General features: G+C 36.9%; 1 protein-coding gene and 2 pseudogenes across 1 annotated transcript; 1 reads left to right on the top strand and 2 right to left on the bottom strand.

The window, feature by feature from the left end:
• Positions 1–4396: 4396 nt before the first annotated feature.
• Positions 4397–229014, bottom strand: ASXL3 (ASXL transcriptional regulator 3). Its single transcript, XM_020992582.2, is given in 15 exon segments — positions 4397–9754; positions 9756–9806; positions 9808–12821; positions 18074–20018; positions 29602–29707; positions 30904–31000; positions 81672–81835; positions 91222–91341; positions 92296–92413; positions 119026–119147; positions 150119–150230; positions 151443–151551; positions 226815–226897; positions 228219–228339; positions 228912–229014. Coding segments are annotated over 13 exon segments (6657 nt in total). The 5' UTR covers positions 226871–226897; positions 228219–228339; positions 228912–229014; the 3' UTR covers positions 4397–9111.
• Positions 39385–39749, bottom strand: LOC110212574 (large ribosomal subunit protein eL43 pseudogene; annotated as a pseudogene).
• A 23120-nt stretch (positions 229015–252134) lies between the features above and the next one.
• Positions 252135–252770, top strand: LOC110212573 (large ribosomal subunit protein uL22 pseudogene; annotated as a pseudogene).
• Positions 252771–288358: the final 35588 nt, after the last annotated feature.

Consider the following 288358-nt stretch of genomic DNA (forward strand, 5'->3'; position numbering starts at 1 on the left):
TCCTACATAATTCTTCTACAGGAATCGTATTCTAAGATCTGAATATGGCAGAGAAGTGATGTAGGTTCTCAAAGCCTATGCCAACAGAGAAAAATGTCCAAAAGATTTTACCCTATATTTGAGAAGGGTTCTAGTAACACATCAGGTCTGCTTTCTGTGGCTCAGCCTAGCAAAGTAAAAGGGGCTCACCAGTAGGGTGACCAGGAAGGCTGGCCAACTTCTCTGGCCATGGCAACCCATGAAACAAATATAAAATGGTCCTCAGTCCTGCAGAGCCCCCATTCTGCTTCTTCAGTGAAGGTGACAAGCTGGTAAAAAAAATAAAAAAGAATAGAGGGTGCTAAAAATAAGTTTGTAGATTGTTTATAAACACTAATTTATCTGCTGTTGCTATTCTAAATGGGATCCACTCACTGGATATATTACTGAAAAAAACTGAATTACATCAATATTGATAATCTTGCCATAAATAAAACCAAAAGGAAGTTGTTAGATGGAAAGATGTTCGGGACCCCTGGTGAGGAAAATATAATTGTTTGGAATTGAAATCACTGTGCACTCAAAGGCACATCATGGCATAGCTACTCATCATGTATTGCCATGCTCATGATGCTCATTTGCAAAAATATCGCCACTAAGATAATTGCAGCTTGTGTGCCAACATCTTACTGAAATTTTACAAAGAACTTTATATGTGACCTTTCAAATTAAAAATGTTTAATACTCAGTGACTTTAATGCAAAGGTAGCAAAGGGAAGGATGGTACGACACATGTTAAAACACACACACACAAAACATGACTTTGAAATAAAAAAGAAAGGTTGAAAGTCTGTACCTGCTCTTTATGTAAATTCAGACTATTGATATATTAGAATAAAAATAAAAATCAACAGCAAATTAGAATACAATGAAAAGATATGATGTGCAATTGAGGCAACCTGAATCTATCATATTTAATTAAGTTGTTGATACTGAAAAATGGGAAATGGATTAGAGAACAGGTACTGACATAAACTTTTGCCACTTCTTAAAATTTAGCTAACTTAAATCAATTATCACCAAGAGACCAAGAATCTAGAAATTGCCTTAGTCAGCAAAGACTTCATTTTCTTATCAAGAGATATGGCAGCCAAAATCAACACTGGATTAGAATATAAACTTATCATAAAATTTACAGAACAGATTTGTGGACGACTCTATGCTATGTAGCAATAGGTGAAAAAACAAATTTACAGAAAGTTCAGGGACAAAATTAAGTCAGTTTTAAGGCATTTTAGGATGGAAATGAAAGGAGAATACATGTATATATACATACATAAGGACAATATACATATATAATATAGATAAGAACTATACATATGGACTACGTAATATACATACACAGGCATAATACATATAATGGAAATGATCTATGAAGATTTCTATCACAAATTCTTCTCCATCAATGACAGTGGAGTCACACTACATGCTAACATTCCTGATGTCTTCAATCAAGAAATAAAAATAACACTGAAGAAAACATAGAAAATATCAAAAGCTACTCACCCCTAATGACCTCTACACAATTTTTATAAAAATAATCTACAGAAACAGATGGCATGTTTGATGAAGGCATGAAAAATATAGGTAAGCTTTTGTAGATAATATTCTACAGCATATTTCATTTTTACAATATCCCAGCTGATGAAATGTATAAAGAATGTAAGATGCTGTTTTGGGTTTTGTTTGTAAACCATAAAAGAACATTTAATTAGTAGAACAAAATGTTACTTCCAAAAGGCATTTCCCAAGCCTATGAAATTATGACTCCCTACAATGTAACAAGATGATTTTGCTTGATAACATCTGAATTTTAATACAAAATAAGCCATAAAACAAGAGAACTAAGGCTATTACTACTATCATGGAAGATGTCCAGAGTACAATTCAAATAGAATATTTTTCTAAAGATAAAACATCTTCCATATATTCCTATTTTCACATACCATTGTGGTGATTGCATCAAGCCTTGGAACAATGCACAACATTCTAAATAAGGCCTATAATAACACAAAAGCATTTGTCCTAATTAACCACACAGGAAAAACCAAGTGGATGAAGAATGTTTATCATTTAGACTATACTATGTTGTTGGATGAACAACCTGCAAAGGAGATCCATCAGTACCTATATTTTGAACAGATAAACTAGATGTATCATGAATGATTCCCAAAACTATACTCAGAATTGGAGAATGAAAATGGGCTGAAGTGCCTTTGGGAAACCATACAATGCTTTTTAAGGATCTCAAGCTTCTTCGTGAAATAAGTGCCCATTTTTTTTTAAAACACTAATATTCTTTTAGTGGTTCTTATAGCTACAAATCAGGAAATACTACAAAATTTGAAAAAATTAAAGTTGATGATTACCCACAAAGCAATGGGGAACAGCATGGTAGGTGTAAGTAGGTTAAAATATTTTACCAATGAAGAATTGCTTAGGAAAAGTGGTGTATCATCAGAGTGATATGATGTGGGGATGTGGGATGATCATGCAGGGAAAGCCAGAGGTAACCAATGGATAATCTATAATCTATTGGTGTTCATGTAATGTCAAGAGATCTGGTAAAAGGCCACCAACCTATTACACAGAGGCCCTATGGAAAATTTACAGGTGGATATTGTCATAATTATTAGCTATTATAATTACTTTAGCAACATTCATTTGCACAAAAACATGTGCTAAGTTCAAATCTTTTTAAAACAGACTTGATTCCTTTCTAGACAAGTTAGACTTTTAAAAACATGCAGGGATGCAAAATCAAATATTATTTCCTTTAAAGAAAAAGCAATAACAATTCATACTAGTCTTTCCCCAAATAAGGAATCTGGCAGCTAGTCTCGGCCCTCTTCCTCACCAACAATTTATACTGAAGTTGCTGTTAGTGTCATGCTTAACTACAATCTAAATTAAATTAAAAGATTACCTATGGGTTTTAATTGTTCATATTAGTCCTATTCCTCTCTCAGTATCAAAACTAAGGGCTCTCTGAACTTTGAGGTATTAAAGGCACCTTGTCTACTACAGACACTAAATTTTACAGTATTAGGACACTGAATACATTCAAAGAGAATTCTTTGGGGTGGGACACAAAACTTCAGGAAGCATTATAATCAAAGAGAAGCGGAAGACTTGAATTCTAGTTTTGACAATCTCACTGTAGTTTCAAGTAAAGGAATTCTCTTACAACATAAATTTAATGTTGAAGGGGAACTTAAAGATCATCTACTCCAAATGTCTCCCTTTTATAACTGAGGAAAACTGAGGCCCAGAGAGATGACAGTGCTTACTATAGGCCAGGCACTGTACTAAGTTCTTTATAATTATTAACTCATTGGATTCTCACAACCACCCTGGGAGGTAGGTGTTACTCATCCCTATTTAAAGATGAAAAAAAAAACAGGGATGGAGTTTAAGTAACAGTACAATCATTTTATACAATGGCTGCGTTTTTCTCTCATTTAATTAATCTTAGGCTGGATGCTTATTCTTTGTTGAGGGTACAAATAAAAATAACAATTGAAATCTATACAAAACACACTATAAAAGCTCTGATGACTCACCACCTTATTTGAATATGACTTGGGGTAGAGAGGGGGAAGTACATGAAAATAGTACCCAGATTTTACTGGAAACATAAACACGTTTAGTCATTACCTGGTAGCCTTAGAAAACTACATTTCCAAATTATAAAAGGAAGTATAGTTAAATTTAGATTCATTTTAATAGAAAAAGTGTTTTAATTGCTTTGACTACTACCTACCCAACATATTATTCAAAGGCATGAAGACAATCTTTTGTAAACATCAGTAACAAATCTTCATATAAACAAGGTGGCCCTAAAACCAAACTAAGACTTTTGGGTTACTCTGCATATAAATGTCTTAGTTTTATTTTTCAAAATGTCAGAAAGTTTTAAAATGGAGTAACTTTGGGGAAATTTTTTCTATCATGGGAGTTTTACACATACAGAAAAAATGTTTTTAATAGGAAAAGATTTCTAATTTGAATGCTAAGCATTCAGAATAAAGGACAAGATATTTATAAAAGCTGTTTCCAGACAGATAAAAAACCGATGAGTAGTGTAGATGGCCTATTCAAAAGTGTCTGGTTTTGTTTGCATATTTGTAAATCAGCCCTAAGCTATAGACTACTGACTACTCCACCCCCACCAACCCTACAATTCAGGGTCAGCCACTTTCAAAAGTATAAGTGTTCTCCCAACTTTCTTCACTGATTCAAATTGTCCAGTGTAGTGATGGCACACGATGTAGTACATATCAACAAACTACACACTGAAATAAAATTAAAAAAGCTATTGACAAGTATTTATATTTAACTTCTTTATTTTCTTCAGAATATTTTAATATCGAAGCCCAAATTGTACTTTAGGCAGAGGGAAACAGAGAAACATGAAAAAGACAAACATTTCATTTAACTTATGGTATTGTGAGCAGTCACTTTTGTAGGCAACACTTTTTTTTGTAGGAAAAAAAAACAAAAAACAAACAGCACCATTAAAGAACGCATGATCCCTGAATTTTAAACAAAATACTGTCTAAAAAAAGTGTTAAAATGCTTCTTGCAGGCAGTCACATTTAGTCAGGTATCAAAGCAAGCATAACACAGTATTAAATTGTAGCAGTCCCACTGAAATCAACTGCTCCCCCTTCTGAGGATTTTGCAAACCATTTCTGAGTTTTGTTTTTATTTTTTTTCCTGTGGGAATGGTATTTTCTTTGGTAGAGGACTGAAGGAGGGTTTTACTTTTCTGTATGCTGATATAAAATGTCTATGTATGGTGCAGGGGCATTCACCCCAAGTCTGTGTTTATCATGCATGTTATGTTTGGGTTGATTTCACATTTTGCTGTTATACTGTAGGAGTAATACTGCCTTTCAAAAAAGGCATTAAATGGCTAATGTCAAACAGATGTAAACATTCAGAATACTAACAACAACAACAACAAAAAAGCACATGCGTGCACGCACACACACATACACACACAAAAAACCCTGTACTGAAAATGTGAATCAGATTAAGTTTCTGTGAAGTAAGGAATGGTGGGAGTTGTGAGTGTGGAAGAATATTTTACAGCAGTACAAGAGAATTATGGCAACCAAGTAAAGCACTTTCTTTGTAACATTCATTTACAGTACAAATACAACAAAGTTATTCTACAGACTAAATTATTCTGTAACTATCAAATATAGTACAAAGAGAAATAGTATGTGCTATAAAAAAAAGCAGCTCCTTTAAATTAGACTAAAAAAATGTTTTCTGTTGGCTTGACAGTGACAACACATGAGGGCTGAAGACAGAATTTTAAATTCAGGAAACATTTTAGCTACGTAGGCCCATGACAGCCAAGTACTGTCTCTAGGACTGTCCACATCATTCTCTGAAAACACATGGGTGACGACAAGACAACTTTTGCTACTGTCACAGAATGTCTACATATGTCCTGCAGTTTCACTAGGGCTGTTCACACCTGGGAAATGAGATGGTCATGGGCCTGAATCTTGTGGAGATGGAGCTTCTGAGCTTGGCCAGCATTCAAGTGTTTATCTTGGTACTTTACCATACTTTGTAGGAACTGTTGAACCAGAGGCTACAAGAACTTTGAAATTGTGCATGTGTTTGTCAAAGGAAATGAGGCTGCAGCATAGAGTACTTTTACCCCTGATGGCATTGGAAAGCACCATATGCACCAGTTTATTCTGCTTTTATGTTAAACTGAGCAAGAAACTCTAGGGTCCAGAATCAACTAGACGTTCTATAGCTCACCCCTACAACACAGGCTACCACAGGGAGTCTGCTGAGTAAAGAGGTCCAACCTCAGTAGTCTATTTTCTTCAAGTTAACCTACATTTTCCATGGACTACATCTCAGCAAGTAAACAGTATATAAATAGGGTGCTCAGTTCACCAACCTTTCTATTTTTCTCACTCTGGGGAAGAAAAGAATCTTCATATTGGAAATTAATTTTGTAGTATGACACACTTCTTAGTATGCTCCTTGGTACCTTACTGTCATTATACACCTCAGGTATATGCATATCATGAAGGAGGTGAGGGAGGGGAAGCAACTTTTCTTCCTTCCCCTGCTCCAAAAGTGCTACTTAGGAATTTTTTTTTTTAAGAAGGAAATAAAAAAAAACAAAAGGCAAGTGTGCAAATATTTTTCTTCCTGATGGGGATACATCAAGGTACAATAGTCCACAGGTATGACAGGGTACATACCAAAGCCTTCATATTAACATAAACCAAGGAGGAAATGGGCCAACTACCCCATATGTACTCAAAGGTGGCAGCTGGTGCAAATCAGCAAAGAGAAAGCCTACTGGCCTAATTTGCATACGTTGGCTTTTCTATATGCACTCAATAGATACCTGCAGAATATCTGACCCTTCATGTTGCTTATTACTTTTTAAATCTCACTATTTTTTAGTGTGTGAACACAGCTGCTCAGTGACACCAAACTGCATAAGCACTAGGTTAGGAAACTAAATTGGAGCAAAACCAGAATGGGCAAGAACAGGCAAAAAATCAGCAAAAGCTAGCATTGAACTTGATTGCGCTCCGATTTAGGCTACAGAATGACTAAATACAAAACCATCAATAGATTCTTAAAACCTAGTCAATGAAAAATCAAAGATACAGAAGGACACTTTTCTTTATCCCCCAAAAGCCGCTTGCAAGCAATATACAAAAATGACTGAGCTGATAAGAATGAGTTTAGTATCACATCAGTTGCATTCATATCTCACATAAAAAGTGCAAATGTTCTGTTGGTTGGAATTTCTCTCAACACTGCATATCAGTCACTGCTACAATATTTTTCAATCTGCTGGTGTAAACAGAGCCTCATACCCACATAGTAGCCAAAGAGTTTGGAACTAGGAGACATGCACTCCTGTTTCCTAGGGATTGTTCACATTAAGATACACTAGCATATTCTTGTCATTCTGCTCACCTGGGGAATGAAGTTCTTTGCTCTGACCTTTGTAAAAATTAAATACAATATGATGTGATACAAAACAAAAGACACCACTAAACTGACACTTGGCACACAAGAGGAGCTTAAGTATCTTCTGAAGTCTATCCTGATTCCTTTGGAATGGATTAAGTGCACTCCTAACTTCTTCAATTATCAGTTTTATGGGAAAGATAGTAGCAAAAGTACTGAAAAGCTGAATTACTTCACAAAAGGAGGCATTTGTAGAGAGAAAGTATCTTTCCGTATTATCAATTTTTGTTGATCAAAACTGACTTGTAATCACATAACAAAAGGAATTTGGCAATACCATAACAATAAATATGAGGGGAAAACATGTTAGAATCTTAAGTTGCTCATTTTAGTCTACTCTTAAGACAAACTCTAAGGGAATGGCATAGCATTTTCATTATTAAGATAATCCCACACGTAAACAGCCAGGTGGCTCTACCTAGATATAAATTACCATTTCTCCTATGTTTTTGTGTTTATTTTAGTGGTCACAACCACATCAGTGGATGAGTTCACTGCATTCCAAATTTTTTTGCTAATTTGGAGTAAAAAGGGTACGTTACATTTTTTCTTCCTACAATCTGCATGTGCTTTTGTGACTACAGCCCCCAAATTACAACTGTTTTCAGATGTGATGGTAGCGAAAGCTTTTGGAAAGTAGCTACAGAGTCCTCAACATGCATATTGTACTAGTTAAATACTGATGGTCGTGTTTCAAAGATACAGTATCCCTTTTTCAAAAAAGCACTCCCACTCCCCCAACACTAACAATGTCTGGAATTAAATTAAGGAAAAAAAAATTTAAGCATGCATTATCTAGAAGTAATTTTTAAAATAAGGATTACAAATTCAGAGTCAAATATATCTATATAGATAGTAAAACATGAAAAACATTTTAAAAAGTGTTTTCTACTAAATTAGCCCTCTAATCCGACATTCACTTTCATCATCAATGTCACCTTCAAAGATAGTGCCTGGCCTAAGTAGAGAAGCCAGAATTCAGAAGTGTCATCGATGAAGGGCCACTATCACTTTTCCCTTCAAACTCTAATAGCTAATGAATGTATTATACTGAATAAAATGGAAAGTATTTGCCGTATTTATCTGTTTATTCACCTATATGTGAAATATTTTAATTGGAGAAATTTTTTTTTTCATTTTGCTTCAAGGACCATGCATGAAGCTATGAAGAATAGAATATAGTATTTATTGGGGTCAAGAGTTGGTTACTCTGGACTTAAAATAAATTGGTGGGGCCAAGGTCACATTACTGGCTCTATGAGACACACTTAAGGATTGAAGATAGATACTATTTTCCCCAGATGTATAAACCTGTGCAAATCTCTTAACAGGCCAAGCCATTCTACTCTGTTAACAGTGTTTGGGAGGACCAAATGGGGAAATCAATAAGAATGGTTGTTTTCATTAAACTCTTACCTCTATTAATATCTTGTGCGAGGCTCAGCAAGCAAATAACTCCCTAGGCACACCTTTTAAGTCTGATTCCTTCCCCAGTTAATATGACTGGGCATAATCCACGTTAAAGGTAGGTTCAGGTAGGACAGCTAACTATTGCAATTGTTAATGCAGGGTAAAATTCTAAACTATTTAAAATAACTATCTCCCTCTCCTGACTTTATTTTCTGTTGAAAGAAACCAAATTAACATGTCCTAATTATTTATCTCAGGACATTTCAGATCAACTACCTAGGAAAACAAATTCGGTACAATGTGCCCATGTTGGCATATTATTTCCAAAGCTGGGAATGACACTTCTTAATACCCTCTTTTATCATGACAACCAAGCTTACTGAAAACAAAACTAAACTAAAAACCACATACAACATGCCACTGAGACATTTCTGATGTTATGCATCCTTTTTAAGAGATATAATAAGGCAAAGGGGGTGGGGAAAGGAGAAAAGGAATCTAACTGTGAAGAATATAATACCCCCTAAAACAAAATAAATTAGAATGATAGAAAGCACTGCAATTACATTATTTCTGTTTCTGTTGTTTGGCTTCTCCACAAGGAAATGGGATACTGCACCTTGGACTTGGCTCCTATCGGACAACCAGGCAAGCCACACAGAGTTTGGAAGGGCCTATGCAGTCGTCATGGCAGAAGGCCCCACAGCCCTTGCACACAATCATGGCTTTCAGCCTGCATGAACATTTCAACTCCAGCTCATCTGCATTGCTGTTGTCAGCAAAGTTTTGAACTGGAATCTGAGCATTCTGGGTAGAGAGACCTGTGGCAGTGCTAGAAACACTTCCCAAAATTCCAATGGACTTTTCAATTGCAGAGGCTGCCCTTTTGAAGTTTGTGCTACCAAAGTGTATAGCTGGGTAATTTCCACAGAGCTGCTGTGGTGGCTGTGGCTGCTGTGGCTGCACCTGTATTTTCTGAGCAGCTACTTGGGTAAAAGGCTTTTGTGGCTCAGAAAGTATATAGGAAGAGAAATCTGCACTTTTTAGCCCAAAGGCTTTTAACTGTTCTTTCACTTCATTCTGGTCATAAGACACTTGCTTCATACTCAGTTCACAGCTGCTCAGACCTTCCTCAAAGGAAAGAGGTTCAGATTTTATATTGCTACATATGCCGGCTGGCTGTGGCCAACTAAGTCTTTTAGTGGTTTCCATAGTAACTGGTGGTTGTTTTTGATCAGGTGGGACTTCTGCGTTAGGAAGGGAAGGTGGTATGGGGAGGTGGGGGTGGTGGAGGGGGCGGAGGAAGGGGTGGTGGTGGTGGAGGGGGGATGCACCAAGGATTTATTCTGGATGGCATGTACAGTGCTGCCCATGTCATCACCTTCCTTAATGGGAATACTGGGTGATAACACACTGGCCAACCTTAACTGGTGAGAGGTTGTTGGAATTCCAACCTCTCCCAAGCCCTTCTGTTCCAGGTGCCTGTTGAAGGCAAATGCATGGCAGCCAGCTGTGGCCTTGGAAGAGACCTGCAACAGAGCAGTTGAAGGAATGGGGCCCCGTGCAGCCATAGGCATTTGGTAAAACTGCTGTCGGTGTGAGGTACTGGCATCTGGGTGAAAGCTGCCATTCTTGTCAACATGGAACAAGTTCTGCTGGAAGCTACAAGAGGGAAGCAGCCTCTTCTGCTGCTTCATCTCAGGGCTGTGAGCAATTCTGTTCTGGGCTGTGTGTTTGCTCATCCACTCTTGCTTAAAAGGCTGGCTGTGCCCCAGTTGATTCATGTTGGAGTTGATGACACATGGCGCCACTTTAACATCTGTGTCCAACAGCAGCTTTCCCGGCTCACATTTCACTTGTGCATGTTCCCCCACAGTCCTGGCCATTCTCTTTTTTGGGTGGTTTTCTCGCTTTCTAATCTGCAGGGGCACTAGAGTCCCTGCCAAGTAGCCTTTACCATCTGGATTTGGAGAGCTAGCAGGAGTTTCGATGATATTCCTCTCGGATGCTGTTTTGCACACTGAGGGGGTCTGCAGAGGCAGGGGAAGCCGGTGAATTTCTAGTTTGGCTCCTAATCGGGGCTGTGGCAGGGCTTTTTCTAAAGGCAGATTGCCTTGTAGTAACTGTGTCACGAGGGGATTGTTGGCCTCTACAGATGACAGACGACAGCTTGAGCTCCCTCCACCTGGGACTCTCTTTATTGATTCTGTGGCCAATGACAGAGTCTCTTCCACGGAACTGGAGACAGATGCCTTAGAGTTTGGGGTTTGCTGTGTATTTGGGGTGGCTACCTCAGCCTGGGTAGTCATTTCTGATACAGAGAAATCTTCAGTGTCCATTCTAAAGCACTTGTCCATTTCAGGGGCTTCTGACTTCACAGGAAGAGCAATTTTTGTCATAAGATTCCTAGGGTGTAACTCTGAGACATAGCTGGAATGTTCTGTTTTGATCGTCTTTGGGCAATTCTGCTCCAGGTACTCCTTATGTTTATTTGTAGCAGCTGAATGGCTGGCTGCAGGAGGTTCTGTACTCATCACATCTTCACTGTTCCAGCAAATCAGGTTACCCGTATTATACTGATTGCTACAGGTAGTGTCTGCTTCACTTTTGAAAGAAGTGGGTCCTTGTAACTGTTCAGCAAATCCATGACTAGGTGTAGTCACCTCACCTGCTTTATCAGGAGAAGCAAGAGGTAATTCTCGGAGATGAGTGCAGGTGGAATTCAATGGTTTGCCATCCTGCTTTGCTGTAGGAGTAGCAATGAAGCCTAAACCATGTTCCATGTTCTCACCTGTCACTGGTTCAGGCCTGTTGATAACAGACACTTGAGGGCACGCCACATTCTGTAAGGCCGTTTCTGTCCTAGATGGCCTGCTCTGCACATCTAGGCCAGCTTCTGCACTTTCAATGGAAATGGTAAGTGATAAGCTGGAGCTCAGTGTGGCACTGTGATCAACAATGACTTTACAGGGAATCGATCTGTTCACTGTTGCCGGTGTATAGCCTCCAGGTGGGTGCTGAGGTTTGCAAGAGTGATCTGTCCTACTTCTGACACCTGTACTTTTTTCCAAGCTTTCAGTACCTAACTTGGTAGGGCTGTCGTAAGAGCTTATCGTTAACATGTTTCCAGTAAACATAGCGATAGATGGGCATTTAGCTGAGGAGTCTGTGACCGCAACCCGATCACTGCAGCTCAGGGCTGCTTTCACAGTGGTGCTCGTAGACATGCCAGCCTGCTCATCGCACCCAGGCATGGCTATCGGATCAGAAGGAAATCTGCCACTGGCTCCCACTGGGGGAACCAGGACAGAGCTGGGAGGGGTATGATTTGGCAAATTATTTCCAATGGAGGGAGATGGCACAGTGGTATATTGACCGGAGACTAAATTATGATTAGCACTGTTGCTTGCTACTGGCAACCTTTTGTCATCAACAGAGTTTGGTAAGACGGACCCCTCTGTAGAAGTCGGAATGGGAGCACTATCAATACATTTTGGTCCAATGGCTACACAGGTAGGGTCAGCTCCCTGGATGGTTTTTAGCATACTTAAATTACAAGCAGAGCCTGTAGTATCTGCACTGTCAACAGACATTAAAAGAGAGGATTTGTCAACAGAACTTGCAAAGGGAAGTTCTTTAATTGTTCCTGACATGGCAGTGCTGCAAACAGACACAGGGACAGAATTTTTATTAAAAAGAAGGGGCATACCACTATTTTCAGAAGAGGTAGATGAAATAACTTTCTCAGACAAATGTGACATAGGTATACTTTCATCAGAACTGTGCAGAGATATGTCAGTAGCAGTTTCTGGTAGCTTAGCAGGATTAAGTGACTGCTGCAATAAAGTGGCAGTCTCCCGGAGGGGAGCAGACTTGTTGCTGGGAGACCTGCAGTTTGGATTAACAATAATGACACCAGTTGAACCTTCCATCTTTGCTTCTGGAGTAGCTGAAACTTCCAGAGGAGGTGAGCCATCCTTTGAGCTGAGCTGTGGCAACCTGGCCTCTTTATTTGTCTGTAGTAAGTGTGCTCGGGCTTGGTGCTTTGCAAAGAGCTTGGCTTTTGTTTGTTCTTTGATGTGTGCTAGGGTCCTGGTCTTCCCACCTTCACCTGGACTCCCCATAGCTCCTGAGACTATGCTTGCGGCGGCCGCCACAGCAGCTGCAGCAGCAGCCTCTCTCTGAGCCCGAGCCTGTTGGGCTCTTGCCTTGATATCTGCGAGGGTCCTGGCACCTGTGTTCCTCCCTCCACTAATTGAGGTGCTAGGGGACGCTCTAGACTCTGGCTTGGAGACTGGCTGGCTCTTGATAATAAAAGGAGGCCCAATTTTTGATAACTGGATCTGAAGAAAAAAGAAAAAAGGGGAGGGGAGGAACAGAAATATTATTTTTCTACCACAATGAATATACTTACTTAGCTATTGCATAGTGAAGGACATGATGCACTTGCATCATTTTTCTTTTTAAGAGGAGTAAGATATAACTAAATCCTTGTGATGGTTAGGGCTTTAGGGCATAAAGCCAGGCTGATTCAGCTCAGTACAAATATGAAAATGATACAGTCACCTGCCACCATTCATCAAGCATTCTCTATTTGCTTTTAATCTGCTTAAAAACCAAACAACTGCACTCACTTGGGAAAAAAAAAGGAAGTACTCTTATTAACACAAGAAAACAACTAGAAAAACAAACCATTTTAAAAAAATGTGTTTGTGGTTGGCTTAAACTCCTCAGGGGTATTTAGTTTATAAGTGACCTTGCTTTCTAGGTATTAAGAACTAACTCTCTAGCTAATTGAGGTTTGCCTATTCTTACTGTGGTTTACTTAAAACAAATAAACAAACAAAAAAAAATACACTGACTAAGAGTCAGGAGACAAGCTTTTAGCCCTAGTCTGTCACCAATGATATGTATCATGGGATGAGCCTTTTAACCTTCTCATAACTCAGTATGCCCTTAACTGTACAATGGGGATTGTATGGTACCTTATTTACCTCACAAGGCTTCTGTGAGGATTAAGAAAAGGAAAGTGCACGTAAAGTGTTATCATATTCAGGGTACAGGAACAAGAGAGAGTGTCATTCTTGGAGTTAGGAAGACGTAAGTTCAAATCCAGCCTGTGGGCAAGATATGCACTCTTTCTTATTGGAAAAAGGGTCATCAAGTGGTTTCTACCTCATAGATTGGCCATAAGGCTCAGTTGAGAAAACAGATGGAAAGACCTTAAGGCACTATATGTCTTGTTAGTGTTATTAACATCAACAACAATAATTATAAATCTCTTTAATCATAGTGGAGAGAGAGCCAAATTCTGGAGTCAGGAAGAGCTGAGTTCAAGTCCTTCCACTGATACATAATTGCTGTTTAATGGCAGGCAAGTCACTTCAATACTCAGTGCCCCCAAGAACTACCTAAAACCATTAAGAACAGAACATCTGCTGATCTTTACAGTGGTAAGATTTCTTCACTGAGTATTCCCTATACCACTGAAATCACAGGTATGAAGAAAAAAAAAGGTATAAACTGAAATTTCAGGTATCATGCTTTATACCTAATAAAGAATGTAGGCCATCTAGCTTTCTCTGAATGTAACAGTTAGGCACACTCTTACTAAAAAAAAAAAAAAAAAGGAAAATGCCCACACACTGTTGTTCATCTTCTCTACATTACTCTAAGACTTAAATCATCTTAATTTCATTCTTTGACCAAGATTTGACATAAGAGTTAAATCTATTATCTAAAATATTTTCCCACAGAAATTCATAGCATATTCTAGTGACAATAAAAAAAACACTGATAACTTTCTTCCGGATAATATTTAAAATTTCCTATTTTAATCTGAACTCTATTATAATCTGAAATTTTCTATTATAATCATTTGTTACAATATTCTGTAGATGCTTAGCAAATTTTGATGCAATGGTTTTGCTATTCAAAAGGGTAAACAACAGAATCAAAGGATTATAGTTTTAGAGCTGGAAGGGACCTCAGAGACCACTCTAGTTCAAACTCCACATTGTACAGATGAGAAAATGGAGATTCAGAGAGGTTAAATTACCAAGGTAGTAAAGAAATTGTAACTTAGGTCCTCTGACTCCAAATCCAGTGTGTTCTCTCCACTATACTATTAACTGAACCTTATGAATTTATGGAATTGCAGTTGTGGGAAATGCCTTATGCTTCCCCAATATAATGGGAGCATGGCTATGAGATTTTATCATGGGGAAGCAAGAAAGTCATTATTTAGGACAACACATCCTCCACTAATTTTCCTTGTTCATCTTGCTATAGATAACATCCTAACTTAATGGGGAAAACTATCATTCACATCAATCTGCTTTCTTCCCCTTATTCAAGAGGCACCCCTTTCATACCTAGAAGTTCCGTGACTAGAAAGAGCAGGATAATACATCTCAGACCCTTTGAAACTCTTCCCTTAACTTATCCAACTAGAAAAAAAATTGGAAAATAAAACTCGATAAACATAAAAAAGCTGGAAGTCAAACCTATAATAATTGCCCCTGTTCCCTCTCCTTCTGAATGGATGATTCCTCCTACAACTTCCATGTAAGTGAGCACTGAGGCCAGATACATCTCTCATTCCTGTGCTCCAGATTTCCATTAACATGCCCTGTACCAAGTACCTTTGCCTCTTCCCTGCTACCTTTTTCCAGGTACCTTCTGTGTTTTCTTCCCTATTAGAATGTAAACTCCTTGAGGGCAGGGACTGCCTGTTTTCTACTTATATTTGTATTCTTAGTGCTTAGCACAGTGCCAGAGCACATAGTAAGTGCATAATAAATATTTGCTGACAGGCAAAAAAAGAAAAAAAAAGCTCAACACAGGTTGTTTTATTTGCAGGTCTTGCATATATGTGGATTAGTTGCCACATTTTAGAGCACATAGTCACGAAGGAAAAAAAAACTAAAGTGAAAAGTCATCTTATTTTTGTATATTTAATAAACCTTATAATAAGGCTTATTACTACATGCAATGCATCCATTACATTTTTATGTTTAAAGCTTCAGAAATCAAAAGTGCAAGTTTTTAAATGTTCCCCATGTGACTGGAATAGAGCACAATTGATAAGGAGCTGTTTTACCAAATAGAGGGACTAACTAGTTGAGACCTGAAAAATCAACTAGAAATTGATTTCATGTGCTTTCTATAGAATGCATGAATGTAGCCACAGGAATATGAACAGATCATCACAATGAACAGTGTTCATTTCATGTATTATCAACATGTGATTTGTACTTATACATTTGGTCAGATTTCATCATACTACATAGACAACAGAATTAAAATTTTTGCAACAGAGAATAAAGTGTCTAAAAACCAAAACATGCAAACAAGTTCTATTCCTGACATAACCAGTCTCCTACTGACTTTGGGGAAAACATTTGTTCATTCAAACATTCAGTGAAATTTCTCGTTTAGTAGACTTCGTAGATGGTCTTAGATGAAAAAGCACCGAATAAATAAGAGCAAAATATAGCATATAGAATTTTGATTAAATTAAAAGCATTTTCTCCAAGATTCACCCTTTATATTAATGTATGTTTATAGAACCAAAGAACTGAAAGGGATCTTAGAGGCCACCTAATCCAACCTTTATTCAACATGAGATCCCTCTTGATAACATCTTGGCAAATGGTCTATCACTCTGGCAGAATGTACTGTATGAAGTAGAAAGTTAATAAATATTTATTGAGTGAGTGATCATCCAGTCTCTGGCTTATGCACTTCCAATGATGGGGAGCTCACTAATGAACAAGGCAGCCTAGCTGGGAGACTGAGTGATAACTTTGGTGAGAGAAATTATTAAAATTGTTTTAAAATAGATTTTTGGAGACAGAATCTACCTTTTGGGCCTGCCTACTCATTTACTCTAGCTCTGTTCTCTAAGGAAACAATGAATAAGCTAGTTCTTCAATCTATATACTTTATATAAATGAAGTCTATTATCAATGTTAGATCCCTACTTTCCCAAACCCACACTCATTTTCCCGTCTCTCAATGATTTCTAGTGACATGGTTTTAAGTCCTCTTACCATACAGGTTGCCTTCTGGATTGTCAGTCCATTCAGGCAATGCTCTCCTGGTTTGCTTATGCAGGACTCATTTTCATTAAAACTTTACTATTTGAGTGCTGCAACCTACAAGAATATATGATGCCATAAACTTGGTTTATGGCAGAAAAAATAAAACCTGGGGGTAGTTTTTTATGTATCTACACTAACTCTCATCACTCAGGCTTGTCAAAGTTCTTTGCAACATTATCCACGCATTAAAAGTTGACAGTACTACTATAACATCTAATAGTACTATTGCTAGCATTTTTATAGTGCTTACATAGGTTTGCAAAAGTTCTTTACAAATTTTATCTCATTTTATCTTCACAACAATTTTTGAGAGCTAGGTGCTATTTCCCTCATTTTGCAGATGAGGAAAGCGAGGTAAACAGAAGTGATTTGCCCAGGGTCACACAACTATTAAGTGATTAAAGCCAGATTTGAATCCAGGACTTCCTGACTCAAGGTCCACTGCTCTACTTTGCTTACAGAAGAAAAAAGCAGGACACTGAAGCCCTGCCCCAATCACACAACTAGGCAGTTGTAAATTAGCAATAATAAAACTTGCCTCTCATGCCTCTTTGAACGAAATCTGACAATCAACAACATTCACTGGGGGGGGGAACCATGAAACAAAGGTTTCTGTACAGTAAGGAACCATCCACTTACCAAGTTTATAAAGAAGAGAGGAGGTACATACAATAAAAGGAAATAATTTTTGTTTGTGAAATGTAGTCAATGGCTACCATCTACTCAGTATGGTGGTTAATTAATAACTGAGGAAACAATCCGAGCTATACGATTTTTTTTAATAAAACAGGCATAATAAATGGGTTGATAAACTCTCCAGTCAGTCCAAAGACCTTGAATACAGTGAGACAGATTTTTATGTATTAAAAACAATCAAATAAAATCAATTAATTATAAGGAAACAACTATGCAGGGTATAAAATTAGGTAATCTGATTTCTAATTGGAGGAAAAGTTAGGGGCTTTCTAAGTTGAGAGGAGGATGAATAGGTTTTGGTGTCTTTTTTCCCCTAAAATTGAGAGATGCCAATTAATTTCATCCACCTGCATTTATGAAACAATAAGTGGCTTATACCATCTAGTTTCCCATGGATGATTTGCAGAAAAACGACAAGAAGGAAAAGAATACATGTGGCAGCAAAAGATGGAGTCAGTGTTCATGAAATATACTCTAATTGGTTTTCTTGATTTCCACACCAAACTAAGTCCATTTTGTAGCTGGCCTTGACTCCATCTCATCAACACCCAGTACAGACATTCAGACAAAGAAAGGCAGTGTGTGTGTCTCTCCCTCCCCACCCCATCTTGGTCTCTCCCTCTATCTTTCCCCACCATGGCCCATATTACTTCCTGTTTCATCCTTACTGAAAACAGCCTCAGACCTGATTACATGATGGTGCTAAGCCATTCTTAAGTCACCGAGATCATCTATAAAGTGGATAAATTCACTTTCTGTCCCTTTAAATGACTCTAAATGTTCCAATACCATACCTTGAGAGGTGGTACCCTGGGCTCCTCTCGTGGAGGCTGCTCTTTTTCAATCGGGCTGGTGGCTGAAGTACTACGGGCTGTCTGATCATCTTCTATTCTAGCTCTCTTCTCCTTACAGATTCCAAAACTGTGCTGTTCTACAGTTTTCCTCTTTGAGATCTCTGGTTCCCTATTTTCATTTCTTATCCCTTCAGGTGACTTGGCAGGTTCTGAGGACTTAGAGGAATGGGAACTTTCCAATCGAGTTTGTGTGCTCCCCTGCTTGTGTGTTTTACTTCGAGATCCTTCAGAAAATGAAGCCTTATCTAATGAGGTATACTGTTTGTCATGTGACTTAGCTGGAGGAAGCTCACTGTTCTTACCCACGGTGCCTTCAGATGAAACAGATCCCTCAGACGGTGAGGCTGTGCCTTTCTTTTCAGTTCTTTGCTGGACATTATGATTTTTAACTTTCATCGCTTCTGGAGGAGAGAGTTCTGGAACAGATGCAACACCAGACTGCTCTGTTTCTGTAGGAGACTGACACAGCTGCTGAGTCAGGTTTTTACGGTGAGCATCTTCAGCTGTCGAAGATTCAGGGGCAACAGGTGGTGCATCCAGTTTGATGGTTTCAGGGCTACGTGGACACATCGTCTGGTGAGTCATAAGGCTCTCTCCTGGAGGTTGAGAAAGGACAGAATTTTCATCTTTAAGAGGGGAGAGTGGCTCTTCACACGGGGAAGATGACTTTCTTGGCTGATGAATAAGCCTCTCACTCATGGAAGAACTGGACATTGGAGATGTTTCTGAAGGGACAGGTAAACTGGTTACAATGGACGTCTCTGTCAGAAGTACTGAAGACACTGAAGAGGTTTCTGATGTCAAAGGCAAATCAGACATCGGTGATGTTTCTGATGTTAAAGGCAAGTTAGATATCGGGGAGGCTTCTGATGTCAAAGGTAAATTGGACATGAGGGATGTTTCTGATGTTCCAGGAGAAGTGGACATTGGAGATATTTCTGACATCAAAGATGCATGAAGATTTTCATCAGCAGGCTTTCTATTACTATCTGTGTCAGTGTTTTCAGTGCTGGACACCTCAGAACAAAAGGTTGTTTCAAGGGATGCTGGAGTACAGGGCTCTTCTGAAATGGACTGCGTTTCCCCACCTGGGGATGTCAGACCAGTGGATGCTCCCTCTGGGCTCTCTGAAGAGAAGGATGTTTCAGAGACACAAGCATTTTCAGAAAGCTGTTCATCAGGCTCACTCTGTAGCTCCATATCTACAGCAATGCCTTCAGCTGAAAACAGTCCTTCTGCAGCAGGAGGAATACTCTGTGTTTCTGGGATACTGGACTCTTTTGTGGACTCTGGCTCCTTATCTGCTGTATCATTGACAGAATTCACAGAGGAAGCAGAAGGGGCTGGGGATTCACAGTCATCTAGCTGATCAATTACAACAGCCATTTCTTCCTGAGGGGATTCCAATTTCTCTTCCACCTTAATTTCAACATGAGGCAGTATATCTAAGACATCATTCATCATGACACAGGCTTCTACATTTTCTTCAGCAGGCACTATCACTGCCTCTTCACTTGGATCTGGGGGGCTCCCAGATTCTTGAGAAAACTCTGGTTCTGTCTTATGATTTTCATCCTGGCATTCACAGATAGTGGTTTCTACCTCTTCTGCAACTTCTTCCTGAATCACAGATTCTTCAGGGATCAAGATATCCTCTGATTCAGATTCTGCCATGATATTCTTAATTGGGACCTGTTCCATGGAAGCACAGAAATCAGTTTCTGGAGAAGGTGGGATTTTTGTGCTTTTTGGCAATTGCTCGTCAAAGGATGATGGTGTAGACGGACCAGGCAAACATGAAGACCCACACAAAGGAGTATTGTCATCACCATCACTGTTTTCAACTGAAGTGAGCTTCATTGACTCTTCTCTTGACATACCTAGCCTGAGTAGAAATTATAGACATTAAGTTACTATTCAATTATAGAGAATTAATGACATCACTTGGCTTTTTCTCAGATGTCCTATTTGACAGATTTGAATCTATATATGTTAAGTAAATACTTAATTTGTTTGGCCTAGTTTATAATACCTCAATTTTCCCACTGGTTTTAAAACTGTGACTAAAACCAAACCACTTTCCTGGTTTAAGAATATAGATACCCAAAGACTGCAAGCTTCCTGAAGGCAAGGATTCTGATTTATTCATTACTATATCCCTCCATGGTTCTTTTAACAGAGTAGGCACACCCCCAAATAAATCTCTCTCTCCCTCACCCCTTTTCCCCCCGACCCGACCTATGAATTCACTTGTAGAAGGAAAGAACTTCTGATAGAGAAATACTCTCTATCAATTCATATCCACATCTGCTATGCAACTTTGTCTTCAGGAACTGCCTGAGGCATCGAAGGTAACTGTCTTGCCCAGGGTCATACAGCCAGTATGTGCCAGAGGCAAGCCCTGAACCTAAGTCTTCCATTCTGAGTCCTGTTTTCTATTCACTGTCAGGAAGTGATCTCAATACCTCCAGCAAACATTTATTAATGTAAATTAAAACTAGCCATGTCCTTTTTTGTAATCATTACTAGATGAAGTTTTCTATTTTTTTCACAATGGATGACAAAATTAAGGTGAGTAAAATCAGTACTTTACACTAACTGGACTAATATTTTTATAAGCATATGTCTCAATGTGCCAGAAAAAGTGAATACATGCGAGAATGGGTGCATAACTAACAGAAAATCACAAGCCACCAAAAAGAAAGAGAAAAAGCCAACAGAAACATAACCTACTACTTTGGCTGTATTCTAAGATACAAAGGGAATCTGACAATAAATTCAACAATGTCCCAGTAGATGTTAAGATTTAAAACCTGATCTTGTATTATAATTTAGAAGAAAAAGAGATTGAGCTGTGAAAGTGTGAAGGCAAACTGACTAAATAAGTCCCCTATGTTTTTTTTTTTAAGGTAACCTACTAGGCTCTGACTTAGCTTTGTTATGTTTATAATGCCAAAAGTCTGGTACAATAAACAGCAGTCAGTCTGTGCTTAGAATAGGGACTATCTTTATTTTAAGTACTGTCATAACTGAAAATATTTCTGTCGAGGAATGCAAATTATACAACACACTTTTTAGATGAATATTGGCATAACTCTAGTTGTACTAGATGTTGAAAAAATATTTGCTGCTAATTGAAATTAAATTATTGTGCAACAAATAAGAACAAGCAAAGAAACCAAGCAGAGGACACCCCAAAGAAAGGCCACAGAGAGGGCGCAAATCTAGCTGTAGTAACATCCAGGAATGAAAAAAATTGGACGAACAAACAATTTCATCTTTTACCTAAAAAGTATTCATGAAATCAAACAGATCAGACCTCTGATCATTCATCTATCCACTTAAATTATCAAGGCTGGGGCTATTAAGGGCAAAATCCAAGATAAGAGCTTGAAAATCAGTCTTTGCTTCCTCACTTCTACTAAAGATGGATTTAAATAATATTATAAATTGGCTTATACGTTTACTAGCAGTTTAACTGACTAGAGCAGGCCTGCACAACCTGTGGCCCTCAGGCGGCCCGCCAAAGGATTCTAGGTGGCCTGCACAAAATGTAGAGGGAAAACATCCTCTATACTTTTTGATGGCCGCCGGAAATCTTTTGGCATGCGCATGAGCCATAAGTGGTCCAGGTTGTGCAGGCCTGAATTAGAGGATAAATTTAGAACAGAATAATTATATGGGAAGAGAATCCAGGAACAATCTTTATCAACATCACCATTCCTTGGGATTAAGAAAGGAGGGATAGGTGAAAAGAATTCAGGGAACTACACACACACAATCTGAGTCAACAGTGAGACAGGACTGCCATAATAACGAAATCTCAGATTGAAGACAGTATACGAAAGGAGGCAATTGTCCCACTATATTCTGCATTAGTTAGAGCACATCTGAAGTAGTCTGTTAAGTTCAGGGTACTGCATCTTAAAAGGGATATTGACAAACTGGAGGGAGATTAGGCTGGTAAGAAGACTTAAAACCATTAAGCTCACAGAGGAAAAAAGAATAGCATTTGAGATGCCCAAAAGGTCTCAGGAGACCAGACCCAAAGAAGGAATTAAGCAATAAAATCCAAGGCTTCAAATTTCTACATATCAATTATGTCTAACAAGTGAAGGAAACTGGAAGTGATAATGTAGGGAAGGGGGTCTTATGCCTAGAATATAGCTCTGAAAGGGAGGGAAGAGAAGTAATAGGACAGGTCAACAGCACTAAATATTAAGACATGCTCAAAGCAGGTGGACATGGTTGGAAACAGCTGTATGAAGACTAATAGTGCCAGAAAAAGAAGTAGAGTATCACTGAGGAGCCACAAATCACCCAAATAGAAATAGGACATAGATAAGAAGTTCAAAAGCAAGAAGTAGAAAGGGGAGGGGGGGTTCAATCAGAAACGCTTTTGCTGATGATCTCCCTCTTCCTCACCCCCAACCCTCTGTCAATAAGCTAAGATGCTAAGACAATGAAAACACAGATTTTTTTTTAAAGGCTACACTGATGAAAAAAGAACAATAAAATAAAGGATAGGATGACCCTCACAGGTGGATGAAACGATGATAATGGACAAAGTAGAGGTGTTTCTGCTGAGCTCTTTGGGAGCAGGGTCAATTTTTGGTCTTTCTTTGTATTCCCAGTACTTAGCACAGTGCCTGGAACATAGCAGATTCTTAATAAAAGCTTATTGACTGACTGCCTAATTATTTGGCTACTCTTTTCTTTGTCAAAGAGGATAATATTTGGATTGTAAAGAATAGAATGAAAATGTTTGTTAGAGAGCTGAGACTCAAGATGAATAAGGAGATAGTAAAAGCACCTATTTAACCTTCATGAATTAAAATTAAATAGGTCATATAGTCCAAAGAGACTAAAGAAAGAATAAGAAGACCCACATATACAAAAATATTTGCAGCAGGTCTTTTTTGTAGTGACAAAGGACTGGAAACCAAGGGAACTGCCTGAGAAGTGAGCAATGTCTAAACAAATTACAGTATCTGAACAAAATAGACTATTATTGTACTGTAAGAAATGAATGATTTCAGAGAAACCTAGGAAAACTTGTATGAACTAATATAGTCAAGTAAGAAGAACCAGGAGAGCCATTTAAACAACAGCAATATTGTAAAAACACACAACTCTGAAAACTGAAGAATGCCAGGATGAACCACAATTTCAGAAGACCAATAAGGAATTATGCTATCTACCTCCTAAACAAGAAGTGATGGACTTAAGATGCAGAATAACACATAGAGTTCTGGACAAGGCCAATGTGGGAATTTGTTTTGCTTGACTATGAATATTTGTTATGAGGGTTTTGTTTTTCTTTTCTTCAGCTGGTGGGGAGGAGTAGGCAAAAAGGGATAGGGTTAAGAACAGGGTGGTAAAAAAAAAAAGAAACGAAAAAGGAAAGAGAGTCATTGAAGCATTTTAAACAATGAACAGAAGGAAATCCATAAGGAATCACAGATAAGCAGGACAGCTTTGAAAATTCCATGTTGGATTTGTTAGGTACTTAAAGGGAAGAGCAAGCTGCACATGGTAGAGATTTGGAGTTTCAAGTGCATTCTCTTTTTTCTCCTCTGCCATTTTGTTTGCTTTTAGTTCAGAATAAAGGAAAATAATTTTTTAAAAAGAAAAATCAAATAACCAGGCCAGGATGATTTACATCCCAGGTTAAAGAATATGACTACTAAGGGACCTCTGCAAGATCAGGAGGAAAGGCAGTCAGTCAACAAGCATTCATTAGTGCCTATTTCATGCCAGGCAGTGTGCTAAGTATTAGAGATACTTAAAAAAGGCAATAAAGGCAGTAAAGAAAGAGATAATAAAGAAAGGCAACAAAACAAACAAAAAACCCAGTCTCTGATTTCAAGCCACTCTTGATAGGGGATATCACAAGAAAACAACTATGTATAAATAAGACATATACAGGATAAATTGGATTTAATCAACAGAGGGAAGGCACTAGAATTAAGGGGGATCATAAAAAGCTTTTTGTAGAAGGTGAGATTTCAGCTGAGACTTGAAGGAAGCCAAGTAGGGTAGGACATGGAGATAAGGAGAAAGAGAATTTGGGAAATGGGGGACAGCCTGTGAAAATGCTAGGAATTGGGAGATAAAGTTTCTTGTTTGAGGAACATGATGGAGTGTCTTATTCGAGGAACAGCAAAAAGGCCAGTGTTTATGAATCACAGAGTACATGGCAGTAAATAAGCTATAAGAAGATTGGAAAGGTAGAAAGCAGCTAAGTGATGAAGGATTTTATATTTGATCCTAAAGGTGACAGGGAACCATTGGAGTTTATTGAATGGGGGGTGAAGTGTGACATGGTTAGATCTGTGCTTTAGGAAGATCAATTTGATAGCTGAGTGGAAGATGGACTGTAGTAAGAAGAGACAGACTAGAGGCAGTGAAACCAAGCAGCAGGCTATTGCAATAGGAACAGGAAGGAGACCAGTGCGTCACTGGATCATAGAGAATATAGGGATAAAATATAAGATAAAGGAAAGATAGGAAGGGGCCAGGGTATGATGGGCTTTAAAAGCCAAAGGACTTTCTTTATATTTGATCCTGGACATTAAAGGGAGCCATATTCTATGTTACACAAGGTGATGATTTGGTCAGATTTGCATTTAAGGAAGACAGGTGGGGAGAGACTTGAGGCAGAGAAAGGTTACTGAGTTAGTACAAGAGTAAAGTGATAAAAACCTGCACCAGGAGGGTAATGGCAGTGTCAGAGGAAAGAAGGGGGCAAACAGCTGACATGAAGCTAAAAAGATGCTGAATAGGAAGACAGAGAAATGTTATGAAGGTAGAAAACAGGACTTGGCAACAGATTTTATATAGGGGTACGGGGGAGAGAGAGTTAGATTGTCAGCCTGTGTGATTGGTAATATGATGATACCTTCAACAGTAATAGTGATATTGGTGTAATGGAAGTGGGCAAATATAATTGTCCTGATTAAAAAAAAAAGGAAGAGAATATAGTCTGCAAACTACATTCTAGTGAACTTGATTTTTAATTCCTGTAAATTTGAGTAAATTCCTGTAAAATTCGAGAATGTGTTCTTAAAGAGATGATTACTAAACATCTGAAAAATAAAGTAGGAATCACAAAGAACCATTTTGGTTTCATCAAGTATAGGTCATGTTAGACTAAACTAATTTTTTGATTTAATTACTAGACTAAAAGAAGAGATTAATGCTATAGGAATATTTTATCTAGATTTTAGCTAAGCATTTGACAAAGACTTTCACACTATATGTGCAGGTAAGATGGGGAACAATTTGCTAGATAACAACAGTATTCTCTTTTCATTTTTCATTAGGAATATATAGTATTATAGTAATGATATCAATAATGGGCTTTTATGGATTAACTTAGGGACCTAAAAATGATCTGTGACAAGATTACTACCAAAAAAAAAATGTACTCCAAATGGCAAAAGAGGAATGGGAAGACAGTAGGTTTTCACTCAAGGGAAGTCTTCAAGTAAAGCTAGATTACCTTTTGGATAGATTTGGAAGAAAAAAATCTTGTTCAGTTATGTGTTGAATTAAATGGCCTCTAAGGTCCCTTCCATCTTCGGGATTCTCTGATTCTGTACAGTAAAGTGGATGGCCAGACCCTAACTGTAGTTCACTGTCAATGTGGAAGTTGGTCTTTAGTGGAATGCCTCAAGGTCTTATGACTGATAATGTGCTGGTTAACAATTTTATCCATTATCTGAAAAAAGGCTTAGATGGCATTCCTAGCAAAACTTAAAAAAAAAATGACACAAAGCTAGGAAGGATGTTGACATACTCTACAAAAGAATTCAGATTCAAAGAGATCGCAAGAGGTTAGAATAGTGGGCCACATCTAAACATGAGACAGATTTACCTTAACCAAGTTTTATTCTTATGTTCAAAAGATCAACTTTACATGTACAAGATGGGGGTGACTTATAGTTAATCTGATAAAAATTATGAAGTTTTAGTGATTTGTAAGGACAACATTTCAAGAGTGTGGTGTAGCATTTTAAGAGAAATGTAGGAACCAGAATTATTAGGAAAGTGTCAATATCAATATACTTTAGTTCACTTCAGACCACATACAGATTACTGAGATAATTCTGGGCTCTAATTTTTTGGAAGAACACTGAAATTCTGGGATTCTGTGACAAGCAAAAGCGATATGGGAAGAAGTCAGTCAAAATGAAAGAGATCTTAAAGATCATGCCACAGAACGATCATTTGAAGGAATTAGAGATGTTTCACCTAAAGGAGAGAAGACTTTGGGGATATACATCCCAGAGTATACAAAAGGATTTTATGTGGAGGAGGGAATAAACTTGTTCTGCTTGCTTTACAAGTCAGACCTCAGAGCCAGGGGCAGAAGTTGTAGACAGAGTTTCAGATTTGCTATAAGCAAAGATTTCCTAACAAAGTCCCTCAAAAATGGAATGAGTTGACTGAGAAGGTAGTACAGTTGGGTTCTCTGTTACCTGAAGTCTTCAAATGAAGACCACTGGTCAGGTCTGTTTGTAAAAGGGATTCTTGTTTAGGTAAGAGTTGGACAAAATGAGCTTTGAGATTTCTTTCTGCTCTGAGATTATGTGATTTTACTTCTGTAATTCCTTTTCACACAAGGAATGTCTAAAGGAAACTCTGGGGGTGTCTAGCCTAGAGAAGCAATGAATCATCAGGGGACACAATGTGCAGAAAAACGTCAAATATTCCTGTGGGTCCATAAAGCACAACTAGAACCAAAAGGTAGATTTTTCAGAGGAGCAAGTTTTATTTCAATTGAAAGGAAAGAATTTCTTCTAACTGCATTTGCAAAACTGTAATAAGTTTGCATGTGGGGCAGTGAGTTTTCTCTTACTGAAAGTATTCAAATTATCATGGATGTCATAGAGGAAATTCCTATGTTAGGTAAGAAGCGGAACTACGTAACTTCTAGGTGCATTCCAACTCCAAGCTTTACCTAAAGCTAGTAAATTAGTTGGGCTGGCCTGGAATGTAGTAACCATCTCACGGCAATTAAGGTAGTCAATGATATTAATGGTTAACCTGCTGAGGGCTGTACTGAATGCTTCAGTGTCACACACAGATTTACAATATACATTCTCATGTAGAAATGTGACAGAATGGTAAGGAAAGAGAAATCAAATCCAGCTTATACAAATAGATTTTATGGACAGAAGGCAGGCAAGCAGCCACAAGGCAGGTAAGAGGGAAGAAGGAAGGATTTATTAAGCACCTACTATGCACCAGATACTGTGTTAAAAACTTAATAAATATTATCTCATTTAGTTCTTACAATTTATCCCCAACTTATTCTCCTTATCCCTTACATATGAGGAAACTCAGACACAAATCGGTTAGGAGATTTGCCAGGGTCACATGGCTAGTAGCTTCTAAAGTCACGTTTGAACTCAGGGCTTCCTCACTGCAGGCCTACCATCCTATTCACTGCATCACCTAATTGCCTCAGGAACAATACATTCAACAGTTCCAAGATAAAAGACCTGAGTGTCTTACTTTCAGGTCACTAGTATGACAATGAAAAGTTGGCCTGCTTATAGGTCAAATAAGCCCGTGAGGGACCACAGCAAAAATGCCAAACTCAAGGCAGAGAACTGAACATGGCAGACCTTTAATGGATGCCAGTCTGCGAAAATAATCAAGAAATACTCAAAGGGGTAATAAAGACTTTTCAACTTGATGGCAAAATATAAACACATATATACATAAATGATACATATGCATGCATCATACTTGCACACATGTGCCAGTAAGGGAAGATACAGAGAGGGAAGAAATTTAAAGCATATGGATAAATAAACCTTAGTGGTGTATTGGTCAAGAGATTTGTCAAAAATTGCTCAAGGACACAAAATATTTGCAAAGTTAGAAGATAGCCAGGAAATGACAAAGTAGATCACTAAAGAAGAAATATCCTCTTCTAATTTATCCTCTCCCTATGCACTTCACCAAAAAAAAGGTAGAAAGTTACAAAGCAAAAACTGTTGTTCACTGCCACATACTGAGAGGAATTCTAACTGAAGAACTCAAGCCTGCTGACTTAAATTCTTTTGGGACAACATGACTGCCAGACTCTAGATGGTTAACTCAGTCATTAAGATGCTACTACCAGTAAGAATGCACTAAACAAAAATTAAGCGTGAATTACTGTGGTATCCAACATTTTCCCTAGGGCTTGAACCATAGTCCTCAACGATGTTTTAGAGTAGGCACCTGGTATAACCCTGAACTTGATATTTTTTCAATTCCCCCACCATCCCCCCCACCAAAAAAATAAAAAAGGAAATGAAAAAAAAATTAAAATTACTTATGATTAGTTATGATTTAGCATCCAAATGCCTTTGACAATCCTCCTTTGGTTGCTCTCAAGAGTAGGCCTTCCTATTCATCAGTCTTGCTACCTGGTGCATGTCACTAATGGCCACCACCCTCCTTAAACAGGCAGTTTACTAAATCAACTCATTGAGCCCAGGATTCCTCCATTCACAGGAGAATCATGAGCTACAAGGGAAAACAGCCAAGCCTGGTACCTTAAAAGGATTTAGCCATTTTTTTTTAAACATAAAATAAGCAACTGAATTCAGGTTTAAGTCTAGTAATTAAAAGTCAGTGCACATACTCTTACATGGAAGGAAACCTAAATCCAGTCAAAACTCAGTGGCTAAATCCACCTTTCATATGGACTGAACTATTCACAAGACTCTGTTGGCAGCAAGTTTGTAAAATGTTTGATTTACAGCACTTTGACCCAACATTTTAATTTATTTCATAATGATCAGCATATATAAGTGTTGCATGGAAATAGCTTTATTAAGTCTAAACACAACCACCCTCTACCCTAAAATAAAAACCTCTAAAACCTAAAACTATAAGAGGTGAACACAAGAAACATATTTTAAAAAAAAGAAATATATGTAAGCAAGTAAGAATTAACACAGTCAAAAACAGTAATATCACCTTTGCAACACATTTCCATAAACATACATTAACTTAGTTCTTACTTAAATAAGCACTAAAAGCATATGTTTACATTCAGCACTTCTGAAAAAATAAGAATGTAACTGATTTATGATAATACAAACATGCCTCAACCATCTATTTCTAATATATTTATTAATAGAAACACTTCAAAAATGAAGAAATAGATTTCTTTAAAAAATTAACTAAGAAAAATCAAATTTGACTTCTACAGTAAAATCCCATGTGCCATTTTCATTCCAGAATGAATTTTTATGGACAAGCTGTACACTCTTGAAAATGAGTTTTTTAATGGGAGTGCTGACATGCCACTATAATTTTACCCACAATTCCTTATACAAGGGAGTGCCTGCCTTTTATCAAAGGTTTATTGAGTGCTACAGCATGAGTGTTCTATTTAAAGCAAAGAATTATATTTATATTTCGCTTTAAAAGAAATGAAAAAAAAATTCTTTAATACTTACTTTTCTCCATAAAATCTTTCAAAGAATTTCTCTTTCCAAGGTTCTGTTTTCTTTTCCTTCTCAATTTCTTGTCTTATCCGTAACTGCATTTCTGGGGTAAACTCTCCTAGAAGACAAATGCTAATACCTTGAATAAAGGTGATCCTACCTCTTATACCTTATCAGAGGACATACAGGACATATACATGGTAAGCAGCAGACCGAAGATTCAAATTCACTGTTCTTTTCAATACAACAAAGGACTAAGAGGAAGCTGCCACAGTCTAGGCCCCCAGAGGTTATGATGCCTACCTTGAGGCAGTGGATAAAGGGATGGAGGCAGACAGAAACTTCAGCAACCCAGATCTTTCTGTCTTTGGCACTAGGCAAGGGTCGAGGATTAGATTATGGCCCACTTCACACAATCTTCAATAGAAATACCCCCCCCCCCCAAAACAGGCTGACAGGATCACAGATCTAGAGCTGGAAGCAAGCAGTTCAACTTCTTAATTTTGTAAATGGAGAAAATGAGGTCCTTGGAGGTTAAACAATTTGCCCAAGGTAAACAAATCTGAGGTAGAGTCGAACCTAGGTCCTCTAAAACTTCAGAGCCAATGATCTTCCTTATACTGAAAGCATTAGGAAAGCCCCTTAGAATTTGTTGAAACAGGATTTGACTTGTACTAAATTAAAGTATTATTCAGAAGAATTTTGACAAATTGAGAAATCTGAGAAAGAATAGAGAACCCAGAACATCTTGGAGATTCTGTTGTGTCAGATACTTCAATGCTTCGAAGAACTATAACACTGTTGGTATGGATACTCTCTTCACTGAATAGGTTGCAACCCCTTAAAAAACTGGCTTTGGATGATAACGATCACAGATTAAGAGATGGAAGGGAATTTATATATCATCTAGCTCAAACCCCTCATTTTACAGATGAAGAAACAGAGATCCAAAGAATGAGACTGGTCAAAGATCATATAGGTAGTAAGTGACAGAGACGGCATTTGTGTCTTTGTGAACTCTTAGCAGACCACCTTTGTGAGCTGCTTCCTAACTTTTCTTCCCTTCCAAATTAATTACTTTGTGGCCAACCTGGCAATTAGTGATTAAGAATTTAAGTAGGTTGGTGGTCTTCAGTGATGGGCACAAAATCCAGTATCATTGTTTTTCCATTTAAGTAAGACATGCCAAAGCTTCTCTTCCTAGTTGTTCTAGAAAACTAGGCAAGTAGTGAGTGATCTTCCTGCCATGATGAGTCAGTAGAGTAGGACTTTAAGACTTCATATGTCACAGAATAAGAAAAAATGGAAATTTACCTTCTGCTAATCGCTGTTTCCATCCTTGTGCTGCATATGCAAAGAATTCATTATTTAGGGCAGAACTACTGAGGCGTAAAACTCCATCACTTCCCATCTAGAAAATAACCCAATAAAAATAAGACGCAATAATCAGAAAGATGTTCAACTAAGATTACATAGAAATAAACTGAAAATTCCAATTAAGAAAAATGTGAGGCTTAGAGTACAAAAGAAGGAAGATAAAGGAAAAAAGGAAAGTAACAAAATAAGTTGATTTCTAGTATGAAAATGGTAGGATTAAGCCATGTCATTTTTACCTTCTTAAGACATGTATGTACATATGTATGTATCTATGTATGTATGTACGTAAAATCTCCTACTCTCCTTTATAACTACCCTGCTAGGGAACATCTAGACCACCATCCAGCCTGTTCATTGGTCTGCCTGCCTTAGGTCTGTCTCCCTACTCTCTGAAATGCTTCTCCGTAGGCAACACATTAACAATCTTATTAAACCTTTTCTTTTCCCACTCCTTCCACTTTCTTTCACTCACTGTAACTTGGCTCTCTCCTAATGACACAGCTTCCCTGTCTACACTTTCCAGCACTAACTGCACTTTCACTTGTAACCCTTGACTCAATGGTTAATGTGGGGGAGTTGTTCCTTGCTCCCCATTACCACTTCTAAATTCTCCCATTTTATCACCATCACTCAGTAACCTTTTAGGTTCATACAAACCATCGTTATCACCCAATTAAGATTCTGGCGGCTATTGTTTACTGACATGCAGGACATTCTCTTTTCTTTCTCAAAGGGTACCTAGTTTCCAGTCTTTTTCTCTTCACCAATTCCTGGTCTCATACCAGGGGACTTCCTCGTATTGATACTCTTCCTAGACTCCCTCAAAAAATTTAATCTCCCAGTCTCTCAGTTTACTCAATTCACTTGAACTATTCCTCCACTCTACTCCCCTACATAGAGATGATCATATTCTTCTTCTTTGATCTTGCAATCAGCCAGAAAGGGCCATCCCCATGTTCATGAACTGTGAAAATCCTTTCTCTAGTCACAATTTGCTGTCATTCCATCTCCTCCTCTGCCCCACAATCCCAAATCTTGTTCTTTGTCCTCACTGTGATTGCTAATCCTTACACTTCTCAGTTCTTTCCCAGGCCATCACTATTGCACAGGCTATTCGACTCCTTTTGTCATCTTGACCCCTGGTGAACCAATTCAGCTATACACTTTCCTCAGCTCTTCAGTCTCTTGCTTCTTATCTTATTGAAGACCTTGCCTTGCCAAGCTTTGGTCCTGCATTATTCTCACCATCCACTGCCATCTTTTCTACACAGGCACTACTGAACAAGACTGGAGAGAAATCACTAAAACATGCTAATTTAAGACAAATACAAATTTGTTTTACATGATCTCATCTGGGCCCTCAATGCAGCAAGGCAATATTTTTATATCTCTCCCTGACTTACAATCTTACTCACCATATGGGTTTTTCAAAATCTTTTCATCTCTCCTCAAACTTCTAATGGATCCACTGATTGAAAACCTTGCCTCTACTTCACTGAAAAAAAAGGGCCCATTCAGTGAGAGGTCCTTCTGCCTTTCTCCTATCACTGAGATACCCTCCTCCACTATACCCCCCTTCACTCCTATTTCATGTGAAGAGGTAATCCTTCTCCTTGCCGAGACAAACCTTTCTCTACGTGCACAAACTCAATTCTGTCTTCTCCAGCACATCGCCTTCTATATTATCCCCACTCATTCACTTCAGTGTCTCTCTCTCTCTCGACTGCTTCCCTGTCATTCAGTCTCTCTTCCTTTATGTCCGACTGTGACCCTATTTGGGGTTTTCTTGGCAAAGGTACTTGGACTACAGTGGTTTGCCATTTCCTTCTCCAACTCATTTTACAAATGAGGAAACTGAGGCAAACAGGGTGAAGTGACTTGTCTAGCATCACACAACTAGTTTCTCAGGTCAGCTTTGAAAGGAAGATGACTCTTCTTGACTCCATGCCTGACATTCTATTCACTGTGCCACCTAGCTGCTCAACTGCTTGCCTACTGCCTACAAACATGTCCATGAGTCCCCCATCTTCAAATAATCCTCATTTGATCAATTCATCTCCATTAGCTGTTGTCCCATATCTTTCCTCACTTTTGTGGCTAAACTCCGGAAAAAGTGATTTAAAATTGTTACTTCCATTTCCTTTCCTCTCACTTCCTTTTTCATATCTCTGCAGACCTCATAATTCAACTGAAACCATTCTCTCCAAAGTTACCAATGATCTCTTAATTGCAAAATCTAATGACCTTTTCTAAATTCTTACGCTTTTTGATCTCTCTGAGGTCTTTAATACTGTCAATCCCTCTCTTCTCTGGTTTTAGTGATAGTCTACCCTGATTCTCCAATTATGTTTCTGACTATTCTTTCTCATTTTCCTTCTTCATCCACGTCATACCTACGAAGATTCTCTTCTCTTTTCCATTTATACTATTATATTAGTGTTCTCATCAGCTCTAGTGGATTCAACTATCATCTCTATGCAGGTGATTTTAGATTATTTGTCCACTTCTATCCTTTCTTTCTCTCCTCCAGTCTCTTATCTCCAACTATCTATAAGGCATTTCAAACTATATATTTCATTGACATCTTAAACTCAAGAGGCTGAAAAATGAACTCATTTTCCCACAAACTCTCCCCTTTTCCTACCTTCTTTATTATGTGAAGGTTATCAACATCTTCCTATTCACCAGGGCTCACAAACTAGGCATCATCCTTGACTCCCCACTCTCTCTCATCCTCATATTCAATCAGTTGCCAAGTCTTGTAATTTCCTTATATATGCCCCCATCTGTCCTCCATCATTGCTACCATCCTGGTGCAAGCCCTCAACATCTCACACTTCGGCCTATTACAATAGCCTACTGGTTGGTCACTCTGCCTCAGGTTTTCACTCAAATATCAAACTGATCTTTCTAAAGCACAGACTTGAGTGAATCAACACCCCACCCACATTCATACCTCTGGGATCAAATATAAAACCCCGCTTGGCTTTTGAAGCCCTTTATAACATGGCCCTACCCTTCTACCTTTCTGGTTTTTTTATACCTTACTCACCCCCACATATTCCGCAGCCCAATGACATTGGCCTCCTTTCTGTTCCTCAGATAGGACACTCCATAGCCCATCTGTGAGTGTTTTCACTGGCTGTCCCCCACACCTATTATTCTTTCTCTACTTATCTCCACCTCCTGGTGGCTCCCTTCAAGTCTCACCTAAAGTGTGCAAGAAGCCCTTTCATTTTCTCTTTAATCTCAGTGACTTCCCTCTAAGAAAACTCCAAATTTATCCTGCATATATTTTGTCTCCTCCATTAGTAAGCTCCTTCATGTGCAGGACAAATGAAAGTTTCCATGTGAGATGTAAGCTATGCTCCAAAAATGTAGTAAGGCTTCAGCATGAGCTGGGCCTATGTTTCACTTTTGTTATTGGGGAATGGGGACTGTGCACCAGCTGTCCACCCCCTCCCTTTTTTTGTAACACCCCCCCCTTTGTTCTGTGCCTTAATTTTACCAAATAAGGTAATCTTCTAGCTCTCAAGCAAGTTTTGAGTAAAATGTATCTCTTGGGTTCTAAATATAGACTGTGATGTCTCTTGCCTCAGCCAATGAGGATAAAGAGATTAAGACACACAGGTAGGGGGAGCTTTTTGGAGTGCTTTGTCTGAGACTATATATAATGCTTGCTGTTGTTTGTGTTGGGCCTCACTACTCCAGTCTGCCCTGGGTAGGAGATGCCCAACTTTCTTTCGCATGAGACTTGCTAGAATAAAACCTTCTATTTTCTACCTGGAGATACCTCTGAGTTTTTATTTGGGTAAGTGATCTTAATTCCACTCAACTGGGTGATCATCTGGTATTTTCTTTGATTGGGGGGGGGCTTCCCTTGCCGAGGTCAAGACCAAGTGCGCATCTGAGATTTCTCGGAGGTCTTGAACCCTGGAGGGAAGTTACCACCTAGTCACTGAAATATACCCGAAGAGAGGGACTTGGAGAAACAGAAGGTTTCTCAGGGCTCCGATGATTACGGACAAAACTGAGAAATTCTGGCCGGCTAGTGGCTGAGAGCAGTCATTTAAGTTGTACATGCGCAACCCAGAGGTAAGCACTCAGGGTCTGGAGGTAATTGGCACAGGGTGAGGGCCCTTTAGGATAGACTCTACTTTGGGCGGAGTCTGGGCCTGGTCAAATTGTGGAATAGATACCTCATTGGAAGGATGCCGCTGAGAAAGCCTCATGGGTGAATGGTGAGAAGTGGGCAACCCTCCTCGGTAATTTGGCTGACTCTGTCTTTAGACTCGAGGAGTTCGGTGGCTCCCGTAATTCCCTAGGTGAGGGCCTAGGGGTTCCCTAAGAATGGGAAAGGGACAATCTAAATCTGCTCAGTTGGAGCGCAAATGTGATGTACCTATAGACAGTCCTTTAGGCAATTGATTGCAGAATTGGAACGGACTACCAAAATACAGAGGAAAGGATAGGAAGGAAATGATTAAATATTGTTGTTTTATCTGGGGCAGAATGGATATTGGGGGCAGCACTAAATTTGGATCCTCCAAAGACTGGATATGCAAAAGCTAAATTTGTATGTGAATGCTAAGGAACCTTTCAATTCCCAGAGTTCCTATGGGGCACTTTGGATGCCTGAGGAGCAGCAGATGTTGGTGAAGGACAGGGAGGGAAAGAGGGAAGAGATTCGGCCCCACCCTTGGGACCCTCTCCTTTCCCTTCCCCCTCCCTATGTTACTCCTCCTCTGAAGGCTGCTGCTGGGGCTGCTCCCCCTGATCCTATACCAAACCTCACTCCCCCTGAGGAGGAACCAAAGGGCGATCTTATCGATTTGCAGGAGTATCCCTGAGGGCCCTTAAAAAGGGAGTTGAAGCAGCTCCTGAAGGACCAGGAGAACCTAGCCCTTGAGCCAAAGAAATTAAGCCTGTTCCCTTTAAGGGAAGTTCCTCTGGCCTAAGGGGGTTTCGTGTTTGTGAATGCTCCTTTGAGTACCACTGAGGTCAGGAGCTTTAAGAGAGAAATGAAAATCCTGATGGAAGACCCAAGTGGCCTTTCAGAACAATTAGATCAGTTTCTGGGCCCAAATATGTATACCTGGAGTGAACTAATGTCCATTGTGAATGTCCTATTCTCAGGAGGAGAGAGGGATGATTAGAAGGGCCGCTATGGTAGAATGGGAACGGAGGTACCTGCCTGCGGCCGGGTGATACCGGCAGAACAAAAATATCCAAAATGACCCTAGGTGGGATCATAATAATGCGGCTCACAGAACACATTTGCAGGATTTGAGGGAATTAATTATTATTGGAATCAAGAATGCCATCCCAAAACACCAAAATACAAAGAAGGCTTTTGAAGTGCTTCAGAAAAAGGATGAGTCACCAATAGAGTTTTTGGAAAGATTGAAAGAGAGCATGGGAAAATATTCAGGCTTAGACATGGATGATCCCTTCACAGAAGCAATGTTGAAGTTACATTTTGTAACTAATGCCTGGCCTGATAACAGTAAAAAAATTCAAAAGATAGATAGGTGGAATCATCGAACCTTAGACAGTATACTTGAGGAGGCTTAAGGTTTATGTGAGGAGGGATGGGGAGAAACAGAAACAAAAGACCAAGCTCATGGTCCAGACAGTCCGCAATGTTACTCAGTCAGTAGAACAGTGGAAAACCCCCCAAAACCAGAAAGAGAGTGGAGGAAAGGGAGGGAGAGCACAAAGGCAACGGGAGAAGAAAAGGAGAGACCCCCTTACTTGCTGGATGTGTAAGAAGGAGGGACACATGATGAGGGACTGCCCACGACAGCAGACTGAACAAAAAGTCTGCTCTCTGATGGAGTTAGAGGATTAGGGGTGTCAGGGGTTCATAGAAGCCCACCCAGAGCCCTTGATACATTTAAGGGTGGGACCAGAAGGGGAAGAGATGGTGTTTTTAGTGGACACTGGGGCGACCTGGTTGTCCGAGACTCAACTGCCCCGGGGAGCTAAATTATCAAAAGAAACCCTCACTATTTCTGGAGTAAAAGGTGAAAATTTTGCTGTCTCCCTCTCTGAGGTTCTGGAGATTAAATACCAAACAACTGTCTCCAGTCGGTTGCTTCTGGTGCCAAAGTCAGGAATAAATTTATTGGGAAGGGACTTGATCACGAAATTAGCTATTCAGTTGGAAACTAGAGGAACTCGGATAGTCCCGGTGAATGTATTAGTCTTAAGAGAGGAGGAAGAACAACAAATTCATCCCAGTGTGTGGGCTGGACCAACCAACAGGGGGAGGGTTAACATAACCCCTCTTAAAATCAAATTGAGGGAACCCACTACAGTGGTGAGAGTAAAACAATATCCTATATCTCTAGAGGGAAGGCAAGGACTCAGACCGGTGATTCAGGGGCTATCGGAAGGGGGACTTCTCAAACCCTGTATTTCCCTCTTCAACACCCCCATCTTGCGGTCCGGAAAGGGTATGGAACATATAGACTAGTTCAAGATTTAAGGGAAGTTAACAAGGTTATATTACCATTCCACCCAGTGGTCCCTAACCCCTACACGATTTTGGGAAGAATAAATGAAGACAGTAGATGGTTCAGTGAAATTGATTTAAAAGATGCCTTCTGGGGCTGTCCCTTAGACCCTAGTAGTGGGCATATCCTTTCCTTTGAGTGGGAGGATCCTGAGACTGGGAGGAAGCAGCAGTATAGGTGGTGCGTCCTGCCTCAGAAGTATACTGAATCACCAAATTTGTTTGGACAAGTTCTTAAGAGAATCCTGGAAGGGTTTAGAACTCCCCTTGGGACACAGGTATTACAATATGTAGATGATTTGCTGGTGACAGGTAAAAAGAGAATAGAAACCAGTGAGGCTTCGATCAAATTGATAAACTATTTGGGATCAGAAAGTTTGAGGATTTCCAAACATAAATTACAATTCGTGGAACGAGAGATGAAATATCTGGGGCATTTAATAAGTGAGGGCAGAAGAAGCGGACCCAGTGGTGGCAGGAATCCTTCAAACTCCCCTCCCAAAAACAAAGAGGGAACTCAGAAAGTTCCTGGGACTAGTAGGATACTGTAGAAATTGGATTTATTCATATGTGTCCCTCACGAAGCCCTTGTACCAATAATTATTGGAAGAAGAACCAGAACAAATTAGATGGGGCCCTGAAGGGGAGGGGAGATTTAAGAAGTTAAAAGAGGTCCTCACTTCCCCTCCTGTTTTGACACTCCCCTCACTGGAGAAACCCTTTCACTTATTTGTGAATGTGGACAAAAGGGTAGCACTGGGGGTCTTGACCCAAATAAGGGGGGGGGCCGGAGGGACCTGTGACTTTCTTATCAAAAATCCTGGATTCTGTGGCTAGAGGGTGGCCCACCTGTATTCAAGCAATGGTGGCTACTGCTATACTAGTAGAAGAGAGTAGAAAGCTGACCTTTGGGGGAAGCTTGATAGTAAGTATTCCTCATCAGGTACGAGCCATCCTGAATTAAAGGGCAGGGAGATGGATTACAGATTCCAGAATTCTCAAATATGAAGCCATATTATTGGAAAAAGATGATTTAATACTATCACAAGATAACAACTTAAGTCCTGCCTCTTTTCTGATCTCAGGGGGCAGAGATGCATCTGAATTAGAGCATTATTGTATTGACTTTATTGACCTTCAAACTCAGGTTCCGGAAGATTTGCAAGAATCCCTGATTCCTGGAGGAATCAATTTGTTTATTGATGGTTCCCCTAAGGTGGTGGAAGAGAAAAGAAGGAACGGTTATGCTGTCATTAATGGGGATCAAGGATTCCTGGTTGAGGGGGGAAGTTTACCGAAAAATTGGTCTGCCCAAATATGTGAACTATATGCCTTAAATCAGGCATTAAAACTTTTAAAAAGGAAAGAGGGCAACGTTTACACTGATTCAAAGTATGCCTGGGGAGTAGTACATATTTTTGGGAAAATCTGGGAGGAAAGGGGAATGGTTAACAGCAAAGGGAAGGAATGGGCACATACTACATTAATTAGTCAAATCTTAGAGAATCTAATGTTGCCTGAGGCCACAGCGGTAATACATGTGGATGGTCATCAATCTGGGCAGTCCTTTGACGCCAGGGGCAATGGCCTTGCAGATGAGGAAGCAAAAAGGGCGGGTATGGCAGAACCTGAGCTGCTTAGTCCCATGTTAGTTCTAATCCCCTCTTTTCCTCTGAGTCTCCCTTCTCCCTCCTATACTGAGGAAGAAAAACAGAAGGCGCTGGCATTGGAGGCACAGGAAAAAGATGGGTGATGGCTCCTCCCAGATGGAAGAGAGGTACTGACCAGAGCAGGTATGAGGCGAGTCCTTCAACATTTACACGAGGGTAGTCATTGGGATGTTCAGAACCTATGTGATGCCATCCTGACACTATATGTGTCTCCTGGTCTTTTTTTTTAAAATTTCATAAATTAACCCATTTATTGTTGGACTATGGGCTACAGATATTTGATAAGAAGATTTTACTGGTCTTTCAATTCCTTCAGTCTTCTGATGGCAGATTTCACTGTGACTGCAGAGGTAGTATGGTAGGTCCATGCACCACCAGCTACTGTCTTCACACAGGATCCACAATGCCAGATACCCACAGCCCGTCTCTTCATTTTGGTCTTGCCACAGAAGGAGCAGGTATACTTGGCATGCTGGCTAATTTCAATTTTCTTCACCATTTTTCTGAGGGATGCACCATAATGTGTTCCATATTTACCAATAATTCCGACCTTCTTGGTACGTTTAGCCATGTTGCCAGTTGCGGGGCCAGGGCTCGGAGAGCTCTCCTGGTCTTTATACCTTGGCTTGGCAGTTAGTAAATGGGTGCCTTGTATGTCAAAGGACAAACAAGTCTGCATTGTGGCAGACGCTGGTAGGAGGAAGACCTCCAGGTCTGAGACCTTTTCAGAACATTCAGGTAGATTTCACCGAACTATCCCCTGTAGGACTCCTCAAATACCTACTGGTCATAGCGGACCACTTCACCTCCTGGGTTGAAGCTTTTCCTTTGCCCCAAGCCACCACCCCTGTGGTTGGAAAATTTTATTAGAACAAATAATTCCAAGGTATAGAGTGGTAGAATGGATTGATTCGGACCAGGGGACCCATTTCACAGCTAAGGTTCTGTAGGCTCTAACCCAAGTCTTGGATATTACCTGGGAGTTTCACACCCCCTGGCATCCTCCCTCTTCTGGTAAGGTTGAAAGGATGAATCAAGAGATTAAGAAGCAATTTACTAGATGGGCCTTAGAAACTCAATTACCCTGGATTAGATGCCTGCCTCTGGCCCCCCCTTACAATCAGAACCAAACCCTGCAGGGATATAGAGCTCTCCCCCTTATGAACTTCTGTATGGACACCCTTACCCTGGGGGAGAGAAAGGGAATTTGGACCCTCTGTTTGAACAGAGGGATAAATTCTTAATAAAATATGTATCTTCCCTGGCAAAACATTTGAATACTCTTAAGATTAGAGGACTAATTGCTCCAACCCCACCATTGGGATTCACAGTCCACAGGTACCAGCCCGGAGATTGGGTCCTGATCAGAGTCTGAAGGAGGAGAAGCTTACTCCCACCTGGGAAGGTCCCTTTGAAGTCTTGCTGACCTCAGATATGGCCATTCGGACTAAGGAAAAAGGTTGGACTCATTACACGAGGGCAAAAGGACCGGTGGATGCCCCTTCGGTGTGGAGCTGAGATGCATCTCCAGCGAAGGCCTCCTAGAGGGCTGGACACATGAACAATAAGGGTTGGAAGTGCTTGGGTGGTGTGATCATCAGAGCCTTCGTTCTGTTGCTCCTTTTTATATTAGGCATTTTTATCTGTTTGGGGACCACCCTTTTTGCCAAAGAATATTTCCCCTCTTCCCTCCGGTGGTGTAATCAGAGTGTAACACCATGGGGTTTACCCTTGATTGTGTTTTTATTAAGCTTGGCTCCCCCCTTCCTATCCAGTCCCGATCCCTTGGCGCCCTCAAGGTAATAGCTTTCACAACTTAATTCAGACTGTTGCCCACACCTTTAACCTGACCAATTGTTGGATTTGCGCGAGGCCACAACAATTTGAGAGGTGGCTGTGGGTCCCTGTTCCCCTCTGCCCAGCTTGGTTCTCGAGCAATTGGTCAGAGATTTGGAATGGTACTGGGTACTGGGAAAAATGGGAAGAGCATTCCTGGCTCCTCACTGAGAAAAGGAAAGGGAAATATTGCTTGAATCAGACAGAAGGAGGGGAAGGCATCTTGGAGATAGCAGCTGTCCCTGGACCTTCTGGGTAAAAAGGGGGAAGGTCAATTATAACTGCACTCTCTGTAAGAAAAGATGGAATGAGACACATGTTCAGTTCAGTAATGGAACTTGGATCCCCTGCACCCAGAGTCCCCCCCCCCCACAACTGATTCCTGCTCTCTGGTCCTTTCAAAGGAAGATAGCAGTCACTGGGATCTGATGGCTTTATCTGAATGTAGAGTAAAATCTGACTGATGGGATCATTTCAGCCTCCTATAACTTGTGGGAATGGGACAATGGTACTCATTTTGGGTACTTCAATAGGTTCTGGAGTAAAATTAATGAAACGGGTGACAGTTGAATAAAGGACTATAAATGGAAGAAAGAGACCCAGCTATGGAAATGTCAATACAAGGAAGAGCTCATGTTTGACAGTGGCAATATCACTACTTCCAATTATGTAGGACATGAGAACTGCTTGCCAGATGTATGGGGAGGCCCACTGGGATCTGAAAATCAGTGGTATTACCCTATAGCTAATAATAACACCCAGATTTTCTTCAACTTTTCTAACCCAGCATTGAGAGGACATTACTGGATTTGTGGCTTACTCACATACACCCACCTTCCAGCGGGTTGGACAGGAATATGTTATATAGGATTAATGAGACCAAAGTTCTTCTTCCTCTCAGGACAGGAAGGCAAGCATTTGGGTGTACCAGTTCATGATGATTTAGAGAGAGAAAAGCGGGCCATTGATGCCTCCATTGCCAGCACAGGAGAAGCAAATGGGTGGGGTGATACTTGGCCTCCTAAAAGAATTATAGAGGAATAGGGATCTGCTACCTAGGCACAAGATGGGAGCTGGGGATATAGAACCCCGATATACATGCTTAATAGGATAATTAGTCTCCAAGCGGTGGTAGAAATCATTACCAATCAAACTACTGAAGCTATTGACATCCTATCCACCTTCGTGGACCAAAGCTGAGAACCTATCCTGCAGCACAGGTTAGTCTTGGACTACCTTTTAGCTGAGGAAAGGGGTATCTGTGGAAAATTAAACCTGTCCACCCGCTGCATGAAAATAGATGATGTGGGACAAACCATTAGGGATATTACTAAAGAAATTAGGAAGACTGCGCATGTTCCAGTGCAGACCTGGTCCTCTCCATTTAATACTCCCAGGGGGTCCTGGTTTGGGGGATCTTGGTGGAAGCAGGTATTATGGTTTGTGTTAACAGCAATAAGTGGTGTCATACCACTCCCACTGTGTGTCCCTTGCATGGTGCAATTAATTACTACTACTGTACAAAAGACCCTCTCTAGAATGATTACATCAAAAGAACCTGTCAGTGAGTCTATTAGACTAATGATATTAAAGAATCAAGGGTGGATGACAGCCAATCAGGAGGAAGGAGAGCCTGATTTTGATGAAATAGCAAATAGGGAAACTGAAGAAACTTACCAGTTTTGGTGTGAGAAACTTTCAACTATGAAATAAGAAAGGGGGGAATTGTGTGGGACAAATGAAAGTTTCTCATGTGAGAAGTAAGCTATGCTCCAAAAATGTAGTAAGGCTTCAGCATGAGCTGAGCCTAAGTTTCACTTTTGTTATTGGGGAATGGGGACTGTGTACCAGCTGCCCACCCCCTCCCTTGTTTTGTAACCCCCCCCTTTTGTTCTGTGCCTTAACTTTACCAAATAAGGTAATCTTCTAGCTCTCAAGCAAGTTTTGAGAAAAATGTATCTCTTGGGTTCTAAACATAGACTGTGAGGTCTCTTGCCTCAGCCAATGAGGATAAAGAGATTAAGACAAACAGGTGGGGAAGGGGGCTTTTTGGAGTGGTTTGTCTAAGACTATATATACTGTTTGCTGTTGTTTGTGTTGGGCCTCACTACTCCAGTCTGCCCTGGGTAGGAGACACCCAACTTTCGCATGAGACTTGCTAGAATAAAACCTTCTGTTTTCTACCTGGAGATACCTCTAAGTTTTTATTTGGGTAAGTGATCTTAATTCTACTCATTCAGAGTAGGAATTTTTTCCCTTCCTTTCTTTGTATCTCCAGAGCTTAGCACAGTGCCTGCAACATAGTAGGTGCTTAATAAATACTTGATGAGTAATAAAATTTGGAGTTGGAAAGGAATTTAATTTTACAGATGAAGAAATGAAGGATAAAATGGCTTGCCCAAGTTCATAGAGGTATTAAGTGCAAGAACCAGAATTCAAACCCAGTTCTGGTGACTCCAAATTTATAGTATGTTTTCCACTACAACATATGGTGAGGCAGCTGATAGAAAGAGTACTGGATTTAGAAGTAGGTTTGAATCCAACTCTGTTAATAAGTTTGCACGACTCAATTTAAGCTTGGCTGAGGATGTTTTCTTGGGTGTAAAATGGAATAATAACACTTGCACTGCCTCTATGAAGGGGTTCTTGGGACAATCAAAAAGATTATGTGAAAACTTTTCAAAAAGTATAACTATAAAATTTAAGCTTTTTTTTTTAATAAAATAGGATTTTCACTAGAGTGATAATAGCTAACAAAAGAGTACCTTTAAAAATCATCAGTACGAATGCTAGTAATTAAATATAATTAACACCTGAATCAGACATTAAGGTTGGCTATTCCTCCCCACATGGTAAATTTAAAAATCAAAATCATAATACTAAGTTTGTCATAACCATTTAAGGTATTTTATTGTTTTCTAAAGTTTAGACAATAAGTTTCTGCAACAAAACTAAAAAAAATACATGTATACATAACCAACATCTTTTGCAGTTCCTCTCAACATACACCCAAAGAGAGGTTGGTATGCTGCTAAAAGTGTTAACAAATCTGAATATGACAGAAAAATATATACTATTCCTTTCCAAAATACACACATGCATTAAATTGGGGGAAAAAGCAACCAAAAAGCTACGATGTTCTGAAATTAATGAAATTGAATTCGACCAATAAGTATTTATTGTTTTTTGAATTCAGTAAATAAGTAATCACTGTTTCATATGAGCACAGCCCCTCGCACCCTGCAAATAAATATTAATAAATGTTGGTTGTGCTAATAAATGTATGTTAAATCAAACAGGTTCTCTTCAGGACATAAAATACACATCATAAAGAGTCCTTTGCTATTCAGAAGCTTATTAGTCTAGTTAGTGGTACACATGAAAGCTTTAACATCAATTATCATATGATACTTTGTGATGGAAACATAATTTCCCTGGTGTTGATACCCTTTTCATAGACAGAGATACCAATTCTCCCATTCCTTTTTCATCCTATGTGACTCTAGCTCATGTCCTTCCCTAATCCTCTAAAGAAAATCTAATGTTAGTTACATTTGATTTATACAATTCCTAAGTTGACGAAATCACACTTCATTTTGTAACAGATGCTTGCATTTGTTTTCTTAAGGTTTGCTATATTTATGCAGATTAAGGTTATCTCGTTTTCTGCAGGCACCGGAAAGAAAAAGAATCCCATTTTTGTATTTTACTAGGGCATTTTTTGCCTTCATATACCAATTTGATGGATACCTTTACTCAGTACCAGTTTCTCATTAATTTATTTTTGTTTGAATTTGAGCCATGTCACAAATTTATAGTGGTGTTTTTGTTTTAAAGACAATTTTCAGTAGATGAAAGATATACTTTTTCTTAAAAAAATCCAGCACGGGTTGTTTTTGCTACTTGTATTTAGCTAATTGGAGCCCTTTTCTGTTTATGAAGTAATAATGATGTCATACAGAAAATGAAACCTCCAAAAACTAAACTGTCATCTTTGGGTATAGCTGCTGTCTAGTTAAATATCAATACTTATTCATGATTTGGGGGATGAAATTTTTCACTGGTAAATTACACAAAATGTAAAAATAATTTTACATCATTCATGTATTATAACATAATAAGCATAACTGTGTTGAAGTTATTTAGCATTTATAAATATTACATGTTATATTATTAATTACATCATATAATGTTATATATAATCTAATTATATTTTATAAAATGTATTACATATGCTTAATATATTTATAAAACTAACCTAATATTGAATAGATCTGTAAAAGGGACATCCACACCAGTAAAATCACGTATCTATCAATGTATCATAAAATAACTGGTGTTAAAGTTTTCAAGTGTCCCACCAACTAGATTCATAAGCTCCTCAATGTCAAAGGGCTCTCTATGGAATGTATTTTATGTTTGTTTATTGTTCCTTAATATTCCAAGGGCAATAGTATATATGATAAGCCCATTCCCTTTTTTTCATAGTATATCTTACTGGAAGGGAGTCAAGATAGCAAAGTGAGAAGAAGCATTTTTGCTCACCTTGCCCAGGCTACTTTCTCTACAACGACTTAGAAAATGTACCAGTTCAGCTTCTGATCAGGAAAGCCACGAAAAAGACACAATGAGTCATTTTTCCAACCCAGCGCAGCCTAGGCGGACAGAACTGTAGTCCATGGGGACAGGGCGTCAGGAGCACATACTATGGCAATGATAAGGAACATTTCAGTAGGCAAAAACAGAAAGAAGATCAAGACAGGGCACCAGGGCAGAAAGTGATCCCAGGAGATCCCTAAACTACCACTGGGTGCAGGAATGCACGCCATCTGGCACCTGTCACCAATTACCCAGTTCTGCTTCACAGATCCATGGCAGAGAGATCACTCCAGAGCATGGGCCTTAGCTTTGTACTAGCAAGGGACAAGTTCCAGAAATATAGCTGTGTGACTCTGATCCCAGGAACAGGGCAGCAGGGATGTGGTTCTAGCTTTTAGCATAGCTTGTAAGCTTGCAATGGAATAACCGGAAAGGAGTTCCAGATCAAAGAGGAGACAGCAATTTAGTCACTTTGCACCTGAAAAACTTCCCATTTGGCTAAGAGACTTGAGTTCATCAGCAGTCAACTGATATTCTCAACCACACACATGCCAACAGCCCCAGACCTGGGTGAGAGCAGAGCTCAGATCAGAAGGGCAATGAATAGACTTCTTGAATCAGACTACTTTAAGACAAGTAAAAGCTTGCAGCCCTTCAGATTGAGTTGTAAAAGCAGTCAGTAATAATGACACAAAGGGCCTGATATCCCCCCTCTACCAACAGTATGCAGAACACAGCAATAACACAATGTCCAAATTTAGGAAGTAGGCTAGAAGAATGAGAAGAAGAAAAAAATGTTGTCATAAAGAACTACTATGGTGACAGGAAAGCTCAAGACAATCAGAATAAGAAGATGACGAAAAACATCTACAATTTGGAAAGCCTCAAAGAAAAATGCAGCTTAGAAACAAGCCCAACAAGAATTCCTAGAAGAGTTTAAAAAACACTAAAAAAAAAACCCAACAAAAAACCCCAAAAACAAAAACACAAAAGCCATGGAAGAAAGATATGAACAGAATTAACAGCTTGCAAAAAGAAGCACAAAAATCTTACTGAAGAAAATAACTCCTTGAATATTAAAAGTGGCCAAATGGAAGCTGATGATTCCATGAAATATCAAGAAATAATAAAGTCAAAAGTCTGGAAAATAGAAGAAAATGTTAACTATCTCATAGGAAAAGTAACTGCCTTGGAAAATAAAGTGAGGAGAGATAATTTAAGAAACATCAGAATACTTAAAAGTGATGAACAGAAAAGGGTTTGAATAGCATAAAAAAAAATTTGACCAGATACTTTAAGTTGAAGTCCAAATTGAAAGAATCGACTGATAAGTTCCTCAAACGCATAGTATATATTGTCAATAATGTCTTTTATGCTAATTGTGGCATCTAAGTCATTAATGAGACATGAGACAGTGTAGTTATTCCTGTCACACAACTTCTGTTAGTCCTTTGGATTATTTATAATTTTGATTCTGCTGAGAATCCATATAACATCACATGCAGAACACTGAAGTCGAAGACAAGGGCTCTGTGGCGGTGAGGGTTTGGGGATCATTAAAAGCACTCCAAAATTTCCCTGCTGAGATTTTAGTCTGGTCTCCTCTTTCTCAATCTGTCCATCACCTATGATGTCCCTCTAAAATATTTATGTTGAACTAACTGGAAAGAATGAGCTTATTGCCCAAACTACGAAGTGGTTGGAAGCTGTGTTTTTCATCTTTGTTTTTCCATCATGGATTGTTATAAATGATTTCTTTGCATGTTAGTACATTTCACTCAAGAAGGTTTATAATATTCTGGGACTCAATGCAATGGGTATAATGCCAAATTTTAAAAAATGATAAAGAACATGTGGAAGATCTTACTATCAGATTCCTCTACTGACAGGAAATTAAATGTTCTTTTAACTGTCAGCACTTCAGATAAGCAGTCTCACCCTGTATTATCTATAGCCACACATTTATAATCTTTAGTTAATCTCATTTGAATAAATATTAGAGGCCATTTAATCCAACCCATACCTGAACAAGAATCCTCCTTAAACCATTCCCATAAATGGTCTTCTACCTTTGCTCTTGGCAATTTTCTCACCCACTGCCCACTACTTTTCCACATGACAGCAGTCAATAAGCATTTGAAAGACTCATAGTTTCCCTAAATCTACTCTTCTCTAGGTTACATATTGCTGGTACCTTCAATTGATCTTCACATATATGTGGTTTAGAAACTCAAATAATTAAAAGTAGAAATATGAACAGAAATTAGAGCTTTCACGGTAATTCAGAGCCAAAGAGATTGATTTTTTTCAGAATAGTGAAGAATCTCTTTTAAAACTGAATGCTGGAAGACTGAGAACTCAAAAGAGCAGAGATGGAAGAAATAATATCAGAATTAAATCAAGAGAAAGTAAAATTAGAAGAGCTCATGAGATCTCTGTATTTTAAAGCAACTGTCTTTGAATGCAGAAGACAAGACAATTTGAAAATGACTCTTCTTTCATAAAAAAACAGAAATTCTATATTTAAAGAAATCACAAAAAAATTCTCCAAAATACTGGCAACAGAGAATAAAGTAGAGATCAACAGAACAAAAAGAACTGCAGGAAAGACACTCCAAGTTCTCCATCCAGAATTATAGTCACCAACCTCCAAGGATTCTACCTCAAAATATTCAAATGGATCCACACTCCCATGAATGTCAATACTTCAATTAATTATGCAGCTCACAGCCTATCCATTTTAGCCATCACTTGTCTATGTACTGCCACAAGTCCATCAGAACAGAGCCATCCCATATCTTAAGTGCCTTTCTTGCTTTCTTTGAACTTCAAGATCTATATATCTGTAACCCTTTAAGTCTATCTACTGAACCCTATTCTCACACCATCTATTTCCTAATGGACATTTTTGAACTGTACATCAAATTAATTATGTCAAAGCCAGAACTCTGTATATTCTCTCAAAATTTATAAAAAATTTTTTTTACCACAAATTTAATCATCCATAAACATGAACATTTCAAAGTGAACTTCTTTATAACAAAACATTAATTCTGATAACATATATTTTTCCTAACATAATAACCATGAAATAACCCATAAAAGGCAGTACACAAAATAACACTGGCAACATGCAAAACATTTTTTCTCGCTAGCAATTCCCTAGAATTCTGTGATCTTCTGTGCTAAACTCTCAATTAAAAACATTATTTCAGAGAACATTCATTTTTCATAACACATGAAATCTACAACACCATAAATACTGTACAGCAAATAAAATTCTTAAAACTAAAACATTTTTTAACCTGCATCTTACCTTCTACTGTGTCAGATGGCAATGTTAGGGTATTGTACTGTACACTATACTGCTGTAAACCTTTCTATCTTGGTCATTCTCTGAAAATTAAGGGAGAGGTTGCTGAGACTTTAATAAAATGTAGTCAGTGTGGTTCACTCAATTCTTACTACCAACTGGTATCCTAATCCCCTCAATTACCTCACTGGTGTGGTGTCAATATCACCTCTGATACTTTGTCTATGCCACTACCCTGACTCAGGCCCTCACCCCCTCTGTCCTAAACTACTGCAATCACCTTTCAAATAATTTTGTCTGCTTCCACTATCTCATTTCTGTAATTCATCTTCTAGTTAGCTGCCAAAATAATTCCCAAAGCACAGGTCTAACATGTCACTCCCCTGTTCAAGAAGCTTCAATGACTTTACATTGCTTCCAGGATAAAATACAAATTCCACTATTTAAAGTCCTTCACAAGCTGGCTATATCCTCAATCTAAGATGGGTTCAAAATCTCTCTCTCTCTCTCTCATACATTCTGTATTCCAGTCAGCCTGGCTTAACTGTTGTTCCCATCTGCATCTTTGCAGAGTCTCTCCTCCTTGCTTGGAATGCTCTCCTCATTGACAATTCGGCTTGGAAGTTTTACTTCCTTCAAGGCTCAGCTTAGTCTCCTCCACCTCACAATGGTTAGCTTTTCCCCAAATCTCAAAACTACTTATTTTGTGTGAATATTTATTTACATATCTCTGGTACATGTTATTTTCCCAACTCCAAGCAAAAGGTTGTAACTTGAGGACAGTAACAGCTTCATTTTTGTCTTTGTGACTGCATCTGATTTTTATCCAAATAATCATTGTATACCAAGGATCCATAACAGAACAGAAAAACTGAATCATAAATAAGCCAAAGACACATCTTTCATTCAACCCTGGTTGAAAAGTTGTGTAGGGGAGTAAAGGACTCCTTCTAAGAATCTTATAATCTTGAATCCACCTCCCCTCATCCCATTTCTTAATTTATAGTTTAGAATCATGGAATGAAGGAATGATAGCTTCTCAGTCCAAAACTAGAAACATAACACATATTGGGACAGGGGTCTGCTTCCAGGCAGGAACTTCTTTATCAACCCCTATCACCCTCAATACATATCATTCTATATTTGATGATCAAAGACCTTGGTCCTTCTGGGGCCATCACCAATCATTCCGACTCATGTCTCATCACTGGATTCAGATGACTCTGGAGGAGAGAGTGAGACTTATGATTCTGCACAGCCCTGCCTCACTTAAATCCAATTCACTTGCAAGTCAAGACATCACCTTCCTGATGTCATTGGTCCTCTTTGAGAACAAAGGATAAACAACAACAACAACAAGAAGGATGATCAAAGAAATCATAGATCTAGAACATGAAGGAACCTCAGAAGGCAATCTAGTTCAGGATAAAAAGAGGCCCAGAGAGGATACCACATAGGATGTTTTACGGAAACTTTTCCACAAAGGACCAGGGGTTCAAATTCAAAACTACCCCATCTAATCCAAGACATCAGTTCACTTTACCATCAAGATATGAAGTATTTAATAATAAATCTTGCACAATGGGACACATGACACACGCATATACACTTGCAATACCCATGGCTAAAAAAAGTGAGCTAATACTTCCTTCATGTCAGTATAGCATAGTAAAACAAAGAGAAGCAAGAATCTAAAAGCTCAACGTTCAACTTTCCCATCTTCTCCATTTTACCCTCTTCTCCAAACACATTTGACAGAGAGATCTATAGAATTTGGATATCGCTATTAATCTGGAGGAATGATTACTTAGACCAACAGTATGCTTCAACGTAATTTTTAATCCCCCAAAAATGCCAACTGGGAATTACATTTCACTGTCAAGTGAATCAGGATACATTCTGAGGACTGTATGAGAATTTTGGGTACTTAGATACTAGAGGTTAAATATGTGGTTTTCAGTTAATGCATGGAAAAAGCACCACAGGGAAAAAAAATCCTTTAAAATAAAACTAAAAAAAATTAGCCTTCATAATTCCTGTCCACAGAGACAGCACAATTAAACACTAGGGCTAAATTAGACTTTAGAGAAACATGCCAATAAAGCAGTTTTTAAATACACTATTAATTTTTATGGCCTTTAAGAAATACTGTCCAATGGATACAATGTGTTAATGAGCTGGAACAACAAACATTTCTAGAAAGGTTTATTTTTTATTCTGTGGGGTTTTAAATTTCTGTCTCTCTGATTAGGCACGACTATAATGCTCACTTGAAATACAAAGAGCTCTTTTAAGAAGAAGTCACATGAGAATCTTTGAGATGTAATTTTTCCTTTTTAATTAAGAGAAAAGCATTGGTTATACTCCATTGATTGTTTACTTAACAGGACACAGAGATGTCAAACACTGGCATGTAGAAACTTGAGCAACTATGAACTTCAAAATACTCAACTTCGACAAAGCTAAATGTATCACACCAGTCACCTTTGTTGTGAACTATTACTTACTGAAATGTCACCATGCTAACAATTTAAATGGTTAATGTGATTCTTTCCAAACATAAACTGAATAATTTTACTAATCTGGGGCTCTATTCTTTTAAAACTACAGTGAGAGCCCATGAATATTCCTTAAAGATTATAACTGACATTTCATTAGCAATTACCAAGTTTCCACAATTTTATATTCCTTTAATATGTCTTAATTCACCTTACTCAGGTTCATAAAGGAAGCAGCAGGGCACTGGGAAAAAGAGGACTGGATTTAGAGTATGAGGACCAGGTTTTAATTGTAGCTACGCTTCTTCCCAACCTCTGTAACTTGAGGAAAGTCATGTGACCTATTTGGATCTCAAGTGTCCTCATTTATAAAATTATTGGGTTGGACAAGGTGATCTTTAAGGTTTCTTCCAAGTTTAAAACCTAAGATATCCTCTCATAAAAGAAGAAAACATTGTGGTAAAGAAGAAAGAACACTGAACTTGAAGTCAGAAGACCTGGGCTAGTATCCCAGTTCTACCACATTTTAGGTGTTGTACCTTGATCATCACTTTACCTCAGTTTCCTAATCTGTAAAATGACAGAAGATGTGGAACTGAAAATCATTCTAGTCTCTATAACAGTCTGAAGGTATCACAAATTAGTGCTTTTGTATTTTTAGCACTAAAAAATTAGTTATTTCACTTTTGGTAGAGGAATAGATAACTTTATAATACAGTGATTCTACTAAAGTTTCCTAGAAGTTAAGCAAGAAAAAAAGTGACTGGGGGGAAAAGGCATTCTAATATCCATGTTTTTATCTATTACTACATGGTTTTAGGGGGTATGAAAACCAAGGTATATAAACACAATACAACAGTAATATAAAATAATATTTCACACATTCAGTTGTTCATAAGCATATAAATATGTACAAAGTAAACATATACAAGTATATACTTATACACATATAAGTATATAAAAAGTAAATACAGAATTACTTGGTGGGGCACTAACAACTGGTAGAAACGGAGAAAAGTTTTACTAATGAAGTGACAATTAGACAAAAGATCTAAAGGAAGTGAGGGATTCTGAGAAGCAGAAGTGAGCAGAGAATACATTTCAGATATATATGGTAGACAGCCTGTCCAAAGGAGATGGAATATCATGGAGAAGGAATAGCAAGAGGCTAGTTTGGCTAGAATGCACACATTTGCAGGAAGACATATTTTAAAAGCCTCAAAAGGGAGGCTGGAGCAAGACTGGGAAGCCAGATGGTGAAGATTTTAAACACCAAACAGAGGAATTTGTACTTTATCCTAGAGGCAATAGAGAGTCACTGGAGCTTTCTGAGCAGAAGAGCAACAAGGTCAGACCTGTGCATCAGATCTGTGCTTTAAGAAGATTCATCTGGAAGCTCTGGGAGTGATGGGGGGTAGTGATGTGGCGGGGGGGGGGGGGGGGGGGGGGGGGGGGGGGGGGGGGGGGGGGGGGGGGGAAGACTGATTGGAAAGAGGAGAGACAATTAGGAAATTACAGCAATTGTCCATGCAAGAGATGATGAGGATCTGAACTAGGGGGGTGGCTGTGTGAATGAAGAGAAGAGAATGAATGCAAGAGATTTTAGAAATAAGGAATGGATATGGAGTGTTTACAGCTGGGGATTGTTAATACTATAATGACATTACAAGACTTAAACATATGGTAAATTATTACATTATGGTAAAAGTAAAAAATAAGAAACTAAGATAAATTTGTATATGCTACAGAAATATTTGCCAGCTTCTCCTAACTTACCTGTTATGACAAGAGAAAACATGACATGTAGTTTTGTAAAACTTCAATGCCCTTAGGCTTCTTAGGAAGATTGCCACCCCCACACCCTCCTCTCTATTCTAACTTTCTACCAGTTCCCCAGGTATACAGTAACCCCCTCTTATGAAAATCAGCTCTAAACCCCCTTTTTTCAAAATCAGCTCTCAAGAAAGTATCAGTCACATGTTTGTATGTGAATTTAAGTCAATGTATTACCCTCTCTCTTATATCTGGGCCCTTGCAATTTAAAATTTATCTTTGCAACTAAGGAATCAAAAGGGTTTTCCCCCCTCAAAAGGAAATTTGGACAACAATGAATAAATACATGAGGAAGATATAATCTTGGCAACAGTGGGGTCTTCTCGGACCCATGAAATTATAATAAGGAGATAACTACAGAAACCATCTGTTCTTAATGTTGTCTAGAAACAGAAATTTCAGAAACTGCAAACAAAGAAGGGTAGCTTGTCACAGGAAAAAATTCTGGTCAACTCCAGTCAGCAAAACTGGAAAAATACCTATGTTTTGACAGGTGCCACTTTTCTCTAATATAAATTAAGGTGAAAATTAAAGCGGAAGTAGTGCAAATACAGTTAATATTTGTCCAACTACAAATAAGATGGCTTTAAGCAAAAATGAAAACATCCTTACCCAACCAGGAACCACAAGTCAGTAAATTCTGATGTGCTAGAAGACCAACAATGATAGCAGAGTAAGGGGAAGTGATAAAGCCCTCCCTCCACAACTTCTCTAACAAAGTTCTAAAGTAGTGATTGAGAATATAAAGAAACCACAGGGTCTCGTATTTTTTTTTCCCAGTGCAATGTTAAAAATTTAGCCCTCAAGCAAATGATCAAGATAAAAACCATGTAAACAAGGGTGGTCTGGCACTGTGATTGCTCTCACCCCAAAGCAGGATACTCATGGCTCAGACCAAAACTCAGAACAGCAGTGCTCAGTAAACTAACCTACCCCAGGACTCAGAACTGAAGAACCAGTCTAGATCACATAAGCCTTAGCAGCTATCGGTGTGTGTGTGTGGGGGAAGAGCAGAAAGAATATAATTTAACATTCCAAAAGGTAAAGGATATAAGTGTACAACCAATAACAACTTAGAAAAACTTGAGTATAATCCTAAAGAACAAACAATGGACCCTTAAAAAAAACAAAGGACTTCTAAGCGTTCTTTAATAGAATAGCACAGTTGAGGAGAAACTTGCTATTTTTACATAGAGAGGATATACCAATAGAAAATTGATACAAATGAAAAAAGGGAGGAGGGGAAAAGCAGGAGTCACCTGAACTGGCCAAAGGAGAGTAAAAGACATGCACAGAAAGAGTTGGAGATAGAAATGCATTCAATTCAATGTAGAAACAGGAGGTGACAGGGAGTGTGAGGAATTAGAGGAAGGGTAGATTCAAGGAAGGATTACTCACAAGCAAAACAAACTAAGCTCATAGGTTACATTGTACAAATGGATTGAAAAGGGGAGGAAGGGTAAGAAGTTTTTACTGGGGTCTGTTTATAAGGAAGACAAAGGAGACAAGGGAGCAGACTTCACTGCATCAAGTATAAAGCATTGGTACTGAACACAATCCTCTCCTACCAATCTCCAGGGATTCAACTAAGAGTATAAAAGAAGAGGATGAAAGAAAATACACATTTAATAATCATAACTGTGAATGTGAATGAGATGAATTCAACTCCAAAACAGAAGAGGACAATATTAGAACAGATTAGAAAGAATCCAACCATATGTTGTTTATTAGAAACACACATAAAACAAAGACACAAGAAGAGTTAAAATAAGGGGGCTTGAGCAAAATCTGTTATGCATCAGCTGAACTCAAAAAAGCAGAAGCAGCAATGATGATTAAAGAGATGATTATGCTGAATGTAACCACAGATAATGAATTTATCAATACTTAAACAATTAGCAACTAAATACTTAAAGGAAAATCTAAAGAGAAATAGATTATAAAATTATATCAGTGGGAAGCCTCATCGTACCCCCTGCCCTCAAGGAACTCACAATCTAATGAAATTCACACTTATCAGATTGACTATGTTGACAAAAAAAGGAAAATGGCAACTGCTGGGGAAGCTATGGAAAAGAGTCGTATCAATTCATCCTGTTGAAGCTGTGAATGGGACTATTTTTTTTTTTGGTAAGGCAATCAGGGTTAAGTGACTTGCCCAGGGTCACACAGCTAGTGTCAAGTGTTTGGTCTAAGACTGGATTTGAACTCAGGTCCTCCTGATTTCAGGGCCAGTGCTCTATCCACTGCACCACCTGCCTACCCCAGGGACCAGCCATTCTTTAAAGCAATTTGGAACTATACCCCCAAAAGTATTAAACCATGTAGACCCTTTGACCCAATGATTTCACTACTAGACCTATATTCCAAAGAGATCAAATACAGAGGAAAGGGACACCCATATGAACAAAAATATTTATAGCAGCTCTTTTTTTTTTTTGGCAGCAAAGAACAGAAACTAAAGGTATGCTCATCAATTAGAGAATGGTAAAACAAAGTATGTTATCAGTTATTGAGTGAATAAAGATTTATTAAACTTATGTGAGAGGAAGACACTGTGCAAAGCACTGAGGTTACAAAGAAAGGCAAAAACAGTCCCTTGTCTTCTGGGAGATCACACTGTAAACATACATCTAAACATCCAAACAGCTATTAACATATGAGATATATACATAGAAAACTGGCAGTAACCTTCGAGGGCATGCATTAGTGGGATTTTGGGGGGCGGGAATGAAGGGAGAAAGTAGGGGATCTAGGAAACCCTTTGTGTGAGGGTTCGGCAAGAAGAGTGGTATTTCTAGATAGTAGAGGAAATAAAGGGGATTAAAGTATACAGCAGGGAGTAAAGTGAAAAGAAGACTGGAAATATTGAAAGGATGCTATGTTGTAGAAGGTTTTATAAGCTAAACACAAGACTTTATATTTGATCCTGGAAGTAACAGGGAGCCACTGGAGTTTGCTGAGTAGGGGAAGGAGATGGTCAGAACTGCATTTCAGAAAAAGTGACAGCTTGGCAGCTGTGCAAAGGATGAAATGAAATGGGGAAAGACTTGAGTCAGGGAGACTAATTAGGAGGCTAATACTAAGTCAGGCAAGGGGTAATAAGTGTCTGAAATAGAGTTGTAACTTTATGAGTGGAGAAAAGAGAGACTATAGGAGAGATGTTGAAAAGATAAAAACATTAGAACTTGGTAACAAATTTGAATATGAGTGAGGAGCTGAGGATGACATCTAGGTCTTAAGAGCATGGGTGACCGCAAACATGATGCTTCCACAGCAATAAGGAAATTAAGGGAAGTGTTTTGGGGAAAAGATAATTAGTTCTGTTTTGGGCATGTTGAATTTAAGATGTATATGTCTCATAGGAAATGATGAAATGTACAATTTCAAAGAAATCAATTGAAGTGAGCAGAACCAGTAGAACAATTGAAACTCATTTAAAAATGATCTATGTTAGAGATGCCAAGTATTTCCTAATGTCAATTTTACATATATTCTCCCCGAAAGTTCACAATTTTACATGAGACAAAGCTTTAGGAAGTCTTTTTCACCATCCAAATACTTTAATTTAGACAGTGGCTTTTGAAGCGGGTGAACACAAGCCAGGATGGTTCTTTTTTTTTTAATTTTAAAAAAATTTTATTAATTTATTTGGATTTATCAACAATCACTTCCATATGCTTTTGAGTTAAAAAATTTTCTCCCCCTTCCTCCCCCCCACCCTCCCCAAGACGGCGCACAATCTGATATAGGCTTTACATTTACATACTGATTAAACTTAATTTCACATTAGTGAAGTTGCAAGTAAAAATTAAAACCAATAGGAGGAACCATCAGAAAGATGAAACAAAACTCAACAGAAGGTAAAAATAAGTGATAGCGATTCGACTTCCATAGTTCTTTCTTTGGATGTGGACAGCATTTTCTATCCCAAGGCCTCTGGAGATGTCTTAGATCCTTGTAATGCTAAGAAGGGTTCAGCTTGACAATATTATTCATTGCATAATATGCCTGTTATTGTGTACAAAGTCCTCTTGGTTCTGCTCACTTCACTCAGCATCAGACCATATAAGTCTTTCCAGGCTTTTTCTGAAGTCAGCCGGTTCATCATTTCTTATAGCACAATAGTATTCCATTACATTCATATACCACACTTGCTCAGCCATTCACCAACTGATGGGCAGGATGGTTCTTTTTTCTTTTTTCTTTTTTTTTAATATTAATTTATTTATTTTTAGTTTTCAATATTCATTTCCACAAGTTTTTGAGTTCCACATTTCTCACCCCTCCCCCCACCCCAAGATGGCATGCATTCTGAATATCCCTTCCCCTAGTCTGCCTTCTCTTCTATCTCTCCCCCTCCCTTCTCTTATCCCCTTCCCCTTCTATTTTCCTGTAGAGCAGGATAGACTTCTGTACCCCATTTCCTGTATTTCTTATTGCCCAGTTGCATGTGAAAACATTTTTTTAAAAACATGTGTTTTTAAAACTTTGAGTTCCAAATTTTCTCCCTTCCTCCCTCCCCACCCACCCTCATTGAAAAGGCAAGCAACTCAATATAGGTTGTACATGTGCAGTTATGCAAAACACTTCCATAGTAGACATGTTGTGAAAAACTAACTCTATTTCCCTTAATCCTATCCTGCCCTCCCATTTATTCTATTCTTTCTTTTGACCCTGTCCCTCCTCAGAAGTATTTGCTTCTGATTACCCTTTCCCAATCTGCCCTCCTCTCTATCACCCCCTGCTCTCTTGTCCCCTTCTCCCCCTATTTTCCTGTAGGGTAAGACAGATTTCCATACCCAATTGAATGTGTATGTTATTCTCTCCTTAAGCCAAATCCTATGAGAATAAGATTCCTCATTCCCTCTCACCTTCCCCTGTTTCCCCTCCACTGAAGAGACTTTTCTGTTTTTTTTTGTGAGATAATTTACCCCATTCTACCTCTCCCTTTCTTCTCTGAGTATCATCCTCTCTCATCCCTTAATTTTATTCTCCAGATATGACCCCTTAATCTTCAACTCACCCTGTGCCCTCTATCTATCTATCTATATATCATACATACAATTTTTTTCCTTCAACTACCCTAATACTGACAAAGTTCTCATGAGTTAAATATCATCTTTCCATGCAGGAATGTAAACAGTTCAATCTTAATAAGTCTCTTATGATTTCTCTTTCCTGTTTACCTCTTCATGTTCCACTGAGTCCTGTATTTGAAAGTCAAATTTTCTATTAGCTCTGGTCTTTTCATCAAGAATGCTTGAAAGTCCTCTATTTCACTGAATGACCATTTTTTCCCCTGAAGGATTATACTCAGTTTTGCTGGGTAGGTGATTCTTGGTTGTAATCCTATCTCCTTTGCCCTCAGGAATATTATATTCCATGCCCTGCAGTCCTTTAATGTAGAAGCTGCTAAATCTTGTGTTATCCTGATTGTGTTTCCACAGTACTTGAATTGTTTCCTTCTGGCAGCTTGTAATATTTTCTCCTTGACCTGGGAACTCTGGAATTTGGCTACAATATTCCTAGGAGTTTTCCTTTGGGGATCTCTTTCAGGAGGAGATCTGTGGATTCTTTCAATTTCTATTTTGCCCTCTGGTTCTAATATATCAGGGCAGTTTTCCTTGATAATTTCTTGAAAGATGATGTCTAGGCTCTTTTTTTGCTCGTGGCTTCCAGATAGTCCAATAATTTTTAAATTCTCTCTCCTGGATCTATGTTCCAGGTCACTTGTTTTTCCAATAAGATATTTCACATTGTTTTCTAATTTTTCATTCTTTTGGATTTGTTTTACAGTGTCTTGATTTCTCATAAAGTCACTATCTTCCAATTGCTCTATTCTAATTTTTAAGGAAGTATTTTCTTCAGTAATCTTTTGGACTTCCTTTTCCATTTGGCCAATTTTTCTTTTTAGGGCATTTTTCTCCTCATTGGCTTTTTGGACCTCTTTTGCCATTTGGGTTAGGCTTTTTTTAAGGTGTTATTTTCTTCAGTATTTTTTTGGGTCTCCTTTAGCAAGCTGTTGACTTGTTTTTCATGATTTTCTTGCATCACTCTCATTTCTCTTCCCAGTTTTTCCTCTACTTCCCTTACTTGCTTCTCAAAATCCCTTTTGAGCTCTTCCAAGGCCTGGGACTGATTCATATTTTTCTTGGAGGCTTTGGATGTAGGAGCTTTGATTTTGTTGTCTTCTTCTGGTTGTATATTTTGATCTTCTTTTCACCAAAGTAAGATAATATAGTCTGACTCTTTTTGCGCTGCTTGCTCATGATTCCGGCCAATTACTTGAGTTTTAAACTCTTTGTTAAGGTAAGAGTCTGCTTCCAATGTGGAGAGTGTACTGTCCCAAGCTTCAGGGGTTTGTGTAGCTGTTTTCAGAGATACTTGTAGGGACCTGTAAATTTTCAGTTCTTCCAAGGTGGTATGATAAGGGGCGAGGTGTTTACTCCTTTCCTGGCCTGTGACCACAAGTATTCCTTTCTGTCCCGTAATTGTGAGGAGGGGTTCCTCTCCACAGCCACTACAAGCTCCACCACGCCAGCACTCCTCCTCACCCCAGCACCACGGCCCACAGCTGTGGCCCAGATCCACACACAGGTAAAGCAAGAGATTCCTGCCTCAGCACTGGCAAAGAGATCCCTGCAATCCCTCTCTGATCAGCCACTGGATTCCCCCTCAGTCTGTGGGCTGGAAGCTCGGGAAGCAGCTGCCCCACCCAGGGCCAGGCTCTCGGGGAATGGAGCTGAGACCCCTCCTTCCTCTCTGATCACTGACAGAAACAGACTTTTCCCACTGACCTTCTAAGTTGTCTTTGGCATTGGTGGATTGAGGAGTTTGGAAACCTCCACAGCTGCCAGAGATTCAGTCCTCTGAGGCCTGCTCCAGGTTTGCTGCGGCCTGCGCTCCCAGCCCAGCAGGATACACCTTTCTGATCAATCATCCAGGTTGTCTTGGGCTGGAAATTTGCTTCACTCTGTGTTTTTGTGGGTTCTGCTGCTTCAGAATTTGTTTAGAGCCATTTTTTATGAGTATTTGGAGAGGTCTGGAGGAGAGCTCAAGGAAGTCACTGCTTTCACTCTGCCATCTTGGCTCCGCCCCCCGGGATGGTTCTTAAAGTGAACAAAGGTAAAGGAAGCTGGAAGCAGGAAAATCCAAGGGCAAAATAAACAAGTGCAGGCAGGTATGATGCTTTGCACACAAGAGGATTGATAAAACATTTGTTGAATTGAACTGTAACAGTTTCAACATGCTTCGCCAAAATGAGAGAACTGTTTCGATGACTATAGTTTAGTCAATTAAACTACAACTTTGGAGAATAACTTCCAACCAGAAGTTGCCACAATGGATCTGATATAGCTACATGAGAAATGGCATTTCAAATCCGATTTCAAGGAAGATGACTGGAATTAAAAGAATTTTAAGTGAAGGTGACAATGTGTGTCTTAATATAGCGAACACCTGCTCTACCTTTTTGACTGTAAGATCCAGAAAGGGATATCAACAATCAGTACTTGCTGAATCTATTTTTATTAAATATTGAATCTTTTTAAATTAAATTATCCTTCTAAAAAGGAGGGAAAAATCTTCAGTTACACATTTTCCAAAGAGAACAGCAATATTTGTTATTTAGAAAAGGCTCAAGGATTTGGTTAGCATTCTTGCACAGAAACCATAGGCCAACATTATGCCACAGAATCACTGTTGCTACTTTTAATAAATATAACACCTCATAGGATTACATATATTTAACTGATTTTCAATTAAAATTTAATAATATTTTAAGCTTTGCTTAGACCTGTGATTTCAAACAACTTTAAATGCATCCCTTTACCAATTATCCCTTAAATAGTTCTGAGAGAAATGATAATTACTAACCAATTGTTAATATGAGCGATGCTGGAGGATCCAGGGGTTTTTCCCTTTCTATTTCTTCATTCAAAGTCCAGTCCTTCTGAAGGACAGGGCTGACAATGAGATATTCTCTTCAATCTCGGGCAGGACCCCATACCCAAGTGGGAGAGTCTATTTCTGATTAAAAGGTAAAGAGAATCTAATCGAGGTGAATTCTGTCCATTGTTCTACTCAGGCAGGACTGGGTGGAGAATAGATCCTTTGTGTACACTGCACAGGCAAGAGTGGTCTAACCAGATGAGGGCAGACATAATCAAAGACAAGTATCCCACCTCTCATAAGAACAGGTCCACCTCTCATTATAATAGTCATTCTTTCATTAATTGTTAACCAATCAGAACTTATTTCCACACATCTGGGACAACACCTTTTCCAAAGCTATTTAACCATTTGATGGTCCCCAAGGTTTTTCTTTGGTTATAAGAGAAACCACCGACATCAATTTATTAATTATTTGCTAGCCATAATTAATTGACTATTAATTATTCAGAAACTATGGCTCTCGGACTTTTCAATTGTCTCAGTTCCTTAGAGTTTAGAAAGAGCTGCTATATCCACTGCCTGACTGAATGATTACAATCACTCTGTGAGTTAGACAAGACAATTATTATGTATTCACAATTTGTAACAGGGAAGACATTTAAATGACTTACCCAGAGTCATCTAGCTAGTCGAGAGGTGAACTATGCCTGGAATGAAAGTATTTTTACTTAGGTTCTATACATTTTCTCCCCCACAAAACAACCTCTCAATAAGATTAATCTAATGCTAAAGCCACATTTTGTAAATATAAATGTGAATAAATGTCATCAAGTATTATTAAGTATTCTCATAGAACAGATACAAAATATGCTTGCCAATACCCAATAAATGGCTGAGTCGAGTTTATAAATCAACAATGACAACACTATTGAAATTAATTTATGGATTTAATTATATAACCATGAGCTATTCCATAGAGGTAAATGAAGTAATAAAATTTATGTGAAAAGAGAAATGAACTGCTCCTTTCCCCCTATGAAAGCAAAGAAATGAAAGCAAAGAAAGAAAATTATGAAAAGACAATTAACAGTTTGGTAAAAGAGGCACACAAAAATACTGGAAATACCTTAAAAAACAGAAAATTGGTCAAATGGAAAAAGAAGTACAAAAATTCACTGGTGAAAATAATTTCTTAAAAAGCAGAACTGGATAAATGGAAAAAGAGACATAAAAAACCTCACTGAAGAAAATTCTTTAAAAGTCAGAATTAAGTAAGCAGAACTAATGACTCCACAGACATCAAGAAACAATGAAACAAAGTCAAAAGAATAGAAAATGTGAAATATCAGAAAAAACAACTGACCTAGAAAATAGATTGAGGACAGATAATTTAAGAATTACTAGATTACCTAAAAGTCATGATAAAAGAAAGAGCCTACACATCATAGAAATTATTAAGGAAAACTACCTGATATCCTTGAACCAGGGGGTAAAAAAGAAACTGAAAGAATCCACTGATAACGTAAAAGTTTCCAAAATGAAAATTCCCAAGAATATTATAGCCAAATTCCAGAATTCCTAGGTCAAAGAGAAAATACTTCAAGAAGCAAGAAAGAAACTATTCAAATACTGTAGAGCCAAAATCAGGATCACACAAGATTTTGCAGCTATGATATTAAAGGAGCAGAGGGCTTGGAATATAATATTCTGGTAGGCAAAAGAGCTGTGATTACAACCAAGAATAACCTACCTAGAAAAACTGACTATGTAAGTTCAAAGGGGAAAAAAATGCAATTTAATGAAATCAGAAGACTTTCTAGCATTCCTGATGTAAAGACCAGAGCTGAATAGAAAATCTGACTTTCAAATATAAAACCCAAGAGAAGCATAAAAAGATAAACATGAAAGAGAAAATATAAGAATCTCAACAAAGTGAAAATGTGTACCTTTCCCCATGGGAAGATGATACATGCATCTCCTAAGTATTAGGGTAATCAGAAAGATTCTAAATAGAAGGAAAGTGTGGGAGCAAGTTAATTATGTTGGGATGATGTAACAAAAAAAAATGGACAGGTGAAAAAGAGGGAAGACCAAAGAGAAGGGAGACGAAGATGGGGAAAATTATTTCACATATAAAAGGTGCACAAGGGAGAGCTTTTACAATGGAGGGGAGAACGGGGGGAGGAGGGAGACAGTCAACACTTGAACCTCATTCAAATCTAAAGTGATTCTAAAAAGGAACACACACACAACTCACACTCTCTCATACACACACACACTCTCATATATACACACATACACTCAATTATGAGAGAAATGATTATTTTCCTCTTGTATTAATAGCTACTTACTGAATCAAGACCAAGGTTTTTTCCCCTTTTCTAGTTTCTCATTCAGAAATCAACCATTATGGGAAATCTTTCATAAAGACTTACCCAAACCAAGATCTAGTAAGACAGTAAAAGAAATTCTAAGTTTAGGTTAACGGGAGTATTCCTGCTTCATTGTGTTTACTTAGACAGGTCTGGGAAAATGTTGATTTTTGTCAGACAGGTGATATGGAAATTGCTAAGTCTCTCTGACCAAGACTTAGGTGATCCAAGTCACCTACTTCAAGACCCTCATTAAAATGAGCCCACATCTCATTATAATATTCATTTTCTCACTAATTGTTAACCAATCAGTGCTGACTGTCACCCTCAAAAACACCTACCCTTCAAAGAGCACATAAACTGTGAGCTCACCACCATGAAAGGTCTTTGCATTCAAGAGTACCACTGACCTATTTTATTAATAAACATGCTAGCCTAATTAACAAAATGATTAAATTACCTAGAAACTATATCTTTTGAACTTTTTAAATGCCACAGTTGGTAACAGAAATCTATCTTACCCAACATGGAAGTAGGAAAAATGGGGATAAGGGAAAATGGAAGTAAGAAAAGGGAAGGTAGATAAAAGAAGGCAATGGTCAGAAGCAAAACAGACTTTAGAGGAGGGACAGGAAAAAAAAGAGAGAAGTATAAATAGAAGAAAGTAGCATGAAGAGAAATGCACACTTGGTAATTACAACTGTGAATGTGAATGGAATAAACTTGCAGTCACAAAACAGAAGCAGAGGCAAAACATTACGCAATTGGGGTTAAGTGACTTGCCCAGGGTCACACAGCTAGTAAGTGTCAAGTGTTTGGTCTGAGGCCACATTTGAACTCGGGTCCTCCTTGACTTCACGGCCTGTGCTCCATCCACTGCGCCACCTAGCTGCCCCCCAAAATATTACATATTAAATAATATGTTGCTTACAGGAAGCACACTTGAAACAGACAGACACACACACATGCACAAAGTAAAATAAGGGACTGGAGCAGAATCTATTATCCTTCAGCTGAGGTAAAAAAGGCAGGAGAAGCATCATGATCTCAGACAAAGCAAAAGCAAAAATAGACCTAATTAAAAGGGATAAGCAGGAAAACTATATCTTGCTAAAAGGAACCAAAGACAATGAAGTAACACAGTAAAAATAAACATATATGCATCAAATGGCATAGCATCTAAATTTTTAAACAAAAGGTAAATAAATTACAGGAGGAAATAGATAGTGAAACTGTATTAGTAGGGATCTTAAACTTTCCTCTCTCAGAGCTAGATAAATCTAACCATAAAATAAATAAGAAAGATGAACAGAATCTTAGAAAAGTTAGATACGATAGACTTCTGGAGAAAACTGAACGGAAATAGAAAGGAGCATAACTTTTCCTCAGCTTTACATAGCACCTTAACAAAACCTCACAGCCAAATGCAGAAACTCAGAAATGTTAAATAAACCCTTTTCAGACCACAATGCAATTAAAAATTACATTTAATAAAGGGTGATGGAAGCATACATGTAAAGCTAATTGGAAGCTTAATACTATAATCTTAAAGAATGAATGGGTCAAAGAAAAAAAAGAGAAACAATCAGTAATTTCATTTAAAAAAATGACAATGAGTATCATTCCAATATTTATGGGATACAGCCAAAGCAATACTTAGGGGAAAAATTATATCTCTGAATGCATAAAAGAGAGAAAGAGCATATCAATGAATTGGGCAGGCAACTAAAAAAAAAAAACCTTAGAAAAAGAACAAATTAAAAATCCACAATTAAACACCAAAATGGAAATCCTGAAAATCAATGGAGAAATTAATAAAACTGAAAGAAAATCATTGAATTTATAAATAAAACTAGGCACTGGTTTCATTAAAAACAAACAAACAAACAATAAACCATTGGTTAATCTGACTTAAAAAGAAGAATGAAGATGAAATTAAAGCAATTATTAGGAGTCATTTTGCCCAATTATATACCAGGAAAACTTACAATCTAAGGCAATTGGGGTTAAGTGACTTGCCCAGGGTCACACAGCTAGTAAGTGTTAAGTGTTTGGTCTGAGGCTGGATTAGAACTGACTTCAGGGCTGGTGCTTTATGGACTGGTTCACCTAGCTGTCCCACCCCTCCTTGTCTTTTGGTTTTGTCAATGGAACTTTTCTTAAAATGATAAGTAGTATCTATTTAAAACCAAAAATAAGCAATGTCTGTAACAGGAATATACTGGAAGCCTTTCCAATAATATCAAGATGGAAGCAAGTATGTCCATTATTCAATAATGTACCAGAAATGCTAGCTATAACATTAAGAAAGAAAAAGAATCTGAAGGAATAAAATAGGCAATGAGAAATCAAAATTATCACTCTTTGCAGATGATATGATGATATACTTAGAGAACCCTAGAGAATCACCTAAAAAACTAGCTGAAACAATTAACAATTTCAGTAAAGTCAGAATATAAAATGCTGCTTAGTCATTTTAGTTGTATCCAACTCTTTGTGACCCCATTTAGGATTTTCTGGGCAAAGATACTGGAATGGTTTGCCATTTCTTTCTGTATCTCCTTTTACAGATGAGGCAACTGAGGCAAACAAGGTTAAGTGACTTGTCCAGGATGATACAACTAGTAAGTGTCTGAGGCCAGATTAGAAGTTAAATTTTCTGACATTAGGCCCGACACTGAATCAAGTATGCCACTTAGATGCTCCTAAGGATATAAAATAAACCCACATAAATCATCAGCATTTCTATATGCTACCAAAAACCCCAGCAGGAAGAGACAGAGAAATTCCACTTAAGATAACTGCAGATCACAGAAGATACTTGGGAGTAAACCTGTCAAGGCAAGTTAATTTACTTACTCAGTGCCATACCAATCAAACTGTCAAAGAATTATTTTATAGAGTTAGAAAAAATAGTAACAAAATTCATCTGGTAGAACAAAAGGTCAACAATATCAAAGGAATCAATGAAAAAAAAATGTTAAGGAGGCAGCTTAGTAGTTCCAGATTTCAAACTGTAAGGGGGAATAATCAAAACAATCTGGTACCGGCAAAGAAGAAGAGTGGTGGATAGATTAAGTACATAACATACAGCAGTAAATGACCAAAGTAACCATGTTTGATAACCTCAAAGATACAAACTTTCAGGGTGAGAACTCAGTATCTGACAAAAACTGCTAGTGAAACTGGAAAGCAGTTTGGCAGAAACAAGGCATAGACCAACATGTCATACCATATACCAAAATAAGGTCGAAGTGGATAAATGATTTAGAAATAAAGGGTGATACCATGAGTAAATTAGGGGAGCATGGAAAATGTACCTGTCAGATTGAGGGATAAAGTTATGAACAAACAAGAAATAGAGGAGATTATGGCAAATAAAACAGATAATTTTGATTACATGAAATTTAAAAAGCTTTAATGAGACCAAAACAAAACTAATGCTACTAAAAATAGAAGGAACACAGGGAAATGGGGGGGAGGGGGATTTGTAATAAATTTCTCTGATAAAGACCTTATTCCTCAAATGTATAGAAAACTCCGCCAAATTTATAAAAATAAGAGCCAGTCCCTAGTTGATAAGTGGTCAAAGGATATGAACAGGCAGTTTTCAGACGAAGTAATCAAAGCTCACATGAAATCAACAGTCACATGAAGAAATGCTCTAAATCACTACTGATTAGAGAAATGCAAATTAAAACAACTCTGAGATACTACCTCACACCTATCAGATTGGCTAATGACAGAAAAGGAAAATGACAAATGCTGTATGAGATGCGGAAGAATTGTGACACTGATACACTGTTGGTGGACTTGTGAACTAATCCAACTATTCTGGAGAGCAATTAGGAAAGATGCCCAAAGATTAAAACAAACAAAAATTGTGCCCACCCTTTGACCCAGAAATACTCTGTCTGTCAATCCCACAGAGATTAAAGAAAAGGGAAAAGGACCTATTTGTACAAAAATATTTATAGCAGCTCTGGTTAAAAAAAATCATCATCATCATCATCATCGTTGTCTCCCTCTCATATAAGATCTTTCAAAGACACAGTCACTGAAGGGTACTGAGGAGTTTCCTTCTCCATTTTACACTCTATTCAAAAATCCCTGAGCAACTCTGTAAGATGATAAAGAAGTCAGTGAACAGAATGAACAGTGAACAGAGATTCTTATAACCAGAAAGGTTTATTCTGAGTAATTAATGGAAAATTTTCCACTCTATATGCAGTATACAATGCATCTTCTAAGATAATTTACAGTACAAATAGAGGAAGAGGCCTTGGAAGATAAGGAAATATCCACAATATAACTGACTAACTTGTAGTCTTACTACGTATTTGATAAAACTATAGTTTTGTCTAGAAGAAAAATATATACAAGTTACAGGGCTAGCAGGAACAAGGGTGGTCAATGAGAGATGATCTTTTTAATTATCAATCCAACCCCTGACACCTTCTAGCAATTACTGGGCAACATGGATCCAATGCCTACAGCAAAAACAAAAGCATCCCTCTTTGCACATCTCCATGGACTAAAAGTAACAGAAGGCTGGAGAAGATATAATAAAATATAAATGAAGATTGGTTGAAAAAATAGTGATGTTCAGACTGAAGAATAGGAAACTTTTAAAGAGGACTGGAGATGGGCATAGTATTTGAAAGCATATTTTAAGTATTTGAAAGGTTGCCATATGGAGGAAAGAATAGACTCGTGATGCTTGATTCCAGAGGACAAAAACAATGAACAATGACTCAAAGATTCAGAGAAATGAATTTAGGCTTGAGGTAAGGAAAAATTTCTTAATAATTAGAAGAATCAAAAAATGGAATGGACTGTCTTGGAAACTAATGCACTCCCTGTCATGGGAGGTCTTCAAACACTAGTTGGAAGGCCATTTGTTGGTACATCATAGTATACTGTTCCAATACAGGTTGGACCAGACAGCCTGTGAGGTCCCTTGCAAAACTGAGAATCCATGGAATGTAGAATTTGGAGTGCTAATGATGCCAAGAAAAAGGTAATACTTGTATAGGGCATGAGGATTAAAAGGATTTTTACTGTCCCTATATCTCTCTATCTCAAAGAGGTAGTATGTCAGAGTGAAGGAACTGTAATCAGAAAGACCTGGGTTCAAAATCCATCTTTGATACTTATTAGCTATGTGATGGCAGGCCAGCCAACCTCTCAGATTCGGTGATCTCTGAAGACTGAGAGTACAGATAAATTACACTCTATATTGGGGGAGAAACTTCTTTCCCACCCCCAACGACAATAACTGCAACAACAACAAAACAATTATAAGTCCTTGGTTTAATAACATAATTGATATCTGAGAAAGCAGTAGTTCACTCAGTGAACTATCAAAACTGGGATATGGAACTATGAACAAACTGGGTGCTTTGTGAGGAAACTAGTGAATTCATAAGTAGAAAGAAGAGTGAAAATCTTAAAAAGCATAGAATCACAGACTAGCAGAGATACAAAGGACCTTAAAGACCAAGTCCAACCCCTTCATTATACTGACGACAAAAGTGAAGCCCAGAGTAGTTAAGTGTCTTGCTCTAAATCACACAGCCATTCACAGACAAAGCAGAAACTAGATTCCAGCTTTCATTTTCAATTACATCTCAACCAAGCAATCTTTCTATTATACCACAACAAACTCTAAATAGGCAGCTTTGTGGAAATTGAACAGGATACTATAAACTCAAAAGAATATTTAGTTAAAGGAATTTCTAAAGACATTATCCAACAGATGGAAAGGATCGCCAAGCCAGTATTTTACAGATGAGGAAACTTCAACCTAGAGGAGTTAATTAATGGTCATTACTATTATTAATAGTTTGATATTTATACAGAGCTTTCAAGTTTACAAAGCACTAAAACATCTCATGTCAGCTTTTCAATAATCCCAAAAGATAGGTGCTATAGGTCTTAATAACTCCATTTTACAAGAAACTGAGATTCAGAGAGGTTAAATGACTTGCCCAGGATCACTCAGGGTTAGGAAATGAACCCAGGTTTCTTGATATCAATAACATGTTAGACTCTACAGTGTAGTGCTTTCAAGCAACTTGCTCATGGCCATCCAGCTATTAAGCCCTGGAGTCTGGTCTGAAACCAAGGTCTCAGAGAGAAAAGACCTGTTTTTGTGGGGCAACAAAAGTGCTGCCAGATTACATCACTGTTCTCCAAGAATGACCTAGTGAGAAGATAACTTACAGAAAGCTTTCAAGAACAAGAGCCAAAGAAGAAACAACCAAACAGAAGAAGAAACAGGAAGTACGTGGAACAGTCTGATCAATGCAATGAATCTATGTTAAGTGTAACAGAGTAATGAACAAAATAATGAGAAAGCATATACTAACTGTATATTATGTTCAAAGCACTATACATGTGGGAGACAACACACACAGAAGGTTTCAGCAGCAAATCAGATGGAAAGGTCCCACTACACTTAAGTAATATGAGACTGTAGCTGTAAGGTATCTAATCTTTATATGCTTGTCACCCCAGGCTCTCTCACACACTAGTTAAGGGAATAGAAAGTATAGTGTGGTTCAACAGTCTGAAGGGTCAGCAAAAGGATACCTACCACAGGAGAAGTGAAAACAGGAAAAGCCATTTATTTCTAAGGTAAAGCTTTTAAGATCTGTGTAGTGATAGAAGTGGAAATTTACCTAAGAGAAGTGATAATGGGTCATATGAGCAAAAGATTTCCAGCTAGGGGAAGAAAACAACTCAAGGTGGCCAAGGAGTCTACTATTTTTCATTGCCCTTCTTGTCTGATTGCTTTATGCTTTATAGATGAAAGTAAATTATAAAGTCAAAACAAATAGCTCTTCCACTCAAAAAGACCTAGCAATTATGAATGGCCATAGAAAGTAGAAATAGAAGAACATGAATAAAATAATTGTAGTTCCGGTGAATTCAAAAATAGGTTTATGTGGATGAATTTGCAGTTAGAAGACCAGGGTTGAATTCTAGATCTACCACTTGGTGACTGTATGACCTCAGACATGTCATAACTTCTCATGACCTCAGTTTCCTCACTTGTTAAAATAAGGTAGCTGGCCTAGAAGAATGAATGAAATAGCATTTATTGAATGCTTACCATGTGTCTAACAATGCTCTAAGGTCTAAGGATACAAAACAAAAGATAGTCTCTGCTTTCAATGAGTTTATATTCTAATGAATGAGATAAAACATACAGGGGAATGGTAACCAGGAAGGAGTTCTGTTTTGGAAAATTACAGGGACGATGAGGGGGATACCCAGGGTAGACTAGCACACCCTTTCTGCTACTAATGGTACACTGATTTGATTATGGTTCCAGAACTAGGAACAGGGGTATAAGAACATGAGTCAGATGAAAGCTAATGATTTGTAATGTCCATTGCAGCTTTGATATTAATGATTCTATGATTTTGAATGTAGTAAAATATAGAAGGGAAAGGAGTTCTAGATATCAAACAGTAAATTTCCTAATCATTAAGGTTTATCAAAAGAATACTCTCTTCCAATCTCCAATTTCCTCTTTCTCTTTAAATTTCGCTTCAAGCATATCACGAAAGTATTCCAAAAAGCAACAGCAGTGGCAGAGGGCTATCTGTTGATGGTAAGCTAAAAGTTAAGAGAGGTAGAACTACATCACTAAATTCAAATAAGATATTAAGATATTCCACGGCGACCCTACCTTGATGCCTCAACACAGTTGATCCTACCAAGCTTTAGGAATGAGTTCAGTACATGCTAACATCCCAAGATGAGCCAAAGTGTGGAGTGGAGACATTTATCTTCAGGTTAGCTACCAGTTAAAGAACTTTTTTGGCCTCAACGCACAAAGCCATCTACCTGTTTGAAAAGGAGGCTGGCTTGTGTTAACAGTAGAGGAAATGACCTCACCAATGAAACTGTAGGTAGTCTAAAGGAGTGGAGAAATCCTTCACCATATGATCTTGCAACTGCAGAAATGCCTATAAATGAGACTTTCTGACAGAAAGAGACTAGGTATTGTTGAAGAATCTATAAGTGACTAAAGAAAGAAATGTGAGAAAATGTCAGCTATCAGAAGAGTTTTTTAGAGATACAACAGCTGTAATGATGCAGAACTGTGTCTCTAAGAGATTTCCACAGTTACTTTCCCACATATACACACAGGGATTTAAGTATACCATATGTTCTCACCCATAGGACACACATGATCTACATACAAACAACCAAGACAGCCATCTTATGTTTTAATTTTATTCCAATGGTAGAGAAAAAAACTGTGCTTTAGAATTCTCAGATGACTTAAAGATAATTTACCAGTGACAAATTTCATCCTCATAATCACAGGCAGGTGTTGCCAATTGACTAGAATACAGCTATACCCAAAGAAAACAATTTGTTTACCAAAGGCTTCACTTCATGACATGGCTATCACTTCATAAAAGGAGAAAGGTTCCATTTAGTTAAATGCCACAAATACCAAAAATAGCTCACTTCAGATTTTAGAAGGAAAAGCAACACATCTTTCAGGTACTGTGAATCTTCTTTAAAACAACAACAATTTGAGATACATGGGCCAAATTCAAATAAAAAACAAAAACTAACTAGAAACTGGAAGATATCCATCAAGCTGATGTAAAAAGGCAAAAACGAAAAATAACCTGGGAAAATGTAAAGATGGGATTTCTCTTTTTCATGCTACCACCAGAAAACAAAGATGTCCTTACCCCTGCAAGAATACAGAAAACCTAAAAGAACAAATACAAACATCTGTTTACAAAATGAAATGTGATTTAGTTAATTTAGGAATTGTCTACAACAAGAAAAGCCACAACAACACTGACAATCATTCTAACATGCTTTGTCAAAAATGGCAAAAGAGTTCAGTCAGGCAGAGCTAAATGCACAAAACTAAATGAAAAATGTAAATGAAATAATAAATCTGACAAAATGAGAAGAGCATGCAGGTTGAAAAGGAGTTCAGGAAAAAAATAAGAAGATCTGAATATGCACGACAGCATTTTAATTGCTTTCCTGTCGGGCAATATGCAATCACATTTTATAGCCTCACAGAATAACTTCCATTAAGCACTTTGTAAAAATATAGATTTTCAATCTCAAATAGCAAACATAACAGACTTAACTACAGCAGAAGTGCTTGAGAAGTATATGTAAGAGCTAAAAATATGGTAAAAAGAAGCAAAAATCTATCAGTCTGACAACTGGTTACAACTGGTTATGTCCAAATTATTTTTACCCCCTCTTCCAACTAAATGAAGGTAAAGGTAAGTAGAAGAACATTGTTTGTGGTCAAAATGTAAGACTTTGTTAACATTTTGTTAAATTTTTATGCCCAGACCCATACTTCACAGATGAAATGTGTAAAAAAATTTAATAATCAAATCAAGACAAAAAATTTAATTGGCATGTTAAATGTGTTATACATCCTATGTTGAAAAGTACCATTGTGGACATCTGTTCCTCATTCAGAATGCAAAAAGGAAATACTGCCTTTCTCTTGTGTTAAGAGTTCAGAAAGGAGCTGACCAAAGAATACTAGCTGGACTACCAAGGTACTAAAATATTACTGAGACAGATTTTTTACTAATGCAACTACTATTGCCTATGGCTGGGCAGCTTGCTACATTACAGGAAGTTTCCAATATAACAAGGTTCAACACATATATGTGCCAGTTAGCTGTGCTCTCATTCCATGATAAAGAGTGAACACTTAATTCAACCCCAAGTGTCAATGAGAACAAAAGAAGGTAGAAAGAAAACATGGATTTTCTCCCTCCTAGCAACTTGGGAAGCTAGAACTATGTTCCCTCCAGCACCCTTTAGCAACCAACAGGTATTTCATAAATGTTTGTTTAGTTGAATGACTCAGTGAAAATCTATCAATTCTCCTGAAAGTATAAGCCAAGTATATAGCCTATCTGTATATGATTACAGATGTGCTCTCAGAAGCCACCTAGGGAAAGAATATTTTAATGAAAGACAAAAGATTCATCTTCCCTCCACTACCCCAGAGTTGAAAGAGGCATCTGTAGGTATGTATAGGTAAAAAACTTCCACAACCAAGTATCTCATTTATTTAATAAAAGGTAAATGGACTATCTTATTAAGCCATTTCTCTACCTGAAGACTTATCAAAGAGACAAATGTTCTTAAAGAGATGGTGTAACTCGCTTGTTATTTACTACATAGAAAACAAAAACATTCTGACGTACACACAAAGCTTCCCAATGAATGAAATGGGATCCAAATATGAATACCTGGGTAACCAAAAGCAAACAAAATTTCAAAAAATATATCTATGAAAAGCAGTTCTGTGGGGCAATAAGAATAATTTATAGAAAAACTAAGAGCAATTAGATCCATAAACTAAACCCTTGTGTAACAATAAAATTTTATTTGGCAAAGAAAAATTAATCCACAAATGATTTAAGTCAACCATTCAACTGGAATGCATTCAAATGCCCCAAATGTAAGGAGTCAGGATGTGACTCAGTCAGTCAGCAAGGCTTAAACACAGACGGAATGATGTTTCTGTCCCTTTTCTTATTTTTTTTTTGGTTCAATTGTTATGAAGTGATGAAAGAACTACGGATAAAGACAGACATTTATTTTCTTGGTCTAAATATCTAATGAGTAGCATTAGAGGCTACTAAGGAAAGCATAGTATTAGCAAACCAAAACCAAAGGAGTAGAGATTTCCTGAAGTTACTTAAAATTGCTCTATCTAAAGAAGGTTATGGTTCAAACTAAGTTTTGTTTTCACTGAGTACAGTCACCTCATACAATGAGGACTTGCTAGAAATGGCCTTTGTCCAAAAACAATAAGATTCTGAACTAGCCTGAACATGCTGCAATAAAAACTGTCTTAGACACAAATTTGCTAGATAAAGGAAAATATTTAGAGCCCTAAGGAAAAACTACATGAAAAACTTCTAATATTTGGGAATGACAGGGATGGATAGTATTGAAAAAGCTTTTTAAAAAATACAATATTGCCTACATGTTAAGACATTGGATGCAGAATAATGAATATTTTCAATGCTCCCATTCTATCCATTAATTTCAGTGAAGTCTGGGAATGGTTCTCTGTTAAAATAAAAAATGCTGCTATAAGCGTTTTGGCACATATGGTACCTTTCCTTTTATCAAACACCTCCTTTGGGTATATGCCTACCAGTGGAACTATGGGGTCAAAAGGTGTGGATATTCTGTCACTCTCTTTTCACAATTCCTGATTGTTTTCCAGAAGGACTGGACTAATCTGTCATCATAGCATACGCCTCTTTCTATATCCCCTCTGTCATGGATTATTCCTCTTTTGCTCTCTTCTGTCAATTTGTTGGGTGTGAACTGAAACCTCAGAGTTGTTTTTATATGCATTTCTCTTATTAGTGATTTGAAACATTCTTTCATATGGTTGTTATTAATTTGCAAATATTCTTTGGAGAGCTGTTAGTTTATATTCCTTGACCACCAATCTATTGGAGAATGGCTTTTAGTCATATGTTTTTGTTACCTGTTTATGTAGTTTGGAAATCAGAACCTTATCAGAAGTATTTGAGACAAAGATTTTTTCCTAGCTGACCACTTCCTCTCTTAGCTTAGTGCCATTAATTTTGTTCGTGCAAAAACTTTTCAACTTCATATAACCAAAATTATCTCTTGTAATCAGCCCTATTCCTTGTTTGATTAAGAATTTACTCCTTAGCTACACCTATGAAAAGTCTGTAACTTCCTTCTCTTCTAATTTTAACACTAGTTATAATCTTTGATATTCAGGTCATATATCCATTTCAAATTTATTATGGCACATGCTATATAAGAGGTGATCTAAATCTAATTCTTATTACTTTCCAGTTTCCCCAGCAATTCTTGTCAAAGAGGAACCGCTTTGCTAGGCAATTTCTGTTTGGGGATTATTGAATTCACTGTGTTACTGAGTCCAACTTTCTTCTGACTCTTCCTTGTCTAATCTAGTCTATTTGTTGACTTTCTATGTTTCAACCAGTATCTAATCATTCTGATGATAACTATTTTGTAACTTGAAGTGTGAAAGAGCTATTCCTCCCCTTCATTTCTACATTTTTTTTTATTATTCCCTTGATAGTCTAGATCTTTTGTTTCCCCCAAATGAACTTTGTTATTATTTTACTTAGCTCTGTTAAGTAGCTCTTAGGTAGTCTGATTGGTATAGCACTAATTCTATACATTCATTGGGGCAGTATCTTAATTTTTATAACATTATTCTACTGTATTATATTGGCAGTTTGGGGAATTCTACTCAATGCACATATGTATCTAATTTAGCACCAACTCTCTGCTAAGTTCCTGGTACATAAAGACAAAACTAAAGCTTACATTCTAAGCTTAGCCCAGACATGAACACTGAATATATCTTCAGTTATTTAAGTTGCTTTTCTTTATGTAGAATTTTATAATTGTGTCTATACAGGCATTGTGCACATATAGCTGCATGTTTATAATCAAACTGGAAACAAAGTGGGTAACTTAGGAATGCATAAACAAATTGTGGTTATGGAATATTATTACATCATGTTAATGGAATAAAACTATACTGTAAAAATGACAAAGATGAGAAATTCAGAGAAACATGGGAAGATTTGGAGCAGTCTGGTGGCACAGTAGATAATATGCCAGGCCTGGAGTCAGGGAGACTTGAGTTCAAATCCAACCTTAGGTACTTAGTAATTGTGTGACCCTGGGCAAGTCATTTAACTTTTTTTGCCTCAGTTTCTTCATTTGTAAAATGGGAATAATAATAGCACCTATCTCCCAGGATTGTCAGGAGGATCAAATGAGATAACTGTAAAGTGCTTAGCACTGTACCTAGCATATAATAAGCACTATGTGAAAGCTAGTTATAGTAATAGTAGTAGTAGTAGTAGTAGTAGTAGTAGTAGTAGTAGTAGTAGTAATAGTTGCAGCAGCAGCAGCAACAGCAGCAACAGCAGCAGCAGCACCAATTGATGCAGAGTAAAATAAACAGAAGAATAATATATAGAACAATAACAATATAAATAAAATAAAACAAGTATGAACAATTATGTAAATATAGTGATTGTTTTTGGTCCAGGATTAGCAATAAAGAAATGTACTTCCTTCTGTTGGTAACATGGGAGAGTATGGTTTGGAACAACACATGCTTCTGGACATGGTCACTGTATTGGTCTTTACTGCTTTACTTTTTCCCTTTTTACAAGAGAACTACAAAGGCAGTCAGCAGCAAATTAAAGTGAAGTGTCTAACAGTGATATAAAATCAAAAGGCATCAATAAAAATTTTTATGCCTAATAAGTTGGACAGACATATACATATAAGTTTAGATGTCCAAAGTAAAGAAATACAGAAAAAGCAAGCAGAACAATCAGAGGGAACAAGAAACAGATTGAAATAATAAAGTCTTATAGGATGAGAAATCAACTGATAAAAAGCAATCAAACTTGATACAAAATTACTTACAGCAATGAAAGTAAATAAAAAAATTTTTTTGAATGGCAAAATATTTTCATGCTGTGACCACCAAAAACTGCTTTAAAGTAGCAGCCCAGCACAACCCTATCCAAACACAAAAACAAAGTCCTTCCAGGTGATTGGTTATAAAATTACTTCCCTTAAAGAAGAAAGAATAATAAGCATTCAAAAACAGTAACTACAACTGAAATAGGCATTCAGACAGGGAATTCTCTGGTCCAGGCTAGCTCACTTTTGTTATTCCAAGACATAGCTGTGTAAATGTGAGCTGTTGTGACAGGCCCCTTTTTTAATTACTAAGTAGCTCCCCAAAGAAGTAAATCATCATTCTCTACAAAGAAAGAGGAATTTTATGCTATCAGTTGGGAAAGGGGAAAAGAATGGAGCAGTTTTTTTCAAGGAAAGACGGCACTTGCAGTATTTTAGATGATTTCCTGTGTGTTAACTGTTTTGTTTTTTACTTCTGTTATTATTGTCATTGTTTTTAATTAAATCCTAGTTTTGCAGCTAGGAATCCTAGCTGTCAGCCTTAGAAAGGAAAAATAAGAAATCAGTAAAATTAGTTGGCCTTGAGCTTTACCTTCTCCTAAAAGAATGTCTTCACTATTTTTCAGTGGGAAGAATGTAGTATGCAGTAACTGTGCAACCTATGAAACAAGTGTTTAAGGAGAAAAGCCAATGTTTATGCCATCAAAATGCCTAAAATGTTTCCACCAATGTCATGACACATTGTTTTATTTGTAGAGCCTAACTAGGAGTGGCAGTGATAGATGTGAAACAGTTTGGGGAATTCCACTCAATGAACATATGTATTTAATTTAGCACCAACTCTCTTCTAGGACTTTGGTACATAAAAACAAAACAAAACAAAACAAAACAAAACAAACCCACTCCCTACCTCAAGCTTATATTCTGAGTAAGGGATGATTAGGTATTTACAAGATTGACACTGAAAATTATCTTTGGTTTGCCTAGCATTAGAACTGTCTTTATTAAGAGGTCTTGTTCTATAAACAAACAAACGAATAAATGAACTATCTTATAAGATCATAGATTAGAGTTGTAAGTTTGGACACTTAAAAGTCCATATAGTCCAAATTCCTTAGTACTACAGATGAGGAAACTAAAATTCGTGTATGTTGAGTGACTTGTCCAAGTTAACACAGGAGGTAGTAAGCATCAGAGGTGGACCCTGAACCCAAGTCCTCTTGCTCTAGAGCCTGTGCTCTTTTCACTGGTTCCCTATTCTGTTCTTTTGCCAGGTTAGGGTTCTTAAGTCTTTGTTCTTTAAGAGGCCTTGGAACTAATATATTGTTTGTGTTTACCTTTATTATTACAGAAATACAAAAATTTTAATTGTGCAAACAGTATAATATTCAATAATCCATTATTTATTTGATAAGGGTAGTCCACCAATAGACTGATCAATCAAAAACATTTACTAGCCTCTTACTATGTTCCAGGCACTGTGCTAGGAGCTAGGGATACAAAGACAAAAATGAAATATCCCCTGCCTTCAAGGAGCTTACACTCTATAGGTGGTATAATTTAAGAATATTGAAAACATGTATGCACAAAAAATAAACAAAGTAACTGTGCTTTAACAAACTGTCTTCATGAGTTATATGGTGCCCAAATCCCAAATCATTATCTGATGATCAATCCTTTGATGATAAGCCTCTTAGCTCTTAGTTAGGGAGGTCCTCAGATAAGACATACTTTTCAACACCAGCCCTATTAAAAAAATAAACAAAAACTTTCTGGCTTGTTAGGACCTGCCAGAACTTACATGCTACCCCACATAAGCTTCTGGAACCCAGAGTGACCTCCACATTCTGGTAAGGCATCCAGTTAAAACTTTGGGCACACATTAAATAATACTCTAAAATGCTTATTGATTTCAATATTACTCCATATCCAATTGAGTTGATGGTAGTAAATTAGCTATGTGGAAAGACACCTTTTTAATGCCATGAGGAACCAAGTATGGTAAGTAATTGTAATGAAATGAGTGTCCACTGTCTAAGAGTTTTCATCCTTCTCCCTAACTACTAGGGCCTAAGGGAGGAAGCAGGGAGGATAGTGACCATTATTCATCAGTTAATCAGTGTCCAGTGAAAACATGACACGGTACTAAGTGCTGTATGTTATTAGACAACAAGTATCCAGTCTACTAAGTATTCGACAAAACATAAAGATTAATTCACTATCTTCAATAATTTTAAAGCACAAGTGAAGGAAGAAAATACACAGGGATATCTGGATGGGCTTTCTAGTGTGAAGAAAAAGCTGAAATGTCAGGTTTATTAAAATAATTGCAACACAAGTAAACTTACTTTTGGCTAAAGGTTTAAGATAACTTATTTTTTCTTACCTTTAATCTTATGAAATTACTATGATCTGTTAGGTAAGTGGATATTTCATTACACATACTAACTGTGGAATAAAAATAATAGCATAATTTTTAAAATCAATATATGCAGCACATAAAACAATCTCCATGCAAAGTCTGAGTTATTGCAAATGTATGAGCTACTTCTACTCTGGAGGAAAAATTGAATGTCCTCTTCTATTTGCATTTATAAAGGCTATGTGACTTCTTTAAATACACACAGTGATGCCAACAGAGCCATCAAAAATCAATAAATCATGTACTCATGTGCTATAAAATGCTTGACAAATGCATTAATTTTTCTAATCCAAAACTCTCTGCAAAGGGAACTGTGTAAATGTTCCATTTCATTTTAATGGTATTCTCCACAGTCAGAATTATGTGCATTATGACTGAGCACAAATCTTCAACAAGCACAAAGCTTGATAGGATTTTAAAGAGGCTATGGGGCACTCAGTGGGCATCTAACTTACTTAAATGTTCAAAATATGAATTTAGAGTAAAATAGTGATTAATTAGAATGGTTTAGAATGCGGCAAATTTTTTTTTGGACAGAAGAGAATGGGGCAAATTGAGACGTTTTTGGTGAGATCTATGTCCCGGAGGTGGGGATAACATGTGAGGAACTTCTCTCTTACACTAGCCCAGAAAGCAAAGATGTATATTCCTGAAAAATGATGTATATGACAGAACTGACCACACACTATTCATCATTGAGGTGCCATTTGGAAAAGTAATAAAAACCTAAATAAGACTCCACTTAAGTTGACATTTGTCCCACCAAGTGCCATCCATTAAAAAGTTCATGAAAGACCTCTACACAGGTACAATTTATTAAAGTGCAAATTCTAGAAGCTAAACGAGGGGAAAAAAACTGCCAAGCATATTGTAGGAACGTCTGAAAAAGCCACAAAGCATATCCTAGAAAGCGTTGCACAGAAGTATCCCAGCTTAAACACCAGCAACAAATACTATAGGCAGTTAGATTTATTTATTGTCTAAATGAATGAAACACGATCTCAATCTAATACCAATCTATCAGTGAGAAATCCCCTGCTCCTCTGTCTGACCCCTGACTTTGATTCTTTTTCTTTGTTTTCATAATCCTATCTTAAATTCATGCTGGTAGCTATTGCTGTTGCTTTTTATGGATGTGACCTGGATCTTCTGCAGCCTGGGACACCTTTGGACATATCACCTAGTTTCCTTCTTGGTTAACAAAATATTTGGTCAAAACTAAGCCAAACGGATCTGCCCTTTTCTCTAGAAGTTCCTAACGCGCTGAAGTATTTATAAAGATAAAACAATATTTTCAAAGTAAACAAGGTAGTTCCAACAAAAGAAATGAGAGGATGTTAGCTAAAGTTTGGGAGTAAATACTAGAGTAAGTCATCACAGTTATCAAGTACAAACTAAGGAAAAAAACTCAAAGGACTAAAAGAATGTTTACTTTCATTTATGGATCTATATTTGCATGATGATCAGTGTATTATATCTTATGTCAAGGTTTAAGGGGGGGAAGATCATAATGTCTATGAACAACTGCTTATTAATTAAATTTAAGGGCAGACAATAAAAAAATTTCCTTGTTAAAAGTTATGGTAATCTAAAAAAATCCTATTCCATAATCATGATCTTAAATTTTTTAAAGAAAATGTTCTTAAAGAGATTAACTCTAAGAGGTCACATTATCTTACTAACTTATTTTAGAATGTTTTCAATAATGTAAATTATATTTAGAACTCAAATGTTTATCTTTAGTGAGCCAAAAACAAACCAACCAACCACAAAAAAAAAAACACCTAAATTGTTGCTAATGGTAAATCCTAATCTACTCTGGTATGCTCAGGGTATGGAACTATAAATTTTAAATGCTTTTTAAAAAGAGTCTGAGAATATAAACATTTACATATTTTCTTAGAAGCACAGGTTTTTTATGGCTGCACTCAATATTCCCTCAGGGCAAAGAAGTAGCTACTTCAAAGATTTATTTGATAATGGAATGGAATGCTTGATTCCCCTCCCCCCCCATATAGTCAGTATAAACTTTGCCTTTACTGATTTTTATTATACAATGTACTATATTTTAAGATGTAATTGGTTTATTACTGAAATTTAAAATAATTATTATTTTATAGATTAAACTAAGAAATTAAAATTGAGTAAAGTGGCCCTAATTATTTCAAAGGGAATTATCCTAAATAATAGCTCTAGATCTTCTTTTTAACATAACTAGCATTTGAAAACCAAAGTCTAAAACTTCTACTTACCTGCCTATCTACTTCCGGTAGCAAAAGCAGGAGGTATTGTTGAAAATGTTGAGGTAAGGAAGCAAAAGTATGTTTGTTTATTAACGCCCTCAGGTTAGTGTTCACAAGAATAGATCCTGGTGTTTCTATGTCAATATCCTCAGCTTTGGTCCATTTCAAGTGTCCTGTGGTAAACAAGCAAGAAGTACAACTTTACTGTAGATTAATATGTGCGAGCTAAATGATATATTATTTTGGCAAGACAGTTACATTTCAACTACTATTTAAAATGCTGATATTTGAAGAGGGGAATTTTAATAGTTTTTTCCTTTATTGTCTGTCTTCTTTTGACTTTTTTATTTACATCATCTTTCAGTAAGAATCACTTATACACTTTAAACTCAAATTGGCATCTTGGTCCAGATGAACAAATAAGTTTTCCACATTCCAATAACTAATCAAATTGCTGTACTGCCAGAGCAGTTAGGTGGTGCAGAGGATAGAGCACCAGCCCTGGAATCAGGAGGATATGAGTTCAAATGCGGCCTCACACATTTTTCTAGCTATCTAACCCTGGGCAAGTTGCTTAAACTGGATTGTCTACCCCCCCACACCCCCAATTTTATTTTTTTTATATACTGCAACTGCTAACCACCCAAGTAGCTTTGGAATACTTTGGGGCCATGAAAGCAGGAGTCTAAGCATGATAGGTTAAACGGAAACTCCTTTATAAAATATTACTTGAGAACCTGGGCTCTAAACATTTGCCATAGATCAGTTGGTGGAAAAGCCTATTAAAAAACCTTCCATTGCACAACATCTAATGTTACTTGTTAGTAAAAGGACATGGTACCAAAAATCCTTTTATAAAAAGAGAATCATTTCCACTGACAAAGTTGAATTGGTATGGGTTTTGACACTCTTCTGAATATCTCTGGAGCTTCTCTGTTTACCTCTATGACATATAACATCTTAGAGGATGAGCTTTATCGCCCAATGTTGTTTGTTCCTTCTCTACATTTTTAACTGTTTTATATTATTCCATCTTATTTCATAACAAAATAAGTATATGCTGAAAAATCTGCAGCTCTCTGATGATCAGATTACTATAACGACATTAGAAAACAAAGATCATTACTCAGTCCAGAAACAAGTTAATTTACCAAACAGTTCAAAGATATCTAGAGTTCACAGACTTCAGATAATTTTTTTTAAGGCAATTGGGGTTAAGTGACTTGCCCAGGGTCATACAGCTAGTGTCAAGTGTTTGTCGGTGCTCTATCCACTGCGCCACCTAGCTGCCCCTAGATAATTTTCAAGAATTAAATATTAACCTGTAAATAATGAACAAAGTTTTACCAAATATGAAAAGACAAAAAGATCTGAGTTAGACTCTAGAGAGACTACGGAAAAGGCAAAAATTAAGAGATGACATTCTTCCCAGGGTTCATTCATTCATTCAATGAGCACATATTAAGTGTCTACTAAATGCTTGTGAGGTTATGTGGATTAAAATGGATAGAAATATTGCCTTGGAAGCTGAGAAGACCTGGATTTTAAGTACCACCTTTGACATAGTTTGGCTACATGACTGTACAAGTCACTGAGCTTCTTAGTGCCCTAGGCAAATTTCAAACACCATAAGTTTCAAGAGAAAGTTCCACACACTGGAGTTCCATATATCAATAAAATCACAGGTCTAATCCTGATGTTATATCCCTAGTAAGTGTTAGGCTGGATGCTAAAGTTACAAAGGTAAAAATATAATGGGACCTGCCCTCAAAGAGCATACAATCCATCAGAATTAGCTCTATGGAAATGCCTCCTTTTCAGGATAGCCGTACCTTAATAATCATAAGACCAAAATTAGTAGCATTTTTTCAACAGTAAAGTTTTTCAATATATGGAAATATTAAAGAGTAGATAACTCTAAAGGGGACAAATTAGAGGTTTTATATTCATATATAAAATTTAAGGTGTCTGATAGTTCACTATCTATTGAACCTGCAGGGCTATCTCAACTTATAAGCCATGAGTTCAACACATGGGATATTTTGTTAAGGCCAAAGAAAAATTTTTTCTTAAATTTTCCAATCTAAGTTTAAAAAAAAATCATGTTCCTGTAACATATATTAAGGTATGAACTTCTTGTTGAAAGGTAAATGCTACGAAAGCTTATATATTGGATCTTCTACTGTAGAACCTTACTAATTATCATTAAGCATGTAATTTCAACCAGTTAGCTCATTAAGTTATAGATGGCACTTCTTCCTTTCTATACTTGAGAAGAATCTGCCTGTATATTCTCCCTCTCTCAGTGGTCTCCTGGGGGAAACTAAAATAGCCCTTGAAAACAGAAACAGATGCATTTATTAAAACCATTTCAGAATCACCCATTAGAGACAGAGGATTCTCCTTTTAGGGTGGGGCATACCAATTCATTTGACAAAATACATAAGCATTTACTTTTTACCTAGAACTATGTTAAATTTAATGGTCGAAGCAAATATAAAATAACAACATACCTTTAGGATGTTAACAACTTAGTTGGAAAAAGAAGACTAATTAGGTAAAAAATGAAAAACCAATGGTACATCACAATTAAGCAAATAATGGAAGATTAAGGCAACTGGTAATGTGAAGAAATGTCGACACATCTTTTACTGTTTGGTCTGCGGCAAACCCCAATTCTATACAAGCAGTTAGTCCATTTCACAATGAAAGTAATTATCCTATTATTTACCAATGTAATACTCTTGTCAATTTGCTTAATCTTTCAGTTAGGCAACTATAAGACTATAAGTCGTAGAGAATGTGCCAATCTGCACTAGTAGAAGGAGTTTCCTCATCTGAGAGCTTCCTATACCAATGAAACGAGAGGTTTAGATCTCATCTCTTAATAGTACAGTTGTTCAGTCATTTCAGTCGTGTCTGAATCTTAGAATTCATTTGGGGTTTTCTTGGCAAAGACAATAGAGCAGTTTGCCATTTCCTTCTCCAGCTCATTTTACAGATGAGGAAGGTGAGGCAAAAAGAATTAAGTGACTTGCTCAGGGTCACCCAGTGAGTGTCTGAGGCCAGATTTAAACTCAGGTCTTCCTGACTCTAGGCCTCGCATTCTATCCACTGTGCTACCTAGCTGCTATACTAGTACAGTACTAAGGAAAATGCACTGACTGGAAACACAAGACCTAGGTTCAAATTTTACTTTTGACTCTGATTAAAAATTCTCCCTCTGACACTCTGTGACCATGGGCAGGTCACTTATCCCCTCTAGACCCAGATTTCTCATCTGTAAAATGAGAAGTTGGATAAGATGACTCATGAGATTCCTTGGAGCTCTACATCTATATTCTTAGGATCCTAAATGTGAAAGATGGGAATCCTCTAGAAAAGAATTTTCCAACAATCTTTCCATGACCTCTAAAGATTACCAAATCTCATCAAGTGTCAATCCTTGCTACCAAGCATAGCGGAGGACAGAAAAGGGCTGGAAAGGTTTATGGCATCCTCAGGTTCATGACACTTAACTCCAGGTCTGCTTCTCCTTTTGGCAATAGTCATGAGATTCCTAGTACCCACCTGACACATGCAATTGGAATAAAGTGAATTTTTGGAACATAAATGCAGCCTTTAGATAACAATATAATAGCAAATTTGTCATTATTCATCAGTGAGATATATTATCTTGGAAGTCCTATAACGAGATAAATGGACCAGAAAGAATAAAGACTCAACTCAACACTGTAGAGGGTAATGGAGATTGGATTTAATTCTAAGGCTGTTGTTTCAGACCAAAATGGACACACCAAATACATATTCCCATCTGGAATCATTTTAAGAAATCTGACACTGTCCTGAGCTATAGAGACAGAGACTGGACAAATAATTTCACCAATTTAGGGAAGTCATCTAAGGAACTCCCCAAATTGTTTAACAGGAATCTCTTTATACCTTTTCTGCAACTTAAGAGTTTTACAGTGTTTCCTAGAGCAAACCTTCTTAAACTTTTTCTATTTGCAACCCCTTCAGCACTTTTTTTTAACTTTTTTTTTTCATTTTAGGGAATTGAGGTTAAGTGACTTGCCCAGGGTCACACAGCTAGTAAGTGTCAAATGTTTGGCATAAGGCCAGATTGGAATTCAGGTCCTCCTGACTTCAGGGCCAGTGCTCTATCCACCTTGCCACCTAGCTTCCCTCCCTTCAGCACTTCTTAAACTGTGGGTCAGGACCCCATTTGGGGTTTATCCACAGTTTAAGAGGCGCCTAAGAGAACTGAAAGGACAAATGACTTGTTCAGAACTGCAAAAACAGAATGTGTCAGAGATGGAACTTGAACCCAGGTCTTCCTAGCTTCATGGCCTTTCTATTCAGTACTTTTCACTGTCTTTAGTTGAAACAAAGCAGAAAAAACTTCATTATTAAAATTCCTAAAATGAGTATTAAAAACTAGATGAGTGTAGAGAAGTAAAGAACAATTCATTATTCATCTCACTATGTTTGATATATTAGACCCCATTCATTCAATAAATATTCATTAGGCCCCTGCAATATATAGGATTCTATGGGGGTTGGGGGAAGTGTACAATACTATTTCATTTCTCAAGACACTTCTAATAATTAGAAAGAATACCAGGACATGCATGGTCGGTATATCAAGTCTCCAAAAGAATGTACTTTGATCACTCTGACACCAGGTCAGAAAATGCTACACTTTGAAACTAAAGCAAATAAGAATCAACTCGAAAGGAATGAGAGCAATCTGTAAGGTAACCTGCCCTAAGAGAGCATTTGAAAAGGTACTCCTGCTATTGTCACGTTTCCTGAATCCCAGCAAGGGGCTTAGGAGCCTCCCTCAAAAAGGAGAATTTTTTTTTTAATTTGGGGGGGAGACTTAAGATTTTCATTTTATATAGCTTGCATTTCATTTTAAGTATATAATTAGTTCAACTGGTAGCTTTCAAAGCTGTCCAGATTATTTATGTATCATTCTTTTAGGTTTTCCTTCTGTTTTCAATTTAAATTTAACCAGTATAAGTAGTCATCTTAAACAGTTCACTTGTCTTCATAAGGTTCTAGTGACACAAGCTGGTGACTGATATTTTCAAAGGAATGTTACTAAGAATCTATTTCATGTGAATGTAGCACTTGTTCAAGGGAAAGACAGCACAATGCAAGGGAAAAGAGGGATGGGAACCAAGAAGGATCAAGGGTCAAACCAGTTTTGTCACTTACTATCTGTGTGATGTTGGGTAAACCACCTCACTCAATTTCCTCATGTGGAGGATGAACAGGGTTGTATGAGAGGACCCCTAAGGTCCCTTCCAACTTTAAACTTATGAAATCATACTATTTCTAATGAATATGAATATATGGTCACTATGAAGGTGAACTCCATAATGTGGAATAATTATACCTCCCATGATACTGAGATAGAGGTACTGCAGATGGCAGATATGGATATCTAGTCTCTTTAAAAATATATATACATATTATAAATTAATAAACTGACATTCTGGTTTATGTCAGGGTCTAATGAGTTTGGTCACGGTGAATAAATTCCTCAGGGATTGATCACCTAATAGTGGACTGATAAAATCAGAATAAAGTCAGTAGAACCATGGAAACCACTTATTCTGTAACACCACTGTAAAAACAAACACTTTGAAAGAACTTTGATCCAAACGATGACAAAACATGGTTCCAGGGGACTAAAGATAAATGTTACTAACTTCCTGACAGAGTGGTGATGAACTAAATATACAGGATGAGACACATTTTTGGACACGGTAAATGTGATTTTTTTTTTTTTGCACGACCACGCATATTTGTTACAAGGCGGAGTTTTGGGATTGTTGTTGGGGGTTTTTTGGCCTTTTTTTTTTAAGGTCAGGATGAGGGAAAGAAAATAAATGCTTGTTAAATTTAAAAAATATAAAAACTTGAATTTAAAAAATAAACAAAAAAACCAAATAACTGAGCCCTGGAAGTCAAGGAATAAATGAAATGCAAATGGGGGGCAGGGACCTTGCCAGGCTACTCCTCATATGAGATATCCAGGATGGGCAGCCTATTGATTCCTCTTTTAGCCATAATGTGTACAAATAAAGACAACAAACCACATCTGGCACTGAACGTCATCCCATTTCATAAATATTTCACAGTCTTCTAAAGCTATTATTTTTTCAGTATTCTAAGGTCCCAACAGGTCCAAAGTCTCTCTAAAACAGTACTGTAATAAATGACAGATACAGCTTACTGAGCCTGCCTTTGCATAAGGTTATGACTTTTCACCCTCAGTAATTTTCTTAGGATAGTAGTGGCACACAGTAAATGCTTAATAAATACTATCTGATTTTGCTTGCTCCAAATAAACCATCCCATCTCTGACTGCTGAATGTTTGTTGTTCTGTCTACTATTGTTTATTTCCTACGTTTCTCAATTATCACCTAGACTCTTTACAGTATAAATCCCATTACTGACCTATTTTCAATCACCCCTTGCTTTTCCTTCTTCAGTTTACACAGCAGCTGCGTAGATATTATGCTGTTATAAATTTTCTCTACTTTGGCCCAGTAGATATGCGTTCTCAGACACTGCTGGTGTCTTATTCTGACATCTAATATTATATATAATATCCAGGGGACAGTGTTGCACCTCTACCAGATGCTACTGCATGACACCTGTGTCAGGGTCCAAACTCCTAGCTAAAGGGAAACTTAACTCTGCCACCAGCCTAGCTTCTCTCAGAATATGATAGTCTTTCAGATTTTTTATAATGACAAGTAATTTGATAGAATGTTTTGGGGTAACAGACTTTCTGATAAATTTAAACTCTCTCAGATTAAGATGAGTTACAGAATCACAGAAATTTAGAGTATGAAGGGACACCAATAACCATCAAGTCTAATATATAACCCCAAATAATCCCCTGCTAACACACTTGGGAAATGGCCATTTAACTTTTGCTTGAAGACCTCAAAGGAGGGGAACTACAACCTCCCAAAGTAGCCCATTCTTCTTTGGGATAGCTCTAATTGTTAAGAAGTTTTTCAAGACAACAAGTCTAAAATTGTTCTCTACAAATCCCAATCACTGTTTTTGGTTCTTCCTTTTGTAGCTAAACAGAACAAGTCTTCTTCTTTCACAAGGTTAATACTTCAAATACTTAAAGATAGTTATCACATCTATCTTGACTCAACCATGTCTCATCCAGAATATAAAGGCCCTTCTCCAGGTTGGCTTCCATCCTCTGAACGCTCACTCTCCAGTTTATAAATGTCCTTGCTAAACTGTAATACCAAAAAACAAACTTAATATTCCATATGTATTCCAAAGAACAGAGCAGGATTATCTATCTCATTACTCTTGAAAGCTATGCCTCCCTTAATGCAGCCCAAGATCACATTAGCTGTATTAGTCTTGCAGCCCACTAAAATCTCTAGATTTTTTTTTCTCAAATAAATTGCTGTCTTCAGTGGAAGTATAAGTTTCCTTAGTGAAGGATGGTAAAATATCCTAGCTGTCTTCAGGTTGATTGTTACTAAACATCACCAAGAATTCTCCAGTATATGACTTTCCAAAGTACAGAGTTTAAAAATCTGTGATTATTGATTGCCCACTTCAAGTATTTTTGATGTTAGCCCCGATACACTGAGACATCTAATCCTGTAGTTTCATTTTATAAAATAAACATGTGGATCCCAATCTGAAATAAGACTCTCCTTTGTCCCTTGAATTCCTTTCTAATATCACTATAAGACATTTAGCCTTCTCTGGAATATGTGTAATTGTTGCTCTCTAGAACTGACAACAAAGCATTCTTGGGTAAAGCCTTTTATACCTATAACTCCTTTATATTGACTGAACTTGGAGAAATTACTTAACTTCTCTGGATCTCAGTTTCTTCATCTGTAAGATTGGGGTGTTGGATGACATGACTTCTGAGGTCCATTTCCAGCTCTAATTCTATGATCTTATGAACTTGGTAGTTTTTTCCATTAGGAATATTTATATATATAACATCATACTTCAATTTGTTTTCTGCTTTGGAGCCTGGTGATAAGAAAGTACTTACGCATCCCTAAGCACGCATATTTGACTATGAAGCTAAATCTAATTATCTTATGTTTAAAGTGTTTCAAAACAAAACCAACCTTTACTTTGACAGTCTTGTTCATTTGTGGATATCAAAGATCTTTCAAAGGTTCTCTCTAGTTAAAGAGAATCACTTCTATTTTTATATGTGGCTAAACTTTAACACCAAAAATAGTTTTAAATAATCCAGAAAATAAGTGGTAAAGTCGGAAATGATTCAGGCCACTAAATATGTAGTTTTAAATAATATATACTTTGTTCATTAATTCAACAGGACACTATAGTGACCCAAGTAAGTATTAACACACCTTTTTTTTTCTTAGAGATGAAAACACTAAGAAATAAATTGGCCACTTGATTTGGTTCATCCAGCAAGACAAGAAAAGGACTAGGATGGATTACAATGTACAGTTCAGAAAGCATTTTGTTCCTGTCTTATTAAAATAAATAGCTGGCCACGGTGATATGTGCCTGTAATCTCTACTATCAAAGAGGTTAAGGCCAATGGACCTCTTGAGCATGTAAGTTCCAAGCTGCAGTGGGCTAAGATGACTGGGTGTTTGCACTAAGCTCAGAATTAATACAGGGGAAAGGAGGCCACCAGATTGCCTAAGGAGGTGCAAACCAACCCAGGTTGGAAACACAGCAGGTCGTAACTCCTGTGTCAACAAAAGTGAGATCAAGGCTTGTGAATAGCCCTTGCTCTTCAAGCCTGGGAGAAAAAGGAAGACTCAGGGTTTTTTTACAAAAATAAATTAACAATATAATATGACATGACATGACATAACATGACATGACACGTCATGGCATGATATGATGCAACATAGCATAACATAATATAATTTCATTGAATCTTTTTTTCTTTTCTTCCAAATACCACACCTTGGGTTCCAGCTGAAAAACTGTGATGAAGGAAGAATTAATAAGATAACAATGCTAATCTGTAAGATCCCACAGACCCTACAATTCATGGATTTCTCAGAAATCTGAAACTATTTGTCAAACAACCAATGCAGAATAGCTTGAGAAAGACACTGTAGCTAGGCACCAATTTTAACTTAGAAGCCTATATCACAAAGTGCAGCTCCACGATTAATTCCTGAAAGTTCACTTCCAAGTAACACTGCATTTCAAACAAATGAAAACCCAAATACAACAAAATCTTCCTCACTAATGAAATCAGTACTTGGAAGAAGAGATCACTTTAATGAATGCCATTATGAAACTGTCTTCCATTAACTTTAGATTCAAAGAGAACTATCATTCACAAGTACAGAAAACAATAATAGATCACTTAAATAAGTTTTTTCCCCTCTCCAGTGTAACTTACAGATTTTGTTTTACATATCCTATAAGAATTTTGCTCCGCTTGGTTGAATTAAGTATTTTAAGAATTATTTATGGATAGTCTACAAAATCATTCAATAAGATAAGAAATGTAAGGGACCATAAATAGACCCTTGGTATACTCACCTAAACCAGACTTTTTCAATCGTTTTAAGTGCTGACTCGTTTGTTTTCCAGTGGGAGATTTTTGCCCATGTTTCATTTCTTTATCTGAACTGTCAGCTTCACCATTTTTAGACTCAGATCCTAAAAAAAGAAAACAGTTATACAACTGTTGTCCTCTTTCTTGTTTTCCTTTTTAAAGGAAAGATTAGATTTTTAAAAAAAAATAACCCAAGTATATTATCTCCTTTGTCATTGCTAAGAGGTACTATCTTCTTTGGTCATAATCTGATTCTTCTAACCCTGCAGGTAATAAATATAAAAGCAAAGTAAATCAATTAAGGAGAAAAAAAGGTGGCCTAATAAGTTCAGCCAAATGGTAAATCCACTAATCTTACAGCTTAAGGATGAGTCCCAAAAAAGCATTTTTTAAAATAAAATATAAATAAGCTTTAAACATTATGATATATTATTTTCAAGTACTGCTGAGGAGAGGAGAGGAGAGGAGAGGAGAGGAGAGGAGAGATCTTTCTAAATAACTTTTGCAATAAAGTATTTCTGAAAAATATAAATGTCAGCATATAATAAACACAATTAAAACTCTAAAGATTTTTTTAAATAAATCAACTATAAAGCAAAAGCAAAGAGTTGCATAGTGTTAAAAAGAAACAGTGTCAGAAAAAAACTAATAAAAAGATCTCTGGTTTTGCAACAGAAGACTTACACACAAATTCACACCCACAAAAAAGCTGCTTTTGATAACATTACAGATCAGTACATGGTCCACTGTTAAAGTTCAACATCGAAATGATCAGGAAAAAAAAATTTAGAAAGAAACTACCAGCATCATTTCACATTCCGTTGAACCTGCTGCCACTTGCAAAAGTCATTTATTATGTACTATCTGCACCCAATTTTTAAAAGAAGGGGTTAGCACAACTAGTTTGAGTTGCTTGATCAACAGAAGGGATTAAAAAAAATTAAGCCAAACCTCCAAGTAGAAATAGATTTCCAGCACTTCCAGATTTCATATGCCATTTATCACTAAGGAATATTCTATGAGAACTGGTCTAGCATACAATCATTTAGCTATTTTACCTGAAGGTGAATCCGACTGCTCATCAGACACCTTTAATGGTGTCAAAACAACACGAGGAACAGTCTTGTTTACCATCATTGAGACTCCATTTCTTCTTTTCTGCTGCTGTCTCAAAGCCTATAAAACATGATAATAAAACACAACATAAAAATATAACCAAAATTATTTCTTTTAAGTGAATTAAATGAGGCATCTGAGTATCATTAAATGAAAATCTCTTAAGAGATCCAAATTTTACACAGTCACTAATTTGTCAAGCTTGCTAATAGTCACCTTCGTGTCATTTTCTTCAAAAGCATAAAATCAGGCTCTGGGAAAAGGGGACGAGCCTTAGATCATTTTCAAAGCAATTCTGACAAAAAAGCAACACTTAAAGGTTTGCTCTACCTTTGCAGCACAACATGAGGACCCCTGGAATTTGAAACTATGACTTCCAAGTAAAATAAATGTAAAATAAATGTTTCGAAACCAGGATAAAAATATATGTGCCTGCACTTGTCTTGCAGGTGCGTCCTCTCTAGTATACTGCTCAGTCAATCAAGTTAACACAGAGTGTCATCAGTATGTACAGCATGTAAGGACTACAGTACTGAGGCACTCACTCAGCCGTGTGGAGTGCTGCACGAAATCACTGAACATGGCAGGAATCATTTATTTCTGTGAAGGGAATCAGTCCTAATCTTGGAAACCTTGCAGCACTTGGCTTCTGTCTGACTGACTTTAGGCATTAACCTTCAGAACACGAACATGATGGTGTTCTGGCAAATCCAGAGGAAAAAAAAAATGATACGAGAATAAATCTCCACAAATGGGAGTGCTTTAAGTTTCACAAATGAATCAGCCACAGTGATAACACAATAAAAGGTATCAAAAAGTTTTAAGATATAGAGTCCTGACTGATCATTTTACGAAGAAAATTATCTCTGATAGAAAAAACCTTAAAGCAGGAGCACTAAGCTCAGAGCTATGGGGCTACTAAAAGTCCTCAAAAGGGTAGAAAGCTTGTTACAGACTGCTTGAGCCTTTGACTTTGCTTTTTCTGTGTCTGTGTAATTCCTATTAATTCTATAACATTTCTGTGACCTATTTAATGTTCTTCTACCATGTGTGCACAAGACTTCACTTCAAACACATCACTGAGTTGCCTATTTCTTTGCAGTCAAAGACAATGCAATCTTATTTGGAAAAGGTATTCCAATTAGCTGTACCTAAAAGGCTCTTAGAAGATCATAAGATTTAGTTACTCAAGTAATTAAGGAACTGAAAAATGGGATGAGCTTTGAAAGAATTTGAGAAAATGGAAGCTGTAGAAAGGGCATTCCAAAGAAGGTGGTGATAACAAGAACAAAGGGAACCATCATTCAAGCATCATTCCTCACCCAAGACTGTTTTATAGTGAGGATCAAATGAAAAAGTATTTGTAAAGCACTTAACACATAGCGTAGAATGTAGCAGGCACTTAATAAAGGCTTGTTTCCTTCCTTTCTTTATGTAATAAAAGAGTAAAAGAAGTAACAACAACAACAAATTTTGTAGATCTACTTAAGTTTTGCAAAATACAGCATATCTCATTCTCATTTGGTACTCACAATAACTTTGTGAAGTGAGCAACTATTATTATTCCCATTTTATAGATGAGGGTATTGAGACTCTTAACTTAGTGAACTGCGTAGGGTCATATAGCCCGTGAATATTCAAGACAGTATTTGAATTTAGTTCTTCCCTTCCTAGCTGATGCTAATATGAGAGGTCTCTGCTCTCAAGGGACTTTATAACAAATTTATCACTTTAGTAGCAATCTCTGAAGAGTTCAAAGGGCTTTACAGCCATTAATTCATCAATTGTTAACACAAAGTATCAAAAACTTTAAGGGGTAATTATTTAGTACATCTTCCTGTAACTCAGTAGCCCATGTAGATAATATATATTATATATAATATATACTATATAAAATAATAGTCTCTTTCTACACACACACACACACACACACACACACACACACACACACACACACACACACACAGAAGTCACAGCCAAGGATAGGGCAGACAAGTAGGCTTGAAATTTTATTGCCATAGAAAAATCTCAAGTGAGGAAACCCTCTAAAAATCTTGGCTGGCACCTTCTCTGCAACTCCAGAGTTTAAGAGGATTTCCTTTAAGCCAAACTGAGAGGGGTCGGGGGGAGTGGGGATCTACACTCATTACATCTACTTCTTTACTTGCTATTTCTTTTTTAAAAAGTAGATTGATTTTTCTGTTTTTACATCAAAGTAATTTTCAAATATACCCCCCCTGACACCTCACAACATTAAACAATACCAAAACAAGCAAACAAAAAAACATTTTAGGGACTAACAGCAACTGTTTCTGACACTCTCTCCCTCTCCACCCCCCCACCGTACCGTGTGTGTGTGTGTGTGTGTATACACACATATATATTTAACAACATTCTGTCCCTAGAACTAACCAGCACTCTCAGGGGAGAGAGTGTAGTGTGAGGTAATGATTTATCACTTACATTGCTGTAGTTATGATGTGTATGTTGTTCTCCTGGTTCTACTTCATTCTGCATAAATTTATAGGTCTTTGCAATTTTTTCTTTAAATTCCTCATATTTGTTAGTTATTACGGCACAATAATATTCCATTATATCAATGTACCCCAGTTTATTCAGTCATTCCGCTATCTAGGGGCACCTCCTTTGATTTTAGTTTTTGCTGTTATGAAAAAGTGGTAAGAGTGGAACAACTAGGTTAAAGTGTATGAACAGTTTAGCGACTTTTCTCATATCATTCCAAATTGTTATCCAGAAGTTAGACTGATTTCTAAGCTTCCTATAACCTCTCTAATACTCTTTCCATTTTTTGGTTCTCTCTGCACTTTATCAATTTTTTGGAACATTTTTAGATTATAAGATTGTAAGGCCCTTGTGGGAATGGATAGTCTTTTTCTCACTGGTCTCCCACAATTTACCACCATGCTTAGTAAATAGCAGGCACTTAATAAATGTATATTGACTATTAAGTATACACCATGTTCAGGCATTGTGCTAAGTGTTACGGATTAAAAAAAAAAGGCAAAAACCTCAATCTCAAGAAGCTCACAGTCTAATGAAGAGACAATATGCAAACAGGTATGTACAAACAAGATAACAGGATAAATGGGAGGAAATCCAGAGAAGGTACTAATCCAATTTTAATGAGGAACAGGATTTTTCTTTCAGAACTGATTCAATATATACAAAATAGAACTCACTACTGTTCCCTCTAAATTCTCTCCTGTCCTAACTTCCCTATTATTAGAGAGGGCAACACTATCTACCCAGTCTCTCAGGTTCTCTGTCTAGGTGCTATCTCACTGTCTCTCATCTTCTATATATAATCAACTGCCAAGGTCTGTCAATTTCATCTTCATAACCTCTCTCTAATATGACACCTTCTCTACTCTGATACAGCTACCACTCTGGTGCAGGTCCTCATCACCTCACACTGGGGCTATTACAATATCCTGCTGGTGGGTCTGCCTGCTTCATATTCTTCTCCACTACAACCCATCTTTCACCCTCCAAAGTGATTTTCCTGCAGTGGAGGTACAACCATGCCACCTCTTATTCAATAAAGTCCACTGGCTCCCTATCTCCTCCAGGAGCAAACGCAAAATCCTCCATTTAACATTCAAAGCTCTCTCCATATCCCACCTCCCATCCCTAACTATCTTTCTGGTCTTACACTTCACTTCTGCCTTGTACTCCTCCATCTACTCACACTGGCCTCTTGGCTGCGCCACAAACAAGACACCCTCTCTCTCATCTCTGGTCATTTTTCTCTGGCTGTTCTCCATGCCAGGGATGCACTCTTTCCTCTCTATTAACTTCCCTGCCCACATTTAAGTCCCAACTAAAATTCTGTCTTCTCCATATAAAGCCTTTCCCAATCTCTCTTAATTCTTTCTAGTGCCTTCCCCCTGTTAATCATTTCTTATTTATCCTATGTCTAGCTTGTTTGTACATAGCATGTTTATTTTTTGTCTCTCATTAAAATCTAACTTCTTGAGGGCAGGGACCATCTTTTGACTCTTTTTATATCTCCAGGTTTTGCACAGTGCTTTGCACATAACAGGCATTTATTAAATTTTTACTGACTGATTGCTTGACTTTATGTAAACTGTTTTTGTGACAGAAAGAGGACCGCAAGATGTGAGGTACTACCTAAGAAACTATATGTGATTACACCTTGCTCCTGTTAAAATGGAAATAATTATCTGCTTAACTTCACCTCTTAAGAGTTTTTGCCTTCCAGTAAGGCTCAGCTTAGTTGCCATTTTCAATGAGAAGATGGTATTAGTTCACCTAGTTTTCATGTTCTTTCCTTCCTCAAATGATCTTGTATTTACTTGTTTCTATGTTATCTTGCTCTCCCACAACTCCCTGAGAGTAGAGATTATTTATCAGTTCTGTTTTTATATACCCAATGTCTACCATGGTACCTAATACATAATAGATACTTAACCAATGTTCCTTGAATTGAACTGACTAAAAGAGGCTTTGAAATTCAGTAGAGCAGATTGCTGCTTTAAAGAATCTCCTGAAGGGCGGAGCCAAGATGGAAGAGTAAAAGCAGTGACTCACTTCAGTTCTCTCCCAAAACCCTCCAAATACCCGTAAAAAATGGCTCTAAGCAAATTCTAGAGTAGCAGAACCCAGAAAAAGACAGAGAGAAACAAATTTCCAGCCCAAGACAACCTGGATGGTTGATGGGAAAGGTCTATTGCACCAGGCTTGAAGAGGAGTGCAGCTCAGCACGAGCCAAGCAGGCAAAGACCAGGCCTCAGGGGACTGAATCTTGGACAGCTGTGGAGGATTCTCAACCCACAAACTCCAAAGACAACTTAGAAGGTCAGTAGGAAAAGTCTGTTGGGTGAGAGAGAAGATTGGTTCCAGGCCCAGTCCTGGGGTAGCTCCAGGGCAGCGGCTGCTTCTGGAGCTCTTGGCCCACAGATGGAGGGGCAACTGAGTAGCTGATCAGAGGGGGATGGCAGGGATCTCATTGCTGGTGTTGAGGCAGGATTCTCTTGCTTTGCCTGTGCTTGGATCTAGGTCACAGTTCTGGGTGGCAGTCCTGGGGTGAAGAGGAGTGCTGGTGGAGCTCCTAGTGGTGGACAGAGGGAATCCTCCTCACAGTTCCAAGTCAGGAAAGAGTGCTTGTGGTCACTCACAGACCAGAGCACTGGCTAGAGAAGGAGTAAACACCTCGCTCTTGATTGTACCACCTCGGAAGAACTAAAAATTTATAGGTCCCTAGAAGTATCTCTGAAAACACCTGCACAAAACCCCTGAAGCTTGAGACAGTATATATTCTCCAAACTGGAAGCTGACCCCTACCTTAACAAAGAGTTTAAAACTCAAGTAATTGGGTGAGAACATGAGTAAACTGCACAAAAAAGTCAGACCAAAGAATCTTTCTTTGGTAACAAAGAAGATCAAAACATACAACCAGGAGAAGACAACAAAGTCAAAGCTCCTACAACCAAAGCCTCCAAGAAAAATAAATATGAATTGGTCCCAGGCCATGGAAGAGTTCAAAAAAGAGTTTGAGAAGCAAGTTAAGAGAAGCAGAAGAAAAACTGGGAAGAGAAATGAGAGTGATACAAGAAAATCATGAAAAACAAGTCAACAGCTTGCTAAAGGAGACCCAAAAAAATACTGAAGAAAATAACACCTTAAAAAATAGTCTAACCCAAATGGCAAAAGTGGTCCAAATCAGGATCCAATGAGGAGAAGAATGCCTTCAAAAACAGAATTGGCCAAATGGAAAAGGAAGCCCAAAAGCTCACTGAAGAAAATACTTCCTTAAAAATTAGAATGGAGCAAATGGAAGCTAGTGACTTTATGAGAAATCAAGACATTGTAAAACAAAACCAAAAGAATGTAAAAAATAGAAGACAATGTGAAATATCTCATTGGAAAAACAACCGACCTGGAAAATAGACCTGGAAAAGAGAAATCATTTAAAAATTATTGGACTATCTGAAAGCTTATGATCAAAAAAAGAGCCTAGACATCATCTTTCAAGAAATTATCAAGGAAAACTGCCCTGATATTGTAGAACCAGAGGGTAAAATAAAAATTGAAAGAATCTATCAATCACCTCCTGAAAGAGATCCCCCAAAGGAAAACTCCTAGGAAAATTGTAGCCAAATTCCAGACTTCCCAGGTCAAGGAGAAAATAATGCAAGCAGCCAGGAAGAAATAATTCAAGTATTGTGGAAACACAATCAGGGTAACACAAAATTTAGCAACTTCTACATTAAAGGACCAAAGGGCTTGGAATGATATTCCAGAGGTCAAAGGTGATAAGATTACAACTAAGAATCACCTACCCAGCAAAAGTGAATATAATCCTTCAGGGGAAAAAATGGACATTCAATGAAAGAGTCTCCTCTAACAGCATATCTCCCATGTACATATCCAAATTATACAAAATTTCTCAAAAGATGTTAACAATAGAAAGGACTTAGTTTAATAATCCTCTGATTAATAGCTGATAAGACATGCTCATCCAAAGCGTTTACCGTTGTCTTGGAATCTGTCTAACACTGAGTACAAACGAAATAAGGTTTCCCCACAGACTGTGAGGTTCTCTATATGCTCCTGTTTACAGATGGCATTATCATTATGCTATTCGGAAAGAGCCCTGGAACAGTACAGACTCTTAAATGAAACTTATAATAATTTGAAAAAGTCCAGCCCATCTATGCACACAAGAAAAACTAAATGGATGAAGAATACTTAGTGTACAGACTCTGACACACAGTTGATTGGACAGCCTCTAGAGCTGATCTATCAGTTCATCTATGTTGGACATACTTTGTCTACAGATGGATAATGAACTATGACAAGAGCTGAAGGAAGAGGGCATTATATTGCATTTAGAAAACTGTGTAATACTTTTAATAACCCCAATACTGTTTCTAAGAAACAGAGGCAGCATGACACAGTGAAGAGGGCAATGGGCTCCAAGCAAGGAAGACCTGAGTTCAAATCCCGTCTCAGATAACTCACTAGCTCTAGGACCTTGGGCAAGTCATTTAATTTCTCTATGACTCAGTTCCTTCATCTCTAAAATGATGTCCTCTAAGATCCCTTCTACTTCTAGATCTATGATCCAACGACCCTACAATCAGCAATTATTTCTGGTGCTGCCAGATACTATAGCTGTGAATCATGGAATACAGTAGTCTACAAAGAATTAAAGTTGCAAACTGACCACAGAGCAATTCAAAGACACCTGTACATTACTAGGAGAGAATTAAATACCAGGAGGGGCAAAAAACATATGAGAGACATCTGGAATGTTGAAAAGGGAGTGTGCTGATCATGTAGCAAGAATGAAGGACAAGAGGTAGACACACATTATGCTCCTGTGCTACAGAAAAGGAACAACAAAGTTAGAAAGAATACAAAGACGTAAACTGTGTCTGTTTTAACTTCTGCCAAGTTTAAAGTAATTACTTTCCAGGAAAGGTAAACATGAAATCAGGGCTACAGGTCATGTTTATTTTGGAAAGATGTCAGGTCATGGGATTGGGGTCAACACTGACTGGTTATTATGACAAAGAAAAAGTGTACTATTATGTTTTCCCTATATCTCAAATCCTGGATCACTAGGAATAAGTCTTTTCCCTAAAGAATATACACATTCACATGCAGATAGGCACATAAACACACACATAAATACAGACACAATGACACTGACATGTGTGCACAGGCACACACACCTATAAAAAATGTATTCACTACAAGTCAGGACTAAAATTCCTCACTTGGGAAGCACTAAAACGTTCAAGAATTGTTCACTAGATAACAACGTATCTTGAAGCTATTACCTGACAACAATTTAGGTAATAGGAGAGGTAGACTGAAGGTGTTAAATCCTATTAAAATTCACAAGGTAAGCTGGGTGGGCCACAAAAGCTTAATTTATATGACAAATTGCAATTTGTCATTGTGATTCTGAGTGGACAGTAAAATTGCCAACCAGGCTAATCCTGTTTAGTCACAGGAATACTTACAAACAAAAAATTTAAAGGTCCTGAATTCTCTTTAAGGAAGTATAGTGCATTATCATGATAACAAAAATTATTATATTTGTTATGTCGTGTTACATGTCCAGAAATATAACAAAAATATGTCATAAAAGTATAAGTCAAATTGTACTGTATGAAGTTCATATTTAATTCTGGTGAGAGATATATAAAACCTCTTTGGTTTTCTTTGGGCTTTACACAAAAATATATCCTGATGAAAAACACCATGAAAGAATTTCAAGACAGTTTAAAACCTGAAAGAAATGAAATCCCAAGCTTAAATAAATTGAGAACAAGTGTAAATTGATTCTACTATAAGATCATAATCTCACAGCTTTTCTAATGTAAAATAGTCCATTATTCAAATTACATACATATTTTAACAATTCTATGATAAGTATCAAATTTACAAGATGTGGACAATTAGGATTTCAAAATTTTAATAAATACTTCCAAAGTCTCTCCAGTAAGAGAAAATCCTGGACTTGACACATCTAGCAGAAATAAACTTTGAAATAATACAATAAAATGACAAAAATATACCTAAAGACTAAGTGCAAAACATTCTGAATGACAACTAAAGATTGCATTGAAGAATCATAGATCATAGATCTGACCATAATTTGAAAATAAGATTTAAGAAAAAGTAGTCAGGAGAGTTACTTTCATAGACATGCTACCACATTCTCTTCACAAGACAGGGCAGTTTTATCTAGATCAGTAAATCATATCTCAAAAGTTTTAATTCAAGAAGCTTCTTGGAAAATTCAAAAGCTAGGCAATGATCTTTGTTTCTATTCTATAGTAGAAAAACAGAACATGCAAGCTGGAGGATCCTGAAATCTATATCATAAAGAGATAATGCCCATTTTATTTTGCTAGGGAACTTGATAGAAAAACAATATGACAGCACATGGATAATGCATTAATACAATAAATAGTTCATTGGAGATTTTAAAATATCACATTCTGTGAATGTTAAAATTTAAATAATTAAAACATACACATACTAAACATCTGGCTGCATTAGACATCAGTACCTCACATTCTCATTGGTTGTCTAAATGTCAATGCCCATGTTCAGAAACTATTATGCAACATAACCTTTGAAATTTCACAGTATTGGTCAGAAATAACAAGTTACAGCAAAATAGCAAGAATGAATCTGCTCTGCCATACAAAAGAAAGGAAACTGTGACTTTATAAGTTCTATTACCCTAAATAAATAATGAAGGTTTTCGGATAAACTGACACAGAGAAAAGGAAAGGTTATATTTTAATACCATTCCATTTTCCATCATAATAAAATTCAGTCTTGCTCAGTCCTTTTTCATTTTTTGCTCTAATATTCAAAAGTATTAAGAGCTAAAATTTTAAGGCAATAACAGTAAGGGGGGGGAAAGCATTAATCAAATATCACACCATTCCTGAGATACTGGCAGATTTGCTTCATATGTGCTTTAAAAAAAACACCTCCCAGTAAATTATCAATTATTCACACATATATATTTAAAGTTTTTATTGATTTTTTTGGTCACCATAGTTTCCCCTGCTCCTCCCAAAGTGTCATCACATTAAAAAATAGCTAAAAAAGAGGGGAAAAAATCAGCCTAACTGATCAATACAATGAATAAATCTGAAAATATGTGCAACGTGCAACACTTGTGAGACTTTCAACCCTGGAATGGGGGCGGATAAGAGTATCTTCTTTCAAAACATGCTTGCTCTTTATAACTTTGCAACACTCACTCTGGGTTTTTCTGTGGTTACTTTTTTTCCATTTACAATATTATAGTTCTTGTGTATATGATATTCTTGGCTCAGCTTGTTTCACTGCATTGGTTCATGCAGATTTTTCCATGCTTCTCTGTATTCATAATACTCCTCAGTTCTTATAGTACGGTAATATTCCATTACATGTGACATAATTTATTTAAGAATTACCCAGTCTTTGGGCATCTATTTTATCTCCATTTTTTTTTCCTATCAAAAAATATTGCTACAAATATTACTAAGTTATAAAGTGATTGTATACTTATCAATGTTCTCTTTGGGGAATAAGGCTAGTAATGGAATGTCTGGGTCAAAGGATATAGACATTTTGGTCACCTTATTTACATAATTCCAAATTGCTTTCCAAAATGGTTGCAATGATTCACAACTCTACCAAAAATGCACATGTGCCTATCTTCTCAGAACCTCTCCAACACTGGCTATTTCCAGCTTCTGTCAGCTTCTGACATTTTCCAGGGAGGGAAATAAAACCTTAGTTGTTTTGGATTTGGATTTTCATCATTTCTACATTTATTTAAATGTTTATATTTTTGAAAGTATTCCTCTAATCCTTTTGTGGTCCTAGCTTTATTAGCACATAACTGCATAATAGTTTATGATTATTATTTATCTTTCTTATGATTTTAAGATTTTACCTTGCTCATTTGCTATTTTGTTGATTTAATCTTCTATTCTATTTTAATAAAACTGATTAAAGATCTGTTAATTCTATTGGTCCTTTCAAAGAACCACCTTTTCATTATTTCAGAAGTTTTCTACTTTATGATTTATATACTTCTTTCTAATTTTGATAATGCCTCTTTTGTGATACTTCTAGTTAATTTGTTGATTTTCTGTTTTCTAAATATGTATTTAGCTGATTAATTATATAATTTTCTACTATTAATGAACATTTGCAGGAATATGACTTTTCCCCTTGAGGATACTTTTAGTTGAATCCCTGAGGTTTTGGAGTATTCTTTCATATTATCATTTTCTTTCACAATAATTACTCATTTTTTCTATGATTTGCTTCTGGGCCAATTCACTACTTAGGATTTCATTGTTAAGTTTCCATTTAAGTCTGTCTTTTGTATTTATTCTCTGAACTGGTTACTTTGTTAATTGTATTATGGTCTGTAAATGCATTTTTATTATTTCTGCCTTTTTAGATTTGCTTGCAATATCTCTGTACCCTGATAAAAGAGCATTTTTTTCTGTGTGTGAAATCAATGTGTTGCTGAGATACACACACACACGCGCACACACACACACACACACATATATATGTATGTGGATATGTGCGCGTACATACGCATATACACACATAAAGAAAAATAAATTAGTCCCATTTAGATGTCGAAAGTCTTTTAAATTAATCTGTTGAGAAATCTGTTCATTTCTATATTTAACATTTTGTTTATCTTTCTGTTAGGCTTACATAAAACTGAGAGGGACATTGAAATCTCCTACAACAATGTGTTACTATCTATACTTTCTTTTAGTTCAGTAAAAGTTTCTTTTATGAATCTATATGACAAAACATTTAAATTTATAAGCATATAAGTTTAATTTTGATATTGGTTTATCTATTGTTCTTTTGAGCCTAATGTAGTGTGATTATCCATTTTTATGTTCTGAACATTTGTTTTTGCAATATCTGATAGTAAGACTGCAATGTCTACTATTTTGGATTCACTAATTATATAGTATTGCATATTCTAGCTCCTCAACTTTATTCTGTGTCGGTCTTTGTCTTTTAAATTTATTTCTTGGAAGCAACAGATTGAGAGGCTTTGTATACTTATTCAAGGTGTCACTCTTTTTCCTTTTTTGGATTATTTAATCCATTCCTATTTAAAATAATCAGAATTATATTTTCCTCCATTTGTCTCAGATGATGTTATTGTTTTCTTCTTCTGACAAATTAGGATTTCTCCTCAACTTCTTCTGAAAATGCAGCACTACACCTCTTTAATTATTTTAGCTTAATTTATTTTAAGGCAACTCTTCCCACCAACTCTCTTCTCCTCCCTGTAAGTACTCTGCTTCACAGTTTGTTTAGAAACCTATCCCTAATTTTGGAGTTTTCATTATTAGTTCCTTTTTCTTTTTTGCTTTTATGTATAAGTTTCATTCTTTCCCCTTTTTCCCTTTTAGATAAGTAAATAAAATTCCCATTTGTCTCTATCCCCTTAACTTGTTACTGTACCTTTCTTTTCCAAAACGAATTTCTTTCCTTCATTGTCTTCATTATTTATTTTCTATTTCTATTTTAGATTTTCAGTCTTTGAATAATGGCTCACTCTTATTTCATCCTTTACTTTCTAATTAGAGGTTCTAAGGTATCAATCTGGGTTCCCTCTTCTAGTTTCTATTTTAATGTCTTGCACTGTCCTTGTTTTCCTATTGTGCCTTAATCTTAGAAATACAATTCCCAGGTGAAGCAAAGATGTTGGAGTAAAGGCAGGGATGGTCTCTCCAACATTAAAATAACATCTCAAAATGAATTTTGAAGTGGCAGAACCAACAAAAGAATAGAGTGGATCAAATTTCTAGTCCAAGACAATTTAGAACGTCAGCAGAAAAGGTCTCACTGGGATAAGAATGAAGTGCAGTACAGCACAAGCCATGCCTAGGCAACCCAGAAGCAGGACTTTCAGGGGGAGGGGTAACAGGGGGAAGGGGAGAGGCTGGGTTGTTGACTGAATGAGCTATAGAGGCTTCCAGAGCTCTCAGCCTACAGATGGTAAGGGGTCCAACAACTGGTCAGAAGGAAATTATATGGGACTTTTGGCTGGCACCAGGAACAGAACTCTACTGCATTGTCTATAAGCATTTTAGCATTGCAGTCCCAGGGTGGGGAGGAACACTAGTAGGAACGTGGACACTGGTCAGAATTCTAGGGTGGAAAAGAATACTTGTGGTTGCTCAAAGACCAAAGCACAAGTGAGAAGAGTAGATCCTTTCTGTAGATCATAATACCTTAGAAGAATTAAAAATTTACAGACCCCAAGAACTAGCTCTTAAAGCAGCAGCATGAAAAACCTGAAGCTCAGGACAGTACCCCCTCAACCCCAGGAGCAGAGATCAATTTTAGCATTAAGTTTAAAGTCAAGAATCAGCTTGAAAAAAATGAGGAAAAAAAAGAACCTGACTAGAAAGTTACTATGATGATAGGGAAGGTACAAAAGCTCAGAAAAAGACAACAATGTCAAAATAGCTACACATAAAGCTTTTTTTTAAAAAAATATAAACTGGTCTCAGGCACAAAAAGAATTCCTGAAAAAACTCAAAAAAGATTTGGAAAATCAAAGAACAGAGGTAGAGGAAAAATTAGGAAAAGAAATGAAAGTGATGCAAGAAAATCATGAAAACAATCAACACCTTGGTAAAGGAGATATTAAAAAAATACTGAAGAAAAGAACATCTTAAAAAACAGAATAGGCCAAATAATTTAAGCACAAAAATCCAGCAAAGAGAAGAATTCCTTAAAAAGCAAAATTTGCGGCGCAGTGGATAGAGCACCGGCCCTGAAGTCAGGAGGACCTGAGTTCAAATCTGGCCTCAGACCAAACACTTGACACTTACGAGCTTGTGACCTGGGCAAGTCATTTAACCCCAATTGCCTAAAAACAAAAACAGCAATAAAAAATATATATATAAAATTTGCAAAATGGAAAAGATTAAAAAATTAGCTGAAGAAAAGAACTGCTCAAAAAGCAGAATTTGCCAAATGAAAAGGGAGGTACAAAAGCTCACTGAAGAAAATAATTTCTTAAAAATTAGAATTTGGCAAGTGCAAGCTAATGATTCCAAGAGACATCAAGAAACAATAAAACAAAATTTTAAAATGGAAAAATAGAAGAATATGTGAAATGAATCAATGTAAAACTGACCTGAAATCATAACAAAGAGAAAGAATTTTAAAATTATTGGACTACCTGAAAACCATGTTAAAAAAAAAAGAGCCTAGTCAACATCATATTTAAAGAAATAGTTTTTTTAAAAAAGCTGCTCTGATATCCTAGAACCAGGGGGAAAATAGACATTGAAAGAATCCATTATCACTGCCTAAAAGAGATTGCAAAATCGACATTCCCAAGAATATTACAGCCAAATTCCAGATGTCCCAGGTCAAGGAGAAAATGTTACAAGCAGCCAAGAAAGAAATAATTGAAATATCATGAAGCCAAAGTCAGAATAACAATTAAGATTTAGCAGCTTCTACATTAAAAGACTGGAGGGCCTGAAATATGATATTCCAAAGGGCAAAGAAGCTAGGATTACAAACAAGAATCACCTACCCAGAAAAACTGAGCTAATCTTTCAGATGGAAAATAGCCATTTAATGAAATAGAAGACTTTTAAGCATTCCTGATGAAGAAACCAAAGCTGAATAGAAAAATCTGACTTTCAAACACAAGACTCAAGAGAAACATAAAAAGGTAAATAGGAATGAGAAATAATAAGGGATTCAATAAGGTTAAGCATGGGAAGATGATACTTGTAACTCCTAAGAACTGTATCATTATTATGGCAGGTAGAAGTATACATAGACAAAGCACAGGTGTGAGTTGAGTATGATAGGATATAAAAAAAAATTAAGGCATAAGGAAGATGATTACACTGGTAAAAGGAAGAAGGTAGAGATATAATGGGGGAAATTATCTCACATAAAACAGGTACAAAGGAGCTTTCACAAGGAGGAGAAGATGGGGGAGGAAGGGTGGGAGACAATCCTCGAACCTTACTGTCATCAGATTGGGTTGAAAGAGGGAATAACACACACAGCAAGTATGGTATAAATATATCCTACTATACAGGGAATAGGAAAGAAAAGGATAAGAGAAGGTGAAGGGGTAGGGCTGATTAGGGAGGTGGTTGTCTGAAGTAAAACACTTTTGAGGAGGGACAGATTGATAGAGGGAGAGAATGGGAGGTAGTGAGAGAGACAGAGACAGACAGACAAGGGAAAAACAGGATGAAGGGAAATAAACAGAAACCATAAATGTGAGTGTGAATGAGACAAACTCACCCATAAAACTGAAGCAGGTGGCAGAGTGGATTAAAAACCAGAATCCTACAATATGTTGTACACATGAAACACACATGGAGCAGAGAGACACACAAAGAGTAAAGATAAGAGACTGGAGCAGAATCTATTATGTTTCAGCTGAAGTAAAAAAGACAGGGACAGCAATCATGATCTCAAACAAACAAAAAGCAAAAATAAATTTAATAAAAAGAGGTAAGCAGGGAAACTACATTTTGCTAAAAGGTACCATAAAAATGAAGTAACAGAATACCAAACATATATACACTAAATGATATAGCATCCAAATTTTTAAAAGAAAGGTTAACTGAGTTACAGAAGGAAATAGATAGTAAAACCATACTAGCAAGGGGACCTCAACTTGCCCCTTTCAGAACTAGATGAATGTTAAAAGTAAAGAAAAGATATAAGGGAGGGAAATGAATAAAATTTTAGAAAAGTTAGATATACCTCTGGAGAAAATCATATGGGAACAGAAAGGAATATACCTTTTTCTCAGTAGTACATAGCAGCTATACAAACACTGACCATGTATTAGGACATAAAAACCTCATAACAAAAAGCTTCAGAAATATCAAATGCAACCTTTTCAGATCATAATGTAATAAAAATTACATTCAATAAAGGGATGTGGAAATACAGATTGAAAATAAACTGGAAACTAAATAATCTAATCCTAAACAATGAGTAGGGTCAAAGAACAAATCATAGAAATAATCAATAATTTCATTAACGAGCATAACAACAATGAGACAATGTACCAAAATTTATGGGTGTAGCCAAAGCAGTACTTAGGGGAAAATTCATCTCTCTAAACACTTAGGTCAATAAAATAGAGAAAGCACAGATCAATAGATTGGGCATGCAAATAAAAAAAAAACCTAGAAAAAGAACAAATTAAAAATTCCCAATTATATACCAAATTGGGAATCATGAAAATCAAAGGAGAGATTAGTAAAACTGAAACTAAGAAAACCACTGAATTAATAAAACTAGGATGAAAAAAAAATCAAGAGATAAAACAATGGTTAATCAGAGAAAAAAAAAGAAAGAAAACCAAATTACCAGTACCAAAAATGAAAGGGGTAAATGAACCACCAATGAAGATGAAATTAAAGCATTTATTAGGAGCAATTTTGCTCAATTACATGCCAAAAAATCTGGCAATTTAAGGAAATGGATGAAAATTTATGCTATAACTAAGTGAGATATATACCAAGAATGCAGGGCTGGTTCACCATTAGGAAATCTAACAGCCTAACTGAGCATATAAATAACAAAACCAATAAAAAACTACATGATTATCTTAATAGATGCAGAAAAAGCTTTTGACCAAATGCAACATTCATTCCTAATAAAAACACTAAAAAGCAATAGGAATCAATGGAAGTTTCTTTTAAACGATTAGTAGTATCAATCTAAAACCATCAGCAAGCATTATCTGGAAGGGGGATAAACTAGAAGTTTTCCTAATAAGATCTGGGGTTAAACAAAATGTCCATTATTATTCACTATCACACTAAAAATGGTAGCTATAATAATAATAAGAAAAATAAATTGAAGGAATTAGGATAATGAGGAAACAAAATTATCACTTTTTGCAGATGATTTGGTGGTATACTTGCAGAATCCTAGAAAATCAACTAAAAATTAGTTGACATAATTAACAACCTTAGCAAATTTTAAAAATGTAAAATAAACCCACAGAAATCTCAACATTTCTATATATTATCAAAAAAGTCCAACAGCAAGAGGTAGAAAGAGAAATTCCACTTAAGATAACTGTAGATAATATGAAATATTTGAGAGTCTACCTGCCAAGACAAACTCAGGAACCACATGAACACAATTACACAACACTTTTCACACAAAGTCAGATTTAAACAACTGGGGAAATATTAATTTCTCATGGTAGGCTGAACCAATATAATAAAAATGACAAGTGTATCTAAACTAATTTTCTTATTCAGTGCCCTACCAATCAAACTATCAAAACATTATTTTATAGAACTAGAAAAAAAATAAAATTCATCTAGAAGAACAAGAGGTCAAGAATATCAACAGAATCACCAAAAAAAATTGTGAAGGAATATAACAGGTACTAAATCTCAAACTGTATTATAAAGCAGTAATCATCAAAACAATCTGGTACTGACTAAGAAATCAGCTTCTGGAATAAGAACTATCTGACAAAAACTGCTTAGAAAACTATAAAGCACTTTTGCAAAAACTATGTGTATACCAACATCTCACAACGTATACCGAGAGATAGATCAATAGTTACATATAGATATGTATATGTATTTGTGTGTATATACGTCTATCAATCTGTCTATACACGCACACACACACACACACACATACACAAGATCAAAATGGACACATGCTTTAGATATACAGAGTGATACCATAAATAAATTAGGAGAGCAAGGAATAGTTTACCTGCCAGATCTATGGAGAAGGGAAGAATGTATGTCCAAATAAGAGACAGTGAGCATTACTAGATGTCAAATGAATAATTTTGATTATATTAAGTTAAAAAGTTTTTGCACAAACAAAACCAATACAACCAAGATTAGAAGGAAAGCAGAAAATTGGAAAACAATCTTTACAGAAAGTCTGCCTGATAAAGGACTCATATCTCAAATATATAGAGAACTGAGTCAAATTTATAAGAGTACAAACCATTCCCTAATTGATAAATGGTCAAAGGATATGAGCAGGCAGTTTTCAGATGAAAAAATCAAAGCTATCTCAGAAGAAATGTTCTAAATTCCTACTGAATAGAGAAATACTAATCAAAACAATTCTGAGGTACCACTCACACCTATCAGATTTGCTAACATGACCAAAAAAAAAATGAAAATGTTGGAGGTGACGTGGGAAAACTGGGGCATGAATGCACCGTCAGTGCAGTTGTAATCTGATCCAATCATTTTGGCAAGCAATTTCGGAACTATGCCCAAAGGGCTATAAGACTGTGCATACCCTTTTATCCAGCAATACCACTATTATATCCCACAATAATACTATTATATCCCAACAAAATAAAAAGGGGGAAAGGACCTATTTGTACAGAAATGTTTATAGCAGCTCTTTTTGTGGTGACAAAGAATTGGAAATTGAGGGGATGCCCATCAATTGTGGAATGGCTGAACAAGTTGTGGTATATGATTATGACGGAATACTACTGTGCTATAAGAAATGATGAGCTCAAAAGAAGCAAATATTTTCTTTCTAGGAATGTTTCAAATGACTCTTGTTTACTGAGCAACCATCTTTTTTCACTAATGGCTAGGCTCAGAGTTTCATGGCAGGTCACCTTAGGTTTTACTTTGCTCTTGGGAACACATTATTCGATTCCCTTCTGCAGTTTCTGGAGGGTGTAGAATAGTCTAATGCCATTTGAACCTCCTTTTATTTATATTAGAAGGTCTTTATTCTGGTGGCTTCAAAAATTTATTGTTTATCAGTAGAACTGTTAAATTTAACCACTATATGTCTTACGCTTTGATAAATAAGTTGTTGGGTTTTTTTTCCCCTCGTGCTGATCTGTAGATTCTTTCCATTGGTACTTTATTTTTAGTGTTTAGAAGTTTTGGCCAAATTACTGGCATTATTAATTGCATTAAAGTGTTTGGAGTTTCTGACCAATATTCTTTTGGGAAACCTATAATCTTTATGTTGTCTCTACACATCCTATTTTTCAGATTAATATATTTTGATTGTATGACAATTGTGTTTTCTTTTGATGCTATTGCTTGTTTCTCTTCTTCCAGACTGTCATTCTTATTACATATATTATACTGTGGTATAGTGGAAACAGCACTGGATTTGATGTCATAAGGCCTATTTTGAAATCCTGCCTCTGTCACTCACTATCTGTGTAACGGCAGGCAAGTTAGTTTACTGCAGAAGATAGACTGAAGGCACTAGAATGAAGATCAGGAAAGACTTTCTGCAGAAATTAGGACTTTAGCTGAACATTAATGAAACCAGAGAAACCTACAGATGGAAATGAGGAAGAAGATCATTCCAGGTATGAGGGACAACCAGTGAAAACACTTATTCAGGAGATGCAATCAAGGATGTCAATGTCACTGGACTGTAGAGTACTATAACTTGTAGGTAAGGAAACCTGGATCAAATCCCCAACTCTTAACTCTTACTAGCTATGTGACCTCATTCAAGAAACTTAATCTCTCTGAGATTCAGATTTTTCATCTCTAAAATGAGGAGGTTAGACTCATTGACTTCTTAAGTACTTTCAGGTTTAAATTTATGGTCTGATAATTCCTTTGGACCTCAGTTTCCTAAACTGTAAAATGAAGAGTTAGATTAATTGTCCAAGAAGGATCATTTCCTGACTTAAATCTATTACCCTAAGGTCCTAGAACCTCAATATATCATTATTCATTATAGAAAATAATTTAGTATAAATTGTCTGTCTTGGATCATATCTAAGGGCTGTTAATAAGGTGACTTGGTATAACTTTGAGAAGAGTCTTACACATAGACCACTATATTTGGCCAGTGTTTAACATAACCATACAGCTATTTAAAAATTTTTAAAGGTGGCATATTTGCTGAGGCTGCTGCAATTTCAAATTCAACACAGAGCAAGCGCTTAAGAAATTAGGCAATTACCAAGAATCTAAGCAAAATTCTGCTAGTCTAGCTTTTCTTTAAAATGAATTTTCAATAAGTATCTGATTATTAATCAAATAAATGCATTTGTATATTTGGGGCCAGATTCTCCCAGTAACTAAGCTGTTCCTTTGTTATAAAATAAATAACGAATAGAAAAGGGAATTTATACCTCTTGCAGGGCCAGCAGTCAGTAAGCTTTCAGTAAATAATTGGTATGTAGCTAACAATCAAAGAATAACTTAGAAATGGAACAAATCTTGCTTATTATATACATAAACATGTATAAGTTCTTATAATAATAGTAATAATAACAACATTAGAATTTATATAGCCCTTTAATGTCTGTGAAGCATTTTATATGTTAACTCCTTTAGTCCTCAAAACAACCCTGAAAAGTGCTATTATTATCTCCACTTCAGAGATGTATTTATATATACATATATGTTCCATGCTAAAATCGGAATAACTCTTTAAAACTCTTAAATATCTGAATGATGAGAATACAGAATTAAAATATTAAGTCAAATCAATGTGTATACAGAAAATAAGGAACAAGGATACATAGGGCTGGATCCTATGATTATTAAATTTATCTTTTAAGACTACAAAAGGCGCTCCTTTGCTAAATCTATTTATCTATTAAATCTACAATTCTACCATCTATGCTAAACACAAGTAGAATTCTCTTTACTCACATTTGCATTTCTTAATATTTACGTAGGCACAGTCCCTAATTTACAAAAGTATTGTGTTATAATTGTTCTTGTTAAGTTAGTTTGGAGCACAGAACACATTTTCCAATTTACTCAATGTAATAAATGCTGTATGAGCTCCTAGGTTAACCCAAGTAACCTGTACTATAGCTGAAGTTTGTAGAGAACAATACAGTTACAATACTAGTGATAAAAAGTGAAACAAATGAATGAGACTTTAGGTTTGTTCTTCCCTTTAAATGATGGTACCTGAGAAAAAGCAGCTTCAATTAAGAGCAGAATTAAAAGGTAGATAAAAATAGTTTGGACATGCAGATAGGAACTTCTTGGCACTTTCCCGGGCTTCACGGGGTGCTAATACTAGCTCTAATTATATCTAATTTCACTTAAAAACCTATAACTTTCCTTTTTCTTGATTGAAGCATGTCATTAGCATTTTTATACCTATCAGTCTATGAGACTATAAACTCCTCAAAGGCAGGTGCTCTTTCACTTGTCATTGTATCCCTAGCAGTTAAAACAATGTGTGGTATATAACAGGAGCTTAACGTTTTCTGATTGATCATTTTTGTAAAGTGCTTTTCACATCTTAAAGATAGCTACACAAATGCGCACACACACATATATTTTATATATATATATATAAATATATATATACACACATATATATGTATATGTATATATGTGTGTATATATATATATATATACACACACACTGATATATCTCATAGTTATTATTATTATTATATTTTGTAGGATTGCTTCACTGAATTGAGTCAAGAGACTTGAGTTACAGTTCTCCCATTCACTAGCTGTGTGATCTTGGGCAAGCCTCTTAACCTTCTATTATATGAGACACTTTTAAAGTCAAATGTTCCTAAAGTGAGAAACGTTTTATTTATGATAGTATTTGGCCAAAACTAATAAATTTCAAATAATCTGACAGTCATATTAATATTATAATTACATGTAAGTAATGAATAAATTTATAAGAAAAACCAAACAATATCTCTTACAGTCCTATAGGGATACTATATCACCTTTCAAATTAAACACAACCTTAGGGTCATGACCTTCAAGGCCCTCTAGCCACCATAATACCTACTTCAGTTCCCTCTATCTGCCCTTGATAAAGTGTATTCTATAATTATTCAAGTAAAATTACCATGTTGCCTTGCCCTTCTCTCCTCCTACCTCTGAGTTTTTACCCAAACAGACCCTGATAAATGTAAGAAAAATAATCCTTTCATTCTTCAGATCTTCACATTACAGACCTTTTCTTTCATGAAGGCCAACCTCTCTAAAAGTTCAGGTAAACTGTCATCTAGTGTCAGGCACTAGGATTTTTATGTTCCCTGACTACTGGCACAACCTACATCCTATCAAGCTGCCTCAGTTTCAATACATGAACAAACTTCCTACATCATCTTATTACTTACAGGTTACTGTCCAATCCAGAATCTGATGTGACAAATAATGTGACAAAACTAACTTGCAAAAGGGTCGTATGCCCTGTGAGTGCTCAAATACTGACTAACATTTTAAACCATCTTTAAAATGTAAAATTCTCTTTGTTTAACTAACAGGAGTAAGGATGGAATATTCTGGATCTCAGCATATCTGGTTAATGTTAATAAGAAATAGTCACTTGAATTTCTTGCCTTCTCTTGGAAGTGTAATCAAATGCATCCTGCAAAAGTTTGCTTATTGTCAGGCATATAAGATTACATACATAAGCAGTAGAACATCATTCTGACACCTCATCTCAACCCCCACCCTGGCAAGTAAGACATTTTTGTGGTTGTTGAGTTGTTCTGAGTTGTGTCCAACTCTTTGTGACTCCATTTTGGGGTTTTCTTGGCAAAGACACTGGAGTGGTTTGTCATTTCCTTTTCCAGCCCATTTTAAAGATAAGGAACTAAGGCAAACAGAGCTAAGTGACTTGCCCAGGGTCACACAGCTAGTTAAGTGTCTAAGGCCAAATTTCAACTCAGGATGATGAGTCTTCCTGACCTCAGGCCAGATACTCTACCCACTGCACCACCTAGCTGCCCCATAACACACGTAGGTTCCATCTATTTTCAATGAGCTCAATACCAAAATTGAAATTACAAGGACCATTTCACAATCTACTATGGGCCACACTTCTTTCCGTGACAAATAACTCTTCAGCGAGGCAAGGTCCATTTCTAGATTTTACGGGACCATTCCACAGAAACAATTACCAAGCCCGATTTAAAATGGACTAAAGGAGAGATTCCTCTGCAAGGCTGACACTAGCCTGAATCCCAAGCAGCAATGGAAAGCTGAATTACTACCAGATTATTAACAAAGGTTTGGATTAATTTAGTATATCCAAAATATCCTGTTTAGTCCCAGACCACAAAATGTCTTCCTTAACTCAAGCTAATTTAAACTTCAAAGAATCTCTGAAGTAAACCTGTTTTTCTGGAACCAACTTGGGACTAGACTATATACTCCTTTCTCAAAAATCTTCAATGATTTCCTATTGAACAATAAGACAAAAATACAAATGCCTCAACCTGGTATTTAAAGCATGCCATAATGTAAGTTCAACCTACATTTCCAGACGTACTTCATATTATTCCATTTTACACATTCTACTTTTCCAGTCAAACTTGTCTAATTGCTAGTGGTTCCTTGTACTCTTGCACTAGATATCTAAATCTCTCATCCCCTGTTTTTGCTCTGATTATCCCGTGTGTGTGGTTTGTCATTCGTTCCTGAGAAGGAAGGGAGAGGATGACATAACTTGCAATTGACTTTGATTTGAGTGAAGGAGGACTGTGCAACGTCACTAGCCTCACTTTCTACTATAGAGCCACCTGGGTCCAGTGGCCAGATATGGATCAGGACAACTGAAGATGGCCCGAGATGCAGTGGGAGACTTTGGCCCTTTTAAGCGAGGTCTTTCCAGGTTCTCACTTTGAGCAAGGCAACCAATTATCCCCTAAGGTGGGAATGTATTCCTTCTTTACCTCTTGCTCTTAGGATCCCTAGCTTACTTCAAGGCTCACCTCTGGTGCCAGTTCTAATACAAAGCTTCTGCTTCTGTACCCGGTTAAAGTCCCTCCTTCCTCAAATTACCTTTTATTTATTTAACTATGCAAATGTTGTATCCAGTTTTTGATGTCTGCACCCTGAATAGTGCCTTGCACACAGAAGGGACTTAATAAATATCTCCTCAGTTGAATTGCCTTACTTTTCAGCAAATATAAGCATAAAGAATTGAGTGACAAAAATGTACCCAAACAAAAAACTCTGAAAGAGTAAATATAACGAGGTCTGGGCTGTGAAAAATACAAAAATGACTAATACATAATCTTTGTTCTGGAGTTGTGAAGGACTTTACAATTTAGAAAAATGGGATATAATCACTTAGGCAAGGCAATTTTTTAAAAGGCATAACTTTTATGTAAACAAATAAGCTTGGTATATCTTACATAATGAAATAACATTACAGACATTAGTACAACAGAAAAAGCATATCAGAACTATTGCTTTTTGCCTCTTTGTCACTTTAACTTCCAAAGCATAATGTAAATAATAATGTCCATTACTTTAACAAAAGTTGTTACCTCATATTTTTTATAATTGTAAATTAAACATCTGAATAAAAATACTCACCTAAAGGGGGGAAAAAAACAAATAGCACATTGACTCCTTCAGATCACAGACCATTTTTTTTACAACATACATTATCATACATTTATGAAACTCATATGGCAATTATCATAAATCATTAAAGTGTATTATACACCAACATTAACAAAATATATTCTACGATGTTACATCCTTGATTCACAATATTTTTCTCAATAAATTATAGCTATTCTATTATTAACCTCCCAATCAATAGCCAAGATGAGTCAACACTTTATTAAAACATTACTAAGTCAAATATCACTTACTAAGCACCTACTATGTGTCAACTCTTCAGCTCATTCCACTCGACATCTGCTGCTCTGCCTGGTTTCACTCCATGAAACAAGATGCCCTTCTCAGGTTAAGCTCATTACTTCTAAAGTCTATCACTCTGCTAACTCAAATCTTGATTGATACCACATGTCTCCTCTCCCCTCTAATTGAAAGGCTGGAGGGTGAAGTACTAACCTCCTCCCAAAGCTTTCCTTTCTAGAAAGCAGAAGCTGGACTTTTTCTAATCAATTCACTCTTCCTCTGCTGCTCCAAAGAACAAGATCCTCCCACATCTGGTGCCCTCTAGTGTTCCCCACTACCTTTCCTGCCTTTTTTTGTGTGTTGTCCACCCTCCACCCCCTATTAAGACTGTAAACTCCTTAAGGGCAGGGACTGTCTTTTTCTTATTAATGATATCCCCAGTGCTTAGCACAATGCCTGGCACACAGTAGGCCCTTAATAAATGTTAATTGGATTGGGCTGGATTAAGTGTGAGGGATACAAAAAAGGCAAAGGCATGCACTATCAAGAATACAAATAGGATGAATTGGATGGGAGGAGTGCAGTCTCAGAGGAAAGACACTAAGCTTAAGAAGAATGGGGAAAGGTTGTTTCCTGTAGAAGGTGGGACTTTTATCTGAGACTTAAAGAAAGCTACGAGGTGCAAATGAAGACAAAAAGCATTCCAGGCATGAAGGATGGTCAGTAAAAATGCTTGAAATGGGAAGATGGAATGTCTTATGTGAGGAACAGCCAGGAAGCCAGTGTCACTGGATCACAGAGCACATGCAAAGGAGTAAGGTGTGAGAAGACTGGAAAGGTAAGAAGGGGCCAGGTTATGAAAGGCAAAACAAAAGCAGAGCAAAAACAAAATGGAAGATTTTGCATTTGAATCTGAAGATAAAAGAGAGTCACTGGAGTTTATTTAATAGGGCATAACACGGTCACATCTGTCCTTTAGGAAGACCAATTTGATAGCTGAGTGGAAGACAGATTTGAGTGAAGAAAAACATGAGGCAGGAAGACCGACCAACAAGTTATTGCAACAGTGTGAGGTGATAAAGGATTGTGCTAGAGTGGTTGCAGGGGGGTACATAAGAGAGATGTCATGAAGATAAACTAGAAGGATTTGACAACCAATTGAAAATGGGGGAGGGAGAAAAGAAAGGGTGAAGAATCAAGGATGACATTTAAGTTATGAACCTTAGTGACTTGGAAGATGTAATACCCTTGACAATAAAAGGGAAGTTAAGAAGAGGAAAGGGTTTGGGGGAAAACTGAATGAGTTCAGTTTTGGACAAGTTGAGTTAAGATGTCTATAAGACATCCAATTCAAGATGAGCAGTTATCATCAATTAGAGATACAAGACCCAAGGTCAAGAGAGAAATAGAGCTGGACAAGTAGATCTGGGAATTATCTGCATAGAGATGATAACTGAAACCATGGGAGCTGTTATCCCCAAATCACCTCTCTCAGGCATACAGGAAGAAAAGAAGAGAGCCTATGATGGAGCCTTGAGGGACACAGTTAGCTGGCATAACATGGATGAAGATCCAGCAAAGGAGACATAGAAGCCCAACAGCCAGGAGGAGAAACAGGTAAAGCACTATGTATCAGAGAGAAAAAACTGACTGATAATGCAAAAGGCTCAAATAATGTAAAGAGGTCAAAAAATATGAAGACTAAGAAAAATCCATTAGATTTGGCAATTAAGAGATCATTAGCAATTTTGGAGAGTGAAGTTTTGGTTGAATGATGAGGTCAGAAGCCCAAATGCAGAAAGTTAATCAAAAGTTTTGTTGCCTATTGGGCTGGAATTTCAGAAAGCAAAATGGAAAGGTTAGGTAGCTTTAGGCAGGGTTGAGTGGTGTTTGAAGGGGTGGAAATCAGGATAGTGGTGGATAAAGAATGGGGTTGAACAATGGTAGCTGGTGCTTCATAGTTATGGGTGGGTATGATGGGGTGGAAGTATGTTTATCATTGAGGAATGAGTCCAGGTAGGTTATTGACCACTGGGGTTTGTCCTTGGGTAGAGTGGTCACAGGGCTTCAAGCAGCTGTGTATGGCTGCAAAGTACAGGGGGTGAAGGGATTGGAGGGTGCCAGGGTCTGGGCAGGTTCAGTCCTGTGAAGCTGCAGGTGACTAGAAAGAGTGCGTAGAAAAGATTTTAAGCGTACAGGCAATGTTAAGTTCTGGGGAGTCATAGGTGGCTAAAGAGAATGCCTGCTTGGAGCACAGTTCCATATGTTATCTACATATTTTGGCATGTGGCACAGTGAAAAAGGTGCCAGATTTGGAGATAAAAGGCTGAGTTCAAATTCCAGCCAACCTATTTAGTACCTGTGTGGCCTTGGTTAAATAAGTCACTTAAGCTCTCAGAGTCTCAATTCATCTGTAAAAGAAGCTTGAAATAGATGGCCTGTAAGGTCCCTCACTTCCAGTTCTAATGTATGATCGTCCAAAAACTATGTTGAAGGATAAATATTACAATGCCGCTGATGTAACCTTACCTGTTTAAGAGCCTTTTTGGTGTGCTGCTGGAAGGAAGACGCTAATTTGTTTTGCACTGCTGTATTTGTAAGGCTCGAGTCTCGGTTGGAAGATGCTTCTTCAGATATTTGTCTTGTACAAACTAGAAAAAGAGAAAAGAAATGAGATTATAAATGTCTGGATTCATTTGAAATCCCACTTAGAATCACCAACTGTAGGGGCTTTCCAGCAGAAAACAGTTTCTTCATTTGTGGACAACACATATTGTCCCACCTGAAATAAACCTCATGAAATTCAACTGTTTTGAATCTCTCTCCCTCCACAGGCTATCTGTGAAAAACAAAACAGAACAAAAAAATCGAAAACCAAAAAACCACACCAAACTCATTCCTTCATTTATGTGGTGCTATATATATACACACACACATATATACATATATGTATATATATATATGTATATGTGCGCTAGGGCTTTTATTTGTACAGTAGATTATGGGCTGAACAATATATCCCCAGTTTAAGCAAAAAGAATGAAAATCAGAATGTTGCCTTTTAAAATGTAAAGAAACGGGCCCCTTTCTCAGACTATCATTTAATTTTCCCATCCTCCAGGGTGATGTTTTCCCCTTTCCGTGAACTAGGGAGATTTTTACTTTTTTCCCCTCTAACACTGCTTATAGCACAGGCAGGATAAAGAAGCTTTATTTGAATAAAGTGCAAAATTATCAACATAAAGCTTTATGGCTACCTCTCTATACTGTTCATATGACTGCATGTCTTTTCTACTTCCTTGCATCATACATGGTTGAGGGGTGGGGGGGTGAAAGGAGTACACTAAGGTTTGTGGTCCAAATTCGGCATTCAGGTCTATCAGCAATGATAATAACAACGATGATAATAATAACATTTATATAGTGCCTTAAGGTTATCTCATTTGATCCTCTGAATAAACCTATGAGAGAACTGCTATCATTATCTCCATTTTACAGTGAGTCAGTCAATAAACATTTATTAAGTGATTACTTTGAGCCAAGAACTGTGCTGAGCACTAAAGATACAATAAAGACAAACAGCAGTCCCAGATTTTACAGCGTAATGGGGAGACAACATGCAAACAACTATATACAAAAAAATATATGAGATGGGATAAATTAGAAATAATTAAAAGAGAGAAGGCACTAGAATTAAGGGTGATCAAGAAAGACTTCCTTAGAGAAGGGAGGTTTTCAGTTGGGACTTGAAGGAAGCCAGGGAAGCCAAAAGGTAGAGATAAGGAGGGTAAGTATTCCAGGCATGGGGGACAGCCAACAAAAATGCCTAGAATTGGGAGATAGACTGTCTTGTTTGAAAGACAGCAAAGAGTCCAATGTCATTGGAATGAAGAGCTGGGGGAGGGAGAGTTAGTGTAAGAAGACTGGATGAGGAAACTGAGGTTGATTTGAGCAGGGAATTCTTCCAGATTCCAAATCCAGCACTCTTATCTACCACAACATTTAGTTAGATTATATAAATGTTGACAAACCTATTCTCTCAAATACATACATCTTGGCTTCCTGCCTGTGTAATTTATGCACTGTCTTGGAATGACATGAATCCTCACTCTTTAGAATTATTTTTACATCCACTGCTTTTAAGGCAATGATGTTTACAATCTTCTATCTTCCTCTTTTATCATGTTTTACAAACAAATTCGTATTCTAAACTGGTGTTGACTTGACATCTATCCCTCTTGACAGGAAGAGGAACTATTTGATGGCAAAATCAGTTTCTGGGTGCTTACACCCTTCCCATTATGACAACTGTTGAGTATCAGTTAAAACTTTTACATGAAAGAATGATTTTTCCTTTTTCTATTTCCCACTTTTTGGTATTGATGGCTTATTTGAAAAGTGGAAGTTGAAGCTGTTGTGACTGTTCAATCTCCTCAAATTCAGCCTCTTTTCTAATCTAATTTTTACCTTTCCTCCAAAGAATCGATATTCTGACAGACAATTTTTATATGAATCCCACTTAAGTAACCACTTGTCTCCTGTTAAGAAAACTTTATTTTTTGATGATTTTGTTTGGTGTTCTCCATGTCTATGTCCTTATTTTTTTTTAATACTATTTAATTTTTTTTCCAATTACATGTAAAGACAATTTTTAACATTCATTTAAAAAATATTTTGAGTTCCAAATTATCTCCTCCTCCCTAAGACAGTAAGCCATTTGATATAGGATATGTATGTGCAATCATGTAAAACATGATTGCATGAAAGAAGATGAAATGAAAGAAGAAACAGGCCAAAAGAAAAGAAACACAAAAAGAAAAATTTTAAGTGAAAATAGTATGCTTCAACCTGAATTCAGACTCCATCAGTTCTTTCTCTGAAGATGGATAGCATTTTCCATTTTGAGTCCTTTAGAGTTGTTTTGGATCACTGTATTGCTGTGAAAAGCTGTTGTTCATAGTTGATCATTGTACAACACTGCTGATACCGCGTACAATGTTCTCCTGGTTCTGCTCACTTCACTTTGCATTAGTTCATGTAAGCCTTTCCAGGTTTTTCTGAAATCTGCCGGTTCATCATTTCTTATTGCACAATAGTATTCCATTATATTTATATACCACAACTTTTTCAACCATTCTCATAATTGATGGGCATCCCCTCAATTTCTAATTCTTTACCATCACAAAAAGAGGTACTATATTTTTGTACAAGTAGGTCCTTTTTCCTTTTTTATGACCTCTTTGGGATATAGATCTAGTAGTGGTATTTCTGGATCAAACGGTGTGCATCGTTTGATTGCCCTTTGGACATAGTTCCAAATTGCTCTCCAGAATGGCTGGATCAGTTCACAACTCCACCAACAGTGCATTAGTGTCCCAATCTTCCTGTATCCTCTCCAACATTTTATCATTTTCCTGTTCTGTCACATTAGCCAATCTGATATGTGTGAGGTGCTACCTCAGAGTTGTTTTAATTTCAATTTCTCTAATCAATAGGAATTTAGAGCATTTCTTCATATGACTATGGATAGATTTGATTTCTTCTGAAAATTGCCTATTCATATCCTTTGACCATTTTAACAACTAGGGAATGGCTTATACTCTTATAAATTTGACTCAGTTCTTTATATATTTGAGAAATGAGGCCTTTATCTGACAAGCCTGCTATACTGTTTCCAATTTTCTGCTTTCCTCTTAATCTTGGTTTCACTAGTTTTGTTTGTGCAAAATCATTTTAATGTAATCAAAATTATCCATTTTACATCTATTAATGCTCTCTATCTCCTGTTTGGGCATACGTTCTTCTGTTCTCCATAGATATGACAGGTAAACTATTCCTTCTCTTATTTTGTTTATGGTATCACCTTTTATGTCTAAATCATATACCCCATTTTAACTTATCTTGATATATGGTGTAAGATATTGGTCTATGCCCAGTTTCTGTCATACTGTTTTCCAGTTTTCCCAGCAATTTTTATGAAATAGTGACTTCTTATTCCAGAAGTTGGAATCTTTGGGTTATTAGGTTACTATAGTCATTTACTACTGTGTCTTGTGTACCTAATCTATTCTACTGATCCACCAGTCTACTTCTTAGCCAGTACCAGACAGTTTTGATGGTTACCACTTTATAATATAGTTTGAGATCTGGTACAGTTAAGCTACCTTCCTTCGTATTTTTTTTTCATTAATTCCCTTCTATTCTTGACCTTTTGTTTTTCCAGATGAATTTTATTATTTTTTCCTATAAAATATAGCTCTATAAAATAATTTTCTGGTAGTCTGATTAGTATGACACTGAATAAGTAAATTAATTTAGGCAGAATTATCATTTTTATTATATGAGCAATTGATATTTTTCCAATTGTTTAGATCTGACTTTATTTGTATGAAAAGTGTTTTGTAATTGTGTTCATACAGTTCTTGAGTTTGTATTGGCAATATAGACTCCCAAGTATTTTATACTGTCTGTTGTTGTTGCTCATCAGGAGGTTGATGTCTTGACTTGCAAGTGAACTGGATTTAAGTGAGGCAGGGCTGTGCAAAGTCATGCCTCCTCCTCACCAGCGTTTTGCTTCTGACCACTATCTCCCAAATCTGTCCTCCTTTCTTGTCAGCCCCTCTGTTTACTTAACCCTCTCCCCTCCTATTTCCCTGTAGGATAAGAGAGATTTCTATACCCAACTGATCATGTATGTTGTTCCTTCTTTGAGCCAATTCTAATGAGAGTAAGGTTCAAGTGATACCCACTGCCCACCCTGCCATCTTTCCCTCCATTGTAATAGGTCTTTTGTGCCTCTTCATGTGAGATACTTACCCTATTCTTCTTGTCCCTTCCCTCTGCTCCCAGTAGAATCCTCTTTCTCACCTGTTAATTTTTTTTTATATCATTCCCTCAAAGTCACCTTATATCCACACCCTTTATGTATACTTCTTCTAACTGCACTAACAGTGACACAATTCTTAAGAATTTACAAGTATCATCTTCCCATGTAGGGATATAAAGAGTTTAGCCTTATTGAATCCCTCATGTTTTCTCTTTTCACTCCCCTTCCTAACCTCTGCAGGTCAGCCAGACTGACTTTCTTGAGTGTGCCACAAAGAACATTTGATCTCTTGACTCCATGTCTTTGGCAAGTCATCCATGACTATAGTTCTCTCCCTTCCTCACCTCCAACTCTTAGAATCCCTCTTTTTCTTTCAAAACTCAATTTCAATATGAAGCTTCCCTAATGCCCCACGTGCTATTTCTCTCCTCTCCAAAATTACTTAAATCCATTTTGTTAATATTTTGTAGATATTTATATATGTACCATGTTTATTCTTCCATCCTTCTTGACCTCTCTGCAGCTGACACTATTAATTTCTCTTTTCTCCTGGATATTCTCTTTTTTCCAAGATTTTCATGACATTGCTCTCTCCTGAATCTCCTTCTGTGTCTGACTGCTCCTCAGATCCTTGCTAGTTTTCATCTGCTAACTATGTGTCCTCACTAAGGTCTGTATAGGATCTCTTCTCTTTTCTCTCTACAGTATCTCATTTGGTTATATTATGAGCTCCCATGGGGTTCAACCATCATCTTTATGCAGATCCTTCCCATAGCTACATATGCAGCTCTAACCTCTCTTCTGTGCTCCAATTTTGCATTACCAACTGCCCCCTGGACACCTCAAATTGGAAGTCTTGTAGAAATTTCAAAGTCAACATATCCAAAATAGAATTAATTTCCTCCTAAATTTTCCCACTTCCCAATTTCCTATCACTACATCTTGGTGTCTTTCTCAACTTCTCCCTTGTATTCACCTCAGATGTTCAATCTGTTGCTAGATCTTGTCATTTCTACCTTTATTATTTTTAAGTAATAATCTTTGTTATGTTATTAAACATCTTTCATATACATCCCCTTCACTCCACTCACACAGCCATTACCCTAGTACAGGACCTTAATACTTCTCACATGGACTAATGCAACAGCATTCTAACTGATCTCCCTGCTTCATCTCTCCCCATTCCAATTTCTTTTCAACTAAGCTGTCAACTGTAAGCAGGCAACAAGCATTTATTAAGCACTTACTATATACCAGGCACTATGCTAAGCTCTAGAGGCACAAATACAAGCAAAAAAAAATAGTCCTTGCCTTCAAAAAGCTTGCATTCTAATAGAGGAAGACAGCCCATAAAAGGGAGCTAAAAAGAAGGGGATGGGGTGGGAGAGAAGTTGACCTTCAGAAGCACAGGGAATATTAACAGACAGTTTTCCAATGAAAAAATCAAAACAATTTACAGTTATATGAAAAAATTCTCTAAATCGTTATTGACTAGAGAAATGCAAATTAAAACTATCTTGAGACATCATTTTACATCTACCAGATTGGCTAAAATGATAGAAGGGTAAAGTGACAAATGTTTGAGGGGATATGGAAAAACTGGCACACCAATTCATTGTTGGTAAAATTGTGAAATGATATAACCATTTTTGAAAGCAATCTGGAATTATGCCCAAAGAGTTATGAAACCACCTATGTATACCCTTTGACCCGGCAATACCACTAGTTGGTCTATTTCCAAAGATGATTAGGGAAAAAGGAAAAGAACCTATATGTTCTAAAATGTTTATAGCAGCTCTCTTTATGATGACAAAGAACTAGAAATTGAAGGGCTGTCCATCAATTGGGAAAAACCAGAACAAGTTATGATATATGATTGTGATGGAATATTACTATGCTATAAGAAATGATGAGCTCAATGATTTTAGAAAAACATGTAAAATTGCATAAAGTAATGAAGAGTGAAATGAGCAGAGCCAAGAGAACACTGCATACAGTAACAGCAATATTGTTTTAAGAATAACTTTGAGCATGGGTAGGCTGAGCTGATATAATTAAAATGACAATACTACCTAAATTAATTTACTTATTCAGTGCCATACCAATCAAATTACCAAAACATTACTTTACAGAGCTAGAAAAAATAATAACAAGATTCATCTGGAAAAACAAAAGGTCCAGACTATCAAGGGAAATAATGAAAAGAAATGTCAGAGAAGGTGGCCTAACCATACCAGATTTTAAATTGTATCATAAAGCAGCAATCATCAAAACTACTTGGTATTGGCTAAGAAATAGAGTGGTAGATCAGTGGAATAGGTTAGGTATGCAAGACACAATAGTCAATGACTATAGTAATCTACTGTTTGATAAATTCAAAGACCCCAGCTTCTGGGATAATAACTCACTATTTGACAAAAACTGCTGGGAAAACTGGAAAAGAGTATGGCAAAAACTAGGCATAGGCCAAAATCTTATACCCTATACCAAAACAAAGTCAAAATGGGTACACAATTTAGATATAAAGGCTGATACTATAAGCAAACTGGGAGAGCAAGGAATAGTTTACCTGTCAGAGGATTTTGATTACATTAAATTGAAAAGTTTTTTGCACAAACAAAGCCAATGCAACCAAGATTAGGAGGGAAGCAGAAAACTGCAAAAGAATTTTTGCAACCAATATCTCTGATAAGGGCCTCATTTCTAAAATATATAAAGAACTAAGTCAAATTTGTAAAAATAAAAGTCATTCCCCAATTGAGAAATGGTCAAAGGATGTGAACAGGCAGTTTTCAGATTAAGAAGTTAAAGCTACCTATAGTCATGTGAAAAAATGCTCTAAATCAGTATTGATTAGAGAAATGCAAATCAAAACAACTTTGAGGTACCACAGCATACCTATCAGGTTGGCTAACACAACAAAACAGGAAAACGATAAATGTTGGAGAAGATGTCGGAAAATTGAAACATTAATCCATTGTTGGAGGAGTTATGAATTAATCCAACCATTCTGGAGAGCAATCTGGAACTATGCCCAAAGGGCTATAAAAATGTGCATATCCTTTGACCCAGCAATAGCACTTCCAGGGCTATATTCCAAAGACATCATAAAAATGGGAAAAGGACCCACATGTACAAAAATATTTATAGCAGCTCTATGTGTGGTGGCAAAGAATTGGAAATTGAGGGGATGCCCATCAACTGGGGAATGGCTGAACAAGTTGTGGTATATGAATGTAATGGAACACTACTGCAGTATAAGAAATGATGAGCAGGCGGACTTCAGAAAAATCTGGAAAGACGTGTATGGACTGATGCTGAGTAAAGTGAGCAGAACCAGGAGAACATTGTACACAGACACAGCCACAATGTGCAATGACTAACTTTGATAGACTTAGCTCTTACCAGCAATGTAAGGATCTAAGACATCTCCAAAAATCTGATGATGGAAAATATCATCCACATCCAGAGAAAGAACTATGGAGTCTGAATACAGATCGAAGCATACTATTTGCTCTTTTTTTTTTTCCTCTTCTGTTTTATTTTGTTTCTTCTTTCTTGTGGTTCCTCCTATTGGTTCTAATTCTTCTTTACAACATGATTAAATGTGAAAATATGCTTAATAGGAATGTATATGTAGAGCCTATTTCAGATTGCATGGTGTCTTGGGGAGGGAGGTAGGGAGGAAGGGGGAGAAAATTTAAAACTCAAAAGCTTATGGAAGTTAATGTTGAAAACTAAATATAAATCAATAAAAATAAAATAAAAAATAACTTTGAGCAAATAAGTTAAAGTCACCCCTCCTCTATAATCAATAAATTCCAATAATTCCCTATTGCCTCCAGGATCAATTACATGCATAAATTGCTCTGTTTGGCATGACAAGCCCTTCAGAAACTTGCTTCTATCTTTTCAGTCTTTTTAAAATTTATCTACTCATGCCTCCTTGACAACCCTAGCACATGACACTCCATTTCCTGTCTTCGTCAATGAACTTCCCCAGTGCCTGTAATGCTCTCTCTCCTTATCTCCATATACTGGTTTGCCAGGCTCCCTTTAAAAGGTCTTTCCCTGTTCTTCCTCCTCCCACCCCCACTCCCTGTTAATGTCTTTCCTCAAAGATTACTTTCCATATCTTGTATATAGTATGTAAGTACATGGTTTGTTTGTATATCTCCTACATTAGAATGTGAATTCCTTGACAGCAGGGGGCAAGTTTCTGCCTTTCTTTGTATCCCTAGTTCTTAATACTGTGTCTGTTGTATAATAAACATTTAATAAATGCTTGTTGAATGAGTTTAATAAAATATTGACTCCTTGAGTGTAGTGATAATCTTAGTTTTTGTTTCCCAATTGCCCAGCCCTGAGCAAGTCTCAACCTTTCTGGGTTTCAGTTTTCATCAAAAAATAATTAGATGCCTGCTATGTGGCAAATACTATGTTGGGTACTAGGAATATAAAGAAAAAAAACTTCTTAAAGTTTTTGCCTTGCTATTTAGATGATTTTGAAAGTCCCTTACAATTCTCAATCCAATTATGCATTATCACTAACATTTATCTCAAATCTGAAAGCAGGAGCTTATGAATCTTTGATCTTGAACACAAATAAAATGCATACATAAATGTGTGTCTACAGTAAACTACATACAGACAATTGTGAAAGGCAAACACATAAACTGGATCCTTAGATGCAGACAAGCCACAATAATTTTTAATGTATCTGTAAATATTAAATCCCATTATATATCCCAAGAGTCCCTATATGAAGTTTTTGGATAGCTTATTCTGAAAAGCACTTGTGCGCTGAGTTAATGGGCTTATTTTTTCAAAGAAAGATTCTGGAGTTCTGACAGAACATATTCTTTCCATTTTTTCTCATTCTTGAAGCTGTTTTAATAATATATGTCACAATGAATAAGTAATGTTGGGCTCATTTTAATAACTGCTCTTAGATAAATAAACAAATATTCTGGGAGACTAAAATTTGTTCTCAGAAATGTCAGCCAAATGAAAATAATGCTTTAAAAGGGAGAGAAAGGTAGTGGTAGGCAAAGTATAAAGGGAGAGCCCTTCTATTTCAGAACAACTGAAAACCCAGACAAGCAACAGGAAGGACATGTATATTCACATTATCTATCAAATGCTGCCACATAGCTTAGAAAATACTAGCTACTTGACATCCACAATAAACTGGTGTTCCTAAATGAGCACAAAGCACAATGAGATAACAGCAAGTTCCGAGTCTTCACACACATACCATCCCTCCAACCCTCTCTCCTCAGGGGCATTTTTCTTTCACAGATTACACAGTTAAAAGGGAAAAGGCACAAGTCCTGCCTCTGGAACACTCACAGCCACTTTGCAGGAAAGAAAAGCTATGAAAATTTAGGAGATAACTTGATGGTCCTAAAGGGCAGCCCAGAAACCATCATATCAAACTGCTGATTTTAAGTTCACAATGTGATTTAAAACAATTGGTCTGGGAAAATGTTCAAAATCAAACCAAATAATGTACTTAACTTAAAAACAGTCTTTTAAAACTGACATCACAGTTTAGGACTTGCTATTAGAGAAGAAGAGTTTTCATACTCTGGTTGTTATTTATTATTAACATCCAATGACTAAGCTAATGTTTATAGATGGTATAAAAACTTTATGGTTCTTTATTTTTTAAATTAAAATTTTATTTTTTTAAGAGTGGCTCAAGGGGCAAGTAGGTGGCACAGTGGATAGAGCACCGGTCCTTGAATCAAGAGGACCTGAGTTCAAATCCGGCCTCAGACCAAACACTTGACACTTACTAGCTGTGTGACCCTGGGCAAGTCACTTAACCCCAATTGCTTAAAAACAAAACAAAAAAACAAAAAAAATTTAATTAACTAAAATTTAAATTTAAAAAAAAAAAGAGTGGCTCTCCTTATCTTTTCCAGAATGGAAGTACAGGGGCCAGTAGAGGACCCTTTTCCCTCTCTGTTCAGGACAGCAGCTTTGACCAACTTTATTTCTGACTTAGGTCATTTGGCCTTTCCTTAAATGACACAGTGGTCCTCTGCTGCCTGAGGCCTAACCATATTAATGCTGAACTTAGTGCTACAGCTTGGAACTCCGCAGCCCAAAAGATCCACTGGCCTTAGCCTCTATAGTAAAGACTGTAGACAAGCACAACTTTCCCTGCCTCTTTGCCTGAATTTCCACCACTCTATCAATACACACTCCCAACATACACAGCCATGAATTAAATATATATGATCCACACATGTGTAATCTCAAGAGTACATATGTAAAGTTTCTGGATAGTTATTCTGAAAAGCACTTGTGCACAAGGTATATGTATTTATAGATATAGATTTAATTCATGAGTTGTCATAGCTAAATAATTCATTTTCATGTGTCCAGCCTATTGCTGGTAAGCTTCTCTAACTAATCTCACCTGATTCTTAGAAAACAGTGCTGAATAAGATAGGTAGGCATTACTGAGTTGCCATTTGTATTGTTGGAGACAATATCCACGTGATGAGATTCTAGAGACTCTACCTAAATACTGTTAACGTACATTCTTTGCCATAAGCTGGGGCTTAAGAGGTCTTTCTGAGGCTAGAAATGGGAACATGGTAGGAAATCCAACAAGAGGCATTATTATTAATAGTAAAAATGACAACAATAACTCATTTATGCAGTGCTTTACTATTTGCAAAGCACTTTCACACCATATCTTAACTGATTTTTATATCTCTATGAAGGTGTTCTTATTATCCCCATTTTACAGATGAAGAAACTGAGGCTCTGTAGAATTAAGTGACTTGCCCAGGGCAACTCAACTAACAAGTATTAGAGACAGGAACAAAGAAAGGTCTTTCGGATTCCAAGTCTAGTACCTCTGTCTACTACATCATATGGTATTCCAACAACAGTTGTAATTGAGGGAGTAGCAATAATCATACTTCAAAAGTATAGGCAGCTAGAGGTGGCAAGATGACTAGGCAGATAGATCACTGGATCAGCAATCAGGAAAATCTAAATTCAAATACTTATGAGCGTTGTGGACAAGTCACCTTTTGTCTGTTTCCTCATCTATAAAATGGAAATAATATTAGTGCCTACTTCTTGGGGTTGTTGTCAGGATAATGAGAGAATATTTATAAAGTGCTTTGTAAACCATAAAGCACTACACACACACACACACACACACACACACACATGCTAGTTGTTATTATTATTTAAAAGCAAAGGATTCCTGATGTCATTGTATAGGTACTCTCTTCACTAACACCGACCAAAATTCGTCAAAACTTAATAGCTGAGTCTTAAAGAGTTGCTATACCTGGGGGGGGAAATCATCATCACCTTGTGGCCACCTTGGTGACTGAGGGTGCACTTAACTAGACTAAACTCAGATAACAAAATTATAATAGATGTCACTGGGCCCATATATACTGCACTCCTTGATGAACTATCAGAGAAGAGGAATAATAACAATAACAACAACAATAATGTCATCTTGGACCAGATAAAAATAAAATTATTAATGTATGGCAAGGAAAGATAAGAGACTGAAGGCTTCAAATTTAAAACAAAAGGTCACACCATATCAATGGATGATGTACCTAGTTCTCCTCAAGGTAAGACAGACTGAGACTAAAGATATCAAGAAGGGTGTGACTGCATATGCTAAGAAATTTACTGACTTCCTGAAATTAAACATGGATAGGACACGTGTTACCAAGGTATTCTTTTTCTTTCTTAAGTAGTAAGAGTAGGGGGTGAGAAGGTAAGAAGATTTACTTATTAATTTTTTTAAAAAAGCTGAATGGAAAGAACACAGTCATGTTAGAGCAACTGACACCTGTACACACACACACACACACACACACACACACACACACACACACACAAAACCCAAAAACAATCTTAGCATGTGCTTTCAGAATTTTAAAATGAACCATAAAGGATCTGGAAAGTACCCTAACAAAATCCCATATGTAATATTAACAAAGCACTAAAGGAGCTATTGAGAGATTCAAATTTTCCTTACAGAAAGGAAGAATAGGATTGTTAGATGTTCTTAAGGCACATAACAGTCAAAAACCTACAGAAATACTTTTGGAATAGGCAGGCATCACCTTTACCAAGCAATTTTTAAAACTGGCCAACAATGACACACCATTGGATTTGCAAAAAGTGACTGAAAGTGGTTTCTCTGGGTGGAGTCTATGAAATAATTAAGATGAGTGACATTCATATAAAATCAGCCACCAATACGTCAACAAAGAACCATCTAACAAATGGCTGAGTCCTGCAGATTTGTTAGTAGATATAGAGATATTTACAACAGTAATTTAGGATTTGGTCTTGGCCACCAGAAACTATAGAAAGGTCTTCTTCATGGAACCAGAGGGCTGGGACCTAGAGATCAACACAGATTATTCAAGGAAACAACAGAGAGAATACACATTACTTCAGGCTATAAGAAGTTTGCACCTACAGAATACCTAGCACAAGGCCCCAGGATTGTTTCTATCAGAACCTCATCTAAAATGATTGGAATGAGATGATCAAGATAACGATAATAATAATAAATAGCTCACATGTAAATAGAACTTTAGACTTTGAAAAGTGCTTTCATTACAATAACCCTATAAGATAGGTAAGAAAATTGATAGATATATGTGTACACACACACACACACACACACACACATACACACACACACACACACACACATATATATACATGTATATACATGTGTGTGTATATAAAAGCCATACACACACACACACACACACACACAACCTTACCTACAGAGATAGAGAGCCAGTTTTATAGCTAGCAGAAAGTCTGGCGAAATAGATGAACAATCACAGATCTAGAGCTGGAAGACACAGTTAGAGGCCACAGTCCAATCTCTTCCTTTCACAAATGAGAAAAAGGAAGTCCAGGAAAACTCAGTCATAAAGTTAAGTGGCAGAGGCAGGATCTGAATAGAAGTACTTGGACTTTGGAGTGTTGTTTCCTCAAAGAGCCAACCCTGGAGTTAAAAATACTTGGTTTTCAAATCACACCTCTGATACCTCCTGCATGAGCATGAACAATCAATTATTGCTCCCTTAGTGTCCCAGGTTGCTAGGAATATAAATTACAGATCTCTATCAGTAGAGAGAGTTTCCCCAGGAAAAGGCCAGCCTCTTCTCCACCCCTACCCCCTAAATGCAGGCATTCAAGTGAAGCGACTCAGGTCTGACTATAAGCCTGGAAAGCATCTGCACATACAAGAACTCACATTCAGATCTCCTGATTTCAAAATCTGATATTCTTTCTACTATTCCAAAAAAAGGCTATCCATCTAACATGTATCTTCCTATTTTTTTCCAAGATTGTTATTAAAATGCCATAATACAACCTAAAATATTCTGATTTGTTCTATAACAGGGTTCTTTATCTGGCATATATGGAATTTTTAAATATACATATTTTAATAATGATATTTCAATAATAACTTAGCAAAAATATAACTAAAATAATATTTCAATAATAAAAATGGCTAGTATTTATATAGCACTTTAAGATTCAAAAGTACTGTTTATAAACATTATCTCAGTTTATCTTCACAGCAACCTTATAAAGTAGGTGCTATTATTATCCTCATTTTATAGATGAAGAAGCTAAGGCAGAAAAAAGGTTAAGTGACTTGTTCAGGGTCATACAGCTAGAAGTATTTGAGGCCAGATTTGAACTTAAGTAAGTGTTCCTGATTCTAGACCCAGAACACTATCCACTGAACCACTTAGCCCCCAACATAATGATTTCCTTTGTAATCTTATGTATTTTAATATTTTAATTTATTCACTTAAAAACACTATTCTGAGAAAGGGCTCATATGCTTCCCAATTCCAAAAAGGTCCATAACACAAAAAAGGATTGAGCCCTTCTTTGCCTATAATGTTGTTGTTGTTCATAAAATGATAGCAATGAGATGATCAAAATGATGATGATAATAATAGCTCACATGTAAATAAAACTTTAGACCTCACAAAGTCCTTTCATTGTAATAACCCTATGATATAGGGTTACTGTAACCCTATTTGTGACCCCCATGGAGCATGCTATCCAAGGGGTTTTCTTGGCAAAGACACCGAAGTAATTTGCTATTTCCTTTCTCCAGTGGATTAAGATAAACAGAGGTTAAGTGACTTGTCCAGGGGCACACAGCTAATAAGTGTCTTGAGACCACATTTGAACTCAGGTCTTCCTGACTTCAGGCCCACCACTCTATCCACTGGGCCACCCGCTTGTCTCCTAGGCAAAGGTTAAGTGACTTGCCCAGGGTCATACAGCCAGTAAGTATCTGAGGCCAGATTTGATTCTAGGCCCAGTGCTCTATCTACTGAGCTATCTAGCTCTTAGCCTGTAAACTCATACTTGAAATTTTGCCCAACAACAAAATTTTATTTGGCAGGGAAAGTCTTAGTGTTGTGCTTTCTTCTTTATTTTGATGTTTTCTTTCTTAACAATTGAGAGAAAAGGCATTACTGTTGATTGAAGAAGAATAATGATATACAATGTATATTAAAGTTTCTCCAATTTTTAAACAGGTCTTGACATTATTAAGAGATTTTAATATATACTTCTTATAAGAACAAAGTCCATATTTTAAAAGTTTTAAATTTTCAAATATATTCTTCCCCATCTAACCCTCAAACTCACATTTTGACAGATTAGCTTGATATTTGACATCTTTTAAGTATGACTTTAAAATTTAAAAGAAAAACTCTTCTTTTTAAAAATTAAAATTAAATTGCCATGTTATTTATTTTAAATTATTTTAGTTAGAAGAAAGAGAGACAGAAAATAAGGAAATTCCTCAAAGGAAAGTACAGGTTGTGGCAAAGAACCATGACACAAAATAATTTTATTTTAGTCATATTTTTCCTAAGTCAAAAAAGCCTCACATCCCAAGATTAATCCTGTGCATCACAAAGGGAAAGAGAACAACTATTAATAAGCCACTAACTAGGAATATCAATCCCTAATTCAATTATTTGAAGAGGAAAAGTCCAGTTTCAGTGGTTTTGCTTCACTGAAATAAAGGGTTTTTTTTAAATCTCAACTTAAACATAATAATGCTTGATATAATAAGTGGATTGTGTGTGGGCCAAGGGGAATAAGAACAGCACAGAACAAGAACCTTTATTACTTACTGAAATCCCTACACATTATCACCCAAAATCATCTATGGAGGCAAAAACAGTAAAAGAGACCCCCTCATAGAAACTCACATTACTGCCCACAGATACAAGCAATGATTATCAGTACTAGAAGAAGTGATTTGGGTTCCAAGTTTTTGGTAAAGATAAGGAGGTAGGGCACTCTACCATTCTATCCTATAGACCTGTGCAAATTGTCTATGATATTAAAAAATTTCAAGACAAGTTTATAGAAAGTTATTAGAGATCAGAATGGAGTAAAAAAGAAGTGATGAATCAAAAAATCTACATTTATATTATATTTTAATGCTTGCAAAGAACTTAATATACATTATTTCATTTGGAAAGATCAAACCACGTGAGATCAAATGACCTACTGTGTACAAAGCATTTTGCAAGCACTGCAGTGCAATTATTACTTTGATTCCCATTTTACATATGAGGAAACTGAGAAATCCAAAGTACCGTGTCCATGGTCACACAGATAGAAAGTGTCAGAGGCAGGACTGGTAACCCAAGTCTCTCCTGATTTAATCCAGGTCTCTGCCTACTCCAACATACTCCCTATCATCAAAAGCTGCTTCAGATAGCACAATGATTCTCTCTCTTTGATCTGTTTTCCAGGTCAGTTGTTTTTCCAATGAGATAGTTCACATTTTCTTCTATTTTTCTTCTATTGCTTCTAGATGTCTCTTAGAATCATTAGCTTCCACTTGCCAAATTCTAATTTTTAAGGAATTATTTTCTTCAGTGAACTTTTGTACCTCCTTTTCCAATTGGTAAATCCTATTTTCTTAGGGAGTTCTTCTCCTTGGTGAATTTTTATACCTCTTTTTCCATTTGGCAAATTCTGCTTTTTAAGGAATTCTTCTCTTCAGTGGATTTTTGTACCTCTTTTACCATTTGGCCTATTTTGCTTTTTAAGGTGTTCTTTCTTCAGTATTTTTTGTGCCTCCTTTACCAACCTGTTAACTCTTTCTTGCACCGCTTTCGTTTCCTTTCCCCATTTTTTTCTCAACCTTTCTTATTTGATTTTTTAAATCCTTTTTGGGTTCTTCCAGGGCCTGAGACCAATTCACATTACTCTTTGCGGCTTTGCATTTAGCTTCTTGGATCTCATTGTCTTCTTCTGAATTTGTGTTTTGATCTTCCTTGTCACCATAGTAACTATGGTCAGGTTCTTTTTTTTTTTTTTTGGAGGGGCAGGGGGATGTTTACTCATTTTCCCAGCCTTTTACCTGATTTTTTAGTTTATGTTAAAGTTGGTCTCTGCTCCTGGCATGAAGGGGACACTATCCCAAGCTTCAGGTTTTGTGTGCTGCTATGTTCAGAGCTTGCTCTGGGAATCGGTAAGTTTCAGTTGTTCCAAGGTGTTATGATCTAAGGAGAGGTATGGTCAATGCTCTCCTGACCTGTGCTATGGTCTGTGAGGGACCACAAGCATTCTTTTCTGCCCTGGAACTGTGACCAGGGTCTCTTTTCCTGCTGGTCCTCTTCCTCACCCTGAAACCCAGAACCTCATGTGGGCAATGCAACAGAGTCCTGAACCCAATACCAACAAAGTGTTTCCAGTAATTGCCTTCTGACCAGTTTTCCAACCCCCTTACAGTCTGTAAGCTAAGAGCCTCAGAAACCAGAGCAACCACCAATTCAGTCACCACCCCCCCAACCAAGCCCTGCTGCTGGACTGCTGAGGTGCAACCTACACTGGACTGCATTCCACTCTCACCCCAGTGAGACTGAACTTTCTTGCCAACCTTCTAAGTTGTCCTGGGCTGGAAAACTGGCTCACCCCATTTTTTGTTCGTTCTGCTGCTCCAGAATTAGTTTTAAGGACTTATTTTAATGTTGTTTGGAGGAGAAATTGGGAGAACTCAGGTGAGTCCCTGCCTTTACTCTACCATCTTGGTTTTGTGCCACCCCGCCCTCCAGCTTTGAACTTTAAACTACTATTCTCCCAACAGCCCTTTCTGTTTCTTTTCTTTTGGGTGCTTTTCTTTGTATCAACAATGCTAAAAGCACAGAACCTGGCAAAAAATGGGAGGTTAATGTTTTGTTTTGTTTTTTGCTTTTTTGTTGAGGTAACTGGCGTTAAGTGACTTGCCCAGGGTCACACAGCTCGTAAGTGTCAAACTGTCTGAGGACACATTTGAACTCAGGTCCTCCTCACTCTAAGGCTGGAGCTCTATTCACTATCTAGCTACCCCAATAAATGTTTGTTTACTCATTGACTTTTAATTCTGAGTGATAATTCTGAGAGAAACATTGGGTCACAGATTTATAGCTGTAAAGAATCTTAAAGAGTATTTAACTCTCTCTTTTTACAAATGAAGAAACTGAGATCAAAGGGGTAAAGTAACTTGCCCGAGAGTCACAATCAATCAACAAATATTTATTAAGCACTTATTACGCACCAGGCTCTGCACTAAACACTGGGGATACAAAGAGAGGCAAAAGACAATCCTAGAGATAATAAATATCAGAGGTAAAATTTGAACTCATGTCCAAATACCGCACTCTTTTCCATTACATTAGATTGCTAACTGAAGCAGCTCAGTACATAAGTCATGATATCAGAGCCTTTACCGAGATGTGATTCTGACATTAATGGACTAGTCATAGTCACTATTGTCATCATAATAACTTCTTAAAAAAATCTTAAACGCAGATATCAGAACAGATGATTATACTATGAAACAGCATTTTAACAAGGAATCACCAGAAAATACAATTAGGTCCCAATTAACTTCACTAATGAAGATTAGCAGAAAGGCAGATGACTCCAAATGGCAGATAACCCACAAATCATTAGATCTAGAACATTTTTATGTACAGTACTCACACTTCAACATGAATATGTCAGATGTTCTGAAATGTAGGTAGTGTAGCGGATAGAGCAGTAGGCTGAAAGTCAAGAATACTTAAGTTTAAATCTCATCTCAGACAAGGATTAGCTATATGACCTCGGGCACATTACTTAATCTCTGTTTGCCTCAGTTCACTCAACTGCAAAATAGATAGCACCTCTCTCTCAGGGTTGTTTAAGAATCAAAGGAGTTATTAGTAAAACTCCTGGCACAGTGTTTGGGAAATAGTAGATGCTACATAAATGCTAGTGACGATGATGATATTTGTTTTGTTCCAGATCTGTAATTTTGTCTGTGTAGAAAACTACCAATGTGAAAACTCCCTCCGCTAACAAAAATTAACAACTCATCCATAATGTAGTTTTAGAGAGCCATCTGGGACACTGAGAAAATAGTAACTTCCCCATTGTCATATACTTGTATGTGTCAGAGGCAGGATTTGAACCAAAGCTGTTCTGCCTTTCTGTTAAAAATTAGGATGAAATGATGGAAAATTGCTCAGAGTAGAAGAGACATGTGACTTACAAAAGGCTAGCCAATGATGTGAGTAAAGTTGGTATTCTGGGCCAAGAAAAGTACAAATAATAATAATGGTAATCATTCAAAATTATATAATATCTTTCCAGTGTTCCCAAGAATTTTTTTACCAAACAGTAAATTCTTATCCCACAAGCTTATATCTTTACATTTGTCAAACATAAGGTTACCATAATCATCTAGTACTGCGTACTGTATATCTTCTCTGTTCCACTGATCCACCTTTCTATTTCTTAGCCAGTACCAGACAGTTTTGATAATTACTGCTTTATAATACAGTTTAAGACATGGTACTGCCAAATCTCCTTCCTTTGCTTTTTTTTTTAATTAATTCCTTTATTCTTCCATACCAATTGTGTTACCATTTTTTCAGGCTCAATAAAATTGTAATTTAATTGGGATGGTACTGAATAAGTAAATTAATTTAGGTAAAATTGCCATTTTTATTATATTTCCTCTGCCCACTCATGAGCAATTGATATTTTTCCAGTTGTTTGGATCTGACTTTAATTGCGTGAAAGGTGTTTTTATACTTGTAAAATTGTATTCATGTAATTCCTGGGTTTTTCTTGGCAGAGAGACTATTAGGTGTTTTAGGCTGTCTACAATTATTTTAAATGAGGTATCTCTACATTTTCTTGCAGGGTTTTGTTGGTGATATATAGACATGCTGAGTATTTATGTGGGTCAATTTTATATTGTGATACTGATTAATTTACTGTTTCAACTAGCTTTTTAACTGATTCTCTAGGAATTTCCAAGTATAACATCACATCATCTGCAAAAAGAGATACTTTTAATACCTCTTTGCCCATTCTGATTCCTTCAACTTCTTTTTCTTCTCTTAGTACTACTGCTAGCATTGCTAATATAATATTGAATAATAATGGTGATAATGGGCATACTTATTTCACTCCTGATCTTACTGGGAAGATTTCTAGCTTATCCCCATTACAAATAATGCTTCCTGATGGTTTTAGGTAGATACTTCTTATCACTTTAAGGAAAAATCCATTTATACCTATGCTTTCAAGTATTTTAATAGGAATGAGTGTTGTATTTTGTGAAAAGCTTTTTCTGAACACAAGGATCTAATCATATGATTTTTGTACTTTTATTATTGATATAATCAATTATATTAATACTTTTCCTTATGTTAAACCATCTCTGCATTTCTGGTATAAATCCTACATAGTCATAATGTATCATCTTTGTGACAAATTGTTGTAGTCTGCTAGTTGGTGCTTTATTTAGGATTTTTGCATCCATATTCATTAATGAAATTGGTTTATAATTTTCTTTTTGTTTTTGCTCTTCCTGGTTTAGGTACCAGCACCATTTGTTTTTATAAAAGGAGTCAGGTATGACTCCTTTTATCTGTTATTCCAAATAATTTATTTAATATTGGAATTAGGTGATCTTTAAATGTTTGGGTGGAATTTACTTGTAAATACATCTGCTTCTGATGCTTTTTTCTTAACAGCTAATTTATGGCCTGCTCAATTTCTTTTTCTAAAATAGATTTATTAGATATTTTATTTCCTCTTCTGTTTATATTTTTGTTAAGTACTCTTCTATTTCACTTAAATTATTAAATTTAATGGCATAAAATTGGGCAAAATAACTCCTAATAATTGCTTGGATTTCATCATCATTAGTGGTATGTTCACCCTTCTCATTTTTAATACTAGTGATTTGGTGTTCTTTTTTTTAAAGTTGTATTAACCAATGGTTTATCTTTTTTATTGTTTTTTTCATAAAACCAACTCCTAGTTTCATTTTTTAGTTCAATGATTTTCTTACACTCAGTTTTATTATTATTATCTAGGATTCTATTCATCTCTTTGACTTCTTTCTTATTCATTTTTTGGTTAGACTTATCTAGTTGTGAGAGAGGAAAGCTGAAGTTCCCCATTTTTACAGTTTTATTGTCTATTTCCACCCATAATTCATTTAGTTTTTCCTTTAAAAAATCTGGATACTATATGATTTGGGGCACATTGGTTTAGTATTGGTATTACTTCATTATCTATGGTACCTTTTATCATAATCTTTGTCTGAGATCATGATTGCTAGCCCTTCTTTTTTTTTGTATTAGATGAAGTATAATAAGTTCTACTCTAGCCCTTTATTTTTGTTTTATGTGTAGCTCTCATTTTTAAATATGTTTCTTGTAAATAATATGTTGTTGGATTAGTCTGCTATCTGTTTCTGTTTTATGGGTGAGTTCTTTCCATTCACATTCAAAATTACAATTATACTAGTAGTACATTTCCCTCCATCCTATTTTTCCTCACTGTTTAATCCTTCTCGCTTTCTCTTTTAACCCTATCCCTTCTCAGATATCTAATTTACTTCACCTTCAAGTTTTTTAAGGGCTTTTCCCTGGAAGGTAAATTAGATTTGTTCTTCTTGGCCCCAAAACCAAAACTAAGACAAATGGGTGGGAATTATAATGAGCCAGAGATTTAAGCTTTAAGTAGGTGGAAAGTCTTAACACTCAGAATTATCTGAAACCTAAAGGATTACTTCAAAAGGAAGTAGATTCTCCCTCATAAGCTGTCTTCTAGCAGAAGCAAGATGATCATTTATACCATGTGAAATAGTAGGGAGATTTTTTTTCTGCTGTGGATTGGACTACATGGCTTCTATTGCATGGACAGAAGGTCTCTTTTCAACTTTAAAATTCTGTTCAACTTTGTAAGGGATAACTAGAACTAATCAAGGAAAGGTCATCCTCAAACATAGCTCCTTCAACAAGAAGAAGAGTGCTACAACTGGCCCTTTTAAGATACACCAACTAATGTGCAGTGAGAATACTATCACCTCAAAAAAGATTTCTACTCTCTATAAACTCTTAAATTTGATGCTTTTGCTTTATTAACAAAGGTCTCTTTGGAAAAATCCCAATCTTTCCTTACCTGATAAAAAGACAAGGGCCAAGTGTCACTTTTGGGGAATATGTGTTGAAATCTGAGTGATTCCAGAGGTTAGAACAGTGCCAATGATGAGTATTGGTATGGCCAAGACAGAATGGATTTAATTACCTATTATTACTCCTCATACATTCTCCATGCTAGACAAACTGGTTTGCAAATCTATACCCACATTCTATACCCTTTACAAAGGTGGTCCCTAATATCTGGAACATATTCCTTCTGTACCTCTACCATATATATTACCAGACTTCCTTCAAAGTGATTTTTTTTTTAAGGATAAAGATCTACTTGGGAATGTTTGAAGAAAGCAGATAAGGAAAAATGGATAAAGAGGGGTTGAAAATTCAAAATAAAACGAGAATGATTCAGGATGCAAACTTCTAGAAAAATTGGAAGGGATGGGATTAAGTATACATGTAAAAGGATTGGCCTTGGCAAGGATATAGTACAAATCTTTGTCAAAGACTAAGAAAAAGGTAGAAAGATTAAGAGATGATATTAAGGGGCCTGAAATGAAAACAGAAAAGAGGAACCTCACATTGAATGGCTTTGATGTTCTCAGTAAAGGAGCCAGATCCTTTTCTAGGAGTGGGAGTGGGAGTGGGAGTGGGGAGTGAAAGGAAGACATTCAACCTTTTACATTGACTCACTATGAACTGAAAATATTTGGGATCATCTCCCACATGGATCTGATCTTTTAGACCTGGGACTCAAATCCTTCCTGGGACTCTTCCAGATTCAGTAACTCCTTAAAGGAACTGTTTCCTTGATTGTTTTGCTTTTGTTATATTTCTGTTTTAGTTTTTCTCTTCTTTTAGTGCTGCCAATATCAGGCTTCATGAACAGTGTGGTAGTTTGGGGTTGGTTGATCATTAACTGCCCTAAAGTTATTTAAGTGGTGGAAGATCCCATTGAAGCCTCACAGACCTCACCATAAAGGAGTGAAAAGTGGTAGAAACAATATCCTAACCCCTCTCCCATGCAAATTAGGCTAGATTTTCCTTAAAAAGTATTGAGACATGCTTCTGGTTTGGCTCAAGGGACTAAGAGCTCAGACTGTTGTCATCACATCACTTCCTCACTGCCAGAGAACAAAGCACTCCCAGGGAGCTAGAGGGACCTCCACATAGTTGGATAATGGATAGTGATGGTAGCTTTGCTCAGCAGAATTAATTCAAGAGTCTCTCAAAGCCCATCTTTGTTGAATCGTCTACTGCTATGGCTAAGTAAATCTCCTTTTGTTAATTGTAGAATGACCAACTCATTTTGTTCTGACATTGAACTTAACTTACCAAGGGACAGGCCTGTATCAAGCTCAGCCCAGAAGCCCCTAGGATTCAAATAAAGTTTGAATGGAACCAAATGATGTTTAATCCTCCTAGACCTGCCAGAGCAAGATGGAATGAGTTGACCCAGGTTAGAGAGTGAACAGATGCCCACCCTTTATAAAAGAGAATACACAGTGAGAAAACACATACATACATTTAGTATTTTACGGAATTTTCAGGTTTCAATAGAAGGGGAAGATGAGAACAGAAATATGTAGAAAGATATCTTTCATTTCTTGATAAAGACCCCTTCTGTTGGAAAAGAGTGTTAACCTTCCTGTGTTTTCTTCCATCTGTAAGTACAATAGCATAATTTCCAGAGTTGAGGAATTCTTCTAATACTCCAGCACAAAGCAGATACTAATACTGGGTTAATACTATTGAAAAGAAAGTACAAACTCTTTGTAACATAGAAAAATTGTTCTACTCCAGAAAAGAATATGAGTAAACACTGATAACAATGTGTTGGGTGACAACCACTGCTCTTTGACCTACAAATTTCTTGGAACAGTGCTTTCCATATTCTTCCTATCTTAAAACCCCATACCCTGCAATACTTCTCCGTCCTCACTCAATTCAATAAGCATGTATTAAGTACCAACTATATGCCAGGCACTATGCTAAGAACTGGGGATACAAAAAGAGGTAGAATATAGTCCCTGCCCTCAGTGGGTTTACAATCTAATGGGAGAGACAATATGCAAATAAATATATACAATAGAAAATAAATGAGAAGTAATTAAAAGAAGGAAAGCACTGTAATTAAAAGGGATTAAAGAAGGCTTCCCTACAAAGGAAGGATTTTAGTTGACCCATAAAGGAAGTCAGGGAGGTCAATCGTCAGAGGAGAGGAGGGAGAATATTGGGGAACAGCCAGAGAAAATTCCTAGAGCCAAGAAATAAAGAGTCTTGTTTGTGGAACAGCCAGGAGGCTAATGTCACTGAATCAAAGAATGTGTGTTGGGAAGGAAAGTGTCAGAAGACAGGAAAGGTCGGAGGGGGCTGAGTTAGGAAAGACTTTGATTGTCAGAGAATTTTTTATTTGCTCCTGGAGGCAATTATTGAGTGCTGTTTGAGAGGAAGCGTGACATGATGGGACCTGCACTTTAGGAAAATCATTTTAGTGGCTGAGTGGAGGATGAATTGAAATAGAAACAGAGGCTTGAGGCAGGCAGACCCACCATCAGGCTATTGACATGTGTGTACACACATGCACATGCACTTACACACACACACCAGTGTCTGTCTGTCTGTCTGTCTGAGGTTTAGTGTGTGGAGCTGTTTGAGCCCAGCCTGGGCTGTCAGCTCCTGCTGCAGCTGCTGTGAGAGAAGTTCTCACAGATTCATACACATTCTTTCCTCTCTCTCTCTCTCTCTCTCAGAACATTGTCTAAAGTTTATAAAAACTCTCATTAAAGAGCAGGGAAAATGTTCCTGGAAAATCACAGAAAATCTAGCAAGAAAAAGTCTATTTCATAGCATAAGGAAATATAATCCAGAGGGATCACAGCAAGATAGATCTATAACAATAGTTTAAAGAAGTTCTCACTTTCGTTTGCACCCATGAAGGCTTTCACCTTTCCTTCTTCTACTAGTCTTTGAATTGTTGCTGATGAAATGCCAATCTGACTACTGCCAGATGGCCCCAGAACCAAAAAGCTACCTTCAGTTTTCTCTAGGCAATTATGCACCCTGAGAAGCTGCTTAACCATATGTAATTGATATCTCAACAAAGATCTTTATCCATATACTTCAGGCCATCTGACAGCATTTTTCCATTTCTGAGAAGGAAAAGATCAGCCTCTGGGCCAAGGAAAACAAATAACCAAATGAATAAAGTTTCATTAAGTTAACAACAAATTTTCCAGAAAGTATAAAATCAGGGGCCTATTATAAAAGTTGGTCACAAAGGGTAATTTTTAAACTCTTAAATTTTGGGGGTGATTAAATCATTATTTTTACTAAGAATCCTACAGACTGAAGGATAGAATATATGTTCTCCATCAGTTTTTTTTCTTTCGTTTTAATAAAGAATGCTTTAGAATACTCAAGCCTACAATGCTGCTTCATCCCTGAAAGTTATTAGGCTTAATAACAAGCAGACCACTGTTTGATCTATGCTGGATGAAAACTGTACTTTCTCCAGTTTCTCCATAATTGCTTCGAGAATCCCTATTTTAAAAATAAAGGGCACAGTTGATGTTGATTTTTAATGTGAAGCATAATGAGATCCAAAAAAAACAAGAACTTCTTTGTTTCCCTGTCAATAGAAAATCTGGTAAATAGCATTAAAAAAGTGCTACTCACACATGGTCACATATCAAATAAAATTGGCCTAAGTACATTATGCAAGTACCTTAACAGTAGGTAGTCTACTTAAAACAGCAAATGTGTGAGCAAATTCCTGAGATGTGCTTATACTCAGTAAATAATAACTCTTATATACACATGAATCTCTGACCAAAATAGCTCATAAAATTCAAAACATTTTCTTTGGGTGACATAGATCTATACTTATATTGACATAAATGGTCATGGGTTGTCAACATAGATATATCAAGTGATTCACCTAAATCACTCTTTGATCTCTAGAGCTTAACTTGTAAAATTTGAACAGTTTACTTTCTTTAGTTGGTGAATCTGATTCTTATTAACATGAGTAGTTGGGAAGCCAAAGAGCTGAATAAAGAATCATTAAGCAAAATATATACAGTATAACTTACAAAGAGGATTAAAAATGGACACTATTCTGTGCTTGTAAACATTAGGACTGTATTCCCTCAAACAGGAGATGAATTACTTTTTTCAACAGATCTCTGAGAAAATGTCTCCCTAAAATACTGCCCAATATAAAAAACAAAAACTCAGTTGCCCTAAAAACTGAACCAAAATAGAATAAATATAGAATTAAAGTAGCTTTATTATAATTTTGCTCCAGGCAAGTCCATTGTGACCAAACAACTAAGAGTAAAAGCTCACTCCTGGTCTTGCCACTGCTTGCAGACTTGAGAACTACTTCCTTTCTCCTTGTTCCCTTGATGGTGCAGTAAACATCAACAAATCTTGTGACCACCTGAGTATATATCCTATATCAATGGACAGACAGATGGATACATTGATAGAAAGACAGATGAGTATCTCTGTATACAGATTTCCTATCAGCTCTCCCCACTCTTTCATCACATAATATTAGTTCACATTTATGTGGTACTTTTAAGATTTGCAAAGAAATTCGTATAACTTTTCATTTGATCCTCACAACAATCCTGTGAAATAGGTGCTACTATTATCCTCTTTCTTTAGATGAAGATGAAATTCAGTAATATACCCAAGGTCACCTAGCTAATAAGCATTAGAACCAAGGTTTGAGCCCAGTTCTCCCTGCCTCCAAATCAAACACTATCTACTCTGCCATGATGTCTCTCCATAACTACTCTTCCATGATGTCTCTCCATAACCACTCTGCCATGATGTCTCTTCAAAAGAGGAATGGGAGGGAGAGTAAAAGTATGATGACAGATGGTGATTTGCTGATCTATATACTGCTCCCTTATTCTTTCCTAAGTATAACTCTGTATGTTTACTTTGGAACAATAATTTCCCCATTCCTTTAGTTAGTTATATGTAGCTGAAATTATTACTTAGTTCAGCCTATGAAAACACATCAGGAAATAATTATTAAGCACCAACTGTATTTAGAGCAAGCTAAGATGCTGTTCAGTCATTTTAGTCATGACCAACTCTTTCTGACCCCATTTTGGGGTTTTCTTAGAAAAGATATTGGAGCGGCTTGCCATTTCCTTCTCCAACTCATTTTACAGATGAGTAACTGAGGCAAACAGGGTTCAGTGATTTGCCCAGGGTCACCCAGCTAATAAGTGTCTGAGACCAAATCTGAACTCAGAAAATGAGTCTTCCTGATTCAAAACCCAGTGCTCTATCCACTGTGCAACCTAGCTTCTCAAAATGCTAGATAATGAGATACAAAAGTTAAGTAAGACACAGCCCTTACCCTTATGGCACTCACTCTTAAAAAGCAGATGTTTTAAAATTTGTAGAGATTTATGCATATTATTTCTTTTATATATATTATTTGCCATTATTACTGAGTCAATTAACATTTATTAAGTACCTACTATATACCAAGCACTGTGCTAAATACTAGAGATACAAATAAGAAGAAAGACAGTCCTAGCACTCTATGTGCTTAAGATCTAATGAGGAAAAATAATACACAAAAGGAAGATGAAAGAGGGAAAGGTAGAGAAGGGAAGGGCATGATGAATAAATACAAATAATGCAGCCAGTTAGAAATGAAGAATTGACTGGCCTGGACATCCCCCTTACTGGATGCTTTGGGGGGAGTTCTTCCCTACACCCTACTCACAGAGGCAGAGGGTACTAAGGGTACTGGTGTGATGAATGATGAGGTTCCTGGGGACAAGATGGAGAAGTCTTAATTTAAGGACTGCAGCTGGCTGAGTAGGTTATATTATTAGAATGTAAGCTCCTTTATGGCAATGACTGTCTTTCTTTTTTTGTATACTGTATCCCTAAGAACTTAGCAAAATATCTGGCACATAGCACTTACTACAGACTTTTTCATTCATCTTTTCATTCATTCATTCACCTCATTTAAACCCCAGAAAAATCTTAGAAGCTGCATCCCAGCATTTAGACATTACTACAAGTATTATTATTCCCATTTTCCAGATGAGAAAACTGAAGCTCAAAGACTTTAAGTGACTTTGTGCCCATTTATGCAGCTAGTACATGTCATAGGCAGGATTCAAACTCACATCTTTTTGATTCTAATTCCATGCATTCTATCTGAGCCAAACACATAGAACTAAAATTTAGCAATTTTCTGCTGAAAAAATGCACCGTTACAGAAGGCTCACCAGGTCAGGTTCATTAGTGCCACTTTTTAAAAAAAACATTGATCTTTGATTTGGAAAAGGGAATGGCTCTCCATTCTGCTGTAATATCTCTAGTATTTAGCACAATGCTTGGTATATAGTAGGTACTTAATAAATGTTAATTGACTCAGTAATAATGGCAAATAATATATATAAAAGAAATAATATGCATAAATCTCTACAAATTTTAAAACATCTGCTTTTTAAGAGTGAGTGCCATAAGGGTAAGGGCTGTGTCTTACTTAACTTTTGTATCTCATTATCTAGCATTTTGAGAAGCTAGGTTGCACAGTGGATAGAGCACTGGGTTTTGAATCAGGAAGACTCATTTTCTGAGTTCAGATTTGGTCTCAGACACTTATTAGCTGGGTGACCCTGGGCAAATCACTGAACCCTGTTTGCCTCAGTTACTCATCTGTAAAATGAGTTGGAGAAGGAAATGGCAAGCCGCTCCAATATCTTTTCTAAGAAAACCCCAAAATGGGGTCAGAAAGAGTTGGTCATGACTAAAATGACTGAACAGCATCTTAGCTTGCTCTAAATACAGTTGGTGCTTAATAATTATTTCCTGATGTGTTTTCATAGGCTGAACTAAGTAATAATTTCAGCTACATATAACTAACTAAAGGAATGGGGAAATTATTGTTCCAAAGTAAACATACAGAGTTATACTTAGGAAAGAATAAGGGAGCAGTATATAGATCAGCAAATCACCATCTGTCATCATACTTTTACTCTCCCTCCCATTCCTCTTTTGAAGAGACATCATGGCAGAGTGGTTATGGAGAGACATCATGGAAGAGTAGTTTAGTTATGGAGAGACATCATGGCAGAGTAGATAGTGTTTGATTTGGAGGCAGGGAGAACTGGGCTCAAACCTTGGTTCTAATGCTTATTAGCTAGGTGACCTTGGGTATATTACTGAATTTCATCTTCATCTAAAGAAAGAGGATAATAGTAGCACCTATTTCACAGGATTGTTGTGAGGATCAAATGAAAAGTTATACGAATTTCTTTGCAAATCTTAAAAGTACCACATAAATGTGAACTAATATTATATGATGAAAGAGTGGAGAGAGCTGACAGGAAATCTATATACAGAGATACATATCTGTCTATCTATGTATTCATCTAAAACTAAACTTTATCTTGCCTATAGAAATGGAAGTTTGTGAAGCCATCATGACCTTGTCTCTTTAATTTCCTACAAATGCCTTTGTTTGCAAATGCCTCCTACCACTGCAACAATAAGTAAATCCTGTTTTGTGTACTGCCTAAGTAGACAGGAAGCATACTGCCCAAAAAGGAGCAATGTGGTCTGCTGCCAGAAGTAAAAGGGAGAAGATTTAGAAGTGTTTCAGTAAATAAACTACTCTTCTGAATAGTACTATTGCCCCTTGCTTTCTATTCTCCCCCAAAGAAATTCAATGGGAAAAGAAAATTCTTGGGTAAACTAGTTATAGTCATTTTGTCTGGGTATATATGAGTATATGTTTTATTTCACATGAAATTAAAAAATATGACTTTTGGCTAAGGGTTCACAGGAACCAGGATTTAAAACAACCTTAGAGATCATTTAACCAAATCTGTTCAATGTACAGATTTGGAAAGTGAATCCTAGAAAGGTAATGTAATTTGAGATTACAAAGGTAGCAAATAGCAAAGTTGGAACTAGAACCCATATCCTCTGATTTTAAATACAGTGTCCTTGCCACAATACCACAGCTAGCCCTGACAGAAGTTTCAAGTAGAGTGGTCCCTCAAAAATTATTTTTATATTTAATCATTCAGTATAAAAATCTATTTCCTGTCACCACAACTGAACCACCAAGAAATCATAGACTGCTACACATATCTCTGCTACTGTTGTTGTCTCCCTAATTCTATGTGACAGCAGTCTATCCTGGTCCAAATAGTAACTAGAATAATATGAGTGTTCAGATAGTATGTGACAGCCAATCCTGATCACAGGTGCGATGGTAAGAAAAACTCCACATATAAAGCATGTCTTCAGGCTTCTAATGAAAGAACTTGGAGAACTTCTGTAGTATTAGCCATGGAGAGGACTACTTGACAACCATTACCAGGAGCCTCATAAAGATTATCAAAAAGCACACCAGCATGAGAGCACCCATTTAGTTTAAGGACCACAAAGGGTCTTTTGTTATACTTAATAAAATGTAATGTCTTCAGTGTAATGCTCAAATGAGGCTTTTAAATTTAATTAATAGTCATGGCGACTATGCTAACACAGTTCTCTTCCCAAACCATCCTTTTGAGCCTACTGATGGGAAAGCAGACTGAGCCTAGAGAGTAAAGCTGCACATGTAGGACAACTGTACAAAATACCAGCATGTAGTCAACAAGTATTTATTAAGCATTTATTCTATGCCATGCATTATATGCATAAAAATAACACAAAAGTCTTCAATGTTATAACTTCATTTATCTTAGAATTCTAAGCATAAATACTTTAGTTATTCTTCACAGTCACTGATTTAAAAAAATGGTTCAATACAGAAAATGAAAGAGCTTAATACTCTACTTAGTAAGGCAACCAAGAACATAATGTGTCTTAAAAAATAAGCATTCATTTTTCATTTCAGATTACGTAACCCACGCAGGGTCACACAGAAAATCAGCAGACTGAAAGGTGGAACATCGCTCTCTTTAGCTTTCATCCATAACTGATCCACTAGAAACCCTACATCACTGCAGGAAAAAATATAATTTCCCAGAAAAATAACCACCACACACACACACACACACACACACACACACACACACACACACACCCTCTCTATCCTTCAGACTACCCCTTTTAGTGCTCAGACCTCTTCATGAACATGCACTAAGCACACATTTAAAATGTAAGGATATAGAAAAAAAATTTTTCTTTACTAAATCTTACCATTTTGAAACATATTCAACAAATTATTATAATTGCAAACAAGTAGAATACATAACAGAACAAGGTCACATTTCCTGAAATTCTTCACACCTACCTCCATTTTCTTCTCCATTACTATTGTTTGCTTCAGCCATTTCGGTGCCATCTAATTCTGATTCACAGCCTAAATCCAATGTCCCATCAGCCGGGCATGAAGATTCTTCCTTCTACAGCATAAGGCAGAGAAATGGAAAAAAAATACAAATTAGCAACTCAAAATATTCATAATATTTTAAAAATATGTACAGTAAATTATCACAAGATACGATTTTGAATTTCAATAGTAATTACCTTCATCTGTAACAGTCATTACTTAAGAGAAAAAAAAACTGAAAATAAAACAACTGATAATGACTTCCGAAAAATTAAAAGATCACCTATTTATAACTTAAGTGCCTCTATTCCAACATACATATACACAAAGTAAATTTATTTTGTATTCCTTCTTTTATCCCTCATTCCCTGTGCCAAAAAAAAAAATTGTTAAAAGATTCTAGAGTTTAGTCAGTGACCTATATGCCCAGGTTACTCACTGTAAAGGAGAAACAAGTAAGTAAACTCCTTTAAAAAAAAACCCTGTAATTTTAAAAAAATTCCAATATAATGACTACAGCCTGGTATTCAGCATCCAAGAGAAAATATCTGGATAACAACCAAAAGTATCTTTTAGCATGATGAGTTTTTTTAAAAAATAAAAATCTTGTTAAGATAAGATAATAAATTATAAATACTGTCCATCAACCTTTAAGGGAAAATCTTGCCTTTTAAAATTGTAAGTAATAAAGGTCACACCGATTTTACTCTTTCAAAATATAGGCCATTAAAGCAAAAAAAAAAAAAGGCAATAAGACTTTGCCAAAAGAATTCTAGTTAACTTAGATTTTTAATGAAAAAGAAAATTGATGGTGTTGAAATAATTAAGTTTCAGGTATCTTGTGTTCTTTTTCAATTACTCCACTCTTACTATAAAGTCTACAGATTTAATTACTATTATTTCCTCTGGATCATCCTATTTTCAAATTTTAAAAAACTAATTTTTTTTTTCACAAACAACATATCATCATGAAGTGGCTTACAATCCAAGAACTTCCCACCTAGAATTCTGAAAAAATAAAAACATTTCAAGAAACAATTTTTTTTTGCCATATGTCAGAACCAAGAACTGAGATACTCTTCCTGAAAAATAAAGTGTCAACTTATTCTCATTTGCAATTGCTTTCTAAAACATATGAAAATGATTAAGTTTTAGGGTCAATGCCTGCTTAATACACTACGCTCCTCTCTATGACTCTAATTTTGTTTCTATTCTATTTTCTTATAAATTAGTAAAAATGTATTCATAAATTAACAGATAAAATTTGCAGAAGAATCCAACTTACTTTAAGAGCATAAAGTCCTGATTTCCCAGGGATTTTGAAGAATGTCCCATCCCCTACACGAGTATTGGTGTGAAGCATTGCATTCAGACAGGCTAATGGAGAAGTCCCACTAGAAAATAAAATTTCGCAAAAATGAAGCAGTCTGAGGTAGAATATCTGTTGCAAAATGTTCACTGTCTCTTTAAAAAAAATCATGCATGCCTTTTAAAATAGCCTCCCAACCCTGCAAACATCTACATTACAATAACAGGCCAGTTTCACCAAAGTTAATCAGATGCATCTGTCCTATAGGCTTCAGGCAAAAAGTCTGTGAATTATAATTATGCTTTTCTTCATACAGCAACCAGCATCACATTCTAAAGAAACCAAAGTCCAAACATTTATATGAAATTATTTCACAAACACCATGAAGCTTCAGTTTTAAAATGTTACAGACAATTTGATGGCTGCACATGAATGATCAAAAACTACGAAGTTCAAGGGCAGCTGTACCCTATAGGATGAAAGGCAACAAAAGAATAATAAGAAAAACTAAGGAAGAACTGATTTGAAATTACAAATATTTAAGTTACTTGAGAGGCTGCATTTTTTCACATGGCGAAGTTTCTGTCTTCATACATTCTTAAGATATAACTTCTACCAGTTAAAGCCTATTCTCAATTAAGATATTTTAAACAAGAGATTAAGAAATGAGTCAGCTAAGTAATTCTCATACTAAATCATCAGCTAGTATGTTCTCTTGCGAAGCCATCAAGTGCCAAGATCTAAATTAAACTGAATTTTTTAAACAGCCATCCATATAACAATAAACATAAAAACAGCTAAATCAAAAACTCACACTCAAATATCTTAATGAAAATTCACAAGTGCATTTGTAATATCTATATTTTAACGTTCACATTCTCCCCTGAATATGCTTCAGGGTATGATGCAAGAAAAAAAATGGGGGGGAACTTGGGGTACAGGAGATGGAATAGACAAACTACTGTGTTCCAATTAGCTTCAGACTCTCCAAAGTACTACACATTAAATCAGATTAGGGATTGAAAACTAAATAATGCCGATAATGAAGTCCCTTTAACTTTCTTCAGGAGTTCTAACTATGTTAATAAATGTTCTGGAAGAAAAAATCCCAGATCTATTGAGGTTCCCAAGCATGTAACTGTACCTGTCAGTCAGACAATACAACTTGGCACTGTACTTGAAGAGCCACCTACAAGTAAAATCATCACCTCGCCACAATATGGGCAAGGCTGCTGCCTAAGGGTTATAGATAGCACAGAAAAGTCAAAAATTTCCTCCTGTGGTGACTAGCAGGTACACATCTGATAACAATTCAGCATGTATTTGCATTCTAGTTAATAAAATTTATATGCAGTACACTGAGGCACTCATTAAAATTATTTATAGTAAAAAAATATTTTCTTTTCCCATGGTTTAATTTGATTTCATTAAAATTGGACACTGACAAGATAACTTTGTAATGATAACAACTATACTAGCAATTGACTATTGCTAGAGCTTTACATACATTAATTCATTTGAATCTAACAAGAACACTATACAAAAACAGTAATAATAATTTGCCCAGAGTACAAGTTACTAATGAATGAAATACAATGTACAGTAATTGTACTTTATGTAGTGCCTTTCCCGATAAAATTCCTACAGTTTTTAGCCATCATTTTTTCCCAATCAAAAGATAATTTGTTGTTTTTTTTAGAGGAGGCCTGGACTCACCTATGAAGATGAAGCCCTCTCTCTAGCAATTTCATTCGATGGAGAAATTCCAGACAAGAAAAGTCATGAAATATTTTACCGAGCATCACAAAAGAATTTTTCTTTCATTACATCTTTCAGGCAAAACCACATACAACTTGAAACTAGTGATAATGATTATGCCAGATTTTTGGAGTCTCGATATAGTGAAACTGTCAGAATTACAGGTTTTCAGTTGGAAGTTGGCAGGAAGATACTAACATTACAATTGGAAGTGAATCCAATATAAAAATGACAAGGTGCAGTGATGTTATTTTTAATATGGTTTTATAAAATAATTCACCTGCTTTAAAAGCTAACATATGTTGCTCTTGCCCTTGACTCTTAGAGTCATGACAACAGAAATTCTAGATGCTTAAGCCTTAGACTAATTAAAACAATAGGAGGATATAAAGAGTAAAAAAGAAACAATAAATAAAATAACCAAATAAATATAACTCAAATTCACTGTCATTTGCAATGTCTCAAATTCAAGTTGGATATTTAAAAAATATCTTATCGCCACTCTTGCTCCAGACAGAGATCTATGGCTTGCCTGAGCAGAAAATGTCTTTAATATATCTTGTATAATACTTACGCATAATACAGAAAGTCAGTAATATTCATAAATAAAAATATTTCATTGGGATAATGTGATTCCAAATAGTGCCACAGAGTGCCTTCCAATTATTTCACACAGAGTACTGCAAATTTCTCAAAAATTTCCCCAAATAAAATTAATTTTTATTTACTTCACATACACGTGCAAATAAATCATGCATTTAGCACTTTGAAGACAAATTCAGAGATGTTATGAAATCAACGATAGGGTGTTAAAAAGCCAAAAAGACTAAAAATCATTGTTTTGGGAGAGCTAGATTTAATAAAATTAAAAAGAATGTTTGTTTATGTTTTAAGCCTCTCTCTCCCATTCTGAAGAGGCTTTTCATATACACATATATGTATGTATTAATATGGGAACAGTTGGCATTTTCCAATGGTTTTACATTTTTAATCGTAAATTAAATTTGTAAATTATTTAGCTGATGCAGAATAAACAATTTTTTTTTCTTATTGCCCAATTACTATTATTTTTCTCTTCCTATCCATCTCTATTTTAAGTACCAAAATATAGCACTGATCTGGACTAACTAATGGTTAGGATATAAATTAATGAAAAGTCTGTTTTTTTAAAAAATTTTAAGGAATTAAGTTCTGTCACTTTCAAATACTTAAATATTTATAGAAACAATAGATAGCAAAAGCTGTCCTTCAGCTAAGTGTGTTCTAAGGACTGTATGTATATTAGGAATTAGAACATTTACCGCTAAATTGCAAATTGTTGACTCCAAAGTGTTTGACACCAATTCATTCTCAAAGTTAAACCCCTAGAATGGGGGTGGAGTGGTGATACTTAACTTGCTTAGGAAACACTTTCTTCTGCTAATACAATAGTAACATTCAGTCAAGCCAGTATTAAAGTCATTAGATAAATTCTGAAATAATGGAGTCTGGAGGTTTCACTACATTTAATGTTGTTTTATTGTGTTTAAGAAAAAAATCTAAATTATACAAGACACTTTCTAATAAGATGAATTAGTAGGTGTGAGACATCCCAAGTTATTACAAAAAAATTAAGGGAGGTACAAATGGTTAGTTTTTCAAACTGCAACATATTATGGCATTTTGACATTCTCTCTCTCCGTCCCCCCACTCCCCCTCCTCTGTCTCTCATGACTGTCTTTCTCTCTCTCTTATAATTTGGCTGATTAGCCATATTTATAATACAATGTGGAAAAGCTATGCAATGCTTATTACAAATTGGTCCCTCCTATTTCTGCGATTTTCAAAATCTTTAAGGAAGCAAACCCTTCTCTATTACATATATGCCTTCAAGATCCTGGAAGAGAGTAAATAAGGCTGAAGTTTAGAGGCAAGAGAAACTATAGAAATTAATTATGTTCATGTTTCAAGATGCCCTACTTTGCACTACTCCATTTTTGTAATGGAACATAGAAATGTTGATAACAGAGCACAACTAGAAAAAAAAACATATGCCATATTTTCCTTTGCTAAACTAAGAAATGAGGATAAGTATCTGCAAAAGCAGATTTGGCAGGCACAAAGTCCACAAGAAATAGGGGAAAATATACTATTCCATAATAACAGTCTGATGTTATCCAACACAACTAACACAAGACTCTAAATTGAAATCTCTTTCACATGAGAAACACAATAAGGACACCAAACAACAGTCACACAGGTACCCTAAGAAAATGTTAATGGAAATTATTTTATGTGTCCTTGCCTTAGCTTAAAAAACAAAAACGAACAAACAAAAAAAACCTGTAAACAATTTACTAAAGACAAAAGATCCAATTCAATTCAACAAGAATGTATTAAGCACCTACTACGAGCCAGTCACTGTTCTAGGCCCTGGGTTTGCAACAACAAACTTTAAAACTCTTAAGTGAAAGGGAAGGAAGGTTTGAATTAGACCTATAGCCGTGTGGGTGCAGAGACAATAATGTGAGATAAATTGTGACAGCTGATTTTTTTTTTAACATGACAACTGAACAGATATGGGGATTGAGGGAAAAAGGAAAGCCAAGAATAACCATAAGACTGTGAACTTAGAAAAGATGGTGTTTCCCTCAACAGAAACAGGGGTGTGAAGAGTAGGTTTCACAAGTAAGATAATAAGACCATAGATTTGGAGGATGAAGGGACTTTGGAGACCATAAAGTCCGAGCCTCTCATTTTATATATGAGAAAACTTTAGTATAAAGACATTAAGCAATTTGCTGAAGGCCACATGGCTAGTTAACTGTCTGAGGCAGGATCTGAATTCACTTCTTCCTGACTTAAGTTGGGCTATCAACTATCCCAAAGGTTAGGGATCCTAGGGGACCCCAAGAACCTTTCAGGGTGTCCACGAGGCCAAAATTAATTTCATAATAATACTAAGATGTCATTTGTCTATTAAAATTCTTATCTCTCTTTCCCAATTACATATCTGTAAGGCCATTTCCCCCATATACTTTAACCAAAATAACACATCACAACAGATTGGATGTTGAAGCAAACACAAGAATCCAGCTACCTTCTAATAAGCCAGACATTAAAGAGATTTTTTTTTAAATTTAAAACAATGTCACTCTTATGATTTTTTGAAAATATAGTTATTTTTCACTCAAATGTTGTTTATTTAAACATGTAATAGGCTGTTATTTTAATTAATTTTAAAAATTTGTCCATTTTCATTTCTAACACAGTAAATACCAATATAAATATTGGTATATATAAATAAATAGAAATAGAAATATAAAATAAATACCAACATAAACAAAAGCTCTTTGGAGTCCTTGATAATTTTTAAACATGCAAAGAGGTCCTGATATCCAAGGTTTGACAATCGCAGCACTCTACCATCTTGTTGTCTCAATAAATAGTGGTGGGTTTTTTTTTTAAAGTGAAAATGAACAAATGTAAAATATTGATGGGGACTTAGAAGGAGTAACAGAAAAGTTTTTTTTGTTATATATTTAAAATAACTAATTTAAATGTAAAAAATTACTAAGAAAGTTTAGTTGGCTATATTAGTGCTTAATTTTAAGTTTTTAATAATTCTTAATAGTCTTTAGGAAGACTATTCAAAAACACAATCAAATAGGGATAATACATTAGAATCAGAAAATCTGGATTAAAACTGGTTCTGCCACTGAATGAATACCTTGTTTGACTTTAGCCAAGTCCCTTCCACTCTAGGGGCCTTAGAATTGGCTCGGTGTGGCAGTGGAGTGAGTTCCTGGGCTCAAATTCAGCCTTAGATACTTACTAGCTGTGTGACTCCTAGGCAAGTCACTTAATCTCTCTTTGCCTCAGTTCCCTCACCAGTAAAATGAGAACATTACCCATCTCCCAGTATTGTTATGAGAATTAAATTAAATTACTATAAAGCACTTAGCACAATGCCTGGAAAAGAGTAAACACTATATAAGTGTTATGTATGATTATTATTAATCTCTAAAATGAGAAGGTTGGGTTTGGATGACCTCTGAAGTTCCCTCCAGCTCTAAATCTATCATCTCTTTGAAGAGTCTGACATGTCCATGGATATCCAGGAGGTGATTTAACAATTGAAAATAAACTATTAGAGCTCAGGAGAGAGGTGAGGAGTAAATTCGCAGTCTGGGGATCTATCTAAATTACAAGGAAAAACAGAATCCATGAGAGCTGAAGAGATAACAGTGAGAGTAAATAATGAGAGAGAAAAGGGGCTTAAACTAGTGTTCAGTATTCAAATTTGAAAGACAAAATAGTCAGGCTTTATATATTTTACAAAATGGTCATGAACTCATTGATGTAAGAGGATACATTATTTATACTAGTCAAAGTGATTCAGTGAAAAATTGCTAAGGCTATGTTACTAACAGGTCTCCCTCTCCCTCCCCCACCATCCCCCCACCAAAATAAAATTAATCATGTAAGTATAAAAACTAGTCTTCCAAGCAACTATTTCCTTTTTTTTTCCCACTCTTCACAAGGATCAGTGATGATCCTAGAACTTGTTAAAATCCAAAATCCTTTATACAGTCTATGAAAAATTCCTATACAAACCATCATAGTTTCTCACATGTGCCCAGATCAACAGGCCTCAAATCTAAGCTTAATATAAGCTGCTGAGACTTATATTGGTCAGAATTCATGGCCTTTCTGTAGACTGAAGATAAAAGGTTACACAAGCAGTGTCATTTGTGAATTAACTCCAACATACAACCAACCTGCACCATACTCAGAAACTTCTGTCCCAAACACCAACTCCCAGAACTACCACTGGTAATATAATCATTCCCGTGGGCATCTTCACAATTTTAGCAAATACTCTCAAGGAAACTGAAAATTAGTCAGTCAACAAATACTTATTAACTGCTTACCAGGGACATTGTGCTAGGAATACAAACAAAGCAAAAGAAGAGTCCTTGATCTCAAGGAGCTTATATCTAAAGGGGTTGGGAGGGGGATTGTGGGAGGAGAAGAGGACACATATGAGGAAGTTTAAAGGGGTTTGACAAAGGTACTAAGTGCAGGGGCATAATGAAAGCACATCCCGATGAGAAGAGAAAGCTGTCCTGGGCACCCTCCAGACATGCAAGTTCTGGGAAGAACCATCCAATCAGAGAGAGAGACCACAGGTGCAGAGAGGTTCTTCCAGTGTGTGAATTCCAAGAACAAAGTAATCTTCCAACATGAAGAAATTTCTAGGACATGGTAGAAAAGTCCAGAGTGCAGCCTGGTGAGAGAATAAGCTAATGTGTAGATAGATTTCTATTAAAACTTTTATGGCCATCTGAATTAAAATTGTTAGTTTTGAGTTGGTATGCCACATTTACTCTTATAACAACCTATCATTCTTTGCAATCTCTATTCTTAAAGAACTATCTAACATTAGATAACTTACTCACAATTCCAAAGGTAGTAATGGTAAGAAACAGGACTTGAAATCTGTTCTTCTTGGTTCTGCGGTCAGCTCTCTATCCACCTTACCATACACTGCTGACTTATTAATTTTTGCTGACTATGAAATACTAATAATGTGAAGAAGATACTATGTGCTTTTCTTAGACCTCTAAGGCAATTTCTGAGGATTTATTTATTTCCTAACAAACATATTTTTTCCCATAACAAATATTCCTATTCCATAATGTTCCTCTGATGTATTTAATTCTAAGTAGATGGCTTGGAATCTGAAAAGTTACTAATAAAAAGAATGAAACAATACTTTGGCAGAAAGAAAAGGTAGGTCAAGAATGATAAAAACAAGTAGAACTGTGTCCTTGGAGAATACCTTTAAATTTCCTCCAGCAATTAAAGTAGTTTGTAATACTAGAAATAATAATAGCAATAGTAACAATGAAGTTTAACATAAATGTGGATTAAAATACTCCAAAAGAGAATGTGATGAATAAATCCCAGGTTTCTGGAGAAAGAATTATAGTACTTTATATATACTTTCACAAATACATACATACATATACACACACCTGTGGATATATGCACACAAACACACATAATTCCTTCATGGGAGATCATGAATATTTTTAAAATACAGTCAACTCTAGATTATTTATAATACTAGGATTAAAGTGTCATTGGTAATGTTAAATAAAATAATATTTGACTATGAGAAGCATTATGATGATTTTTTTCCTGGCAGCAGATTAATCTTTCCAATTATGTTTTTCTTCCCTTGGGCCAATATTAATATTAGTTTGTATTCCTTCATATGTACCAATTGCTGAGGAGTTGAGGAACGAGCAAACCCATAAATTCAAAGTGGCAAGGGAAAATCAATATGGAATTAACATTCTACCATAAATAATCCAAAAGGACAAGTGAGAGTTAATTACATGTGGATTTCTCATTTGTTAAATTCTAATGCAAAAGTGTCCTTTCAGTGGAGCATCTGGCTCTTAAAATCATGTACAATATTTAAAGCAAATGAAAATATAAGTTTTTAATAAACTAAAAGAAATTAAAGAAAAAAGATATTTGAAATTTACAAAGAAAAGAATAAAATAAATCATCTAACATTTTTTTCAGTTCAATTCATTATAATTAAGTATTAAAATTAAATTAAAATATGTCAATTACACTGATGATCCACTTTGTTTATCCATTCACATACATTAGAGAAAATAAATCTTAATACTGCTCAAAAGTTTTTCTTTCAATTAACATAATCCTAAAAAAACCTTTAAACTACTTAAATTATTATAAATTCCTAATGAACTATCAATTTTATTTCAGATAAAAAAGGAAGCAACAATTTTATCACAGGTACACACACACATTCATTCAGTAATTACAGGAGAATTGATCAGGAAAATCCACCAATCAACAACCATCCCCTTACAGCAGCAATAACACTTATTTCTATAGTTTTTAGCACAGTTCTACAGTAAGTGTTTAATAAATATTTATTGATTACTTTGACTAAGTCTTTCCTCAAAAAAAAGTTAAGTAACATAATTATCTTTATATTAAAGAAGAGGAATTAAGGCTCAGATTGAGCTAGGTAGCACATCTGAATGGGGAGCATTGGACCTGCAGTCATGAAGACCAGAGATCAAATTCTGACTCAAGCACTTACTAGCTGTGTGACCAGCGAGAAGCTTTTTAACCCGAAGTCTGTTCAATTTCTTCAACTGTAAAATGGAGACAATAACACCACCTACTTCCCAGGGTTGTTGTGAGGATCAAATGAGGTAATATTTGTAAATAAACGCTTAGCACAGTGCCTAACAAACATATGGGCTTAATAAATGCATGTTCCTTGGTTCCCTTGATCAAAGAGGTTAAGATCTTGCCAAAGGTTACCCAGGGATCTCAGGCTAGTACACTTTCCACAAACATTCATTTATTAAGCACTAACTACTTTTAGTACATAAGAATATATAAGAATCATTTGCAGCCCCAGAAGATCTAATCAGCAAGAAAAATCTCAACAAAGGACTTAATGGAGTAGGTTTTACCACTAAGAAGTTAAAAAATGAGATTTTGGAAAAGAAGGATTTTATAAAGTACCCACTGCCAAGTCCATGCCCTACAGCAGTGTTTAAAGAATAATGCTGCTTAAGGGATTATGGCTGAGAGCCAGATTTCATATTTCACTGATTTCATGTCCTTAGTGATATGGAGATAAATTATGAATATAATATTCTTGCATTTACAAATGAGAAAAAAAAAGTTTATTTAAATAAATAACATTATGTTCCCTATACTGTGATATCTGGGTTTAGTAGTGTTGTTTTGTTTTTGTTTTTTTTTTCCTGACCTGTGATTTCTTCAATGTAGAAAATTACACAGGTAGAACTTCACTCCATTGATACCAGTAAGGTAAAGTTCTGCCTGAAGCACAAAGAAGTTCAGTGTTTTGCCCAGGGTTACACAGCTCCTAAATATCAGTGAAAGACTTAAAATCAAGCATTCCTGACCACAAAAATAATCTTGTATTCACTATACCGAAACAAGTGAATTTTTATCCAATAAATCTGGAATCCATGTGTATAGATGTTGGAAACATCTGTGAGCATGTCCTCATTATAGATACTATAGGTATCAGTTCATCCACCACCACAGCTATCATACAGGGTTAGAATCTTCCCAAAGGGGCATGATAAATCCACAGAAGACACACATAATAAAAATCAACTTAAAATTATATTGAGGAAATGTTATCATATTGAGAAACATCTGAGATGTAATTTCTTCAATAATAACTGAATATCACTCTAAAAATTCAATGTGATATATTTAATATACGCAACATATAAAATGCTTCATCCTCCTTAAGGTCCTTATAATTGTATATTTACAGATAAATGACAACATCCCCCCCAACCTATTTGGATTCCCCTTTTATTTAGATTATTTTAGAATATGAGTTTGCAAAAGTGACTTCTTAGCAGTCTTTTATCAAGTTGGAATACTCACAGCCTTTGCATTTTATAAAGATATGTTTATCTACCCCAATCTGGTAGTAAACAAATATTTATACCCATATGTCTATACATATATACAGACATACATATCTATACTGGGTTTCAATAAATACTCTGAAATTGAATCTAATAATGGAAATTCACTGCATCAGAGCTCTTTCTCTCTCTTGATTGATTTTTTTTTTTTGGCTAGGCAGTGAGGTTAAGTAACTTGCCCAAGGTCACACAGCTAGTAAGTGTTACGAGTCTGAGGCTGGATTTGAACTCAGGTCCTCCTGACTCCAATGCTGGTGCTCTATCCACTGCGCCACCTAGCTGCCTCTTTTTTTTATTGTTTTTTTTTTCTTTCTCTTGTAAGACTTCTCCAACACTTCTCTCTATGAAAGAAAAGACACCCTTCCTGATTTTCTGCACATATGATATTAACACAAAGATATCCTACTTCTAACAGAATGGCAAGTGAAAAAATTAAATATACAAGCCTGAGTCAATCACTTAGTCTCTATCTTTATTTCTCTTCCTAGACTATTCTCTAAAACATTCATCCAAATTTTTAAAGAAGACCTGAATGTTCTACCCTATCCAAAAATATAAGCAAAAACAAGTAATGTAACCAGTTGTTCCATTAAATTCAGCATAGCATAATAAAGACAAGTGCTTTAAAGTTGAGAGATTCAAGTATATGTCTTAATTTTGCCACTTGCTAGATCTGTCACCATGGTCAAGTCAATTAACCTGAGACTCAGTTTCCTCAACTGTAAAATAGGCATAATGCAACTAACTCATTACCTACCTCCTAAGTTTCTCTTAAGATATACTGTAAAACTTAAAATGTTATATAAATATGTGCTAGTATATTATGGTTCTTAATTGGCTCTCTATGTGATAAACTCATAATTAAAATAACTGGCATCACAGGAATGTTATTTTTATTTCAGAAATTTTTTTTTCATTAAGATGTGTCAGAAACTGAAAAGACTCAAGCTCCAGGAATCAGGAGATGAGAAAAGAATGACTGCTTACTGCCTCAGTTCATGCTAGGAACCCAGGAATATGCTTCTGAAGAGTTAATGAAAGCCTCAATCTTAACTTGGTACACAGGGTCTACTCAAAACCACATCTATTCCAGGACCACCTTGAGGGTTAAGTCATGACAACAAAACATGTACTAAGTGCATGACAGCTCTAGTATTAAGGCTTCTTGAAAAAGGTAGGATTTTAGCTGAGACTTGGAAAAAAAAAAACAAGGAACCCAAGAGGCAGAGACAGGGATAGAGAGCATTCTAGGTGTGGGGAAAAGTCAGAGAAAAATGCAAAAGAGATAGTCAGGTAGGAGGACCAGCAAGGAGACCAGTGTCACTAGATCACAGAGTATATGAAGGAGAGTAAGGTGTAAGTAGACTAGAAAGTTTGGAAGGGGTTTGGTTATGAAGGACTTTGAATACCTAACAAAGGATTTTTCATTTGATCCTGGAAGTGAAACTTAGTCACTGGAGTTTACTGAATAGGGATGAGATGGTCAGACTCTCACTTTAACGAGATCATTTTGATAGCTTATGCACCAGAATGGCAAGATTTAAGGAAAAGAAACCAACCAGCAAGCTACTGCAACAGTCCACAGGTGAGGTGATAAGTCCTGCACCAAACCGGAGGCAGTGTCAGAAGACAGACATAGGTGTATGCAGAACTTAATACCAGATTGGAAATAGAGGGTAAAAGAGAGAGAGGAGCTGAGAAAGAAGTCTACTTCATGGACTTGGGTGATTGGGAGGATAATGGTGCCACTGACATAGTGAAAAGGAAGTTAAGGAAGAGGGAAGAATTTGGAGGGAGAAAGAAATGAATTCACTTTTGTACATGTTGAATTTAAGGTGTCTGCAGGACATCTACTTCAAGATATGATATTCTACATAAGTTACAGGGAACTGGGGCTATTTATGGTCTAATTCACTTTAACCAAACCATTCTGAATCAACAAAATCAATCTGGATTCTTGGGAAGTAAACAAGGAATGGTTCCTGCGTTGAGTGAACTGATGAGCACACATTCCAAGGATGCAGCGGATCTATCTTGGTTTGTTGGTGTACTCGAGAAGTACACATACCGTACCTCATTACAATAACTCCATTTAGTGTCTTAATTGAAAGGAACTACAAAACAGCAGGGCACAATATCCGCATGAGAAAAGAATGATCCTTTTTCTTCACACTACTAGTATTTTTCACTTTTAAAGAAAGCATGGGCATCTGCCTGTAAGAATCACTTAGCAATCACATGGGTTGTAACAATGCCATCAGGAAAAAAGCAATCCTTTTGGCTCTGCCGCTATACATACTGTTACCAAAAAGTTCTACGGTGACTTTATCAGCTGCCTTATTTTAGCAAACATGGGTCAGATAATGAAAGGGAGGGAAGAGGGAGGGTGGAGAGGTCCGAGTACTACTGTGAAATTCTTTGTTCCTTAAAATATTTACAGTGAATGAATTATCCTGTCCAAAGGACAGCACTAGGGAAATGTTGATCACATACCTCAATTCAAAGAGCCAAACAACAACAGCATCGAAATCCACCAAACTACAAAACAAGTCATATAGAAGAAAAAGCACAAAGGAAAATGCCCTAAAATTATTCTAATAACAAATCATCATGGGCTTGTGAATTTATAAATGTTTAGAACTGAAAAAGAACTTGGAAAGCAATCCAATCCTTTAAACTTCACAGATAAGGAAACAGAGCTTCAGTGTACTTTTCTCAAGGTCTCATAGCTAGTTAGTAGTAGAACCGGGACTTGAAACCAAGTCTCCTAATTCCTAATTTAGTGATTTTTCTCATGCACGTTATCAGTCTGATTTCTCTTAGACTTTACTTCTGCGTTCATAAATGAGCATTACAAATAACCTATAAAACTAGCAGTTAAAGGGGCAGCTAGGTGGTGCAGTGGATAAAGCACTGGCCCTGGATTCAGGAGAACCTGAGTTCAAATCCGGCTTTAGACACATAACACTTACTAGCTGTGTGACCCTAGGCAAGTCACTTAACCCCACTGCCTAGCCAAAAAAAATAAATAAACTAGCAGTTAAAAGGCGATAAGAACGATTATACAAATTAAAGATGTATAATTCACCTTTAGTCAACCCTCAACAGCACCAAAAAGTCTATCATTCACAATCTCACTACTGAATTGTTCCCTCCCCACAGCAATGTTGGGAATTTAATGATAACCATTTTGAAAATTCCTCACATAGGCAGGCAGAGCACAAAGAAGTCTTAGAAGGGAAAAGAGTCCAACATTTTGCTAGCTACAGAGAGAAAACATTGATTCCTTAAAATCTTTGATAAAGGAGATCATATCTAAGTATAATTAAATTAACCATTATAGATCAACCCAATCCATTCTACAGGAAAGAGGCCAACTTCTGCTTTGTTCTGTGTCTGGGCTTCCACCCTTTCACTGTTTTGTATTGAGAAAACATTTAAGGTTGACTTGATAACAACTGCTGTGTCACCCACTGCTATTACCATCACATGAGCCTGAGAAACTGACTTTGTACCTGTATATTCAGACACAAATTTAAGAATAACTAACATACTCTTTTCAGCAATGCAAGGATCTAAGAAAACTCCAAAAGACTCATCATGGAAGATGCTATCCACATCCAAAGAAAAAACTATGGAGTCTAAATGCAGATCGAAGCATACTACTTGCTCTCCTTTTTTTCTGTTGTTTTATTTCTTCTTTCTCATGGTTCTTCCCATTAGTTTTAATTCTTCCATACATTATGACTAATGTGAAAATATGTTTAACATGAATATATAAGTACAGCCTATATCAGATTACATGCCGTCTTGGGGAGGGGGGAGGAAAGGGAGAGGGAGAAAATTTAAAACTCAAAATCTTATGAAAGTGAATGCTGAAAACTAAAAATAAATAAATTATTAAAAGAACAAAAAAAGAATAGTTAACAAAAGGAGACAAGAATACTTTCTGCACTTTGTAAACTGTACTTTATGTTTCCTGTTCTCAGGACTAGGGATTGATTTATTCAGCATATTTCACCCTAATTCTTCCATGAAAAACAATTACTGTCTGATTTTTTATGACTTAAAATGTTATTGACTAAAAGCACATAATAATCCAAGCAAAACCTTTAAACAATTTGCTTTGAAAAAACAGTAAATTAGGAACAATGAATTATGCTACTAACCATTCTTCCCTGCCCTAAACTTGTTGTCTTAGATATAGCCATAAAAATAAAACTAAAGAAATGAAGACAGATTAAAATAGTCAATGTTGGAAAAGTTCTGAGAAGAGGCACACTTAATACATCCTTGAAAAAGCTGTAAATTCTGGAAATTAGGAATTATGCAATAAAAAATTAAAATGTCCATACCATTTGAGCCAGAATCTCTACTGATAAAAAAAAAAGTATCCCAAAGTGATACAAGACAAAAAGTTACCATAAACCAATCAATCAATAAACATTAAGTGCCTACTATGCGCCATGCACTGTGCTTAGTGCCAGGGATATAAAACAAGGCAAAAGACCATGCCTGCCCACAAGGAGCTCACAATCTAATCATATATCAAAATATTCTTAGCAATACATTTTGTGATAGCAAAAAACTGAAAACAAATAGGACGCCCATCAATTTGGTTAAATAAAGTACTGGCAAATAAATGTTAATGAGATATTACTGCACTGCAAGGAAAAAATATGAGAAATTCGGAGAAACAAGACTTGTATGAATTGGCGCAGATAAAATTAAGTAGAACCAGGAAAACATTACAGGCAATTATTACAACAATATAAACAAAAAAGCTAATGGCAAACACTATTTAATTATACTAATCAATCTTGACTCCAGAGAAGATATTAGGAAATGAATATCCCTTCTTTAGTTGGAGAGCTGGGGGACTATGGATAAAACTGAATATACTGCAGATGCAGACCATATGTCAATTGGCTTTGTTTAATTGGGTTTTTGGTTTGTTTGATTTTTGTCGTCGTTGTTACAAGGAAAGGCTACTGGCACTGGTATATACGCAGAAATTTTTAAAAAGGCATCAATAAAATAGGGAAGGGGAGGAATTTTGGATAGAGGAAATGGGAAGAGAGGGTGGGGTAATTAGTATCAAGGAGTAGAGTTTAAAACAAAGTTAGGGAGGAATATGGTAATGGGAGTTTTGTGTTCAAGGGAGAAATAAATCATTGCTTCAAGCTGATGCTTGCGCTATAGTGATAAAGGGGTCCCAGTACATTGAATTGTAGATGTCTACAACCAATGCAAAAGCTGAGGTTTGAATGAGATTTCTACAAGGCTGATATAATTATAAAATTACAAAAATACACACATATTATTAATAAATTTCAGACGTAATGCTACCCAAAAAGCTAAATATAGTAACTATAGCTGACAGAAATAAATTACTATTTTCTTGGGGAAAGTTCACATTTTGATAACCTATGGGGAGGGGAGGGTGAGGTGGGGAATGAATCTTTAGACAACAAGAAGTTTCTTCAACATTGTTACATCACAATTGGTGTTTCAATCAGATAAAAAGAAGCTCTAGAAAACAAACCAAGTAACTAATATGAAGAAAAGAATATAGACACTAAATATGGGTGGGAACAAGGTAAATAGGAAAACATGTCAAAGGCAAAGGAAAATCAGATATGGTCTAGTTTTAAATCCCACAGTACTATACTACAGTACCAATTATCAGAACATTAATTTAGTCCTAAAGATTTTTTTTCCTAATTTTTTTCTATTTATAATAAAGAAAAGAGATGTTCTTCTGTCTTCCTTCATTTTCCAATGTTTAAAAATGTTCCACTAAAATACCATGGCTGCCTGCCATTTGGCATTCATCTAATTTAAGTAAGCATAATTCCAACACATTCACTTCTCATAAATTAACATTCTTGAAAGTTTTACGGTGCCACTTAAATTTTCAGGAAACAATTCCTCGATCCACCCATCACCTATTTCCACAGAGTCAATATTTCATACAGCCAAACCAGGAACACTTAAGTTATATTTAAACTTTTATTGTTCTTAGTTTCAAACATTATTTCAAGAGCTACCAATAAAAGATAACAATCAAGTTTGAAATCTGTCCAGTCACAGAGCTAACATGACCACAATTATTAATAGCACAACATAACAGCACTAACAATTACAGCAATTAATACATATGATGATTCACCATTCACCTGCATACAAAGAACTCAATTCATAAACAAATAAAATACTTCCCCTACCTACCCCTGAAATGAAGTTGCAGTAGACAACAATTTCATAAAGATACCTATCAATATAAATATGAAATACAAAATCATATTCCAATGGAACCTATTATGCTTCTAAGATGAAGAGAATGGTACTGATCCAATTGTATGTTGGCCTACTGAAAAGCATAGATTTACCTGTATATTTTGAAACCCAAGCAATTATTTAAGTAGCTCCCCAAAAAAGTAATCAAAACTTCTTTCAATAGACACCTTATATTAGTACTTTGCAGAATAATGTCCAAAAGCTTCTTGATCAAGGGCATTTTATTAACAATAACCATCTGCCTTCTGAATACCATCAAAGGCTCTATAACTGCCTCCACAGACCTAAATGCATTGACCCTCACAATTTCCTTTAACATCATGAAAAGCATCATTTACAGTTTTCATTTTATAGACAGATTAGTTAAGAGAGGTGGAACTCATTCAAAGACTAAACTAGTTTTGAAATGAGTTTTGTTAACATTCTGTGCATGGTCCCACTGCCACACAGTTGTGCTTATTAAAAACTCCTTCTGATCCTTTGACATTAAATCACAGTACACTATACTAAATTTTACATAATTACTTTCTTGTCACTCTAAGTATTCCTAACATTCCTCTTTGATTTGTTTGTGGCTTCTGATGTGAACCTTCTGGAAATTCAGAAAAGCACTATGGTGCACAGAAAGGACATTCAATTTGAAGTCAGAAGAACTGGACATGAATTCTGGTTCTTCTACTTCTCTGGGCCATAATTTCTTCTTCTTAAAAAAATGGAAAGGTTTTTAACTATTATGCTTTCTAAAGTCCCTTGTAGCTACAAATACTATTGTCTACTCTTTCCCCCCTTTTATTCCTAAAAATGAAATATATAAGATAGTGCCTAATATGGTCTAAGATAGCCTTATCTCTAATCCCTAATAACAATATTTAAAATATATGTCCTGAGTGTATACTTTTTGAGAATTATGCTTCCATTCTATTATTACACATGTCAAAACTCCTCAGTGTTTGATAATCAACCAACTTCTGGATACCTACTTAAAGCTATATTATCGAACTGTGTAACATTCAAAAGGGGACACAATATCACTATAGAAAAGGACCAAAATAAAAGAGATCTAACATCCTGCCTGCACAGACTTAAAATACACAAGCACTTTTAAAAGGAAAAAAAAGAAAAAGGAAAGCAGTAATTATGTGTACCTCGTAGCTCTTAAAAGTGTCCTAAGATGCTCAGTTAAAACAATGTCAGAAAAATAAAAGGTGCTCTCCATGGATAAAATGTAAACCCTTAGTTGAAATGAGACACTCTCCTTAAAAACTTATAAATGTGTGGGGCAGCTGGGTGGCACAGTGTTTAGAGACCCAGCCCTTCAGTCAGGAGGACCTGAGTGCAAATCTAGCCTCAGACCAAACACTTGACACTTACTAGCTGTGTGACCCTGAGCAAGTCACTTAACCCCAATTGCCTTCAAAAAAAAAACCTTATAAATGTGTAATTGGACTATTGTCCTAGCAAGTATCACAAATGATATATAATTTGCTTGAAAGAATGGGTGCCAATCAGTATGTATTTCTAATTAATACTGAAATGATTCTCAGGTGAAGACTTGTTCATGCTCAAAAAATAAACACAAATGTCAATAACTGATCAACACCTATGGTGGGTCCCACTAGATAAATCACAACAAATATAAGGGGTTCCTGAATTTCCCTTCTTTCTAGTCACACTCTTTCGTGTCTTCTAAACTTCAGATCTAGTCTACATCTTTAAACAATGGCAGAACAGAAATAAAGGAGATTGAACAACTTCAATCTGAGAAATATCCTCAGCACACTCTATGATCATTCCAATCACACTGCCTTTTGTTTTCCCCCGAGGGACCTCTCACACCCACTAAGTATGAATGGTAGAATAATTGACCACTATAGGGTTCCACATGGGAGGTCCCTCAGTGTCAATTTTCACCCATCACTACTAACTGATACCTACCCGGAAAGAACGAACGGAACCACTCCAATGTAATCCCATCCACTCCTGCTAGTTCAAGCATTCGGTTCAGCATCACCTCATGACCAACACGAAAGCAGCTGAGGCTCTAATATAATCAGCATGGAAAGTTGTCTCAAATCCAGCACTCGAGGAGGATCATCCTTCAAACACACCAACGCTGTCTCCAAGCCACGCTGGGTTCTGAAACCAGACTGGAAAATATTATATATGTATATATATAATAAAAACTCCCACAAACCACTCTGCTACTTTGTCACAATACTGCTGCTTAATCAATATTATATAAATTTCTCATTGAAATTACCTCAACAAGAGACACTTTTAAGAACAGAGTAGGTAAATCTAAGCATTTATCTGCTAATCACTAACCCTAGCAAAGACGGTCAAAGAACAAAAACATGGTAGTAGGACAAGGACAGAGTGAAAGAAAATGAAACAGATAACTAATATTAGTAGCATTCAAGGTCAATATTTCCTAACATGGCACCTAGGATCAGGCCCATCACAATGTATAAACAAGCACTTGCCCAGTATCTTGTAATGTAATCTATACTTTTCCCAAAGAATGATCATATACTCACACTAGAAATTGTACCTAATTAAGTAAAGGGAACTTTTCTCCATTTCTATGGAAAGAATCCAGCCCTACTGTGCTGTCACCCATTTTATCTTTTTAACTACTACAATCTTGCCTGCATTATCTAACTTACAAATAACCAAATCCCAACAGATAGGATTCACTCTTTTATCATACACAGTAGCCAGGTAATTCTGATTTTATAATAAATGCTAAATTTTAAAAACTTTAAAAACAATAAAAATAACAGCCATCCCCAACTATGTACCTAAGAACAAAAGGAAACTAATAACTAGAAAAAATAAATATGGTCTATCTCTTTTCTTTACTTCTCTAAGGTATACAATTTCTTAGAACAGAAATATAAACCGCAGACACTATACAGAAGCCTTAATTCTAGTTTGTAAGAGAAATTTTAGTTGAATCAGAGACTTCATTATTTTGAAAGGTTTTCCTGCACTCTTCTTTACCATGAATTATTAATTTTTTAAAAATCTCCTCTTTGCTTATATTCTGATACCAATATACACATTACTAATAAAAATGTAGAAGGTTTACCAAAATCAAGCCCAATGTTCCTAATAAATTCATTTTTTGAAGTCAAGAAAGTGAAATTATTATGCTATTTTATACGATCGAGTGATACTGGCTTCCTTACTGTTCCTCACACACAATAATCCATTTTTTGACTTGCATTTTTGTTGGCTGCCCCCATCCATGGAATTTTCTCCTCTCCTTTTTGCTGGCTTCCCCATCTCCATTCAAGTATCAGCTACAATCTCACCTTCCATAAGAAACTTTTCATACTCTCCCACAACACTAGTGGGTGTATGTGCGTGTTTGGGGGGAGTAAGGGGATCTGTATGTGTATGTAAATATACACATACCTATACCCACATACGTAGAGAGAGATATATACACATACATACACACACATTTTATTTTGTATGAAGAGTTAGGTGTTTTCAAATTGTTTCTTGACTATAAATTCCTTTAGGCAGGGACTGTTGTTTCTTTTTTTTGGGGGGGAGGGGGGAGATCCCTGGTGCTTAGCACAGTGCTTGGTGCATAGTAAGCTCTTAATAAATGCTGTTTACTTTACTTGACTTATAAAAGTTAACTTAAGTAAATCATTATTTGTATATAGGTATTTACAATACTGCTACTTGGATATTCCAATTCATTTAAATGGAAGTATGTCCTTTAATCATCCCTACGCTGGTCAAATTGCTCACACTATTGACATTTAAGCTCAGCTTTCATTAAAGGTTGAGAAATTTTCATTAGGTTTATTAAGTCTCTATTCCTAGGATTTTTTCTCCCTAACTTAACCTTTCTGTTAATGCAAAAATTCAGAAGTCTTTGGTATGGTACTAAGGATTAGTTGTAAGATGAATGCCAGAGACCAAAAACGCACAAAAACAAAAACAGAGCACTCTACTTCTGTGTGAGCTCTTCACTAACTTTACAACATCTCAAATGATCATATCACATGTAAAACGATTCATAAAAGGATCGCGTGATTTATACCGGCCATGCAATCTTCTAGCAGTGCAAAGTATTCTGAATATATTTCAGAGGACTTGGAAAATTCCATCAGTACTCATTGCAAACTGATAAGACTACCTTGTCGGTTATATTTTATTAGAAACATAGAATCTTAAAGCTGGAGTCATTCTCAGAGGCCATACATAATGTGTCCTAAATCTGACACATGAATCCCCATGCTACAAAGAATAATCCAGACTCCACTTGCAGACCATCAGTACTATCACACATAGCCATCCATTTCATTTTTGTTAAGCTCAGATTGTTAGGAAATATTTTTATACCCAAAATTTTCATCCTTATAATTTCTACCCATTGGTCCATTTTTAGACAATTCTAATTTTTAGAAACCTCAGCTACATATTGAAATGAAATCTGACTGTCAAATTTACTTCTGCTTTTTGGTCCTAGTTCTGTTTGTCCTCTAGGGACAGGCAAAAGTATTAATAATAATGATGATGATGATGATGATAAGCATTTATATAGCACCTACTATGTGTTGGTCATTGCAAACAGTCCTTGTTATTTGTGGATACCATATTTTCAAATTCATCTACTTGCTAACAATTATTTGTAACCCCAAAATCAATACTCCCAGAGCTTTCATGGTCATTTGCAGACATACACAGAGTATCCAAAAATAAGTCCCCAATAGGCACATTCCCACCAGAGACCGAACTAGGCAACACTTTGTCTTCCTGTTTCAGCTTTTGTACTGTAAACAAGTATCTATCTGGTGCCACATATTTGCACTTTTGTGCTTTTTGTTGGTATTTTTTGTTGGCAATTTCATTGTTTTAAATAACCCCAAACATAGTGCTAAAGTGTTGTCTAGTGTCCTAAGTGCAAGAAGGATGATGTGGTAGACATGCTTCATTCAGGTTTCCATTATAGTGCTGTTGACCACTGGCCATGAGATCAATGTTAATAAATCAACAATATGGTACTTCCAGAAAAAGGAAGAGAAAATTCACCAATCTCTACAGAAGGCCACTCTGGAAAGTGCAAAGTAAATGTTGTGATCTCAATGACTTTATGAAATACAACCACCATGAATGACAAGAATCAACTATGTTATATCCTTTGATCCTCACAGTGACCCTGGGAAGTAGACCCCATTTTACAGTTGAGAGAACTGAGGCAAACAGAGGTTAAGTGACTAGCAACACAGTTAGTCACACAGCTATTAAGTGTCAGAGGCTGGATTTGAACTCTGATCTTCCTGACCATCCAGTCCTAGTGCCCTATCTACTATGTCACCTTGATGCCTCTAAATTCTAATACATTTCATTTCCTCCCCCAACTCTTCTTTGTTTTAGGCTAAACTAGATCACTAGCACCTGTGTGACCTATCAAGTCACTTAAACTCTCAGGGATTTAGTGACTTCATCTATAAAACGAGAGGATTAAATCAGATGGCTTTCACAGATCTACGATCCTGTGAATTAACTCATCCTTCTACAGTCTGGTTTAAGTCCCTTGACCCTCCTCCTTTGTATGTACTACTGCTTATCCATGGCCTTCTCAAAATACAGGACTCAGAAAAATATCCTGATGTGGTCTGACCAAGGAAGAATAATTTAAAATGCTGATTGAATCTTCTGAAACTGTTTTTACCATTATGCTTCATTAGCATGCAAACATCCCTCAGTTCTCAAAAGTTGTGCAACTAGAATACAAGCTCAGGCAAGTCAGACCAAACTAAACAGGCTTTAAGACTGGGCCTTGCAATGGACTGAATATATGTACTTAGGGGCTCACAATAACTCAACTAAAATGTCAAATAAAACATGGAGGAGTTATGACTTTCACAAGAGGAAGGAAAATTCACAAAGTCGAATCAAAGATCTTTTGAAGTGAAAGTTTTGGCTTTAGATTAGACTTTCTAATATTTTAAATGGAAGGTACAGTCAATTAACAGAATAAAATAGATATTCACCCATACAGAATGAATAAACATAGTAGCAATAGATTAGTTTGGTAAACCCGAAGATCCTAATTACTGGAGGAAGAACTCACTATTTGACAAAAACTGTGGGTAAAAGTAAACAGTAGTCTGGCAGAAATTAGGTACAGACCAATATTTTAGATAATATACAAAGCTAAGCTTCAAATGGACTTAGATATAAAAGATTGCATTATGAACAAATAAGAGGAGCCAACAAGAGTTCAAGAACAAGCAATGTATATGAAATACCAAAACTCTGATTATATAAAATAAAAAAGTAGCCAATGTCTATGAAAAAGGTCTCTTGTATACAAGAAACCAATTCAAATTTATAACAGTATCTTCAATATTTAAATGGCCAAAGGATGGGAACAGGTAGAAATACAAGTTATCAACAACAATCAAATTTTTTAAAAAGTTCTAAATCAGTAAAATAAGAAATATTCCAATTAAAACAACACTATAAACTCAAAAACTCCACTTACTACTTGATAAAAATTGCTGATTCAACAAGACAGCAGTCTGGCAGAAATTAGGTATAGAGCAACATGTCAAACCATACAGGAAGATATGCTCTAAATGGGTACATGGCCTAGATATAAAAGGTCATATTGCAAATAAATTAGAGGAGCAAGCAAGAAATCACTTTTCAGGTTTATTGCTAAGGGAAGAATGCATGACTAAACAAATGATAAAGACAATCACCCAAGATAAAACGAACAATTATTAGGTCACAATAACTCATCTAATATGTCAAAGTGTGGAGGAGTTGTGATTTTTTTTGTTTGTTGTACAAACAAATCTAATGTAGTAAAAATTAAACAGTAAACAGTGAAATAGGGGAAAATCCTTTGCAGTGAGGTTTGTTGATAAAGGTCTCACATCCACGATATATAAGGAAGTGATTAAAATTTATAAGACTAAGTGCCATTCTCCAATACATAAATGAGCAAAGCATATGAATAAGCAGTTTTCAACAGAAGAAATCTAAGCAAACAACAAACAACAATCATATGCAAAAATGCTCTAAAAATCACAAATAAAGCATTGCACATTACAGCAACTTTGAAGTTCTACCTCATACACATAAGCCTGACAAAGATGAGAAAAGAGTAAAATGACAAATGTTGGAGGAGCAACAATAGAACCAGGATACTAATGAACTGCTGGTAGAGTTGTGAAATGGTGTAACCTTTTTGAAAAACAATCTGGAACTACACCGAAAAAGTTACCAAACTGTGGATGCCCCCTGATCTAGCTACCCTGTTAGGTCTTTATTTGTATACAGATTCTCAGCTAGGTGGTACAGTGGACAGAGCACCAGACGTAGTGTCAGGAAGAGCTAAGTTCAAATCCTACCTCAGGCACCTACTAGCTGTGTACCCTGAGCAAGTCACTAATCCCTGCTGGCCTCAGATTCCTCACCTGTAAAATGAGCTGGAGAAGGAAATGGCAAATCACTCCATGATCTTTCCAAGAAAATCCCAAAAGGGATCACAAAGAGTCAGGCATGACTGAAAAACTACTAAACAACAACAAAAATATATTTTCCCTACATAGGTCCCAATAGGTTCTCCTATTAGGAAATGACTAAACACTGTGGTTAATGAGTGTAATGCATTAATATTGTTACATAAGAAATTATGAAATGGATAGTTTCAGGAGAAATTGCAAAGAGCCCATGAAATGATATAGATCAAAGTGAGCAGAACTAGAATAATTTATACAAATAACATTATAAAGGAAAACAACTTTGAAGGACATTAAAACTCTAATCAGTGCTATGATTGAGTCCAAAAGAACAAAGATGAAACATACTATTCACCTCCTCATAGAAAGGTAATGAATTTAAAATTTGGAAAGAAACACATTTTCATACAAGGCAAATGTGGGAATTTCTTTTGCTGGACTATGCAGCTGCATATTAAGGGATTTATTATTCAGTTTTGTTTGGGTTTTGCTTAGGGGGTGGGGGGAGATCCAAATTTGTTTTTTGGTCAATGGGGGATAGTAGGAGGGACAGACTAATTTTTTTAAAAATTTCACTTGAAAAATAAAAATAATAAACTATGTATATACATACAAACATCCATATATACATATTTATAAATGTGCGTTTGCAGGTGTATTAAAAATAACTTCAGGAGCAGCTAGATGGCACAGTAAACAGAGCCCTGGAGTCAGGAGGACTTGAGTTCAAATCTGGTCTCAGACCAGATACTTGACCCTTATTAGCTGTGTGACCCTAGACAAGTCACTTAACCCCAACTGCCTGGCCAAAAAAAAAAATTTACTTGAATTTCTACCTCACACCTATCAGGTTGGAAAAGATGACAAGAAGAGACAACTGTTGGAGGAGCTGTGGGAAAACACTAATACACCATTGGTGAAGCTATGAATTGGTCTATTCATTGTGGAAAGTAATTTGGAACTATGCCCAAAAAGTTATTAAACTGTATATGCCTTTTAACCCAATAATAGGACTACTAGACCTATACTTAAACAAGATCAAAGAAAGAAAAAAAGACCCATATTACAAAAAAAAAAAAATCACAGCTACTTTTTTTTTTTTTGTAATGGGCAAAGAACTAGAAATGAAGGAAGTATTTTTTCATCAGCTGGGGAATGGCTGAGCAAATTACGGAATCTGAATGTAACAGAATACCACCACAGTATAAGAAATGATGAAAGAGATAATGTCAGAGAAACTTGGGAAAATATGTATAAATACAGCAAATAAAATCAGGAAAACAAGTTATATAGTAACTACACTGTAAAGACAAAAAATTCTGCAGAAGGCAGAGGAAATATTTAAGGAAATATCTCTCAATGAGCTACTGTAAAACAGAATGGACTACTACCTAAGGAAGTAGCATGCTCCATGTTATAAAGGAAAGGGACATACTAATAATCTGATAGGAATGCTAGACAAGATTCAAATTCTGAGTGGATATTTTACTACATGATATTCAAGGTCCCTTCCACCTCTGGGATTTGATCACAATTCATTTTGCAGATCCCATTTTGTAGTTGGGTTTGACTAGATGAGTGCTAAGATTCCTTCCAACTATAAAATCATATGGGGGGGTAGCTGGGTGGTGCAGTGGATAGAGCACTGGCCCTGGATTCAGAGGACCTGAGCTCAAATCCGGCCTCAGACACATAACATTTACTAGCTGTGTGACCCTGGGCAAGGCACTTAAACCCATTGCCTAGCCAAAAAAAAAATCATGTGAATAACTTGACCTAAAATTATATTACATAAAAACCTGATGCTAATAGATGGTCTCCAAGAATTCAGAACAAAGCCTAACATCCTTAGAATTATTTTATACAGACAGGCCTAAATTTACATCAATCCAATTTATGTTAGGTTCTCGTGTATGCAAATCGACATCAGAGTAGTTGATTTATTTGGATGAACACAGAGACTCATCTTTCCTCCCAGCTGCCATTAATTGGAATTCCATCCCACCACCACCACTACCTGACTTTCTCTCCTGCCCTCACCTTTTATACCCAATGGCTAAACTTGTGACTTAATAGAGCCTCTGCTGACAAACTCCAATATATTTCAAGGTAACTAGGTGGTACAGTGTATAGAGTGCTAAGCCTAGTCAGGAGAACTTGAGTTTAAATTCATCCTTAGACACTTACTAGCAAGTCACTTAACCTCTATTCACCTCAGTTTCCTCAAATATAAAATGGGGATAATAATAGTACCTACCTCTCAGGGTTGTTGTGAGAATCATGGTATAGTAAAAAGAAATAAGGAGTTTCCTCAAATGTGTAACAGGAGAGCCCTGCTAAACAAGAAGAACTAGAAGGTTCTTTCCAATACCACATCTTACAAACTAAGACAAAGGCCCCAGGAGTTAGGAACTACAAATACAGTAATAAAATATCTTGGAAACATATTTAGTTCTCTGAAACATAAAGGAAGCTTATGTCAGAACTTTCTGTTCCCCAAAATAAATCACCACAATTACATCTCAGCTTTTGTCTTTCTCTATAAAGTTGTCAATTCCAGTCAAGTCAACAAATATTGCTGAACCACCTACTATGTTCAAAGTACTGAAGATATGAATGCAAAAAAAAAAACCCACCAAAACTCTGCCCTAAAGAAGATTACACTCTACTGGGAGTTATAGTATGTAAAAATAAATGAATGATTGTATAAATACATATATACAAAGTAATTTTAGGAAGAAAGAGCGCCAAAAAAAAAAAAACCCCTAGAGAGTCTCAACAAAAGCTCTGCCTGGGAGGTGGTATCCGAGAGGAGGCTTGAAGGAGTTTAGGTGGAAGAAGCACATCATAGGCAAAAAGAAAAGCTGGTGCAAAGGCACTACGCTGGGAGATGGTACAATCAGTCTGGGAAGTGACCAGTGGTTCAGCTTGACTGGAACAATGAGGGTCCTAAGCCCCTCCCCATCCCCTTCCCCTACCTCTTACCCTTGGGGGGGGAGGTGGGAACAATGGAATTATCCCATGTACCTAGATTCCTAGTTAAAGTTCTGATTATTGCGAACATTCTTTATGGAAAACATCAGAGTTGGTGTTTGCTTCAAGACAAAAAAGAAGGTGAGAAGTGAAAAACTATGTGACCAGGTAGACAAGGAAAAGAGTAAGCATGCAAGTTAAATGGTTAACAGTAGGGGGGAAAAAAAGTCTAATCTTGAGCCTGTCTGCCTGTCTCTCTCTCTCTCTCTCTCTCTCTCTCTCTCTCTCTCTCTCTCTCTCTCTCTTCTCTCTCTCTCTCTCTCTCTCCCTGTCTCTGTCTCTCTCTCTCTCCCTCTCTCTTTCTCTCTCTCTCTCTCTCTCTCTCTCTCTCTCTCTCTCTCTCTCTCACTCTCACACACACACACACACACACACACACAGAGAAAAAAATTATGAGGGAGAGCTGATCTGAATTGAGACATATCTCAGAAATTTATTTACAAGAGACCCTGCCTTCCAAGACATCCATGCACCACCCATACACTCCCTTATTATTCTTTCATGTGTGAAGAGGAGCAATCTTCCCTTTCACCTCAGTCCTTCCATCTCCTTCTGCACCTGTCCCTTGAGGGTAATGGAAGAGAAAAGTCAGTGGAGAGCAGGACTTCCATCTCCTGCCACACTGTCTCCTGCCTGATCTCTACTTCCTCTGAAAACAGGAGCCGGAGCTGTCCGCTCAATGATGAACATTCTCACTCCTGGTCACACTCTATATATTCCAGTGAGTCTGAAACCTTGTAGAACATCATCCAAACCACATTCTTGCCAGTCCTTCAACCCTAGATTCCTTACTCCTATCTGGCTCAATCTTGCCACACCAAAGTCCCAACCAAACATCACCCACTACTTCCACTGTGGCATCCGGAATGTCCCCTTCATTCTAAATCTTTTCTTTTCCCACTCCTTCCAAGCTCTAGCTATCATTGAAAGCTGGCTACCCAACCTTGCCCCACCCTCCATTACACAGTGTCCCAGGCCACCCTTTCTAGTACAGGTTGCACCATCATTAATTCCTCTTGGCTCTCTGGTCAAAGTGGCAGAGTAGGAATACCCCTTGCTCCCCACTGACAGTTCTAGGTTCTCCTTCTCTCTTGATCACTCAGTAACCTCTTTCCTCCTTGGAGATTTATGAAATTCATATCTACCATCCAATCAAAATCCTAGTAACTATTGTCTATTGACCTACAGGTCACTCCCCTTCCTTCCTCAATGCATTCAGTACCTGACTCACAATCTCTCCTCCTCAACTCCTACCCTCACACTAGGGGATTTCAACATACATACTAACTCTCCCTCAAATGTCCTCACTACTCAGTTTCACAATCCCAATTCCACTTCCCATGAGACTCTTCTCTACTCCACATTAGCTACACAAAAGAAAATGATCAAACCCTTGATCTTGCTATCACCCACAAATACATCAGCTTCCACGTTCAAGAATTCTGAAATTTGGGGTGGACCAAGTCAAGATGGCTAAGTAAAAGCAGTGACTTGCTTGAGTTCTCCCCCAAATGCCTCCAAACACCTGTAAAAAATTGCTCTAAACAAATTCTAGAGCAGCAGAACCCACAAAAAGACAACAAATTTCCAGTCCAAGACAACCTGGATGGTTTTGGTTGATTGGAAAGCTCTACTGCACCAGGCTGGTAGAGAAGCGCAGTTCAGCATGCACACGCAGTCAAAGACAGGCTCAGTGAACCTGGAGCAGGCCTCAGGAGACTGAATCACAGGCAGCTGTGGCAGTTTCCATACTTCTCAACCCACAAACACCAAGGACAATTTATTAGAGGGTCAGTAGGAAAAGCCTGTTTGACCAGGGTTAAGAGAGGAGCTCAATTCCAGCCCCAGGGCAGCGCCTGCTTCTGGAGCTCTTGGCCCACAGACTGAGGGGGAAACCAAGTGGCTGATCAGAGAGGGACTGCAGGGATCTCTTTGCTGGTATTGAGGGAGGATTTTCTTGCGTTGCCTGTGCTTGGATCTGGGTCACAGTTCTGGGTGGCTGTCCTAGGGTGAGGAGGAGTGCTGGTGTGGTGGAGCTCCTAGTGGTAGTAGAGAGGAAATCCTCCTCACAGTTCCAAGTCAGAAAAGAGAGCTTGTGGTCACCCATAGACCAGAACACAGACCAGAAAAGGAGTAAACACCTCACTCCTTATCACACCAACTCGGAAGAAATGAAAATTTACAGGTCTCTAGGAGTATCTCTGAAAACAGCTGCACAAAACCCCGAAGCTTGGACAATATATTCTCCACCCTGGAAGCAGATGCCTATCTTAACAAAGAGTTTAAAACTCAAGTAACCATCTCGGAACATGAGCAAATAGAGAAAAAAAAAGTCAATCCATAGAATCTTACTTCAGTAAGAGAGAAGATCAAAACATACAACCAGAAGAAGACAACAAAGTCAAAGCTCCCACATCGAAAGCCTCCAAGAAAAATATGAATCAGTCCCAGGCCATCTAAGAGCTCAAAAAGGAGTTTGACAAACAAGTAAGAGAAGCAGAGGAAAAACTGGGAAGAGACATGAGAGTTATGCAAGAAAATCATGAAACATAAGTCAACAGCTTGCTAAAGGAGACCCAAAAAAATAATAAAGAAAATAACACCTTAAAAAATGGCCTAACTCCAATGGCAAAAGAGGTCCAAATGAGAACCCAATAAGGAGAAGAATGCCTTCAAAAGCAGCATGGGCCAAATGGAAAAGGAAGTCCAAAAGCTCACTGAAGAAAATACTTCCTTAAAAATTAGAATGGAGCAATTGGAAGCTAGTGACTTTATGAGAAATCAAGACACTTTAAAACAAAATCCAAAAGAATGAAAAATAGAAGACAATGTGAAATATCTCACTGGAAAAACAACTAACCTAGAAAATAGATCCAGGAGAGATCATTTAAAAATTATTGGACTATCTGAAAGCCATGATCAAAAAAAGAGCCTAGACATCATCTTTCAAGAAATTATCAAGGAAAATTGCTCTGATATTCTAGAACCAGAGGGTAAAATAAAAGCTGAAAGAATATACCAATCACCTCCTGAAAGAGATCCTCAAAGGAAAACTCCCAGGAATATTGTAGCTAAATTCCAGAGTTCCCAGGTCAAGGAGAAAATATTGCAAGCAGCCAGAAAGAAACAATTCAAGTATTGTGGAAACACAATCAGGATAACACAAGATTTAGCAACTTCTAAATTAAGGGACCAAATGACTTTGAGTATGATATTCCAGAGGGCAAAAGAGATAGGATTACAGCCAACAATCACCTACCCAACAAAACTGAGTTTAATACTTCAGGAGAAAAAATGGATATTCAGTGAAACAGAGGACTTTCAAGTATTCTTGATGAAAAGACCAGAGGTGAATAGAAAATCTGACTTTCAAACACAAGACTCAAGAGAAGCTGGAAGCGGTAAACAGGAAAGAGAAATCATAAAGGACTTATTAAGGTTGAACTGTTTACATTCCTGAAGGAAAGATGATATTTATTACTCATGAGACCTTTGTCAGTATTAGGGTAGTTGGAGGGAAAAAATTATATGTATATACAGATAGATAGAGGGCACAGGTTGAGTTGAAGATGAAGGGGTGATATCTGGAGAATAAAATTAAGGGGTGAGAGTGGATTATACTGGGAGAAGGAGAAAGGGAGAGGTAGAATGGGGTAAATTATCTCACATAAAATAGACAAGAAAAGGCTTTTACAGTGGAGAAGAAGCAGAGGAAGGTGAGAGGAAATGAGTGAATCTTATTCTCATTGAATTTGGCTTAAGGAGGGAATAACATACATACTCAATTGGATATGGAAATCTATCTTACCCTACAGGAAAATAGGCGGGAAGGTGAAAAGAGAGCAGGGGAATAATAGAGGGGAGGGCAGATTGGAAGAGGGGGTAATCAAAAGCAAATACATCTGAGAAGGGACAGGGTCAAAGGAGAGAATAGACTAAATGGGGGGTGAAATAGGATGCAGGGAACTATAATTAGTTTTTCACAACATGACTACTAAGGAAGTGTTCTGCATGACTACACATGTATAACCTGTATCAAGTTGTTTGCCTTCTCAATGAGTATGGGTGAGGAGGGAGGAAGGGAGAAAATTTGGAACCCAAAGTTGTAAAAGCAAATGTTAAAAATTGTTTTCACCTGCAACTGGGAAAATAAGATATACAGGCAATGAGATATAGAAATCTATCCTGCCCTACAAGAACATAGAAGGGGAAAGGGATAAGAGAAGGGTGGGGGGTGATAGAAAGGAAAGCAGATTAGGGGAAGGAGTATTCAGAATGCACACTGTCTTGGGGTGGGGGGGAGGGACAAGATGAGGAGAAAATTTGGAACTCAGAATCTTGGGGAAGTGAATGTTGAAAACTAAAAATAAATAAATTAATAATTTAAAATAAAAAGAATTCTGAAATTCCCTTCATCTGACCATAATCTACTGACTTTACACGTCTCCCTGTGCCTTCCCTAACCAAACCCTAATCTTTATCCACACCATGACTCTCAACTCCTCAGGTCTCTCCCAGACCAATTCTTCTGTACTTGATACTTTCTTCTCTTTTCCTCATCTTGACCCCTTGGTGAACCAGTCTGACTCTAAGCTGTCTTCTTGAATCCCTGGTGCCCCTTATCATATTGAAGATTGTGGCAGTTCAAGCCTCAGCCCTGAATAACTCTCACCATCTTGTTGCTCCTACATACATGCTGCTGAATGTAAGTGAAGAAAATCATGCAACCATTCTGACTGAGTCCACTATGAATTTTTGTTATACAACCTCAACTGGGCCCTCACTGCTACTAGGCAATCCTACAATCTCCCTCATTAACCTACTCTCCACAATGACTCTTCCAAACCTTTTCATCTCTCCTCAAATCTTCCATGGCTCTCCTCCCCATTCTCTCAGTTGAGAACCTTGCCTCAGAAAAAACGAGCTCCCTCTCCTCTTCTGTCCCTCATCTTACATCACTCACATGCCTTGTATCACTATCTCCCTTACCTTTCTCTTACACAAAGAGGTGACCTAACTCTTTACCAAGGCCAACCCCTCTACCTGCACAAATGATCCCATTCCTTCCCAACTCCTTCATCAGATTACCCTGTCATCTCCACTCTATCATTTATCTTCAAACATCTCTCTCTCCCTCTCTGCTTCTCCTTCCCCACTCTCTTTCTCCCTGCCTTCCCCCCATTCCCCCCTCCACTCTTTTGGCTACTCCCTTACTGCCTGCAAACATGATCCTGTCTTAGCTATCCTCAAAGAAACTCCTTACTTGATCTTTCCACCCCCACTATCATCCTACATCTTTTTTGCTCTTTGTGGCTAATCTCCTTGAAAAGGTTGTCTCCAACAGTTGCCTCTGCTTTCTTTCCTCTCATTCTCTTCTTGACCTCCACAGCCTGGTTTTGGTGGCTTATCATGCCACAAAAGTTGTTCTCTCCAAAGTTACCAATGATCTCTTAATTACCAAATCCCAATGGCCATTTCTCAATTCTCATTCTTCTTGATATCTCTGCAGCCTTTAAAACTATTTTATCATCCTTTTCTTAATACTCTCTTCTCTCTAGGTTTTCAGGACACCACTTTGTCCTGGTTCTCCTACATATCAGACTGCTCCTTCTTAGTCTTCTTTACTGAATCCTTGTCCAAGTCACACCCACTTACATATGTGTCCCCCAGAGCTCTATCCTGGGCCCTCTTCTCTTCTCCCTTTAGACTACTTCACATGGTGATCTCATCTCTATGCAGATGATTTTCAAATCTACCTATCCTGCCTTAACCTCTCTACTCGTCTCCAATTTCTTATCCCAAACTGTTTTTCAGACATCTTGCACTGGATGTCCAATAGAAATCTTAAAATCAACATGTCCAAAATTGAACAAATTATCTTTCCCCCTAAAACACTGTGCTGTACCCTCTCTCCTAACTTCCCTATTATTATAGGGGACAACACTATCCTCCAGGTCTCTTAGGCTCACAACTTAAGTGTCCCCTTGAATCCTTTCTCTTTCTCACCTACCATATCCAGTTTTCCCAAGGTCTGTCAACTTCATCAATTCCAGATATTGCTCCTCAGCACCCTCTAGACATACGAAGAGAGGAAAAGTCTCTCTGAATTCTGCTGCTCTTTGCTGTTCCAATCTGATTTGAGACAAGAAGGCAACATCTCTCAAATACACCCTGTTGTCTTTTCTGATATTGCCTCCAACCTGGTACAGACCCTCATCACCTCACACTCCGACTACTGCAATAGCCTGCTAGTGAGTCTGCCTCTTTCAAGTGTCTCCCCACTCTAATCTATCCTTCATTCAGCCTCCAAAAAGGTTTTCCTAAAGTACCATGTCACTCCCAACCACCACTCAATAGACTCTAGTGGTTCCCTATTGCCTCCAGGATAAAATACAAGCTCTTCTATTTGCCATTCAAAGCTCTTCATAATATAGCTTGTCCTACCCCCTTTTCCCGTCTCCTCACACCTTACTCCTTGCCATGTTCTCTTATAGCCAGTGACAGTTCTCCCTCATCATCTTGGCCTATTCAAATCTTCTGCTTCCTTCAAATCTTTTGTTTGTATCTACTTGTTTGATGGTTGTCTCCCCTTTTGATTGTGAGTTCCTTGAAGGCAAGGACTATTGCTTTCCTCTTTCTATATCCCCAGCACTTAACACAGTACTTGGCACACTGTGTGTTCACTCATTTTTCAGTTGTGTCCAACTCTTTGTAAACCCATTGGGGATTTTCTTGGCAAAGATACTGGAGTAGTTTGCTGTTTCCTTCCCCAGTTCATCTTACAAATGAGGAGCTAAGGCAGGAAGACCTGGGTTCAAGTCCCTCCTCTGACACATAGTGGCTACGTAACCACTGTCCCAGGCAACTTCTAAGGCTATGAGTTGCAAAGTAATTGCTCATCCCTAGTACTGAAAAACATTTACTCAGTAAAAATGCACCACATCAATAAAATCACATGTCTGTGCCCCTCCCCATGTACATGTGGGTGTGTAGAAAGGGTGGAAGGTGGCTACAGGAGAACTCCAACTAGATTTTCCACTTGAGGGGGTCCCTTCTTTTTATGTGTTGTCTTCCCCCACTAGACTGTGAGCACCAGGAGGGGAGGGGTTGTATTTTGCCTTTCTTCATATTCTCAGTGCTTAGTACTGTGCCTGGTACATAGTATATACTTAATAAATATTTATTGTTGTTGTTGTAGTTGTAGTTGTAGTTGTTGTTGCAGTCAACAGGCTCCAGTCTAATGATGACTTCATTCCCTGAGCCTTCTACTGTATTTCTGCTGATCTCAAATCATGTTCATAGAGAAATATAGTGGTGTGCTAGTAAATATTTAACAACCAAACTTGGTGGAGGGAGAGATGTATGCACACAGACACTTATAAATTTAATCTGAATTATTAACACTTCCCTAAGTCTAGACAATCAACTACAACAAAAAAAGCTCTAATTAGTAGCAATTGCCAATTCCATAGATGTAAATGCTAACAAAGAAAATTTGACAATCAATTTGGTTAGATTTGTAAATTTGTATCAATTTGTATCAAATCCTAATTTCTCTCCTGAGATACAGTTACACACTTTCAATTGCCTATTAGATACTGCAAACTATCTAATCATTAAGTACTGTAAACCTAATATATTCAAAATAGAACTCATTAGTTTTTCCCTAAAACCCACCTTCCTTCTAAACGTCTCCATTTCTACGGAGGGTACCAACATTCTTCATGTGTCCTGGGTTCAAAACCTCAGAATTACCCTCAATTTCTCACTTTTTTCTCAATTGAAATATATAAGCAGTTGCCAAATCCTATGGTTTCTGCCTACACAATATCTCTAGCAACAATCCCTTTTGACTCAAACAAGGGAACATTCTAATTCATTACTTTTTATCGGCCTTCTGCTTTGATTACTGAAACAGCCTTTTAATCAATATCTGTCTCAAGTCTCTCCCCACTTCAATCGAACCTCTACACAACTGCTAAAAAAAGCTTTTTCTGAAGTTCAGGTCCAACCATCTAACTCCCCTACTCAATCCACTCCAATGGTGCCCTATTGTCAATCAGTCTACTAGGATTTATTAAACAACTTATTACGTGCCAGACACTGTACTAAACACTACAGATAAAAAGAATGGCAAAAGACAAGTCCTTGTTCTCAAGTAACTCAGTCCAATAATGATGACCATATGGAGACAACCATGTACAAATAAGCTATAAACAGGAGAAATTGGAGATAATCAACAAAGTAAAGGCACTAGTATTAAAGAGAAATGAAAGATGTTCTTATAGAAGATAGAACTTTAGCTGAAACTTCAAGAAAGCCAAAAAAGTAAGGAGGTGGAAGTGAGAAGGGTGAGTTAAAGGCATGGGGGACAACAAATTAAACTTTCTGAAATCAGGAAATGGAGTATCTACTATGAGGAAGAGCAAGGTAACTAGTGTCATTGGACTGTAGAATACACAGGAAGCTATAAAGTATGAGAATATTGGAAAGGTATGAAGGAGCCAGGCTAAGAAAGGCTTTAAAAGTCAAAAAGAGGATTTTATATTTGATCCTGGAGGCAATGGGAAGCCACCAGAGTTGACTGGATAGAGAAGTAACATGATCAGACTTGCACTTTAGGAAGATCAATATGACAGCTTAAGTGGAGTGTAAACTGAAGTGGGGAGAGATCAGCAGACTTTTGCAATAGTCGTGGCATGAGTTTAGGGGGCCTACATCAGGATGATGGTAGTGTCAGAGGAGAGAAGGGAGTATATATAATAATGATGATAATACATATAACATTATAAGGTTTTCAAATCTCTTTACAAATACCCTATTTTATTCTTACAATCATCCTGGAAGGTGATGATATTGTTATCTCTATTTTACAGATGAGAAAACTGCAGCATACAGAAGTTAACTGACTTGCTCAGGGTCACAGTTAGTGTCTGAGGCTGGAATCGAACTCTAGTCTTCCTGATTCGAAGGACTGGAAGTCATGGTAAGGAAGAACAGGTTAAGGGGTTGCAAGGCAACTAGAGGCAGCTAGGTGGTGCAGTCAATAAAGTGTTGGCCCTACAGTCAGGAAGATCTAAGTGCAAATTCAGCCTCAGACATTTACTAGCTCTGTGACCCTGGGGAAGTCACTTAGCCACTGCCTGCCTCAGTTTCCTTAACTGTAAATGGGGATAATAGCACCTACTCCCAAGGTTATAGTGAGGATCAAATGAAATAATATCTGTAAAGTGCTTATTACAGTGCCAGGCACAAAGTAGGTGGTTAATAAATGCCTATTCCCTGCCCTTCCATTTCATCCCCAGCCCACCCCTCAAGGCAGAGGGAATGGTAAGAAAACAACAAATTGTAATTAGACAAAGTATTTCAGAGTTCATGAACATATATGTGTAAAACTTTTGAGTGATGACAAGATCAAGGATATAGTTATCACCATGTGAATTTGAGGAATGGAAGAGATCATGTGAAATTATTAAGTTGAGGAACTGGGAAGATAGAGTACTTGAAAAAAATATCAATATGCATGCTGAAGTGCCTTAAATGAGGACAGGCATTGGGGAAGAGAGAAAAACTGAACCAGGCACTGAACTGCTTGAGGAGAGTGTCCTAAAGGTCAGTAGACGACAGCCACCAAAATTCTTGATTGGGTGACAAATGTGAATTGTATGACTCTAAAAGAAAGAGAGGGGCGCACTAGAATGGGAATGTAGCAGAAAGTATTCCAACTCCCCCACCATGAGCAGTGAGTCAGAAGTTATGAGTAAAAGTGCAACCAGAGCTGGAAATGCTTGCCAGGGAAGCTGGATAACCAAGAAGAAGCCAGGTCTCAAGAAGTGCAAGAACATGGAAGGAGTGGGAAAAGAAAAGGTTTCAAATAAAATATAACTTGTTACCTCTGGAGCAGACATTCCAGAGAGTACAAGTGAAAGGGGCAGTAACTTTAGAGTGAGTCATTAGTGGGGCTGGCTTGAGTAGGATGGAAATAAGGGAGCAGTCACTGCTTGGGAGTCAAGAACAGGGTCTGACCAAGGGCAGCAAGAGGTTCAGAACTACTGGGATGGGTACTTAATGGTTAGGCTGAGGTATGTTAATCACTGAAGAATGAGTTCAGGTAAGTTATCTGAGGTCCACAGACTTGAGGTGCAGTTGTCCCAGGGTTTTAGGCAGTAGTAGCAGTAGCTGGAAGGGGACAACTGGGAACAGGCAGGCTGACTGCTGTGGAGTTTGGGTGGCATAAGAGAGTGCTTGAAGTGTGATCCAAGGGCTGCTCTGTTAGGCCAGACAGCCCTCCAAGGCAGTCAAGGCAAGCATATGCTGTGGAGTCTGGGTGGCCTAAGACAGTGTCTAAACATGACCCAATCAATGGCAGCCCTAAAGGTCAGGGAGCTCAGCTGGGCAGGGGTAGGCACATTAATTGTTGTGGAGTTTGGGTGGCCAGAGAGAGTACCTAGAGCACCCACTGCCTTTAAGATCAAATAAAAATGCCTCTGTTTGGTTTGTAAAGCCCTTCACAACATGGCCCCAGTCTACTTTTCTAACCATATAATACATTACAGTGGTTACTGTACTCTACAGTTTCCCCAATCCATTCTGCTTGCTAATCCTCACAAATGAGCCTCCATTACCTACCTCCTCATATGGCAGAGTTTAGTACTGAAAGGGATTAAAAAAAAGTATCCATATTAAGAAAAAGTTTTAAATTAATGGGAAAGGATTTAAGATATTGCTTTTGTCACAGATGAACATTTTTTGATGATTGAAAAGAGGAGGACAAGAATTTTGGTCTAATAAAAATTAAAATATGTGTAGGGAGAAACAGTTTTCATATGAGATTTGAGCAGTTTGGGGACAGAAAATAAACTCTGCAATAAACATAAAGTCAAATTATCTTATGAAAGATGTAGGATGATACTTCATTTGTATATGAACAGTTTGATAAATTAAGGGGACAAAGGAAAAACTTTTTGTTTCATAAAAACTGGAAAAATGTGAGCATGAAGAAACAGCTTTGAGAACACAAAATGAGATGAGAAGATGATTTTGGGAACTTAATGCAGAAGGTCACTATAGCCCCTGGGCTCAGCTGTTTTAAGAACAGAAAGGGTAAAACTAAATCTTTTTTTTTTTTTTGGTGAGGCAATTGGGGTTAAGTGACTTGCCCAGGGTCACACAGCTAGTAAGTATCAAGTGTCTGAAGCTGGATTTGAATTCAGGTCCTCCTGACTCCAAGGCTGGAGCTCTATCCACTGCACCACCTAGCTGCCCAAAACTGAATCTTTTTAAATGAGACAACATATAACTTTGCACACTGAGGTATGATTAAATAAAGTTTGTTAATTGCAAAAAAGGGAAATGTGGTGAATTGTTCATCTTTTTAAATGAAAGTTGAGTCACTGACAGACAGGAGGCTTTGACTGTAGCCACTGAAGTGGGGAGAGAAGATAGGATAGAGGATGCTAAGGCTGAGGGTAAAGCTGAAAAGACCGAAAGCTTAAAAAAAAAAAACACCGCAAGAGGGTTGAAAAAAGGAGCTTTGTCAGAGCTGTTTGACAAGACCAGCATCAAGAACATTAAAATTAGTTGGATAGAGGCTCTGGTTTATTGGATCAGATCATCAATTCCAGATATTGCTCCTCAGCACCCCCTAGACAAGTGAAGAGAAAAGCCTCTCTGAAGTCTGTTGCTCTTTGAAGGCAGAAAGAAAAAAGACAGGCTTTACAACTGTTTTGCTAAACAACTGGAATTAACTGTATTACCTCACAGGCAGACAATTGCAACAGCCTTCAGGCTAGGTCTTCCTGACTCAAGTTTCTTCCAGTCCATTCTCCACTCAGCTATCAAAATGATCTCCCTAAAGCACAGACCTGACTACATCCCTCTCTCATTCAATAAACTCCAGAGGCTCCCTACTGCCTACAGAATCAAATACAACATTCTCTTTTTGGCTTTTCAAGTCTTCCACAACTCCCCTCCATATGTTCTATAATCCAGTGACTCTTGCCTCCTTGTTATGTCCTAAATAAGACACTATAACTCCATGCAATTTCACTGGACATCCTCCATTTTTGGAATTCTTTCACTCTTCATCTCAACCTTCTGGCTTCCCTGGCTTCCTTCAAAATTCAATTAACATTACACTTTCTGCAAGAAGCCTTTCCTGGTCCTACTCAATGTTAGTATCTTCTCTCTGAGATTATCTCCTCTGTATATATCTTCTTTTTACATAGTTGTCTGCATGTTGTCTTCTCCATTAGACTATGAGTTCCTTGAGAGGAAGGCCTGTCTTTTGTCTTTCTTTCTATCTCCAAGGTTTAGCATTGTGCCTGTGGCATATGATGTACTTCATAAATGTTTATTAACTTGTCTTTACAACACACAATCCTGGTAAGTGAAGAGCTGGCTAGGTTTGCCTTGTTCTGAGCTCTGTTCTGATTGGATAATAAAGAATCCTGAGCGAATAACTGGCTGGTCTGGTCTACAAGTCCAGAGATAAGACAGCTCATGAGATTTGCAGTTCCTTGGTTTAAATTTGCTATCCAAATTAACACGTTCTCAAAGCCCTTTTAAGTGTGACTGTAAGTTGAAAGAACTTGTAAAAGATAATCAGTTTGCGTATATAATAAAAGAGGATTTGACCAGCTGGAGAACATGGAAAACCAGCAGACAAGCAGTTAGTAGAGATGCAAATTCCTGAATAGACCACTGACATCAAAGCCTGAAGTCCAGTTCTGAACTACCTTAAATGCATGGGTTTTACTCCTTTATGTGCTTGTGCCCACTTTCCCCCACAGATACTGACTGCATTGGAGAGAGAATGTAACCCAGTTTTATACATAGATGATGATCTATTTTACTATTCATTCATTTGCTTTAATACATGAGTACCCCGGTGTTATTATTTTTCTTTTGCCTTATTGCAAAGTAAATTGTCAAGACCTAAAAATGTCCTCATTATATGTGGATGGTTTATGTAAATGGAAGTTCATCAGTTAGGGCTCAAGATCTAAAGTGGCGAGCAGAAAGAGTTTATTTCCCCTCAACAGGCCTACTACTAAGAACCTCAGAAAATTAAATGTAACCCTAACTACACAGTAGCGGTCTTTCTCTGGAAACCTAGACTTGCCAATGTGACAGCAAGTTAAGCAAGCAAGCCAGGCAGCTAGCCAAAGGAATAAGTAAATGTTGACACACTCATGTGAGGGGTTTAAGGCCATTAAACATGGATGACTATCACATCTCACTCACCAATACCCACATTACACCTGGAATGTATTAGTTCCTAACATGTCTTTTAAGAAATATCCCATTTCCTTCAAAACTCACCTCTATTACAACCTTCTCAATGAAGACTTTCTTGATGACCCCAGATGCCATTACCTCCCCATCACCATAAATTAGCTTGCATTTTTCACATATTTATATATGTATCTGTTCTCTCCAATAGTATTTAGGCTTCTTAAGGGAAAGTTCATTTTTGCTCACTCAATGTCTAGCACAGTGCCTGGCACATAGCAGGCACTTAATAAATACCTGTTGATTGATAATAACAACACAGAACCAACTAACAACAATTCAAGTAAAAATGCAGGCTGTTGTTAACTTTCCAAATGTCTATAATTACCTTCTGAGCTATATCAGTATTATTAAAACTAGCTGGAATGTGAGGTAATGGAAACAGAAGTCATTTATGCACTGAATGAGTACTAGAGTTGAAATAAAAATAAAAAATAATAGCACCTACCTCACCCTGTTGCTGTGACGATCAAATGAGATAATATCTATAAAAGTGCTTAGCATAATGCCTAGCAGATAGCAGGCAGTTAATAAGTGCTTGTTCTCTTCCCTTCTCCCTTCCTCAGACTCCCTGGGTTCCACCCAATCTTCTATTTAATTCACTTCTGGAGCCTTTTAATGTAAATGTATTCACAATTTCATAGAAAAGGAAAAAAAGCAATTAACATCACAGTTTGGAGGGCCAGAAAATCCATTCAAGTTTCACAGATAAGACTGGAGGAAAAAAAAAAAGAGCTGGGGAAATGCATCTTCTGGATAAAAGCAAATGAGAACACTCTTTTAGAAAAAAATAATTCATTCCATACTCCAAGGGAATAATAACCTCTTATATAAGGTATAAGGGGAAAAAACCCTAATAATTTTATATTTGAATATTAAAGACTATGGCTGTTAAGACTACAATGTTTTGTTTTTGCTTTTTTAAAAAAGGCTCCAATGTTAACAAATGGAATACTCCAGACTACAAAAAACTCAGGGTACAAAAAAGTCAGGTTTTGTGTTTAAGTGACAGCTCTAGACAGAATCTCGAGGTCATTTGTTCTCACATAGTTGACTGAGTTATTCAGTCAGAATATGTATTATTCTTAGAAGTTACTTGTACATATTATATAATTCTTATATGGCTTATACACATTACTATAATTCGTACTTCATAAAGGAAATCCTTAATACAACTTTGATAATTTGTATGTGCAATCCTGTAAACATAAAGTTATTAAAAAAACCCCAGTAGGCCTTTTTCATCTTAATCAGTTCATGTCATGAGGCATGTAATGTCATATAAACTGTCAGAGCTCAATCATCATGTATGAATGTAAGGTGAGTACATGGTGATTGAGCTCTGACTTTGTCCTGTATTCTACTTTTCACTTTCACGATAATTCTACATCATTATTGTAAGAAAGATGGGGGAGGGGGGTGCAGGTGAGGAGCCAAGATGGCATAATAAAAGCTGTCATTTGCTTGAGCTTTCCTCCAAACCCCTCCAAATAACCATAAACAAATTCTAAAGCAGCAGAACCCACAAAAAACCAGAGTGAAACAAATTTCCAGCCCAAGACAGCCTAGATGCTGACTGGAAAGGTATACTGAGCCGGGATAGTAGAGGAGCGCAATTCAGCATGGGCGCATAGGTAAGGCAGGCCAAGGTGAACCTGGAGCAGACTTGAAAAGACTGAATTACAGGCAGCTGTGGCAGTTTCCATACTTTTCAACCCATGAACGCCAAAGACAACTCAGAAGGTCAGTAGGAAGAGTATGCGTATGCGGTAAGAGAAAGAAGATCAGTCCCATCCCTAGTCCCTGAGCTTGGCCCAGGGTGGTGGCTGCTTCTGGAGCTCTTGGCCCACAGACTGAGGGGAACTGAGTGGCTGAGCAGAGAGGGATTGCAGGGATCTCTCTGCTGATGCAGGATTCTCTTACTTTGCCCATGCTTAGATCTGGGTCACAGTTTTGGGTAGCAATCCTGGGGTGTGGTGGAGTGCTGGCATGGTGGAGCTTGTACTGGCTGTACAGAGAAAATCCTCCTCACAGTTCCAAGACAGAAAAGAGAGCTTGTGGTCACCCACAGACCAGAGCACAGGCCAGAAAAGGAGTAAACACCTTGCCCCTTATCATATCACCTTGGAAGAACTGAAAATTTACAGGTCCCTAGAACTATCTCTGAAAATAGCTGCACAAAACCCCTGAAGCTTGGGACAGTACATTCTCCACACTGGCAGCAAACTACTCCTACTTTAACAAAGAGTTTAAAACTCAAGTAATTGGCTGGGATCATGAATAAACAAAGGTCCAAAAAACAGTCAGACCATGGAATCTTTCTTTGGCAACAAAAAAGATCAAAACATACAACCAGAAAAAGACAACAAAGTCAAAGCTCCCACAACCAAAGCCTCCAAGAAAAATATGAATCAGTCTCAGGCCATCTAAGAGCTCAAAAAGGAGTTTGAGAAACAAGTAAGAGAAGTAGAGGAAAAACTGGGAAGAGAAATGAGAGTGATGTAAGAAAACCTTGAAAAACAAGTCAACAGCTTGCCTAAAGGAGACCCAAAAATATACTGAAGAAAATAACACCTTAAAAAATGGCCTAACTCCAATGGCAAAAGAAGTCCAAATGAGAATCCAATGAGGAGAAGAATGCCTTCAAAAGCAGAATTGGCCAAATGGAAAAGGAAGTCCAAAAGCTCACTGAAGAAAATACTTCCTTAAAAATTAGAATGGAGCAATTGGAAGCTAGTGACTTTATGAGAAATCAAGACACTGTAAAACAAAACCAAAAGAAGGAAAAAATAAAAGACAATATGAAATATCTCACTGGAAAAACAACTGACCTAGAAAATAGATCCAGGAGAGATCATTTAAAAATTACTAGACTATCTGAAAGCCATGATCAAAAGAAGAGCCTAGACATCATCTTTCAAGAAATTATCAAGGAAAACTGCCCTGATATTTTAGAACCAGAGGCAAAATAGAAATTGAAAGAATCCACTGATCTCCTTGAAAGAGATCCCCAAAGGAAAACTCCCTAGGAATATTGTAGCCAAATTCCAGAGTTCCCAGGTCAAGGAGAAAATATTGCAAGCAGCCAGAAAGAAACAATTCAAGTATTGTGGAAACACCATCAGGATAACACAAGATTTAGCAGCTTCTACATTAAGGGACCAAAGGGCATGGAATATAATATTCCTGAGGGCAAAGGAGATAGGACTAAAACCTAGAATCACCTACCCAGCAAAACTGAGTATAAGTCTTCAGGGTAAAAAATGGTCATCCAGTGAAACAGAGGACTTTCAAGCATTCTTGATGAAAAGACCAGAGCTGAACAGAAAATTTGACTTTCAAATATAAGACTCAAGTGGAACATGAAGAAGTTAAACAGGGAAGAGAAATCATAGGAGACTTATTAAGGTTGAACTGTTTATATTCTTGCATGGAAAGATGATATTTGTAACTGCAGAGACCTTTGTCAGTATTAGGATAGTTGGAGCGAAAAAATTATATGTATGTATGTACGTAGACAGATAGATAGATAGATAGATAGATAGATAGATAGATAGATAGAGGGCAAAGGCTGAGTTGAAGACAAAGGGGTGATACCTGGAGAATAAATTAAGTGGTGAGAGCGGATTATACTGGGAAAAGTAAAAAGGGAGAGGTAGAATGGGGTAAATTATCTCAAAAAACAGAAAAGAAAAGGCTCTTACGGTGGAGGGGAGATAGGGGAAGATGAGAGGGAATGAGTGAATCTTATTCTCATCAGATTTGGCTTAAAGAGGGAATAACATACATACTCAATTGGGTATGGAAATCTATCTTATCCTACAGGAAAATAGGGAGGGAAGGGGACAAGACAGTAGGGGGATGATAGAGAGGAGGACAGATTGGGAAAGGGGATAATCAGAAGCAAACACTTCTGAAGAGGTACAGGGTCAAAAGAAAGAATAGAATAAATGGTGGGCAGAATAGGATTAAGGGAAATAGAGTTAGTTTTTCACAACATGACTACTATGGAAGTGTTTTGCATAACTGCACATGTATAACTCGTATTGAGTCGCTTACCTTTTCAATGAGGGTGGGTAGGGAGGTAGGAAGGGAAAAAATTTGGAACCCAAAGTTTTAAAAAACATGTTTTTAAAAAAATGTCTTCACATGCCACTGGGAAATAAGAAATATAGGAAATGGGGTACAGAAATCTATCCTTCCCTACAGGAAAATAGAAAGGGAAGGGGAGAAGGGGGGGCAGGGAGAGACAGAAGGGTGACTAGGGGAAGGGGTATTCAGAATGCATGCCATCTTGGTGTGGGGGGAGGGGCGAGGTGGGGTAAAAATTTGGAACTCAAAATCTTGTTGTAGTAAACATTGAAAAATAAAAATAAAATTTTTATAAAAAGTTGATTCTACCACTGAACCCATGTGCTACTAAAATGTGTTGCACCCGCGTCTCTCGTGAGAAGTGTAATAAAGACTTTCCTTCACTCACTCACTGTAGTAGATTTTTGTTTCACATTTTTCTAACAATTATTTTATCTTCCAAAATTTTCACATAAGGTAAATAGGAGAAGTAATAGTGCATCTATTTTATTGGTCTCTGGCATCTGAAGTGATTAAGTGGCTTGTCCAGTGTTACAAAGCAAAGTGGAAGACAACAGAACCAGAACCCAAATCTCCTAATACTCATCTAATACTTCTTCAGTTAAGTATAGCTATGAATGTTCTCTCTGCTTCAGAAATACTATACAAATGACTAGGGCTTTTTATTTCTTTAATACTCAAAAATATCATAGTGATAAGTCAAGATAAAATAAGAACCTGACTTTAACAAGGAGAGAAGTAGGTACAGTTATCTCTTCCACATCATGACTTTCCTCACTGTGGTTTCTATATATCAAGGGTCAGCATAAGAAATTAAATGAGAGAATCTGAGGGGAGTTTTGGGGAAGTTGCAGAGAAGTTTTGCAGAAGCCACAGATAACAACACAGAAAAAGTTCATAAACCCAAAAATGCATAAAATTTGTATAGTATCATATAGTATCAACATGTTTTATCTTTTAATACCATAATACATCAGATTTCTTCTCTGCTACAAAGGGAGGGGGAAAAAATTTTACACATATTTTTCAGATCATGAGGGCACTACTCCCCTAGTCCCACAGCGTGGAAGGGATAACTGCAATGTTCTATATAGGGTGTCACAAAAGTTTTAGTGTAGTCTAAAGCATTAACAGAATGAACAGGGAGGCAGTGTAATGCTGAGGAAAAAGCATGGGAATCAGAAGACTTGAGTATAAATCCAGCTGTTACTTATTTCCTGAGTAACCCTGGGCAAGTCACCTCACCCTCCTTAGCTTCAATTTCCTCCCCTGTAAAGTGTCATCATATGCCAGAAGCCAAGCTAGAAGAGACCTCAGAGAGGCCATTTAGTCCAACACTTCACTTTACAGATGAGGAAACTGAGGCCCAAGGAAACTAAGTGATTTGCCCAACAAAACACTGGTAATAAATATCAGAATCAGAATTTGAACTCAGGTCTTCCTGCCCTAGAACCAGGCCTCTTTCCACTAGAAGACAGTGACTAGATGATCACTAAGGTCTCTTCAAACTCAAAATGCTGCAATCCTATATGTATAAAAAACTCTGAAATTCAGTTACGGTCAAGAGATTAGCTACATATACTGTGAATCGCCACAGAACTGAGGGAGGTTCTAAGAACTCTAGAGTTTGATTAGTTTCAACATTATTTCATAAGTAAGTGAATGGCTGTACATTTCCATCTTTGACTTATTTGCTAGTGATTACATATTTTAAAATGACAACTAGAGAGAAACAGAGAAGACATGCGAAACAAGAAAGACTAATTTAGCACATGTACACTTGTTTTTCATGCTACCGACATTGTTTCCTTCTGTAACATCTCCCTGTTGGACTGTTTGAGCTGCTCAATTTCTTATCACATTTTGATTATATTTGCATATTTAATTGCAATCTATCCCACTTTCTAAATAGAACAGAAGGCAAAATTTAAAAATGAAACACAATACTATGATCACAGTGTGTATGAAGAAATTGAGAACACAGCAACAGTCCAACAGGGAAATCTGACTAGAAGAAAAACAATGAAAAATGCGGTATATGCCCCTATTGCAAAGACTGTCATGCACATCAAGGCCTCCTTTCTTCAAGTATCTAGAATTCATCTCTAAAGAAGAAATGGTCTAAGATTCTCATTATATATACACTCCCTCCACATAACCCTTTCCCCTCCCCCTGCACTCCTCAACTGCATATGTTCGACTAAGAATTGGCTCCATCCCACTATGTAGTCTCTAACCCATCAGACAGATGTTACAATGTAGGCAAATCAGATATACTTCTGTAATATTCTCATTCTTCTTGCATGGCAAATGTTCTACTAGGAGCAAGAAGCCAGTAAGGTCAGTCATAAGTTAGAATGAGTCTCATATGGCCCAGGTAGTTTATATAGTATAGTTTTCACAAAAGGTAGCTCTAATTTCCACCAGCTGTTTGATAAAAAGGTGCCACTAATTACAGAGGGAAACAGGTAAAAGAATATGGATGAATCACTAAAAGTCCATTCTCTAGTACAGAAAAAAATATTTCAAAGCCCTAATAAAAGTGAGTTCAATAGTTATCATCTTCATACATATACTGAAAAAAATATTATAAGCACATATACACATATACATGAATATATATATGTGGGTCTGCATGTGCTTCTATATGTTTACATATAAACACACGTGTATATGCATATATATGAATGTGTGTATACACATCATCTTCTACTTAACACTGTTTAAGATAAGATTTTCATGGATCTCAATACTGTCATCCATAAACCCTCAATTTTCTAATTTGGTAAATTTTTACAAAGTTCTATTCTTTAGTGAACCTAAATGACTGAGAGACCATCCCAAATCTTATATTGCATTCTACTGTAATGAGCCTGCTCAGAATTCCCTTTGATTTGCAGGGGAAAACTATTTCAGATAAGGTTTCTCTTCAGTAAGCATAGTTCAAGGTTATAAGATGGCACAGACAACAGGTCTGTATGAGCACACAGGTCCCAATGTGCTCTAACTTTCTTCCTACCAAAGGAACTACTACCAAGTCGACTGAGAGGGAATTAATTATCCACAACCAAAGAGGCAGAATTTTCTACTAAAGCAGCACATCCCTTAATAGGGAATGGGAGTTGAATGGATGGAGGGGTTTCATATTTTATAAACTTACCTGCTCCAAGGTAATCAAAGTGCTTCACAGACATTATTTCATTATTCCTCATAGCATCCCTGTGAGATAGGAAGGGGGAAGGTACTATTATCCCCGTTTTGCAGGGCCAATATATAGGATATATGAAAACTAAAAGTTGTATTGTGCTTACTAAATGATTAATTTTGTGTCCATTATATTGACAGTAAAGGGAACATATCCAAAATGATATAACCTGTGTTTACATATTGCACTGTAAATCAGCACTGGTGGCATACTAGCATACAGTATTTTGAAAAATATCCAAATTGTACTTCCTGGTTACCTCATCATGTGTTTCCCCACTGTATAGCAAGAAAGGGATTTTCTGACTTGTGCCTTTGCTATCATTCTGGATCAGAGGTGGAGAACTCGTGGCCTTGAGGCCACATGTGGCCATCTAGGTCCTCAAAAGCAGTCCTTTGATGGAATCCAAACTCCACAGAACAAATCCCCTTAATAAAATGATTTGTTCTGTAAAACTTGGACTCAGTCAAAAGGGTGCACCCAAGGACCTAGAATGGACTTAGGCCACAGGTTCCCCACCCCTGTCCTGGATATTCCTCCAATCAGTTACCATTTCTGTTCTGATAATTATTTGGATGCCATTTTTACTTTCCAACAATTGACCACACTACATAGGCATAAGTCTCATCAGCAGTAAAAGTGAAGATAAGCTCAGACTCAGAGCAGGTTCATAGTGGTTGAAAAAAACAGGAAAGTTCAGGTTAGTGGTGAAGTAGTAAAATGATCTCTACCTAGACCAGCAGTCTCCATAAAATTTACTGATCATATAGGAAACGGAGGAAGTAAGGATAACACCAAGGTTGTGAACCTGAATGACCAGAAGGATGACAGTATCTCTAACAGTAACAGGAAAGTTAGGAAGAGGGGAAGTTGGGAGCCTGCACTATAGTAGGAAGGGGTAGAATGAGAGAATTGCTTGAAGGGTAGTTGTGATTGTGCTGCAGAAGAGCCCCATGATTGGCTATCACAAGAGTATGGGATGAAACCTATCTTCCCACCCTCAAAATAGTTGATGGCATACCCCTTTGGGTTATTTATAGAGACCCAATTCAGAGACCATGACCAATATCATGGGTAAGCACCTTAAGATTATTCACCACCTATACCTATCTGTTTTTCTCTCCCCCACAACATGGGGAAAGAGGCAACTGGGAATAAGGCAAACAGTACTGGCCTGCAATTCAACAGACCTCCATTTTAGTCCTAGCTTTGTCAGTATGGCAAAGTGAGCATAGATAAGTTCCTTTATTTCTCTAAGCTTCAGTTTCTCCATATGTAAAATGAAGGTGTTACGGAATGAGGAGAGTTGAACACACAGAGTTTGGTACTCATCAAACTCAATAAGAAAACAAGCAAGGATGGGAAGTGTAATTAACAAAGAATAATAAGAGTAAATAATCACAAGCAAAACAAAGTTATGGATGGGAAAAGGAAATTAAAAGGAGAGCAAAGAACCAGAATATAAAGGGATGCCCATTAATTGAGAAATGGCTGGCTGAACAAACTGTGACATATGGATGCAATGGAATCTCATCAAATGGTAATGAATGGATTTCAGAGAATCTTGGGTAGTATGAACAGGGACTGAGTGAATTAAATAAAATCAGAAAAACAATATAGAAGAAAAAAACAAAATTGTAAAGAAAAACAACTTTGAAAAGACTAATCAATGTAATGACTAACCATGTCTCCAGAGGACCTACAAGGAAATACATCACCCTCCTCCTAGAGCTCTGATGGACGGAAAGAGACATTTTTGGAACACTATCACTGTGTAGATTCATTTCATTTGACTATGCTTATCTGTAACACATATTTTTTTAACTTCTTTTAGTTTTGTTTTGTTTTGTTTTTTTATTTGGAGAGATTTAAGGGGGAGAAGAGTTGGCAATAATACTGAGGGGAGAAAAAAGAAGCTATTGAAATGTTTTTTTTAAATGTGCAGAAAACAACAGAAGAAAGTTCAGGAAGAAGCACAGATAAGCAGAAAAGTTTTGAAAATAACATGTAATATTAATTTTTTTTAAATAAATGTGTTACGAAGTAAAGATTCACATTTTGCCTATCATCCTCTTTTTGAGTTTCACTATGTACATTAAAATTTTCTCTTTTTTTGGTGTTTAGGTTTAAATTTTTTTTAAAAAAATTTAATAAAATTAATGGTCTCCAAGGCCCCTTGTAGATTTAACTTTATAGTATTACTTCTCTCTATTTTTGCATTTTTACCTCATCTTCCTTTGCATTATTCCTCATTCTCATCTTTCTTTCCTCAACATCACTCGCTTCTTTAACCCTAATAGTCATCATCTGCATTTTGACATACTTGAATCCAGAAAGCCGGGTGTGGACCAGTACAATTATGCCATATAAGGAATCATTCTAAGGCACTTTCTTTTCTCTTTTAAACTTAATGGAGTAGCTGAAGGGGCAACCATGAAAATGAAGGCAACACTTCTATGGCACGACAGACACAGAATAAGCATTTAATAAATGCTTGTTCACTGACTGATCAATGTCGTAGGTAGTCAGCACCTACACCATAACCTACTACCTACACTGATTATACACAACACTACAGATGCCTTGCAATTGTAAACATATAGGGAGAAACTGAAAATGGAGTATAAGATGTAACTTCCTATAAGATATTAAAATAGCTGTTTGGACACATCCATTTAACTTGCATTATAAAATGCTTGATTCTGCACCATTAACAAGTCAGTTTACAGTAAATGTTGATTCTCCCCACTCAAATTCGTACTTCATAATGCTGCCAAATTTATCTTCCTAAAATACCACTTGAATCATATCATATTTCCATGATCAAAAAAGTTTAAATGATTAATTCCTCACTGTCTACTGAATAAGTTTAACACTCCTTTAATGAACCTTCAAGATCCTCCATAATCTGGCCCATACTTCCTTTTAAGACTTCTCTCATTACTTTCCTCAATGAATTCTCTCTTCCACTGAAAATATCTACTTGCTATCTCTCAGAAATACACCATACATTCCTCTCTCACTTTTGCTCATGCCACTAACTCTGGCTCAAATGCTCTATAATTCCATCTCCACTTATTAAAATCCTACCACCTTTCAAACTGTTTTTCAAGTGCCATTTCTCATATGAAGCCTTTCCTGATCATACTAACCAGAAGTGATGTCTCAGATCTCTACCCTACTACATTTGTTGTAGTGGTACTGTGCATACAGGACACTGACTTTAAAAAAATTGTGCTATGCTTGTAGTTAAAATAAACACATATGATACAAATGATAGTCTATAATTAGGTGGATGTGGACGTGGCTGAATTGATTGTTCTGAAAGAGAAATCTCATGTCAACATGGAGAAAGATCTGTAGAGAGGAATATCCCAAGAATCTATCCTTAGCCTCAAAATAAACATTTTTATCAATGACTGCAATGAAACCACAGATGGTATGCCTATCAAGTTTGAAGATAATATGAACATTGGTAAGATAGATAAAGATCTTGATAAATTAAAACAGTGAGCTAAATCTAATACTAATCTAATATCTTGTTGATACGAGCACTTCATCAACAGAAATTGCGGTCTATTTCTTAGTTGATGAACTTCAACAGTTACCATGGCCAAAAAATTTGTCATATACTCTGTTTCTCCCTCAGCAATGTAAAGTATGAAAACACTTTCTCTGCCACTGAACACTGTTTAAAATGTATTTTGTAAATTAAAAAAGTAGGCATGGATATATTTTATTTTCATGTATTTATCAGCCTAGACTTTGGTCTCAATATATGATATATAAATCACAAGTCTCTTTGTGCAAATCTGCATCTAAACAAGGAGTCACTTACAAAGAAAAACTCACGATTAGCCTTTGGTGAAAAATATAGGCTTTAGTAAGTCAACAAACATGTATTAATCATCAATACCATGCTAAGTATCCCTAGAGGAGACCAAAATGAGATCATTTCTTGTTTTCAAGAAACTTACAATCTAATTAGGAAGCCACATGAGTAACAACACCTATTTAAGGGATTTGGGCTATATTTTAATAGAATATCAGATTAAACGTTGAATTCATTTCAGTTTAAACCACTGAAGAAAGGACAGCATAATCAGCATATAAAAGAGGTTCATATTTTCACAGCAAAGTATTATCTGAGATAAGTCTATTACAAATTACCCTAAGGAAACTGTTACAAATAACTCTAGAGATCATGGCAAAAAGAAAGTATGTTATAACCTGTAAGGAACATGAAAGGACTTGGTGAAAAGGAATATGACATCTGTCCTTAAAAATGTGATGGGGGCATCATATGGAAGAGGGAATAGTCTTATTCTATGTAGCTGTAGAAGCCTGAATTTAGAAGGGCAATGGGCAGTATTAAAGAATTCTGGACTTGAAAGTAAGGAAGGGCTGGGTTTCATTGATACCCCTGACACTATATAACCACAGTGAATAAAGTCACTTAACCTATTCATCTATTTGTGCATTTATTTGTTTAAAGATTGGGTCTCCCTTGAGCAGCTAGGTGACGCAGTGGATAGAGCACCGGCCCTGAAGTCAGGAGGACCTGAGTTCAAATCTGGCCTCAGACCAACCACTTCACACTTACTAGCTGTGTGACCCTGGGCAAGTCACTTAACCCCAACTGCCTTAAAAAAAAAAAAGATTGGTTATCCCTACCTTACCTAGGTTAGAAGCGGATCAGCCACTAGAATCACTCTGATTCTACTCCATTTCTGACTTGGGTGGACTCTACCCTTTCTTTCCTTAAACAGCCTGATAAACACCCTTCCCACCTCCTGCTTCCTGGGGGTTCGCTATATTGGTGCTGATGTATCATACACACTGAATCAACTTCAGTCCTGCAGCTCAAAATTCCCAAACTCAAACATTCCACCAGTCTCAGCCTCCTCAGCAGCAGGGATTACAGGTATGTGTGCCACCATGCCTGGCCACTTAATCTCCGTAAGCATGTTTCATCACCTTTAAAATCAAGATAACAACTGCAGCACCAGCCTCAGAGGGTTAATGCGAAAATTAAACAAGAAAATATGTTAAGATATGTGAAGGTAATATACGTTATAAACTTTAAAGTACCGGGGATGAATGAGTTTTAACAATCATAACTGTTGTGGAACCTAGAACAGTTGGCAAAAGTTATAGGAAGGTACTAAATTTCAAGTAAAAATAAGGAGAATTTTCTAATTACAGTTATCAAAAATTCATGGGTTATATTGTTAAGTAGTGAGTTTCAAGCTGCTAAAAACTTTCAAGCAGAGGGCAGAATTCCTTCATTATATGGAAGGCTAGACTAGATGACCTCTAAAGTCCAACACTAAGATTCTATAATTTTAAAAGCAATACACATAAACATCTTAGTTATTAAGAAAATTTAGAACTTTCTTTTAAATGCCTTATTTAGTATTCCAAATACATATTTCTTTTTTAAAAATACATGTTATTCTAGGCTTCACTTAAAGCCTTTTTTTCACAATATCCTACTAATTAAGAATATACCTGGGTGTGTGAAGTCAGAGGACCTTGGGCTGAATCCTTGTTCTACTCTTACTACAGGTGTATGCATGAACAAATTACTTCACTTTCCTGGACCTGGTTTTTGCCAGAAAAAATGAATGGGTTAGTTTGAAGGATCATTAAGTTCCCTCCCAACTCAAATTCTATGATCAGATAATCCTTGATATTCCTTTCTTTCTACAACAGCTGAGTGCAAATCCTCATTGCCTCAAGTTCTCAAAAGCCTGAAACCAGATCTCCCTGATTCTCTTCTCTTGAAACTCTGCAATCCATCTTACAAAGAGCTATGTGCAAAAATTTCCTAAAACATTACTTTTGTAAGTGACGACCATCAATAAGAACCTCCAATGAATCTGAGGACCCTCCCACCCCAACTAATTAAATGAAATTAGAGGGCATAGGCCTTTATTGGAAAGGATCATCACCTATGAGGCTAAACAAGTGCCAGATCTAAACTTCGTTTTACAGATTTTCCTGGAGTGGTACTCCAGGTGGAAGAGGCAAAGAAAGAAATTGATTCCTCCTCCTGTGATCAGGCCTCTGGGATGGGACCCATTCCATGTAAGCCTAGAGGCTTGGGGGAGGGGGAGGCAGAGAAGGGAGGGACAGGGAAGTAAGCTAGGTTACAAGTGACATTGCCCTATGCCACAGAAAAGTGTAATGGTTTTCTTGTCACTGTATAAAACCCACTAGTCCTATGAATTTCCCAACTCACATCAAGTTAGTATCATCCATAACTCCTCTGCTCCTATATCAAGCCAATATATTCCTGAACTCTCAAATTACAACAGCAAAAGCAACAACAAAGTCAATATGCTGATTTGTACCTCCATATACTGTGAAAGAGGACAATCAGCTTCCCCATCATTCAACTTCAACACTGACCTGGTATCAGTGGCTCCCAAAACTACTGGCCACATGTCCCCTTATCAGGCAGAGGTCTAGGATCCCTAACAATTCTTCAAATCTAATCTCAAAATGTGGTTAATCAAGCCACAGACATCCCTTATCAGAGACCTCCTTTTATTTTTTTTTCCAAAGAAATTAAAGTGAGGGTTCCACTTATGCTGTTGCATTCTATTTGCGATCCTTACCTCCAACCACTTATTCCTAATCTCTTAGAACAGCTGGTGAGGATGAATCTAATCACCAAATGGGACCTGCCTAGGGAATGTCTGACCTTATTAGAATGCAGGATGGTAAAAAATGAAAATTGGCTTTTCAGACCCATAAAAATTACAACTACACAAGTGTATATGTTGATTTAAAGATTTGCAAAGTGCTCTTCCTCACTACTCTGCAGGTAACATTTCAGGCATCCCCATTTTACTGTTAAGGAAACTGACTAAGAAGGGGTCAAGGAACTTGCCCAAAGTTACGTAACTAGTAAGTGTTGAAGCTAGCACTCAGATCCTTCCTTACACTAGGTTTAGCACTCTTTCCACTATACCACACTGGCTCCTTTGATAAACAGTGCCATCTGGCCACAATAATACCTGTTGTGTTCATGACCCTATCATGAATCAAATCTTTCCAGCACCAACTAAACCACAGGATTATCATTTATTTTGGAAGACATTCTCTTTGATTTGACACTCCATTGATACAATCCAGCACAATCCACACAATTTTCAAACATCTCTGGCAGAGCCAATAAATACAAACTGGGGCAGGGAGAAGGAGAGATGGGAAAAGTAGGAGAGAACTGAAATAGAGTTTCTAGAGCACCTAATATGTTCACAAATGACAAAGATGGAAGGTAGAAGGCATTTGGAAGTGTAAAGTCCTTACCAACAAAAAAAAGCAATAGAAATAGATTGCTTTACACTCATAGGTTACAAATAAATAAATTCAATCCAACATTTATCAAACATTGATTATGAGGGCACAGTACTTCAGGCACTCAAAGACCCTCAGACAAAACATGGAACTTTGCCTTCATGGAGGTAGTGGTAGTAGTAGGAATGGAATGAGCAGTAGTAGCCAAAGTAGTTAATAGATTGGAATAATAGCATTTAAAAAAGAAACACTTGCCAAACAACAAACCCCCTGAAGATCAGAAAGAACCAAGTAGAAGTCAATGGCTCAATGAGAAAAGAAATATTAAAATAAAGACAAAAAACTGAAAAAATAGAAACCTTTGTAAAGTATCTCATGGCAAAAACATCTGACTTGGAAAACAGACCAACGGGGGAAAAAAATCTAAGAATCACTTGACTTTCCAAGCACTATAATGAAAAAAAAAGAGGCACTAAACATCATATTTTAAGAAATCTTTAAAAAAAATGTAATGACTAGATCGCTTGTAATCAGAGGGCAGAGTGGAAACAGAATGAATCTACTTGTCACCTCCTGAAAGAAACCTTAAAATTAAAACTCCCAGGAATATCATAGCCAAAATCCAAAGCTTCTAGGTCAATGAAAAACTACTGAAAGCAGCCAGAACAAAAGAATTCAAGTACAGAGGAACCACAGTCAAAATCACACATGACTTAGAAGTTACCACTATAAATAAGCAGAGAATTTGGAATATGATACTCCAGAGGGCAAACAATAAACGCCTATAGCCAAGAATAACTTGCCCAGCAAAACTGAGCATTGTAATTTTTAAAAAGGGCCTTTAAAGAAATAAGAGGACTTCCAAGCATTCCTGATGAAAAGACCAAAGATGCATAGAAAATTGGATGTAAAGAGAAACATAAAAAGGTAAACATGAATGAATAATGACAAGAGGACTAATTCAAATTCATACATTCAAATAAGGAGAGGTGATACACCTGTCCCCTCTAAACCCAGTCATCATCAGGGTCACAAATATTACAAAGTCTAATTAGACAAGTCTCAGAGTGGTTCTTTTATGTAATGATGATCTTAAAAGAAGAATGGAAAGAGAAGGAAAGAGAAATAAATGGAGGAGGGAGGAGTAGGGAAAGGAAGGTTAGGCAAAATCATCTCACATAATCAAGGTGTATAAGTAGCCATCTATTAAAAAAAAAAGGGGGGTAGAGAATACAGGGAGCAGCGGACGCTTCAACCTCACTCTCATAAGCAGTGGTTAAAGGAGAAAAGAATAAACACAAGCAAACATACAGAGTCCATCTTTAATGGACAGTCAATTTGGTGCACATTTGAGTGGAAGAAAGTGAGAGAAATCATTATTAATAACCAATTATTATTATGGGGGGGGAGATCCAAGGTTTATCCACTTTCTATTTCCTCATTCAAAGTAGCCTCTGAAGGACAAGGCTGATGATAAGAGTGGATTAATATTCTCCTCAATCTTGGGCACAACCCCACCCAACTGGGGAGGGCTTATTTCTGAGTAAAGGGTAAAGAGAATCTAATCTAGGTGAATTCTCACCCATTCTTCAACTACATAAGTGGTCTAGGTAGAGGTGGACACCTTTGTCTAGACTGCCAGAGATGGGTATGGTCCCAGTGGAGATAAGTCAAAGAGTGACAGGATCAGAATGACATGCCCTTTCCCCCTCCTGGCCCACATTAGAATATGCCCACCTGTCATTATAATATTCATTTTCTCACTAATTGTTAACCAATCAGCGTTGATTTCCTCCCGTCAGGAAAAGCCAGTCTCTAAGGGTATTTAAACACTGAGGGGCCCCCAAAGTTTCTCTTTGGTTTCTGAGAGCGCCACTGACCTCGATTTATTATTTGCTGGCCATAATTAATAAACTGATTATTAATTACCCAGAAACTATGTCTCTCAGACTTTTCATTTGTCACAAAAGAGAGTGGCCAGTCTCATCCTTCCTAAGTTATATAATGCTTTTCTCAATCCTGGGCTTCTCCCTGAATGACCCCTTTTCTTAACATCAATTTTCTTCTAGTCATGCTATATGGCTATGGCCCTTAAAGTTCTATAGCCTCCAAAGAGCTGAAATTACAAGAAACAATAGAGGAATAAATGGTGGGCATGGGTGAATTATAGTATTTTGCACGCAGGTTAAGTATGAGGCAGCTAGGTAGCTCAGTGGATAGAATGCTGGACCTGGCATCAAGAAGACCTAAGTTCAAATCCAGCTTCAGACACCAGCTATGTGACCCCGGACAGGGACATAACCTCTGTTTGCTGATGAGAAACAACATGGCATGGTAGAGGTGAACTCAGAACCAGGAAGGCCTGAAAATTCAAGTTCTGCCTTTGACACATATCGGCTTTCTAACCCCGGCCAAACCACTTAACCTCTTAGTATGTTAGCTAACTTTCTAAGATTATGAGTTAAAAAAAGGTGCTGACCTGCATTGGTAAGAAGAGTTACGTTATCTGAGAGTTCCCTATACCAATGAAATCACAGGTCTAGTTCCTAGTTCCTATCTCTTAAACAACTTTATATCTAATCGCATCAATTGCAAAACATTCACATCAGAGATTAGGTAACCAAAACAGAATGAAATTAAGTGATTTGTCCAATGTCACACAGTTAGTATAAGCCAGAACTGATTCCCAGTCTATTGTTCTTTCCACTATGCCATTCTAAATCAGTACCAATCAAGAATGACCACCAAAAAAAATTAGTTAAGAAAGGAGGAAAGCCCAAGAGTGGGAAGAAGATAATAAAAATGAATTTAGGTCTTTTAAATTAATTTAGAACTCCAGTCCCATAAGAATTATCAAATTACATACCTGCAAACTAAAAGAATTTGTAGGTATAATCACAGAACCAAGACAATCTTTAAAAATCATGGCAAATGGGAACACTACAAAATGACTATAAAAGGGGAAATGTACCAGTTTTGTAAAAGGGGAATTCCAAGGGAGATTCTAAAAACTAAATGGTGAGCCTGAAATATGATTCCCCAGCAAGTTTCTAAAAAACATTATTAAGTACTATTTGTTAGAAACATAAGGGGAAAAAAAGTACTGATAACTATGAGCCAGGAGGGTGTTTAAGAGCACATTTTGTAAGTTCAGTTCATATAACCAACGAGACCTAGGACTAGACATTTTCTCCAGTCATTACTCTTAGAAAATAAAAGTAATTCCCCCCAAAAAAGTAATGATATGCCAGCAGCAGAGTAATTATAGTTATCTCCATAGGTCAAGACACCAAGAAGCTATGAATTAACAACAGAAAAATATTACTTCCCAACTGTTCACTGAGCAATATGGCACATAATTTGACAAAGTCTGTGCTCTGGAATCCACTTAATTTCTCTGCTGCAGCTGCTATCTCTGCCAGCATATTCTGCCCTCAACTTACCATTCTGTGGTAACAAACAGAAAATTTCAACTGTACCCACCCTCTTGCAAAGGGAAAGTAGCATTAGAGAATTAAGTAAAGGAGGAAACTGGGGAAACATGCCAGGATGCATGCAGGATTGTACCAGGACTTAAGAAAATAGAATTGGCATCCAGTTAGGTTCAGTCAGTTGGGGCAGGTGCTGAGGTCAGTGAAAAATAAATTCCCCAATGTAGGATGAGGTTGATATAATTTTGAGGTACAGTCTACTAGGGACCTACCATTAGAGTAGTGAAAGAGTAGGGAGAAAAAAGACTAAAACCACCAAATATTAGGGGTGCAGGGAAAAAAAAGAGTTAAAAACCTAGAGTACAAGCAAATAAGTGAAAAGGGAAACTATTAAGACAGGAGAGAAGATAGCTACTAAAACATCTAAATGACTGCAAATATCTCTAAACAAATTTTGTAAGATAAAGGATAATGAACCAATAACACCTTATGAAAAAACAGAATCCTGTGTATTCCCAAGACAGCAATGAAACCACTGTAGGATGTTTCTGAATGGTTGAAGAGAAAAAGTAAAACCTTTAAAGAAGCTAAAAAGGATCAAGACAGAATTTATGACCTGCACAGAAAAAAATAATTAGCAGAAAAGAAAAACTTGAATCCAAATTAATGAATCTCACCAAAGAAGAAAAATAAGAAATTCACTGGAAATATAAACACACTGAAGTGAAGGATAATCTGGAAGAAGTGAAACAAAAAGCAATACTGTAAAAAGAACATACGATCTCTACATAAGCAAAACACATTGATCTTGAATACAAGGATGTATAAAGACAATATAAGAATCATATGGCTCTCAGAAAAATATGACAGGTCAAAAAAAACATGAACATCATAATGCACCAACAACAACTTCTGAATAAGTATAGCAAACAAAGCATCAGTCTAGAAATCACTTTCAGCAAAAAGGAATAAAGCCCCATCCTACAAACTTCAAAACACAGAACACTTAAATTCCAAAGACAATAAATTCTTCAAGCAACTAGGACAAAGACTTTCAAATGTAAAGGAAAAGAAATTTTAATATCAGCAAAAACCAAATAAGGGAATGGAATGACATATTTCAACAAGCAAAGGAGCTCAGGCGTCAACCCAAAATGACATATATCCTGACCCCTGTGCCTCATCATCAATTTAAAAGGTGAACTTTCAATAAAATGTGAAGCATTTCTTTTTAAAAAAAATGGATAGAGCAGTGGATAGAGCACAGGCTCAGGAAGACCTGAGCTCAAATCCAGCCTCAGACACATAACACTTACTAGCTGTGTGACCCTGGGCAAGTCGCTTAACCCCACTGCCTAGCCAAAAAAAAAAGAAAACACAAATAATAACTAAAACAGTATTACTCGAAAGAACAACAGACACACATACACAAAAATACAACTAAATGTTGCAAAATTGCAAAGAACTAGCATAGTCCCAAAGAAGAGATACTAAAAGACACTTCTTCCCAGGCCTCTGAAAAGGCAAGAGGTCCACACCTGTGGGACACTGCATATATTCTCAGATCTTTCTTTCAATGTACTGACTAGTTTTGCTTATTGTTTTTTCTTCCTCTTCTTTTTTCTTTTCAAAAAATATTCTTTATTATGTGGCATGGCTCTCTGGGAAGAGAAAGGGGAGGGACACAGGAGGAAATGTAGGCAGTATAAAGACAAGAAATAGCAATAAAATTTTATTTTTTAAAAAATGAACAAGTTATTCCAAACACTTTAATTGTTTTTCATAGGATTTGTGGGCAGGCACGTAGAAAATGTTGTACATATACCATATGCAAAATTCAGCAAGGCATTTTATAGTCTTTCAGGAAATTCTTGTGGATAAATGAACAAATATGGTCACATGAAATTACAGTTAAATGGGCTAGTAGCTAGTGAAGTGGCCATATTTACTATGTCCTGGGAAGAGAACTGGACTAACATGTAAAAAAAAGTCCTAGGTTCTAATCAGCTCAGCCATCAAGAAGCTATGTAACATAAACCAACCCATTTAACCTCAGCTTCTTTATCTACAAAATAAGTTGTTAAAAAAAAAAAACCTCTGAGGCAGCTAGGTGGCACAATGGATTAAGCACCAGCCCTGGATTCAGGAGGATCTGAGTTCAAATCCAACCTCAAACACATAACACTAAAATAGCTGTGTGACCCTGGGCAAGTCACTTAACACCACTGCCTAACCAAAAACAAAACAAAAAAACCCCCTCTAAAATCCTTTCCAAATTTAAATATCGATGGACCTGTATTAACCTAGAAGGTGTCCAGTGGCATATTTTTATAATCAACAATTAAGATGAAAATCCCCCAAAAAACATATTTATGGATGATGCAAAATTGGAAGACAGTTGACACAATTATGATTCAAGAAACCACTGATGGGGAGTGGGGTGTGAAGGGGGAATGGAACCAAAATTGTAAAAAAAAAAAAAAAATTTAATGGAAATAAATGTAAAATTTGACATATTCAAAAAATCAATTGCACCAAGTACAGGATGAGGGTGGGGCAAGGAGGCATCTGCGTCAACAGCAGTTCTGATGGAAAAATTCTGTGGGTTTTAGAAACCATGAGCTCAACATGAGACAAGTGTGTAGTAGGTGGTAAAAACAATCAATGCAAATTTCAGAGTACATACATTAAAGAAGTATAGTGTCCAAATCTAAAAGGTAAAAGTTGCACTAGATGCTAAGTAAGTCAAATGACATATATGCTAACCTTTTAAATTAGTGCAGGCTGTTATATTTTAAGACAGATATTAACAAACTAGAATGCTCTAAGAGGTAATAAAATCAAGATGCTAAAAGATGTGGAAACCATGCCATGTAAAAAGAGTTGAAAAATACGGGGATATTTTGCCGTAGTATAGAGGGGGAAACTGGGGTTAGAGGAAAGGGGAGAAAAAAGGATATTTGATAATTTTACTAAAGTATTCAAACAGCTGTCATGTGGAAGAAAGAATACTCTATCTTGTCTCAAAAGGCAGAACTAAAACTCTTCATTAGATACTACAGGGAATATTATTGTCTTAAAGGAAATGATAAGCAGAGTGATTTCAGAAAAACCTGGAAAGATTTACATGAACTGATGCAAAGTGAAGTGAGCAGAACCAGGAGAATACTGTACACAGTAACAGCAATACTGTCAGATGAAGAATTGTGGATGACTTAGCTATTCTCAGTAATACAATGATCCAAGACAATCCAAAAGGGCTACTGAAGAAGCATGCTATCAGCTTCCAGAGAAATAACTGATTGCATATAGACTGAAGCATGCTATCTTTTCACTTTCTTTCTTTTCTTTAAAGTCTTCTTGTACAAAATGACTAATATGTAAATGTTTTACATAATTGCACATATATAACCTATATCTGATTGCTTACTGTCTCAAGGAGGAAAGGAGGGAAGGATAGAATTTGGAACTCAAAACTTTAAATAAAAATGTTAACAAATTGGAAAAAAAAATTACAGGGAAGCAGATTTTTGGATCAACATAAGAAATAACCTTCTAAGAAGATCTGTTCACAAATTGAACTTCTTTGTGAGACAGTGAGCTCCTGGTACTGGAAATCAAAAAGTGAAATCAGAAAGCATTTATTTAGAATTTAGTTTATGCCAGACACTATAAGAAGTCCTGGAAATACAAATACAAGCCAAAAAAAAAAAAAAAACAGTCCATGGTCTCAAGAAGCTGATATCCTAAGGGCAATCGGGGAAGACAACACAATTTTTTTTTTTGGCTAGGCAATGGGTTTAAGTGCCTTGCCCAGGGTCACACAGCTAGTAAATGTTATGTGTCTGAGGCCAGATTTGAACTCAGGTCCTCCTGAATCCAGGGCCAGTGCTCTATCTATCCACTGCGCAACTTTAGCTGCCCCAACAACACATTTTTTTTTAAAAGCTAAAAATCTGGGGAAAGGAAGGTTAAAATGGATAAATGATTTAGACAAAAAGGGTAATAGAAGCAAATTAGGGCAGCATGGAAAAATGTACCTATCAGGTCTATAGATAAATGAAGAGTTTATGTCTAAACAAGAGAAAAAGGGGATTATGAGAAGTAAAATAATTTTGATTATATGAAATTAAAAAGCTTTTGCACAAACTAAATCAATGTGGCCAAAATTAGAAGGAAAACAGGAAACTAGGGGAAAACATTTTTGCAAAAAGTTCCTCTGATAAAGATCTCATTTCTCAAAATAAATAACTAAGCCACATTTATAAAAACAGGAGCCATTCCCCAGTTAATAAATGGTCAAAGGATATGAACAAGTAGTTTTTAGAAGAAGAAAGCAAAGCTAACAATAGTCACATGAAAAAATGCTCTAAATCCCTACTGAGTAGACAAACACAAATTAGACAAACTCAGAGATACCACCTCACACCTATCAGACTGGCTAACATGACCAAAAAGGAAAATGACATATGTTGGAGGGGATGTGGAAAAATTGGGACACTAATGCATTGTTGGTAGAACTGTAAACTAGTCCAACCATTCTGGAGAATAATTTGGAACTAAGCCCATAGGGCTATAAAACTGTACATACCCTTTGGCCCAGTAATATCACTACTAAGTCTATATGCCAAACAGATCAAAGAAAAGGAAAAGGACCTATTTTGTACAAAAATACTTATAGCAAGTCTTTATGGTAGAAAAGAACTGGAAAACTGTAGGGTTGTACATCAATTCAGGAATGGCTGAATAAGTTGTGCTATATAATTGTGATGGAATATACTGTAAGAAATGAAGAGCAGGATGGTTTCAGAAAAAACTTGGAGGACTTATATGACCTGATGCAAAAGGTAGCACATAGAGCCAGGAAAACATTGTACACAGTAACAGCAACACTGCAACAATTATCACTGCAAAAGAATTAGCTACTCTGATCAAGGCAATGATTTAATACAATTCCAAAGGCCTCACAATGAAAAATGCTATCCATCTCCAGAGAGAGAACCGATGAATTCAAAACACAGGATGAAGCATACTTTTTTTTACTTTATTTTTATTGTTTTATTTTGTTTGTGTTTTCTTTTGCAACAAGTGTAATATGGAAAGATTTTCTGCATCACCTTACATGTATAATCAAATTCAAATTGCTTGCCTTCTCAAGGAGAGAGGAGGGGGAAGAAGAATGGAGAGAATTTGGGACTCAAAAAAAATTTTTTGCATGTAATCGGGAAATATTTAATGAAATAAAAACAAGTTTTTTTTAAAAAAAAAGAATGAAGGTTCTAGGAGGAACTGTCCAATAAGAAGAAGGGGCTTCAGAGGAAAAGGGATCTTTCAGGGTGTGAAGAAAGCTCTTCGGTGTAATGAAGAAAGAAGTCTAGAGAGTCAGAAGTGGAGCCAAGAAGGGAGTGAAGGAAGTACTCAAAAAAAAAAAAAAAGGCAAGATAACCACCTGTCAGAGATGCGGTGGAAGATATTCCTGTACTTTGGTAGTAGATCTCATTCTATAATCTAATGTCTTTTCCAAATCTAAAAGCAAAAATTTCAATCCTCAAAATCTTTCAATGATTCTCTATTTTCTACCATATCAAGTCTAAACTGTTGTGCCTGATTTTTAAAGACTTCTATATTTAGAACCACTTTCCTATCCCAGAAATTGAAGGAGCTTTCACTCTTCATGTTTTGAAAATCAAGACATTTGCCTTCTCCAGCCTAGAAATACCTCTTCTACTCTCAAGGATATTTCACAGATCCTTGGCAGTAGCTCAGCAATCACAACTGCTAGGTCTTTCAATCTCTTGCCACGTAGTTTGTATTGGCCTGCTGTCGTGAATCTATCAAGGGAAGGTAGGTATACCTTCTTACTATTCTTAATTTTTTATGTCTCAGTATCCTATTAGGCATTTTTGTTCTTTACTACTCCTTGTTACACAAGGCTTTTTCTGATTCCCTGATATTTGAGCACTCTCATCCTTTTTGAAATTAATACTGATTTATGTATATGTTGTATTCTCTCTCTCTCTCTCTCACACACACACACACACACACACACACACACACACACACACACACACACACTAGAAAGTATGCTGCTTGAGGGCAGGGACTATTTAATTTTTATCTCTGTATTCCTAGGGGTTTGCAAATAGTAGGCACTTCGTAAGTGCTGAATTGAATTGTCAAGTCAATACCACTACCAGTCCCAAATCTATTCTTACATTTTCAATCAATATTCCAATGCAACTGTAATTGAATCAATCTAGGTGTACTCTCCAAGCAAAAATACTGCAGTCCTTCCATGACTGCCTAATCTGTTAGACCTATATCCATGCCCTTCCAGTAAATTCCCAGAAGGGAACCAATGTACAAGGAACCTTCTTCAAATTCTATTGACAATGCATAAACAGCAATAGGACATACAAGCTATCAGATAGCCTTATTTTCACTACATGACTGCCCATTTCTTTATCTAATCACCCATCTCTGATGAAACTTTTATACAGCATAATCCATCATTTTTTATGTTTCACAGCCTGCTCATACCCACCATGCTCTTCTCCACTGCCCTTTCAGGGATCTTCAACTTCATTTCTTACAGGTTGTATAATTCCATGACTTGCAACTATACAACAGCACCAGATCAATGCAAGTGTTAAAAAATATGAACTTGTTTTTTTCAGGGAAAAATGAGGAAGCCATTAAAAGAACCGTGGAAACTTGACAAAGATAAGTCTACCCACACAAATGTGAAGAATGGCTATCAGGCAGACTATGACATTCAACTGAATGAATAAACAGAATTCATCTATCGTTATACATACCATAAGTGTGTGTGAGAGAGTCTCTGTGTGTATGTGCATTAAAATATGAAACCACACATGCAAAATGACCGCAGAATTCATCTATCATCATACATATATATGTATGTTTTCATATACACATATACACATCTATGTAATATATGTTTGTGTGTGTTTGATAAAACAATGGCAAATGAGATGGAGCTAGTATAGAATACTAAGAAGAGTGTGAGCTATATTTTTTAAGTGAACATGAGGAGAGTGAGTTGACTCTTTTAATCATGGTCCAGAAATTCCAAATCACTTCTCAGGCATCATCTACTTAAATAGTAAGCTGTTTACTTCCCAAATCAACCCCTCTTCAAAAGCCCTTCCTTTCAACTGTTAAAACAACTACCTGTGTTCATAAGACTTCAATTCCAAGATGAAGTAATCCTCATAACAATGTTTTTTATATTTCTTCCTGCAGTAATTTGTACCTGTGTCTAATGGGTGACTGTGGCTCAAAGTACCTTGTGTGACTGCTGCAACTTACTTTGTGATTAGAGATGGCACTGATACATGGATTTCTGCTTATAAAAGTTATCTTAAATAATGGGCCAATCCTTAATATGGGATTGGATCCATTTATTGCTTATCATACATGCAAATGTCTGGGACAATCTCCATTGTGGGAGATTAACTTCGTTAACCAAAGAAAATGTAACGTATGGTAATGTTTTGTCTGCCACAGTGAGTTGCTCATTTTCTTTCAAGTGTATCAAAACTGCTTATAACCTATTAACTTACCTATAAAGAGTTCAATAACCTTTGTAACTTTTGTAAAAAGCCTTTTTTCCGCCCCTCATAGCCAGCACTAAGATACCATTAGTATATTCATGTTCACTTTCAAGAACAAATCTCCAATGAAGAGACTCCCAAGGTTGCAGGGTAGTGGGCCAAGTTCAGAAACATTGTGTATGAGCTGAGCCACCTATACTTTAGCCAATCAGTGTCCATAAGGCCTTCAAGACCACATCAAAAGTGACACTTTGTTAAGAACATCAGAAACTTTTTTCTCACTCTCTAAGCAAGCCAGAAAAAATCCAGCCTCAAATCCTGTTGTCTACCCTCCACAGATGTGAGAATTCATTGTCAGTTTGGAAGCATGAAGTCCAGAAATAATATTAAAAATAACGACATTCTAGAATTTTTTCCCATAATCTTCAGATACAGTCAGCTGTGCTATAACCTTCAATAAACCTAACATAAATACGTAAGTTTGTGTTCCAAGTTTTACTTTCACTTTTCAGTGGCAAGGTGGTAACACTTACCATGTAGCAATCCATTTAGGGGGCATTTACTGCTAAATATCTGAATGAGAAGAGAGATTGATCACCTTTAGGCTCCTGAGATTAGCCATTTGAACCTAAGATACCACGTAAGTGGCCAGAAATAAATAGTAGTAATCAAATTTGATAAGTCTTGAGAGGTCCTTTGTATCCATGCCCTGAAAACACAACAGATCTATTTTTTAATGAAAATGAGAAATAACTACCTCAAGACACCTGAGCAAGGACTGACCAACTATCACTACACATCATTTCTTCCAACTCTTACTCAATGACAAAGTCTCTCACCTGTGGATTCGTTTCATCATTTCTTGGAGCACAGGCAGATGCTTCTTTCTTAGAGGATCTTATCCAGCTCCCTATTCTTCAGGAAGAACCTCACTATTCATTATAAACACAGAAGACTTAGGTTGAAATCTTGCTTTCACTGTTTATCTACATGATCAACTTGAGGAGATTGGGTTAAATCATTTCTAAAGGTCCCTTCTGTCTCTAAATACATGATCTTATGATCCCCTTCACATTAATTTATTACCACGTAACCTAACATTCGTACTTGTACCACTCATTGCTCTTCTATGTGTTAGTCTTACTTCCTCGAATTGACTCCTTGAAACCTGAGACAGTCTTATACTTTTTTCCTACATACCATACACAGACCTAACTTAACAGATAAATATCTATTGACTGATTTACTGAGACACTGAACCTTATAAGGAGCAGTAAACTGAACTTTGACCCTAAGGCCTCCAATCTCGATTGGTGGTAACCCCTATTCACCCACAAAATCTAAGCTTGGCTCCAGTCACACTTCACTTTACTCCCTAGCTATGCTGCCCACCAGCTGCCTGAACCAGAAACTGTGACCTGGAGGACTTAGCCTTTTCATTCTCAGAATTCCTACCTGATCTTCTCACCATGTCTTAACTGGTAGTTGCCTCAGTCACCAACCATATCTAGGCCTGACCTAAACACTTCATTCTCTATATTTATTTTCTAACCAGCCTCAGTGCTGCCATTTGCATGCCCTCCACTGGCCCCTCCTCCATAATCAAATCAACTCTGCCACTGTTTCTGGAAAAGTTATGTCAATCTAATTGCCTCTGGCTCCACTCACCTTTCTTTTAATTTTCCAAACCAAAATATCACTCTCTGGTCATTCCCTATGTATCTACTCCTCCCATTAAAACGTTAGTGCCCAACCGGCAAGAACTATTCTCACTTTTAAACTCATATGCCTTACATTGCTGGCACATAAAAATGCCTCTTTTTTCATTCATTCATCTCTAAAGCCCCTACCAACTCTAAGATATTTCATATGTCTCCTTAACTAAATTTTAAATTTTTTGATGAAAAATAGTATGTTATTTACTTCTTTTACATCCTTACATAGCACCCAATAGTAGTGTTCTGTCTTATGACAGAACACTATTATTAACTGTCTTACTATTATAATTGTCTTATTTAACTCTTATGTTAATAAGACAATTGTTGACATTGATTTTCAGTCTCAAACACCTCAAGAGCACAGCTGATGTCTTACATGTATGACACAAAAGCTAACACTGTGTGAACATTTACTAAATGTTTAATAAAAGTAACAATACTAATAAATTAACTATTTACCAAACATTTTCTAATAAACAAATAACAATGTGATTTTTCTTCAGTGCCATTAAACTCACCTTGATAAGTGCCGATTATATGTGAATTGCATTATGTGAACTGCATCAAGAGGAATGAGTTGGTTCATTCATTTTTTTCAAGAGTAAAGTAACTTGTACAAATATTGGCTTAACAAAAGAGAACACAATTTAACACCCTCTGAAACAGAATCATATATAAAATGAAGTTTCCATGTCAGCATTTTATCACTTTGCATTTCTGATTTCAAACTCAAGATAGAATAGAATAAAATTAAAACCATTTAGGCTTTCAGCAACTCAGGACACAAGCTATTAAAAAAAGAAAAAGGTAACAGAGGGAAGTGAAAAACACTTTAACAATTAAATAAAATCATGTCACTTAATGCCTGTTCCTGTCTGATCCTCAGATGGACTCACATCCGTATACTACAATTCTATATCCATTTTTGGTTCTAGTCATGCACTAAAATATTTATAGAATACAGTGTATTGCTGAAATAAATTACATCCGTATCCTAACAATACTGAAACACCCCAAATTACTTTTTTTGTTCAACTATTTGAAAGAATTTTTTAAAAAGCTTGACAGAATAAAAAGATGTATGAGGAAATACTGCTATTCTCACACTTACAGTGTATACCTTGAAAGTAAACTGGATGCCCTGAGAATTATATATAGTCACTAAAGTTATTTTTACCAAAGGCTACAACTCAAATCTAAGTAAATTTAATGTGGATGTGTAATGATAGGTTCATATTATGTATGGTCATGACTCTTTTCAAAGTATTTTGTGGAGTGGAGTATATAATAAAAAGCATATTGTGAGCACAGACACAGGATACAACACTGCACTAGAAATGTTCTCAATAATATTCCTCAAAATGAAACAGAAAGCTCTAAATTCAGGATTTCCATCCAGCAATAATACTAGGTTATTTTTCCAGCCTTTCCAGATCACTAGACATTCCGGGCAACAGTCATATGATTGACGGTTTCTATCTGAGCACCTCTGCCTCACTTTCTAAGACCAACATGACCTGCCCTGAGTGAAAGTACCTTACCTAACTAAAAATCCATGTAAGGACAAAAAAAACAAAAAACAAAAAAACCCCAAGATTTTTCTGTTCTTCAGAAGACTCTCAGGAAGTTCCCTTAAGTTTCCACGTCAAATGCTGTTTAGTCAAAAATTTCAGTAAAATGCATTATTAATCATTTTGATGAAAAATTACAAATAAGTTCTGGTGACCACTCATATGACATTCTTTCAGTCGGGTAGCATGTCACACACCTATAGTCCCTACTAAGTAGCTGGGGGGAAAAAAGGAAGCTGGCTGGTGGATCACTTACTTGAGCTCAGGAAGTCTCAGATGCAGTAGAGCTAAAGCTAAAATGTCAGCTTTAAGTCTGGCAGCAATATGGTAAACTCTCAGAACCTTACCTAAGGAATGGTAACCTGATCCAGGTTCAAAAGAAAAAAATGGAGAAAGAAGAGAGAAGAGGGAGAAGGAGAGGGAGAGGGAAGATGGAGAAGAAAAGGGCAAGGGCAGAAAGAGGGAAGATGGATAATGAGAGAAGAAGAAAGAAAGAGGAAGAGAGAGAAAGAAAGACAGGAAGAGAAAAAGAGAAATTCTTTCAAGAAAATTAAACCAATGGCTATGAACCCTCTATGACAGCAATAATTTACAAAGAATTTGATCCTGGCAACAATTATTAGGGCTCTCTCTGCCTTTAATTTACTTATCTGTGTACGTGTTATTACTCTCCACAGGGCAGAGACTGTTTTGTTACATCCTTTGTATCCATTACCTAACAAGAATTTTCATATAATATGTGCTTAACAAATGTGTATTTAATTGAACATAAAGAATTTCTGAAACGCCTAAACAGAATGTCTAAGTTTGCTTATCAACCACAAAAGATGCTCCCCACATCCCAATATTCAATCTCAAAAAATATTCTTCAGGGCAGCTTGGTGGCACAGTGGATAGAGCAACGGCCCTGGAGTCAGGAGGACCTGAGTTCAAATCTGTCTCAGACCAAACACTTGACACTTACTAGCTGTGTGACCCTGGGCAAGTCACTTAACCCCAATTGCTTTGCAAAAACAAAACAAAACAAAAAATATTCTTCAATGGAACCTAACATTTTTATCATGTAAAAGCAACATAGGTTCAACTACTCAAGATTGCTTGGGCAAAGAAAGACGATGCAAACACATACAAATGTACAATGTGCTCCAACTTAGAAACCCCATTATTCTCATGAATCTGATTCCCAATAGCTTATTTTGTTTTTGTTTTTGTTTTTTACCATTAAGAAAATAAGCTATAATTACTAGTGAAAAGAGATAAAGTGTGACCTAATATTTATAATCCTAAAATAATGATACTTTCAGACCCCACTATTTTGAAGTAAAATGATACTAACATGGAATTTGAAGGTAAGAATTTTGTACTTTTATAGCTTATCTCCAGTCAAAATACCTTGCCAGTAAGAATGTATCATCTCTTATTGCACAAACTAGGAATAGGGTGGTTAAGAAATAGTACTATTTGTCACTATATATGGTAATGCCATGGGTTGAAACTTCCTTCCCCCTAGAAAAGTGAAGCATGTATTTAAAAAAATGATACAAATATAATACACAGCAGATCTTAGATGCAAATTATGGCATTAAAGAAAAATGACAAAAAAATCCTAAAACAAACGTCTAAAAAATATCTCTTCTACAGATTTTCAATGAAATAGCAAGCAGACAATGCTATTTAAATAATCTCCAAACCCAGAACTGTCAATAGCATGCTCTGCAACATACAAAAATCTAAAAATGGTCAATCTCAGTGACAATGGAAATAACACTAATCATTTACGTAACCTAACCAACTTGACAACCATGAAAAACAATTACAAGTGGCTAGGTGGTACAGTGGATAGAGCACTGGGCCTAGAATCCAGAATACCTGAATTAAAATCTGTTCTCAGACACTTACTAGGCCCAAAAAGGTTCAGTGACTTATCTCAGGTCACAGCAGATATGAAGTAGCAGGGCCAGAATTTGAACCCAGGTTCTCTAACTCTTTAAAAAAAAGAAAAAAGCACTCTTTTCAATGTACCACACTATCTGACATTTCTGCAGTTACATTTAAATTGCTGCTCCCTTTACATACTTTTACAAAACAACACAGTTGGTAGAGAGCACCTGGATATATAGTAATCCCTCACTTGCAAGATAAAGTGAATTTTCCCTCTCTTGTTAAGATCTTAACACAAACTATGGAAATGTAAGCACTGCTCTTTCTTTTCTCACTGCTAATTTCCAAAAGCTAGAAACAGGAGCATATTCCACAGGAGCAGATCACACCAATTTCCTAAGAAAATAATTTGCTAGTATTATATAATGCACTTTAAGGTTTGCAAAGTACTTAACGAAAAATCTCATTTGTATCAAGAAGCAGGTGCTATTATTATCCCCATTTTACAGATGAGGAAACTGAGACAGAAAGAAGCTGAGTGACTTGCCCAAGGTCACCCAGCCAGGAAGTGTCTGAAGCAGAAATCTAAACTCAGGTCTTCCTGATTCCAGGACAGGGACCTTATCCATTGCACCACTTAGGCGCCTGTGAAACTGTTGAGTATTTGGCCAAACATCTCCCTCTGTGGTAACTTCAAATTTTCATATTTACAAACAACATGAAGATGGAATCAATGTGTATTTTTTAATTCCCAACATGAGGCATTTTCTGTTATACAGCTCTTTCTACTTGAAAAGTGCTCCAAATACTCTGTTCACTAAGACTGACCATTCTCATGCCACTTTGAAAGAGCAGGCCCCTGGCAAATTCCATTCATTCCAATTGGAAAATGATAAAGCAAGGTCAAAGTGCAAATATGGCCCCTGACTCAAAGGTATGTTTCACTTCTGTCACCTGACTTTATATCAGAAAATAAAACAAGAAGCACATCATATCCCTTTATCAAAAGGTAGCTGTGAATACTAGTATTAAGTTAGTGCCATCAAAAATCACTCACACTCTAATAAAAGGTTAAAAGAATATAATCATATTAAGAATAGCACAATCCACATAGTTAAATATTGTTTCAACATCAAAGTACCAAAAACATGACTGAAACACACCAATAAATTCTGTTAAATCTAAACATCTGGAAACGTAGAGAACATGAACTTCTGAGAAACCCAGTCTACGGTGTCTGAACATAAGTGCTTAATAAATGCTTGATTAATTATCATTTCAAAGTACATAATTAAATAGTTAAGAATTTGTAGTGGAATGGTTGGTATAAAAAGCCAAATGTTTCATTTCTAAATCAAACAACAGTGCTACTACTCCAAACATTAAGTACGCACATATACACACACAAAAGCCACATTCTAAAAAGTTGGTGTGCTTGCTATTTCAAGTAGGAAGTTTTATACCAGAAAAGCCTTAGTGTTAGAAAATAAGTCAACCTTGCAATAACCTTTTCAATTCACAGTGGAGAATCTCAGAATACATATATTACACAGAACTCACCCAAAATTGCTATGTATTTTTCTAAACTTATAAGTCAACCTTTTGGATGTGATAAACTGAAACTAGTGATGTTCTTTAAAACAAAAAAAGTTTCTAACTTGGAAGGCAAGTCAAGGTCATTATAAGCAATAGCAATCTCTAATACACATGAATTGAATTAGTGATGTTCAACTCCTAGAGAGAAAAAATGAATAAAACACGTACTTATGTCTAGAGGTATTGTTTCTGGAGGCGGTGCTTGGGATTAGAACTCTTACTGAAAACTAGAAAAATTTTTATTATGTATATATGCAAAACCAAAGAAGGACTACTGGTCACACCTTTTATACCAATGATTTTGCTACATTTAAAAAACAAGCAGACAAAATGCTTGGACTTCCTGAAAATTGCAATCTTCTAAGAATTCCTCAGTTAGGTTCCACCATATGACAATACTGTTTCTAAACTTAACTCTTTTCTGAAAGAAAAATACACAGTGCCACCTCACTTATCTGGCAAATTCAACAACTTGGGACACAGCCAAGAACAAAGAAAGAAGCAAAAAGAGCCTCTGAACAGCCAAATTAGATGTCATGAAGCCAAAACACTAATTCAAGAGAACTTCTCAGGTCCTTGCTCAGACTTTACTTATTCTTAATTTAAAGACATCTCTAACAATCTTGCTGGTCTGGTTTCCAAATCCACAGCATAGTAAGAATATCACATTATATATCATATTCCCTGATGGTACCTGAAAAATGAGGTAGCAAAATTCTGGTCTCAGATATGCACCAGACTAAATTGACTTCGGACCTTATATGCACATGTGTGTCAGTTGACTTTACAGGACAATAACAGAACAAGAAGACCTTATTCATCATTACCTTTTTCCCCACTTCCTCAATTCACATCTTTAATTTGTGAATTCCTGAGGTGTTTTTTCTTCCTATTTCTTACTGTGCTTGCTCATCAGCATGTTTAGCAATTGTAGTCTTGTTCCCTGAGTGTAAAAGTTTTACTGCTATGATGAAGGAGTGACTTGAGAGATAGGTAGTATTATATTTCCTGTTTCAGTGAACTCTTTAAAAAGGCTGTCTCAGGTTTTTTTTTTCTGATTATGTACATTTATACTGCAACCTCTTTAACACACCACTATGAGAAGACAAGTATTTTAAGTAGTGTGAAGAGGTGTTGGGCATAATAACAAGACTAATTATAACGTAGCTCAGTGCCAAGGTACAGTAGTCTCATATCACACAGTGAAGAACAACAGATAGTAAGTAGCATATTCACTGCTGTTGAGAAATGTATCTTAATAAACAAATTTCAAGTGATTGCTTTAATGAGGGGCTTTTTGTCTGTGTCGGCAGATCTTTCTGGCACAAAGCCCACATTCAGCAGGAGTTTATTTTCTGAATTCCCTCCCCCTCCCCCTTTCTTTTTGGCTGCAGAACAAACATTTCCAATGCTTTCTTAAGGGCACATACATTTCCAGGGCTTTGACAGGTGGCAAGGGGAAAATTAATTTCTAGTTCTCCCCATTCTGTTCTCTGCCAACACACACATATCTAGCTTACCAGAACAAGATCGCCCTTAAAAGAACTGGTATGTAGTGTCAATAACTGTACAACTCTGCATTATTCCCTCCACTTTTGGAGAAATGCTTGCAAAAGAAACATGATACATTCTCACACAGCATTTCTTCAGTACAGATAAATACAGAAGCAATTAAGATGAAATTTCAGATCATACTGTCCTAGATCTAGCTAAAATCCAAAGTTTATTGATCCTACTCTGCAAAAGCAACATTTAAAAAAGCTAAATAAAGGACATTATCACTCCTTCAATAATATTACAGGTCACCCCTTCTTTTCTTGTTTTTAAAAGAAAATATATCCCAGAGGAATATTGATCCCTTTGAGCTGCTGTATTTCAATACTAGTCACAACAGTCACAATGCTGAAAATGTCTCTCGGCAAGTTTACTTGTTTTTGCCCACATGACAATTGTCGAATGTACATCTACTTGTAGGCACAAAAGTACATCCACAAAAATCTATTTTCTGAAAATTTACCCTATTTTTTGCTTACAGTATGGTTATTTTCATCCTCAACAGCCAACTCCATTCTCTTCAAGCAATTAAGGCTCCAGTCACAACTTACCAACCAAAGTCGAAAACTGTAAGAGATACTAGCTCAGAATTAATGCTTATATCATAGGATGTCTGAAATTAACCAAGTTATCCAATACTACTCTCTTTCTAAAACTCTAAGTGTTATCAAAAGAAATTCCATTTCTACAGTTTCACCTATTAAACCAGAAAGAATTACTATTTTAACCACTCACTTTCAAAAATACTAACAACTTTACTGGGAAAAAAAGAGAAACAAGAATAATTTTTAAAAGGGTGCTACTAGACAAACGATCCTTCCTTTATATAGATGGCTGTTCTACTAATATATTTTATGTAATTTATCAGACTGTTCTTAAGTCAGAAGCCAGGCGATTGTTTGATTAGAAAAGAAATTCCAGGTTTACTCTATTAGAATCTAGATCATACCTATCATTTTGGGAATCAGCAGTTTAATACATCAATAAAAGTAAGAACTATACACATTAATACTGACCTTGTTTCTTTCAATCCTTCTTTCTGAATGACTTCCAATATCTGTTTTGCAGTCATTGGTGAGTTGGGGTGTTTTTCTAATGCCTACAAAGAAATAAAATTTGCTGGTTACTGTGTGAAGTCATTTAACATAAACAATACTGTACGTAATCATGCAATTTTCATTTAAAAATCATCAAAGGACAGGGAACTTAATTGTGACATTGACTAAAGCAAGAATGAGACTTTTTGGACTTTTGTGGCATCATCTACTTCAATCAAATATGGGGAATTTTTTTTTCCAAAAAATGTAGCAAACACACTGAAAAGGGTTAAACCCAAGGATAACATGGTAATAAAGACTGACTCAACTAACCGACTAAATTAAACAGTGATTGCTAAAATTTGGTTGAGAGAGGGAAGAAACTCCTTTTGTTTTTCTTTTTTAATCACCCTTAAGCACATTATTAGTGGTTCCAGACCTTGGGAAGACAAAAGCTGGAGACTAAACTACTTAAGGAAGTAGATACTAGTCAATGATGTCTTCACAGGTTTTACATTTTAATTCTTTTTTTTTAAAGCTTAAAATAGATAATTTTTAAAGTATGGTCAAAAATGGTCAAAGCAGCACACAAGATGCCCAGATGACTCATGACAGTGTGTTTTCCAGTTCAGCTCAGTTTCCAACTCCTTTGCCTTTTCCAATTGAACAGAAGCAAAATCCCCCTCCTCTTCCCATTCAGTCCATCTCATACAGTTTTGCAAATATAAGTCCCATTTTTTTTCCTGCTCCCTTTTTAGTCCTACTTATTTCATTGTCTAGATTACTTTTAAAAACTGAGTGGGAAAGGGTACCATTTATACATGTAGTGGGTAATCTACCACCAGTCCTAGAAACCAAGCTCCTTCATTATCCAGGGACCAATTTCCTCCCAAACAAGAAATAGCAGGGTCAGGTTCTATGATGTCTCATCAATATGGCCTAGAGAGATCAGATCTTGGTGGAAGAAGTGAGTCTAATCTCCATCCATGTTCTCACCATCACCTCCACTAAGACAAACCAACAGGGTCACAGATACTGACAATTAACGCAACAGGTTTTTTGACAGGGATTCCTGCCAGCTGAGAATTGGGAAGACTTCCAATTCATTTCACAAGGGCTACAATGCAGCCATCAGAATCTTGGTTTGGATCTCTACTACTATAGGCTGAATGCCAACCAGGTCCCTAGAGGAAAAGGCTTACTTAGTACATAATGGTCCATCCAATAAGCTATCCAGCCACTTGATTACCCTCCCACCCTCCCCCACCCTCCTCTGCTACTTTACAGCTTGAGTTGACTTTCCTGTTCTTCCCTTTCCAGTTCAGATAGTTTACCCATAGTCCTTGCCCCACATTATTTTCCAATGCAGATCAGCCTTCTTACTATTTGCTTTTTTTCAGTTCTTCTAAAGAAGAATGTAGAAATATGGGCTGCACTAGAAAGGTCTGGGAGACGAACGAAACTGGTCCTGGCTGGAGACGACAGTGGAGAGCTGAACTGAAGGCTGAGAAAGGGGTAAAAAAGAAACATAGGCATGTCTGGATACGGAAGAGGAGTAAACTGGAAAATACTGAAAAAAAAAGAGGCAACAAGGAAACTGTTTAGAGCTGAAAAGGGGACAAGATTAGACCATAGAGGGAAAGGGGAAAGAACTAGACAGACATGTAAAAGCAGACAGATTTTTTTTTTAAGTAAGGACTGGAAATAAGACAGTACATAATTATAAGATACTTTAAAAGGGCATTGTAGACTCAAGGATTTGAAGGAAAAGGTTTTTCCAACTGAGAGACAAGGCTGGAGAACACTAACTTCAATCCAAAGGGATAGAAGGAAAGTCAATAGACACTGAAAAAAGGAAACAAGCAGGGAAAAGGGAAACTGGTGGGGTGGGTGGGGTAGGATAGGAAAAGGTGAATAACAGTGGAGGAAGGGTTAGAAAGGAGAAAAACTGAGCTGAACTGGTAACACTCCAAAGGGCAAATTGGGTACAACTGGAAAGGGCAGAAGAGGAAACTACACTGTACTGGACAAGGCTTTAAAGGAAACTTGGGTGCACTTGAAAGTGGGGTTACTCACTGTGGAGGACTCCCTGTTTCTCTTCCTGAGTACAGGCCCCTCAGCACACCTGGGCAGCTCCTCCCAGCAATTGAGAGAATTTGGATAGCCCTTTCCCCTTCTCTATGACATCACATCCTACTCTATAAAGGAAGTAAAAGTGCCAAGTATTACAGCATGAACTAAATGAGTAGTGGGAAGGAAATAACAAAGCTATACAAAACACTAGAAGCCACCCCCCACCCAGTTCCTACAAGATGGGGAGAGGGAGGAGGAGAGGAGGTACAGTATGCACTAAGGAAGCTGCACTGAACTGGTTGTGGGTACAATAGAACACATGAATAGAGAGAGATAATCTTCACAAAACAAAACAATAAAACCATCAAAATAATGTATAACATGGCAGAGACAAAAATCAGGACCCACAAAGGCAGCCACGCTCTTAAAAACACTGTAGTATGATACAACCACATTCAGACTAAAATGACAATAACGAGATGCAGAATACTAGGCTGAAAGCCACAGACTGATCAATTGTCCATTGTTTCATGAATTTCTTGACTCGAAAAATGACTGAGGTTTCATATATCCAACAAAATGCAACTTTACAGTAGAACTCCCTTAACATCTCAGACACAACTAGTGGGAAGTGTTCCTTTCCTTCTAATCATGCAGAGTAAATGTTCTCAATTACAGGTTTTTTTTAATTGTGCATTCCCTGACTATGGTCTGCTGTATTCTAGAAGATAATATGATAAAGATATGGATGTTAGGTATGAAGCTAAGTCAGTTAAGCAGCCAAGCCAAGAATGGAGCAAAAACAATCTTAGTCTAACTATATTCTCACAGACATTTCCTTAAGAAAAGGCCAGCAACTGCTCAGGCCAATCAAACATACATAGTAGTTACAAAATAGAATAGAAGTTACGTGGAACTTAGGACAAGAGAAAATGATTCATGTTCAGATGTAGACCTAGATATCTATTTATTACTTTTCTAGGTAAGATTATGGAAATTCTTTCTTACTGAGCATGTGACCCCTTCCAATTTCCAAGTATAAAAGTTATCTGACTTCTCAAGAGCTCTGGACCTGGATTTGAATCCCGTCTCAAATCCTTCCTTGCTATTGGTTGGTTGTTGTCCTTCATTCTCAAGAAGGACCAAAATGACATCGCTATGTTGGAGTCAAGTTACAATGTGTCCAACTGTGGCTGATCAGACCAACACAAGCTTAGAAAGCCCTACAACAGGTCAGGCACACATAGTCCCTATGAACATCTGAAATAGAGATGTCTAAATTTGCACCTCTCATGTTTCTTTTGAGCTACTGCAATTCTGCTTTGCTCATGAACAGCACCTTCTCTGATGAGGGCACACCATGCTGAGCAGTCCTGCACCAGTGTGTCCTGTGTCATGCAATCAATTCCGAAGTTCCTCAGAGAGACCTTTCGAGTAACAGATCACTTCACTTCTCCAGATTTCAGTTTCCTCTTTTGTAAAATGCCCTGAGGTCCTTTCCAGCTCCAAATCTATTATCCTACTAGCAATAACACCAATAGAAAAATTAAACTAACCTCCATTACTGCCCAAACAGGAATCTTTAGTTAAAATGTTTTCTTTTAACAAATAGCTCTCCTGTTTTTAAACTAGAGCTATCATTTCACTCCTTCCCTTCCTATGCTGCAAAATCTATATTTTCCATCTTTTATACTTCAGCTATGTCCTTCAAGCCTGATCTTCTTCTACCATTCTACCTTTAAGCAGGTTTCAAAATCTAACACCATACTAGAAATGGGAAAAGTCTTTACAGAATCAACTCTTAAAGACAAGAATAGTCAATGCTGAGATAATACAACCTGCTCCTTTCTTTGGAAATTATCTTCAATTTCCGAGTGACAGGTTGCTAGCATTGGCCAGTACTAGATTTCACCACATTTCCCCTTCCATCTATATTCTGTGATAGACTGGAGGATTCCTTGCAGAAGCTATCCAATTACGACTATCCGAAAACTATCTCCCAGAAACCCTTATCTAACACCACTCCCTCCCAGGTTACCGTGTATTTTATTTACATGTTTTATATATACATATACACATATGTACAGATATATGTATACATAATATACATATGTATACCTGCACATTTGTATGTGTGTATGCATATATTTAGTGTATGTGTATACATACGTACATATACACATATATTCCTTTACAAGGAAGACAGTATGTATGTGTCTATGTACTATATATATATATTTGTCTATATGTACACTCACACACACTATCTTTCCTGTAAGCTCCTAGAGGTAAAGGACGGGAATTGTTTGTCTTTTGCCTTTGTATGCTATCCCTAGTACTTAGCACAGTACACCTGAAACATGTTAAGCACTTAATAATGCTTTCCGGTTAAACAACTGAAGATAGTAACATAAAATGAGGAAAACACAAGGATGATATATAAAGTAATGAAAAGTTATTGTCCACCACTGCAACTTTATTTCCCTCCAAGTTTAGCTTTTGCACTAAAATAATTTTGGCCCAAAGCACCATAGAAAGAACAATTCCTTACCTATGAACTTTTTAGTGTGTCTCACACAGAGGAGTGATTTAAAGTGCCCCCAGATGAACAGATAAACTCAGAGAGATTAAGAAAATTTTCACAATGAGCCACTATACCTTAAATGTAAAGTAAAAAGATCTCTAGCTCTATCCACTCTAACAGTATTTGGGCTTTTTTTGGGGGGGATCAAATTAGCTAATAGTTTATGGGGTTTTTTTCTGAAGAAAAAAGCTCTTAGTTTTATCATTCATTTAATAACTTTTCTGTTGTTTTAAGGAGGCAAGGGAAGGAATTAAGCATTTATTAAGCACCATATACCAGACACTGTGATAAGCACATTTACAAATCATATCTCATTTGATCCTCACAACAACCCTGACAGGTAAGTGCTATTATTATCCTCATATTATAGATGAGGAAACTGAGGTAATATAACTTGTCCAGGGTAACAAAGTAAGTGTCGGAGGCCACATTGAACTTAGGTCTTCCTGACTCCAAGCCCACCACTCTATACTAGTTGTCTCTAAGCTTTAAATGTTGCTAATCTCTTTGATTTTCAGAATTTATATTTCAGTATTTAAAGTTTTTAAATTTACTGATTTACTAGGTTTTTTTTAATCATATGCCCAATTAATTGATTTTTTTTTCACTTTTGCTTAACAAAATATTTAGAGATACAAATTTTCCCCTAAGGACTGCCTTGGCTACTTCCCATAAATTTTGTTGTTATCTCATTCTCATTATTTTTAATGAAGTTATCTGTTGTTTCTCTGATGTGTTCTTTGACCTGCCAATTCTATAGGAGTAAATTATTTAGTCTCCAAATAATTTTGAAATTTTCAAGGGTCCTTTTAAGAAGTATAATTTTTGTTGAATTATGGTCAGTAACATGCCTGAAACAAAGAAAGTAGATGGTAAAAACTCTCCATTTCTCTAAAATATGTATACTCATTAGCAGACAAGTTCATTTGTCATCAAGTTAGAGGGTTTAGCTATTTAAATCTTAATCTATTAAAAAAATTACTACCAAAAAAAGATTTGTAAATAACAAAGGAAAACATTAATGTGAAGTACTTCATAATAATAATGATAATTAAGATGATTCACAGTGTCTGGCACATAATAAGCACTTAATAAATGACTACTGATTGAATAGTGATGACAATGGTGACGTAACACTAAACACAATAATCCTGAGTAATCTGACAAGGACAGAGCACCACAAAACTGATCACTTCCTTTGTTCTGGACATTAAATTACTCATCATCAATTTATTGTTTACAAATGCAATTATCATTAACAACGCTATGTGTATGTACACACACACAACTTTGAGATTTATAAAAAGTCTACATGCCATGAATTAAGAAACAATAACAAAAACAACATTTATATAGCATGTTAAAGTTTACAATATTAAATATTATTTCATTTTATTCTCATAACAACCCTGGGAAGTAGGTGCCATTATTATCATCCCTATTTTATAGATGAGGAAACTGAGGCAATGAGAGATTCAGTGACTTGCCCAAGGTCACATAACTAATAAGCATATGGGGCTGGATTTGAACTCAGGTCTTGTTGACACCAGATCCTGTGTTCTTATCCACTGAGCCTCCTAGCTGAGAAGCTAGAAGCAAATAAGTCTGGGGTTATTAACATTACTAAGCTTAAAATAACCCCAAAACAAACATTGTGCCTTTATAGGATGCTATGGCTCCCAAATTACAACCTATGCTCCTAGAAAGTAATATTTGTTTCTCTTTGTATTCTAGTGCCTGGAAGATAGCAGGTACTTAATAAAAGCTTCCTTAATTGAATGACTGTATTTACACACAAATATTCACTTCAGTTAAGTACTACCCAAGCATCCCTTACATTTTAACAATATTAGATGTCACTTCATAGCTGACACAGAACAAAGGAATTTTTTCTGATGTTTTGCTTGGAGACTAACTTTTTTTTTTAATCAAAAAGCAGAATCAATTTTGAAATTAGTTTTTTCTCAAATGAGATGGTACTGGAAAATATAATTTTAAAAACTTCATGACAACATAGAAATGTAAGATGTTGCTAATATTCTTTCTAATAATGTTTAAAGGGAGACATAAGTTTCTAATTTTTAGCTCTAAGTTACCTAGTGGTCAACGTATTTTAAACAGTTACCTTTAAGATAACCCTGAATGGGCCATCTTGAATAGTTCTGCAATAATCCCTAGATCAGTGGTGTCAAACTCAAATAGAAATGGGTGCCCTGAAACATCACATAAGGATCCCTGCTGGGAGGACGTGGTGTGCCAAAGGAAGGTGAACCCTTGCCAGAATAGAAGTTATAGGGGAAAATGAGAGGGGAATAAAGCTAGGGAAATTTTTTTTAAGACTGTGGGCTTTCTATTTTGCTCCCTGAGAGATTTTTCTTTAGACTCATGGCTGAACAAATGAATCAATAAAAGAAAAAGCATTTATTAAGTGCTTACTATGTATACTTATAGGTCTCAGCTGGCTATCTTCACAACTGGGCACTTTTAACTGTCCCTGAGGAGTATCTTTTCCAAGACTGCTAAAAACTCAAAAATGGTGGTGAGCACTTTGAGGGATCTAGGCCCTGGACCTAATGCCCAAATTCCACACTGAGACTCCTAAAAAGGAATAGTCTTCTTCCAACTCTTGTTTGTATACATATTTGTATGAAGAGATAGTTAGGGTTTTGTACTAAAGCTAAATCTAAATCTCCCCATGTGGGAGATTCAGTGTGGTCAACTGACATCGTCAATTTTCAGTGAAATTTCCCCAAATAAATTTATGTGCATTTTAATACTGTATGCTAGGGAAAAAATGCCCATTTTTGAGGAAAACCTTTTATGTGTTTGGCTTACTGGGTACAATCTTCCAATTGTCAAAAGATTCCTGGGGTTTATACAACTAGATCTACCAAAGATTGCAAGTTAAACTCACTTTAATAAGATTCCTGCCCGAACTTGAGCAGTCTTAGTTACACATTCACCCCCCTTCTCCCTACTCGGCACTGGGATACTAGAGACAGCTGGGTCCTAATCCCAGCTACACCACCCAGTAATTGAATTACTTTGGTTGAATCCCTAAATCTCTTGGCATCAGTTTCCTCATGTGAAAAATGAGGAAGCTAGTCTAGGTAACTCTAGGGTTCTAACTCAAGGTTTAACAATCTGATTGTCTTAACTGTAACACAAAGAAAATAAAGTATGATTCTTGCAGCTTGTTTTATTTCCTCCATGCCAAATATTCACTTTAATTAACAATTCATCATCCCTTAAACTCATCTTTTCTCCCTGCCTACCCCTACTTACCTAATTTTGTCTTCCCCAACTATAAAAAGGCCTCCAATTCCAAACAAGGTCAGAGTTTCTGTAAACACTGCCAGACCCATCATAACTATACAGTGAAGTTCCTGCATATATTCAAATTCACACTATTCCAAGTTATAATTATGTAAAATGAAGTAACTGGTTCCAGATCAATGGAAATACACAGTGAGAATCTAAATAATGCAGCCAATTCATTATTCATACTGAGAGACCTTGCTGTACCAACAAAGTAACAAGCCCTTATCTCTGCAATCCACAATGCACTAAAGGCCTGTGTGTCTTCATGCCGTGAACTCTGTACTTCAGCCTCCTTCTCTGACTGGGCTCTCTTAATTCTCTAGTACTCAACAAAGCACCTGGCACACAATAAACACATTAATTACTTTTCATTAATTTGTTCATTCTCTTGCACTTTATTAACTCTAGCACTTATAATCCATTCTGCTTTCAGAAAGTAAACTCCTTTAGGGTAAGAACAATCTCATTTTTTTCTTTATAAACCCAGTACCTGAAAAGGCCTAGCACATAGCAAGCACTTAAAGACTGTCAAATATAAAGCATGGGCAGATGCCAGAGGAAATTAAACATGGAAGAAAAAAGTATATCCTATAACATTCCTTCCTACTATTTAGATCCCAGGCTTATGAAAGATACACCAAAGAAGGATGACTAGAAAAATCAACAGTTTCAACAGGGAAATATGAAGTGAAGAAAATAAGGCAAAGAGAAGTGGGAGCCATAGATTAGAGGAATTCAGGTTTTGTATTCTTCATTATAAGGGATGGTTCTCCAGGAAAGAGTAGGCAGAAAGAGAAAAAGGAAATGTAAGTAATATAAAAAAGATAATATCTTTTAGAAATAGAATTAAAGGCATGTGAATAAGCTTTAGAGGAAACTGAATCTCTTAGGGATTGTGGAAGAAATGGAAAGAATCAAAATTATTTTGAGAGGAAAAAATTTTAAAAAAAGAAAGAGAACAAAAATTTAAAAAACGAAAAAAGCTGTCCCAGAACTGCAATTTCATTGTAAATGTGAATTTTAAAATATCATTGTGACATTCTAGTTTCAAAGCTTCTTTTATATTTTTGATACAAATTTTAAAATGCTTCTAAAACCCCCACTCAAGGAATCCCTGTGTGGTCCACTTGGCTCCCCTGTTGCTAAACTCAAAGATTTTTTTTTTCTGTCAAGCTCTTATGTAATTAAACCAAATTCTCTCCTCAGACTTCTTTTCATGTTTCCATACCTATTCTTTCTATTCTTCAAATATAAACTCCCTGCCTTCTCTTGTGTCCCTGGAACTACTACAACTTTCAAATATTTGTTCTTATGATCAAGGCTGCTGGTGTTAAGATTTGTTTCTAGCATGTCAGAGCATATATACCAAGGGAAAAAATGCAGTAGTTACAGCATCACAAAATCAAATAACTGAAAGGAAACATACAGATCATCCATTTTAGGCCAATCTACCCATCTTAAAGACAAGTGGCTCCAAGAGATTTAGCAACTTGCTTTAGATTTTGTATTTCACATTGATTTCATATTGAAACTCTAAAGAAAAGCAACAGGACATGGCGGAAAAAACACTGGTGGCTGAACAGATTACAGTAAATGAATGCAAAGGATCATTACCATAAGAAATGACAAATATGACAGATTCTGAGAACCCTAGAAAGACTAACATGAACTGATACAGAGCAATGTAAGCCCAACCAGGAAAAAAATATATACAATAACTACAAAAAGGTAAAGGAAAAAAAAGTGGAAGACTTATGAATCTGAAAAATGCAATGACCAATCATGACTTCACTCAAAAGAATGATGAGAAAATATTCATCCTACTTCAAGGCAGAGAGATAATGGACCAGAAGTGCAAATGAGATATAGTTACACACCCAAATTCACCTCTACACATGTATCGCCAATAAGAATGGAACAAGAGAAGAAATTTTAAATGTTGTAAAATGAATTACAAGAGATTTTACCTATGTACATTACCACATACTTTATTCTTCTAAACCTTTAATAACTTATTATTTCTCAGATGTAGATATATGTGCAAAAAATAAAATAGAATAAAGAATGAATATGTGCTAAAAAAAAAAAAGAGATACAGTTTCAGATTCAGCCAATGTACTGATTTCTTTTGCTTAATTACTAAACTTATGCATTACAAGGGAAGGTAAAATGGTGGGCAGTGATACTGATGGGAAGCAAGAGCAAAAAGGGAGATCAAGAGACAGTAAAAAGAGTGAGAAAGTAAGAGAAAGAAAAAAAGACTATAAACAGGGTTCTTTTCCCTCACTGAGCCTCAGTTTCCCAATCTGTAAAATAAAGATAATAAGGCTTATACTCCCTACCTCAAAAGATTGTGAAGACAATGCAACACAACCTCTGAAGCACTACAGAAATGTGAGCTCTTATTTCACTGGATGCCAGCTCCTACACTTTCTAACTTCAAGAACATGGGCAAATCACTTTACCTCTTGGTCTTTGTTTCCATGGATAAAATAGAAACAACAAAAATCTGTACTACTTCTACTTTATTTTCCCTTCTAGAAAAGTCCTTTGTAAATCTTAAGGGACTTTATAAAGATAAATTAAACTATTACCCTTATATCAGCCCCATGCCGTGGCTACAAGTAGATTTGGGGGCCAGAGGCCTCTTTGGGTTCAAATCCTAGCTCTCCTCCTCACTACCTCTACTACCTACATGGTGGCTTTGGTCAAGTCTTACTTAACCTTTCTGGGCCTCAGTTTCATCATCTATAAAAGGAGATGGTTGGACTAAATGATCTCTACGGTCCCTTCCATCTGTAAGTGTAAGGTCATAAGTACAGTAAAATTATCTCCGTTACAAACATGGAAACTGGAACTCAGAAGGGTATCTGGTTCAAGGTTACATACTGAGTTAAGTCATGAAGCCAGAATTCTACTACAACACAGTGCCTCAGAATCTGGGTCACTTTATAGCATAATGGGCCTGTATGAATACAATATTTTCTTGCATGTACCCTACAACAACACTCTCTCAAAGCAGAAATAGGAAGAAAGCATGAAGAAGAAATCTAGTCTATTTATGTTGAATTTTAAAAATCTATAATCAGTCTAAAAACCACAGGATTGCTACAGATCCGGTCAAGTACATCTTCACCATATACATTCCACCATCTCATCCCAAAACAAAGTATTTTATCCATATACTTATATCAAACTACCTTCAGACACAGAGTAAAATATACATTATTCATCTTTCTACATACTTGTATTTAACAACACTCTGTGCATAATAATAGGAATTTTACAACTCATCCTCCAAAGAGGACTCCGCAAGGATTCAGTGTGGGTTAATGAGATATGCTTACAAACTATACTTAACACCTGGGAAGAAATGCACTGCATGGACACAAATTACTATTCTCTAAGAGCTCTGCTATTTGTGCTGCTACATGTAATTATAATGATTCTATTCCAAGGAGAAATGCACAGTATCAACAGAACTTAGTTTCTTGATGCATTTAGTGAGCATTTCTTTAGACACAAACTTTCAAGACACCATGGAAAACAGAATTATAAAATACTTTTCCTATGAATAAAATAAAACACAGAAAAAGTAAGTTTAACTTCAGGTTCTCAGAGTCTAGGAAGAAATTTGTCCTTGATACCCAAGGTGACCACAGCATTGTTTCTGGCAAAAGAAGTGAAAAAGAATTTAGCAAGACGTTTCCTTAAATGTTCCTAAGTTCACAGAATCGTTGAGTTGGAAGGAATCTTAGAGGTCAATGAAACCAGCCCAAGGATTCCAGTCTGGCATCTGCCACACACTAAGTGAAAGATTTGAGCAAAGCTCATTTTTCTGAGTTTCATTATCATTACCAACCAAGTGGGGACAGTACTTCAAGTGCCGCAGTGCTTCTCAAAAGGTGAGCCACAGCATATCATCAGGTGTGCCTCTAAACTCCTTCTCACAGCCCCTACCTCCAGCTACAGTGTGGTGGAGAGGAGAATAAGCAGATATACAGTACCTACCCTATGTAGTAGGCACTGTTCTAAGTGCTTTTTACAAGTATTATCTCATCATAAAAAAGGGAAAAGGACCCACATGTACAAAAATATTTACAGCAGCTCTTTTCATGGTAGCAAAGAATTGGATATTAAAAGGAGGCCCATCAATTGGGGGATGGCTGAACAAATTGTGGCATATGAATGTAATGGAATACTATTGTTCCATAAGAAATGATGAGCAGGCTGATTTCAGAAAAACCTGGAAAGATTTACATGAACTGATGATGCTGAGTGAAGTGAGCAGAACCAGGAGAACACTGGACACAGTAACAGCAACATTGTACAATGACCAACTTTGATAACTTAGCTCTCCTCAGCAATGCAATGATCTAAGACAATTCCAAAAGACTAAAGATAGAAAATGCTATCCACATACAGAGAAAGAACTCTGGAGTCTGAATGCAGATCAAAGCATACTATTTTTCTCTCTTTTTTTTTCCTTTCTTGTGGTTTTCCCTTTGGTTCTGATTCTTCTTTACAACATAACTAATGTGGAAATATGTTTAATAGGACTGTACATGTATAGCCTATAGCAGAGTACATGCCATCTTGAGGAGAGAGGTGAGGAGGAAAGCGGAAAATTTAGAACTCAAGATCTTACAAAAGTGAATGTAGAAAACTAAAAACAAATAAATGAATAAATAATGAGTTAATAAATAATGAATGAATAGATTGATAGATGAACAAATACTATCTCATTTGATCCTCACAACCCTGCAAGGTAGGTACTATCTATAGTTGAGGAAGATGAGGAAAATGGATGTTAAATGATATGCCCAACACCACACAGCTATCCAGTGTCTGAGATTCAACTTTAAACTCAGGTCTTCCTAAATCAAAGGCCCAGTGCTCTATTCAATGTACCACCATGTACTCTAAGGCAGTCTGCTCTCCCCATTTTGGTGAAGGTTCTAATGATAGCTCTACCTGTGCAGACCCCAAACTACTTCTGACTCTGCCCCTGTGAGTCCTGGAGAAGTAAATAAAAAGAGTGAGTTAGTAGAGAAGTGAGATGAGAAGTGGAGGAATCCCAAGGCCTGATAAATGAGTCTAGAGACCTGTCTATTAAAGAAAGGCAAAGAAGCTCTTATTTATTGCTAACTTAAATATTCAGTGTGTCATAATCTTCATAGCAAAGTATACTATGCTATAAGTCAAATAAACAAGTTAGAAGCACTAGAGTACTTCATTCAAAGGGCTGTCAGCATCAAATCAAATGCATCTAAAGTTTATTATAACTATAACATACTACTGTGTCTTTACAGTACTACTTACTGTACTATATATTACAACTGCAAAATAAACTGTTACTGAAGGACACGGAGTAGATCAGAAGCAGTGATTTCATCCCTGTAAGGAAATCCCAGTATGGAAATTCCCTCCACTGATCCACATGAACAACTAGTTTCTAGTACTGAAAACCTTTGAGAGTTTCCTAGGGCAACTCTGTATAAGAAATTAAGCAACTCACCTTGAGCTACATAGCTAGAACGCTATCAGCCAGGACTTAGGATGAAGGATTTTTGGATCCTTTTCCAGGGACCTCTGAGGCTGCCTAATTCAACCTCTTCTTTTTACAGATGAGGAATCTGAGATCCAGAGAATTAAAACTGTAGCTTGCCCAAGTAACAAAAGTAGTAGTAACATAGGCTGGACTGGAACCAAGGCCCTCTGACTCCAACTCCAGTCTTCTTTCCCCTGGTCTTCCCGGCTGAGGCTCACTATCCACTTGCCAACACTGCCCTAGAGCTATGATTACAAACCTAATCCAACTTTCCACCCAATGTAAAACAGTCTTGACATCACTGATGACTCCCAGTCATCCAGGCTCTTCTTGGCCATTTCCACTAACTGAGAGTTCACTATCTCAGTTTCCTCATAAACTATTCCACTTTGAACAGATATAATTTTTAGCTATGAACACATCTCACTGTATTCTCCTCTTTGGGATCTTCAATCCCTCATTATTCTTACATTCCACTATCACACTGTAACTTCACGGCCTTCCCATTAAACAGTCTTGATCCTCTAGTCAGTTATTTCAACAAAGAACTGTGGATCATTCTTGAATCCCTTTGCCCCTCTGTTCTCCTGCAGTCTCCACCCTGTTAAGCCCCAGGATCCATATGCTTCCCTCCAGAAACCGAAACCACAGTGGCTGAACCCATTACAAGTCCATGCAAGCTAACTTCAAATGGCCCCTTTCTGCTACATGGCAATTCTTTATTCACCCTCTCCACTGGTTGCATTCCTGTGCTACCTTCTCCAAATATCTTTTACTGTCTCCCCATGAAAGAGAGAGAGAGAGAGAGAGAGACAGAGAGAGAGAGAGAGAGAGAGAGAGAGAGAGAGAGAGACAGAGAGACAGAGAGACAGAGAGAGACAGAGAGAGAGAAAGACAGAGAGAAAAATTTTAAAAAACCATGTCTGCTTCCCTCTTTTATCCCCTCAAGCTATCATCCTCTTTCTCCTTCCCCTTCATTGGTAAAAGTTTTGAAAGGGTCATCTTCACTTGTAACTTACACTTCCTCACCATTCACTCACTTTTTTTTTTTACTTTTTGGTGAGGCAATAGGGGTTAAGTGACTTGCCCAGGGTCACACAGCTAGTAAGTGTTAAGTGTCTGAGGCTGGATTTGAACTCAGGTTCTCCTTACTCCAAGGCCAGAGCTCTATTCACTGCGCCATCTAGCTGCTCCTCACTCACTTTTTTAACTCTGCAGTCAGACTTCCAACACTACCACTCTACTGTAACTGCCTTTGCCAAGGTCACCAATGACAGCTAAACCAAATAAACTTGTCTCTTAGACACTTTCATCGTTCTTGACCATTCTGCAGCATTAGATACAACAAACAAGCTCTCAAATATACTGCTTTCTCCTTGTTCTACTATTTCTCTCGTAATGCCTTCTAGGACTCTTTTACTAATGATCCTTCTCTCATTCCCTATGCTAAGTATCCCATAGGACTGTCTGTGGCCCTTTTCTCTTCTCCCCTTCTATTTCATTTGACAATTTTGTCAGTTCTCATGCATTCAATTATCATTTTTATACAGATGATTCTCAAATCTACCAAATAAGACCTAAATGCTCTTCTGTTCTCCAGATTTGTTATCCCCGACTGTCTTTTAAACATCTCAAACTGGATGACCCATAGATAACTTAAACTCAACATGTCCAAAACTGAAATGGGTGTTAAGTGATATGCCCAATACCACACAGCTATCCAGTGTCTGTAATTCAACTTTGAATTCAGGTCTTCCAAAAAAAAAAATCTTCCCTACTTCCTAACTTTCGCCCTATTAGTACTGAGGGTATCAGCATCCTCTCAGTCACCCAGGCTCACAATAAAGGTATCATCCAGGAATCCTCACTCTCCTCACTGCCAATACGTGGCCAAGGCCCGTCAATTTTACCTTTGTAGCATTTCTCCAGTATGCCTCTTTCTCTCCTCTGACACTGCCACTGCTCTGGTTGTACAAGCAGCCCTCATCTCCTCACACTAGTCTACTGCGACAGCCTTCTGGTTTATCTGCCTACCACAAGCCTCTCTCCACTCCAAATCATATTACCTTCAGCTGCTAACATGATCTTCCTAAAAGGCCAGATCCTCACTACTCAGTAAACTATGTGGCCACCTAACACCTCCAGGATCAAGTATCAAATCCTATTTGGCATTCAAAGCCCTTGATAACCTGCATCCATCCCTTCCCTGCATTTACAGTCTTTTCTTATACCTTGTCCCACCCCCATGTACTCTTTAAACCAGTGACACTGACCTCCTTGCTAATAAACAAGACATTGCATCTCCCAGTTCCAGGCATTTTCACTGGCAGGCCTCAACACCTGGAGAGCTCTCCCTCCTTATCTTTGCTTCTTGGCTTCCCTGGCTTCCTTCAAGTCCCAGCTAAAATTCCACCTTTACAGGAAGCCTTTCTTAATACCCTTTAATTCTAGTGCCTTCCTTCTGTTGATTATTTCTAATTTTTCCTGTATATACCTTGTTTGTACCTAGTTGTTTCAATGTTGTGTCCCCTGTTAGACTGTGAGCTCTTTGAAAACAGCAATTTTTACCTTTCCTTGCTATACCCAGTACTTAGCAGACTGACTAGCACATAGTGTTTAATTAATATTCAACTCCCTAAGGGATTTTTGACTCCCTAAGGGAGGATATCCCCCAAGACTTTGTCCTTAATTTTCTTCTATTTCTACAATCTCTCCTTTAGTGATCTCATCAAAGTATGTGACTTTATTATAGCTACACAAATAACTCTAAAATCTATAAATCCAAACCCAATCTCTCCCCTGAGCTTGAATCCCACTAACCCTATCTGCCTGCTACACATCACCTCCTGAATCTTTGCAACACCTCAAATGGAACACACACCCAAACAGAACTTATCATCTTGCCCCGAAAATCTACCCTCCCAACCAACTTCCCTACTTTTTATATGTCACCTTCATGCTCCCAATTATCCAGAATCAAAGCTTCGATTATCTTTAACCCTTTCTTTTCTCTCTCTCTCTCTCTCTCTCTCTCTCTCTCTCTCTCTCTCTCTCTCTCTCTCTCTCTCTCTCGGAACCCTATTCACATTTAATCACTTGCTAACTCCTGACAATTCTACCTACATAGTTTCTCTTGAATCTGTCCCCTTCTCTTCACTTAAAACTGCCATTCCTATAAGTTCTAGCATTCGTCACCTCTCACTGGCATCTTTGTCTCCAGAGTTCCTAACCAACATCCAAAAAAAAGCATTAAACGATATGAAAACAATGCTGAGTACAGTAAGATGATCAAACTGAGTAATTGAGGCCATAGAATCAGAACTGAAAGACTGGAACTAAGGATATAGAAGTCTATGCTCTGTTCATATGAAACTATATAAAAGAATCTGACCTTTAACTGCTAATTCTGTCTAGAAAATCTCTCTTATATTTCTCTCCACTTGCACTAAGGACACCTATTCCAAGCCCTCGTCACATCTGAGCTGAGTTACTGGTAGTACACTCCTACTGGACAACTTGCCATCCATCTTTTTCCCTCTCCAAATTATCCTTCACACAGTGGGTAAGATGATCTTCTTAATCCCACCACGCAACTCTGACTCAAAACTTTCAGTGATTCTCTGTTTCTAGGAAAAAAATGCAAAATCCTCAGTTTGGAATTCAAGGTCTTCCACAATTTAATTCCAATCTACTTTTCTAACTTTACTTCATATTGCTCCCCTTTCCAACCATCCTGAACAATTAGTTTTTCCCTAAAATCAACATGCCACTTCCACACATTCTTGAAGGCTAGTTCACATGCCTGGAATATACCTCCTCCTCATCTCTGCCTTACAAAGCACTTCCACAAGCACTCAGTTCAGATACCACCTCTTCCATGAAGCATTCCCTCATGCTCCTAAAACTTAAATTTGGACTTCCTCCACAAATGTTTTAGAGCACTTTGTCTAGATCCTGCTTTTGCTCCTCTCCCTGCCAACTTGTAATTGTCTGCCTCTCTCTCTCTCTCTCTCTCTCTCTCTCTCTCTCTCTCTCTCTCTCTCTCTCTCTCTCACTCTCTTTCTCTCATGTACACACACACACACACACACACACACACACACCCCCCACATGCTTTCCCTTCCCTTCCCCAATAAAATACAGTTATCTTTTCCACATCATGACTTTCCCCATCACAGTTTCAATATATTAGTGGGTCAGAATAAAAGAAAAGAATTAAATGGGAATTTTGGGAGAGTTTTAAGGAAGCTGCAAACAACACATGAAGGCCAGCAGATGACACAGAGTCTATGAACAAATACTTAAACCCAAATTTTATAATAAGGTACTGTAAATACCTCATAAAAGCAAAAAAAAAATTCAGATTTCTTCTCTGGTATGAAGCTGGGGCGGGGGGAGAGTGTCAAAAATTTTATGCAGATTTTCCAGATGGGGGAAGAGGGGCACAAAACCTCTAAACCCCATCCCCATGTGGAAGGAATAACTGTACAAATAACTAAAGGCCATGGGATGTGTTGCTAGTACCTAGGACCATACTATGCACATAGCTGAATACTTAGTAAATGTCTACTGAATGAATAGTTTAGTCAAAAATCTACCTAATTATTACAGTGGTCCCAGATCTGCTTCCTGGACCTACACAGAATATACGTAATATTTCTTTCCTAATTATAACCCTTCAAGTATTAGAAAACCAGTATCAGATCCCCATTATCTTTTCTTTTCCAGAATAAATGCCCTAAGTGTGTTCAATCATAAAATATTAGATTTAGAGCTAAAAGGGAACTTAGAGATCATCTAATCCAATCAATCCATTTTGCAGATGAGGGAACTGAAGCACAAGACTTTGCCATCTTTCCCCCTTGGATTTGGAACACCATTTCAAAGCCTTTGTGAGTCTGGTCAATTTTTTTCGGACTACTTCCAGTTCATTAATCTCCCTTTTAAAATACAGTGTCTACAGAGGAACAAGAGGCAGCTAAATGTCATAGTGCACAGAGTGTCCAGCCTGGAGTCAGGAAGACTCATCTTCTTGAGTTCAAATCTGGCCTCAGACACTTACTAGTGGTGTGACCCTGAGCAAATCACTTGTCCCTATTTGCCTCAGTTTCCTCAGCTTGAGAAAGAAATGGCAAACCACTCCAATATATTTGGTAAGAAAACCCCAACTGGGGTCACAAAGAGTCGGACGTGATTAAACAACACAACAGAACAAAAGCTCCAAATGTGATTGGACACGTGCAGAATACTAAGAACATTAATCATCCCTTGTCCAGACATTACATTTCCAGTAATGCAAATTAAGACTACATTTGTTTCAGGGTTTTTGTTGTTTTTGATAGACTAGTTCATAATGAGACTGAAGCTAACCAAACCTAATATCATTTTTCAAATAAATATAATCAATCCTGATCTCTCTCATCCTAATTTTTGTAGTTCTTTTTTTTTTTATCAAACCATCAAAAATTATTTATTAGGAGTTTTACTATGTGTCAGGCATTGAGCTAAGTGCTGGCACAAAGACAGGCAAAAAGAATATAAAAAAGAAAGGAAAAAAACCACAAAAAGAGTTCCTGCCCTCAAGGAGCTTATATACTAATGGAGGAGACAATAAGTAAATAAATAGGTACATAAAGGATATATACATAAGGGAGTAAAAGGGAGGTGACCTTGAAGGTAAGGCTCAAATAGCTGCTCAAAGTACACTTACATTAACCTCTATTTAATCTCATTCATTGGTTTAGGCCCATAGTGTCAACCTATGAAAATCTTTTTCAATCTTGACTATCATCTAATATATTAACTATCCTTCCCAGATTTATATAATCCACAACTATGATATAAACATTCCTTCTATATCCTCCCCCTGTGGTATCCCACTAAAGACCTCTATCTATGTTAACATCAGGTTTATTCATTACTATTCTTTGGGCATGATTGTTGAACAAGCCACAAGTCTTTCTAACTATCATATCATAAATCCAAATTACTACACCACACTCTCCAAAATATCGAGAAAGACTCTAATAAATGTCTTGCTGAAATTTAACTATATTAGGTCTACAACATTTATGTCACCTATTAAAACAATAACCATATCCAGAGTGGCATGACATTTTTAGTGAGCTCATATTTTCATGCTTTCCTGTCATAACTGTTTTCTTTGCTAAGAGATCACAAGTCATCGATTTTAAAATCTGATCTAGACTTTGCAAAGGATCAGCATCAGGCTACTGGGCCCAGGTTCTGAATCTAGAAATTTTGGAAACACTTCTGTGTGGTCTTCTGTCACCTCTCTAATTCTTCACGAATCTTCAAAAACTGCCTAGTTCTATATCTACAAATTCTTTGAGTAATTCTGAAATGTAATTCTTCTGGGTCTGGAGACTTAAACTCACTTATACCATCTAAATGAACTCATACAATCTCTTCACCTAACATCTTCAATTCCCTCTTGATCATAATCACTCTAACCCTTTAAAAATTAGGTCATTTTTCACTGACAGAAGATAAAAGTGAAAGAAATTTAGAAAGAAAAAAGTATTAATACAAAATAAGAAGATACTTTTTCAGCAATAAAAATTATCTATGATTTATTGGTTTTTAAATACCAACCCCACATATAGAGAAATAATTTCAAAATCAATTAACATATTAGAGAAAAAGGGGAAAAATATATCAACCTCACCAGGGCCATTTTAACAGATACATCAATACATAAAACCAAATTCCTATTGTGTTTTTTCCCCTTAACAAGAAACGACAGTTATGCTAAAATTTGTGTCATCTCTTTTCTATAAGGAAATGGGCAATGTCATCAAAATACAAAAAGTTGGGAAAACATCTTTATAAAAGGCCATATGTCCTCTTCCCTTTATCTTCTTCTAACTATATAAGACAACAAAATAGGAGCACAACACAAGCTAAAACTCCTACTTCGAGTTTTTCCTACACTCCATTTTTCTGACCTTAAACCACCTTTCCATTTTGGACCTTCACTGTACTACACTAGTAACCCCAACATTGATCAATGAAAACAGGCTTACATTTTTACAAGTCTTCAATTTTACATATATGGCTTAGCAAAAATATTTATGTGGCAATAGTTTTGATGAAGGCAGAAGCTGTGAATATAATTGCTTTCCATTCTCAAAACTGAAGTAACAAAGACTCGTGGATTTAGATACTGTCTTTTTCTGCTGATGTTCTATCTTTAGTTCTTTAATAGACTGGTTCTTGGACTGTAGAGAGAGCACTGTCTAAATTTTAGAAAAGAAAACTGAAGTTTATTGTGTCTTATTTTGCTTTAAGGGAAAAATGGAAGTAATGTGCAATATGTATTTTTCCTTTCTCCCTTATTAAACTTCAAGCTTTTATTAAGCATTTATTAAGTACTTATTATATTCCAGGCACTGTGCTAAGCACATGGGACACAAAAACAGGCAAAAGAATGTCACTGCTCTGCCAATACCTTTATTTTACACATGTGAAAGAACATGCCCATGGGCACACAGTAGTAACAGATCTTGAACTAGAATCCTGGCCCCTAGTACAACATCCTTCCCTCTATACTATTAATATTTAATTTGTGGAAAGGCAATAAAAATAGTAGAGTGAAAAGAAACCTGGACTTGGGAGTCAGATGGCCTGGCCTCATCCTGGCTCTATCACTTACTAGCTGTGTGATTTTGAACAAGTCATAAATTCTCATGCCTCACTCCCTCTTCCATAAAGTAAGGATAATAATTTTTATTTCATAATATAACAACAGGATAACTTGCTTATCTCACAAGGCTATGACATGGAATATACTTTACAAATAGCAATACCCTCCCCATAAACCTCAGCCCTTATTCCTTCCTCATAGACCCAGAGCAGGCCTATACATAAATGTCTTGCACTAACTTTCAAAAGCAACTAGTAACCAGCCCAACACACTTTAAAAAGACATAACTATTCCCATTCCACTCAGAAGAGAATAACAGAACTACACTTCTCAGGTTTTGTTAAGATTTTTTTTAATTACTTGGAAGTGAAGAGTACAGGATGAGGGAGATGATAACTCATGATGTTCTGGCCAAAATAAGGAATCAATAACTGTTGATGACTACATCAAAATAGTCAGAGGGGATAAAGAGAAATTATATTCTGTGGGAACAATATTCTTCCAAACTTCCAAACAGCCCCAAGAAGAAAACTGGCATGAAGAAAACTCAGATAATGAGCAACAAATAAAATAAAATAAAATAAAATAAAATAAAATAAAATAAAATAAAATAAAATAAAAAATTCTCTTGAATCCAGCAAATGGATGCTTGAGGCATTCACAGCCACTTTCAAATGAAGAACTATCACTGCTCTTTCCATGTAAAATATGTGCATTCTACTGCATATATCTTAGGCAAACCTATTTTTCAAACTTGTGAAAAAGTCAATGTCTTAAGTATCACATGAACACGTTAGTTTATGCAGAACACTTACAGACAAAAAACAACTGACAAGTAGAATGAATTTTTTTTTAAATTCAGAGTAACTTCTAGGTTGAGGCAAAGTCAGCTAAATGAATGTCACCACAAAAGGCACCATGAAAAAAGGTCAAATCTTTGGTGAGGATTCCACAGTCCAGCCATACTGGCCCATGCAATTTAAATTAGAAGACAGTACAAGGTCTCTAGAACAGCACTTAAAAAAAAAATAAATGAGATAAAAACGCAAATATCAGTAGTTCTCCATTACCATCTGTTTCCTCTACTCTGAATGGAATGGTGGTACAGCCTCAAGGTTATTGATTTTCTATGTATAACATTCATAAACATTTTCATTCTCAGAGCTGAGAGATGCACTAAATGGTTCAGGTCAGGGGATTATAGCAAGCCTCCAGAGAATCCCAGGTCACTGATATACCTCATCAAAAAAATGTATTAGGTTTCTGGCTCTTAGGTTATTCCACAAACTTTTAAAGAGAATAATCCATATCAAACAATTAAGATTTCATTTTTTGAAAGTAAGTTCCTAGTATAACAAATTCAGCATTATTTATGAAAATATCTTTTAAATGAATGTGGACACTGCAAAGTTTATTATGTGACAGTAGGGATGATCACATTACTGTTTTAATAAAAGGCTACATGGTATAATGAGATGCTCCCTGGACTTGTACTAAGAAACCTATGTTCAAATCATCCTTCTGCCACTCACCAGATAGGTGACAAGTTTTTTAGCCCGCATGACCCTAACTTTTGTCATCCCCAAGATAAGAACATAAATACTGAAACTACCTATTTCACTGGGACGTTCTGATCATCCAAAAAGACGAAAATGTATATAAAAGCATTTTTTAACTGTGAAATGTTATATAAAAGGCAAGACACTATAATATTTGCCCAAAGAATTTCTGATTTTTTTTTTAACTCATCAAAGGGTACTTCATCTTCCCATAGAAACAGCAAGGTAATGAAGCAGATAAGAGCAGCTAGGCTTGAAGTCAGGAAGACCTGAGTTCAGACACTTACTAGCTGTGTGACCCTAGGTAAAACACTTAACCCTGTCTGCCTCAGTTTCCTCAACCATAAAATAGGGAAAATAACAGCATTTACCTCAGAAATATGGTATCAAATTTTATATATATATATATATATATATATATATATATATATATATGTATGTATATGTGGAGAGGGAGAGAGAGAGAGAAAGAGAGAGAGAGAGAGAGAGAGAGAGGAGAGACAGGGTGTGCTTAAGGCACAGTGACTGACACATGTTGTTGTTCAGTGGTTCAGTCATGGCCAACTCCTCATGACCCATGGGGTCATCATCCATGGGGTTTTCTTGGCAAAGTTACTGGAATGGTTTGCCATTTCCTTCTCCAGTGGATTAAGGCAAACAGGTTAAATGACTTCCCCAAGGTCACACAGCTAGTAAATGTCTCAGGCCAGATTTAAACTCAAATCTTCTTGATTCCAGATCAGCACTCTGTTCACTGAGCCACATAGCTGCCTCCAACCTGGCACATAGTAGGTATTTAATAAATACTTTTTTCCCCTTCCTTAGAAATATTTTTAAAATTCAATTTTACTTTAAAAGATGTCCCCACCCTCAGAGAACTTATAATATAGTTAGGGTGATACAACATACAAATAACTACAGTACAAAAAAAAATGATAAATTCAGTCAGCATCAATTTGATCCTACCAATTTTACTAGCTCTTGTCCTGCATTCCTCCTCCCCTTCTAATTAAACTCCTTGAGAAAGCTATCTACAGTAAGTGGCTTCATTCACTTCATCTCCTCTCACTCTCTTCCAAACTCTCTACAATCAGGCTTCTGACCTCATCATTCAACTGAAACTCCTCTCTCCCAAGTTACCAATGGTGTATTAACTGCCAAATCTACTGGTCTTTTTATTTTTTCCAGTCCCAATCCTCCCTTGACTTCTCCACAGCAAGTGACTTTGTCAATCAATCACCTTTTCCTTCGGGATACTGTCTCCTCTTTAGGTTTGTATGACACTCTCTTTCCTGGTTCTCCTCCAACCTATCAGACTGTTCCTTTTCAGTTTTCTGGTTCCTCATCCATGTGATGTCCTAAAACAGTGGGTGTGTCCCAAGGCTTGGACCTATGCTCCTTTCTCTTTTCATTCTATACTACCTCCTTTGGTGATCTCATCAGCTCCCATGAATTCAAATATCTCTACACAGATTCCCAGAAGTGTATATCCAGCCCTAGTCTCTCCACTGAGCAATAGTCTTCAATTACCTCTTGGACAAATAAAACTGGATATACTCTAGGCATTCTCAAACTCAACAAGTCCACACTGGAACTTAATATCTTTCTCCTAAAACCCTCTCTTCCTGCTTCAGAATTTCTCTATCACTGTCAAGGACACCATCATCCTCTCAGTCATCCAGGCTCACAATCTCAATATAATCCTTGACTACTTACCTCACTTACGCAATCCATTTTCAAATTCTGTCATTCCTACTTCAACAATATCTACCATATCTATCTCTTCCTCCCTACTCATTTAACCAAAGCCCTAGTTCAGGCCCCCATCACCTTTCTTCTGTACTACTACAAGAGCCTTCTAATCTCTTTCCGCTCCAATTCATCCTCCACTCAGCTGCCAAGGTGATTTTTATAAAGCACAGTTCTAACTATATCACCCTGTTCAAGGGGCTCCAGCGATTCCCTATTATCTTAAAAGATCAAATGTAAACTCTGTTTGAAATTTAAAATTCTTTTTAACTTGCCCCATTCCTATCTTTCCAATGTTGTTACACCTTCCTTACCCCCTCCATGTACTCTATGATCCAATGACACTGTGTGGCCTACCTGAAGTTCCTCAAGTAAAACACTCCATTTCCAACCCCCATGCCTTTGCATTGACTCTCCATTATACCTGGAATGCTCTGCACCCTCACCTCAACTTCTTAAAATCTCCTAGCTGACTTCAAGATTCAGTTCAAATTCTACCATCTTTCCGGATACTTTTTCAGGTTCCTCCAGCTATTAATGCTTTCCCCTTTCAGATGACCTTCGTATCATGTGTGTGTATCTTACCTGTATTTATGTATTAAAATGTTGCCTAACTTAGTAGACCATATGGTCTTTGACAACAGATGGGTGGATTTCTTTTGGATGGGTTTTTTTGCCTTTGTATCTCCCATGCTTACACAGTGCCTGGCACCTAGAAAGTGCTTAATAAATGCTTACTGACTAATTTCATTGGAGTGGCCTCCAAGAGGGACTTTAAAAGATGGACAGGCTCTTCCCTTGACCCGTCCTAGGTAATCATTTAAAATGGTGAGGTATTCTCTTCATCCAGAGAACCCCACAAAATCATACAAGTCAAGGGGTTCAAATATCCGGGTCTACTTCAAGAACACCCGTGAAACAGCCCAAGCTATCAAGGGTATGCATGTCCGAAAAGCTACCAAGTATCTGAAAGATGTCACACTGAAGAAACAATGTGTTCCCTTCAGGCGATATAATGGTGGAGTTGGCAGGTGTGCCCAGACTAAGCAGTGGGGTTGGACACAGGGTCGTTGGCCCAAAAAGAATGCTGAATTCTTGTGCATATGCTTAAAAATGCAGAGAGTAATGCAGAACTGAATGGTTTGGATGTGGATTCTCTTGTCACTGAGCATATCCAGGTTAACAAGGCTTCCAAAACGCAATGGCGTACTTACAGAGCTCATGGTCGGATCAACCCATACACCAGTTCTCCTTGCCATATTGAGATGATACCTACTGAAAAGGAGCAAATTGTTCCTAAACCAGAAGAGGAGGCTGCTGAAAAGAAAAAGATATCCCAGAAGAAACTGAAGAAACAAAAGCTTATGGCACGGGAGTAAATATGACATTAGAAAGCAAATAAAAGTGAAATGAAAACATTTGTTACAGTAAATATTTTTAAAGTATTTATTTTCTTTCAAAAGTTTATCCTTACCTCAAAAAGAAAAAAAAAAGATGGACAGGAATTAAATTGGTAAAGAACACAACTTCCCACTAAAAGAATAACAATTTTCCAATATGTCCATGGAAATGGTTAGGAAGAAGAATTAATCAACTGTTCGTTCATTTTCTCTCCTTTTCTTCCCTCTCTTTCTCATTCTCATTGATGTAAGGAACTCTCCTCATCAATGAAAATCTGAAACTAAGCTGTAACTTAGAGACTTGGAGAGCTGCCTGAAGCAAGGACAGATCAAGTGACTTTCCCATGGTCACACAGCTTGTTGTTGTTTGTCCTTCTTTCCAGAAGACGACCATTACATCAGGGAGGTGATGCCATGACATGAAAGTGAACTGGATTAAAGCGAGGGAAGGAGCCTCTAGAGACATCTGGAGCCAATGGCAACATATAAACCAGGACGCCTGGAAATGGCCCTGTCACACAGCTTGCATGTTTCATGGAGAACCTGAACCCAGGTCCTCTTGATTTCAAAATCAGTCCAGAAGAAAGAGTGCTACATTTGAGAGCTCAAATCAGAGGTGTGCTTATAAATGTTTAACAAATGGCTCTCAAAAAAAAAGTTCCAACGACACACTTTCAATTTTAATCTGCATTATTAACATTTTTTCTATCACTCCAGTCTAGACAATCAACAAAACAATGTTTAAAAAAAATCTGAACCTTAATTTGTAGCATTTGCTGATTTCCAAGGTTTAAAATGAAAATTTAGCAATCAGCTTACAAGTTTCAAGATGGCTCCAGGACAACCCTGATTCACATCCTCCCTCTGCCTGTATGACCTAAGGCAAGTCATTTAACCAATATGTGTGCCTCAGTTTCCACATCTGTAAAATTAGGGAGGTGGACTAGCTGGCCTCAAAGCTTCGGCCCAGCACTCAATCTGTCACAGTTTGATCTCCTTTCCACTTGGCCAGCCTACCAACCGCTCTTTACACTAAGAATGGGAGGTGGGAGTCACAGGACTTAGCTGAACTGAATATTTAGGACGGATACTCAGAAGAATATTCTATGAAAATTGTTAAATACTGCTAATTACCAAAATAAGCAAGAATATTTATAGATTTTTTTTAACAGCAGAGAAAACAACTATTTGCTGTCCTAGATATCCTAACTGGATATCTCAATTTAGCTCATTATACATAATTCTATAACCTCCTCAGTAATGGTTTAATCTAACAAGCCAAGTTCACAGTAGTCACTCTTCTTCACAAATGAAAAAATTAATCTTCCTAAGACACAGTGTTGGACCATGTCACTCTCTCATTCAAAAACTTCTAGTGCCTCCTTTGCACTTCTAGGATAAAACATAAAACTCTATAGCCTAGCATTTAAAAAACCCCACTCTCTTACTTGAGTGCATCCTTCCAGTCTACTACACCTCTATCTGGATATATGTTGTATCTTTTTAGAAAAATTAAGTTCTTAGCAAAGGGATTGTTTTCATGTTGTTTCCTTCATACTCCAATGAAGCTGTAATCTCTTTCATGTAGGTATGCCTTCCATATGCACAGCTTTCAGCCTATCTATGCCTCCTCCATTCATTTATTAAGCACATAATTTGCATACCTTCCTAAACAGAATTTCATTGCACATTTCCAGATAAATGATTCATCTTTGCATTACAACTCCTAGAAAATAACCCTTTACTTGAAGTAATGAAAGGTTCAGCTAAAAGAAGCTGGAAGCAATATTTATCTTCTTGTCAAGTTGAGAAGGAATTCATCCTACCTCCTTGTCTTAGAAAGGAAATACAGGATGGTGGACGGACCCCTGGATTTGGAATAGAGTAATCAAGTGGATTCAAATCCCAGCTCTGCTTCTGAGTGATCTTGAGCAAGCCACCTCCCTTTTCTAAAATCAGAACCTTTCCCTTTAAAATGGGAGCAAGGGCAGTTAAGGAAAGGGAATCCTGATATTTGCTAAGAGCCCTCCTAGCCTAAATCTCTAGAACAACTGTTTAAAGATACTTCGGCAAATGAATAAGAGTAAAAATGGGCACGGGAATAGATCCTTATTTAGAGAATCCTTCACCTCTGAATAAACTGTGAGTTGAGATCCACATTACCAAATGTCATTTATTTAGTCCATTCTGATCTGATTTTTTCTCATAAAGTTCAAATCAAGCTTAAGGTACCAAGAATTAAATTATCCCTCTCTGCCCATAAAAAAAAAAATAGTATGTTTCTAATAGAGCCCCCTGACAAGATGCTATAGTATTGCTCTACGGATAACTTTGTAGAACTCAAAGTTTTTTCAAAGCTAAAGGTTCAGATGTCCATTCCGGTTCTCTCTCACTAGTAAATTTAGTGTTTTATAACAAGTCCTTTGGATCTAACCTTACAGCATGAATTTGCCTTAAAACTACATATAAAATACATCAGACTGAAGAGGGAACCAAGGAAAAAAAGGGTCAGTATTCCCAGTGTACAGAAAAACTCCTCAGTAATGCAGCCTAACAACTTTATTAGCTAAAAATTTTCAACATTTAAACCATCAATTGCTCAGTTATTTCCTAGTGTGGGGATGGTGAGGGAACAAGTAAGCATCTAAATTCAAGCTTGTAAAAGTTAATTGCTGTTCTGCCACTAGGATATGTTTAATATTGAAAACAACACAGCGAATTTTAGGCATTTCCTACATGTTCTCAAGAGCTTTTCAGTCAGTGCCTAAGAGATTTCAGGAACTGGTGTATCAGACACAGTCAAGTCAAAAGAAGAAAGATATAAGCAATCACAATAATCAAATAAAGAGAAGCAGAACAAGGAAAAAATTTAAAGAACAAAAAGCATCATGTTTCTAGGTTTTGATACATTAGAGTTCTGAAGACATTCAGGATAATCTCAAGGAGAAAGTTCAGCATATGTGCCCAGGAGCTTTTCTTGGGTCAAATAGGGGAAGTGAAAAATGCTTCAGGGACCATGGTCCCCCTCCTTTTGCCCAATGCAATCCCCTTTTTCCTCCTTCAAAACTGAGGTCTACGATGGGTTAGGTTCAGGGGAATCTGAGAAACCCACAGAATAATCCACCAATTGCTGCCCATATAGAAGCTGTCTCACTTCACTTCAAATTATTTCTACAGTAAAACCTAAGTGAGGGAGAAGTAAACAGAATTTCAGGAAAGACCACACTGAAAATAAAGGAACTACAATAAAACTTCTGGGTACATGGTGACATGACCACAGAGATATTACAAGCTCTGTCCTATTAGACAAGGATCACAGAATCACAGAATTACAACATCTCAGAATTGGAAAGGACCTCCAAGGTCACCTAGTTATGCCTACACCTGAACAATGGAGTGCAAGAGAGAAAAATCTGCTTCCAACCACTGCTGGACACAGAATTTTTGCCACTAACAAATGATATTTATCCTAGGCTTCACAAAAACTTGGGTGCTAAATAAACACATACTTTAACCCAACACGATAATGTTTCTATTTGCTCTATATCTGGCATATCTGACTTTACTGGCATAGCGAATTCCCAAGGCAAAAACTCTCTCCACCAATGCATCATCTGCATCATCATCATCATCATAACAGTAGCCAAAATGCATATAGTGCCCAATATGTTGTAGAGTCTGTGCTAAGCTTTTTGTATAAATATTATTTCATTTGATCCAATAACTTTGGAAAGTAGGTATCCTTTTTATTCCCATTTTACAGCTAAAGAAACTGAGGCAAAGATGAAATGACTTGCCCAGGGACATATCACTAGTAAGTGTCTGAGGTCAAATTTGAATTCAGACCTTCCTTACTCCAGGCCCAGTGCTCCAGCTGCCTCTAATGCAACCTGACAACTGCATTGCCTGAGAGACTGAAATTACAGGTGACTTGCCCAGGGTCACACAGCTAGCATGTACCAAAGGCAGGATTGAACCAAGGTCTTCCAGACCAGTTTTCTGCCCACTATGTCATCTCAATTTTCTACTCTCTCTGCCACACTGCCTCTCCTACACATATACACACATAAACTGTGTGTGTGCGTGCGTGTGTGTGTGTGTATATAGATATAGATATAGATATCTATACACACACACACATATATATATATACACACACATATATATATATATATATATGAACATATATATTAAGTAATAATTTCTCAACAACATTCCAAGATTAGTTAATCTCAAAGTCTTGTTCATGTAACAGAAAGAGTGCTGGACTTCTTACAGTCAGGAAAGACTTAGTTCTTATTCCACATCAGATACTTAATAGCTATATGATCTTGGGGACCTTCTGAACCTCAGTTTCCTATTTTATAATATGAAGATAATAATACCTATATTTCACAATAGTGTTAAGAGGATCAAATGAAGTAATATCTGTACAGCCCTTCATATAATTTAATGCTGCTACACAGATGTCAATTATTCTTTTTTTATACACAATTATTCTTTTTGCAAGATTTCCTTTAAGGATCCAATGACTGGAACCCTCAAAAACACTAGTGAGTACTATAGACTCATTATGACTCATTATGTTCTTATCACTATCAAAAGCTATAAAAACACAGTAAAGGATAATAACTTTTATACTTTCAACAACTTCTGAATCCCTCTTACGTGCCTACAGAATAAAGGCTGAACTCCTTCGCCTATCATTCAAGGTCTTCTACAATCTGGACCAATCCTACCTTCCCAGAAGCAACTCTAGGTGAACCATCTGGGATTGTTCAATTCCTACTTATGTCATTTACTAGCTATAGGACTAAAGGCAAGTCATTCCACCCTGTGATTCAGGTTCTTCATCTGTAAAACACAAACCTGTAGTATTTACTTAATTAAGTAAATTAAGGTTCAAATGTGATAATGTATATTAAACAATGTGAAAACCTAAAGGCACTATGTCAGTTAATAATCAAAACAGTATCGTCTCTTTTAAATCCTTAACAAATTTTCTTGTTTAAGCAGATTAGTTTGTACTTGACTTGCATCTTAGCCTCATATCTTCTGCAATCTACTCAAGCTATACCCCCTGCCTAGAATTCCATTACAACCACCTCCTCTCCAACTCTCTGAATTCTCCACCCATCCTTCAAATTCCAGTGAACACCCTCTTTTCTATGAAGCCTTTCAGTTCAATTCAAACTCTACATTCTGTATTCTTACCCCCAACTACCTGGCATAATACCTGACTTAGCAAGTGCTTAATCAATGTTAGCTGATTTATTGTTGATTGTAGCACTTATTAAGTATCTACTAGGAATTGTGCTCAGATACAGGCTACAAAGACAAAAATATGAGTTCCTACCCTTAATGAGGTGATATTCTTGTGGAGGAATATAATGAGTATACAAATTACTGAATTTAACACAACTGACAGATGGAGAGAGCACTACTAACAATTAGGGAGACCAGAAGCATCCATTTGAGCTCAGTCTTGAAGAGAGGTAAGAATGCTGAGAGGCAAAGACAAAAAAAACAAGTACATACCAGATAGAAGGGATAACTTGTGTGAATACACCAAGGCAAGGAACACAACATGCAGCTCAAAGGAAAGCTAGTCATCTAGTCTGACTGAAAGAGTATATGGAGAGGAATGAGAAATAAGGTTACAAAGGTAAGATGGGAGCTCATGAGGAGCCTCATGATGAGCCTCAACTGCCAAGCTGATTTTGTGTTTTATCCCAGAGACAATAAATAGGGAACCATAAAAACTGTTTGAGCAAAATAGTAACATGGTTAGATCTGAGCCTCAGGAAAATTATTTTAGCAACTTTTTGGAAAAAGGGTTGACAAGGGGACAGAATAGAAGTAGGGAACCAATTAAAAGGAAATTGCAATACTCCGCGTAAGATGTGATGAGGGCCCAAGTGTATGTAAATGGAGAGGTGGAGGGCAGCTAGGTGGCAAAGTGGATAGAACACCAGCCTTGAAATCAGGAGGACCTGAGTTCAAATCCGGCCACAGACCAAACACTTGACATTTACTAGCTGTGTGACCCTGGGCAAGTCACTTAAACCCAACTGCCAAAAAAAAAAAAAAAGGAAACGTTGTAGAGACAGAATCCACAAGACCAGACTACTAATGGACATGGTAGGGGAGGGAAAAATATTGAAGGATACCAGTAGCTAACATTTATACAGTTCTTTAAGGTTTATAAGAGTTCTAAACACATTATCTTATTTAATAATCTTGAGTTATATATTATCCTTATCCAGATAAGGAAATTGAGATACAGATCAGCTAAGTGACTTGTTCACAATCATAAAATTAATAACTACTGAAGGTAGATTTTTTGAACCCAGGTCTCTCCTGACTCTGAATCTACTGGTCTGTTTCAAATACAGGATGCTACATCTCCTTGAAGGTTGTAAACCTATGTGACTAGGATAGGTGTGGGGAACCTGCGGCCTGGAGGCCACATGGGGCCCTCTAGGTCCTCAAGTGTGGCCCTTTGACTAAATCCAAAAAGGTCTGGCCCATGTGGCCTCCAGGTCGCAGGTTCCCCACCCATGGAGTAGGAGAACGGTGAGGATGGCCTCACCAGAAATGGGTAGATTTAGAAGAAGATATGGTTTAGAGAGAAAAAAAAACGAGTTGTTTTTGGATATGCTGGGTTTGGAAAACTGACAGGACATTTAGGTGATGCCCAGCCAACAGCTGGAGATGTGGAACTGAGGCTGAATAAATTTGGGAGCCATCTGCATAAAGAAGATAACTGAATTCATAGAAATGAATGAGATCACAAAGGAAGAGAGTCGAGATGAGAAAAGGAAAGCAGGTTCCAGACAGAAGCTCAGGGGCAGGAAATGACAGTGATCCCACCAGTGAGTCTGAGAAGGAATGGTAAGATAGGGAATGGAACTGGGAGACAGAAGGGCCTCAGAAACCAAAGGAAAAAAAAGAGGTGGAAAGGAACAGAACTCAAAAGCAGCAGAAGAAAAGAATAGCCAGATTGCAAAAGTTTGAAAAGTGAGTGGGATATGAGAAAATAAACAAAGTGTAGACAAGTCTTTCAAGGAATATGGTAATGAAAAGGAGAAGAGATCTAGGACAACCGCTTGAGATGATGGATCAAGGGAAAAGTTTGGGGGGTTTGTTCCTTTTTTCTTTCTTAAAGGAATTAGGTTTGTTTAAAGGCACTGAGTAAAGAACTATCACAGAGGGAAAGAATGAGAGAGAAGAAATGATCAATAGTTCAAACTCCAAAAGGTGACAGTAGAAGACAGCATCTAGGTACAAGTAGAGGTTTTGACCTTGGAAAGGAGAAAGGTCACCTTTCTCACAAAATGAAGCAAAGAAGTCATTTGAAGTAGGAGAGAGTTTTGAGTACAGAGTGGGGGAGATTAAGAAATACACAAAAGCTGACCCCTATTTTCTCAAAAAGATAGGAAATTAAATCATCTGCTGAGTGTGATGGGGTCTTAAAGAAAGAAAAGTCTGGTAAAGCATAATAATTAGGGAAGAATAAAAGTGTTGCCATGCAGCAGAGTAGTAAGGACCCACCTAAAACTGGATAACACATATTTGTAGAGGAACTAGTCTGTAAAGAACACTTCCCTCCCTTCAGGGTAGGCAGCACCTTAGGTGTGTTGGTGGCTAGGTTTGTAGAAAGGGAGTCGTTGCACACTATCCTAACCCATACCAATCTCTCCAGCCTCTAAATTCCTAGGGCACTTACTGTCTCTACTTCTCATCTAGTACTTTTTATGTATTGCTTTTTATTTTGGCCAATATCCATGTGAACTTGTTTTCTCTTTCCAATGAGATTAGCAACTAGTAGGTGCCAATTAATATTGATTTGAGTATACTTAATATTCTTCCAATAATTTTAGTAAATGATATATGCTGTGAATTACCACCATATTCCCACCACCTTAAAAAATAACTACTCCAGAGAGGGACTGTCTTTTGCCTTTCTTTGTATACTGAGCCAAGGCACAACAATTGGCACATAGTAAGCCCTTAATAAATGCTTATAAGTGAACTGACTCTCTTTTAAGTTTTTTTTAGAAAAATAATAAGCTGTTATCAAGTTAATTTTACTACAATAAAACATTGAAAAGTATAACTATATAAGTTAAAGATGCACAAGTACACAAAAAAGAAAACTCTTACACTAAGACAAACTCTCAAAAGGAGAAAAAGACATAGCATTTCAAAATATCATGTATAAATCTTCAGGAAAATTTAGTATACAAAACACAAAAATGATAATGTAAAAAATGATCCTCTAATAGCTCACATTTATCTGTGATTTTAAAGCTTATACATAGTGCCTTCCTCACTAAAACCTTGTGATGTAGATAAGGCAAGCAATATTGTCCCCACCTTAAAAGATAAGTAAACTATGTCTTAGAGAAGTCCAGTGATTTGCTCAGGTTAGGGTGACTCAAAGACCACAAGCTATCTTCAGTTTACAAAAAGGTTTACAAAAAAGTTCACTTTGCAAAAAGATTTGACAATAGAATTCCTTTATCTGGCCAATCCCCTTATGAAATTTTGAATAGGATTTGAGTCTAAAAAATTCAATAAATATACATCTTTCGGCAATGCATATTGCATAAAGACAGGCATACTTGAATCCCATCCATAAAAATGAAACTCCTGTTTTTTTAAAACAGAAAAAAGATAAACCTCTAAAGGTCACCTTGAACATAAAAATCTAAAATTCACTATTACTAAATGAATATATTCAAACTAAAAATAAAAGCATATCCACCAAATATAAGACTACTGAAAATCCATTTTAGTAAAATAATTTTTCCAGTCCTATTAAAACTAAAACACAGATATCTAAGAACAAAAACAAATAAGAGGGACCCCCTACTGCCAAATAAATAAATAAAATAATTATCTTCAAAGCAGCACTGGCTTTCTAACCAAGGGACAAGAACTATTAAAAAAAAAAAACAGCTTCTCAAAGCAACAACATTTTTGCATGTCTAAAAAAGAATTAACCTAGAACAAATAGGGAGACAACAGTATGGTCTATGTTAAGCCAATAACAAAGAAACCCCTTAGTTCAGTAAAACAAAGTCCGGTCAAATCCCCATTTTTTACAAAGAAGCATGAAGATCCTTTCACAATGGTTTAAACTGTATTTATAGTAACAGAGTGAAGACTTGAGATAAAAGTCAAAAGGATTAAAGTCAAAGCCCTAGCTATACATAAGTCATGGTTTTGATTTTTATCCCCATTGTAGTCTACAAATATTAAGACAGAAGATACTTCCATGTGATTGTGTGATCCACAGAGACTATCCAGCCTTAGAAGAACAGATAAAGCAGATGAAAATGCATCTGGTTTGGGGGCAGACTGCCATATTAAATGAAAATGCGCAAAGTAACAACTGCAACTGCAGAATGCTGTGGGGGAGGGGGGGTGACCAAAGCTGAATTTTTCAAACTGATTTAGTGCACAAAGCAGAAAAACTGTTTTGTTACTGTTTTAAAATAGCAGACTGCTAATGGCCAATACATTTTTCTTAAATTACACTGGCCTGTAATGAAAAAACTATCATCATTTCTCTTTCTTTGAGCTGAGAAAATGTTTACCTCTAAATTTACAATACGGATACACATACACATATGCATACACATATACACACATACAAACACAGTCACTATGAGAACTTTACTAGCCTGATAGAGGAAAAATATTATTACTTGATAACCAGTAATTGACTATATATCGGAAAGAAAAGCCCCAGAGGTACCTCACTGTATGTAGCTTCTGAGACATAATTTGCTTGAGAGGGAAAAGAGAAATTCTATAGTTTTCTGACAAGCTTTTAATTACTCCATAATTTTACTTTTTCCATAGTTTTTCTTAAGAATGGAAAGCAAGTTGTATATTTAGACCAAAAAAATCATGAATTTTGCTTTTTAATGTTTACAACAAGCTCTGGGTCACATTTCTATAAATCTATTCATTGTTTGCCAATTGCTTGTTTCTTCTCCCTTTCACTCCCAGAAGATTTTAAAACAAAAGTTATTCTCAACATATTCATTTATATAGTCTGTCCTCCAAAGTAAATCATATTGGGTTGCTTGTGCTTCTCCTGTCATGAAACATTACTTTTAAAACCAAACAACTAGTTATCCAATTGGGTGAAAGAACAAAATCTCCTTCAAGAGTCAAAAAGAGGAAATTAAAATATGTAACAAAATATTTCTTCTATCAGAAGTACAAAAGGGGAAAGTCTTTCTTCACAACTACAAACTAATTCTACTATTTATTCCTAACAGTCAAAATGGTTTATTTACCATGTAAAATCTAGAAGATGGTACAGTTCATATGTAAGCATGAAACAAGAAGAAAATGCTACTTTACCAAATAACCAAATTTCCCCCTTTTAATCTCAAAATACTTGAGCTTACTACATGTCAATTTCTTTAAAAAACTTTTAAGCAAAAAAGCCAATAAAATTACATGCTATTTTATTCTATATTTTATATCAAATGTCACATTTTGAACACACACATTCACAAAAGTATCAGGGGAAAAACTTGTACCAAATTGAAAAATTGCCATATCTACTAGGTTCAATATGTCTGGTAAAAATACAGACATCTGGTCTATCATTAATTCTTTTGTGTTGTTGATTCCCAGTGTGTCTATTCCCAGCAACGAACTTTGCAAGGAAAAAATTCAACTCTCAGAAAACAACTGTGATTTGGACATTAATTTCAAGACTTTAATTACGATATGTTACAATTAGATCAAATAATAGGAGTACCACAGTTACCAAAATGGAAAAATTTACTCATTGTATATTAATGTCTACCATAAGAGCTTATAGAATAAATTTATTTACTATTCAGGAGATATTTCTGAACAGGCATATACAGCTAACTTGTGCTCATTATTTTAGAATATGTATCAATCACATCATTGTTTACTTGAAAATGCGTTTGGGTTTTACAATAAGACTTTATTGTTATTACAAGAAATTGAAATAATGAATCATATGGTCCTTTAAATAATATTAAACTATGATTTAAAGGCCGAGAGTTGTGAGTACTATACTATGCTCAGCCCCAAAATCACCCCAAAATCTACAATCTGAGATCAACTTGAAAGTTATTAGTTACACAGACTAAGTTTCCTCTCCTATCAAATCCATCCACAGACAATGTTAGTTAAGTCAATTACAGATGAGGGAAGAAATAGCACTGTATACAATATTTCGAAATAAAGTCAGGAGAGAAAAAAAAGACCTGAAGACAACAATTACCACTATATTACAGCTATATTTAAACCATACAATCTGACTCCTGGAGTGGGGTGGGGTAGGGAGCAATAAAGGCCTCTTCCTATATGCCTCTGCTAGAATCAAAGACACTGGGGGTACATAATGGCTCCTTCAACCACAAAACATCTACACTTTATATAAATGTCTGGATACACAAAAGGTAAGTATTTAAGATCTCAAAATTAACTGAGGCTATTAAGTCAAATCATTTTTACAAAACTCCACAGTACATTTGGGGTGTGGGTTCAGATTTTTGTTTTTCTTCAATTTATAACAGCAACTAAACTTTGTGGACATGTAATTTATGTGGTTGGACTAGAGAAAGGCTAAGTCCCACGAGACACACACTGTACAGAAATATCCTTTCAAAGAGAGAATGAGTTTCACAGCTTTCCTTTAAAAGAAAAAACAAACGCACCAAACCAAATGATTGTGCCGCTGCTGCTGCTACAAACACATCTACTATAGACACATTCTTTCAATAATCAAAACACAAGATCGTAAAGGTTACAGAGGGACCAAAAAAGGAAAAAAACCGCCAACCACCGGCTGCAAAAACCTAACTATAAAACACACCTATCTGGATCGTCTTTAAAACTATCCACCGAAACTGACCCTGACCCAACTTCTCGGGACACACACACTGTATACACGTGCACAAAATGTACATAAAGGCATGGAACAGAAGCACAATGCCCCTAAACACACATACTGTACACCTCCACACGAAGTATGCTGACATGATAACACAGGACACGGTACACATGCACTCAGTCCCCACGCGCATGCATACACTATACACATACCGGACACACGGCACGCAAGTGTCCGTGTCGGTACTACACACACCATGCATGCATGTGCGATGTATGGACACGCAGCCTGTACATACATACGTCCAACACAGACTGTGAACACGAAGAGAGTTATTGATGAAATTCCAGGGGGTGGAGGGGAGGGAGAGGGAGTGGTAATTGCCACACAAAGGTCTGGCGAGCGGCAGAGGGGAAGTGGAGAGGGGCGAGTAATAAGCGAGTAGATACAGTCACCAAAGCATAGAAAGCAAACCCCCGGCGGAGCTGGGGGGACAGAGGAGAAGTGTCCCGGGCCGGGCCGTGGGGGTGGTCGGGGGTGACGGTGGCTGGCGCTGGGAAGGAAGGGGGGGGACTCCCGTGAGATCGACCACTGGCCCCTCCACGCGCGCGCAAGCACACTCACACTCACACACTCGGTTACACACTCCGTTACACACTCACCCCCACCCCCCAGCGATCTTGATCCTGGAGAATAACAAAGACCCCCCCACCCCCCACCCCAAGAGGCTGAAGCTGAGACTGAGGCTGGGGCCGGAGCCCGGGCCGGCGGGACCCGGCGGACTGGGGTCTGTACGTACCAGGCGGGCAGCTTCGGCCCAGGTGCGGTCCTTCTTCTTCCTCTTGTCTTTCATGTTTGCATCTCATTGATGGTTCTGATTGTGACGTGGGGGATTCCACGGGGTGCTCGGGGCTAGAGCGCGGAGACAATGACCCAGTGACCCGGTGACCCGCACACGCACACCACACACACACACATACACACACCACACACGCACGCACGCACACACACACAGCGGGGGGGAGGGAGCGGGGTGGGGAGGGAGTGGGGCAGAGCTCTAGCGGGCGGAAGGCGAGTGAGTGAGCGAGGCCGGGAGGGCGGGGGCGCCGGCGCCGGGGCTGGGCTGGCTCGCGCCGGGGCTCGCGCACCGCGGCCGCAGCGGCAGCGGCAGCGGCAGCGGCAGCACCAGCACCAGCGGCGGCGGCGGCGCCTGTGACAGCTCCGAGGATGCTCGCACGGCTCACAACAATACACTCTGACGTCACGGGGAATGGCGACCGAACATAACACACACTCGCACACGCTCACGCGCGCGGGCATATACACTCGCTCATTCACTCCCTCACGCGAACCAGCCCACAGACACATCAGTGCGTGCCTCAGGAATCCGGCAAAAGGACCTGCCGAGTGCCCCCACCCCCAACCCTCGCGAGACCCATGTTCACCAAACTCCCACCCTAAACATCCCCCTCCCCTCCAAAAAAAAAAACCCACAGACTGTACCTCCCAGCAGGCTGTGCGCCCCATAGCCCACCGACAGCCCCCCCACGGAAGACTCCTCCAAACTGCCCGGTCCTACACAACGTGCACAAACACACCCCCTTCACTAATCATTTAAAACTGTCTGTAAAAGAATTAAAAAATAAACGCAAAACTGTCCCTGTGGCTGTTCTGTGCACTGTAAGAAAGAAAAGCTCCAGGCTTTTCTGAGACAAGAGGAATATGAAAAGTTGATCACCAACAATGCAAACAAAAATGTATGTGTGTGTGTGTGTATATATGTATATGTATATATATATATATATTTTATGTATACACACACAATATGACGCTACACTCAAACCATTTTAGAACACCATTTACTACCTTCTGAACTCATTTGAAAAGTAAAGTAAAATATACTCATAATTATATAGATCATTTTTTAAGGCTAAAGAAAGCGTATCTACTTTTCGAATTGATTTTTTTTTTCCCAGAAGGTGAGTGATCTTGTGTCTTTTTGATTGAACGGGGCCTGACATGCAAAGATCTCTAGGTTTATTTAAAATCTTTCAACTTCTATGGCTAATGTGTGATTTGAAGCTATAGAACAACCACAATAAAATGTATATGTACAAGGGACTACTAGGAAGCCAATTTTTATTTCTGAAATTTTAACACCTTGCTTTATAGAAATGAGATAAACATAGATACTGGTCTTTAAAAGATTTCAGTACTTAAACTAAAATGACTTATACAAGGAGCATGAGGGTCTAAACAAACAACAATAAATCAGATAGCAATATTCCAGTATTAAAAGAGAGGGGGCTGCTTCGAAATGTAGTAAGAAGGCAGAAAAGAGATATAAAGAGTTTTTGAAAAAGCCTAGACAACATAAAAAAGCTGGAGTGGGTTGGGGAAATCCTTTTCTTGAACTTTAAGAATTAAGTAAAAGGAGATGAAACAGACTCTCTAAAAGGTAGCAAAGAGAGCTTCTGGCCAGAATTGGACTGTGAATTGATCAGTAAAAACAGAGGTGAAAGTTCAAAGAAGTTTGGCGGTTTGGAGGAGAATTACAAGAGCTACTGGTGGTTGCCTCCAACTCTCAGCAGAGTAAGAGACAGGGTCATTTGCTGAGAGTGAATGGTATAAGGGTAAGGTCAAAGGCTTGAGATCTGTAGGCAAAGGTTAGGAGCACAAACTGGAGAGTACTATTGAGGCAAAGAATCCCCCAAGTCAGTTCTAAGAAGGAGCAGTGTCCCCTAGGAGGCTGCTGTTAGTTGACAACATCCACTGACTTAAGGGATCTTCCTTCACATATGCAACTGACAATGAATAAAAGTGGTTTAGTGAGGGCTCAGCTGAGGTTAGGTAACATGAATTTATAATGATCCCAACTAGTATGGTTCATTACTTTATTCAGTAATACTCAAAAGCCTGGGGACAGGATGGGGAAAGATGATGGCAGTTGCTGGATATTTTTCATATACTTCCCAGCCACAGTCAGGGGTAGACCAAGCTGAAATCTTCTGAGCTAGGGTGCAAGGAAAGTCTGCCACAAGTAGGGTCTTACTCTAGAACTGGCCAGAAGTATCAGATTATTCACACAGTCAAAGTCATTTAATTACCAAGGATTAAGTAGGTTTCTAAGGGCCCAGAAGTAGGTATCATTCAGATTGGGAGCAAAGCTACTGAGGAGGGTATAGAAGCTAATTGGCATGCACTCTCAGGACATCCAATGATGTATGTGTTCCAAATGGGTTCTTTGATAAAAGGGCATGTACAACCAGAGGCTTCAGAGTGGCCCCTGTGAATTTCTCTGTCTATCCCACTCCCACAATATTGGAACCCACCAGAACCTCTGGTTGCTCATGTCTTTTATCAGGAACATCCACTGGAAGAGTACAGGGCCATATCATTCCAGGGAAAGCTTTCATGGCACAAGAAGACACTAAAGGAACATTAGGCACCCCAAAGGGACCCAGCTCCAGGCATGCTCCCCAGAAGGGATACCAATGTTACATTACTTTGCTTTAATTCAAGGAAAATTTGTAAGGTACTGTTGGGCTCAATCAGAGTTCATAAAAGGAACACAGATAAGGTCTGGAGATCAGAGTGATGGATATGGTTACAACAATAAAAACAAACAGTGATTAAGTACATACCATGTGCAAGGTAAGAGCAGAGTAGTTCAAATGGATAGATGTCTAGCCTTATAGTCAGGCAGATGTGGGTTCAAGTCCTGCCAATGATACCAGCAATGTAACCATGAGCAAGTCAATTAAGACTATTAGTTATAGATGACTTGTCTATCTGTATAGGTATAGAAAAAATATCCCCACCAGAAACCTCTCTTTCCCCCAAAACTTGCAAGACTTAATGCTAGGTCCTAGGAACACTCCAGTAACCCACAGGAATTGTGATCTCATCAATTTGCATATTTTTGAAGGATACAGATCACAAGAAATCCATATCTGTCCATCCTACATAACTCTCCTCCTTGTCCACCATAATTTCTCCACAGGGGTCCAACCAAACATGCTGAGAGCCTTGCACATTTTCTTGAAATTATGAGGAAACAACAAAGCATACAGGTGAGATGCCCATACCTGAATCCCACCAAAGACATACTGAAATACTTCTCTTTAATTTCTTTTTTGTATGTGTTGCATCTCTCCATGACCCATTGGATGATTCTCAATCTCAATTCTTCAGAGACTTTAGGTTTCTATGACTTTCAGTTATACAACAGAAGGATATAGGTGTTAATTATATGGGCCTATGTTTCATGGAGAAGCTTGTATTTTCCCAAAGGAAATCTAGCCTGTTTTACTCTTGTTCAACTCTGGATTCAGGTCCAGGATGAAGGTCACTGTCTATTTGCAGTGTCTGATCAAGATATATATGCTAATATGAGCTTTATGGGTTGTTTATTGAATGGAATATCAGTCTGACCAATAGACATACTTCATGTGCTTGAAGTTTCCTAGGCAGATAGTAAGGTCAAACTATTTAATGACTATGGATTTCATTTCAGAGGCTTTACAGTGTCACAGGGCTTGATGTAATCAATGCAATGTCATCTACAAGCAAGAGTACTTTATCATATTTAGAGAATCTTTCTTAACTTGTATTTTGCACTGGATTGCTTTCATAGCAGTGGAGAACCCCCTTGACAAACATATCTCCCTATTTTGTTCCTTTTTTGATATTAATAATAGGGAGGTCACCAAACAAGTTTTTCTCTGTTATACATTTGAAAGGAATCTTGTACAATTTTGGCATATGGATAGGAGACACTTTGTTGGAAGAAAGCCTTTTAAGAAGGCATTTTGCTCCGTTGAGTCAAATGCTGTTTTGTTTTGGGGTTTTTTTTATGGTCAACAAACAATAGGTCTGATGAGATTTTGTATTTCTGTACACTTTCAATCAATTGCATGATATTAAAGACATGGACTACTATGTAATACCACTTATAAAAGCATATTTCTTTCCTTGTACCCTCATAAATAATATCCTTAACATATGTAGATTATTCTCACATAAACTTTATATAACTGGAATTTAGGCACTATGGATCAGTAGTTGGTTCTGTTTTTCTTGGTCATCTTTTTGGTAATAAGAACCAAGACTTTTTCCTTGTCTTTGATACACTCCACTCCACGTCTTAATTGTCTCAATAACCTGAAAATTGTGTTGCCTATGGCTCTCTTCTGCATATATTTGTTCTAGTCTAATCCAGTTACTTTTCCTGTCTTGGTTTTCTTCAGTGTCATTTCAACTTCCTCAAGAAGTAAAGATGGGATTATGAGATTATTATGAGGACTACTGTGAGAATCCCATCATAGTGGCTCTACTTTTCCTTGACAGTGAAAAGTATAAGCTAAAAAAATCTTGATACAATTTTTCCATATTTCATTTGTTTGTTGTCCTACTTCCAATATCATATTTAATTGATAAAATGAGCTAATACTTTTTAAATCACTTAGCACAATGTTTGGCACATTGCTGGGACTATATAAATGCATATTCCCTCCATCCTTCTCCCCTCTCCCTAGTTGGAGCTTTCATGAGACTTTCCTTAAATATGTCTTCCTTTCACTACTTCTAAATGTTTTATGAGGCAATACTGCTCATAATCTTCTATCAGTTATGTCCATAAGGTTTTTAAATGAGTTTGTATTCTAAACAAGTTTTGCCTTTGGCTGCCATATCTTTCTACTTGACAGGTAGTATATTTTCTAACAAAGGCAATTTTTATGGCCTTTTGGTCTCTAGGTGATAGCAAACTGATTTACATAAGTTAAATTTCAGTGTAAAATTGATATTTTTGACGATTATGCCCTTTCCTTCATGTGTTTTCCTATTTCTTATGTTTGTCAATAACGCATGTTCATGGGTCAGGTTAAAGACTGAGTGTCACACGTCTTTTCATTATTTACTTATTCTGTTTTCTATTAATTTTTATCTTTGTTTTAGTAAGTACATGGATGGTCCATACACATGCAGCTGACTGAAATTTAACCCTCAGTTTATACTGCTAATCACCAGACTAATTCTATAAGCTCTAGGCACTAGAATGTTTCATGCTTGCCCAGGTGATTGTGTGTGCTACATTCAACAGAGAAAGGAGCTCTGGGGGAGTTCCAAGCTCTCTTATTCCCAGAACACTGGATGCTTGTTTGCCCCAGTTCCACCTCTTTCTGAGTGGAGCACTCATGTCTACAGTGGAGGCAGTGTAGAACAGTGGAAAGAGCATTGGTTCCAAAGTTAGAACGCAAAGAACTGGGTTTAAATTCCACATTCAATGTTTTATCCCCCGAGTGAATTTGAAAATGACACAACCCCCTCGGGCTCTGGTTTTCTCATCTGTAAAATGCGGGAGTTGTACTAGGAAGCCTCAGAGATGCCTTCCTGCTCTATATCTAAGAGAGTAAAAGCATACGATCCAATTAGAATTGAAAATTTCTGCGTATTTCTTGGGTCTGCCATCTTTCACCAAGCCCTCCTCACAGGAGAAACATGAAGTTAGCTACATAGACAAGCAGACAATGATGGCACTGTGTAGGCATCCACCTCACTGATTTCTGGTCTCTAGCATCTCCTTTCCAGTCCCTCGTCATCTCTTTTCGCAGTATCTCTACTTCCTGGGCACTAGTAAGAGGCTTTGTCAGTGGGTAAGATCTGAGACACAGAGCTCATATTCATCAACTTGTGTTATAAATATAATCCCTGTCACATAAGAATAACTCACACATTTGTAATGAATGAATCATTTCCTGTCTAACATAAAATCATCTTAAATTTTTTGCGATGTTATTTGGGATTTGTCATGTCTAACATCTTCCAATTCTGTTCTTGAAAAAAGTATTCAGGGAGACGGAGCCAAGATGGCATGGACTCGCCTGAATCCTCCCAAATTCTTCTCCAAAAAAGATTTTTAAAAAAATCTCAAAATGAATTCTGAAGCACAGAACCAACAAAAGAAGAGAGTGAAACCATTTTCCAGCCCAAGACAACTTAGAAGGTTGGCAGGAAAGGTCTGTGTCACAGGGGGTGAGAGTGCAGTGCAATCCTGTGTGGGCCTTGCCTTGGCAAGCCAGCAGCAGGCCCTGAATCAGCTGTGGTGGTTTTCAGAGGGCTCAGTCCACAGACAGACAACTGGTCAGTAGGAGATTATAGGGGATTCTGTTGCATTGGTCATATATGGTTCTGGGTCTCAGTGCCAGGGCAAGGAGGAGCACTAGTAAGAATGGGGACCCTAGACATAGTTCCAGGGCAAAAAAGAGTGCTTGTGGTTGCCCACAGACCAGAGCACAGGTCAGGAGAGTAACGACCACACCTCTGCCTACATCATACCACCTTGGAAGTACTGAAAACTTACAGACGCACAGAACTAGTTCTAAAAATAGCAGCAAAAAAACCCTGAACCTTAGGACAGTGTCACCCCACCCCAGAAGCAGAGCCCAACTTTAAAATAAAGTTAGAAGTCAAGAAATAGGGAAAATGATCAAACAACAGCAACAAAAGAATCTGATCATAGAAAGTTACTATAGTGACAGGGAAAATCAAAACACAAACTCAGAAGAAGACAACAATTTCAAAACAGTTATGTGCAAAGCCTAAAAAAAAAATATTCATCACTGGGGGAACTGTGAACTGATCCAGCCATTTTGGAGAGCAATCTGGAATTATGCCCAAAGAATTATTAAATTACCTATACCTTTTGATCCATCAATGCCACTACTAGGTCTATTTCCAAAGATGATTAGGGAAAACGGAAAAGAACCCATATGTTCTAAAATGTTTATAATGGCTCCCTTTGTGGTGGCAAAGAACTGGAAATTGCTGGGTTGCCCATCAATTGGGGAATGGCTGAACAAGATGGGGCATATGATTGTTATGGAATATTACTGTGTTACAAGAAATGATTAACTCAGAGATTTTAGGAAAACATGGAAAGACTTGCATGAAATAATAAAGATCAAAATGAACAGAACCAAGAGAACACTGTATACAGTAACAGCAATATTGTTGTAAGAATGACTTTAAGCAAATAAGTTATTTTGGGTATTATAAATACCCAAATTAACTATAAGAACATATGGAGAAAGGTGCTATCTGCATCCAGAGAAAAAATTGATAAATAGAAGTATGTACAGAATAATTTTACGTATATATGTATATGTGTGTATATATGTATATGTATATATGTGTGTATATAGATATCTATATAGAAAGAGATATCTGTATTTCTCTATATATACACCTATTTGTGTCTTATGGTAGCCATCTCTAGGGTGGGAGGGAGGGAAGAAAAAAAAGAAATTTACATGATAATTTTGTTATATATTTTAAAGGAAGAGCAAGTTGTACATAGTAGATTTTCAGTTTAATGTGCAATCATATTTTTTCTTGTACTATGTTATGGAAATGCTTGTTTTATTCCATAAATTAAAAATAAAATAAAGAGAAAAAAAAAGGAAAAATGTGAATTGGTCCAGGCCCCCACAAAAATATTTCTGGAAGAGCTGAAAAAGGATTTTTAAATCACTTCAGAGAGGTGGAGGAAAATTTGGGAAAAGAAATGAGAATGATACAAGAAAATCATGAAAAAAAATCAACAGCTTGGTAAAAGAGGCACCAAAAAAAAAATACTAAAGAAAAGAATACCTTAAAAAACAGAGAAGGAAGGGGCAGTTAGGTGGTGCAGTAGATAGAACACCAGCCCTGGAATCAGGACAACTTGAGTTAAAATCCAACCTCAGACACATAACACTTAACTAGTTGTGTGACTCTGGGCAAGTCACATAACCCCATTTCCTAGGCCCCCCCCCAGAAAAAAATACAAAAACAAAACAAAAAACCAAAAAAAACCCACCAGAATAGGCCAAATGTTAAAAGAGGCACAAAAATCCACCAAAGAGAAGAGCTCCTTAAAAAGAAGAATTGGACAAATGGGAAAAGAGGTTTAAAAAAAAAACACTGAAAAATAATTCCTTAAAAATTAGAATTGGGCAAGTGGAAGCTAATGATTGAATGAGACATCAAAAAACAATGAAACAAAATCAAAATAATAAAGAAATAGAAGAAAGTGTGAAATATTTCATTGAAAAAAAAACTGGAAAATAGATCTAGGAGAGAGAACTTAAGAATTATTGGACTGCCTGAAAGCCATGACCAAAAAAGGAGCCTAGACACCATCTTTCATGAAATTATCAAGGAAAATTGCCCTAACATCCTAGAACCATAAGGTAAAATAGAAATGGAAAGAATCTACCACTCACCTCTTGAAAGAGATCCCAAAATGAAAACTCCTAGGAATATTATAGGCAAATTCCATAGTTCTCAGGTTAAGAAGAAAACATTGCAAAGCAGCCAGAAAGAAACAACTTAAATATCATTGAGCCATAGTCAGAAGAACCTAAGATCTGACACCTTCTACATTAAAAGATCAGAAGGTATAGAATATGATATTCCCGATGGCAAAGGAACTAGGATTACAACCAGGAATTATCTACCCAGTAAAATTGAGTGTAATCTTTCTTTTGAGAGGGGAGAATAGATATTTAATGAAATAGAAGACTTTCAAGCATTCCTGATGGAGAGACCAGAGATGAATAGAAAATTTGACTTTCAGATGCAAGACTCAAGAGAAGCATATAAAGGTAAACAGGAAAGAGAAATCATAAGGGATTCAATAAGGATAAACTGTTTACATTCCTACATGGGAAGATGATACGTGTAATTCCTAAGAATTTTTTTCATTATTAAAGCAGTTAGAAGGAGTAAACATAAGCAGAGAGCACAAGTGTGAGTTGAGTATGATGAGATGATATCCAAAAAAATAAAATAAGGGGTGAGAAAGAGTGATGCACTGGGTGAAGGAGGAATGGAAAAGTAGAATGGGATAAATTATCCCAAATAAAAGAGGCACAAAAGAGCTTTTATGGGGGAGGGGAAGATGGGGGAGAGCAGGTGGAGAACAGCACTTGAACCTTACTCTCATAAGAATTAGCTCAAAGAAGGAATAGCATAGACACTCATTTGGGTATAGAAATCTATATTACTCCACAGGGAAGCAGGGAGGGAGATAAAAAGGGAGTGGGGCCAATAAGAAGGGGGGTATATCAGGGGAAGTGGTGGTCGAAAGCAAAAATACGAGGAGGGAAAGGAGAGATAGAAAAAGATAAATGGCGGGGGGGAAGTAGGATGGAGGGAAATAGACATTTAGTAATCATAACTGTTAATGTGAATGGGATGAACTTACCCATATAATAGAAGTGCACAGCAGAATGGATTACATGATTTAGAGACGTACAGGATGATACCATAAAAAGCCAATTAGAGGAGCGTGGAATAGTTTACCTGTCAGATCAATGGAGAAGGGAAGAATTTGTGACCAAACAGGAGAGAGAACATTACTAGATGTAAAATGAATAATTTTGATTACATTAAATTAAGAAGGTTTTGCACAAACAAAACCAATGCAGCCAAGATTAGAACAAAAGCAGAAAACTGGAGGGAGGGGAGAATTACAGCAAGTTTCTCTGATAAAGGACTATTTTCTCAAATATAAAAAGAACAAAATCAAATTTGTAAGAATAAGAGTCATTCTCTAATTGATAAATGGTCAAAGGATATGAATAGTTTTTAGATGAAGAAATCAAAGCTATATATATTCATTTGAAAAAAATGCTCTAAATCACTATTGATAAGAGAAATGCCAATTAAAACAATTAAGAGGTGCCACCTCACACCTATCAGATTGGCTACTGTGACAAAAAAGGAAAATGATAAATGTTGGAGAAGATTTGGGAAAATTGGAACATTAATGCATTTCTGGTGGAGTTGTGAACTAATCTAATCATTCTGGAAAGCAATTGGGAACTATGCCCAAAGTCTGTGCATATACTTTGATCCAGCAATACCACTGCTAGGTCTGTATCCCAAAGAGATCATTAAAAGGGAAAAGGACCCACATGTACAAGAATATTTATAGCAGCTCTTTTTGTGGTGGCAAAGAATTGGAAACTGAAGGGATGCCATCAATTGGGAAGTGGCTGAACAAGTTGTGGTACATAAGTGTGATGGCATACTATTATGCTATAAGAAATGACGAGAGGGATGCTTTCTAAAGAATCCTGGAAGACTTATATGAACTGATGCAAAGTGAAGCAAGCAGAACCAGGAGAACATAATACACAGTAATAGTAATACTGAATGATGATCACCTTTGAATGACATAGCTATTTTCAGCAATACAACGATCCAGGACAATTCCAAAGGACTTAATGATGAAAAATGCTGTATATCTCCAGAGAAAGAACTGATGATGCCTGAATGCAGATTGAAGCCCATTATTTTTTACTTTCTGTATTTTTTTTAATGTTTCCCCCCTCTCAGTCTCTTTCTTTTTTCACAACATGATTAATATGAAAATATATTTTGCGTAACTGCGTAAACTGTATCAAATTGGTTGCCTTCTTAATGAGAGGGAGAGAAAAGGAGAGAGGAAAAAAATTGTAACCAAAATTTTAAAAAACTAATGTAAAAATTCTTTTTACATGTAATTGAAAAAAGTATTGTTAAAAATAGAAGACAGTGCATACAACTTTTTAAAAAAAGGATTCATGATGTATTGTCACTGGATAACCTATATCAAATTACTTGCCTTCTTAATGAAAGGGAGAGAAGAGAGGAAAAAAATTGTAACTAAATTTTTTTTAAAACTAATGTAAAAATTATTTATACATGTAATTGAAAAAAATTTTTTTAAATAGAAGACAGTGCATACCACTTTAAAAAAAAAAGGATTCATGATGTGTTGTCATCGGACTTTGGTGTCGTTTTATAAACCTTTGGTCTCTCTTGTTTGTTATTTCCAAACCATATTTTCCAACTTTTTTTTGCTCTTCCTTGCCTATTTACACTTTTTCATTGGTGTCACCAAGCATCCAAATGTATGTTGAATTAAGGTCTCATTGCATGATTTCCTACCCTGATAATTTCTGAAACTGATGTTGGCCCAGAAATTGTAACTATTATCATGGTATTTGCCCCCCACAAAGAGAAGCTCTAAACCATCCTCTTATGTAGCTGAAACTTCTTTTTGTTTCCTATTTTCACTATAACAATAATGCCAGGATGAACACAATTGAGTTCCTCTAGTACTGTGTTCGTTTGTGAATCATTGAATAAGAATCTCCTATTTGGAGTACCAATAGCTCATAGACAGTTATAAACAGTTTAAAAATTGTGTGATTATTAAAGGTACCCTCTTCCCCCTTTATTACTATCTCTCTGCCACCATTACTGCAGAAGAGGAAGGAGATGACTTCAGGTAAGCTGTCCACCTGAATGAGAGCTCCATATTCATATTCCAGCAAAAACCTGAAATTGTCACCAGACTGAATAATTGACACAAAATCCAATGATAAACAGGAAACTTCCACCCCAGAACTGCACAGCAAGTTGGCCAGAAGTTCATGGGGGCTTCTAGCAAAGCTAGCACTAACCTATGGAAACAAGCCAAGTCCCACCAACACAACCAGCCACCAGACAAATAAATGTATAGTTAGCAAGTCTGTGTTTAGAGGTAGCAAGAGTGGAAACCTTCCCCACCCCAAGAAAGACCCCAGGAATTGAGGAAACCAGGGTGGAGACTTTGGAAGCCCTAGAAAGCAATAGCCAACAGATTGTCTAGGTGTCCTGAGATGCCTGTTCTGAGATACCACAGAGATCCCTAAACATCCACCTCAGCTATCATAGGGGAATGTAGAAAAAAATCCCAGGAAGTGGAAGCCAGTATAGGAACCCAGGGACTGAGGAGAAACAAAGTAGGGCCAACTACCCCAACCAAAACTCAGCTAGGGACACAGCAAGTCCTGGAAGAAAGCTCTAATTCAGACTCTAAAGCTGAAAAGAGAAGTATATCAAAGAAAACACCAAGTAGTATAAATAATTACTCTATATCTAGATATTCCACCTTTACCTTCTCTCCCTGAAAAAGACTAACTGTAATAGCTATAAGCAGAGACATCAAGTAAAGAATAAACTTTTCACAAGCACTACATGAATACCTAGAAGAAATGGAGAGAAAAAAAGACATAAAATTATGGAGGAAATATTTGGAAGGAGAATAGCTTAGATGAAAAAGTGGTAAACCTTATCTAAGTAACAGATACTCTGAAAACTAGAATAGATCAAATGGAAATCAATGTTTCCACGAGACAGCAAGAAATACTAGAACAAAAAAAATTAAATAAAAAGACTGAAAAAATTGAAGAAAAGATGAGATATGATATCAAAAACAACTTAGCTAGGAAACAGGTCACAGAGTGCTAATTTGAGGATCATTGAACTCTCTGAAACCACAAGAAAAATAAAGCCTGTACACTATGTCGAGAAAGTATAAGTGAAAGAAATATATCCAGATCCATTCCAACCAGAGAGCAAAGTGAAGATAGAAAGAATCCATCAGTCATCTCCTGGGGGGTGGGGAGGAGTCCTAAAAATGTTGCACCAAAACCCACCTTTCTCACTGATCTATAAAAAAAATCAAGAACAGGATTTTAAATAGGTATATCCATAACAATAACCTTAATCTCCAAACTATATGAAGAAGAACCTGAAGACACTGAAAACCTACACTTAACATAAACTCCTGAAGTGCTACCTAATAATGAAATGGATGGCAAAAATAATTCCAGCATCTTAAATGATTTTGAAAAGGAGACAGGCATACTTAAAATGGAATTTCAAAACAAAAAAACAAATCCTTTGAGTTTGACAGCATGAATTCACCTACATATCCAACCATACTAAAAAGGAGTCATTTTTTTTTAAAGTTATAGCCATTATTTACTCACAATACTTGCCAGAGAATGTTAGCATTTAGTGATAAGAAATCATAAGGTTGTAGGTGTGACGGTGATTGTGGGTGGACTGAAGTGTAGTGGAGAGATGAAGGTCATCAGAGTTGGAGAGAGTGAAAAAGTGTGAGGCCAAGTCATTACATGTCATCTACATGGATCCTCAAGGAGATGAGATGAGAGGAAGGCAGTCAGCAAGATGAAGGCCAGGGTAGAAAAAAGGCAGTTTAAGTGAATTGTATGAACTTCAAGCAAAGAGAAGATGTTGACTGATGATGACAGATCAAAAGTGCAAAAATGTTAATGGGATATGAGGAAATGAAAGTTAGGGACTTAGAATAGAAAAGGTCTGAAAAAACTGCTATATAGAATATGAAAGGGAGCTAAAAAGAATAATAGAGTTAATAAAATAATGGTTAAACAGCAATCAAGAACTGAGGGGATTTTAAATGTGAGCTCAATGTGTGCACTCAGAAAACAGGTAAATTACTTCTATCACAGAGTCTTTGGTGTTCTGTCCCAAAGCAGTATTAACAATTAAGTGATTTTCTACCCAGCTATTGGTTAGAGAGCTAGGTGGCTCAGCGGATAGTGTTTTGAACTTAGTCAGGAAGAACTGAATTTGAACATTTACTAGCTGTACAAGCCCAGGCAAGTCCCTTAACCACTTCTCCTCAGTTTCCTCATCTGTAAAACAGGAAGGAAGGAAAAACTGAGGTATTAAAAGGCTCGAAGAAGCCTTCTGTAACAAGAAAGGCAGTAAGCCAGAAAAGAGGATATGTTATGTTTCTACTTATAAAATTGTTACCTTAATAAATTCCATGCCTTTGTACTAACTGATTGTCTTCCATTCCTAACATGCTCTCCTTCCTCACTTCTGCCTCAAAGATCCTTTCTCAGTTCAGAATGCACATTCCACAAGAGAACCCCCATAGTTCTCCCAACTGCTAGAGCCTTCCCCTCTAAGATTACCTTCCACCTATTCTATACATCTCTGATATATACCTAGTTATTTGCATGTTGTCTTCCCCATTGGAATGTGAGCTCCTTGAGGGCAGGGACCAGTTTTACCCTTCTTTGTAAGAACCAGGCACAGTACTTGGTACAGACAGTGCTTAATAAATGCTTGTTGGCTGAGTGTTGGAAAATATGGAAATGGATCCTGATCCTTTACATTAATTCTTTAAGTGTGATTTTTATGAAGATGGATAAAATGGGGTCCCCTACAAAAGGTTTAATGTCCCAAATTTACTCCTTGAACATGTGCCATACTTTAAAATAAATGCTAGTCTAGGAAAAGAACACACTTGTTGAATGAAACACCATATGTTCCAAGAATGAAAAATGTTACAGTACCCCAACTCCTCTGAGGACACCTTCTGAAAGATTAAAGTAATAAAAATATTCAAGGCTTTGATTCCCAGGAGCTGGATAGTGGCATTTCATTTACATAAGGTACTGATTACCAACACCAACATTTCTGCAAAAGTATTTTTCAAGTAAGTGTCTTATGGATTTACTACGACAAGAAGAAAATAAAAGCAAGGCTAACATTTTAAAGAATCATTAAAAGGTTATCTTCAATATATTTTTAATGGATTGCAAGAACACAGCAGAGCTCTCCCTAGGCAATAATTTTATCCTTGTAGTTTGCATAATTCTCTCCTAGTATATTACTTGTTTACTTTCTATTTCAAATATTTTGAGTTTGAATCAAGTTGAGCATCTGTTTTTATTTCCAAAAATTTTCTTTATGTTCAAAATAACTGATACATTTTAAAACTTTTATCAGTCTTTTTGTTTTACCTCTCCTATTTTTTTTCCTTTGAAACACTTAAATCACAGCAATAATTTGTTATGTTTTGTGGAATGGTGACCGATAATAGGTTTTGAAGTCAGTTAAAGGAGAGCGTTTACATTTATATATTGTCACAGAAAAAAAAAATCCTGCCTTGAGTGATCAAAGGCAAGAATACCTAAGGTTTTCCTCAAGCAAGTGTAAATGAAACTAAAAATATAACGACACAGTGCAGTGCAGTTAAAAGAACATTGACTCTGGAATCAGAAGAGACCTGGGTTTAAGTCCTGCCTCTGACATTCACCAGCTTTGTGAGCATGGGGTCATAAATATCTCTGAGCCTCAGTTTTCTCAACAATAAAACAGAGATAATAAAATCTGTGTTACTTACCTGATTGAGCTATTGAGAGGATCAAATGGGATATAGTATGTAAAGCACTACATACATTTTGATTATTATTTTATATATACATAATCTTAGCAGCAGTATGGTATACAGAGTGAAGAGAGAGAGAGAGAGAGAGAGAGAGAGAGAGAGAGAGAGAGAGAGAGATGGACTGAGTTTCAGTCCTGCTTCTGACAATCTAGTTGTGTAACCGTGGACAAGTCATTTAAGTTTACAGTACTAAGTTTAAATAGGCTCAAGCAGAGCTAGGTGGCACAGTGGGTAGAGCATGGGGCCTGGAGTCAGAAGTCTCATCTGGCCTCAGATACTTACAAGCTGGGTGACCTTGGACAAGTCACTTAACCCTGTTTGCTTCAGTATACTATATCTGAAGAAGCTTCTTCTTCCCCAGAGTCAAATTAGATGACCAACAAAGTCACTTCCATCTCAGAGATTGTAAGCCTTGATGGTAAATCATTCATTCTTTCCATAAACATTTATTAAGTTCCAATTACGTGCCGGGTACTGCACAAGCTAGGAATACAAAGACAAAAATAAAAATGTCCCCACTTTCAAAAAGCTTATATTCTATTGTACATCTACATGATGTACACGGACAATTATAAACAAAATACATAAAAATAATTTCTCAGAGAGAGTACACTCGCATCTGGAGCAATCTGGATAGATTTTTTATAAGAGATAGTACTTGAGCTGAGCTTTGAAGGAAGCAATATATCCTGTGAGGTAAAGGTAAGAAGAGAGTAAATTACAGGCACCAGAGACAACCTATTCAAAAGCTTTTTTACAATCAAGTGAATTTGTCTTAATTATGTTTGAATTATTTTCCCATCATGATTCAAAAATTGATTTGTATTTTCTGTTATTTGCCCCAGTTGGTACTATTTGCTAGCATACTGAATTACTAGTTATGGCTCTGGTACATAGAAAAGATTATTTTTAAGAGAATCTGCGCATACTGGTTGTTTCTTCATTTTCAGTTGTGTCCAACTGTTTGTAACCCCATTTGGGGTTTTCTTAGCAAAGATACTGGAGTAGTTTGCCATTTCCTTCTCCAGCTTACTTTATAGATGAGGGAACTGAGTTAAACTGGATGAGTGATTTGCCCAGGGTCACACAGCTAGTAAGTGTCTGAGGCCAAATTTGAACTCAGGAAGATGAGACTTCAGTTCTGGCACTCTATCTACTGTGCCACCTAGCTATCCAAAAAGAGCTTAGAGTTTACTAACAGGAAAAATCTAGAGTTCTGAAATGATAATCACCCATAAGCCTAGTTAAAAAAAATAATCAGTTTGAAAATGAAACTATATTTTTACATTTCATAGGATTATAGGATGTTAGAGCTTAAAGAGAACTTAGAAATCATCTGATATAACTTTTTATAGCTGAAGAAATGGAATTAAAGAGGGGTTATAACTTCTCTGAAGTATCTCAGTAAGGAACTAGGCCAGCAGTCTTTCAGCTGCTCTAGGCCACATGCATTCATCCATACCAGTCCATGTATCTGAAACAGTCATTCAGTCCATCAACTAGTATTTATTAAGCACCTAGTATGTGCCAGGCTTGCTAAGTGCAAAAAACAGTTCCTGATTTCAAAGAACTCACAACTTAATGGAGTAAACAATATGCAAACTATGTACAAACGAGATAGATATATAGAGAAATATACGATTAATTGGGGGTAATCTCAGAGGGAAAATACTCAGATTAAGGAGGACTAGGAAAGGCTTCTAGTAGGTGTGATTTTAGCTGAGAATTGAAAGAAATAAGGGAAGCTACGAGGTAGAGGAGAAAGGAGCACATTCCAGGCATGGGCTACAGCCAGTGAAAACACTTTTACTGCATATCCAAAGACTGCTTTTCTTTGCTCAGTTTTCACTTCAAATCCCATCACTTTCAGAATTCTGGCTCTGCTTAAATGGGAATTAAAAGCATCCAAAGAATAAAGCCAAAAAAACAACTGCCCTTTAAAGAGATCCTCTTTTATGACACACATCTCAATGTAATGGAGGTGAGAATATATCATAATTATTATTAGCAAACAGTGCCTCTTCCTTAAATTAAGCTCTTTTGCTTGCTTCCAACATTGTTATCAAGGCATATAAGTATTTAAGTTTCTATTGTTCATTCCTTCCAATTATTTAGATTCAAAAGAGATAATGTATATATTTTGCAAACTTTATCCAGTCGAAGTTGTTTTGTAAACATTTTGAAGATAGTAAGGCTCTAGCTTCAAAATGTTCTTCTCTTGATTATACTGGTTAATATTCCAAGCATTCAGTAAATATTAACTTATATCAATGATAAAATCAATTAGCACTTGATTAGATTAACAGTCCCAAAGTGAAGTTGACAAGTGTGAGAGCCAATATAAGAACTAGTGAAGGCAAAGAGAGACTTGCGTGTAGGACCCATAAGGGGCTATGTAAAAGTTTAATGTTATTTGGATGTAGCAAGGTTAGGGGTTACAAGAGGGAGAGAAAAATGTATATCATATTCACCATACCTTTTCTTTCACAACCACTACTACACAATCCCAATAGATGAGGAAGCTTGGGCTGTGCTTGTGAATCATTATTATCAGAAAAAGATCAGGGGTAGAAAGTAATGGCAGAAGCCAGGTTCTATAGGTATGGGAGGTGACCTTGATACCCAGTCTTATCATCAGGATAAATGTTGTAAGGTATATTTTGTTGCTGAACCTCATTCAGCTTGAATAATTTGGAGCTCTATTAATTGCATTAGTAAGGACATTTGATCATTTTTCTTACTCATTTGAAATTGATGACCAAGTACTATCTGTTGTAAAGGCAGTATAATGTCAATTATTATCGTCCATTTTAGTCACTTCATACCTTTTTCCTCTGAATACTAAATGAGTTTTTCCCTTCATGGAAAAACTCAGTTGTAACTGAAAATCATGATAAATAAAACAGAACATGAGCTGCTCTTTAGGTATGGTCAGATACTATCCATTGATTTTCCCCCAGCTTTCATGAATGTTTACCTCACCCTTTTGATTCTATATACACCACATTTTATCTACGTAAAAATACTCCATTCTTTTAAAGTTATCTAACTGAACACAGACCTCATGGAAATTGTAAACATTGTTTGTGCTACTGAGACTTTCTCATGAAATATTCTGAGCCTAATGGGGTATGAATATATAATATTACTTTAGATAGGACCACAGAATTTGCCTTGGTAGATATTTTTGTTCCTTGGTATAGATTTATATTGATTTCATCCATTTTAAATGTGTCCTATTTATGGAGAAGTGTATGGTAAAACTTCCACAAGTCAATTCTAACGCCTCATTGTGGTGTGGAAAGATGCTTTCTGGAAGGATATACCAATAGAATTCAAGCTCTGTCAGGTTCTGCTATCTTAGTGACAAAAGTGTAGGACAGGAGTGGGATATATGTTCATTTACTAGGTACCCCATGGGATACTTGGGATGCTGAATTACCAATATCAACCTATATCAGTACCTCTGCTGCCTTTTATAAGCCTATTAAAAGACAGTGTCTTTTTGTCAATTAAACACTAAGAAAATAGAATACATAATTTGTGCACCAGGCAGTGCTCTACTCAAGCTGCTGAGATCTCATCAAAATCTCTTTCTGACATATTGCATGCACAAGACAACCCCACTGAGTATAAATGCACTACCCTGAATATGCTACATTACTTCAAATATCCAGGCAAAGAAAGAATCCTCCTAGAAAAGATTCTGAGTTCTAATCTAGTGATAGATGTAAAATATTTCTCAGGATCATAAAAACAGGAGCATCTATAGCTATTGGGCCGCTAACCCTACCTTTGGAAATATTTCTAGCTCAGTCTTGACCTTCTAATCAGGAGTTCTTAACCTTTCTTTGTGTCCTTGACCCCTTTGGACATCTGGTGAAGCCTAGGCCACTCTTCTCAGAATAATGTTTTTAAATGCATGAAATAAAATACATAATATTTCAAAGGAAACTAGGACAGTCAAAATACTTTTTTAAAGTTCACAGCCTCTCCCCTACTCCCAGAAAATAACCCCTAATCTGTATTGCGTGGGCATTTGACTTTATCTAGACATATTATTTAATTGAGAAGAAAGTAGAAAAGAAAAATAACAGGTGTGCCTTCTCACCTTTCTCTCTCCATCAGAGGTCGTGAAAAGGTGAGAAAGGAGACTGGTCCTGATGTCCAGGGCCAAAGAAAGAATCCAAAGGAGAATCCTGGGGAGGGCCGGGGAACTGACCGTAGATCCCTGGCCCTCCACCTGCCGGGGAGGTTTCTGCAAGCTGCGAGCTCTGGTCTCACCTGTCTGCCCCGCAGCCCCCGGATGGCTGCCGTTGCCCCCAGCCCCGTCTCAGCTCTCCTGCCCTGGCTTCCGGGGCAGACCCCTGCCAGGACCATAGTCAGGGGCCACCCCCACATCGCCCTCTGGTGACCTCTCGACTCCTTGGGCAGAGGAGAAGTAAGTTCAGTGGTTCTGCTCCCTGCATCCGAAGGGATACTGAAAGGAAGTGGTTCCCGGGGACAAAGGAAAAAGCCGAGTGTCCCCCGAGTTTCAGTGATACACAGAGGTATTTCCCCCTGCTGAGAGCTGCCAGTGCAAGAGTCGTGGAACCCCCTGGCAGACTGGGGGAACCTGGGGATTCCTTCTCAGATTGATGCTGTTAAAGGCATAGAGCACAAAGGAAAACAATTATTTTGAAATAATTTGAATTATTGAAATATGTTGAATAATTGAAATAATTTGAAATATTTTGAAATAATAAAAATTATTTTGAAATACAGTTATAAATTTTTTTTTAAATTAGGATCTCAGATCAGGCACCCCTTGTTAGTGAGAGAGTGAGGGTAAGATCTTCAGAACTCATGCTAACATTTGCTCTACTTATATCATGAATAGCCTTACCCCTGAGCCAGAGAGGAAAATAATTATAATATTGTAAAGTAGATAAGAGGGCAATTCATGTGCATCCATTAATAGGAAATGTTTAATATACAGTCCCAGGAAAAGCCTCTCTGCTTTGAAAGGACCAACTTAAGTGTGTGAGGTTGGTCATCACAAATCACTATGCTTGCTTATTACAAGAGCTTTGTTTTTCTTTTTCTTCTAAATTGGTTGGGTGGGAGGGAGGAGAAACAAATGTTAATTGAAATGTTAATTGAAAAATAAAACTGAAAAAATCTAGTAGATTGGTCATTGTGGTAAATCAATTGGTATGACAATCCAAGAAACAAACATAAATACAAAATGTCGTTCAGGGTTGTATGGTCCCCTTCCGTAACTATACTGATGTCAAAATGGCAGAAAGAGGATAACAGTGCTAAGAATCTTAGTGTTTTTAGACTATAAGTAAAATTAACTAGGCTACTAGTACTCTAAATATGAGATCCTTATTCAATGACCAGCAATTTGAAATAATACTAGAGAAACCTAATCATATTAAACTTGACAGTCTCGCTACAAATAAGATGAGAAGACAAAAGAACATTGCTAAGTAAATGGGTGGGTCACAGCTTCTCCTTACAAATAAAGAAGTTGGTGAAGTTGGTTTAATTGTATATCCAAAAGCCACAACAACGAAATCATTTTGGACTGCAATGCTCATGATGAACATTTGAAAAAGGCCAATATAAGGACAAATACAGTTATGTGACAATATTTATTGCAGAGGAATGAGAGAAAATTTCTACGAAGAATGCAATATATGTCCTATCAAATTAAGTCAAACTATACTTGAATACTCATTGACTTTAATGCAAAAGTGGACATCTGGCAGGATGGCCTTAAATATGCTGGAAAATATGACAACAAAATGAATATGAAATAATATGAGATAAAAGAAGAGCCAACTGCACATAGAATATACAGAAGCTGTTGGAGGCTGAAAAATCAATGAGAACCATCACTGACACAACCTATTGTCATTTCATGTTTTCCCTTTCATATTTTCTCTTATTATATTCTTGTTAATCCTATTATTCCCAATGACTCTCTTCCCTTCCCCCAAACATAACTATATCTTATGACAAATGACGTACAAATCAAATGAAATAAATCAGCTCATTGGTTATATCTTGAAATATGTGTCTGATTTTTTCATCTTTATTTCACCACCTTTTCTACCAAGAGGCAGATAGGATGCTTTATCATCAGTCCTTTAAAATCAAGATTTGTTACTACATTAAGAGTTCTGAAACTTTTCCGTGTTTTTTCACTTCATGTTTTCATAGCCATGTTAGTTACTCTCCTAAATGTACTAACTTCACTCCAGAGTAATTCATACAGGTCTTCTCTTGTTTCTCTGAATTTTTCATCTTCATTTCTGATGTTACATGAATATTCCATTATATTCATGTAACACAATTTTTTTTAGTGATGCCCCTAATCAATAGGCACACTCTTTCCTTGCAGTTCTTTACTATTCCAAAAAGTACTATGATTTTTTTTTTTATAAATTTAGGTGTCACATAAGGATCTTACCCACTATCTTTGACTTCCTCCGATATATATCTGGAAGTCATATCCCTAGATCAAAGGAAATGTACAAGTTAGTCACTTTTTAAACATAATTCCAAATTGTTTTCCAGATCAGTTGGACCAATTTACAATTTCATTAATAGGGCATTAGAGTGTTTGTTTTCCCATAGTTCCTCTATAATTTGCCATTTTCATCTTGTCATCAACTCTATGATGAATGTGAGGCGAGTTCTCAGAACTATTTTAATTTTCATTTCTGTAATTATTAATGAATTAGATCATTTTCCATGAGGTTTTTAATAGCTAATACTTCTCTTTTTTAAAAAATTACTTGTTCTTTCTCTTTCACTATGTATTTATTGGGAAATGGCTTTTGTCCTTATATATTTGTAGGGGCTTAGTAAAGTCAGCTCTAACTGGCTTTCAAGAACAAACTCTTAAATTTTCAGTGTGAGCATCAACACCTCAATTAGCAAATGCTACAAATCAGGGCATGATTTATTAGTTTGTTAATAATCTAGACTTAAAAAAGGTTAATGATGCAAACTAAACTTAAAAGTGTATGTACATAAATTTTTTTTTAGTTTTCATAGAGTCAGATTGTTAAACATTTTACTAGCACACCCTTGTATTGTTCTATAAACATTGACTGAGCTCAACAAGAGACCAGTAGAAGATTACAGAAATAAAATCATCACCACACCAGAGGCCTGGTGATGGTAGGCCAACAATAACAGCAACAACAAGAAACAATAACTGGTATTTATATAGTCCTTTAAGATTTGCAAAGAGTCTTGCATCCATTATCTCATTTGAGCCTCACAGCAAGCCTGTATATTTATATCAATTCCCTGTATACATTGGATAACATGCCTCTATTAAGAGATATTTGTTGCAAAGATTTTCCCCAATTAACTGTTTCCCTTCATATTCAAGCTATAGGGCTTTTGTTCCTGTAAAATGGATATACAATTAAACCAACTTCACCAACTTCTTTATTTGTAAGGAGAAGCTGTGACCCACCCATTTACTTAGCAATGTTCTTTCGTCTTCTCATCTTATTTGTAGCAAGATGGTCAAGTTTAATATGATTAGGTTTCTCTAGTATTATTTCAAATTGCTGGTCATTGAATAAGGATCTCATATTTAGAGTACTAGTAGCCTAGTTAATTTTACT

Source organism: Phascolarctos cinereus, unplaced genomic scaffold (assembly GCF_003287225.1).
Source record: "Phascolarctos cinereus isolate Bilbo 61053 unplaced genomic scaffold, phaCin_HiC Scaffold_4;HRSCAF=312, whole genome shotgun sequence".
Classification (NCBI taxonomy): domain Eukaryota; kingdom Metazoa; phylum Chordata; class Mammalia; order Diprotodontia; family Phascolarctidae; genus Phascolarctos; species Phascolarctos cinereus.